The 228493-nt window shown below is 42.2% G+C and overlaps 24 protein-coding genes, 3 long non-coding RNA genes, 5 other non-coding genes and 5 pseudogenes across 61 annotated transcripts; 17 read left to right on the top strand and 20 right to left on the bottom strand.

The window, feature by feature from the left end:
* The first annotated feature begins 12961 nt into the window (after nt 1-12961).
* Nucleotides 12962-16524, top strand: LOC115663763 (probable serine/threonine-protein kinase WNK9). Of its 2 annotated transcripts, XM_030585741.2 has the most exons (7): nt 12962-13422; nt 13518-13555; nt 13779-14006; nt 14114-14334; nt 14509-14666; nt 14773-15205; nt 15302-16524. In XM_030585741.2, exons 1-7 carry the CDS (start codon nt 13348-13350, stop codon nt 16381-16383), a joined length of 2235 nt encoding a protein of 744 aa, XP_030441601.1. In that variant the 5' UTR covers nt 12962-13347; the 3' UTR covers nt 16384-16524. The 2 variants fall into 2 exon arrangements, with proteins under 2 accessions (XP_030441601.1, XP_030441602.1); XM_030585742.2 differs by lacking the exons at nt 12962-13422; nt 13518-13555; nt 13779-14006 and having other exon boundaries at nt 14189-14330.
* Nucleotides 16525-19973: 3449 nt separating this feature from the next.
* LOC115663764 (uncharacterized) lies at nt 19974-24720 on the bottom strand. The gene is made up of 6 exons (XM_030585743.2): nt 23916-24720; nt 22795-22897; nt 22256-22311; nt 21456-21620; nt 20403-20516; nt 19974-20320 (listed from the first exon to the last, which is right to left on the bottom strand). The coding sequence occupies exons 1-6, from the start codon at nt 24624-24626 to the stop codon at nt 20228-20230; spliced, it is 1242 nt and encodes a 413-aa protein (XP_030441603.2). The 5' UTR covers nt 24627-24720; the 3' UTR covers nt 19974-20227.
* Nucleotides 24721-25833: 1113 nt separating this feature from the next.
* Nucleotides 25834-28027, top strand: LOC115686019 (40S ribosomal protein S24-1). The gene is made up of 5 exons (XM_030611196.2): nt 25834-25994; nt 26592-26633; nt 26745-26915; nt 27477-27563; nt 27647-28027. Exons 1-5 carry the CDS (start codon nt 25923-25925, stop codon nt 27686-27688), a joined length of 414 nt encoding a protein of 137 aa, XP_030467056.1. The 5' UTR covers nt 25834-25922; the 3' UTR covers nt 27689-28027.
* Nucleotides 28028-29192: 1165 nt separating this feature from the next.
* LOC115685950 (probable transcription factor At3g04930) lies at nt 29193-33083 on the bottom strand. 3 transcript variants are annotated; one of them, XM_056312530.1, is made up of 2 exons: nt 31533-33083; nt 29193-29866 (listed from the first exon to the last, which is right to left on the bottom strand). In XM_056312530.1, the coding sequence occupies exon 1, from the start codon at nt 32970-32972 to the stop codon at nt 31539-31541; it is 1434 nt and encodes a 477-aa protein (XP_056168505.1). In that variant the 5' UTR covers nt 32973-33083; the 3' UTR covers nt 29193-29866; nt 31533-31538. The 3 variants fall into 3 exon arrangements, with proteins under 3 accessions (XP_056168505.1, XP_056168504.1, XP_056168506.1); XM_056312529.1 differs by having other exon boundaries at nt 29193-29765; XM_056312531.1 differs by lacking the exon at nt 29193-29866 and adding an exon at nt 30771-31054.
* A 5389-nt stretch (nt 33084-38472) lies between these two features.
* On the top strand, nt 38473-39327 carry LOC115686018 (uncharacterized). Its single transcript, XM_030611195.2, has one exon. The coding sequence runs from the start codon at nt 38595-38597 to the stop codon at nt 39231-39233; it is 639 nt and encodes a 212-aa protein (XP_030467055.1). The 5' UTR covers nt 38473-38594; the 3' UTR covers nt 39234-39327.
* Nucleotides 39328-40015: 688 nt separating this feature from the next.
* On the bottom strand, nt 40016-50051 carry LOC115686016 (5'-3' exoribonuclease 4). 2 transcript variants are annotated; one of them, XM_030611192.2, is made up of 22 exons: nt 49563-50045; nt 48695-48797; nt 48551-48627; nt 48280-48471; nt 48000-48119; nt 47818-47880; nt 47596-47727; nt 47355-47519; nt 47090-47167; nt 46531-46617; nt 46163-46243; nt 45276-45371; nt 43989-44059; nt 43509-43637; nt 43327-43403; nt 43188-43228; nt 43032-43106; nt 42321-42472; nt 42110-42214; nt 41961-42036; nt 41591-41673; nt 40016-41295 (listed from the first exon to the last, which is right to left on the bottom strand). In XM_030611192.2, exons 1-22 carry the CDS (start codon nt 49767-49769, stop codon nt 40605-40607), a joined length of 2901 nt encoding a protein of 966 aa, XP_030467052.1. In that variant the 5' UTR covers nt 49770-50045; the 3' UTR covers nt 40016-40604. The 2 variants fall into 2 exon arrangements, 1 of the variants encoding a protein (XP_030467052.1); XR_008816767.1 differs by lacking the exons at nt 40016-41295; nt 41591-41673; nt 42321-42472 and having other exon boundaries at nt 49563-50051.
* A 5145-nt stretch (nt 50052-55196) lies between these two features.
* On the top strand, nt 55197-61407 carry LOC115685969 (cysteine synthase-like). 2 transcript variants are annotated; one of them, XM_030611127.2, is made up of 11 exons: nt 55197-55349; nt 56454-56512; nt 56598-56707; nt 56922-56979; nt 57386-57649; nt 57945-58082; nt 58171-58222; nt 59516-59595; nt 60332-60391; nt 60543-60623; nt 60905-61407. In XM_030611127.2, the coding sequence occupies exons 2-11, from the start codon at nt 56471-56473 to the stop codon at nt 60995-60997; spliced, it is 978 nt and encodes a 325-aa protein (XP_030466987.1). In that variant the 5' UTR covers nt 55197-55349; nt 56454-56470; the 3' UTR covers nt 60998-61407. The 2 variants fall into 2 exon arrangements, with proteins under 2 accessions (XP_030466987.1, XP_056168787.1); XM_056312812.1 differs by having other exon boundaries at nt 55207-55349; nt 56442-56512.
* An 8065-nt stretch (nt 61408-69472) lies between these two features.
* LOC115686034 (U1 spliceosomal RNA) lies at nt 69473-69634 on the bottom strand. Its single transcript, XR_004006301.1, has one exon. It is a non-coding gene; the product is annotated as a U1 spliceosomal RNA (small nuclear RNA).
* A 1780-nt stretch (nt 69635-71414) lies between these two features.
* Nucleotides 71415-71576, bottom strand: LOC115686036 (U1 spliceosomal RNA). Its single transcript, XR_004006303.1, has one exon. It is a non-coding gene; the product is annotated as a U1 spliceosomal RNA (small nuclear RNA).
* Nucleotides 71577-74184: 2608 nt separating this feature from the next.
* LOC130138541 (uncharacterized) lies at nt 74185-75215 on the top strand. The gene is made up of 3 exons (XR_008816893.1): nt 74185-74308; nt 74407-74734; nt 75010-75215. It is a non-coding gene; the product is annotated as an uncharacterized LOC130138541 (long non-coding RNA).
* Nucleotides 75034-76653, bottom strand: LOC115685971 (uncharacterized; annotated as a pseudogene).
* On the bottom strand, nt 76526-76687 carry LOC115686035 (U1 spliceosomal RNA). Its single transcript, XR_004006302.1, has one exon. It is a non-coding gene; the product is annotated as a U1 spliceosomal RNA (small nuclear RNA).
* Nucleotides 76688-77690: 1003 nt separating this feature from the next.
* Nucleotides 77691-79912, top strand: LOC115685972 (uncharacterized). Its single transcript, XR_004006290.2, has 4 exons — nt 77691-78213; nt 78951-79010; nt 79130-79210; nt 79488-79912. It is a non-coding gene; the product is annotated as an uncharacterized LOC115685972 (long non-coding RNA).
* A 3732-nt stretch (nt 79913-83644) lies between these two features.
* LOC115685952 (uncharacterized) lies at nt 83645-84366 on the bottom strand (annotated as a pseudogene).
* Nucleotides 84367-84590: 224 nt separating this feature from the next.
* On the bottom strand, nt 84591-84752 carry LOC115686037 (U1 spliceosomal RNA). Its single transcript, XR_004006304.1, has one exon. It is a non-coding gene; the product is annotated as a U1 spliceosomal RNA (small nuclear RNA).
* Nucleotides 84753-85458: 706 nt separating this feature from the next.
* LOC115685968 (cysteine synthase-like) lies at nt 85459-89002 on the top strand. The gene is made up of 11 exons (XM_030611126.2): nt 85459-85525; nt 86465-86522; nt 86632-86741; nt 86826-86883; nt 87008-87271; nt 87379-87516; nt 87610-87661; nt 87987-88066; nt 88175-88234; nt 88382-88462; nt 88655-89002. Exons 1-11 carry the CDS (start codon nt 85497-85499, stop codon nt 88742-88744), a joined length of 1020 nt encoding a protein of 339 aa, XP_030466986.1. The 5' UTR covers nt 85459-85496; the 3' UTR covers nt 88745-89002.
* Nucleotides 85519-98480, top strand: LOC115664897 (cysteine synthase-like). 4 transcript variants are annotated; one of them, XM_056312813.1, is made up of 12 exons: nt 94856-95036; nt 95151-95211; nt 95925-95982; nt 96090-96199; nt 96284-96341; nt 96466-96729; nt 96846-96983; nt 97078-97129; nt 97456-97535; nt 97643-97702; nt 97852-97932; nt 98125-98480. In XM_056312813.1, exons 3-12 carry the CDS (start codon nt 95944-95946, stop codon nt 98212-98214), a joined length of 972 nt encoding a protein of 323 aa, XP_056168788.1. In that variant the 5' UTR covers nt 94856-95036; nt 95151-95211; nt 95925-95943; the 3' UTR covers nt 98215-98480. The 4 variants fall into 4 exon arrangements, with proteins under 4 accessions (XP_056168789.1, XP_056168788.1, XP_030442635.1 ...); XM_056312814.1 differs by lacking the exons at nt 94856-95036; nt 95151-95211 and adding an exon at nt 85519-85749; XM_030586775.2 differs by lacking the exon at nt 94856-95036 and having other exon boundaries at nt 95087-95211.
* On the bottom strand, nt 94025-94186 carry LOC115664899 (U1 spliceosomal RNA). The gene has a single exon (XR_004003651.1). It is a non-coding gene; the product is annotated as a U1 spliceosomal RNA (small nuclear RNA).
* Nucleotides 95083-105346, top strand: LOC115685970 (cysteine synthase-like). Its single transcript, XM_056312816.1, has 11 exons — nt 95083-95211; nt 102721-102778; nt 102888-102997; nt 103082-103139; nt 103265-103528; nt 103644-103781; nt 103875-103926; nt 104254-104333; nt 104442-104501; nt 104649-104729; nt 104922-105346. Exons 2-11 carry the CDS (start codon nt 102740-102742, stop codon nt 105009-105011), a joined length of 972 nt encoding a protein of 323 aa, XP_056168791.1. The 5' UTR covers nt 95083-95211; nt 102721-102739; the 3' UTR covers nt 105012-105346.
* Nucleotides 105347-106851: 1505 nt separating this feature from the next.
* On the top strand, nt 106852-109155 carry LOC115685926 (uncharacterized). The gene is given in 5 exon segments (XM_030611081.2): nt 106852-106902; nt 106904-107180; nt 107317-107405; nt 107552-107665; nt 108853-109155. Coding segments are annotated over 5 exon segments (741 nt in total). The 3' UTR covers nt 109063-109155.
* Nucleotides 109156-109397: 242 nt separating this feature from the next.
* On the bottom strand, nt 109398-111098 carry LOC115685925 (late embryogenesis abundant protein D-34-like; annotated as a pseudogene).
* A 142-nt stretch (nt 111099-111240) lies between these two features.
* On the bottom strand, nt 111241-115762 carry LOC115685913 (probable RNA helicase SDE3). Of its 6 annotated transcripts, none has more exons than XM_056312203.1 (6): nt 115400-115762; nt 115132-115313; nt 113954-114711; nt 113695-113865; nt 111815-113269; nt 111241-111679 (listed from the first exon to the last, which is right to left on the bottom strand). In XM_056312203.1, the coding sequence occupies exons 2-6, from the start codon at nt 115307-115309 to the stop codon at nt 111545-111547; spliced, it is 2697 nt and encodes an 898-aa protein (XP_056168178.1). In that variant the 5' UTR covers nt 115310-115313; nt 115400-115762; the 3' UTR covers nt 111241-111544. The 6 variants fall into 6 exon arrangements, with proteins under 6 accessions (XP_056168178.1, XP_056168179.1, XP_056168180.1 ...); XM_056312204.1 differs by having other exon boundaries at nt 113954-114699; XM_056312205.1 differs by having other exon boundaries at nt 115132-115253.
* A 1619-nt stretch (nt 115763-117381) lies between these two features.
* LOC115685930 (putative defensin-like protein 184) lies at nt 117382-118375 on the bottom strand. Its single transcript, XM_030611086.2, has 2 exons — nt 118100-118375; nt 117382-117600 (listed from the first exon to the last, which is right to left on the bottom strand). The coding sequence occupies exons 1-2, from the start codon at nt 118248-118250 to the stop codon at nt 117428-117430; spliced, it is 324 nt and encodes a 107-aa protein (XP_030466946.2). The 5' UTR covers nt 118251-118375; the 3' UTR covers nt 117382-117427.
* Nucleotides 118376-119676: 1301 nt separating this feature from the next.
* LOC115685954 (uncharacterized) lies at nt 119677-121991 on the bottom strand. Its single transcript, XM_056312219.1, has 2 exons — nt 121579-121991; nt 119677-120846 (listed from the first exon to the last, which is right to left on the bottom strand). The coding sequence occupies exons 1-2, from the start codon at nt 121917-121919 to the stop codon at nt 120192-120194; spliced, it is 996 nt and encodes a 331-aa protein (XP_056168194.1). The 5' UTR covers nt 121920-121991; the 3' UTR covers nt 119677-120191.
* A 1346-nt stretch (nt 121992-123337) lies between these two features.
* LOC115685912 (DEAD-box ATP-dependent RNA helicase 42) lies at nt 123338-129419 on the top strand. Of its 5 annotated transcripts, none has more exons than XR_004006283.2 (3): nt 123338-123484; nt 124977-128792; nt 128927-129419. XR_004006283.2 is itself a non-coding variant. In XM_030611060.2 (3 exons), the coding sequence occupies exon 2, from the start codon at nt 124986-124988 to the stop codon at nt 128472-128474; it is 3489 nt and encodes a 1162-aa protein (XP_030466920.1). In that variant the 5' UTR covers nt 123338-123484; nt 124977-124985; the 3' UTR covers nt 128475-128476; nt 128927-129419. The 5 variants fall into 5 exon arrangements, 2 of the variants coding, with proteins under 2 accessions (XP_030466920.1, XP_030466923.1); XR_004006284.2 differs by having other exon boundaries at nt 128913-129419; XR_008816768.1 differs by having other exon boundaries at nt 124977-128840.
* A 4401-nt stretch (nt 129420-133820) lies between these two features.
* Nucleotides 133821-145769, top strand: LOC115685914 (uncharacterized). Of its 3 annotated transcripts, XM_030611069.2 has the most exons (19): nt 133821-133970; nt 135332-135441; nt 136007-136162; nt 137115-137180; nt 137299-137388; nt 137550-137855; nt 138182-138279; nt 138758-138793; nt 140042-140162; nt 140278-140514; nt 141266-141361; nt 141473-141538; nt 141728-141766; nt 141851-141985; nt 142243-142604; nt 143336-143429; nt 143898-144080; nt 144604-144724; nt 145181-145769. In XM_030611069.2, exons 2-18 carry the CDS (start codon nt 135343-135345, stop codon nt 144700-144702), a joined length of 2283 nt encoding a protein of 760 aa, XP_030466929.1. In that variant the 5' UTR covers nt 133821-133970; nt 135332-135342; the 3' UTR covers nt 144703-144724; nt 145181-145769. The 3 variants fall into 3 exon arrangements, with proteins under 3 accessions (XP_030466929.1, XP_056168182.1, XP_030466932.1); XM_056312207.1 differs by lacking the exon at nt 133821-133970 and having other exon boundaries at nt 143342-143429; XM_030611072.2 differs by lacking the exon at nt 133821-133970 and having other exon boundaries at nt 145175-145769.
* A 2620-nt stretch (nt 145770-148389) lies between these two features.
* Nucleotides 148390-220040, top strand: LOC115685919 (phytyl ester synthase 1, chloroplastic-like; annotated as a pseudogene).
* LOC130138374 (uncharacterized) lies at nt 158897-159691 on the top strand. Its single transcript, XR_008816776.1, has 2 exons — nt 158897-159125; nt 159219-159691. It is a non-coding gene; the product is annotated as an uncharacterized LOC130138374 (long non-coding RNA).
* LOC115685920 (ruBisCO large subunit-binding protein subunit beta, chloroplastic) lies at nt 160856-165380 on the bottom strand. The gene is made up of 13 exons (XM_030611077.2): nt 165288-165380; nt 164499-164754; nt 164287-164412; nt 163595-164071; nt 163255-163489; nt 162969-163138; nt 162780-162857; nt 162628-162699; nt 162398-162502; nt 161987-162079; nt 161809-161901; nt 161202-161325; nt 160856-161097 (listed from the first exon to the last, which is right to left on the bottom strand). The coding sequence occupies exons 2-13, from the start codon at nt 164739-164741 to the stop codon at nt 161084-161086; spliced, it is 1830 nt and encodes a 609-aa protein (XP_030466937.1). The 5' UTR covers nt 164742-164754; nt 165288-165380; the 3' UTR covers nt 160856-161083.
* Nucleotides 166215-168038, bottom strand: LOC115685927 (phytyl ester synthase 1, chloroplastic-like). Of its 2 annotated transcripts, none has more exons than XM_056312225.1 (3): nt 167869-168038; nt 166734-166785; nt 166215-166596 (listed from the first exon to the last, which is right to left on the bottom strand). In XM_056312225.1, exons 1-3 carry the CDS (start codon nt 167983-167985, stop codon nt 166283-166285), a joined length of 483 nt encoding a protein of 160 aa, XP_056168200.1. In that variant the 5' UTR covers nt 167986-168038; the 3' UTR covers nt 166215-166282. The 2 variants fall into 2 exon arrangements, with proteins under 2 accessions (XP_056168200.1, XP_030466942.1); XM_030611082.2 differs by lacking the exon at nt 167869-168038 and adding an exon at nt 167003-167759 and having other exon boundaries at nt 166231-166596.
* Nucleotides 169557-170796, bottom strand: LOC130138370 (uncharacterized; annotated as a pseudogene).
* On the bottom strand, nt 171494-178591 carry LOC115685918 (phytyl ester synthase 1, chloroplastic-like). 3 transcript variants are annotated; one of them, XM_056312216.1, is made up of 14 exons: nt 178484-178591; nt 177734-178382; nt 177442-177493; nt 177245-177300; nt 176685-176843; nt 176475-176579; nt 176270-176376; nt 175960-176081; nt 175184-175292; nt 174284-174417; nt 173326-173695; nt 172532-172645; nt 172021-172106; nt 171494-171890 (listed from the first exon to the last, which is right to left on the bottom strand). In XM_056312216.1, exons 2-14 carry the CDS (start codon nt 178158-178160, stop codon nt 171611-171613), a joined length of 2121 nt encoding a protein of 706 aa, XP_056168191.1. In that variant the 5' UTR covers nt 178161-178382; nt 178484-178591; the 3' UTR covers nt 171494-171610. The 3 variants fall into 3 exon arrangements, with proteins under 3 accessions (XP_056168191.1, XP_030466936.1, XP_056168192.1); XM_030611076.2 differs by having other exon boundaries at nt 177734-178582; XM_056312217.1 differs by lacking the exon at nt 172021-172106 and having other exon boundaries at nt 171771-171864; nt 177734-178587.
* On the bottom strand, nt 184316-197015 carry LOC115663787 (phytyl ester synthase 1, chloroplastic-like). 6 transcript variants are annotated; one of them, XR_008816771.1, is made up of 5 exons: nt 196658-197015; nt 195700-196068; nt 192788-192905; nt 184790-184875; nt 184316-184658 (listed from the first exon to the last, which is right to left on the bottom strand). XR_008816771.1 is itself a non-coding variant. In XM_056312226.1 (2 exons), the coding sequence occupies exons 1-2, from the start codon at nt 184849-184851 to the stop codon at nt 184379-184381; spliced, it is 342 nt and encodes a 113-aa protein (XP_056168201.1). In that variant the 5' UTR covers nt 184852-185068; the 3' UTR covers nt 184316-184378. The 6 variants fall into 6 exon arrangements, 1 of the variants encoding a protein (XP_056168201.1); XR_008816773.1 differs by having other exon boundaries at nt 184316-184632; XR_008816772.1 differs by having other exon boundaries at nt 184790-184819; nt 196658-197014.
* LOC130138373 (L10-interacting MYB domain-containing protein-like) lies at nt 208044-210883 on the bottom strand. 2 transcript variants are annotated; one of them, XM_056312224.1, is made up of 3 exons: nt 210613-210883; nt 208909-209266; nt 208044-208810 (listed from the first exon to the last, which is right to left on the bottom strand). In XM_056312224.1, the coding sequence occupies exons 2-3, from the start codon at nt 209230-209232 to the stop codon at nt 208223-208225; spliced, it is 912 nt and encodes a 303-aa protein (XP_056168199.1). In that variant the 5' UTR covers nt 209233-209266; nt 210613-210883; the 3' UTR covers nt 208044-208222. The 2 variants fall into 2 exon arrangements, with proteins under 2 accessions (XP_056168199.1, XP_056168198.1); XM_056312223.1 differs by lacking the exon at nt 210613-210883 and having other exon boundaries at nt 208909-209388.
* LOC130138372 (L10-interacting MYB domain-containing protein-like) lies at nt 211164-214015 on the top strand. Of its 2 annotated transcripts, XM_056312222.1 has the most exons (3): nt 211164-211444; nt 212793-213150; nt 213249-214015. In XM_056312222.1, exons 2-3 carry the CDS (start codon nt 212827-212829, stop codon nt 213834-213836), a joined length of 912 nt encoding a protein of 303 aa, XP_056168197.1. In that variant the 5' UTR covers nt 211164-211444; nt 212793-212826; the 3' UTR covers nt 213837-214015. The 2 variants fall into 2 exon arrangements, with proteins under 2 accessions (XP_056168197.1, XP_056168196.1); XM_056312221.1 differs by lacking the exon at nt 211164-211444 and having other exon boundaries at nt 212667-213150.
* Nucleotides 212354-215706, top strand: LOC130138371 (uncharacterized). Its single transcript, XM_056312218.1, has 5 exons — nt 212354-212433; nt 214096-214640; nt 214725-214797; nt 214892-214960; nt 215048-215706. Exons 2-5 carry the CDS (start codon nt 214101-214103, stop codon nt 215506-215508), a joined length of 1143 nt encoding a protein of 380 aa, XP_056168193.1. The 5' UTR covers nt 212354-212433; nt 214096-214100; the 3' UTR covers nt 215509-215706.
* A 1193-nt stretch (nt 220041-221233) lies between the features above and the next one.
* On the top strand, nt 221234-222706 carry LOC115685921 (uncharacterized; the record flags this gene model as incomplete). The annotated part of the gene is made up of 1 exon (XM_030611078.2): nt 221234-222706. A coding segment is annotated over one exon (1374 nt), but the record flags the coding sequence as incomplete, so codon positions are not given.
* Between the last annotated feature and the right edge of the window lie 5787 nt (nt 222707-228493).

The raw sequence follows: 228493 nt of genomic DNA, 5'->3' as shown, positions 1-228493 counted from the left end.
CCCGATCGCCGGGTGCAACATTACATTAATTTCAAGGAAGAATCATAAGCTACACCACATATATCAGCGGCATTGTACTCTGTCTTTTTTTTTTTTTGATCGAAAGCAGCATTGTACTCTGTCAAACACACATTTTTCTGTACTCAAACGTGATTTTCCTACATCGCCCTGATATTCTCAATATCTGATGGATTGGAATTGGATGCAGCATGAGAAAACGTGATCCCCACGTGATCTCGCCTTGTACAAGCCGTCGTCACCGTGCCTTCAGAAAATCTCAGGAAAAGTCATCGGGTGATGATGGGGATGACGGGGACTGATGAGGGGCTTCTCGTTCAAACCTCGATCTTGGACTTCAAAGGCCCTAGAGATTTGCAAGATTAAAGCATGTTCAATGCTTCTTTCTTTATAAAGATTTAATCAGTCGTACAAGTTCAATTTAATCTATAATCATGCGCTGCACAATGTGGAATGGCTCTCGGTTTTGTCAAATTATGCCAATTGTTAATTGAGGGGATATTATTCAAATCGATATCATTGATTTCTTCCGATTGTTTACAGAACGTTTGGTATAGATGGTATCTTACTACATCTTTTTGTATTGGGTATTCAAGAAAATGGTGATATCAAAAGACCTTAGTACATAATAGGGCAACAACCGGGCCGGAATCCTAAGTCAATACATAGCGATTTTCGCGACTTTCGTAAGCGATGTCATGGATGACTTGTACCGGAACGATTTTAGGAAACGGGGTTTGTGTTTTCAAAACCCTTAAAAGGCCGCCCCACGTGCACCGTCTCGCCTCATACGCTGGATTGTTTGCCACTTCTTAATAAGCTCCTCATTACACGCACCGCCAAACCGGCGTTTCGACGACTCTGATCGGCCTGAGCCTGTCCCGACCCGCCCGACACTCGGAACTCGCCGGGATCGTCCGCTCCTCCCCTCGGGTCCCCCTTTCTCTCTCTAGGGACAGACCCACCAGAAAGCCCCACACATGCACCAAACACACGATGAACAACACATGTGGGGTTGTAAAGAGAGAGAGGGGATGATGCCATCCCCACATGCAATTAAAACGACGTGTCGTCGGCGCATGTAGACGAGAAAGTTGCGGGTTCAACGAGAGGACCCCCGACCCACGAGCAGCTCCATTTAATAAGCCTCAGCTATTCTCCAGAAGCCAACTTGTACGGACGGCAAAAGCTATTAAAAACTTCAAATTATGCTCCTCTTGACACGTATATCCTAAACTCGTCTTAAATTTATACTTGTGTAACACATGCATCTTCCGTTAAAATTCTATCAATGAAGACCGTTAAACATCTGCCTACGTTGATCATTGTTGACATGACGCTCGCGAGGTTTAAGTAAAATAAAAATGACATTGTTTTGGCTAAAGTAAATGTGTCGCATAGGTACAAGTTTGGGATTTTTAATATCACGAGAAAATGTTTAGGGTGACTATGTCACAACAGGCATAGTTTGAGGTTTTTGATATCACCAAAATAAAATATCAGGGTAAAGTGGCCTAGTGAGCAAAGTTTGGAGCATGGGTGATCGGTTCCCGGTTCGTTCTAGTTCCAAGGTGGAACCGAGAACCAGACCAGTTCCCAAAATTGTAAAATCGGGGACTGGCGGTCCCGGTCCGGTCTAATGGAACGGGTCACTAAGGGTTTAGTTTACATTTTACTAATTTTTGTCAATGAAGTTCAATCTTAATCTATGTCAATGAAGTTCACTTAGGGTTTAGTTCACATTTTACTAATTTTTTAAAGAAATAAAAATATACATGTAGTCGGTCGACCAGTTCCACTTTTAGGAATCGGGAACTAGACCGAGACTCTCGGGAACCGGACCCAACCGGCCGGTTCGGTCTGGTCTGGGCGATTCCCGATTTGGCGATCCGTTTTGCACACCCCTAATTTGGAGTTTTTATGTGGTTTTTTCCCTCCCTACTTTTAACTCGTGAAACATGAAGTGGTTGTCCAATTGCGTTTTTTTCTTTAAACGACATTTCTATAATCCGTGATTTAAATGTGGAAATCGAACCACATGATGGAACGAGAATTTTCATTTTCTCGGGCCGACACGTGAGGTGAAAAGAACAAAAAACCCTATTATTCTCTATGATTAGTCATACAATCCCATTAGTTAAAATATGAATACTGATCTCATATTTTTAGGGATACCTTAATCTTCTTTTTCTTCTGAAAAAGCATGCTTAATCACTTGGTCCTACATATAAAAGAAACGTGACTAGTCGACTATTATGTCGAACGTGTGTGAACAAGGCTACTTTGGAATGAAACTCATGCCACGTTTGGGAGGTCGAGGGAAAGAAAAATGTGGGCACAGAACACGCATTTTTTGAAGAATATTTCCTCTATTCTTTCTCACAATAGGAAGACTATGGACATATTACCAAACGAGCTAATTAAATAGCTAAATCCGTGTTGACCGACCTTTGAAATAAAGGGACAAGTGTACCGAAAGTCCTAAACTTCTCACGAAAGTACAGTTGATTCATAAAACTTCCAAAAAGTGCAACCAAGTCATTCCATTAACTCCGCCCAACTCTTTTTTTTAGGATTTGATTGTACTAACTTGATAAGTTTTAAAGTTTTATGACTCAATTGAACTTTTATGATAAGTTTTAAGACTTTGATTGTATTTTTTAAAAATTTTAGGATTCAATTGCATTTTCGCGATAAATTTTAAGATTTCGAATGCATTTATCCCTAAAATAATGATGACTTCGACGCAAGGCTGGATATGACTCCACCACCTCTACCATACGGGAAGAGTTCACAGTTTGACGACCTCACCCGGTCGACATCGTGCCATTTTATGTCCTCGGCACACAAAAACGTGAGCCATGCGGCGGACATTGGCCTGCCTTTCTGGCCGCTACAACCTCGAGCCACTGTTCGATCGAAACAACACATGCCCCCATCCCGCAACTATCCACACCACGAGAGCTCAAGGCCGGGGGGGGAGTCCATTGAACCGAGACGATTTCTCTGGTAGAGTGGAGTTTCTTTTCTGTAGAAACAGCACGGTATTCAGCAGCTCTCGCAAGACAGAGCTTGTCTTTCAAGTAATGAAATTTTGGCTTTATGATCAAAGACAGTTGCCATTGTGTCGGCAGCCGAAGTAACCAGAGAGCGAAGGGTAAAATGACCTTCCACATAAGCTTTAGGCAAGCAGACAGAGACAGTTCATTTTCAGCCATTCAGCGAGTGATAGTCAGAATGAGTTTCTGATGTGATGTGGAAAGGCATAGCCCAAGTCAGTCCGAAACTTTTTCTGTAAACCAGCAAGTTCTAAACTGATGATCCAACTTTTAAACATCATGAGCACACGTAAGGCAAGAAGCATTGATGTTCAACCCTCTATCAGCCAAAAAGGGTTATGGTAGCAATCGCAGCATGGTTAAACAAATGACATCAACGTCTGGCTGCAGAAGAACAAAGGATAAAAAGCATTCAAATTCCAAAACACCATTGCTATCCACATGATCTGAGGCTTTCAACATGCTTTCCTCGTCGGTTTAAGGGCCATTTATAAGATGACAGAGAGGTGGGTGTGTCTGTCAGATTGTCAGTTCAGGATAAAACTATCCTGACCCTGGACCACCTTCCTAATTCCAGTTAGTCTTTATCAAGTTCATTGCAGGTGGGAGTAGGAAGGGTTTCAACTCTCAGCCAGAGACCCTCTTCCAGATTCGTCAAGAAGCTCTCTATACCTTCACGAAAATGGAAGCATTCAATTCATGACAGACGTCGTGCATGGCCTACACGAACCTAACCAAACATGCCAACTTCTCTCCTCTTACACCAACTGCCCCATAAGATGACTTCGTGCATCAGAAAGTAAAAATCATTGCACAACTGATGGTCAAAGTTGGACCGATGCACGTGTTGTTGATCAGCTTTCACACTACTACACAGGTCAAAATTTATCAACTGATCTAATTAATCAAACCTTTCACAATCACGGAACAATCGTGTCTTCCTTCCATTGGCTCCGGGAACAAGACAATCCCTACCAGAAACCCATGATCTTTTTCCTTCTTTTTTAATCATGCTTTGGTGTAATTTCGACATCACGCGCAGATCAAGCCAACGTAAACGCATGTTTCCATCCTTTTTTATTACATGTTAAAGCTGCCGAAACGAGAGGATTCCAAGCACTCGTCTCCAGTTTTAGGGCTTTCGTACAGTCCTGCCGAATTTGTACGGCGTTTTACGGAACCAGCGGACGACGGATCAAAACCAAAAACCTCCGCAAGTGTCGGCTTTAACGTCGTTTTACGAGATGATCTGTTTCCAATTAATAAAAGTTTGCATGCACCAGAGATCGTGATCAAAGTGGGCAAAGTTGCGAGACAACGACAGGGGCTTTGGTCTCCAATGGAGAGATGTCTCGATATCATTAAAGAAGAGAGCTGTCGTTAAATTCCAAAAAAAACCCCAAACTTTACACTTTGTCCCAATTATACTCTGAACTTTTTTTTGTCTCAAGAAAAACCTCAAACTTTGCGAGTCCCAAATCTACCTCTAGTTATAACTCCGTCCAATTAACGTCGGAAAAAAAAAAAAAAAAAAAAAAAAGCAGAAATGACGCGTGGCCAGCCTCGCGGTGGCCGCCGCACTGCCCAGCCGGGAAGGAGCGGCGGCCTCGCTGGGCCTTCCGAAGGCCGGCGACCCTCGCCGCCCGGCGAGTCGCCGCGAGGGCCTCCGACCCCGTCTGGGCGAGGGCACGCGGCGACCCAGGCGAGGCCTCGCCTCGGCCTCCCGAAGGCCGGCGACCCTCGCCGGCGGGGGGCGGCCCCGATCTCGGGGCGAGGGTCGCGCCCTCCCCCGTGACGGGGCCTCGCAGCCCTCGCCGGCGACTCGCCCGGGCCGGCGAGGGTCGCCGCCTTCGGGAAGGCCCAGCGAGGGCCGCCGACCCCAGGCGAGGCCTCGCCCGGGCCTCCCGAAGGCCGGCGACCCTCGCCGCCCCGGGCGAGTCGCCGGCGAGGGCTCGCAAGCCCCGATCCGGGGGAGGGCGCGACCTCGCCCCCAGACGGGGCCGCAGCCCTCGCCGGCGAGGGTCGCCGGCCTTCGGGAGGCCGAGGCGAGGCCTCGCCTGGGGTCGCCGGCGTGCCCTCGCCCCAGACGGGCCGGAGGCCCTCGCCGACTCGCCCGGGCCGGCGAGGGTCGCCGGCCTTCGGAAGGCCCAGCGAGGGCCGCCGCTCCTTCCCGGCGGGCTGTGGCGGCGGCCACCGGCGAAGGCTTGGCCACGCCGCACCGTCTGTTTTTTTTTTTTTTTTTTTTTTTTTTTTTTTCCGACGTTAATTGGACAGAGTTATAACTAGAGGTAGATTTGGGACTCGAAGAAAGCTTAGGCTTTTTCGAGACAAAAAAGTTCAGAGATAATCGACAAAGTGTAAAGTTTGGGGTTTTTTAATTTAACGACAGCTCTCTTCTTTAATGATATCGAGACATCTCTCCATTGGAGACCAAAGCCCCTGTCGTTGTCTCGCAACTTTGCCCACTTTGATCACGATCTCTGGTGCATGCAAACTTTTATTAATTGGAAACAGATCATCTCGTAAAACGACGTTAAAGCCGACACTTGCGGAGGTTTTTGGTTTTGATCCGTCGTCCGCTGGTTCCGTAAAACGCCGTACAAATTCGGCAGGACTGTACGAAAGCCCTAAAACTGGAGACGAGTGCTTGGAATCCTCTCGTTTCGGCAGCTTTAACATGTAATAAAAAAGGATGGAAACATGCGTTTACGTTGGCTTGATCTGCGCGTGATGTCGAAATTACACCAAAGCATGATTAAAAAAGAAGGAAAAAGATCATGGGTTTCTGGTAGGGATTGTCTTGTTCCCGGAGCCAATGGAAGGAAGACACGATTGTTCCGTGATTGTGAAAGGTTTGATTAATTAGATCAGTTGATAAATTTTGACCTGTGTAGTAGTGTGAAAGCTGATCAACAACACGTGCATCGGTCCAACTTTGACCATCAGTTGTGCAATGATTTTTACTTTCTGATGCACGAAGTCATCTTATGGGGCAGTTGGTGTAAGAGGAGAGAAGTTGGCATGTTTGGTTAGGTTCGTGTAGGCCATGCACGACGTCTGTCATGAATTGAATGCTTCCATTTTCGTGAAGGTATAGAGAGCTTCTTGACGAATCTGGAAGAGGGTCTCTGGCTGAGAGTTGAAACCCTTCCTACTCCCACCTGCAATGAACTTGATAAAGACTAACTGGAATTAGGAAGGTGGTCCAGGGTCAGGATAGTTTTATCCTGAACTGACAATCTGACAGACACACCCACCTCTCTGTCATCTTATAAATGGCCCTTAAACCGACGAGGAAAGCATGTTGAAAGCCTCAGATCATGTGGATAGCAATGGTGTTTTGGAATTTGAATGCTTTTTATCCTTTGTTCTTCTGCAGCCAGACGTTGATGTCATTTGTTTAACCATGCTGCGATTGCTACCATAACCCTTTTTGGCTGATAGAGGGTTGAACATCAATGCTTCTTGCCTTACGTGTGCTCATGATGTTTAAAAGTTGGATCATCAGTTTAGAACTTGCTGGTTTACAGAAAAAGTTTCGGACTGACTTGGGCTATGCCTTTCCACATCACATCAGAAACTCATTCTGACTATCACTCGCTGAATGGCTGAAAATGAACTGTCTCTGTCTGCTTGCCTAAAGCTTATGTGGAAGGTCATTTTACCCTTCGCTCTCTGGTTACTTCGGCTGCCGACACAATGGCAACTGTCTTTGATCATAAAGCCAAAATTTCATTACTTGAAAGACAAGCTCTGTCTTGCGAGAGCTGCCGAATACCGTGCTGTTTCTACAGAAAAGAAACTCCACTCTACCAGAGAAATCGTCTCGGTTCAATGGACTCCCCCCCGGCCTCGAGCTCTCGTGGTGTGGATAGTTGCGGGATGGGGGCATGTGTTGTTTCGATCGAACAGTGGCTCGAGGTTGTAGTGGCCAGAAAGGCAGGCCAATGTCCGCCGCATGGCTCACGTTTTTGTGTGCCGAGGACATAAAATGGCACGATGTCGACCGGGTGAGGTCGTCAAACTGTGAACTCTTCCCGTATGGTAGAGGTGGTGGAGTCATATCCAGCCGTGCGTCGAAGTCATCATTATTTTAGGGATAAGTGCATTCGAAATCTTAAAATTTATTGCGAAAATGCAATTGAATCCTAAAATTTTCAAAAAATACAATCAAAGTCTTAAAACTTATCATAAAAGTTCAATTGAGTCCTAAAACTTTAAAACTTATCAAGTTAGTACAATCAAATCCTAAAAAAGAGTTGGGCGAGTTAATTAATGACTTGGTTGCACTTTTGGAAGTTTTATGAATCAACCGTATTTCATGGTAGTTTAGACTTTCGGACACTTGTCCCTTTATTTCAAAGGTCGGTCAACACGGATTTAGCTATTTAATTAGCTCGTTTGGTAATATGTCCATAGTCTTCCTATTGTGAGAAAGAATAGAGGAAATATTCTTCAAAAAATGCGTGTTCTGTGCCCACATTTTTCTTTCCCTCGACCTCCCAAACGTGGCATGAGTTTCATTCCAAAGTAGCCTTGTTCACACACGTTCGACATAATAGTCGACTAGTCACGTTTCTTTTATATGTAGGACCAAGTGATTAAGCATGCTTTTTCAGAAGAAAAAGAAGATTAAGGTATCCCTAAAAATATGAGATCAGTATTCATATTTTAACTAATGGGATTGTATGACTAATCATAGAGAATAATAGGGTTTTTTGTTCTTTTCACCTCACGTGTCGGCCCGAGAAAATGAAAATTCTCGTTCCATCATGTGGTTCGATTTCCACATTTAAATCACGGATTATAGAAATGTCGTTTAAAGAAAAAAACGCAATTGGACAACCACTTCATGTTTCACGAGTTAAAAGTAGGGAGGGAAAAAACCACATAAAAACTCCAAATTAGGGGTGTGCAAAACGGATCGCCAAATCGGGAATCGCCCGAACCAGACCGAACCGGCCGGTTGGGTCCAGTTCCCGAGAGTCTCGATCTAGTTCCCGGTTCCTAAAAGTGGAACTGGTCGACCGACTACATGTATATTTTTATTTCTTTAAAAAAATTAGTAAAATGTGAACTAAACCCTAAGTGAACTTCATTGACATAGATTAAGATTGAACTTCATTGACAAAAATTAGTAAAATGTGAACTAAACCCTTAGTGACCCATTCCATTAGACCGGACCGGGACCACCAGTCCCCGATTTTACAATTTTGGGAACTGGTCTGGTTCTCGGTTCCACCTTGGAACTAGAACGAACCGGGAACCGATCACCCATGCTCCAAACTTTGCTCACTAGGCCACTTTACCCTGATATTTTATTTTGGTGATATCAAAAACCTCAAACTATGCCCGTTGTGACATAGTCACCCTAAACTTTGCTCACTAGGCCAAATCGGGAATCGCCGGCGACTCGCCCGGGGCAGGCGAGGGTCGCCGGCCTTCGGGAAGGCCCAGGCGAGGGCCGCCGCTCCTTCCCGGCGGCTGTGGCGGCGGCCACCGGCGAAGGCTTGGCCACGCCGCAGCTGCTGTTCTTTTTTTTTTTTTTTTTTTTTTCTGACGTTAATTGGACGGAGTTATAACGGTAGGGTAGATTTGGGACTCGGAGAAAAGTTTGAGGTTTTTCTTGAGACAAAAAAAAGTTCAGGGTATAATTGGGACAAAGTGTAAAGTTTGGGGTTTTTTTTGGAATTAGGCCGTAATTTTTGCAAGATAATGATGATCACTTTACAGCTTGGGTGAACATATTTATATATATAGCTTCGTTTGGAGTGTTGCTTGGGAAAGTGGGTGGTGAGAAAGTGCATGCATGAGTCAAAAAGGGGAAAAGTATAAAAAAAAGTCTTAAACCTTTTATATTACTGTCAATTTAGTCCTAAATTTTATTTTTTTGCCAATTCAATCTTAAACTTTTTGCATTGATATCAATTAAGTCCTAAACATTTTTTTGGTGTCAATTCAGTCCTAAACCTTTTATATTGGTGTCAATTCAATCCTAAACCTTTTTGTTTTTGTGCCAATTCAGTTCTTCCGGTCAATTTTGGTCGGATTTTGTTGACGTGGACGCCAGCCGGTCACCGGCGCTAACGTGGACAACTTTTAATAATATTTTAATATTTTTTAAATTTTTATTTATTTTTTCTTTACTTTCTTTTTTTTTCATCCCTCCTTCCTCCAGCCAGTCACCAGACCGGCGATCGGCCACTAGCGCGACCTCGCCGGCCACTGGCAAGGCTCGCCCTCGCTAGCGACGGCGAATACAAGCCTCGCCCAACCGCCAGCGGCTAGGTCCTAGCCATGGCGAGGCTCGCCTTCGCCGTCGCTGGCGAGGGCAAGCCTCGCCAGTGGCCGGTGGTCCTCGCCGGTCCGGCGATTGGCTGGAGGAAGAGGGAGGGAGAAAAAAAAGAAAAAAAGAAAAAATAAATAAAAATTCAAAAAATAAAATATTATTAAAAGTTGTCCACATCAGCGCCGGTGATCGACCGCCGGCTGGCCGGTGTCCACGTTAGCAAAATCCAGCCAAAATTGACCGGAATGACTGAATTGGCATAAAGACAAAAAAGTTTATGACTGAATTGGCATCAATAAAAAAGGGTTTAGGACTGAATTAGCATAAAAAAAGGTTTATGACTAAATTGGCCCCAATGCAAACGGTTTAGGATTGAATTGGCACCAAAAAAAGGTTTAAGTTTAAATTGGCACAAATACAAAAGATTTAAAACTTTTTTGACACTTTTCCCGTCAAAAGACAAAATATCACGTAAGTGCTTGTACAAGTAATTTGATGTGAAAGCTTGCTTTTGGAATGAGATTCAAGGAGGACATTCAGTGAAATGTATGTAAGGCGTTTAGTGTGACGTGTAACTCTAGAAGTCTTTGTTCCCTTTTGTTGAGTTATTTCGATATTTGGAGCCGAATCGAATTGAATCGAAACCGTCTCTCTCTCTTCACAAGTATGAGTGCATGCTTTCACTTTGGAAATCACTTGGGATATAGCACGTTAGTTACGTAGCCCTTGCGTGTATGCCCGTCCTCGCTCCTAGAGCGTAGGCACGAGAAAATTGAGACGAAACTCGTATTTAGCATGTGCACTCAAAACGTTGAAAATTAGGACACCTACACATCGTGATACAGGACATACCTACAAATCCACCAACTAAGTTCACGGGATCGGGGGCACGATTGATTATATATCATGATGTTATGACAATGCGGGAGTCAACAGGACCTTTAGCGTGATATTTCACTAATTCCTTAAAAAAAAAGTACAAAGAAAGAAACCCTTTTGCACGCGAGAGAGAGAGGCATTTCTCTATCATCACAAGAATTATCAAAATATCATGATAAAAGAATCTTCGTTGTCATCAAGGAGCATTTTCCAAGTCAACTCAAGAAAATTAAAAACGGAATAAGGATAAATACGTATCCGTAAATATCGAGGTGTAGAATCTCGATGCCCCCCAATTAAAGAGAGATTTTTTAGGATTCTCCAATCACGACATTTCACGTCCGCTCAAACCCACCACCGCATGCATCTCGTAACACTTTACATGCAATAATTGAGTTAAGAATACCCAAACATGTCTATCTGGAAGAGCACCCAAATCCTTGTGTCGTCAAATCTAGAGATCTTCATGTCCCTTAAAGAGGTCAACAGGTCCAGATGCCAAGTTGATAAAGCCACATGTTGAGTTTAGGGCGCGAGGGTACATAGATCAGTACAATTGATCGCAATGTGTACGTCCATGCATGCGTACCCCAACTACACATGTCGTGAGCCCTCTCCGTCTTGTCCATTTTCAGCTCTACATCACCCCAACACACAGCCGTTTTGGAGGGGTCGCGCTTGTGGGATCGCTCTAAAAGTACTAAAAATCTTTCCACGTTCAAACCACTTTTGAACGAGCATATTCTGATCAAAGAGAGGGATATTATAGAGATGCGTAAGCTTTCTATTACATGTAAGTTACATTGATTGATATATATAATCCAAATCATGATGGGTCTAGTCATTGCCCATCTTCCTACGCAGTACCCTACCACGTCGGCGATTTTCGGCAAAAATTGAACGGAAGAACAATATTGGACTTTTACGTAAGGGTTTCGGACTAAATCGGAAAAATTAAAAAAATTAGGTCTGAATTGAAATTCATACAATAGATTTAAAACTGATTGAACAAATTTGCTGCCGTCTTTTGGATGAGAAACCCCAACCCTCTATTTAAGGGACAATACGGATAATTAGAGCAAACCTGAATGAAAAGCATCATCATTAAAACCAAATTTGAGAAATATATAAAAGTACCAAGCCAAAGTGATGTTGATGTGCTGGTTGCGCCTAAAATGCACGAACACACATTACTTTGCATTAGTATACACACATCACACCATCATTCTCTTAAAAATAGAAATCCAAGCATATAGAATTTACTTCCTCATGTACAAATTTCAAGGGGTGCACTCTCTGGTGCAAAGTTTGAATCCATCCGCACGTTTATTTTCAGGGAAATTAAGATATGTGGGATCTCAGTTTTTTTCAATGCAAATCTTTATAAATGTCAAAAACAATTTGGTGATTAGTCAAATGCCAGCATTAACGTGGGCTACCCAAGTCATGAATCTCTTGGCACCCGAGGGCAAAAGTCCTGATTGGGTTTGAAGTTGAAGTGCGCACTACCATGCCCTCTCCACCACCCCCTTCTGCTAACTCAGTTTAATTACTATTATTAAGAGCAAAATTAGATCGAACATAATGAACTGGTTTAAGGTTCTTGTCCCCAATAATAGTGGCTGTTGACCCACCAGCTCAGGGAAAGCTTGCAAGAAACCCTGAATTAGCACAAAGTTTAATTAGTTGAAGCCATGGTAATGGCCGCCCCATAATAAAAAGACAAAAGAACAGCCAGATTTGAAAATGCTACCACTGATCAAACATCTTAAAAATTTATATTGTTTGGCCTGCTTTGGACGGTTACAAGGGAAACTCAGCATGGAATCTTCGTTGCACCTTTGTAATTTATGATGAATCGTGATACAAAGAAAGTGTTACCTTTATGGATTGTATAAGTAGGCAGAAATTAGAAATTCTATTTTTTTTCTTCTTTTTGATGTAACTGGTGTTGGTTAGAAAATAATGTTCTTGGATGGATTCATTTTGCAACTACCACCATAATTCAAATTTGATCACCTGACATTTGTCTTTAGTTTTCCCAAATTCAATGCATCTCTTTTACTTATACCTAATTTGGAACTATAGGACATAGAAAAATTAGATTTGAGTGCAGTATATCTTTGCCGTAATCTCTCTTAATAATCTATTACAAAATCCGTGAAGCTGGTTTCATATTGAATCACGAGCATGCAAGTGCGGATCGGGTGCGCCGTAAAAGTTCCAGCTTCGGCTCGAGTCATAAATTTTATGAGATGCGTAAAATTAAATAGGCGCATCATTAATTGAAATTTACTTATTTATTCAAAAAAACAACATAGATCATAAAACGACCCTTGTATGCTACAAAAAGCTCGACCCCGGGAGAATCATACCATACATCAGTCTCTGTCGATCTATCTCTCCTTTTATTCATTGGTGATATTATTCTACTTCCTGGGCAAAGAGGAAAGTTTCCAGACTCTTGTCTTTTCAATTTACCCTCTAAAGAGGAAAAATACACAAGGTTTTTTTTTTTGTCATTGCTGTGAAATCTGCTGTTATTAGTCTACAATGAAAATTGGAAGGGTCAGCTACGAAAGAGAGTTCTTTTTCTTTGTTTTTTGGTCAGAAGCTACGAAAGAGAGTTCAAAAGAGGCGTAAATGGGTCGAACAAACAGAAAGAAGCAAAGAGAAAATGACCTTTCAAGAAGTCAGTCAATAAGAGCCAAATCTGTTTGTCATGTTCCTTTCCTGTTCATGTGGTTTTTTCTTCTTTATTTTTTTTTTTGGGTCGAACCTCTGTTCATGGGGTTGGGTTGCCGTTTGGCTTCTCTATGTTTTGCTTCATGAATTTGACATTATTGAACTTGCAAGAAATAAAAATACTTCCTGCCCTTTAGCTCTCACCTCAACTCTCTCTCTCTCTCTCTGAGACAGCCAGTTGATCATTCGCATCTCTCTCTCTCTCTCTCTAGCCAAAAGTTCCTAGAAAGCAATAACTTTTGCATGATAAACAGCCTTTTGTTTTGCATATCCTTGGCGTGTCAGGAAAATTAGAAGGAAAAGCTTCAAGGACAGGAGCTGCAAGAAAGGAGAGACCTCGGACTTGGAGATTGGAGAATGAATGGTCTCGCGCACGTCGAACCAGACCCCTCTGAGTTTGTAGAAGTTGATCCCACCGGAAGATATGGCAGAGTACTCCAAATTCCCCTCTCTCGCGTCTGTTGAATCCGAATCTGTGTCTGATCTTCTAGATTGAGAGATTGATTTGAGTTTTTTCTTTTTTGCAGTACAATGAGATCCTCGGGAAAGGAGCTTCAAAGACAGTGTATGTATTCGAAGTCGTCTCCTATTCTCAAACTTTCCGAATGACCCATTTCGTTTTTCCTTCAAAGTTTCAACCTTTTTGTTCAGAAACCATCCATTTCCATTTTAGATTCTGCAAATTTTTGCTTTTTAAGGTTTTTCTCTGAGCTCCCACAAATGGTTCATTGTTAGGTTGAGGATTGGTTTGGGAAATTAGTGATTTTTTTCACCCTTTTCTGATGCAGATATAGAGCATTTGACGAGTATGATGGCATAGAGGTTGCTTGGAATCAGGTCAAGCTCTATGACTTCTTGCAGAGTCCTGAAGATCTCGAGAGGCTCTACTGTGAAATCCATCTCCTGAAGACGCTGAAGCACAAAAACATAATGAAGTTCTACACTTCTTGGGTTGACACTGCCAATAGGAACATCAACTTTGTCACTGAAATGTTCACTTCTGGGACTCTTAGGCAGTGAGTATCTCGTGGGATTCTGGTGATTTTTCCGAAAAGGCTGCTCAAGATCCCCAATTGAAATTTTCTTCTTATTTTTGGTTTATTTTTTCCCAAATATATTACAGGTATAGGTTAAAGCATAGGAGAGTTAACATTAGGGCAGTGAAGCATTGGTGCAGACAGATCTTGAAGGGACTTCTCTATCTTCACAACCGCGACCCGCCTGTGATCCACAGGGATCTCAAATGTGACAACATTTTTGTCAATGGAAACCAAGGAGAAGTGAAGATTGGAGATCTTGGTTTAGCGGCGATTCTACGGAAATCTCACGCCGATCATTGTGTAGGTACATCCTAATATTCCATCTGTCGTATAGATATGGTCGATAGCTGCCATGGGAGTCAAATTATCAATAAGAAAGGTGGAATTTTTATTGTTCTGGAGTATTCTTGTTCAATGAATGTCTAGGGTAGTGGGTTAGGACAATTGTCGGTTCTTATGTTTGAGGTGAATATCTCAGGGACGCCAGAGTTTATGGCTCCAGAAGTTTATGAAGAGGCTTACAATGAATTAGTAGACATATACTCATTCGGGATGTGCGTATTGGAAATGGTCACGTTTGAGTACCCATATAGTGAATGTACACACCCTGCTCAGATCTACAAGAAAGTTATCTCCGTAAGAAATCAGTCTCTCTCACGTTATTTCGTCATCATGCCTTTTACTTTAGAGTGTTTTTGAGGAAAAGTAGATTCAATTATGAATGCTGATGTCTTTACTTTAGGGAAAAAAGCCAGATGCTTTGTATAAAGTGGAGGATCCAGAAGTGCGACAGTTCGTTGAGAAATGCTTAGCTACGGTATCTCTTAGACTTTCTGCTAGGGAGCTTTTGGATGACCCTTTTCTTCGAGTTGATGAACCTGAATCAGATTTGAGATCACGGGACTATGGGAGAGAAGTTGATGAGATGGGACCTATGTTTAGGGAACCATACGTGCCTTGCAGCGATGGATCGTATAGTAATGGGTATCGTAATGGTTATGGTTATACACCTGCAAGTCAATGGGGTTATCACCCAGCTGAGCTTGAATCCAGCGGAATGGAACTCTTTGAGTGCCATGACGATGATCATCCCGCAAATGTTGACATTAGCATAAAAGGCAAGAAAAGAGAAGATGGGAGCATATTCTTAAGACTCAGAATTGCTGATAAAGATGGTTAGAAGCGTCAAACTGTCTTTTTATTTTCAGCCATACTTATTTTCCATTTTCTCTGCTGACCAATTCAACTTTATCTTGCTTTATTCTGGACAGGTCCTATCCGGAACATATATTTCCCTTTTGACATCGAAATAGATACAGCATTAAGTGTAGCTACAGAAATGGTTGCTGAATTGGATCTAAACGACCAAGATGCGACTAAGATCGCTGATATGATTGATGGGGAGATGTCTTCTTTGGTTCCAGAGTGGAGGCCAGGGCCCGGAATAGAGGAAACACCACGGTTTGCAAACCAAAAGTTTTGTGAGAACTGTGCATCCAACCGCACCTCCACTGGCTCCTTCGTGGATTTTTTATCACATCACCCTGAGTTCACAAACTTGCAGATGCAGTGTTGCAAGAACGGATGCGCTTCAATGCATGGTAGGTTTGAGGAGATAACCTACCAAGCTGGCGGTCCGGAGCATCTCACGAGAGAGGGTGCACCAAATGTGTGGAGCACATCAGAGGGCTCAGATTATCATGACATCTGGGATCGGCGGGAAAGTCGTGATCTCAGTTCGGCAGGACCCTCTGAACCGAGTCACACTGATGAAGAGAGTGAAAGGTTGGATGTATCAGTTTCAAAGGAAACTGGGACGGTGATGAAATCAGAAGATAAAGTCCCATTTAGTGCTGGAGAATCAATTCTGCAAGCAACTGGTTCATGCTCGTCGTCAGCATGTCCGTCTTTTTGCCGTGATCTTTTAGATGATTATGAGAATGTGGTCCAGCATGAAGTAAGATGGCTGAAAGCGAAGTATCAGATGCAGTTGAGAGGAGTCAAAGACCTACAACTTGGACAGACTTCGAAAGTTTCAGCTCACTCTAACCGGGAAGTGAAAACAATTAACGTGGTTTCACCGACTGTGGTTCAACCTTTAAGTACACAGTTGCAGGATGGAGCTTCACGGAACTTCCCTGCTTGTAACGAGCATTCAACTTCAGATGGCCCTCAGTCCATGTATGACGTTAGCCCCAATTTGGAAACCCGAAGGGCCCGAAATTGTGAGGCGGATAATGACTCCTCAAGAGAAGTAGCAACGGCCACCGCTGAGAGTTTCTACGCCATGTCACTGCTTCCACACACGCTCCATAGGACGACATCCCTTCCTGTTGACGCTGTTCATATATAGGTTCCTAAGGCACTTCTCATTCTTGTACAAGTCTAATACATCCCCAGAGAGACTGCAATTGTCGGATCCGCCATTTTTCAACCGTGTAATGATGTTAGAAATGCAATGCCAATATCTATCGAGATGCGATCCTTTAAATTAGCCGTTTGCCAAGTTCATTGCCATGTCTGGTCTGGTTATATCCAAGATCTCATTCATTTCTTTCGCCCGCCTTAAGAGTCAGATTTATTATATATTTGCCAGGGTAATGCTGCTTTTAACCTTGGGCAAGAAAAGTAAGCAGCATGGTCAGTCTTGTTCTAAAATGTTTTTTGGTCGTTCCTTCAATGAGCAAGGTAAGGGGGACTACTACAAAACGTGTGCTGAACTATCAATGCACGAGGAAAATTTCCTTTCATGGGTACTTTTGGAACCAATCATGCAAAGAGCCTCGCATCATGGCACATGCACAACTATGGTCATGTAATCATAACTGTGCCAATATCATGTGTTCTGTCAAATTCATGGACCCATCTGGTATACCCTAAGCATTGCTGTGCTTTAAGATTATCTCGTCCCTTATTTATCCCCAAAGCTGATCACATACAGAGAGGCTCTGTCCATGCCTGTCATGAGTTGGAGAGTTGAAACACTGAGGAGCATTGGATCTGGATGTGATGATGAGACTGAATTATTTGCTTTCTTCCCCATCTTTATAAGGGACCACACCACAAGCCCTCGTGCCAATAATTTAGAGACGGGGCTTTTCTCCTTTTTGAAGACACAGAGAGAGAGAGAGAGAGAGAGAGAGAGAGAGAGCATAATAGACTGGGCCACCAATTAAAAGCATCATGTAACTATGCATACCCAAAAAAATTAAAATCAAATAAAAGGTGTCAACATTCTGGCTTCACCCACAAGAAAAAGTTGATTTGAGCGTGGGGGCTGGTCGACCGCCTTGCAAGAAGACTTCCTCTTCATCTTGAGGGCTTGGACTTTGGAGGCGCACGCGTGTTGAAATCACACGTTTGCAAGTCATTGTCAGGACCAAGTTGTGGAGCGCTGTCATCAATACGAGACTTGGACTCCTTTTTTGGGTCAAGAACTTTGAAAAACTGAAGCTTTTTGCGTTCATCTTGGGGGATAAGAAAGAGGTTTGGTGGTGGGGGAGATTGCGCGTGGTCTCCTGAGAGGAATGAAGTTGGAGGCCAAGTTGCATGGGGGGCGAAGAATCAGCACCCAAATTAGAAAGTTAAAAGGCATATACGAATTCAATTTTGGGTGACATGGTCTAACATGGTGGATTCAGCTGTGATCATTAGCTGACCATCTTCACTTTTGGGGGATATTGATAAAGTTTGCGAGGCAAAACAAGGAAAGAAGAAGAAAGATTAACAGAAACATGCGATGGCATGCGCATTTTGAACTCTTGTGGAAGATTCAAGGGTCATGTTGAGTTGGGTTTACCTAGAAAGAGGGGATTGGATAGTTAATGACAGATGAAGATGGGCATAATCCACGAAGCATTATCATCAACAACAAAGTGGCAGGCAGGGTCAACTTGACAAGGCAGGGCCCAACTGATTGAAATGCGAGAAGATTGAAAGAGAGATGAGACGTTGTTACCTTTTCTGAGTGCTGCTATGGGGTTGTTGACAGTGACATGAAGTTGATCTTAACTACATAAAGAAAGAGTCAAAAGAGAAACAAGCGTCGAGACGCGTCGAGCCGGGATTCGGAAATTAGCACAGTAACCGTGCGACCGGAATTCAATCGGGTGTTAAACATGACTTACATGTATAAAGATCAAGCTACGGTCTATTTACATCACAAATATATTGATTTATGAATCGGTTCTTTTAAATGCATCTAAAATTACTTTCAAATGGTATTCTTACCACATGATAACAATCCGGATGGATGTGATGAGAGAATCCCTTGAGGGTCAAAAGTGAAAAAATTATCCAAAAAGTCATAAGCTTATTGTACTTTTATCAATTCAGTCATAAACTTTGAATTTTATCAATTGAATCCATTTGGCCAGAAATTACTAACATGGATGCCGGCCGTCCTACGAGGCATAATCGGCGCTAACATGGACAGTTAATATTTTAATATTTTATCGATTTTTTAATTATTTTTTCTAATATTTTTCTTTCTTTTTCTTTTTGCCGGTGACCGGCCATAGGCGATGGTCGGTCATCGGCCATGCCAAACGGGCTGGCCTTACCTGGGCGATGGTTGCCATCACCCGCCAAAGGCAAGGCCCATCCAAGCAAGCCTCGACGAGGCCGGCCTCGCCTGGTCGGGCCTCGCTTGTGGCAGGAGACGATGACCCTCGCCCAAGCGAGGCCAGCCTACCTAGCCATGGCTGGCCACTGGTAAAATAAAAAGGATAAAGGAAAAATAAATAAATATATTTGTAAAAATCGTCTACATCAGTGCCGATCATGCCATATAGGAGGGCTAACATCCACATCAGCGAATTCCAATCAAAATTGACCATACGAAACTCAATTGGCAAAATTAAAAAGTTTAGAAATGAATTAACAAAAATACAGTTGATTTAGGACTTTTTCAAATGATTTTCCCCGTCAACAGTTGGTATGTTGATTATGATTACTTCTTTCAGGAATTTGATGGTTTTGGTCGGCACCCCGCGTTTAATTCACGCAGGATAAGGAAGTGATTCGATAGTCGGGATTGTGAAAACCATGGGAAATACAAAGCCCTATATGTCGAAAGCATTCAAAGTCAATGATTCGTGATTCATAGTGGATCCTAGAGATCTGTAAATTTCAAACCATCTGAACCAAGCAATGGTCTTAAAACTTCAAAAAGAAGGGGAGGGGGAAATATTAGGCTGGTTACACACAGTTTTTGTTTAGTACTACATTTGGAGGATCCTGGTACCATCACAAAACAGAGAAGAACAAGGAAAAGCAGACAATTTCTTGCAGGCCTTGGAGTTGAATTTTGTTCTGGCATCGAACTTGTTTGAGGTCTGAGTTAGAAATAGACCAAACAAAGAGCTTCGTGTACTCCCTAAAGGTCGAAGTGGAAGCTTTTTTGGCTCTACCTGATTTGGACTAAGGGCACTCAAATCGCTGGGAAAAAAGATGCAGATCAACCCGCCCAACTTCTGTTGACTCAGAACACCACACTCAGTGTGAGTGATAGGAAACGATGGGACTTTGGACCCATCAGTTTCTGGCTTAGTGAGGTCCACTTTAACATTCCCAAAATGCAAGTGAGGTGTTGGAAAAGCCAGATGTGCAATCCACCAACACTGCTCACAACCATCACAAGTGCCAAACCTTCAATAAAGCTTAAAGCATTGAGACATTTCTTGGGGAAGTTCATGACATGCACAAGAACGGTGGTGAAAGTGAGGCATGGGTCTAGTCCTTGCAAATGACAAATAATTGATGTTCGCTGCCACGTAATTTCCCTATTCTTGATGATATTGGAGTGTTCCAATTAAAAAGAGCAGGACCAAGAGTAATTTCTAGGGTCCTTTTCTTTCAAAGGCCTAATCTGATGCAGACATGCCAACATAGTTGTCATTAGCTACTTCAGGAAATCCCATAAATCTGGCAAGAAAATCAAGATACGAAAACTTCCTTCTGTATCTCATAAGCTCAAACCTCTGAAGATACAACTCACAAGCATTGAAGTCATGGAGCTGGTTGGGAGATATTAAAAGCCTGTGCCTTTGCAGCTCGATTACAAAAAATTAACAGTATTTTTTACCTACTCATTCTGTATACTATACAGGACCTATTCTATACAAATAACTCCAAGCATGCAACTTTGACTCGGATTCATACCTCTAACAAAAGCAATTGAAACCTCATCATATATGTTATAAAGGCCTCAGTAATGCGTAATCTTCGAGAAGCTCCCTCTCTGATAGTGTGTCATTTTCATTTTGAGGGGTCCACAACACCTCAACTGCCTGCATGACCAACAAAGAGATGTCAGAAGGCGAATGAAGAGATCCTCGGGGTAGATATTCATAGAAATTTCTATGTTCTTACTAGTATTTTGCTAGAGGGGATGGACCCAAGTTTCTGCAAGGCTTCTTTCAGATCTCCACCACCATTAATGGAAGGCAATTTATGGACTCCTTCAGCAGCCACTAAGATGGTTATCTGAAAAGAAAGAAAATTGTAAGCAACAAAAGACGATTGAAAGAAAATGGGAACATAAGAGCCAAGTAAAAACTCTTTAATTAATCCACACATCGAGCTCTTAAATCTAATTTTGAAAATTCTCAAACTCATGTAAAAAGCTGTACAGAACAAAATGCAGGTAACAGCAGTAATTAATATACTGGAAGGCAATAAAACTAAAAACTACAAGCCTCGTGATGCATGATCATGATGCTTGCAGTCATAGTTCTAAACGAAAAAGGTAGATTCACTGGAGCTTATACAGATTTAACATCTTTCAAAGTTCTTGACTAAAAGGTTGATTCACTGAAGAATATACAGATTTAACATCTTAGGCTCCGTTGAGGTGATGAGGATGTGTAAGTGGGTTACGCAACCAATCTCATCAAAGTGACTACTACAAGCTTTTGCGATGTACTTCAACCAGACAAAGAACCATCACTGGTTTTGGATGGCTTTAAGCTTCCAAAACAAGAAAAATAAGCCATGCTCATAATGTGGTTTTCAGAGCCAAGGTAAAGCCAAGTCCGATAACATAATAACACTCGATGAGCAGCAGGGATGTCAACTCTGTAAATGGCAGCAAAATCCATACATTATTTTTCGAAGAGCACCAACATCACTACAAGTCTCGAAAATTCCCTAAGATCTCAATGATCAATCTTATAAATCTTACAGACTTGTGATAAAATCTGTCACATAAGGACTGTAAGAGCATATAAACCAAAAAATCTGATAGCTGAATTATATAGTTCTAAGGCTTAATGATTTCTTGATTACGTCAACTCAGCTAATTAAGAACGTGAAGTTATAGATCAAATAATACAAGGAAATGAAAACTGCTAGGAACAATGACACACATAAAAGATCAGTTGGATAATGGAAGATCTTTATCAAAACACCAGTGCAGGAACTTACCACTATGTACTCATTGCTAAATCCACTAGATCTCTGGCTGGTGGTACTTTGCTTTCTTATGTTGTTCACATTAACAAGTGTCTCTTCGTCAAACTTCCCTCGCTCTTCAATTGACAGCTGATTGAAACGTTTCTCCCCATCTTCCATGCTCCGCTTCACATCCACCTAAATAAAGATCCAATTGCAGGAAAAATTTAGTGTAAAGACATCAATTCAATGCGTTGAAAGAAAATCGATAAAAAAAAACTCAGACAGGAAATTGGGAATCAGAGTTGCTACAAGCTAGATACCCAAGCAGCACTGTAGACTCAATAGAAGAAGCCTATCAAGCAAAGATTTTCTAATTTCTCATGTGGCAAATTAGGATAAGCAAGAGTTCTTCTGTCCTGTGTACCAAGCTAGAATTATCATGTAGATGTTTTTGCTTTGTGTTAGAGGGTTTATAGTAACCTTATGATCCCTAGTTCTTTCTTTTGAAGAGGAAATTCAACTAAGTCAGCACTAATGGTTCTGGTGCATTGAGCATCACAACTGCACAATCCTATCGTAAAGAACAGGCCTTCTTCCAGCAAGACAGTGCATACCAACTAAAAGCTCAAGCTTATCCTGGCTGGGGAAACACAAGTGTCATAGCGGCTGGATTGATTACTGACTTGATATAGATATTTTTCGTGTTTAATAATGCCTCCAAATATGATTATAATCACAATCACTATGTTCCACGTGTTACAAGATTCCCTATTCTCAATTTGCTAAAACTTCTACATCAGTGAAAGTTCCAGATGATGGATTTAACTTACGGATGAATAACCAGAGATGCAGTAATCAGGATGCCGGAGCAAGGCAAGTGTCGTCTCTGCACGAAGATTTTCCAATAAGTACAATTCAATAATATTTAATAACTCAATCCCCTTGCAACTCGGAATCATTGCTCAAAGAGAGGGGAAAAAACTAAAAAGATAGCGCTTCGTATAAGACACTTAATCCCATCATAGCCCAGATGCGGACACCCTTATGTGAGTGTCTGAATGGAAAATACAAGTTCCGTCAATTTCCCAATGCTGACTGCATGATATTAAAGATCCTCCACATCATTTCAAAATAAGCATGAAAGACTGTTGAGAGACACATTAATCCCTACATTTCAGTCCCTTCATCCATTTGATTGTTTGGTCAGACACTAGGAAACAAACAATTTAACTACCAAACAACTTTAATGGAGATGTTAGGAAAAAGAACTTCAAAAATTAAACCATTTTAGAGTTCATTCGAAACTAGCAGATGTTAGGAAAAGGCATCAATTGTGAAAAAGGCAGAGAGGAAGAATTAGGAAATTTACCAGTCAGGACATAGCTAAGACCCTCAGATGAGGATGTATCTGCAATATCCGCTATCTTATTAAGATCTCTTTGAAGTGACCTTCCCATGCCCAACAATCCAACCTGCACAAAATGACCTGGGGAAACTCAAAAGCTAAACGGGACTAGATAACTCCATACTTACAAATATTCATAGTGCCTAAAGAAGCTAGTAGATGGTGGACTACCAATATTAGACTACCAAAATACATCACCTCAACCCTTTTGGCTACTCCACTCACATGAAAGAAAAATGAAATACCTCTTCCACACGAGTTGTACAGATCATTCCAATTTAGCTTCAACAAGAAAGCATTTGTTTCAAATTCGAAACCACCCAGCTCATTGCAGATAATCCAAAGTTAGTTCCAATTCCAGCATCCATAGCATTTACTTGCACTTCGATCGAGGAATCTAGGGGCAATCCCAACTATTCCTCCTCTTACTCGCACCTTGACTAATCAAAATTGTCAACTCATCTTTCTGAATTCCTTAGTAAACACATCCTAACAACACATGGTAATTCTAAGCTTAATCACATTTTCCCCCCAAGAACAGTAGGACCTCGATCACAACCACACAACCATTAAGTCCACAGAAACATGATCAGAGCGCAGTTCTCGAAGAAAAGTTTTTTATGCATGTGTACTATATCAGAGATAGAATCTAGATCCCCTTCACCTTGACACATTTGCAGAGTGGCCTTTTGCACTTTTATTTCAGCAATTGCAATGCATATACTATCCATATTCGCTTCAATGTCTATTCCATCCATCTTTTACTAATCCTAGCATGTCAACAATTAGGTTGCCAAGTATGATGGTGCCATCAAACCCAAACGAAGATGGACAGGAGGGATTAATGCAAATATGAACAACACAGACAGTAACTTTGAAGTCCAATTGCAAAGGCCACTATACAAATACCCCACAAGGCGTTCCACCATTTCACTCCTACATCAACAATGATGATTGATGAGTAAATTCGCCCCTCATCTAAAGCTGATAAACTCCACCTAGTTACCCAGTCCAAATGAAACTCAGAACCACAAACCATTGCAAACCGCGAAGCATTTCAACAAACACTAAACAATCACTCGTACCTGAAGCTTGAGCACAGTCGTTTTCTCCGTCACGGTGAGCACACCACCCTCAGACCGATCCGAGAGAAACCCCGAGACCAGAAGAAACGCAGCGAAGCCCATAAGTATCAAGAAGAAGCTCGACCCCGCGCCCACTCCAACCCCAACCGCCGGTCCCACGTAGGCTCCGCCAAACGGCGAAGGGGCGTAATACGGAGCCGAGTACGAATAGCCAGGGCTGGGCGTCCTCGTTGTATAGCTCCTCGAAGACGAGGAGGAGGACGAGGACGAGGACGAGCGCGAGGAAAACGAGCTCCCGCCCATCCTCCCGCCGGAAGCGGCCAATGCGGAGTTAGGATCGTAGGCGAGCAACAACCCAAGCAGGATCGCGGCCACCGCGGGCCCCTTGAGCGACTCCAGGGCCCTGGCGATGGAGCTCAGGACGGCCTCGAGCGGATTCCACCGGTCCCCCGCGCCCGGAGGAGAGCTCCCGGGGCCGTCCCCGCGCGCGGAGCACCGGGCGGCGGCGGCGAGGTCGCCGCGGCGGACGGGCTCGGCGCCGGAGCCCCGCGCCGCCGCCGGCGGGGCTCGGCGGTTCTCGAGGCGAACAACGCGGCGGCGGGCGGCTCCGGGGAGTCGGCGAGGAGGAAGGGGCGGCGGCGGCGGCCGCAGCTTGCGACCCCACCCGGGAAGGCGCGGCTGGAAGAGGAAGAGGGTCGCCGCCGTGGCCATGGCTTCGGCTTGGGGTCGATGGCGGGTGCGGAAGGAGCCAATGCCCTCGAAGAAGAAGAAAGAAGAAGGAGAAGGAAGAAGAAGAGGAGGAGGAGAGAAAAAGGAGCGAACTTTGATCAGAGATAATTTCTTTTTTTTTTTTGGTGAGAATGGGAATGGAGTGGAGGGGAGACGCGGGGGGTTGGCTTTGTGGTGGTGCGTGGCCGGAGGGAACATGAATGAACCCCATCTCTCCGTGGCAATGAGATTTTCCAATTCATCGTCTCCCCATCTCCAAAATGACCAGATAAAATCCATAAATACATAAAAATAATAATAAAAGAAGAAGAAAATGACATGGAAACGGTTCCGGACTTTGGTTTAGCGCCGCAACGTGGCCCATGAAACTTTTACTTCGTTGAAGATGATCTCTGAACTTTGGTCCCCAATGTCGCGCCCCAAGCTTTTTGATTTGTGCGAGTTCCCTGGGCTTATAGTACTAATACGGTTCTGCCCCTGCCCCTGCATCATGTGAAAATGTTTAATATCGTCTCTAAGCTTGAATCTAGGGAAGAATAATATTGGATATGAATATAGGGACCGGATTGAACGTTCCGTGTATAAATTAAAAGTTTGGGAACGATATTGTACGTTGGGCTAAAGTTTGGAGACTGCATTGAATAAATTAAAAGCCTACGAGCAACATTGAAACATTTGTCCCCAATGCGGTCTCTGGACCTTTAATTCGTTACTTTACTCTAACGCTTAATGCCATTCTTGAACTTTTTCAACGTGGTCCTTGAAGTTTCGGTACATGCTCGATTTGGTCGCCGGACTATATAAAAATGTTCGGCGTTATGCCCAAACATGAGTTAATTCGGGGACTAAATCAAGCATATATCAAAAGTTCATGGACTATATAGAGATCGCATGCTTGTACCATTTTTTCATTAACAATGAATATGTAAATAAAGCAAGGCCAAGATTTGCATTTTTCCAGGTCAATGGCGAAGACGGAGATGGACCCAGTTGTGCCCGCTGAGGTTGGGCCTCCGGTAGGTAGCCCAGCAAGAAGATCCATGGAGGAGCTCCTTCGCTGACGCAGTGAGAAAGCCCGGAAAGTTTGCGACTTTGCAGGATCTTTTGCGCTGTGGGGAAAAACCCTAATGCTATAAATTCGAAGGGGATCCGCCGTGAACCCGCATCGTCGTCTTCGGAGCTGCCCTGCACCTGCACCTGTACCTGCACCTGCACCTGCACCTGCTGAGGTTTCCGCTTCGGCGCCGACCGAAAACACCAGGGAGGAAGAGGCAAGTCATGGCGGACAAGGCGGTGACCATTAGGACCCGCAAGTTCATGACCAACAGGCTTCTCTCCAGGAAGCAGTTCGTGAGTCTCCCTCCCTCTCCCTCCCTCCCTCTCTCTCTCTGTGGAACGAGCTTGTTTTGTGGTGTTTGCGCATCAGAGCGCAAGATTGGATTCGTGAATGCGGTATTTAGGATTTGGGTAGATGGGATCGGTGGGACACTCTGGAAGGGCCATTGGGTCTGCGCTAGTTTGGTTCCCTGAAAAGGGTTTTGGGTTGGGCTGAAATGGTTTCAAGGGTCTTGAAGATAAGCCACGGAGGTTTGTATGTACGTGGAAAGTTTACTGATTTGTAGGTGAAGGGAACATCATTAGCTTTGAAGCGCCATGGATGATCGCAGGGATTAAAAATTAACCAGGAGAAATGAATGGTAGAGTGATACGATTTGCAGCATTTGTTTTCGTTGGTCGAAACAAGAGGTGGGTTAGTTTAGGATGATTTAGAGTTTTTCAAAAGCAAAAGATGCTGTGTGTTTTTCCATAGTAATGGAGTAGGGAATGGGAGCAAAACAAGCTCCTTCATTTTGCAGAAATATGGAGTCGCAGAAGGTCGGAGTGTTAAATTGCATTGATCAAACCTTTTTCCTGACTGCTGATGTTTTGATTCCCATTGCTCTGTAGGTCATTGATGTACTTCATCCCGGAAGACCCAATGTCTCCAAGGTAATTAAATGTTGGTTCGACAGTCATATTCTGCTTGGTCTGGCGCATGTGCCACAAACGTTGGAGATATTCAGCCAAAGAGTTGTTTGCTAAATGGAGGTCTTTTTATAGGCGGAGCTGAAGGAGAAGCTTGGAAGGATGTACGATGTGAAGGACCCAAACTCAATCTTTGTGTTCAAGTTCCGGACTCATTTTGGAGGCGGGAAATCTACTGGCTTTGGTTTGATCTATGACTCAGTTGAGACTGCCAAGAAGTATGAACCCAAGTACAGACTCATCAGGGTAATTTTCCTCATGTCATCCAATCTTTCGCGGTCACTCTTTCTCCTCATGTCATCTAATCTTTTGTGGTTCCTCTTTCTCCTCATCTGTTGAATTGAAATTGTACTCCGGCCAACTGAATTGCTAGTTTTTCCTTGCTGAAGTGATTATCTATATATATTGGAGTTTAGAATACCTTGGCCCTATGCAGTAGACATGTTTCTGGGACAACCCAACTTGCTGGGCTCCCAACCCTTTATAAACCGTAACAATGTAGCTGATTAAGCTTATCTTCTTTAGGCAGGATTTCTGAGTAGAAGGTTCTGCAGTGAAAGCCCTGCAAGCTACTTGATAACTGAAACATAACCATTATATGTTTGGGAAAATTATCTTTAGTATTCGGGACTCTGCAATTTACCTGTTGAATACGGGACATAAATTCTTTGCATATGGTGGTTTGGAATGAAATAGTGCACTTGATTATCTTAGGGATGTAGTCCTTTTATTTTACATGTAGACGGCCTCCGTAGCCAGACTTTAGTCATGACTGAGCTGAGTAAAGAAGGTAATTTTGCATGGCAGAACGGACTTGATACCAAGGTAGAGAAGTCGAGAAAGCAAATGAAGGAAAGGAAGAACAGAGCCAAGAAGATCCGTGGAATAAAGAAGGTAGTTTCGGATCTATGTTTCTTTCTGGTTTCTTGGTTCCCGGATGGTCTTGTTGATTCTTAATCTTCCCTACTCCTGTGCAGACTAAAGCTGGTGATGCTGCCAAGGCAGGGAAGAAGAAGTGAGGCGTCTAGAGTCTCGTTGATTCTGAAAAGCCTAGGAGATGGGAGTCAATTTCAATTGCGATTATGTTCTCTTGTTAGGGAGGTAGCTATGGAGTGAATTGTTTTGTTTCTTGCTGTTTAGCCCGGTGTTTAGTCGGTTTACGAATTTTGACTGTTCTGTGGAGGACAAAAGTTTTAGAAACAGAGATCAAGAAGCTTTGAGAGAATGTTCTTCGCGTTTGTTAAAGTTGTTTTTTGAAATCAAAGCTCGTGTAATATTTGGTCTTCGGGAAAGGACTCCCCTCGTTTCTTTGCCCTTTTTTACTATGAATAATATCCCTCGGACCGGTTGAGATGTTTTTATGCTCGATGCATGTTTTGAGACAAGTAGCATGTCTTAGCCGACCACCCTAGGAAGTTGATGATAACCAAAGCTTGTTTGTAAAATTGGATCCCAATACGACAGTCTATTTAACAGCGGCGCATTTCGTCTTCTTCTCCGGCATTGGGTATGTTCTTTGGAATAATCGTGTACATCGAATAACAAAGTATATGAAAATAAAACAGGATGGGGGTTGGCCTGTCACCGCTCCTGCCCGTGCGGCATGACACCACGGGGCGCGGATTCCATGTGCCCCGTGTCCTTTCCTAGGCCACGATCGGTGTGGGGACACCGGCCACCCGCTCGTTCCGGGATCCATAGATCGTCAGAAAGAATGTATGGTAACAAGAAATGGATAGTGTTGAGTTGCACCAATCTCCTTTTGTGAAGTTGAGTTTGGTCGACGCGCTCAGCAAACCTTCATCAGAAGGGGGTGATTATCAAGCAAGAGCGAGAGCATGGCAAAAAATGGACATTCAGGCAGGCGTTCCAGGATAAAGGGAAATCAGCCCTCCGATTTGTTGTGGGATGTTGTCCATTTGTTGTCACGGGGTCCGAATTGATGCAGGTGGGCCATGTCTGATTCTCAACGTGGTTTCTTTTGGCCTTATGTAGCTCAATCTGTTGCTGTGGAGATGGTTAGCAAGAATCAGAAGCAATACCATTCATGCTAACGAGACATTGCACCATACACGCAAGTGTCACGGACCGAAGTGATGTAGGGATTCTCCCGTGCTCACGTATCATTGGGAGTGAAGCTTAGGGGCGGTGGAGTAAAGAGTGAATAATGTAGAAGGGATGATATAACTGATTTGTAGGAGTGACATCATGGCATTTGTGTTATGAGTTTTAACGATTGGACGATTCTAACTTTAGCTTTGAAGGCGAAATTAGCCTCCTATGCATAAACTAATCGGGAGCTGATGATAAGGTCATGGCAAACCGAAATCAGTTATTATGCCTAGAGTGTTCTGCGTGTCTTGCTCGAGCGACTGAATGTCCAAACTAAAATGGACGTGATACGATCCGATACGAGCATGCTATTTACCATACCGTTCTCTTGAACAATTATAGAATGAAGGCTGGCATTATAAAATGAAGGCCGGCCTTGTGTTCTCGGTTCACCAGGCGCTACACAAGCTATTTCGCAGCCAAAGATTTGTCGGCCGCTTGACAAAAGCATCCAAAGATACTTCGGTCTAAGAAGCTTTGCTTCGGCAGTATCTATCTCAGCCAATACTTGGCTCTAGTAGGATCATGCCTGTCTTTTTAACCAACGAAGGCCAACCCCTAAGGGTCACGCTCAATTCAGAATCAACTTCACTCCTCTCTCTCCCTTTAACTTTTCTTTTGGTCGGCGACTAGGATACGGTCTCCGACTCTAATATCGTAGGTGCCGGAAGGGAGCGGAAGAGATACCGCCCGTAGTACAGCTATATATGAATGCGATGAACAAGCAACAGTTTTTTTATTATATGTTTCTTTTCTTTTACCAACAGACTTTGAAATCTTTGCAAAGTATGTCTTGCTTGGGCACAGCCCTGTTCTGAGGCACTGAGGACAAACGAGAAGGCTCCACTTCGTGAGGCAAAGCTAAACGGGCAAACGAGCGAGGAACTACTATTGATCCAGACTGTTCAGCAGTTTGTTCCTTCTCAACGCATTTGTAAGAAATCAAGAACACTATCCCCCCCAATTGTATTGTTGCTCCTCAATCTGCCCAAAAGAACCTTCCCCAAATCAGGAACAAGCCGAACTGAAATCGCATGTACTGCTAGTGTACGAGGGCTTGGACTCGAGGAATGAAACTCGAATATCTAACTAGCATTCGGAGCAAATTCAGTAGCAGCATTGAGTGAACTACTAAGCTTTTCTCATCTCCCTCAAAGAGAATAACCAATCAATAAACGGAGAATAGATGGTCGCATCACGATTCCTCAGAAAGAGATATCTAGCAGCATCATGTAAAATGAGCAGGGCAAGTTCATACGGTGCCCTCACCCATCGTCCAATAGAGTCTATAATTAGGTACTGTCAAAACGTTGAACTATCACTCCATCCAGACTCCCTCCATGGAATAGCAAACAAAAACAAGAACAGCATACAACTATCGGCAGATAAAAGCAATCAGAAAAAAAGCCATCTAACCAAATCACGGGAAACTAAAGGCCGTAGCCACAAGAATGCAGAGGCAAGATAGAAGTAATAATATAACACTCATATCATATATGAACTCATTAATTATAAGCATTAGCCAAGAAGTTATAGCATCAGATTTTGGTAAGACAAAAATGACAAGATCGAAATTATAAATGCCATAACAACCAAAACTGTCACCAGGACCATGTAAGAACAAATTTAAACAAACTATAGGACTGAAGTAGTAACATGCCCCTCTTTCCACGCACCAAATTTCCTAGCCGTGATTAAATTAGACTATTTATGTAGCCCAGCTATTCATTGTAGAATTCGCAATTGCAGGCATAAAACAATTGCCACACAGTGTAACGAGCAATTTACAATTTCACCAAGTTGTCCAACAATTCCACAACTTCTATAATGCGGAGCTAACAATAATTAGACCTATAAGTTGTCATTGTAAACAATGCAAACTGAATTTGAGGGCTAATATTACACGTGAAGTGCTAAACGTCAAAATGACTTGAATGCATGATGTCAATGCATCAAACGGAAGAATGAATTCCACCAACAAGTCACAGGGCAGAAGGCGCGATGCAGAGAAGCAGCGAAAACTATAAATACTTTCATCTGTACTAGTCACATGCTGTAAGACGCATCCATCCTCTACATAAACAGTGTGACATGCTTATGAAATTTCATCTCCCACATACTATAAGCGTAACAAGGAAGTATATGCTCATTTGTAGAATACACGTTTAAGCATGGAAGGCACCAGGACAACTCAAAGATCTTCCAGAATATGACAAACCAAGGATAACAATGCAACTCCAGCTCTATTTCCAGCCAAATCCTTCTTGTATTCACTGTAAAGTTAGGCTAGAACATAATTGCAGATCGTACAGGTTTTCAACAAAGATGATGCAAACTAAAGGAAATCGGAATCCCAAAACCCACGAATCTAATCAACCGCCACAAAACATAAGAACTCGCATGAACGGCAGACAGCTCAGAAATCCGACAGGACAGATCCTACCAGGAAAGTTAGAGCAATTCCATTATTTCATCTACCAGTGTTGATTCATAGTAGCCATTATCTACATAACCCAGGAAAACATGGCCAATCTATCGGAGGCTAAATAATTAGAAATAATTATTCACCAACTGCCCTATCATCTTTCGAAGAAAGGTGAAACCGAAATCTCAACTGGCCACTACACTATCAAGAGTCAACTATTTATCAATGCCCAATCAATTTCGCGAAACTTGAGTGGGTAAAACAAGAAAACTCAAACTCACTTACAACTGACATCTCATGAAATTGAAAACCCCAGTGGCTAATACCTTAAATCACCCTCCTCCGCTGGAGCGCAGCTCCTCTATAGTGGCCTTGATATGATCCTGCACCAACTCCAACCGCTTCGAGTACACCTCCAACTCCATTATCTGCTGCTTCCTCCATCTCTCGTCCGCAATTTCGCCCGCGCTGCCCACTCCGAATCCCAATCCACAACTGAACGGCAGCGGATTCAAGGCCGCCGCAACGTACCCAAACCCTCCTCTTGATCCCCCACCGCCAAATCCCCCGCCCATCGCGGCCCCGCTCAACAACTCCTTAAACAAGGGCGATAAGCAGCTCCTCACAGTATCCTCGATCACTCCGGCGACATTGGGATTCGCATTCGCATTCGCACTTGCATTCGCATTCAGATTCAAATTCTGATTTGCATGATTCGATACGGTGGGACCATCAACCCCTAAATTCCTCTCCTCCACCTTCACCTGCTGTAGGTGCACCTGCACCTGCTGTGCATGAGGCTGTGGGTGCGGAGGACGCTGCCTTTTGCGCGACTTTGTGGGCGTGGTCGTCGGATCGAAAAAAGGGTTAGGGTTAGGAGTGCTGAAAAGGTGATTATTGAAATTAGGGTTCCGAACGGTGTCGTCCTCGTCGTCGATGGGATCGTTGTTAGAGCCGGGAGCGGCGGCGGCGACGTTGGTCCAGATCCTGCGGGAGATCTCGAAGGTGGCCTGGTCGTGGGGGCTCTTGAAGGCGAAGTCCTTGCCGGAGCTCATCCTGCCGATCACGTTCCGGTACTTCTTCTTAAGCCGGCGGAGCTTCTCGACGAGCTGGTTCTTGTTGAAATCGAGCTGGAGCTTGGACTTGATCTGGTCGTAGAACGCGGCCGTGTCGTGGTGGCCGCCGGAGGGAGCCCCGCCGCGCTGCGTGGTGTACTCGAGGAAGCCGCGGAGGAGCTCGATCTCGTCCTCGTCGGTCCAGAGGCGCTGGAACAGGGGCTTGGCGACGGTCGTCACGGCGGGGGACGGCCGCTTCAGCTCGGAGGGGGAGATGGTGCCGACGATCGGGGGGACGGGGGAGGCGGCGGGGGCGGCGATGGAGACGGCGGAGGAGGAGGAGGGGGGCTGGGGGGCAGCGGGAGGGGGGACGACGGCGGGGAGGGGATCGGGGCGGAGTGGGGCGGGGACGGCGACGGTGACGGCGGAGGAGGAGGAGGCGGCGGGGAGGGGGAGGGGGAGGGGGAGGGGGATGGGGAGGAGGGCGTCGAGCGGGGTGGCGGTGGGGAGGGAGGAGGAGGTGGAGGCGGAGTTGGAGTCGTCGTCGAAGACGTCGTCGTCGTCGTCGGGGAGGACGGCGCGGTTGGGGAGGAGCTCCTCCTCCTCCTCCTCGTCGGCGTCCTCCTCGTCGTCGTCCTGGCTGTCGTCGTCGTCGTCGTCGAGGTCCTCCTCGTCGGGGAAGACCGCGGCGCCGTCCTGCTCGGAGGCCATGGCGATGGATGGCGGTTGAGGGTCGAGGGTTGGGTGGGGGGAGGTTCGATGTGGACGATGACGGATGATGGATCGGTAGGAGGAGAGGAGCGTCGTCTAGAGAGAGAGCGAGCGAGTTGACGGGGCGCGGGGGGAATGGTTGGGTGGGGGGTGGGGTGGGTTTCCGTGTAGGACCGGGTGGGTGCGGTCCCGTGCGTGCCATTAGCGCCCCCCGCCCCCCGCCCCCCCCCCCCCCCCGCCCACAACTTTTACCCCCTTTTTCCCTCCCGCCCCCACTTTTTTTTATTCATCCATCTCTCCATCTATTATTATTATTATTATTATTATTAAGAAAATTTTAAATAAAAATATGACATGCGCTCGTTTTCTCAAATAAATATATGAAGTAACCATGTTTAGTCTTAAATAAGGGCTTGAAATATCATGACAGTGCAGGAGGACCTTGCTTGGGTGAGGCGACCTTTACCCTCGTCCAGATCTGGCGAGGGAGACACTTGCCCAGCCCTCTTTGGGCATCGACGGTGGCTGCCGATCATTGACAAAGAAAAAAGAGAAAATAGAAAAGAAAGGAAAAGAGAAAAATATTCAAAAAATGGGTAAATGACGAAAATGCCCTTGACCATTCGGTAAGCTAAGCCGCTTTTGAAAGTCACTTTAAGCCATTATTTGCACAAAAAAAAATTCACTTCGGATCTTTATTCGAGAAAATGAGCGTACTTCGTATTCTTATTCTTATTTGATATGAATAACTGTAGGACAATTCATGTGATGGGTGCTTTGGTAGTTGGTGCACGAACAGCAAGACCAAGTCCGTGATCGAAACTATAGGGCAGTAATTAGGCTCAGGGAATCGTGCTGGAGATGGCCCCAGCCAAGCCCGTATCACCTTCATTTGCTTGTCTATTTTTACTGCTACATGGAGCTGAACACAATGGGCTGTGCAGAGGATGAGTGAAATCTGACCATGAACGCAGGGGACGACAGCCCATGTCCATATCTTGGATACGTGTGATCTTGATGAGGAATGCGTGATTTTTCATTTCAAATCCGCCATCTTTCTCAATGTGAAAAAATGGAGGGAATTAGGGGTGAGCGGTTCCCGGTCCGGTCCGGTTCCAAGGTGGAACCGGGAACCGGACCGAGAGAACCGGTTCCCAATTTTGGGAACCGCGGACCGGACCGGTTGGTTCTAGGACCGGAAACCGGACCGGACCGTCGGTCCCGTCCGGTTCCGGTCCGGTCCAATGGAACCGGTTACTTAGGTGCTGCATGAAAACCATTCTGGTTCTGTCCAGAACTGGTTTTTTGTTCCCAGAATCAGTTTTGGACCAGAAACCCGTTTGGTAACGCAATTTCATTTTTCTATTTTCGGGACAAGTTTGCTTCCAAAACTGATTCTGAAACCAGAAATGAGAACCAAAAAATAGTTGGTTTTTCATTTCTGGAACAAAAGTGAGAACCATTTCTGAGGAATTCATTTTCTTCAACACACATATTCATATGGAAGTCATGATCTTTGAGTTGAGAAAAAAAAGTAAAAAATCAAAAATTACAAAACTTAACAGAATGGTTTAGAATCTGTGGCTACCCACTTTCAGTGAAATTTAAATTTTTTTAGGTACCGAAAAAAATAAAAAATAAAAAATAAAAATAAAAAATAAAAAATTTCACAAAATGGCTTAGAAAACCTATGGCCACCCACTTTGAGCAAAATTTAATTTTTTTAGTTGCCAAAAAAAAATAAAAAATTCTAAAATTTAAAAACTTCACAAAATATCTTAGAATACCTGTGGCCACCCAATTTGAGTGAAATTTTATTTTTTTAGGTGCTAAAAAAAATAAAAAAAACAAAAAATCAAAAATTTCATAACTTCACGAATGCAGAATACTTGTGCCATCCACTTTGAAATGAAATTTAAATTTTTTAGGTGCCGAAAAAATAAAAAAATAAAAATTTCAAAACTTCACGAGAATAGCTTAAAATACCTGTGGCCATCCACTTTGAGTGAAATTTTAATTTTTTTATATGCCAAAAAAAATAAAAATAAGCAAAAAAGTAAAAATTTCAAAACTTTACAGAATGGCTTAAAATACCTGTGGCCACCCACTTTGAGCGAAATTTTATTTTTTTAGGTGCCGAAAAAAATAAAAAAAAGAAAAAAAGAAAAAATTTCAAAATTTCACAAAATGTCTTAGATACACGCGATCCACTTTAAGCGAAATTTAAATTTTTTAGGTACGAAAAAAAAAAAAAATAAAAAACTTCACATAATTGCTTAGAATACACATGTAGCCACCCACTTTGAGTGAAATTTAATTTTTTAGGTGTCGAAAAAAAAATAAAAATAAGCAAAAAAGAAAAATTTTCAAAACTTCACAGAGTGGCTTAGAATACATGTGGCCATCCACTTTGAGTGAAATTTAATTTTCTTTAGGAACCAAAAAAATAGAAAAAAAAAATCAAAAATACCATTTAGGCATCTAAAAAAAATTAAATTTTACTCAAAGTGGGGTGGCTAGAGGTATTGTAAGTCATTCTGTGAAGTTTTGAAATATTTGATTTTTTATGTTTTTTTCACCTAAAAAAATTTAAATTTCACTCAAAGTGGATGGCCACATGTATTCTAAGTCATTCTGTGAAGTTTTGAAAATTTTGATTTTTTGCTTTTTTTTCACCTCCAAAAATTAAAATTTCACTCAAAGTGAGTGGCCAGGTATTCTAAGCCATTCAGTAAAGTTTTGAAATTTTTGAGTTTTGAATTTTTTGGACCTTAAAAATTTAAATTTCACTTAAAGTGGTGGCATGTATTCTAAACTATTCGTGAAGTTTTGAAATTTTGATTTTTGATTTTTTGAAGACCTAAAAAATTTAAATTTCACTAAAAGTGGTGGCCAGGTATTCTAAGAATTCGTAAGTTTTGAAATTTTGATTTCTTGATTTTTTTTGAAAAAATTCAACAAATTTCCTATTTCCTGAAATCTAATTTTTTTTTATTTTCTCGACATTTTGATGATTTTTTCTAGAATTTTTCAATTTTTTGGGATTTTCTGAATTTTTTTAAAGATTTTTATGAATTTTTCGGATTTTTACGAAAACCGAACCGAACCGAACCGTTTGAACGTGTGCTTGCTCCGAACCAAAAGTCCACACGAACCAGATATGATCCGAACCAAAAACGCGATTCAGTTCGGTTCTTTTCGGTTCGGATCGGATCGATTTTCGGTTTTCCTTCTTGTTTTTTCTGCGCTTCTTCCCTTCGCACCCTCCACTTCCCGACCCAGCCCGGTGACATGGCCACGTTGTCCTCGAGCTCGCCGTCGCCCTCCGCCGCAGCCGCGAGCTTCCCCAAGTACAAGAGGCGGTGGTAGCCGAGAAGTCCGATGCGGCTTGCCGAGGCTGCTGCCGCCGCCACTCCTCTTCTTCTTCTTCATCGCAGCTCTGGCTCTCTGCAAGAAGCACCTGCAATTCCTCTTGCCGTACTCGCTCAACCACTCGTTGAAGCTCCCGACCAACCCGACCACCCTTCTTCTTCAAGTTAAAGGGTTTGAGGAGAGAGATTGCAGAGACGTGAGGGGCAGAAACAGGAGGGATCATGTGAAGTGATGGGGGCGAAACATCTCTTTAAAAGATCAAAGCCAACAAGCTTGCTGCAGCTGAAGAAGAGAGCGAAACAGTGCCTTTTGCTCTTTCTCTCTCCTTGGGATGCTGAATTATTGCAGAGGGAGAGAGAGATGTTCTGTGGCGTCGCTATCAGAAGGAGACGCAGAGAGAGAAAAGTGAGTGGGAAGAGAGAGAAAAGGTAGAGAAAGTTGCGGTTCAGAATCATGAACACATTGAACAGTGAGTGAGGAGAGAGGGTGTACGTGAAGGGAAGAAAATAAAAAAGAAACCGAAATTCGATCTGATCCGATCCGAACTGATCCGAACCAAACCGAATAATCAACTAACCGAATTTTCTTACTTATTATCCGAACTGACATCCGAACCGAACCGAAAATACATGAATTTTCGGATCGGTTCGGTTCGGTTTCGGTTCGGTTTTCGGTTCGGTTTCTGACACCCCTAGCTACAGGTATTCTAAGCAATTCTGTGAAGTTTTGAAATTTTTGATTTTTTGATTTTTTTTGAAAAAATTCAACAAATTTCCTATTTCCCGAAATCTAATTTTTTTTTATTTTCTCGACATTTTGATGATTTTTTCTAGAATTTTTCAATTTTTTGGGATTTTCTGAATTTTTTTAAAGATTTTTATGAATTTTTCGGATTTTTTTTTATTTTTATTCCATTTCTAAAAAAATGGATTTTTGTTCCTGGAAATAGAATTTTCTGTTATTTATCAAACGGGTTTTTATTTCAGGAAATATAAATTTTGTGCTGTTATCAAACGGGTTTCTGTTCTAGAAATAGAAATTTTTTGTCATTATCAAACGGGTTTTTTTTCTCAGAAACTCATCCAGAATCAGAAATAGAAAAATCTATTTCTGGTTCAGGAACTCATTCCGGAACAGAATGGTTATCATTCGCTACCTTAGAGTTTAGGATTTTTTTTTATCAAACACTTAAGGTTTTGTTCACATTTTCCTAATTTTTGTCAATAAATTTATGTCAATGAAGTTCACTTAGGGTTTAATTCACATTTTACTATTTTTTATCAATGAATTTATGATAATGAAGTTCACTTAGAGTTTAGTTCACATTTTATTAATTTTTTTAAAGAAAAAAATAACAAAAATATATATTAAATAGTCGGTCCGGTCCGGTCCGGTTCCCCTTGGGCAGGGAACCGGACCGCCAGAACCCGGTTCCGCTTTTAGGAACCGGAACCGACTGATAGTCCCGAGAATCGGACCAAACTCGTCAGTCCGGTCCGGTCCGGTCTGGTCCTGGTTTGGGCGGTCCAAGTTGCTCACCCCTAGAGGGAATGAACTATCCCTGTTCTTCTTGGTTTTCTCCATTATTTCTTGGCAAATTGAAAAAAAAAATGGAAAAGTCAAAAAAAAAAATCTCCAAATTATGTCTACCATGATACATTTATTTTTTTAACTTTTTTGTGCGACATTAGAAACTCCAAACCATACCCGTCGCGACACATTTACTCTGAACTTTTCCGATGACGTGGGAAAAAAATCTCAAATTTATACCTACGTGGAATATTTATTTTCCGTCGTTTTTATTTCAATTAAACCAAGTGGGTATTATGTCAATACTATTTACTTACTAGCGTTTAACTAAATAGATTTTTACCGATTCTCGTTGATAGAATTTTGACGGAGGAAGATATATCGTACAGTAACGAGATTTTTCTGTCACAGAAAAAAAAACATTAGAACAAACGTGCCATGACAGGAAATAGTCCAAAGTTTTTAGTAGAATTGCAGAAATGCGGAGAGCGAAGGGACTGAATGGCTTGCAAATGTCACACGCTCCTCCCACCTTATCCAACCACACAAAACTCTCCTCCTCTACACAGCATCTGCTCTTCTTCCTTCCTTATTCTTCTTCCTCTCTCCCGTGGATTCTCTCTCTCTCTCCTCCACCTCCTCTGCAAACCCAACATCAAGAACTCCTCAGTGAACTCCCCACCCACACCAGCACCAACAAGAACTAGACTCAGCCCATCAATGGCTTCTGCAACCACTAGACCCACCTTCTCCTTCCACCTCCCCTCCACCAACCCCAAAGTCACCCACCACCCCCACCACCACTCCCTCACCGCCACCCCCACCAGGACCCCCAAGAAGCTCCACCTCACGGCTAGGCCAAACCCGAACCCGAACCCGCCATTCCCGCTCCGCTCCATCGACGTCTCCAAAGAAGACAAGCCCACCTCCAGCCAGGAGCTGCCCGCCCCGGCCGCCGCCCCGCCCCCGCCGCCCGCTCCCCAGGTTCTGGAAAGCTCGCCCCCCGATGACCAGACGTTCGACAAGCGGCGCCTGGAGGAGAAGTTCGCGGTGCTGAACACGGGGATCTACGAGTGCAGGTCGTGCGGGTACAAGTACGACGAGTCGGTGGGGGACCCGTCGTACCCGATCCCGCCGGGCCTGCCGTTCGCGCAGATGCCGGAGGACTGGAGGTGCCCCACGTGCGGGGCGGCCAAGAGCTTCTTCGTGAGCAAGAGCGTCGAGATCGCGGGGTTCGCGGAGAACCAGCAGTACGGGCTCGGCGGCAACTCCCTCACCTCCGGCCAGAAGGCGGTGCTGATCTACGGCAGCTTGTTCCTCTTCTTCGTCCTCTTCTTGTCCGGCTACTTCTTGCAATGAGTCCGAAAAGTGAATTCGGGGGTTTGCTGGTTTTTGTAGTGACTTCGCTCTTCTTCTTCTCCTCGTTTTGGGGGTTAAGAGAGACCATTGTATGTTTGTGCAAAAAAATATAGAATTGGAAGAGTTTACTAAGAGTTGGGCAATCGTGCTGCTCGCACTGTTATATATAGCCGTTCTAAGTTGGTAAGTTGAGCTCAAACTTGTTGATGTTGGAACCGTAACTGAGAATTTCATCTCGTACAGCTCAAACAAACACCCAAAATATTGCTTTGATTTCAAAGCATATGAATTCGACAGAGAGAGGACTTACTTGATCCATGATTTGTGTTTTGATCTAACAATCACAAATTCGAAAGCTAATGATAAAAAAATGAGTGGCCAAAACGGGGTAATTTAGCTCAAAACTCAAATTATATTATTAGATTCATTCGATTTCGAACCCATAGCTGATGATAGAACTAGGTTCTTTTAGGGTTATAGTTGATGGTTCTTTCTCGGTTTTCAAATACCCATGGATCCGGTCTTTACTAACTGGCTTCATATAATTCAGACACTCGTTTCGAGCAGCGGAATGCAGAGACTACCCGACTAGGCTGATGTTCCGGCTAGTTGGCTCTTAACAGCTAAGGTGACTCGCGATCTCATTGTATCATCTTACAAGTGCCCAGTAAAGATCAAATGCATCTATCACACAAGGCTAATCTTCCAAAGACTAGAGGACTTTCGACTGTAACGGGACACAGCCGCAAGTCGAGAAGTGTCTCTGCTTGCAATTCTAGGGGTTTAAAGAGAATTGCAAAGTGTTTTCACTTCCCTGTGGCGTTTAGGCAAAAGCCAAGTCAAAGAGACATAAACCATCCACTGTCAACTACTTGCCCATCGATCCCGATTTCCCAACAACACCGCAGATGATCTGCAATTTTGCTGATTATAATAACCCTAGAACCACCATCCCTGAAAATGAATAATAGACAACAGTATTTTACAACCCTGGAGAACTAACTAAATCCTATAGATGACCATCACCTGCACGTATGATGCAGTAGTGCCGTCCAACAGCCAAGAAATCTCCGGTCCTGTCGTGAGCAGGAGTGCCTCCTCCGCAGCAGTTACGGAGTGCTGATTATAAATATAGATCTCTGGCAGAATAAGTAGAGGTTGGTCGAGTTTCTGTATCCACAATTGCCTCAAGGAATCAATCAGCGGGTGATTTTCTCAGAATTACCCGGCCAGGAAGTGGTGCGAGAACTGGAGTTTGCGAGGCTTGATATCCCATTAAGCTGAAGGATTCCACAGTTCTCGCTGGTTTAGACATGTTTCGTGAAACACTGTCGCTTCGTTGAAGACAGACCATTGAGATGCCAAGGAACTTTATGGAGGAGGAAGATCATATACGTTTTGACTAGATGGCTGGTTTTCCATACCTGACATCTCATTTGACACCCGTGTCTTCACCTGATAGACCAATTTTACCTGCTTCTCTGATGCTCCTCCAGCAACAGCTCCTTGTCGTTCCCTATGTACTCCATTTCCAGCACTCGCTTTCTTGATCCATTTGGTGGGTGGAGGTGGCGGTGGGCCCGCATTTTGCATAGCCTGCTCGGGTGTGAGTGAAGAATGCCCAGGATTGGGGGTCCTTAGTAACATAGGGACATTTTGTATAATTTTGACACTTTCTTCGATTGCCAAAGCAGACATTCCATTCCTCAAATTCCTATACTGCTCTTGATTTTGAGACCTATCCATTGTCCTCGCATTCTGTTTGCTTCCTTGCCAACCATTTGATGAAGGTGGATATCTCGAATTACCAACCGTGCCTTGATTGGAGTTGTGATTCCCATAGTACTGGTGAGGATCTTCACTGAAGCCCCTTTCGTACCCAGAGGGACCAGCCGGTCTCGGTCTATTAACTGCATAATATCCCGGAAAGTTTCGATTGCGTGGTGGTTCCAAGATGCCAGAGGATTGATTGTTGTTGAACTTGATATTTAGTGTACTCTTGACAAGACGATGAGCTGCTTCTCCCAGCATTGGACCGACCATTGCTCCAGGTACTGATGGCCTGCAAGAATACAAGCACTGCATTTAGATGGGGAGAGAAAAAAAAGAAGCGTCTCTAAACAGAAACAACAGGGGAAAAGGTTCTCCAAAGATTCCACAAACACACTCAATAGCCTGCAGGAGTAACCAATTTTTTTTTCCAATATGTCCCTGGTTTCAAGTTCATTCTCAACTGCAAAATCTATCGCACCACAAGTCTCTAAATTGATACAAACCATCAATCCAGCAGCAGAAACACAAAACAAACGGACAGATATATCAACCGAGATAGCAAGACAATCAGAATTCATTCTCACCTTTCTCTTCCATTGTGGCGCCTACCACTGTTATCTTCATGCCATAACACAGGGAATGGCTTGATATCCAAAGGTCCTAAAACCTATAAAAGCGAACAAGTGAGCCATTTATTTTCTTGTCACGACATCCAATATAAAGAGACCTAAACATTAATTTGGAAAAGGTTCTCCTATATGAAATAACCCGCGCTTTTCAACCGTATTGATATTTCATAGAAATGTCGAAAGGGCAAAAGCCTCATGTAACATCAAACACAAAGCCCTACATAATGCACATAACGTTTTTCCAATTATATTGTATACATTGAGAACAAAATACAAATATTTGCTTTTAGATTAACATATATGAACCAGTAAGAGCATCATGTACCTTCGGAGGAATGACAACGCCATCAGGCGGTCTAGGGATGTGCTTGTGGTTTGGAGGATTGAGATAAGTAACATTACTGTAAAGCAACAGGGATTGTGAATAATTCGAGTTTGTCGCACAAGAATTACAAAAGCAAATAAGAAACTTACTATATTTGATTGTTCACAATATCCTCCAATCCATGGACAGGCGAAGGAATTACATTGGTCAGTGCATTCCTCTCACTTAGCCAGAGGTATCCGTTCATTCCACCGCTGTAAAAGATTCGCAAAAAATGAATGCAGCAGAATATAAAGTTACCCAATGGCAGCCTCGAAAAATTTACACATGAAATTCTATGCAAGAAACAGGTTTACTGACCTAACATTTGTGTCAATCGGAACAGGATATCTTTCATATGGCCCTAAATGGTAGCTTAATTGGTAGCACAAATAAACTTGTACTGACAAAGGATGAACCCCATGAACATAGAGCAAATCCAACATCACACTATTTCGAAGTTGCTCCTCCTTCTATACCAACCAAGTCAAACAGTAAGCATTCTCGAGCATCATGAGACAGAAAATTGAATTTACAGAGGAGTTGCAGATAACAATGCCACCTAAGAAAATCATGAGCTGATGTTTGAAAAAAAGAAAGTCAAAAGGCAGAAACAGCATCGATGACTCTTGGAGTTCAACAAGGTCAGCCTACAAAATTCCACCTCCATAGAACATGACACTCCTTGCCACAACCCTAAGCTAAGCTCAGTATTGATCAAGTAATGGTCTCCAAATAAGTAGGAAAATATCCTTACCACAATATTAACAAACAGTGAAGCATGGAAGCGCTATTAAAAGGCTTTATCAAAACATTTTCATTCGACCACACATGTTTAGTATCCCTGGACCAAAAACTCAGAATGCGCACTCATTAAAGAAACTCATTTATCCAATATGAGTCTTGCAAAAGAGCATCTTGAATAAATGTTAATACACAATAGAAAATGTCAAAGTTCAAGAAAGATAGAAAGAAGCTATGACAGTCCAGTCAGGTGAAGAAAAATAAAATTCAAGATAAGAATTTTCTCACTGTTAAAGAGACTTCTAGTTTCCTCGTTTCAGTGAGCAATTTCTTCTCGTCGATGAACGGCAATTTGGCAACACCCTGATTCAAGAAAGATATACTTTACATTATTCACACACGATAGCCACAGCAAGAACAATGTCGGGACAAGTTAGACCATACCTGCCATGCGAATTTCTTTCCATTCATGTCAATCTCGAAATCTGTCAACATAATAACAAGGAAAAGTTGTGAGAGAGAGACAGAGAGAGAGAGACAGAGAATTCCATCGATAAGCATCGCCTGCTCCTGCTTAGTATACCTGAAGGATAAAAGTCAAGGATTGGTGAGGAAGGATCCGTCATCAATTTCCTGTACTGTTCTGGCAGAGCACTTGCGCTGCAACACCAGATATGAGCTGTCTAAGCAGAAAATATTAAGTACAAAAAGGACTCGTATAACGGTCCTCAACATTATGAAAAGCAGAATAAAACAAAAAGAAACCTTGCAGATGGTAAGGTTCCCATGAGCTGATCAAATGGTTTAAAAGGCTCTCCCAAGAAGAATGTGATCTCCAGAACAGCTAAATCCTTGAGATCAGAAGCAAAGGGAGCATAATGGAATGGATAGTACCTGAACGAGCATGTATGCAACTTACAATAATTCAGATATAAAAAAAAAAACTAATAAACAACTAGCGTAGCATGACAAACCAAATTGCAACTGATGTTAACAGTAGCATTGACAGTAACGAAATCGTAGTGTGGTAGGTCGATACATTTTGAGTAAAGCTACCCAGAAAATGGAGCATGCAGGATTCATCTGACTAAACAAAATAACATCCCAGCAGTAGGTCTTCAGAGTATTGTCCACTATGCACAGTTTACAAGCGCGTTCTAAGGCAATGGAATCAGATAATTGCTTTTAAAGGCATGTAAAGATGGATCAGTATTGTTTCATGCAGACCTTACTGGTAAAACTCACCATTGCCAGGATCGAACGCCTTGGAAATAATACCAACAGACCCAACATAAACCTTCCACATATTTCAAAACCTACAAAGCAGAATTGCCATCAGCCATTAACCTCGATACAAAGCTGCAGTTGTAATAGTTAGAGAGGCAGGAAAATACTAGCAATCTAGAACTTCACGAACAAGAGAAATCAACAGTTATCCAGGGGCAAATGTACTGAGGAGGCCACGCAATCTAGAAGAGGAACTGCGGTGAAACTGAAGCATCTAACAACAAGGAAGTCATCCAATTAATAAGTCCGTGACATATATTTACAATGCTTAAGAGGTAGGAAAATACTAGCAATCTAGAACTTCATGAACGAGAGAAATTATCAGTTATCCAAGGGCAACTGAAGCTTCTGACAATGAGAAGTCCATGACACATATTTACAATAGATAGCTACCGTCAACATGAAAAATCCCAGTGATTATTATACCCACAAAAATATCAAGCCACAAGGAAGCTCCCACTCTTTTCTATTACCATCAAATTTGGCACCTAGTGGCATATGGATTTGAACCATGCACAGACCAACTCAACTACATAAGGAACTACCTGAAATACTTCAAAACATCTATTTACTATATTAGGATCCAGATAGTACCAGCTTAGTTCACCAAAAACACTTTTGAACAAATGATGGAGCCAGAATGTTCAAGCTTAGTTCCTCAAATCCTTGGAGTCAGAACATTCTAGCTTAGTTGACCAATACCCTTTCGCGCGACAATAGAAAGAAAAGCCAATGCCCTAATATCAACATTTCTTCCATTTATCTAACTGTCATATTTAAAATTGTCTCAGATAAGCAGAAAAATAAATTAGCCTCGTTCAAAGTCCAAATGCAGTTGACTAAATGCTATTCAGATCCTTTTCCCATAGAAATCACCAAGCAAAACGTTGGCTGTGAAAACTATCGGGTACACTACTAGATAAATCAATCCCCACAAGAAGGAACACTTCATACAGAACTTCCACATCCACACAGATTTGCAATTCAAGTAAACATCTAAATGTAAAGGTACTGCTATTAAGACATTCAGAGTCTGAAGACTGCTCTAGTCTGAAGACTGCTCTACTCTCCAAACAAACTAAATCCATGTTACAGAAATTAAAATCAAGCATAGTAAGCACAGAACACTTCAAAACATATAAATTCTAAGTTACCAAGACAATATAAAACCAAAATAATTACGAGAAATAATACTGATATTAAATAAAGTAAACTGAAAGCTTCAAGATACAAAAAAACAAGTACCGTTTCCTTCTTAACTCTCTCTATCTCATCCGGAGTTGACACATGAAATTTCTCTGCATAATACCTTTCCTTGTATCCAGGCTCCCCTAATCTAACCTGGCTTCAAATAATAGTGTATCAAATTTAAGAATTGATTATTCAGCATGTAAAGCTTCTCATGTTTTACTTTGAGATATTAATAATGTGACTGACAATGGATATAACTCATCCACAAGAATAACATATCAAAAGTCAAATTTCTCAATTTGTGTGGCCACTCAGAAATGTAAAAGATAGATCATTCTCTTCAAAACATTTAAAAATTAGCATCTTTACTCGCAACATTTCCACTTGAGAACATACAATAAAAGGAATCACAGTTCAATTGTACAACATGTGAAACTTAGCTTCTCCCATCTGCTTTTCCAAAAAAAAAAAAAAGACACAAGAAAAGATGAACGTAGGAAAAACGCTATCCCCCCCCCCCCCCAAAAAAAAAAAGTAGCATCAATACCATTCAAGCTCATGTATGGTACACACTGGACTCCATAAAATTTTCACTCATCACAGAAGATTATCGTTTCGGTTAGACAGCGCAAGAATTAAATAATGCTATGAACAGAGAGTGGGAGTAACCAAAGCCATGAAGATACAAAAGGAGCCACTTAAAGATTAATTCATTCAACTAGTTAAGTGCTCATCTTTTGACCGCACCTAATCTCTTCATTAAATCCAAACGTCCAATCAGAGAACTAAATTAAACTCCCGCCCAAACAAAACTGCATCATCATTATTCATTACAGAAATCATGACTTGCCACATTTCAATTGCCTTTGATCAACAGAAAGTGCAAAACAGAAGATATTCACGTACCACACACGTTAAGGTGAAATCAACTCTTTGCATACCTTGTCAATAGCTGGACTTTGTAATTCTTCCGATGACTCTCTTCTTGATCTAGATCTCATTTCTTCATTATTCTCTAGTGCCTAGAGAAATGTCGAGCTCAAAGTTAATTAGGACTGAATGATGGCGTTTGTACTCACTAGTCCATACTAAAAGTGTCACATGCTTCAATTGTTCACGAGTCCTGAACAGCTATTTTCAATGGAATTAGAAAAAAAAAAAAAAACTATTTCCACTCCACTTGTTCCACGAATAACACCAAAAGAAGCTGAAAGCATTTGGATCATTCTTCAAATTCTCCATCACATGCTGCATTACAAAGAGATTGAATTTATAGCATTCACCAATGACCAAAAATATCAAAAGGTACCTGCTGTATGCGAGCCCGCTTTTGAAAAATTTGATCTTCATGAACAGCAACAGATTGGATAAAATGTTCTACTCTGTCTAACAAGACCTGAACATTAGAAAGAAATTAAACTCCTCATCAAAGACTGTCAATACGTTAAATTTTACAAGAAATGAATAGACTCATGGATTCACACAACCATCACAAACTACGTAGTGTTGGATTTTCTACCAAAACCAAAAAAGAAATCATGAAAGGACAGACTCTGCATGCACTAACTGATTCAAGATTTTTAGTAAATAATATCAAATTTGCCAGAGTTAAAACAAAAATATAAGCAAAAGCCCATAAAAGTAAATGTCTCTCCAAAATCATACTGACAGCAGATAGTATTAGCAGCTAAATATTACAAGAAAAGCCTTGTGGAAAGCACATTTTAAAGAAGAAATAAGCTCTTCAACAAACAATAACTTATCACCCAAAAAACTAGAATTAGAGCAACCAACTCACGAAATCATCATCCCACCACAATATTACCCAACCGGAAACTGCATATCAAAGGATGCCTAATGAAATCTACCTCGCCTGCTTCAGTAAGGTAACCTCCCATGGCAGCGAACTCCCTCCTATAAACCAACATTAGTAAACTGATAGCACCCTGAAGAAACAGAAAGATCCACAATGAACATTCTAAGTCCACATAAATAGTGAGCACACAGAATAAACCAAGCAAAACCACCAGGTTAGTATGAAATCGTGTCTGTGTTAGGCAAAAAGCTGTAAACATCTAAGGTCGTGATTGTTGGTACTCAGAATAGCGATCAAACGAACTAGATGTGACATACCTCCCTAATCTCCAATGTAGGCATATGTGGAAGGAAGTCATTGCCAACGAAGAAACATAGGAATACAAAATCATCCACTATCCTTTCAAAATCAATCTCAAACGGAGGGTCCGGAATGTCCAGATCATGCTGCAAGTACTCCCGCAGTACCCAAATGTTGAGGAACTGCCACATTACAAACAGTCACGCAAAAGAAAGGCAGGGAGAAGGAGCATGAACATGAAATCAGAGTTCAACAAACCTGATATTTCTTCTTGTGGATGGGAATATCATTTACCATTTCATTACCAGCCTTGCCACGACATTCAGCAGCCAGATGACCCACTTGGCCGCACTGAAAACACTTTTCCTGTTGTCCTGGGAAAGTGACCACCTGCAGATTTATTGAAAAAAGAAAAAAGCCAGAAAATGAGATCCTGCTGAATCCCACAACCCATAATGGAAAATTGGATAATCTATATACCTCTCTGAGAATTGAAAAGTGAATCTCATGTGTTGCTAATGAAAGCATAATCAGGTCAGCATCCTGATTACAGTGAACCATATTAGATAATCGACGCATAGTAACTCAGAGGAATCTAAAGTAACCAGCTGAGAAGAGGGAAAGCTACTACTACAGAGGCAGAGTGCAAAACAAATATTTACCAGGCCATAAAGACAATGCCGAGTGTTCGGATCAAAACCAGGACGGTTCCTTTGCAATCGTATATATGACATAATCTTGTGCTCTCCTTCCCCAGGAACATTTGCATCAGAAAGCATAACCTTCAAGAATCATCCAATGCAGCCGCATAAATAAATTTAGACAGAAAGAATCCTGAAAACAGAGTTTTACCCCAGTAGAGATGAATTACTCCATGGGCCAGGAATTCTCCAATGTCAAAGGTACTAAGAAAGCAAGTGCAAAATAAGATGTCGCCCAAACCTTTGTCTGCTGCCAGCCAGGATAATGATTTAATCTCACTTGTATATAATATTGAAGTGCGACAGAAAGAACTGCCATGAATTGTGTGCCAGGAGTAATGACATTAGAGTCGCATGTTTCTGGCTTTTCCTTGGGAGCAAGAATTTGTCCCTCAGCCTCAAATTCTTTCCTCAACCGTTCCTCTTCAGCTTCCTGCTTGATCGAAGTAGAGATCAAAATCTTCCAAACAATGTGATCATCATAATTATAACGGCAACTTGAGAAATCTTACCGCATCAGCTGCATCTTTTGCAGCCCTAAAACGCCGAGAACGCTGTTGGTTCATTTTAGCTCTTGGCGCGACTCCATCTGCATATTTTTCAGTTAGATTAATCTGCGTGGTTGATATGGAGGCTAATACAATACCGAAGCTTACCCACTGCCAGGTAAAGAAGCTTTCTAGGACGAACCATTGAGTAGACATGATCAATATAATCAAATATTGCCTTAAAGACGTCATCGTAGCTAGAAGGAGGAGGCTGCACAATCACATAAATTTAACATCAGAGGAATTCTACAAGGAAGTAAAACGCAGATGATACATCGAGACAAAAATATATTGCAAAGTCTTAACTCAGGGGGCAAGATAAAGAAATTTTACACGTGAAGCTTCATATATGGTAGTATAATATTTACTATAACGTACGCCGTGTGCCCAGGGGCATTAGCTCTCACTAATTCCCACCTTAGGTCGGTCATTGCTACAACCTGCTTTACTTAGCACAGAAGAATCCCGACAACGCTAAATTACATTTCCTAGCGAACGTGGCTACTGCAAACCCTTCGCATCCCCGAAGCATCAAAGTTTGCAGCCCTCAGTTCCAACTACTCTCTCTCTCCCTCATTTCGTCACTCAAAATACAAATAAAAGCGAAAATCGCCAGAACCGCGCAGAAGCATCCATCCGCCAGCACAAACCTAACATCCGCCGACATCTCACCTCAATCATAAGCATCCCCAAGCACTATATCCACGCGAAGCCAATCTCTCTCTCCCGGCACATTCCACAAAATAAACTCGCACGCACACCTAACGCACGGCATGACAAGACTCAATTTTGAACATTCACCCTCCTACCCTCTTAGAAAAACGATCAACCGCACTATTCATCTCAACATCTAGTCGACCCCCGCCAAAAGGAAAAACCTTTCGACAATTCCAGCTCAAGACCGCCCGAAATTCACGCGAAACCCGAGAACACAAGCCGCGGCGCGGCGGCCGAAGGGGGAGAAACGCGAACGTACCCTGCCCTCGGGGTGGAAGCAAGGATGGATGATCCCGTTCATGTCGAGGTACAGGTTGTCGAACTCCATCCCGTTAGGGTTGGGCCTCGAGGGGTCGATCGGCCGGGCGACGCCGCCGGAGTCGACGAGCGGCTCCTCCTCGACGACGTCGGCGATCGAGCTCGGGTACCGATCGGCGAGCCACCGGTAGAAGGCGGGGACGCCCATGGCGGTGCGGCGCCGGTCTTCTTCGGGCCGGATGGGGAGCCCCGCTTCGCTCTAGCGAGTCAACACGGCGAGAGAGAAGAGAGGAGAGAAGAGAACGAAGGAAGGAATTGAGACGGTTCGAGATCTGGATATGGGCGGTGATGGCGGCGCGAGGGTGGGTCAAAGGTGGTGCGGGGAGGGGCGAGGACTGTCGACGTGGCACCCGTGGGGGTCGGTGATTTGGGGTCTGTTTGGCTGCTCGGACCTGGATGTTCTTGGATTGCGAGACATATACATTGAGGTGGTCCCGAGCAAAACCATAAAAAGGCTCGAGGAGAGATAGAGAAAGGAACTCCTCGCCCCGGTATGGCGGAGGGCTCTTTGTGTAAGTTCTCTCCTTATTCCTTTTCTCCGGGGAAGAAATACAACGGGAGTGACTTAAGGGCTTGTGGATGGGGGAGGTAAAATTCACGTCAGTTTCGGCCGGGTACCGTCGGGTAGGCAAATATAGTAGCCTAGCCTCCCGCATCTACAATGACACCGAGGACCTCTACTCTCGCTTGGTTGGCCTGTGCTTCGCACAATGACTTGTAACTGCCTTGCCAAGCAAGTACCACTGGTTACAAGTCACTATGTTGGACTTTGATTCCCACGAATTAACTCGGCTCGAAATATCGTCCGTCACAGCGCGTCTCATACTGAATCTCGTGATTTCATCATTTGGCCTGCATGCAGCCGGTCGTAATTACTTCTGTTAGGCAAGATACATGTCATGTAGCAATCCTCGGACCATTTCACAAACGATCAACTAACGAGATGTTTTTAAGAGAACGTTTATTATGTAATTTCAAATAACCATAATGTAGTAAATGCCCGATTTGGCTTTATGCATCGAATATATTCTAAAATACTTGACTTAACTAAGCTTATTCGGTATGAAATGACCGACATTCCTTTGAAAAGCTGCTCAAAATAAGGGAAAGCTTGTTATCCACCGTGTAAAGTGACATCTTGTACACCGAAACTTAAACGGCTCATTTAAACACTCGTAACGATTGTTTCAAGTGGGCCCGAAGTCATTTTGGAGACATCCAAAATTACATGAGACCGTACCATTCATTTTCAATCTCCTATAGGGACACAGTACGACAAGGGTGGGAGTATCAACTGGGACAAGAGGGCTTGGAGAAGGAACGTCTCTCGATAGGCTCCAGGATATTGAAGGGGAGAATAAAACAATGGCATGCCTATAAGTAGGATACCGTTCTTGAATTATATATATATATATATATATATATATATATATATATATAAACTCGTAAGAGGCATCTTTTGATGTAATGACAATATTTATCATCGGAAATTTAATGTTTAGCATGTCCAAGCAAGAGCACTAATAAGATAGGTGATCTTTTCGAGAGAGTGCCTACTTGTACGCCCAATGATAAAATGGCAAGGCCCAAATATAAGATTGGTCAAAATAAACAATACCCAAAATAAGTAAATCCATAGATTTCACAAATGGTAACAGAGTGGGACCCCTCAATATGGGTTAATGAAGAATGGGACTTACGTTACCGGTCTTTTACATTTAAGAAGCGATATTCTCACATAATTCCTGAAATGAGGCCACCGAATAATAATTTGAGTTTGACATCTCCGATGAAATCTTCAATATAATCCTAGATAATGCCAATGCAAGCACCTCCCTAATCTGTCATCTAGTCTAACAGCCAAATCTCGCTTGCAATAGGATTTTCTTCCATTTGCGATATGTGTGCCATTGTATTAACTTGTGTGTGCTAGATGGCCTCTAACAGTGATAATTCTGTGGCTAACATACATGGGAGGGTTCAATGCATTAGATTCGCCTTATTGGGGCATCAAGAGTTGGAGGTTCTGTACATGACACAAGTAAGACTTGCTAAAAAAATTTCCTTTGGACATAAGAAAGAGGTGCACTTCAACGTACAAGATTGACATTTGAGGAGATGGGTATGCTGAAGCTTTACTCTACCACTCATAGCAGAAGTGCCGGTCTCCAGCCACAGCCCAACAAGATTGGAGGGTTGCTAAAGTTTTTAGCAATTTCTTTCAGGTTTTTTCAGTGATACGATCGATGTTTTGAGTACCAACGATTATCCATCAAGCAATCGTGCCTTTCTGTTTTTATACCTCATGCCAGTTGAATTGACGAACAAGGAGGATGATTCCTTCTTTGATAAAGTATAAGAGCCCATTAATGTGAAATTCCTCAAATATTACAAGGACATTCCGCTTTGTTCTTTTGCAGTCATAGTCATTGCTTCAAGGTTCAAGTTGGAGGGGCTCGAAACTCTCATTGTTCCATAATATACAAAGTTGTCACTAGCTGACGAGGTCCACGGGCAACACATAATTACAATGGCAATGAGTTGGCCCCGAAATATATACGCTACATAAGTCGGTCGATTCGATGTGACGAGCATTAAACCATGGACGGAGAACTTGCCCTCATAGATGTAGTCTGTGCTGGGCAAGAAAAACACCCCAAAGCCTTCCACTAGGTCTTCGGCTTCATCTGCTAATAAGTTGGAGACCTACTGGGGAATAGAACAACCCAATCCACTGATAGAGAGTTTGTGAAAATGACGTCGACATTTGGAAACAATGGTTTGAGATAGTGGAAGAGGCGAGCCACCACTTTTGAAATTCTCTCCACCATGGCTCGCGACTTACTCACTCCACCAGTATCTGCAGTACCACTGGAGTTTCATGTTCCACACTAGCCAACAATTCTTGGAAGATAATAGTTCCAAGCCTGTCCAATTGAAAAAAATTAGCAATGATTGTTGAATGGCGTGAATGGTTTTTGCAAGAATTGACTCCATGAGAACGTGCCTAACGTGAATAAGAGGACAACGACGACATTGTCTCGTGCGAATTATGCCGAGGAATCGGTTTAAGCGCACTTCAAATTATTTGAAAATCTACTTGTGATTGCAATACGGTTTTAATGAATGACAGTTCCCCATTAATTTTTCTCAATTGATTTCTTTGTTATTTCTAATATTTTTTAAAAAATGATTCTTTCAATCTTTTTCGGAATGAATAATTAGCACATTAATTTTTTTTTAAATTATCATGCTCGGGCCTGGCAGGTGGACCGCAGGGCCCGTTGCCCAGTGCTAGGCCCGAGAACCAGCCTGACCTGCTTCGGGCCGCGTAATTTTGCACCGGTCCAGGTTTTGGGGCTACCGGTTTTTTCCTTGCATCCCTAACTTTCACCATCCAACTTGTAGTCGCATCGTGATTAGGTGGTGATATCCAATTCAAATTAACTGCGCTTAATTTATAGAAAATCAAGATTTGAGAAAATTTTCCGAAAAATAATTAGTTATGTCGCTTTGAAATATTAGTCAATTGAAACTATTTTCATTGTCAACGTCAATTTATATCTAACTATTTCGGTGGATGATAAATATATTTTCATTCGTTCATTATTTTTCAAATCTTAAATTTTCCATGAAAAAAATGCACCGAAAAGTTTAAGACCATCTTTCTTTAAAACGACTAGCTTGGAAATTGTCCATTGGGCCGAGCTACTGGCTATCGGCCTGCACGCTTCTTTTCGGCCCAACATTTGTGTTTACCATGCCTGGCAACTTGCAAAAAACCGGCTGGTGATTTTGAAATTATTATTTCGAAAAAAAATAATTTGGTCTTTTTATTATTTCAGAAAAATTAAATTCTTATAATTTTGAAATTAGTAATTTCTTTGCAATGATAAAAATGCCTGAAAATATTCGAAATTTTTACCGATCATTGTGATTTAGTCCTTTTGTTATTTTAGAAAAATTAAGTTCTTCTAATGTTAAAATGATTAATTTTTACAAAATAATAGAAATGTTCACAACTATTTGAATTTCTACCGATCATTGCCGATAAGTGATGATGATAGTCCTTCGTTGCACAAACGATCTGTGAACTCTGGATCTCTCGAGTCTGTACCGGGCGGGTTTTGAGAGATGTGATTTTAGGACGCGTTTGTTTCGGGGAAAATGAATGATTTGAAAAATATTTTCCTTCAAATGATCGCTCGTATTGCTCTAATGTTTAGACATAAATCTTTATTGATAGTGTAAATATTTTCCATTGACGTAAGTAATATAATCAATAAGCAATATAATCAATCAATCATGTGGGACCAATTATGGAGTGATATAACCTAATTTGGACCAGCGGCATTAGCAAACACAATCTTATCAGTTGGCTAGTTTGCATAGATAGACTACCTACAATAGGGATTGTCACACAGTGGATGCCTTCAGTTGATATCTAGTGTAATTTCTAAAAGGTCGATATTAAAGAAAGAACACATTTGTTCTTCTAATGCGAGTGGACAAGCAGCACATGACGTTGTATCCTAGCAAAACATGGGATTAGGTGCCCTTGTAAGAGGATAGAATGAGGAACTTCAATGGATGATTAGGGCAACAAAGGGTAAAGACTTGGCGGCAAGACTCCTCAAGTTGTCCTTCCTAGCCATGATATATTACATTTGGATGAGCACAACAGAAAACGGTTTCAAAACAAGACAATTGGCTTCCATATTTCTTTGGTTAAGGTATATAAAAATGTTAGAGGTAGAGCTTTGCTCTACCAAAAAATAAGACCTTCCTAGATAAATGTTGTATTAGCTACTATATATTCCCAAACAATATATTCCTAAGATGTTGTACTTCATCTGATTTTTTCTTTTGGTCTGAAAAATGCTTTTATTTTATCTGATTTATAATACTTACATTCACACCAAAAAAAGTAACATAATCAATTATTTTTAGGAAGAATATTTTTTAGATTATTCATTTTTCTGTAAAACAAATGGCGCCTTAACCTATACGGTTATTTTTAAGCCTCGATTTGCAATTATTTATTTAACCAATCTTTACTCCCAAAAATAAGTACAAGAGGACCACCTCCTAGGATGGCAAGATGAATGTAGACGTCTAACCGGCCACGTTCACCTTAGTCTCTTTCTCCGGTACGCAAATGATGTAATGCTCGAGTTTGCCAGTCAAACTTTTTTTTTTCTTTTTTTTTTTGGTCGTGGCTATTAATAAAAAAAAACAAAAATAGAGAGAATAGAGCGGACTTCTCCTGTATTTTCATGAATATATTAATACGTCGAAATTTTCTTGACTAAATACAATATTCTATAAAATTGCAATAATTCCGGACAATCAATTTGTTCCAATCAAACTGCCGGGACGATAATCTGTGATACAGGGGAGTGAATTTTCCGTAACTTCTTTCGTTCCACCACGGCCTTTGTGATTTCGACATTATACTTGTAACCATCATCGATGTTGAAAGGTCGGTTCAATAATTATTATGGTCGACCGAGGGGCTTGGTTGAAAAAAATTATATAATTCGAAGTCTCCATTGCGCAAAACCACAAAGTTAATAGCAATACGTTGACCAACAGTCGAGATTATTCAGGTCGTCACCTTCGCCGTATTACTTTACCCAGGAGTCGACATTATCGCAGTTCGCAAGGAAGATCATCTGGAGCTCGCGTTCAGAGCTTCTCTCTTCATTGCTTCTTCTTCTCTGAGAAGGTAAAAATCTCCTCCTGACGAATCTGACCCCTCTCTCGGCCGCCAGGAACGCAGGTCGCAAGCTCGCTGTCTCATTGCTCTATGTTTCTTTTTCTTTCTTTGGGTCGAAGATTTGTTGTTCGTCGGAAAAACTTGCACCGCTTGATGTAACAGTGTGTTCAGATACAGGACCGTCTAGATTAATGTAGAAATTTTGTAAAGCTCTGATACCATATTAAATTTTTGAGAATTTTGCGGAAGTATGGTGTGATATCGATGATAGTTTGTAGTTTTTGTGATGTGTGCAAATGTCTGTGTAGTATATTTGGTAGGGGATGGAATGATACAAGCCTATTTATAGGCCATCTCAACCGACTCTAGAGACTTATGCCGACTCATATTCTTATCCTCTAAGTATACTTCTTTCCTAAGCACGTGTAGACTAGTTTGTTCTAGGATTTTCCAAGTTCTTGACTTTGTCCACCGACTTCTGCTGCTTGCTTTTTCTTGCTGCTCACGTCCATCTAGAGTAGTCTAGATTAGACTAGAGATTTCTTTATAAAAAATGGATCGCAATTTCCAACAATTAAACTATCTGTTTCGCTTTGGAGAGATGGAACCCTTCGCCGATTCGCAGCAAACCATGCGGCTCGATTGCACTAGCGTTCGCGTGTTTGTTTGTTTGTTTGTTTTTGTGTATTTGGAACTGAAGTGCATGCGGTGTGTCCCGTCTCGTCTTCGAGCTTGTTCCTGTTCTCTTTTGCTGCTGAAGAAAAGCTTCGCATGCAAGTTTTCTCTCTGTGCTCGCTCTTTCTTGCTTTGACACTGTGCGCGCACTGAGTTTTGTGAGGGGCCCAGTACTGCGTTCTGTGTGCGTGCTCTTTACACGCGCGCGTTCTACGCAAGCTCGCGTCGAAGTTCTCATCAGTGTCAAATCGCTTCGTACTATGATGCTCGCTCACATGCTGATTTGGTTGGAGGCACGATTTTGTGGCGATTCACGCAAAAATGGCTAGCAACTACTTTGCTTCCTTCTAAAAATAAAGATCTACCTACTTTATTTATAAGAATCAAATCGTGTTTCTCTCTCTTATGCTTTGGTGCTGAGAGAAGTGGCTGTTTCAGATTGTGCAGTGACGAACATGGCTGAAGGGAGCTCCCTTATCGCGAAAGATGTCACGGAGGTAAGCAGTGTTGTATCCCCTTTAGCACCATTCGTGTGAATAGCTGCTAGTGCTGTATCCTGATCGAATGCTGTTTCTTCTGCAGATAATTGGCAAGACGCCCCTAGTGTACCTCAACCATGTGGTGGAGGGTTGTGTTGCCCGAATTGCTGCGAAGCTCGAAATGATGGAGCCCTGCTCAAGTGTCAAAGACAGGTTTGTGATTGGAATTTGAATGCTGTATTGTTCGTCTCCAGTCAAATTACAGATGCCTCGTGATGCTAGGGGGTTGGCACTTGTCGAAAGAAGCATGAATTCAATCGCCATCCCTGGTCTATATATTATTGTATGGATGAAAACAATTTCTTCAGGGATGTGATTTGCTCTGATGAATTGCAATCACAGCCAATGCCTTTGTCCTTGCTTGTAGGATTGGATATAGCATGATTGCAGATGCTGAGGAAAAGGGTCTCATTAAACCGGGAGAGGTTAGCTTTAGCTGTTCAAGTTTCTTCATGTAGACCATCCATCTGTAAAAGCTATTCAGCTGGATAAGAGCTCATGTTTGTCTCTTGGATTCTCAATGAAATGGCATGGCAAGTCTGTTACAATCATGTTGGAAAGCATCTCATTCTCTATATACACCTTGCCCTCTTGGGAGACAAACTATTCGTGCGATCCAAGTTTGTTAATTAAAGATCGATGGATTTGACAATCAAAGAAGGCGCTAGTGTGTTTTGAATCCTCATTCGTTTAGTACATCAACTGCTCTACAAAATTGCAAATGTTCAAGTCTCTGTCTGATACACTTAGCAAAACAAGAAAATGTCTCTCTTTATTTGCCAAGTGAAACTAAGGAACTGACCAAACTTCCACTGTTGTGATGTCTTCAAGAGTGTTCTGATTGAGCCTACCAGTGGCAACACCGGAATAGGGCTGGCATTTATGGCTGCTGCTAAGGGTTATAAGCTTATAATTACAATGCCTGCTTCAATGAGCCTTGAAAGAAGAACCATTCTCCGCGCTTTTGGAGCTGAGCTGATCCTCACAGATCCAGCCAGGGGCATGAAAGGTGCTGTTAAAAAGGCTGAAGAGATCGTGGAAAGAACACCCAATGCATACATGCTTCAGCAATTTGAAAACCCTGCTAATCCCAAGGTATATAGTTCACACACTCAAGGGATAATGACACATATGGTCCTTGATCTTTCACTCAATATGCGACGTGGTCTCTGAACTTTAACTCAATTGCAATGTGGTCCTTGGACTTTTTGGTACATATTTAATTAAGTCCCTAGACTGTCTAAAAGTGTTCGATGTTGCCCTCGAACTTGAATTAATGGAAGGTCAACATTGAACATTTTCAAACTAAATTGAGCATATACTAAATAGACACCACGGTAAACAAATTAAAAGTTGGTTGGAAAAGGTTAAGTTCTTCCTGCTTTTGTAGATCCATTATGAAACAACCGGACCAGAGATCTGGAAAGGCTCGGGAGGCAAAGTTGATGCCCTCGTTTCTGGGATAGGAACTGGAGGCACAATAACCGGAGCAGGAAAATACCTGAAGGAGCAGAACCCAGAGATCAAGGTGCACATTTCTGTCTCCTAGTTAATATTTCTTGGCAACTTTACCGTTTCTCATGTTTCTCCTTCATTTCTTTCCGGGTTGCATTTAGCTCTATGGCGTGGAACCTGCGGAAAGTGCAGTATTATCGGGTGGCAATCCTGGTAAGTCATGATCTTCGATATGCTCTTGGATCCCTTTGTAACTGGTAGAGTGATATTACATCGATTTTAACTTTTCCCCGCGTACTTTTTCTTTTCCTTCTCCACTAATTGAAGGCCTTCGATGGGGAATCATACCTTGTGTTTGGGTTTTGATTGTGCTTCTCTTGTTAGTCTGCCTCTGCGATGCATGATTAATATAAAGCGAGAAGAACTTAGGAATGGCTATCCCGATTTTCTAGGGATACAGGAAGAGTAGTTATTTAAGTAAGTTGGAATAAGTGCACTGGAAGTCTTAAAACTTATCACGAAGATACAATTCAGTCCTAAAACTTACAAAAAGTGTAATCAAGTTCTAAAACTTATTAAATGGGTGCAATCGAATCATTCCGTTAATTCCGTCCAACTTGGCTAACAAAAAATGCTAATGTGGCTTTTTTTAAATATTTTTTCTCTCCTACGTGGCTGAAACATGAAACATTAGGTTAAAACGATGTCATTTTGGTCCAAATTTGATTTTTAATATAAATTTTATTTGAATTAAATTAAAAAATAAGCTAAATAAAAAAAGGATGGTTACGTGAGAAACTAGGTAGTGAGAGTGGGGGGATGGCCGGCGAGAATCACCAGGCCCCGGCTAGTGGCTGGCGACCCCTTACCAACGATGGTGGGGTGGCAGCTTCTTTGCCGCCTGGTTTCTCACGTCTTTTTTTTTTTGTTGGTAATTTACCCTTTTTTAATTTAATTTAAATAAAATTTGTATTAAAATAAGATTTTGATCAAAACGGCGTCGTTTTAGCCACGTCATTGTCACATATGATAGAGAAAATAATAAAAAAAGTTACGTCATAATTTCCATCAGTCAAGTTGGATAGAGTTAACGGAAGGACTCAATTACACAAATTTGACAAGTTTTAAAATTCGATTACACTTTTTGCAATTTTTAGGACTTAATTACATTTTCGTGATAAATTTTAAGATTTTCAGTGCACTTATCCCAATTATGTTTAAAGAAAGCAAAAACTTGCCCCTAAATTAACTTCATTGAAAGATTGATATGATCAACGAACCGTAGATTTTGATTATCCGTTTCCTTTTCCTCGCATGACGGCGTAGCTACCACAGACCTGGGTTCTGCCTGGACAGCGTTTTATTTTGTCACTAGAACATGTGAATTTGCTTCATTTGTCTGGGGAATAAATTAATGCTTAGACTTTCTACCCTTTCATATGTTGTTGTGATGTTCAGCATCGTTGTATTTTAATTTCACGCATTATACAAAATAAATTGCCGAAGGTCCGCATAAAATACAAGGCATCGGTGCTGGCTTCATCCCTGGAGTGCTTGATGTGAAATTACTTGATGAAGTTGTTCAAGTAAGTCTTTATCCATACAAGAAGACAAGTTTGTGCTATCTTCTTTCTGTTTTCTGGTCCTGCCATCATGTTCAGTTATCCTCGTTCCTAAATTTCATAACATCCAAGCTGTAGGACAAGGGCAAAAGCACTAAACATGCGAACAGAAAGTCTGCTCTCTAGCTGATGTCCATCTTACTACCTGATAGAGTCATCATTTCTATTCATCAAAATGACGACGACTCTTCAATTGCACATTCTTTTTTCGATTTGCATACCGTTAGCCAACGATCTTTGTGATGTAAATGTGGTTCCTTTCAAGTGGTACATGACAGTGAGGGACTGCATAACTCTGTTCCTTCGGTTCCTGCTATCTCAATCAATGCATTGACTGCCACTCGAAGGGCCAAGTAAAATGCACTTCCACCAACTTGTAGATCTCGTTCACAAGCAAACTAGCTTGTTTTGGAAATTCTTCATTCACAATTTCATCAGTATTGAGGGAACTTCTGCTCTAAATGCTAAAACAGCTACTATTGGTTTTTCCCTCCAATTTTTTCCATCACCTTGTTCTTGGTCCAGATACCAGAAGTTTACCTAGGATGAAAAAGCTCTCGGAAATTCAATTTCACGAAAAGACAGAGACCAATTCTCATCTCAGTCCGTATATCTTTATATATCAAGCTTCCGAACATAATGTGACCTCCATTGAGCAATTCACAGCGGCTATTACAGGATTATCTTTCTGACTTTGCAGGTATCAAGTGAAGAAGCTATTGAAACTGCCAAGCTTCTTGCAGTGAAGGAGGGTTTGCTGGTAAAGTGACTTGTCTATCATTGGACATTGAGACTTCAGAACCCCAAGCTAGGAAACATTTCTTGAGATATGACATGATCGTGGCACTTCAAGTTTTCTGCTGCTTGCTTTTCAAGCGGCTTCTTAGTAATTTTATCATTTTCACTTGCAGGTCGGGATATCGTCGGGTGCAGCTGCTGCAGCTGCAATTAATATTGCAAAGAGGCCAGAAAATTCAGGAAAGCTCATTGTGGTGAGTTTATTTGCTTTTGTTGGACATCATGAGCAGAATATCAAGTATTTTACAAGTGACTTCGCAATAGCATAGCTGTGGAAGCATGCATATCTTCTTGTTCTGCGAGCCTGGCTTACTTAAGTTTTCTTCAGCTTGATGTCGACTTTCTTTCTGTTGAATGAAACTACTCATATTTTCCTTCTCTAAATGATAAAAAAACCGTTTTAAGCTGTTCATGCTCTTCTTCAGCAGCAAGCAACCATTCGATCATACTTATACTAAACACGAACCCTGCTCAGGTGGTCTTCCCGAGCTTTGGAGAGCGTTATTTGTCTACTGTGCTGTTTCAATCCGAGAAGCAGGAGGCAGAGAATATGCTCTATGAACCTTGACTAATTTCCTCAATGTGTTGACATACTTTGATTTGGTTTAATTGACACATCAAGAAGAAATTCCAGCCGGCACATTCTGATGAAGATTTGTCCTCTGTGACAAGTACACAATAACTCGCTGCGGGGACATGTATGTTTCTTTTTGTTTCCCCCCTTCAGTTTTTTTCTTCGCTTGTGCAAATAAAACTGATCAGGCTGGCCGCGGAGAGTTATGTTCGTACTGTACTCTTCCGACTTTCTAAACTTTCGTGTGAGTTTTCATAATCCTCTTGTGAGTATAACCTTCTGCGTTCGGTGAAGGGGAAAGGTGACGATTCATAGGTAGGATCTACTCTTTGACTTCCTCCACTGGCCATGCTTTCTGTAATCGAATTAGCCATATGCATAAAGCTGATAGCAGTTCCATCTCATACTACATGAAGAAGTAACGTTCAGATCTTGATGAACATGACTATATCAGAGCTAATTTCATACATATATGTAGATAACCCAGTGACTTGTAAATGTAGATCAGTCTATTAGCTTTTGGTACGAGTTTAGAACAGAGAAAAAGATGCCAAGAGAAAAGTCTGGACTTTTAGGCTCTTTATGAAACCGGTTCCAAAATCAGTTCGATTCCCGGGTGATTCTTCACTTAAAGCCGGGAACCAAACTAGTTCCTATTGGTTCCAAACAGGCCGGTTCCAACGGGAACCTGGAATTGGATCGATTTTCAGGGTAGTCTAGTTCGATTCCCAAGTAGAACCGGTCCGGTTGCACAACCTTAGCATGCACGACCCATGAACTATGGATCGCTCGAGTTTGTTCGGGGCAAGTTTTAAGAGATGTGAGTTTTGGGTGCGTTAATTTTGCAAAAAATGAATGATCTAAAAACATTTTTGTAAAAGTAATTGCTTTTATTGCTTATAAAAATGAATAGACGAAAAATATTTTCATCATTTATTAAAATGGTTAGACATAAATCATTGTCAATAATGGAAATATTTTTCATTAACGTAAATAATATAAGCAATTGCTATTAAAAAAATATTTTTTAAATTATTCATTTTCGCAAAATAAATGGAGCCTTAATCTTTACGTTTAATTTTGAGTCTCGATTTGCAATTATTTATTTTTCCAATCTTTATTCCGAAAATTTAAAATACAAGACCATCTCCTATGATACCAAGATGAATGTAGACGTCAAACCAGCCACCTTCGCCGGAGTCTCTTTCCCCAGCGCGCAAATGATGCAATGCTCTGTCTATATATTTATTTACTGAGTTTGTCAGTCAACTTTTTTATTTTTCTTTCTTCTTTTTTATCTTGGCTAATAATAATAATAATAATAACAACGGCATCACTTCTAAGCTCATATAGGTGAAGTATCTACCATGTGTTTCTGTTACTATTAACACATTACAAGTTTGTACTATACTTCATTAAGAATTCAATTCATCCTCTAAAACGTAACAGACGATACTAACTTCTCATATCAGGGCTAACGTTAGTATCAAATAATCACATTCAGTAACTTGTTCTTACCCATTAAACCTTGTAACTAGTGATGTTCTAGAAAAAGGTTGGGTTACCATTACTAATGATTTTAATTAAAGGGTTTCAGCCCCATTTCTTTCGAGGTCATAGTTACCATCTGTCTTGATAAATCCTTTGTAAAAGGATCAGCTAAATTATTACTTGACCTCACGTAGACAATTGTTATGGTACCATCTTTAATCAATTGTCTCACATACTCATGCCTTAGGCTAATATGTCTAGACTTACCATTATAAGTGCTACTATAAGCTCTTGCTAAATTAGCCTGACTATCACAATGAATAGAGATAGGAGGCATAGGACTAGACCATAATTTGATATCCAACAACAAATTCCTAATCCATTCAGCCTCTTTCCCAGTTGCCGTCAACGCAACGAATTCGGATTCCATCGTTAAGTGAGTTATACATGTTTGTTTCTTGCTCGCCCAAGAAACAGCACCTCCGCCGAGTGTGAAAATCCATTCAGAAGTGGAATGTTTATCACCCACACTTGTAATCCAACTAGCATCGGTGTATCCTTCTAATACAGCCGGATAATTATTATAGAACAGACCTAAATTTTTAGTTCTCTTAAGATAACCAAAAATTCTGGTAATAGCCCTCCAATGTTCTATACTTGGATTACTAGTATACCTACTCAACTTGCACACAGAATGAGCAATATCAGGTCTAGTACAATGCATCGCATACATTAAAGACCCTATAGCACTCGCATATTCAAGTTGTACTACCGCTCTACCAGTATTATAATTTAACTTAATACTGGAATCAAATGGAGTACTTATTTCCTTGAAACCAAGATGCTGAAATTTATTTAGCATTTTTTCAACATAATCACATTGGCTCAAAGAATAACCCCCACCATGCTTTTTAACTTTAATACCTAAGATAGTATCTACTTCACCTAAATCCTTCATTTTAAACACGGAGGTTAGATACTTCTTAGTCTCAACTATTCCAGTCATATTTGTTCCAAAGATAAGCATATCATCAACATACAAGCATACTAAGACACCATAGTCTTTAGTGAATTTAGAGTATATACACTTATCAGCACTATTGTGGATGAAACCATTAGACAATATGACCGAATCAAATTTTTCATGCCACTGCTTAGGAGCTTGCTTAAGCCCATAAAGAGACTTCGCCAATTTACATACTTTCCTTTCATTTCCAGGAAGAATGAAACCCTCTGGTTGTTCTATGTAAATTTCCTCATTTAAGTCTCCATTCAAGAAAACAGTCTTGACATCCATTTGATGAACACAAAAATCATAAATGGAAGCTATAGCAAAAAGAATTCGAATAGAAGTTATACGTGCAACAGGAGCATACGTATCAAAATAATCTATTCCTTCCTTTTGTCTATACCCCTTTGCCACTAGTCTAGCCTTAAAAGCTTGGATAGAACCATCAGAATGATATTTTCTTCTAAAAACCCATTTGCAACCAATAGGCTTGGATCCTTTAGGTAAGTCTACTAATACCCAAGTATTATTGGACATAATTGAGTCCATTTCATCATTTACAGCTTCTTTCCAAAAAGAAGTATCTCTAGAAGACATAGCATCAACAAAGCTTTTAGGATCGTCTTCTAAATTTAATACTAAAGGGTATTTATTTACCACGTTATTATCTCTGTCTCCTTCAACAAGGAAAACGTGAGTAATATAATCTGGACCTAAATCCTTAGGTTTTCTTGCTCTAGAGCTTCTCCTCAATTCAGTCATGTCTCTAGAATCATTTGTTCCTTTCTCTTGAGAATCTACATGAGTTTCTATAGGTCTTGAATTATTTTCAATAATTTCAGAACCTGTAGAACATTTGTTCTCAAAAAATTCAACATCTTTCGATTCTACAATGACATTGGATTCTAAGTCAAGAAGCCTATAAGCTTTACTGTTTTCAGCATATCCAATAAAGACACTTTTGATAGCTCTAGGACCAAGTTTAGTTCTTTTAGGGTCCGGTACTCGGTAGTATGCCAAACACCCCCACACTTTAAGATATGACATGTTTGATTTTCTACCTTTCCATAATTCATAAGGGCTCACGTTATTTCTCTTAGATGGTATTCTATTATGAATATAACATGCAGTAAGCAATGCTTCTCCCCAAAGATTAATTGGTAGCTTTGAATTCGAAAGCATACAATTAACCATTTCTCCGAGAGATCAATTTTTCCTTTCAGCCATACCATTTTGTTGTGGAGTGTATGGTGCGGAAACTTGATGAATAATACCATGTTCTTCACAAAATGAAGAAAATTCATTTAAGAAATATTCTCCACCTCTGTCTGAACGTAGAACTTTGATTTTCCTTTCCAATTGATTTTCTACTTCAGCTTTATATTTCTTGAACATGGTGAATGCTTCATCCTTCGACCTCATGAGATAAACATATAAATACTTACTGCAATCATCCACAAAGGTAATGAAATACCTTCTACCGCCACGAGTTATCATTCCATTGAATTCACATATATCAGTATGTACTAAATCCAATAAACTCGAATTTCTTTTCACACTTGGAAATGGTTTCTTAATTAATTTAGACTTAGCACATATTTCACATATATCAAATTCGCCATTGAAATTTATCAAGCCTAACCTTTTCATATTCTTTAAATAACGAATATTGATATGTGCCAACCTACTATGCCATAAAGATAGAGACTCAACAATATAAATAGAAGTAGCGATATTATTATTGATACTCAATTGATACATGCCATCATTGGCATAGCCATTTCCAACAAATAGCCCATTCTTCGACAGGATAACCTTGTCGGATTCAAACAAAATCCGAAACCCCCTTTTACAAAGTAAATCAATAGAAACTAGGTTTTTCCTAATTTCAGGTACAAACAACACATTAAGAAGAGTTATCTTCTTTCCAGAAGTGAAATCTATCTCCACCGTGCCTTTGCCAGCAACCTTTGAAAGAGCATTATTCGCCATCAGGACCTCTTGAGCATTTGTGTCGACAGTCTCTTCAAATTGCTTGAACAAATATTTGTTCTTGCACACATGAACTGTCGCTCCAGAATCTAACCACCAACCGGATTGGACAGTGGCAGAATTGATTTCAGAAATCATAGCCATCGAACCATTGATTTCAGCAATGTTCATATTTGAAAACTTGGTTGAAATCATGGCCACATAGTTCTCTTCAACCAAATTTGCATCTGTCTTCATCATTGGAATGTTCTTGTCCTTTGATATGCTCTTGCGGTGAATGCAGTCCTTGGCATAATGTCCCTGTTTGCCACAAACAAAACAACAACCCTTCTTCTTCTTGTGTGTCTTCTTAAATGTATGCCCGTTCTTTACCTTAAAGTTCTGGCCGAATTTTCTTTTTCTCTCCACAGCATTTACCTTGGAATTATACAAAATAGAATTATCACGTGTACGTGACTCTTCCTCAATACGAAGATGTTTCTGTATTTGCTCCAAGGTGAAGTCCTCCGACTTATGCATCAGCCTTTTTCCGTAGTCTTTCCAAGTTGAAGGCAATTTTGCAATAATTGCTCCAACTTGAAAGGTTTCTGGAATTTCAATTTTGAGGGCACGAATTTTGTTGACGAGCACTTGTAATTCGTGGACTTGTTCCAACAGGGGCTTAGTATCAATAAACTTGAAATCGAAATACTTTGCGATTAAATACTTATTGGTACCTTGCTCCTCCGCTTTGTACTTGAATTCCAGTGCGTTCCAAATTTCTCTGGCCGACTTCATCTCAGTGAATAAGTCATACAATCTATCAGACAGTGTATTCAGAATGTGTCCACGACACAGCAATTCGTCCTCCTCACGTTTCCTCTTTTCCTTGTTAACCCTTTCAACGGCTTCCGCACTTGGTTGTTCTCCCTCAACAGTAGGCTTCGGATCTTCAATAGGCGCCAATTTTGGATCCATAATGTAGGATATCTTTAGGGCAGTGAGAAGAACATCATCTTGTCCCTCCAGCGAGCATAGTTGTTCCCATCGAACCGGTCCAGTTTGACCATGTCTTGGTTCATGATTTTGATTGTCTCCGACTCCATTGTTGAACGAAATAAATCCTTAAGATTGTTGAAAAATAAAATGGCTTCGAATCAAAAGAGCAATCAAGTCGGACTTTAAGGCGTGATATCACTTTCCTTAAGGATTTATTTGCCCCACAATTATTGCTAATGGTCACCGGCAAAAATCCTCCACGATACAACAAAGTCTCAAAATGAGAATACTAGATAGCAATTCTAGTATTTCTCCAGGGTCTCTCTAGGAAACAAAAGAAATGATGGCTGTAGTTTTCAAAAGAAGACTTGAAGAAATTGATCTCTATTTTCTTTCTTTTCAAAAACTGACATATATAGAAATCGGTCTTAAAGAACATTGGCAACTCTTCACGAAAGGTTGCAAAGCTGACAAAGATATTCCTTCGGAAGAAGTTGCAAACTGAATAGATGCAACCCTTCGGAAAAGATTGAAAACTGAACAAGTATAATCTCCAAAAGTTGTCTTGAAAAGACACATGTAAAATTCGGAATAAAATAAATAAATAAATATATATATAATTCCGAATTTTCTTAATTTCGAAATTTACTTAATAAACAAAAACAACCTTTCAACTAATAAAAATTAACAAGATAACCTTACGAAATAAAATAAAAATATAAAGGGATTAGTGCTAAGTGTGCCTAATAATCGCGCAATTTTTCGCGCACCCGCACGCGGGTATTGTGTGGACTAGCACACACCCCATTGTCTTCACTCTAAAGAGCAAGAAGATATTCACAATTATAAAGCGGCCCACTTTCTCAAAAACTTTCCTATGTGGGACAAAGGAAAAGCATTATTTTGTTTGTTTTACAAACAAACATCCAACAAGTTAACTTGCAAAGAGGCCAGAATATTATGCATTTTACAAGTGAGTTCGCAGTAACTTAGCTATGTAAGCAGGGTTCCCTTGGATCCTCAGTGTTCAGTTAAGAGGTAACCTTACCATAGGAAGGGAGCCGAAGCTCCTACGAGGGCCTCTGCGGCCTATCTCCATCCTGTGGGTCGAGCTCCACGAATGCATTTTTTATTTTAACGTATTAGTACCCGCACGCTTCGCACCCACAATTTCCCATATATTTTTGTCTTTTCCAGAAAAGGGGAATACCCTTTTATAGTTTTACATTTATGGGAATCCCGAGATCCGGACGAGACCCAAGATGAAGCCTTTTAATGACTTGGCTTCCTTGAGTATATTCATGTTTTGTGAGCGTGGCTTCCTTGAGTATTGTTCAGCTTGATGTTGACCTTTTGTTGAATAAAACTATTCTGTTTTCCTTTATTCAAGAGACTAAAAACCATTTCTACCTGTTCATACTCTTCTTCAGTAGCAAGCAGCCATTCGATCATCCTTATACTAAATGTCAACCCTGCTCAGGTTTTCTTCGCAAACTTTGGAGAGCGTTATTTGTCTACTGCGCTTTTTCAATCCGTGAAGCAGGAGGCAGAGGATATGCTCTATGATCCTTGACCAATTTCCTCAACTTGACGACACTTTCATCTGGTTTAACTGACAGTCTGACAAATCAAGAACAAATTCGAGCCGGACCTTTCTAATGAAGAGTTGTCTTCGTGACAAGTATTTGACAACGTGGGGACATGTACGTTTTTTTTTGGCTCCCCCTTCAATTTTTTTGTAACTTGTGCAAATCAAACTGCGCAGGCAGGCCTTAGAGCCTGATATTCGCGCTGTACTCTTCCGACCACGTAAATTTTCGCGTGAGGTTTCATAACTGTCTTGTAAGTGTAACCTCCTACGTTTGGTGGAGAAGGGGGAAGGTGGCAATTAATGGGTCGGATTTACTCTTTGACTTCCTCCCCTTGCCATGCTTTGTGTCGATCGAATTCACCATAACATTTTCGGAAGTTCTTCCATATGCCCAAAAAAGAAGAAAAAAAAAATAAAAAGTTCTTTCATATCACCTTGGTTGGCGGCTCTCATTCCGTGATAGCCCGGATATTGGCCGGGTCCATTTGCACTCATCCACTCGCCGATGGTGGAGATCGCATCTCCCCATCTACCGACTAGCCGTATTTATTACACAAGTGTATTATTACAGTATTGTCCGCCCTCATAAGTATTCTAGAATTTATAAGAATCAGTTACGATCCTTCGTTTGGAAACCCTCGAAATCAATCTATATTTCAAGGCCAGCCTAGTAGCTTTGGGCAACAAGACGGAAATTTTCAGACTTCAATATGCCTTCAAGACTCGACCTGAAAGGCCATCAGATCGGTACTTATCAGTCTGCAGGGACGATGCCCGTGGACAAGAAACTATACAAGTACAAATCCTGCAAAGTCCCTTCAAACAGGCATACTTTCTCAGCAACCCATCTCTTGTGAACCCGGCCTTCTCCAACACTCTCTGAGAAGCCTTATTGTCCACCCCGACAAAGGCTTGAATCCTCAAGACATCAGGGAAATCCCCGAACACCTGGGACAATGTCGTTCTCATTGCTCGGGTTGCCACGCCCTTTCCCCCAGCATTCCCAACTTCCGCCCGGCACCTGTCATCCCCCAACCCGGGCTAGACGGAGATGAAAGCAGAGTCCCCGACACACGCCAAACAGCACCCAGGGTGCGGTATGCAGACGTTCCTGGTGGTAGCCAGGGCCTCCTCTCTCGAGGCCAGAGTCTTCCATCACAAGAACCTCGTGACCTGGTTGTCAGATCTCCTGAAGGGATGAGACTTACGGCTGATGCTGAACTCTGAAGCTATTATGGTCTTTCTCTACAATTGGCAACTATCTGGTACCGAAAGAAGAGAATCCACTTCTTTCTTTTATCATTCCTAAAATCAGCCAAATGCAGCCGCCAGGAAAGTTGGATCAGCGATAACAACGCAGAACCCAATAAACCGCACCAACCAGCGAAAGTTTGGACTACAGAATTGGGTAGGGGCCGCGCGAACGCAGGCCCCCGCTGCCACAAATTATGACGTAGGCTCGGCCACTTGGGCCGACCTTGGGCTAGCACCCCTCCAGAGTGCAATGGAGGTCACTAGGCCCAGGCCATGGGCCTTCTCGATCGCCCATTGACCCCGTCCAGGTAAGTGATTTGCTCTGCGTCCGGGCCTTGGCTTTGTATCGGTCAAACTCTCCCGCTGGTTCACCTGCTGCTCTGTGTGGGACAGAGAGAGGGAGAGATGGAGATGGAGGAATAGCTCAAATTTTGGGGTCTTTTAGGGTATGACAATGGTTTTTCAGGGGACTCGTTTGGGTGGTCGAAGGCGAGAAGAATCAAAAGTGTGTTTCTTGCAAACAGGGGACTTACCAAGAGTCGTGATCTTGATTGATTGTAATTGATATTGTGATATCCAATTACTTTGTATAACATTCAGTATAACTTATAAATAGATTCGTGTATTCTTCATTATGGATACATCGAAATATACAGAAATTTCACATTTATCTTTTCTGTATTATTCTTATCTATATATTAGAGCCAAACAAGCCCATCAAGTTGTAGCAAACCGGACGAGTTCAAACTATTTTCATTGCTTGTCTCGAAGAACGAACACCACCATTAGAGCCACTCTCAAGCAAAATAGATCTTGCAATTTCGTTATCAATGGACCTCGGCAGCCGCCAATAAAATATGAGCCTAAATTATAAAGGCCCTCTAACGTTGCAGGGTAGCGCACCGAGGCGGCCCTTGGATCCTCGCTCCCTCACGAGGGAGGGGAAACCCATGCCTTCCTGTCCCAACAGTATGGACTTTTAGCTCCGTCAAAATGTCTTTTTTATTTGAGATGCACAAAGTGACCCATCATGAGAAATTTCAGACCATATTGCTATGATGGCCCTCACTTATACTGACAGCACTTTGCGTTCTCGCCTTTGGCAATCTACCACTTTGTCTTTGAGTAGGTTGTGATCTCTTTAGGGGCTGCAGCTGCGGCTGCGACTGCGATAAAGCTGAGAAAGCGACCAGAATATTTAGGTAAATTGATCATTGCAAGTGTTAATTTCTTTGCATTTTGTTCCTCTGCAACGCCTCAAGTTAAAAAGGGATACTTTTATTTCTTCCTCGATGATTGGGCGTTGTCTTTGATCCGACACTTTGCTCTCCTGCTAATTCCCACCTTCAATCTCCGCATGCACCATGTTGCCTCTCAAGTCGTTATTCTGGTCCCGACTTTCTCCATCTCTGTAGGTTGTTTTTCTAGTTTCGCATAGCGTTATCTTTCGACCGCCCTTTTCAATTTGATCAGGAGCGAGGCTTAGAACATGACTTTCGATTAGAGTTACAATAGCCACAAATCGGTTCGGTGTTAGTTTGAAATAAACAGGTCACCTATTCATGGAGATCTCAACTTGTGTACTGAAATGTCTGGCTACGTGGTTCGACGTGCTGATGCCATTCCAAGCACATTATGACGACTCTGATCTCACTCCCAGTAATGACTTGCTTTGTATTCGGGATTCAGCCTGTTAAGATGTTGGCTAGAATTTATTTGTCAATGCAACACTTCATATAATCTTTTCCCCTTTCCTTCAATCCGAGGGACTCAGCGTGCAATCTTAACATGAAATCTTTGGTGGCCAGGGCCTCCTCTCTTCCATCTCAGGAACCTAGTGACCTGGTCATCACCAGCGAATGAAAGGAATTTGTTAGCGTCAGCAATCTTGAAGGGACGGCTTAACTCTAAAGCTCGTATGGTCTTTCTCTGCAATTGGCAATCTTTTTTTATCTGGTAGCGAAAGAAGAGAACCCACTTCTTTCATGATTCCAAAATTCAACAAAATGAAGCTGCCAGAACGCGTTGGATTAGTGATGTAAACAGAGACCAACGGGAGTCGTGCGAGCCAGTGAAAGATTGGACTGCAGAATTGGGTAGGGGCCGCGCGAACGCAGGCCCCCGCTGCCACAAATTATGACGTAGGCTCGGCCGCTTGGGCCGACCTTGGGCTGGCACCCCTCCCAAGTGCAATGGAGGTCACTAGACCCAGGCCATGAGCTTTCTTGATCGCCCATTGACCCCGTCCAGGTAAGTGATTTGCTCATTGTCCGGGCCTTGCTTTCGTACTGGTCAAACTCTCACTGATTCACCTGCTACTCCGTGTGGGACAAAGAGAGAGATGGAGATGAAGCAGCCGGTCAAAATTTGGGGTCTTTTAGGGAATAGCAATGGTTTTTCAGGTTACCCGTTGGGTGGTCGAAGACGAGAAGAATCAAAAGGGTGTTTCTTGCGAACAGGGGACTTCCTAAGAGTCGTGATTGTGCTGTTGTAGTTCGCAGTGGTTGCTTTTTGGCTGTTTAACCATGAGGAAGAGAGAAAAGGGTGAAGAAAAAGAATGCGAAAGAGCGTGTAAATGAAGGATGTCTGGTCCAAACTTCTCTGGGTATTTCATCAGCTTGTTTGAGCAGTTCAATATAGTTCTTACATAGATGTCTGCGAGCAGCCAACTTCCTCGCTATGACAATCCTTAGGTTAATTATCTCACACCATAAAAGATGTCGAATTCCAAGTAGTAAAAGTACCGAACCCTGCCTATTTTGCTCTTGGGGTCTTCTTGTGTTTTTCTTTGGGGGGGATAAACTTGCTCTTTTCTTCTTCTTGGGAGCAGAGACTCCGGCTCTTTGTCAGAGAGCCGTTCTGACGATTCTGAGCGACGTCCTACTGCTGACAATGGTAGAACCAATGGCTACTTAAGGATTTTAATGGAGAACCGTCATATGAGGATGGATGGCTATATATTGAATCCAAGAGAAATAGGTTGGTAGAGTGGAAACGAATAAAACGAATGATGTGCTTTGGGTGTTCTTCTTTGCTTTGTTTTGTTGTTAGTTACTATGTATTTCTGATGTCAATGTTTGTATAGTGCTAATGTTAGTAATCAGTGATAAGAGCAAGTATAATAGCAGAATGTGAGTCTTAATAGTGTGATCAATTGGAAAGGTAGTACTTGATGACTACTTCTCTTGAAGATTACTAGTAAATTCCAACTTTGTTGTGGCGGTTAGTGTTGCTAGTAGACGTAAGCTTGAGAATAAAGCCGAACAACTATATATACATGTTTGCAATATCTTTTATGTCTTCACTATTAGCATTACTTGCTCATTATCAGCACTATCTGTTCATCAGCAGCACGTGCACCTGATATCTATATTCTACTTCTGCTACTATTTAAAGGTTTTTTTTTTTGGTTGGACTAATGTTTAAAGTTTAATCTGTTATATTTTGTAAATTTTTTCATAGTTCTCAAACAACCTATTTACCCCCTCTGGATTGTATTGTTAGCACCCACAATATGGACATTCATTTATTAAATGAACATTTTCATTGCAGTTGGAACAGTCGAATAACTTTCCACCAACAGATCCAATGAAGTTTCTAGCACAATTATTTCCATCTAATCCTTTCCTTGGTGCTTGGGAATGAATTTCTTTCTACTTCATTTTCCTTATATCCCAAACCTAATTTGTTGTAACGAGGAATTAGAATGCAAAGATTGTGCTTAAGTGTCTTTAAACCCACAGAGAATCTTGTGCTGACTTTTGACAAGTTCTCCTCAAGAGAAGCACATTCATTTTGAAAAGTTCATATTCACCTTTGACAGTGTCAAGTTCCTCTTACACAATTATGAGTTCCTCTTTTTCCCAACATTTTTGTGTGACTAGGCTTTTTGCATTCGTAGCAAATAATGTCATTCTATTTGTTTTCATTTTTGCTTTGGAGAATCTCCTCCGAGAATCTCATTTGTCTTTTTCTTTGAAGCTTTTTCCTTTTCTCATCAGGTTTTTGAACCTTCTTGTTAGGAGTATCATGTCTTCATCATCTTCATCTTCAGACGATGTCAGTTCAACAGCATCATTTTAATCAGCTTTGAAAGCAATGACTTTCTTACCTTTGATGCTAATTCCTTCGCTCAAATTCTCTGCTTCATAGGACAGTGGGGGTCCTATCTGTTCATCCAGGGATATGGGTTGGATTCTCATTATTTCATAGACTGATGTCTTCATGTGACTTTACTCCTGTGGAAGTGCCCTCATGAGTTTGTTTACTTTTCAATATCAGTGAAGATTTTTCCCTAATTGGCAAGACCATTCACAACTTTTGTGAATCTCTTGAACATTTGTATGTTGGTCTCATTAGACTTCATCTTGAACATCTTGTAGTTTCCAAAAAGTATGTTCATCTTTGTTTCCCATACTTGAACCGTTCCTTCAACTGTAATTAAGTGTCTCTCCCAGATTTCTTTAGCTGTGACATATGAAGAAATTCTATTAAACTTGGATGGAGAAAGAGCACAATACAATAAATGCTTTGTTTTAGCAATTTGGGCTCGTCTTCTTTGTGACTTCTGTAAAGTAGTTCCTATCAAGTGGTGCAGCGATCGCATAACTCTTAGGAAAAATTCATGCGCTTTCCATGTCTTAACGATTGGCACTAGGACACCTTCTGCTCTGTTCCTTCGATTCCTGCCATCTGACAAGGTTAGATCATGTGTCATTGTCTATTCATTTACTGCCACTTGAAGGGCCAAGTTAAATGACTTTTATGTACTACTAAAGCTACTTCACAAGCTAGCTTATTTTGGAAAATCTTCATTCACAATTTAAGCAGCATTGATGGACTTTGTGCTCTAATTGCTAAAACAGCTACTATTGGTATTTCCCTCCAATTTTTTACATCACCTCGTTCTAGGCCCAGCCCCAGAAGTTTACCTTGGATGAAAGCCCCCGGAGATTCAATTTTCATTGAAGACAAAGCCAAATTCTCATATGTTTGTATATCATAGTATATCAACCTTCTGAACTTAATGTGACCTCTACTGAGTAATTTCACAGCTGCTATTACAGAATTGTCTTTCTGACTTTGCAGATATCAAGCGAAGAAGCTATTGAAACTGCCAAGCTTCTTGCAGTGAAGGAGGGTTTGCTGGTAAAGTGACTTATCTATCATGAGACATTGAGACTTCAGACCCCCAACCTAGGAAACAATGCGCACACCGACTAATATCCATATTCAACTGATTTCCTGGGATGTATGGAGATCGTGGCAATTCAGAGTTTTTTGCCGCGTGCTTATTAGTTGGCTTCTTTGTGATTCTTTCTGTTGCACATTGCAGGTCGGAGTATCATCAGGTGCAGCTGCTGCAGCTGCAATCAATCTTGCAAAGAGGCCAGAAAATTCTGGAAAGCTCATTGTGGTGAGTTAATTTGCATTTATTGGTCATCATAAGCAGAATATCATGCATTTTACAAGTGAGTTCGCAGCAACTTAGCTATGTAGGCAGCATAAATTCTTGTTTAGCGAGTGTGGCTTACTTGAATATTGTTCAGCTGGATGTTGACCATATGTTGAATAAAACTATTCTGGTTTCCTTTTTTCAAAAGACTAAAAACCATTTCTACCTGTTCATACTCTTCTTCAGCAGCAAGCAGCCATTCGATCATACTTATACTAGATATTAACCCTGCTCAGGTGGTCTTCGCAAGCATTGGAGAGTGTTATTTGTCTACTGCGATTTTTCAATCTGTGAAGCAGGAGGCAGAGAATATGCTTTATGAACCTTGACTAATTTCCTCAACGTGTCCACATACTTTCATCTGATTTAACTGACACATCAAGAACAAATTCCAGCCGGCCCTTTCTAATGAAGAATTGTCCCCGTGACAAGTATTTAACAACGTGCTACGGGGACATATATGTTCTTCGCTTCCCGCTTCAGTTTCTTTTTTACTTGTGCAAATCAAACTGCTCGGGCAGGCCTTAGAGCCAGATATTCGTGCTTACTCTTCTGACCACGTAAACTTTCGTGTGAGCTTTCATAACTGTCTTGTAAGTATAACCTTCTGCGTTTGGTGGAGAAGGGGGAGGGTGGCAATTAATAGTTCGTATTTACTCTTTTACTTCCTCCGCTTGCCATGCTTTCTGTCAATCGAATTCACCACACCATTAAGTTCTTCCATGTGCCCAAAAAAAGAAAAAAGAAAGAAAGAGTTCTTTCATATGCATAAAGCTGATAGCAGTTTCATTTCACACTCCACGAAGAAGTAACATTGAGATCACGATGAACATGACTATTCAGGAGCTACTTCTGGTACATAAATGTAGTTAACTTAGTGACTTGAAAATATGGATCAGCCTATTACCTTTTGGCAGCAAGGCGAAAATTTTCGGCCTTCAATATGCCTTTTGAGACTCGACCCGAAAGGCCATCGGATCGGTTCTTATCAGTCTGAAGGGACGACGTCGGTGGACAAGAAACTGTACAGGTACAAATCCTGCAAAGTCCCCTTCAAATAGGCATACTTTCTCAGCAACCCATCTCTTGTGAACCCGGCCTTTTCCAACACTCTCTGGGATGCCCTATTGTCCGCCCCGACAAAGGCTTGAATCCTCAAGACACCAGGGAAATCCCCGAACAACTGGGACAGCGCCATTCTCACCGCTCGGGTCGCCACGCCCTTCCCCTACCACTCCCTGGCCATGCCGTACCCGATGTCCGCCCGGCACCTGTCGTCCCCTGACCCGGGCCAGACGGAGATGAACCCGACACAGCGGTCCCCGACGCACACCGCACGGCGCCAAGGGTGCGGTATGCAGACGTCCCTGATGGTGGCCAGGGCCTCCTCTCTCGAGGACAACGTCTTCCATCTCAGGAACCTCGTGACCTGGTCGTCACCTGCGAACGAAAGCAAGTCGTCAGCGTCGGAAATCCTGAAGGGACGGAGACTCACGGCCGATGGGTCAACTGTCTCCATCGCAAGACATAAAAACTACGATTTCTCTGATGCCGAACTCTAAAGCTCATATGTTCTTTTTTATATCTGGTAGCGAAAGAAGAGAACCCACTTCCTTATTTATTCCGAAAATCAGCAAAAGATGAAGCTGCCAGGAAAGTAGAATTTGGAACATAAACTAAGACCGCGAGAAGAAAATGACCGGGCGAACCGGCTGGGGGTTATCTAAGTGAAAAGTTAAACTGCAGAATTGGGTAGGGGCCGCGCGAACGCAGGCCCCTGCTGCCACAAATTATGACGTAGGCTCGGCCACTTGGGCCGACCTTGGGCTAGCACCCCTCCAGAGTGCAGTGGAGGTCACTAGGCCTAGGCCATGAGCCTTCTTGATCGCCCATTGACCCCGCCCAGGTAAGTAAGTTGCTCTTTGCCCTGGCCTTGCTTTTGTACCGGTCAAAACTCTCTCGCTGATTAAGTTGTCTCTCTGTGTGGGACAAAGAGAGAGAGATATGGAGGAGTCAGTCAAAATTTGGGGTCTTTTAGGGAATAGCAATGGTTTTGCAGGGGGGGCTCATTGGGAGGTTGAAAGCGAGAAAAATCATTGGTTGTTTCTTTGGCTGATTCACCATGAGGAAGAGAGAAAAGGGTGAAGATAAAAAGTGGTATTTGATCAGCTGAATTTGATCAGTTTCCTTGGACAGTTCAAATAGTTCTAGATGCATGTCAACTTCCTCTCTTTGACAATTCTTAGGTTGAATAACTCACACCATAAAAGAGGGCAAATTCCAAGTAGTGAGAGGATCAAACACTGCTTATGTTGCTCTTGGGGTCAATAAACTTGCTCCTGGGGTCTTCTTGTTTCTTCTTGGGAGACGGGGGCTCTTGTTCTTAGCCGGTTGTTATTGAGTGCGCAGCCCAGATGCCAAGACTGACGAGCGAGTGAAAATCACGAATTGAACTTTTCTCACGTACATAAAACATTGACAGTGACTTTATATTAACAGATGCTAAGTCAATGCTGCTCTGCATAGACAGAGACAGAGAGAAACCCGAGTTATTGAGTCAATGCCTTTTGATATATTGAATACATTATAGGCGGCCGGCTCGGCCCCCAGAGAAGAAGTGGAAGATGGTGGTGACGAAGCAATGGTCAAAGCACACAAGCTTCGAAATCTGCAAATGAATCGTCAAGTTCCTCTTATTTAATTGCAGAAGCAACTTTTGGTTTGTCTTCTTAAACTCTCTGACCTTAACGTGCCTGGTTTCTCACGTCTTTTGTTTTTTTTTTTTGTAATTTACCCTTTCTTAATTTAATTTAAATAAAATTCGTATTAAAATAAGATTTTGATCAAAACTGCGTCATTTGAGCCACGTCATTGCTACATATGATAGATAAAATAATAAAAAAAGTTACGTCATAATTTCCGTCAGCCAAGTTGGATAGAGTTAACGGAATGACTCAATAACACAAATTTGACAAGTTTTAAAACTCGATTGCACTTTTTGCAACTTTTAGGACTTAATTACATTTTCGTGATAAATTTTAAGATTTTTAGTGCACTTATCCCAATTATGTTTAAAGAAAGCAACTACTTGCCCCTAAATTAACTTCATTGAAAGATTGATATGATCAACGAACCGTAGATTTTGATTATCCGTTTCCTTTTCCTCTCATGACGGTGCAGCTACCACATGCCTGGGTTCTGCCTGGACAGCCTTTTATTTTGTCACTAGAACATGTGAATTTGCTTCATTTGTGTTGGGAATAAATTAATGCTTAGACTTTCTACCCTTTCATATGTTGTTGTGATGTTCAGCATCGTTCTATTTTAATTTCATGCATTATACAAAATAAATTGCCGAAGGTCCGCATAAAATACAAGGCATCGGTGCTGGCTTCATCCCTGGAGTGCTTGATGTGAAATTACTTGATGAAGTTGTTCAAGTAAGTCTTTATCCATACAAGAAGACAAGTTTGTGCTATCTTCTTTCTGTTTTCTGGTCCTGCCATCATGTTCAGTTATCCTCGTTCCTACATTTCATAACATCCAAGCTGTAGGACAAGGGCAAAAGCACAAAACATGCGAACAGAAAGTCTGCTCTCTAGCTGATGTCCATCTTACTACCTGATAGAGTCATCATTTCTATTCAACAAAATGACGACGACTCTTCAATTGCACATTCTTTTTTTGATTTGCATACCGTTAGCCAACGATCTTTGTGATGTAAATGTGGTTCCTATCAAGTGGTACATGACAGTGAGGGACTGCATAACTCTGTTCCTTCGGTTCCTGCTATCTCAATCAATGCATTGACTGCCCACTCGAACGGCCAAGTAAAATGCACTTCCACCAACTTGTACATCTAGTTCACAAGCAAACTAGCTTGTTTTGGAAATTCTTCATTCACAATTTCAGCAGTATTGAGGGAACTTTTGCTCTAAATGCTAAAACAGCTACTATTGGTTTTTCCCTCCAATTTTTTCCATCACCTTGTTCTTGGTCCAGATACCAGAAGTTTACCTAGGATGAAAAAGCTCTCGGAAATTCAGTTTCACGAAAAGACAAAGACCAATTCTCATCTCAGTTTGTATATCTTTATATATCAAGCTTCCGAACATAATGTGACCTCCATTGAGCAATTCACAGCGGCTATTACAGGATTGTCTTTCTGACTCTGCAGGTATCAAGTGAAGAAGCTATTGAAACTGCCAAGCTTCTTGCAGTGAAGGAGGGTTTGCTGGTAAAGTGACTTGTCTATCATTGGACATTGAGACTTCAGAACCCCAACCTAGGAAACATTTCTTTCTGCTGCATGCTTTTTGGGTGGCTTCTTTGTGATTTTATCTTTTTCACTTGCAGGTTGGAATATCGTCGGGTGCAGCTGCTGCAGCTGCAATTAATATTGCGAAGAGGCCAGAAAATTCTGGAAAGCTCATTGTGGTGAGTTAATTTGCTTTTATTGGACATCATTAGCAGAATATTAAGTATTTTACAAGTGACTTCCCAATAACATAGCTGTGTAAGCATGCATATCTTCTTGTTCTGCTAGCGTGGCTTACTTAAATTTTCTTCAGCTTGATGTCGACTTTCTGTTGAATGAAACTACTCCTATATTCCTTCTCTAAATGATAAAAATACCCTTTTTAGCTGTTCATGCTCTTCTTCAGCAGCAAGCAGCCATTCCATCATACTTATGCTAAACACGAACCCTGCTCAGGTGGTCTTCCCGAGCTTTGGAGAGCGTTATTTGTCCACTGTGCTGTTTCAATCCGAGAAGCAGGAGGCAGAGAATATGTTCTATGAACCTTGACTAATTTCCTCAATGTGTTGACATACTTTGATTTGGTTTAATGGACACATCAAGAAGAAATTCCAGCCGGCACATTCTGATGAAGAATTGTCCTCTGTGACAAGTACACAATAACAAGCTACGGGGACATGTATGTTTCTTTTTGTTTCCCCGCTTCAGTTTTTTTTCTTTCCTTGTGCAAATAAAACTGATCAGGCTGGCCGCGGTGTGTAATGTTTGTACTGTTCTCTTCCGACCATGTAAACTTTCGTGTGAACTTTCATAATCATCTTGTAAGTATGATCTTCTGCGTTCGGTGAAGGGGAAAGGTGACGATTCAGAGTTCGGATTTACTCTTTTACTTCCTCTACTTGCCATGCTTTCTGTAATCGAATTAGCCGTATGCATAAAGCTGATAGCAGTTCCATCTCATATTACATGAAGAAGTAACGTTCAGTTCTTGATGAACACGGCTATACCAGAGTTAATTCTCATACATAAATGTAGATAACCCAGTGACTTGTAAATGTAGATCAGTCTACTAGCTTTTGGTAGGAGTCGAGGAGAGAATGGAGAAAAAGATGCCTAGAGAAAAGTTAAAGACTTTTAGGTTTTATGAAATTGATTCCAAAACCAGTTCGTTCAGTCCGAATCCCGAGTGATTCTTCACTTGAAACCGGGACCGGTTCCAAACGGGCCGGTTCCAACGAAACCTAGAACCGGACCGATTTTCAGGGTGGTCCGATTCAATTCCCAAGTAGAACTGGTCCGGTTGCACAGCCTTAGCATGCACGACCCATGAACTCTGGATCGCTCGAGTTTGTTCGGGGTTGGTTTTAAGAGATGTGATTTTAGAGTGCGTTTATTTTGCGAAAAATGAATGATCTGAAAATATTTTCATAAAATTGATCAATTGTATTGCTTATAAAGATAAATGGATGAAAAATATTTTCATCGTTTACTAAAATGTTCAGAAAATAAATCGTTGTCAATAATTGAAATATTTCTCATTAACTTAAATAATATAATTATTAAAAAAATATTTTTCAAATTATTCATTTTCATGAAATAAACGGAGCCTTAATCTTTACGTTTAATTTTGAGTCTCGATTTGCAATTATTTATTTTTGCAATCTTTATTCCGAAAATTTAAAATACAAGACCATCTCCTATGGTACCAAGATGAATGTAGACGTCAAACCTGACACCTTCGCCGGAGTCTCTTTCCCCAGTACGCATATGATGCAATGCTCTGTCTATATATTTATTTACTGAGTTTGTCAGTCAACTTTTTGATTTTTCTTTCTTTTTTTATCTTGGCTAATAATAATAATAATAAAAGAGAGAATACAACGGACTTCCCCCGTATTTCCATGAATATATTAGTACGTCGAAATTTTCTTGACCAATTATAAAAATTCCGAAAAATTACAACGATTCTGAATAATCAATTTTTTCCAATCAAGCTGTCGAGATAGATAATTTGCGATTAAAGTCGAGCAAATTCGCCGTAACTTTCTTGGTTCCAAGATGGCTTATGTGATTTCAACATCAGGCTTGTGACCATCGTCTGTCTGTCGATGTCGATATGTCGGTTCACTAAGTATTACCATCGGCCAAGGGACTTGATTGAAAAATCTATATAATTTGAGGACTCGATTGCACAAACTACAAAGTTAATAGCAAATGTGTTGACTTTTAGTCTGCTCTCTTGCTAATATCCATCTTACTACCTCATACAGTCGCAATTCCTTGTCATCTAAATGACGACAAGTTTTCAATTGCACATGTTTTCCATGACCTGCATGCCAATTAGCCAACGATCTTCGCGGTGCAAATGTGGTTCCTATCAAGTGGTACAGGGATCGCATAACTCTTAGGACAAACTCATGCGCTTTCCATCTCTTAAAAGAACGATTGGCACTAGTACACCTTCTGCTCTGTTCCTTCGATTCCTGCAATCTGACATGGTTGGATCATGTGTCTATCGTCGATTCATAAACTGCCACTAGAAGGGCCAAGTTAAATGACTTCTATGTACTAGTAAAGCTACTTCGCAAGCAAACTAGCTTATTTTGGATAATCTTCATCCACAATTTCAGCAGCATTGATGGAATTTTTGCTCTAAACGCTAAAACAGCTACTATTGGTGTTTCCCTCCAATTTTTTCCATCACCTCGATCTAGGCCCAGCACCAGAAGTTCACCTTGGATGAAGTGGCCCTTGGAGATTAAATTTTCATTGCAGACAAAGCCGAATTCTCATCTGTCTGTATATCGTTGTATATCAAGCTTATAAACTTAATTTGACCTCTACTGAGTAATTTCATAGCAGCTATTACAGGATTGTCTTTCTGACTTTACAGATATCAAGTGAAGAAGCTATTGAAACTGCCAGGCTTCTTGCAGTGAAGGAGGGTTTGCTGGTAAAGTGACTTGTCTAGCACGAGGCATTGAGACTTCAGACCCCCAACCTAGGACACAATGCGCAAGCTGACTAATATTTATACTCAACTGATTTCTTGGGATATACCATGATCGTGGCAATTCAGAGTTTTCTGCTGCGTGCTTTTCAGGTGGCTTCTTTGTGATTTTATCTGTTGCGCTTTGCAGGTCGGAATATCGTCAGGTGCAGCCACTGCAGTTGCAATCAAACTTGCAAAGAGGCCAGACAATTCTGGAAAGCTCGTTGTGGTGAGTTAATTTGCATTTATGGGACATTATAAGTAGAAATTCATGCATTTTACAAGTGAGTTCGCAGTAACTTAGCTATGTAAGTAGGGTTCCCCTAGATCCTTGGTGTTCAGTTAAGAGGTAACCTCACCAAAGGAAGGGAGCCAAATCTCCTACGAGAGCCTCCATGGCCTATCCCCATCTTGTGGGTTGGGCTCTATGGATGTGTTCTTTATTTTAACATGCCGGTGCCCGAATACCTCGCACTCCCAATTCCCCATGTATATTTATCTTCTCCAGAAAAAAAGGAATACTCTCATAAAGTTTTACATTTCTAGGGATCTCGAGATCCGGATGAGACCCAAGATAAAGCCTTTTAAGGACTTGCTTAGGTCCGATATATTCATGTTTTGTTAGTGTGGCTTACTTGAGTATTGTTCAGCTTGATGTTGACATTCTGTTGAATAAAACTATTCTGCTTTCCTTTATTCAAGAGACTAAAAACCATTTCTTCCTGTTCATACTCTTCTTCAGCAGCAAGCAGCCATTCGATCATCCTTATACTAAATGTTAAACCTGCTCAGGTTGTCTTCGCAAGCTTTGGAGAGCGTTACATGTCTACTGCGCTTTTTCAATCCGTGAAGCAGGAGGCAGAGAATATGCTCTATGATCTTTGACTAATTTCCTCAACGTGTCGACGTACTTTCATCTGGTTTAACTGACAGTATTGACACATCAAGAACAAATTCCAGCCGGTCCGTTCTAATAGTTAAAAGTAAAGCAGAAGAAGGATTTTTGTATATTCGATAATATATAAAAGAATACATGGAGAGCCTATTTATAGACTTATTAGATAACTGATTAAGGAAACAAGATAAACATAATATCAAATCTAAATCAATCAAGGATATGCAATATCAAAAGAAATATATGCATATTCCCTAGAGATATGCAGAATCAAATAGATATCCTGATATCGCTAACACTAATGAAGAGTTGTCCTCGTGACAAGTATTTGACAACGTGCTACGGGGACATGTACGTTTTTTCGTTTCCCCTTTCAATTTTTTTACGTGTGCAAATCAAACTGCTCAAGCAGGCCTTAGAGCCCGATATTCGCGCTGGACTCTTCCAACCACCTAAATTTTAGTGTGAGATTTCATAACTGTCTTGTAGGTATAACCTCCTGTGCGTTTGGTGATTTACTCTTTTACGTCCTCCGCTTGCCATGCTTTCTGTCGATCGAATTCACCATACCATTTTCAGAAGTTCTTCCATATGCCCAAAAAAGAAAAAAAGAAAAATAAAAGAAAGAGTACTTTCATATGCATAAAGGAAGGAACTAGTTCTATCACCCTGGTTGGCGGTTCCCATTCCATGATAGCCCGGATCTTGGCTGGGTCCATTTGCACTTGTCAATTTGCCCGTCCCCAGAAGTATTCTAGAATATATAAGAATCAGTCACGATCAATCGTTTAGAAACGATTCATTTCTCTGGGCCGTGACACTTGAAATATAGATCAGCCTAGTAGCTTTTGGCAGCAAGGCCAAAATTTTCGGACTTCAATATGCCTTCAACCTGAAAGGCCATCAGATCGGTACTTATCGGTCTGCAGGGACGACGCCAGTGGACAAGAAACTGTACAAGCACAAACCCTGCAAAGTCCCCTTCAGACAGGCATACTTTCTCAGCAATCCATCTCTTGCGAACCCGGCTTTCTCCAACACTCTCTGCGAAGCCTTATTGTCCACCCCGACAAAGGCTTGAATCCTCAAGACATCAGGGAAATCCCCGAACAGCTGGGACAGCGCCACTCTCACCGCTCGGGTCGCCACGTCCTTCCCCCACCACTCCCGAGCTAGGCCGTACCCGATGTCTGCCCGGCACCGGTCGTCCCCCGACCCGGGCCAGACGGAGATGAACCCGACGCAGCGGTCCCCGACACACTGCGCGGCGCCAAGGGTGCGGTATGCAGACGTCCCTGATGGTGGCCAGGGCCTCCTCTCTCGAGGTCAACGTCTTCCATCTCAGGAACTTCGTGGACCTGGTCGTCACCTGCGAACGAAAGGAAGTCGTCAGCGTCGGAAATCCTGAAGGGACGGAGACTCACGGCCTATGGGTCTACTGTCTCCATCGCAGGACAAAAAAAACTACGATTTCTCTGATGCTGAACTCTAAAGCCATCTTTTTATATCTGGTAAAGAAGACCCACCTCCTCTATTATTCCTGAAATCAGCGAAGACGAAAATGCCTGGAAAGTAGAATTAGGTACATGAATGAAAAACGAAGAATATGACTTGGAGAATCCTGCGGACCGCGCGAACCGTAAGCCGATGAAGGATTGAACTGCGGAATTGGGTAGGGGCCGCGCGAACGCAGGCCCCCGCTGCCACAAATTATGACGTAGGCTCGGCCACTTGGGCCGACCTTGAGCTAGCACCCCTACCGGGTGCAATGGAGGTCACTAGGCCCAGGCCATAAGCTTTCGTGATCGCCCATTGACCCCGTCCAGGTAAGTGATTTGCTCTGTGCCCGGGCCTTGATTTTGTACCGGTCAAACTCTCTTGCTGATTAAGCAGTCGCTCTGTGTGGGACAAAGAGAGAGAGATATGGAGGAGTCGGTCAAAATTTGGGGTCTTTTAGGGAATGGCAATGGTTTTGCAGGGGGGGCTCATTGGGAGGTCGAAGGCGAGAAAAATCATTGGTTGTTTCTTTGGCTGATTCACCATGAGGAAGAGAGAAAAGGGTGAGAAGATAAAAGAGTGGTATTTGATCAGCTGAATTTGATCAGTTTCCTTGGACAAATCAAAATAGTTCTAGATGCATGTCTGCGGGCAGTCAACTTCCTCTCTTTGACAATCCTTAGGTTGACCAACTCACCCCATAAAAGAAGTCAAATTCCAAGTAGTGAGAGGATCAAACACTGCTTATGTTGCTCGTGGGGTCAATAAACTTCCTCCGGGGGCCTTCTTGTTTCTTCATGGGAGCAGGGGCTCTTTGTTCTTTAGCTGGTTGTTATTGAGTGCGCAGCCCAGATGCCAAGACTGACGAGTGAGTGAAAATCACGAATTGAACTTTTCTCACGTACATAAAACATTGACAGGGACTTTATCTTAATAAATGCTAGGTCGATGCTGCTCTGCATATCGTTGTGAGAGAGACAGAGACAGAGACAGAGAAACCCGAGTTCCAAAGCCTTTGAATACATTATAGGCGGCCGGCTCGACCCACAAAGAAGAAGTGGAAGATGGTGGTGACGAAGCAATGGTCAAAGCACGCAAGCTTCGAAATCTGTAAATGAATCTTCAACTTCCTCTTATTTAATTGCAGAAGCAACTTTTGGTTTGTCTTCTTAAACTCTCTGACCTTAACGTGCCCCAGGTTCCTCCTCCCCGTCACTCTCTGCCTTATCTTCCTTACTGGGTCCAATCCAATATCCTCTATTTAAACTTGCATAGCTCGAATAGCTTTCCCCTGCAGAGCGATTGGCGAGGCATACTGCGTTTTCTGATCACTGGTGAGTTCGTGAATAAAACAGCGAATTGCCATGTTTTGATTGCTGCCGCTTTTGCTGCTTCTGCTCTTGTTTATTGGTGCCCTTTGAAGTTTGTGAGAGTTTCCCGGAGCTTTTAATCAGATTTGATCTTTTGAAAACAAAAAAAAAAGGTTCTGGGTTAACATATGGGTGTTGATCAAAATCCTGCCGAGCTTATTTTGAAACCTGATTTCTCAAAATGTTGGTGCTTTGTTGCTAGACGCTAAGTATGAGAAGATTATACTTTCAGAAAAAGAAGTAAGGCATACTGTGGAGTCAGTTGCTTCTCAAAGTCTTTTAATTTCTTAAATGCTCAGTTTATATAGGTGTAGATATTCTCCTAGAGGACGTGAAAGTCAGGGAATTGTGTGTTTTCACTGCTCTTTCATCAAAGTCGACAGTCGATGAATTTCGTCCGTGTCTTTTTTCCCCCTTTTACGTGTATGATTGAGCTGATTTAAGTGTTCCGATTGTTGCTGCAAGTTGGCTTCGTCCGATATCGTTTGCTTGCCCTTTGTGCTGGAGTGATGTGGTTTAGTAGAAGCATGGCCTTGGCTGCTGTTTCGTGGAATAAGCAATATATAACGCAAAATGCAATGATAAAATGACAAACGAGATCAGTCCCTTGGTTGTCGCTTCTCAAATGACTTTCGATAGAAAGACTTATCTTGCAATATATTTTCTTGTTGGCTTCTAGATTGTTGCAAAAACACGACATGGAGGGACAATGTGCTATCAAGAGAGATCTCACCGAGGTAATCTCTCTCTATGAATGCCATTTTCTCAATGTCATTATGATTCTCTCACAAAGTTCCCGTTGGTCATGTTCTATCCAATTAACGTGTTTCTCATTGTATCGTGCAGTTAATAGGCAACACTCCAATGGTTTATCTCAATAATGTTGTGGAAGGCTGTGTAGCTCGCATCGCTGTGAAGCTTGAGACTATGGAGCCTTGTTCTAGCGTTAAAGATAGGCAAGCAACAATAATCCCTCTGTTACTGCTGGCTTGCATCAATTAGCACACTCTGATAGATATTCGTCGATACAATTTACACAGGATCGCACTTAGCATGATCCAAGATGCCGAGGAAAAAGGACTGATAACTCCAGGAAAGGTGTATAGAATATTCCGTGGGGCTAAAAGTTTCATTCTGAACATTTACAGAGCCACTGTTGTTGCCTATGTTTAACTTACTGATTTTTGGAACATGGTTTTTTATGGATGTATGGCGATTGAAGACCGTCCTTATCGAAGTCACCAGCGGTAACACCGGCATTGGTTTGGCTTTTATTGCTGCCATTAAGGGCTACAAACTTATCCTTGTCATGCCGGCTTCATATAGTATAGAGAGAAGAATTCTGATGCGAGCTTTTGGAGCTGAGGTATATATCACGGATCCGGCCAAGGGATTAGATGGGGTCCTTCAAAAGGCTGAGGAGATCCAGGACAGGATACCGAATAGTCACGTGTTCCGGCAGTTTGAGAATCCTGCGAATCCGAAGGTTCTTTATTTTAATTGTTGATTTTCTTCTGCCTGATTATTCTTAATTAATCTGTATATGCATTTATGTCCGCAATTCGAAGAATTGGTTTGCAATTGTGTCTGTAGGTTCATTATGAAACTACTGGCCCAGAAATTTGGAAGGACTCGGGAGGAAAGGTGGATGCCTTCGTTTCAGGAATAGGGACAGGAGGAACCGTAACTGGCACGGGCAAATATCTCAAGGAAAAAAACCCAGAGATCAAGGTCAGCTCGAATTCCAATCACGTGTTCAGTTAGTTTCAGAGAGATAAATGACCGCTAACTATATGTCTTTGTTTACTCTCTCGTTTTATCCAGGTGTATGGTGTTGAGCCAGTTGAAAGTGCAGTCCTGAATGGCGGAAATCCAGGTGAGTGCATGGATTTATCTTCTCTCCTCTCTGACTCGCCTTTGCTGTAGTTGGAAGTCTGTGCAGTACAACTTTGGATATCACTGAGTTAGGAGCTAGTTCTTTCCTTTTCCTTCTTTCTTCTTTTTTGCGGGGCGGGGCGGGTGACTGTTATATCCTCAGTAGCGATGGTAGCACAGGCAAAAAGCATTAAGAAATGGCATTGTGCTATGTGGGAGACAAATTTCACCTTTTTTTTCATCCTCCTGTCCAGATCTTTGCTACCTACTTTTTGATATGTATCAACAGTTTTTGGTCCATAGTTGATGTCTGAAACATATCACAGGCAAGCACTTGATACAAGGAATTGGTGCTGGTTTCATCCCGCCAGTTTTGGACGTCGGCTTGCTTGATGAAGTCCTCCAAGTAAGTTTCGAATATTCGGCTGGAAATTTGGTTAGACTATCCGCCTTGCTGTCAAGTTGAGGACACTTTCCTTAAGTGATTAAATTACATGACATTTTGTGGCTCCAGATATCAAGTGAGGAAGCTATTGAGACTACTAAGCTTCTTGCCCTGAAAGAGGGTCTATTGGTACTGACTTTTAACTGTCATGACCCGTCTTCTTTTTCCGGATGCACAAAGTTACCTGTCACGAGAAAATTTTGGACCATATTGCTGTGATGGCAACTGCCTTTTGCGTTCTCACCTTCGGCAATCTTACAATTTGTTTTTGAGTAGGTAGGGATCTCTTCAGGGGCTGCGGCTGCGGCTGCAATAAAGTTGGGAAAGCGGCCGGAATATGCAGAAAAACTGATCGTTGTAAGTCTGAACTTCTTTGCATTTTGTTCCTCTGCAACGCCTCAAGCTAAAAAGACACTATTATTTCTTCCTCGATGATTTGGTGTTCGTCTTTGATCCGACCCTTTGCTCTCCTCCTAATTCCCACCTTCAATTTCCGCATGCACAGAGTTGCCTCTCATGCCGTTATTCCGACTTTCTCCCCCTCTGCAGGTTGTTTTCCCTAGTTTCGGAGAACGTTATCTTTCGACCGCCCTTTTCGATTCGATCAGGAACGAGGCTCAAAACATGACTTTCGATTAGAGCGAACAAATCGGTCCAATGTTAGTGTGAAATAAACAGGTCGCCTGTTCATGGAGATCTCCAGTTGTCTACTGAAATGTCAGCTACGGGTTTCCACATGCCGATGCCATTCCGAGCACAATACGACAACTCTAATCTCACTCCCAAGAATGACTTGCTTTTGTTCAAAATTCAGCATGTTGAGATGTTTGATGGAACTTATTTGTCAATGAGACGCTTTATATGAACTTATTTGAATAACATGTTTGTAATTTCCTATGAACTCTATTCGATTCCATGCTTCGGTCCGGTTCTATTTTCAAACTTTCAATGCCGTAATACCAAAAAAACTCGTACAGATGAAACCCGAGCTTCTGATTTGTCGCCTGTACTTCATAATCATGTTTTGGGTACCCAATGACTTTATATTAATCTACAAGCAACTAAACAGATATTCTGTGGAGGAAGCTTAGCTTTAACAGCAGAAGACTGATAAAGCACATTGGCACAGGCAGTTGGAGTAGAGAACTCATGTAGTTCTATGAACTTGTTCTGCATATAATCCGGTGGATGAACTTAGCCTTTCCAAGTTGTTTAGACTGATGAAAATCAAGATGGTGAAGGAGGTGAATATTGATCCTTTCTATAGTTTCATAGGATATGATATTATCACGGAGAGTCAACAGTTCGTGTTCACATGTCCAATGTAGATATGAGAAGTCGTGCTATCGCAACACATTATTTTTTTTTGTTAAACGTACCAAAAAAAAAACACACTTGGGCATGTTGATTTCGTGTCAATTAATGTTATTTCCGGAATATAAAAAAAAATTATCCAAAAAGTTCTATATTTATTGTACTTTTGCCAATTGAGTTCTACACCTTTTCACGTTTTGCCAATTGAATCTATCTGATCAATTTTGATCGAAAATCGCTGACATGAATGCTAGGTAGGGGTGTAAACGGTTTGGTTGGGTTCGGTTTTCTTGAAAAACCGAACCGAACCGTTAAGGGTGTCCCCTTGAACCGAATCGAAAAACCGATTTGGTTCAGTTTGATTCAGTTTGGTTCGGATCAGTTTTCGGTTTCTTCTTCTTTTTTCTTTTTTTTTTTTAGCTTTTTATTCATGGCTCATTTTTTTTTTTTTTTCAGACTTCCTTTTTCCTTCGCAAATCTATTCTGAAAGAGACTCTCTCTCTCCTCTCCTCTCCGTCGGAGCTGCTCTCGCCTCCAGTAATGGCGGCGACTGACACCTAGTTCGATCTCAAAGTAAACCCACCCCCGTCTCCTCCATTTCCACTTCCCCCCCCCCCCCCCCTTCCTTCCTCTCTCTCTACATTTCTCTTGCCGGCCGTCGCCCCACTTCGCCTTCTCCGCCAGGTACCTCCCTCCCTCCCCTCCGCCACCCTTGCTGCGTGTTTTCGCCTCCACGCGTCGCGAGCGTTGATGGGTTTTTTTTTTTTCACCTCCTTTTGTTCTTTTTGGGGGCTCTCGGTGCAGGGAGTACGCGTTCGCCGATGCCGGAAACTTGGAGCACTGCGCTCGGTAGGAGTGTCAGAACCGAACCGAAAAATCGAATCGGAAATTTTGTGCATTTTGGTTCGGTTCGGTTTTTGGTTCGGATACACAAAAGAAATCATTATTTTTCTTTCAATTCGGTTTATTTCGGTTTGGTTCGGATCAAACCGAAACCGAACCGAAAATGACCTACGGTTTTTACCCTAAAGCTAAAAGGGCTAAAACCACAAAGGGCTAAATCCTCTCTCTCGCTCCCTCGGCGCTGCTCAGCTCAGCCCCTCTCCCCGCCGTGCCGGCACCTGGACGTTGTGGCCGTGCGGCATTCTGCAATGGCGGCCTCGCGGCGAAGAGCCGGCGAAGATCTAGCAAAAGTGGCGCTCGAACAAGCGAGATTCTGGAGTTCCCGTGATCGACAAGGAGAACTCGGACAAAATGGCTCGGATTCAAGGTGGATGCGATGTGGGTTCACGAGCGCAGGTGGGAAAAGTTGCCGTTCTGGTCGATCCGTGCTCGTATCTTACCTCGTTTGCATCGGAGTATGTGTGCATCGGTTTTGGTTTCGGTTTCGGTTTCGGTTTCGGCGACGACCATCACAGCGAATCTCGGACACCCATATGGAAAAACAGAGCACCCAAAAAACAGAAATACCCAATAAGATTTAACCCACAACTAGCATGAGAAAGCAAAGGAAGGCAAAGGGCGGTGGAGGGATCAAGTGATAGAGAGACCCATCTTGAGAAGGATCAAGATTTGCCAAGCGCGAGAGCGTGCGAGCATGGGGAGACAGATGATGAAGAGGAGGAAACAGAGGAAGTGGTAGTGGTGCCTCTTGGGCTTCCCTTTTCTTGCTTTGCTTTCTCGCTTGCGTCACTGAGGGTACCAAAGAAAGAAGAAAAAAGAAAAAAGAAAAAAGGGGAGGGGGCTGTGGGAGAGAGAAGTGGGCGAAAGCAACTGGGTCTGAATGCCCTCCTCCGCCTCTCCACACTTTCAGAAAAAATAATAGAAAATCGAAAATTGAGCTGAACCAAACCGAACCGAACCGAATTAACTGATTTTTCGGTTTGATTCATATTTGGTTCGAGCGAAATTCGGTTCGCTTCAAGGTTGTATCATTAACGGTTCGGTTCGGTTCGGTTTTTCAAAAAAATCAAACCGAACCGAACCGTTTACACCCTAGTGCTCGGTACTTGAACCAAACGCTCGTCACTTTCGGCTTCCCTAGACCTCTCCGCCGGCGATCCGGTGCGTTCTTTGCCGCCCCCCCCCCCCCCCACCTTCTCTCTTTTTTTTTTATTTTTTTTGGTTGTGGGGTAGGGGGTTGTTGTTTGAAAGGTTGAACTCCCCCGCTGTTGGTCCTGATCTGCTTTGCTTTCTCCGGCAAGTATCGATCGCCAGGAGTCGTAATTGCCTTTACTATTTGCTTCAATAGAGGCAGCGCAATGTTGAATTCAGAGACTTTGCTAACGAGCAGAGGCAGATGCAGCGAGGGCGAGATAACCCTAAAGCTAAAAGCAAAATGTTCGAGATAGCCCTAAAGCTAAAAGCGAGGGTGAGATAGGGTAAAAACTGAAGCGTTTATCTTAGTTCGGTTTGATCCGAACCGAACCTAATAAATCGAATTGAAAAAAAAATTTGGTTAATTTTGATTATTCGAACCGAAACCGAAACCAAACTGAAATGCACAAAATTTTCGGTTCAGTTCTGACACCCCTAGTGCCAGACATCTCATGTGGCGCGGACGGCACTAGTGTGAATAATTTTTAGGGAAAAAACCACCAAAAACCCCAAACTTTGCCATCTGTGACACATTTACCCCGAACTTTTTTTTGTGACACCAAAAACCCCGAACTTTGCTTTTTGTGACACATTTACCCCAATGTATTTAGTCCATGGGCATTTTCGTCTTTTCTCGCTTTTTCTTTTTTTTTCTTTTTTTGCCTTTCCGTGAGGGGGCCTCGCCGCGTCGGCCTCGCCGAATCCGGCGAGGGGGCCCTCGCCGGATCCGGCGAGGGCGGCCCTTGCCGGCGTCGGGCGAGGTTCGCCTCACTGGGCGAGCGAGGGCGGCCCTCGCCCGACGCCGGCGAGGGTCGACCTCGCTGAGTCGGGCGAGGCGGCCCTCGCTCGCCCAGCGACCCTCGCCGCGCGTCGGGCGAGGTTCGCCCTCGCTGGGCGAGCGAGGGCCGCCTCGCCCGACTCGGGCGAGGTCGACCCTCGCCGGCGTCGGGCGAGGTCGACCTCGCCCGAGTCGGGCGAGGCCTCCGCGCCGGATGGCGAGGGCCGCCCTTGCTCGGCGCGGCGGGGTCGACCTCGCCAGATCGGGCGAGGGCCGCCTCGCTCGCCCGGCGAGGCGGACCTCGCCGGCGCCGGCGAGGGTCGCCCTCGCTGGGCGAGCGAGGCGGCCCTCGCCCGACTCAGCGAGGTCGACCCTCGCTCGACGCCGGTGAGGGTCGACCTCGCTGAGTCGGGCGAGGGCCGCCCGCTCGCCCGGCGAGGGCGAACCTCGCCGACGCCGGCGAGGGCCGCCCTCGCTCGGCGCCGGCGAGGGCCCCTCGCTCGGATCCGGCGAGCCACGCGGCGAGGCCCCCTCACCGGAAAGGAAAAAAAAGAAAAAAAAAAGAAAAAGCGAAAAGACGAAAATGCCCATGGACTAAATACATTGGGGTAAATGTGTCACAAAAAGCAAAGTTCGGGGTTTTTGGTGTCACAAAAAAAAGTTCGGGGTAAATGTATCACAGATGGCAAAGTTTGGGGTTTTTGGTGGTTTTTTCCCTAATTTTTAATAATATTTCTATTTTTTTGGAATTATCTATTTCTTTTTTCTTTTCTTTCATTTTTTCTTCCCTTCTTCCTCCTTTAGCCGGTCACCGACATATGGCGATCGGCCAGAGGCGAAGGCCAGCGAGGCACCTTGCCCACCTTGCCAACCTCTGGCGAAGCTCACCCCACCGGCCACTAGGCTGGACCTCGCCTAGTGACGGTGAGGTCAAGCATCACTAGGGCCCGGCAAGGGCTAGCGATGGCGAGGTCGTCTTCGATAGCCATCGATGAGGCCTGGCAACCGGTTAGAGGAGGAAGAAGGAAAGAAAATAAATAAATAAATAATTCGAAAAGAAATTAAAATATTAAAAAAAATTATCTACGTCAGTCCCGATTGCGTTACGTGAGAAGGTTGGTGTGCACATCAGTTATTTTCCGGCTTAAATTGGCCGGATTGACTCAATTGATAATACGTAAAAAAGGTGTAAGACTCAATTAGCAAAATTGATAAGTTTAGTACTGAATTGACAAAAGTGTTATAAGTTTAACACCTGGGACAGTGCCATTCTCACTGCTTGGGTTGCCAGACCCTTCCCCCACCACTCCCTGGCCACGCCGTACCTGATGTCCGCCCGGCACCTGTTGTCCCCTGACCCGGGGCAGACGGAGATGAACCCGAACAGCGGTCCCCGACGCATACTGCGGGGCGCCAAGGCTGCGGGTATGCAGACGTCCCTAATGGTGGCCAGGGCCTCCTCTCTGGAAGTCAACGTCTTCCATCTCAGGAACCTCGTGACCTGGTCGTCACATGCGGACTGAGACTCACGGCCGATGGGTCTACTATCTCCATCGCAAGACAAAAACTACGATTTCTCTGTTGCTGAACTCTGGTAGCGAAAGAAGACCTACTTCCTTTATCATTCCTAAAACCAGCAGAGACGACGCTGCCGATGAAGCAGAATCAGGGGACATAAACAGAGACCAAGGGCACCTCAAGCAAGTAAAATATTGGGACTACAGAATTGGGTAGAGGCCGCGCTAACGCAGGCCCCCGCTGCCACAAATTACGACGTAGGCTCGGCCACTTGGGCCGACCTTGTGCTAGCACCCCTCCAGAGTGCAATGGAAGTCACTAGGCCCAGCCCATGAGCCTTCGTGATCGCCCATTGACCCCGTCCAGGTAAGTGATTTGCTCTCCTCCTGGGCCTTGATTTTACACTGGTCAAACTCTCTCGCTGATTCAGTAGTCGCTCTGTGTGGGACAAAGAGGGAGAGAGAGACGTGGAGGAGTCGGTCCAAATTTGGGGTCTTTTAGGGAATATCAATGGTTTTCAGGGGGCTCACGGGTGGTCGAACGCGAGAAGAATCAAAAGGGTGTTTCTTGCGAACAGGGGACACTTGCTAAGTGTCGTGCTTGTACTATTGTACTTCGCGCAGTGGTTGCTTTTTGGCTGATTCACCATGAGGAAGAGAGAGAAGGGTGAAGATAAAAAGTGGTATTTGATCAGTTTGTTTGAACACTTCAAATAGATCTAGATGGATTTCTGCAAGCAGTCAACTTCCTCTCTATGACAATCCTCGCGTTGATTAACTTACACCATAGATGAAGTCAAATTCCAAGTAGTGAGAGGATCAAGCACTGCTTATGTTGCTCTTGGGGTCAATAAACTTGCTCTCGGGGTCCTTCTTGTTTCTTCTTGGGTGCAGGGCCTCTTGTTCTTAGCTGGTTGTTGTTCAGTGCGCAGCCCAGATGTCAAGGCTGAGTAGTGAGTGAAAATCATGAATTGAACTTTTCTCACGTACATAAAACATTGACAGTGACTTCATCTTAACAAATGCTAAGTCGATGCTGCTCTGCATATCGTTGTGAGAGAGAGAGAGAGAGAGAGAGAGAGAGAGAGACCAGAGTTCCAAAGCCTTCGAATATTTTAGGTTTCCGGCTCCGCCCACAAACGAAGCAATGGTGAAAGCCCGAAAGCTTCGAAATCTGTGAATGAATCCTCAACTTGCTCTCGTTTAATTGCAGAAGCAACTTTTGGTTTGTCTTCTTATACTGTCTGACCTTTGCGTGCCCCAGTTTCCTCCTCCCCGTCACTCTCTGCCTTATCTTCCTTACTGGGTCCAATCCAATTTCCTCTATTTAAACTTGCAGAGCTCGTATAGCTTTCCCCTGCAGAGCGATTGGCGGGGCACACTGCGTTTTCTGGTCACCGGTGAGTTCGTGAATAAAACAGCGGATTGCCATGTTTGGATTGCTGCCGCTTTTGCTGCTTCTGCTCTTGTTTATGGGTGCCCTATGAAGTTTGTGAGAGTTTCCGGAGCTTTTTACCAGATTTGTTCTTTTGAGGAAAAAAAAAATCAAGGGGAAACATATGGGTGTTGATCACAATCGTGCTGAGCTTATGTTGAAACCTGATATCTCAAAAAGTTGGTGCTTTGTTACTAGACATTAAGTATGAGAAGATTATACTTTCAGGAAAAGAAGTAAGGCATAGTGTGTAGTCAGTTGCTTCTCAAAATCTTTTACTTTCTTAAATGCTTAGTCGAAATATGTGTAGATATTCTCCTGGTGGATGTGAAAGTCAGGGAATTGTGTGTTTTCACTGCTCTTTCATCAAAGTTGTCAGTCGGTGAATTTCGTCCATGTCCTTTTTTCCCCCTTTTACGCCTACGATTGAGCTGATTTAAGTGTTCCGATTGTTGCTGCAAGTTGGCTTCGTCCGATATCGTTTGCTTGCCCTTTGTGCTGGAGTGATGTAGTTTAGTAGAAGCATGGCCATGGCTATTGTTTCGTGGAATAAGCAATATATAGAACGCAAAATGCATTGATGGAATGACAAACAAGATCAGTCCCTTGGTTGTTGCTTCTCAATTGACTTTCGATCGAAAGACTTATCTTGCAATGTATTTTCTTGTTGGCTTCTAGATTGCTGCGAAAATACAACATGGAGGGAAAGTGTGCTATCAAGAGAGATGTCACCGAGGTAAACTCTCTATGAATGCCATCATCTCAATGTCGTTGTGATTCTCTCACAAAGTTCATGTTGGTCGTGTGCTATCCAATTAACATGTTTCTCATTGTATCGTGCAGTTAATAGGCAACACTCCAATGGTTTATCTCAATAATGTTGTGGAAGGCTGTGTAGCTCGCATCGCTGCGAAGCTTGAGACTATGGAGCCTTGTTCTAGCGTTAAAGATAGGCAAGCAACAATTATCCCTCTGTTACTACTGGCTTGCATCAATTAGCACACTCTGATAGATATTCGTGGATACAATTTACGCAGGATCGCACTTAGCATGATCGAAGATGCTGAGGAAAAAGGACTGATAACTCCAGGAAAGGTGAATAGAATATTCCGTGGGGCTAAAAGTTTCATTCTGAACATTTACACGGTCACTGTTGTTGCCTATGTTTAACTTCCTGATTTTGGAAAAATGGTTTTTGATGGATGTATGGCAATTGAAGACCGTCCTTATCGAAATCACCAGCGGTAACACCGGCATCGGTTTGGCTTTTATTGCTGCCATTAAGGGCTACAAACTTATCCTTGTCATGCCGGCTTCATATAGTATTGAGAGAAGAATTCTGATGCGAGCTTTTGGAGCTGAGGTATATATCACAGATCCGGCCAAGGGATTAGATGGGGTCCTTCAAAAGGCTGAGGAGATCCAGGACAGGACGCCGAATAGTCACGTGCTCCAGCAGTTTGAGAATCCTGCGAATCCAAAGGTTCTTTATTTTAATTGTCGATTTTCTTCTGCCTGATTATTCTTAATTAATCTGTATATCCATTTATGTCCGCAATTCGAAGGATCGAAGAGTTGGTTCGCGATTTTTGTCTGTAGGTTCATTATGAAACTACTGGCCCGGAAATTTGGAAGGACTCAGGAGGAAAGGTGGATGCCTTTGTTTCAGGAATAGGGACAGGAGGAACCGTAACTGGCGCGGGCAAATATCTCAAGGAAAAAAACCCAGAGATCAAGGTCAGCTCGAATTCCAATCGCGTGTTCAGTTCGTTTCGGAGAGATAAATGACCGCTAATTATATGTCTTTGTTTACTCTCTCGTTTACATCCAGGTGTATGGTGTCGAGCCAGTTGAAAGTGCAGTCCTGAATGGCGGAAGTCCAGGTGAGTGCATGGATTTATCTTCTCTCCTCTCTGACTCGCCTTTGCTGTTGTTGGAACTCTGTGCAGTACAACTTTGTATATCATTGAGTTAGGAGCTAGTTCTTTCCTTTTCCTTCTTTCTTCTTTTTTGTGGGGTGGGACAGGTGACTGTTATATCGTCAGTAGCGATGGTAGCACGGGCAAAAAGCATGAAGAAATGGCATTGTGCTATGTGGGAGACAAATTTCACCTTTTTTTTCATCCTCCTGTCCAGATCTATGCTACCGACTTTTTGATATGTATCAACTGTTTTTGGTCCATTGGTTGATGTCTGAAACATATCATAGGCAAGCACTTGATACAAGGAATTGGTGCTGGTTTCATCCCGCCAGTTTTGGACGTCGGCTTGCTCAACGAAGTCCTCCAAGTAAGTTTCGAACATTAGGCTGGAAATTTGGTTAGACTATCCACCTTGCTGTCAAGTTGAGGATACTTTCCTTAATGATTAAATTACATGACATTTTGTGGCTCCAGATATCAAGTGAGGAAGCCATTGAGACTACTAAGCTTCTTGCCCTAAAAGAGGGTCTATTGGTACCGACTTTTAACTCTGTCATAACCCGTCTTCTTTTTCCGGATGCACAAAGTTACCTGTCACAAGAAACTTTCAGACCATTTTGCTGTGATGGCAACTGCCTTTTGCGTTCTCACCTTTGACAATCTTCCACTTTGTCTTTGAGTAGGTAGGGATCTCTTCAGGGGCTGCAGCTGCAGCTGCAATAAAGTTGGGAAAGCGGCCTGAATATGCCGGAAAACTGATCGTTGTAAGTCTGAGCTTCTTTGCATTTTGTTCCTCTGCAATGGCTCGAGCTAAAAAGAGACTATTAGTTCTTCCTTGATGTTTTGGTGTTCGTCTTTGATCCGATTCCGTGCTCTCCTCCTAATTCCCACCTTCAATTTCCGCATACACAGAGTTGCCTCTCGTGCCGTTATTCCAACTTTCTCCCTCTCTGCAGGTTGTTTTCCCTAGTTTCGGAGAGCGTTATCTTTCGACCGCCCTTTTCGATTCGATCAGGAACGAGGCTCAAAACATGACTTTCGATTAGAGTGACAACAGCCACAAATCGGTCCAATGTTAGTGTGAAATAGACATGTCACCTGTTCATGGAGATCTCAACTTGTCTACTGAAATTTCGGTTACGGGTTTCCACATGCCGATGCCGTTCCAAGCACAATATGACAACTCTGGTCTCACTCCCAGGAATTACTTGCTTTTGTTCAAGATTCAGCATGTTAAGATGTTTGATGGAACTTATTTGTCAATGAGACGCTTTATATGAACTCATTTGAATAAGATGTCTGTAATTTCCTATGAACTCTATTCGATTCCATGCTTCGGTCCGGTTCTATTTTCAAACTTTCAACGCCATAATACCAAAATAACTCATACAGAAGAAAACCCGAGCTTCTGATTCGTCGCCTGTACTTCATAATCATGTTTTGGGTACCAAATGACTTTATATTAATCTACAAGCAACTTAGCAGATATTCTGGGAAGGAAGCTTAGCTTTATCAGCAGAAGACTGATAAAGCACATTGGCACAGGCAGTTGGAGTGGAGAACTCATGTAGTTTTATGAACTTGTTCTGCATAAAATCCGGTGGATGAACTTAGCCTTTCCAAGTTGTTTAGACTTATGAAAATCAAGATGGTGAAGGAGGTGAATATTGATCCTTTTTATATATATGAAACTCAAGGATATGATAATTATCACGAAGAGTCAACAGTTCGTGTTCACATGTCCAATATTGATATGAGAAGTCGTGCTATCGCAACACATTATTTTTTTGTTAAACGTACAAAAAAAAAAACACACTTGACATTTGATTTCGTGTCAATTCATGTTATTTTTGGAATTTCAAAAAAAATTATCCAAAAAGTCCTATATTTATTGTACTTTTGTCAATTCAGTCATAAACCTTTCAATTTTACCAATTGAATTCTACACATTTTTCACGTTTTGCCAATTGAGTTCATCCGACTAATTTTGGTCGGAAATCGCTGACATGGGTGCCAAGAATCTCACGTGACGCGGACAGCGCTAGCGTCAATAATTTTTCATAATATTTCTATTTTTTTGGAATTATTTTTTTATTTTTTATTTTTCTTTTCTTTCAATTTTTTTTCCCTTCTTCCTCCTCTAGCCGGTTGCCGATGCATGGCGATTGTCCAAAGGCGAAGGCTGGCGAGGTACCTCGCCCACCTTGCCAGCATGGCGAAGCTCATCTCGCCGGCCACTAGCAAGGCTCGACCTCGCCTAGTGACAGTGAGGTCAAGCCTCACTAGGGCCCGGCGAGGCTTGCTAGTGGCCGGCAAGGGCTAGTGATGGTGAGGTTGAGCCTCGCCAAGGGCAGGCGAGGTCGTCCTCGATGGCCATCGCCGAGGCCCAGCAACCGGCTAGAGGAGGAAGAAGGAAAGAAAAAAAAACAAATAAATAATTCGAAAAAAAATTAATAAATTAATAAAAATTATCTACGTCAGACTCGATTGCATTACGTAAGACGGTTGGTATGCATATCAGTTATTTTCCGGCTTAAATTGATCGGGATTGACTCAATTGACAAAATGTAAAAAAAAAAAGTTCAAGACTCAATTGTCAAAATTAATAAGTTTAGTACTGAATTGACAAAAGTGTTATAAGTTTAACACCTGGGACAACGCCATTTTCACCGCTCGGGTTGCCAAACCCGCCAAACCCTCCCCCCCCCAACTCCTTGGCCACGCCGTACCCGATGTCCGCCCGGTACCTGTCGTCCCCCTGACGCACACTGCGCGGCGCCAAGGGGTGCGGTATGCAGACGTCCCTTATGGTGGCCAGGGCCTCCTCTCTCTCGAGGTCAACGTCTTCCATCTCAGGAACCTCGTGACCTGGTCGTCACCTGCGAACGAAAGGAAGTCGTCGGCATCGGAAATCCTGAAGGGACGGAGACTCACGGCCGATGGGTCTACTCTCTCCATCACAAGACGTAAGAACTTCGATACTGAACTCTGGTAGCGAAAGAAGACCCACTTCTTTTATTATTCCTAAAATCAGCAAGGACGAAGCTGCCGGGATATTAGAATTAGTGGACATAAACTTAGACCACGAGAACCGCAAGCAAGCAAAATTTTGGACTGCAGAATTGGGCAGGGGCCGCGCGAACGCAGGCCCCCACTGCCACAAATTATGACGTAGGCTCTCTATTTTTCTCTCCCTCCTCTGGCTGGCTGAAAGGACTGACACACGCAAGCAATCAATGCGAGGAATATTGTGGCGGAGGAGTATGGACAATGCAGGCCCCGCCTGGGTCGCGTGACCCCCGCCGAGGGTCGACTGGCCTCGGGCAGCCTCCGGCGGCGGCAAATCTGGCTCGCCGGGGGTCGCCCGACCTCGGGCGACGGCCGCCGGTGCCAGATCTATCTCGCCGGTGGCCGGTTCCGACGATGGGTATGTTAGTTTTTTTTTTTAATAAATAAGATAATTCTCAAACTCCATTTGCAAAAAAAATTTCACCAAACACTATATTTTGGCGAAAATATTTTTACCAAACACCATTTGCATTTTCCCAATGGGCTTTCACCCAAAGGTATTTGCATTCCCCCAAATAGCATTTTCAAAGTTGAACCAAACATGCCCATATAACGTGGCTGGAAACTTCTTGTTTGTCAGCTTCATCATCCGCCGGTTCTGTGTTTGCAGGTGGTAATGATGCAAAACAGTTCTAGACCTTTGTCTATTTTTTTTTTTTCTTGGCTCACGGTGGTATGGCTAACGCGGTGTAGGTGATTGTGGGGAAGCGCTCAAAAAAAGGAGGAGAATTCCGTGGACTATTTTTCATAAATGATGGGACTCGCAAATTAAAGGAAGGCGTCAGTTTTTACTTTGGTTGATAAGGAAGGCGTCAATGGAGATATGACAAATATTTTTCTCGAGAATATGGGCTAAATTTGTGGGCACGGGATTACCCTCCGCCAAGGATTTGGGTATATAAATTTGGTCAAAACAGGGGAGCATATTGCGACGAATTATCTTCAAACGATCCAGCATACGTGGAAAGTATTCATTATTGAACAAGGCAAAAGAAAACTAACAAGGTAAGTGTATGTATAGTGCGCAACCTTACTTTGATGACACTTATAGGAGATGCGAAAGCGTTGTGATAATAACACAAGAGAATTGTAATAGACAACTTAAGACACACTTATTATACTAAATTGCGGTACAAGTATAACAATCAGAAATCATCTCGCACGACTATTACAATATATTTTCTCTAACCACATCCAAAATACTCAAAGCAATACTTGCTTATACAAATACGCACTCTCAACTAATCTGATTATCTCTCACTCATAGAGAGCAGCTCTCTCTATCTGGCTGCATTGCCTTTCTCTCGCTCTCGAAGTTCACCTTTTTGTATCTGGTGACCTCTCTCGTTGGCTCTCTGAGGCGCACACACATCACGGCACAAGGAGCACTTGCTCCTATTTATAGGTGTTGGGAAAATTTCCTACGTAATTTTGAAGATAATAAAAACAGTCAAAGGCTATTAATGTGTTTATTGGTTGAGTAGAACCGGGTTAAATATGCACAAGCCGCGAATGATACATTGATCATGTGATATTCCGACGAGGAATGGTGGTTAGTGTCGAGGGTATCCGAAGCATATAGTGGAAAGACACAAGCTGAAAGGACCTTGCTTGGTATATGGCGAACAAATCGGGAAGAACGAGGACGTTCGTGAGGACTTGGACATACCGTAATAAGGTGAACATTCAAGTGAACACTTAATCCAACACGTTGAGACACGTTGTATATTAAATATATATTTTTATATATACATGATAAATTGTTATTTTTAAATTTGATTTAAATAAGTAAATAAATAATAAAAAAAAAGCCTAGAATGAATTTACCCTAAAAACATTATACACACGCGAGCTTAGTAAGCATAAATTTTCAAAAAATAATTATGTATAAATAAATAGATTAGTTAAGAAACCAAAAGCAGATAATCAAATTTGAAAAAAAAGAAAAATACAAGGAAAAAAAAAAGCAGCCCATTATTAAAAGCTTCCTCCTCGCGCGCAGGCTGCTCCCACCTCTTTCTTCTCCTCCGTCGCAGAGCTTCCTCCTCCGTGCGACCGCAGCCTCCTTCCACCTCTTCCTTCTCCTCCGTTGCCGGCCGGCGAAGCTCGAGGCAAAGGAGATGACCGGCGTGGAGAGCGTCGTCGTCGGCGCCGGAGAGAGTGGGAGGGCGAAGGAGATGATGGCATGTGGAGGGCGTCGTCCTCGGCGCCAGAGATCTGACCCTTCTTCCTCATCTCTCTCGGCTGCACCTTCTTCCCCATCTCTCTCAGTGACGAAGGGACACGCGTGTCGCCGGCATGTCCGGCACCTGTTGACCGCATGTCGGACGCGTGTCGGTGGTGTCGGACGCGCGTCACGCCGGCTCCCAGAGCAAAATGCATTTGATAAAATGACAAACAAGATCAGTCCCTTGGTCGTCGCTTCTCAATTGACTTTCGATCGAAACACTTATCTCGCAATGTATTTTCTTGTTGGCTTCTAGATTGCTGCGAAAACACGACATGGAGGGACAGTGTGCTATCAAGCGAGATCTCACCGAGGTAATCTCTCTCTATGAATGCCATTTTCCCAATGTCATTGTGGTTCTCTCACAAAGTTCATGTTGGTCGTGTGCTATCCAGTTAACGTGTTTCTCATTGTATCGTGCAGTTAATAGGCAACACTCCAATGGTTTATCTCAATAATGTTGTGGAAGGCTGTGTAGCTCGCATCGCTGCGAAGCTTGAGACTATGGAGCCTTGTTCTAGCGTTAAAGATAGGCAAGCAGCAATTATCGCTCTGTTACTGCTGGCTTGCATCAATTAGCACACTCTGATAGATGTTTGTCAATACAATTTATGCAGGATTGCACTTAGCATGATCCAAGATGCCGAGGAAAAAGGACTGATAACTCCAGGAAAGGTGAATAGAATATTCCGTGGGGCTAAAAGTTTCGTTCTGAACATTTACACCGCCACTGTTGTTGCCTATGTTTAACTTACTGATTTTGGAAAATGGTTTTTTTGATGGATGTATGGCGATTGAAGACCATCCTTATCGAGATCACCGGCGGCAACACCGGCATTGGTTTGGCTTTTATTGCTGCCATTAAGGGCTACAAACTTATGCTTGTCATGCCGGCTTCATATAGTATTGAGAGAAGAATTCTTATGCTAGCTTTTGGAGCTGAGGTATATATCACGGATCCGGCCAAGGGAATAGATGATGTCCTTCAAAAGGCTGAGGAGATCCAGGACAGGACGCCGAATAGTCACATGCTCCGGCAGTTTGAGAATCCTGCGAATCCAAAGGTTCCTTATTTTAATTGTCGATTTTCTTCTGCCTGATTATTCTTAATTAATCTGTATATGCATTTATGTGCACAATTCGAAGGATCGAAGAGTTGGTTTGCAATTGTGTCTGTAGGTTCATTATGAAACTACTGGCCCAGAAATTTGGAAGGACTCAGGAGGAAAGGTGGATGCCTTCGTTTCAGGAATAGGGACAGGAGGAACCGTAACTGGCACGGGCAAATTTCTCAAGGAAAAGAACCCAGAGATCAAGGTCAGCTCGAATTCCAATCAGGTGTTCAGTTAGTTTCGGAGAGATAACTGACCGCTAACTATATGTCTTTGTTTACTCTCCCGTTTTATCCAGGTGTATGGTGTCGAGCCAGTTGAAAGTGCAGTCCTGAATGGCGGAAGTCCAGGTGAGTGCATGGATTTATCTTCTCTCCTCTCTGACTCGTCTTTGCTGTTGTTGGAACTCTGTGCAGTACAACTTTGGATATCACTGAGTTAGGAGCTAGTTCTTTCCTTTTCCATCTTTCTTCTTTTTTGCGGGGCGGGGCAGGTGACTGTTATATCCTCAGTAGCGATGGTAGCACGGGCAAAAAGCATGAAGAAATGGCACTGTGCTATGTGGGAGACAAATTTCACCTTTTTTTTTCATCCTCCTGTCCAGATCTACGCTACCTACTTTTTGATATGTATCAACAGTTTTTGGTCCATCAGTTGATGTCTGAAACATATCATAGGCAAGCACTTGATACAAGGAATTGGTGCTGGTTTCATTCCGCCAGTTTTGGACGTCAGCTTGCTCGAGGAAGTCCTCCAAGTAAGTTTCGAATATTAGGCTGAAAATTTGGTTAGACTATCCGCCTTGCTGTCAAGTCTCGGATACTTTCCTTAAGTGATTAAATTACATGACATTTTGTGGCTCCAGATATCAAGTGAGGAAGCTATTGAGACGACTAAGCTTCTTGCCCTGAAAGAGGGTCTATTGGTACCGACTTTTAATTGTCATAACCCTTCTTCTTTTTCCGGATGCACAAAGTTACCTGTCACGAGAAAATTTCGGACCATGTTGCTGTGATGGCAACTGCCTTTTACGTTCTCACCTTTGGCAATCTTCCACTTTGTCTTTGAGTAGGTAGGGATCTCTTCAGGGGCTGCAGCTGCAGCTGCCATAAAGTTGGGAAAGCGGCCTGAATATGCCGGAAAACTGATCGTTGTAAGTCTGAACTTCTTTGCATTTTGTTCCTCTGCAACGCCTCAAGCTAAAAAGACACTATTATTTCTTCCTTGATGATTTGGTGTTCATCTTTGATCCGACTCTTTGCTCTCCTCCTAATTCCCACCTTCAATTTCCGCGTACACAGAGTTGCCTCTCATGCTGTTATTCCGACTTTCTCCCTCTCTGCAGGTTGTGTTCCCTAGTTTCGGAGAGCGTTATCTTTCGACCGCCCTTTTCGATTCGATCAGGAACGAGGCTCAAAACATGACTTTCGATTAGAGTGACAACAGCCACAAATCGGTCCAATGTTAGTGTGGAATAAACAGGTCGCCTGTTCATGGAGATCTCCAGTTCTCTACTGAAATGTTGGCTACGGGTTTCCACATGCCGATGCCGTTCCGAGCACAATAGGACAACTCTGGTCTCACTCCCAGGAATGACTTGCTTTTGTTCGAGATTCAGCATGTTAAGATGTTTGATGGAACTTAATTGTCAATGAGACACTTTACATGATCTTTTCCCCCCCCTCGCAATCTTGGGGACTTCAGCATCTGAATAAGATGTCTGTAATTTCCTATGAACTCTATTCGATTCCATGCTTCGGTCCGGTTCCATTTTCGAACTTTCAATGCTGTAATACCAAAAAAACTCGTACAGATGAAACCCGAGCTTCTGATTTGTCGCCTGCACTTCATATTCATGTTTTGGGTACCAAATGACTTTATATTAATCTTGGAAGCAACTCAGCAGATATTCTATGAGGGAATCTTGTCTTTATCAGCGGAAGACTGATAAAGCACATTGGCACAGGCAGTCATGAACTCGTTCTGCATATAATCCGGTACGTGAACTTAGCCATTCCAAGTTGCTTAGACTGATGAAAATCAAGATGGTGACGGGGTGAATATAGATCCTTTCTATATACATGAAACTCATCTTTGCCGGCGTCTACATCAGCTATTTTTCGGTTCAAATTGGCCGAATTGACTCAATTGGCAAAACATCAAAAGGTTTATGAATCAATTGGCAAAATTGATAAATTTACTACTGAATTGACAAAAGCGTAATAAGTTTAGGATTTTTATTTTTTACAAATTTTCCCGGAATTTCTGATATCTACTTTAATAATCATGCCGTGTTAAATTCTAATCGCCATTTCTCTCAAACCCGCTCAAACCTAAAGTAGGTATGCACAGCCTTGAGCAATGAAGCAGATCTATCGACCATCTAATTTCCCAAAGAGGGAAACCTCAAATTTGAGGACAAGGACGATTCTACTGTTCAGTATATATTAGGAAAAAAAAAGACATAAATAGGTTTTTCATGTCAGAAAAATCCATACGTGCAGATAGAAAATTTGTTTTTTTACATGATAATTTATCCAAAAATTTGCTCGATGACGTGGAAAAGAATTAGCTTTCTTGAAAATTTATCTTTTCGACGAAACGAACTTTTATGAAAGTAAGACAATTAAAAAAATACTAATGCCTTTAATATACATGGGAAATCTGCAATAAACAAAAATTATACATGGAGAATTTTTAACTAAGAAAAACTAAAAAAAGAAGAAAAGGAAATAAATTTGGAATCACCATTTTAAATTGCAATTTAATAATTGAGAATAATTTTGTCTTTTTATGAAAGGTTAATACCATGAAAAATCCTAAACTGGTACGGCCGTAACAAATTTACAACCAACTAATTTTTTGACAATAAAAAATCTAAAATTGGTACATATATAACAGATTTACTCTAAACTATTTTTTTGACCACCAAAAACCTTCAAACTGGTACATTTGTGACAAATTTTCTCTCATTTAAATTGAATTAATATCACCAAAAACCACAAAATTGTACACTTGCATCCTAAACTGGTACATTCTTCAACTGTCACGTGTCTTCCAACTCAAAAATTTGACAGTAAAATTTAACGGAAACTAATGAAGGGTAAAATTATTACAGATGTATCAGTTTGTGATTTTTCGTGATCAAAAAATTAATTTACAATAAATTTATCATAAATATATCAGTTTTAGATTTTTTGTGATATTAACATTTTTACGAAAATCGAGTGGATTTAGCCATAAAGGTGTGAAAATAGCGCCATCCTTAAAAACTGATGGCGCCCACCGATCGGCTAGGCTCGGCTCGGCTCTCCGAAACTCCGTCTTCTTCCTCGCGCCGCGCTCGCCGCTCTCAATCTAAAACCCTCGGGCCCTTCTCCCCAGCGGCCGCGAGAGAGAAAGAGAGAGAGAGGGAGAGAGATGGAGCCGCCGAGGCAGCTGCCGGAGCAGGCGGCGCCGGTCTTCAGGGAAGGCGTGACGCTGACGCTCGCCCGGTGGTCGGCCCTCCAGATGGCGGTGGACAACGAGTGGGGCGGCCGCGGCTCCCGGCAGAGGGCCGACGAGCTCGCCCACGACATCTTCGCCTGGTACACCCAGTCCAAAGGTACACACGTGGGGCTTCCCGTTTTCGGTGAGCGCTGAGCTCGAGTGCTTGCTTGCTGGGATCGTTGTTCTTCGTGGTGAATCGGGGGGGGATAGCTTTTAATCTTTGCTTCTGTTCCCTTTTTGAATCCGATCAGAGCCGCTTTACATCGACGATTTGGAGGATCTCCTGTACGAGGCCATGATTTCTCTGAACACCGTGGCCGAAGACGGCAGCGTCGAGGAGGTACGCGCCTTTCCTCCTTCTCCCCCCGCCCGATCGGCTGCGGGGTGCGTCGGCCGGTCGGTCGGCCGGTGCGGTTTGGTCGCGCGGCGGGGCGGACCTCGCGTCCGATGTTGGTTTGGCTGATGGAACACGGTTGTGCGCTGCAGGTGGCTGAGAAATTGATGATCTTGCACGAGGAATGCCTGGAAGGGAACTTTGCAGCTGTTGAGAAACTGAGGGAGGCTTCTTTGAAGAGAGTCGCGCCTGCGCATGTCAAGCAGGTAATTCTTTTGTGAAGCTTTGCCTGGGTACCCTAGGCTCTTTGTTGGTTTTCTCGTTTTGAGGTGATCGGCGATTGCTTGATGATGGGGGGTATTGCATTGGTTGGAAAATGGTTGAAGAAACTGGGTTATCGATGTCGATAGTACCTCCGAAGAGGAAGTGATTAGACTGTGTTATTCTCAATTGTAAAGTGCCTCGGCGGCGGAGCGAAGTAATGTAGCTCATGCCTTAAATTCAGCGAGGCACGTATATATTCACAAACTCTTTGGGACAAAGAATTAAGAAAACAGCTTCATGTGGTCGGACCGGGAAGAGGATGAACTAAATAAGATGAATATTTTGTGATATTGTTTGCTCTCTCTTATGCATCTTTTGCAAGGAGATTGCGTATAGCTTCGTACTTCATGCTTGTTCTGAGCCGAACTTTTTCCATTCACTTCATGCTTGCTCTCTCTATAGCTGTGGTCGACATTGAATGTTTGCCGAGTGTGCTAACATGCACTTGTTGAGCCATGTACAATCCTGTCTTGGTCGAGACTTGAGACGTCCTAGATGGAACTTGATTTGGTTTCTGCTTGCTTGTCTTTAATTTTCTAGTTGGGAGCATATTAAAGGAGAGAGTGAGGAGGAGCTGCAGTAGGGCCGTTTATGTATTATTGTGATGCTAAGATTCTATGGGGTGGCGTCCCCTACATTTCGGTTTTTCCCCCCTTCTCTATTGTTGATGCTAGGATTCCGTTTTCTTTGTTTTGAGATCTTGACTAGGGAAATGTCTTCTTGTATCACCATTCCATACACTTTGGTCTTTTTAGCATGATATGTAATTTGGGGTATCTTCAAGTTGAAGTGCTCGTTGAAGGTTTGGCATTTGAAGACTATGTAACCGATATTCTCATTCATAATGAGGGTTGCCGATGCTTCTCTCAGGGCTATACACGAAACTTGTCGTATCATGTGCAGGTTATTCCCTAGGAATGCACTCAACCAGGGGATGTCTTATTACATTCTAGGAAACATTATCTGCATGATCACACTGTGAATTGTATATGATTCTCTGTGAAGTGCATCTTCATATTGACGGAGACATTTATCTCGCATTGGAGACCACTGTATATGTCGAACCTGCCAGAGTTGTATATGATTCTCTGTCACAAATCCTCCTTGACGCGACTTCATGTCTACATAGGTTGTTGAAGGAGAAGAAGAAGAGGAAGATGACAGCGATACCGAAGACATGGCCATGGACGATTCGCCATACATGATGGTGGACGCACCAAAATCTCAGTCGAGCCCAACTCCAGTCAACAAAGCCGGAGACGAGGGGCGGCCACCCCAGACGGTTGATGCAGATGGATGGACGGTGGTTGGTTCAAGAAAAAGTAGGGCTAAAAAGTAGCAAGGCCAAAACTTGTCTAAGGTTCTGCGAGTATGTATGGTGTAATTGTTGCTACTTCTCTTCTTACCAAGTTCAAAAATGATCCTTGAGAGTTGATATTTTCTTACCATCGTCGGAGATTCTACTGGCACAAACCGAAATTTCGTCAGAGATTCTATCGGCACAAACCGGAAATTTTGTATCTTGTTTTGATTACATAACATACGAACGAGAAGCTCTCTCCCTCTCATTCATTTTCACTGATTCGCTCTCAAAGTCTTCTCCCCCTTCTCAGTGGCAGTTCAGGGATGAAGCTAACATTTGTTGATGATACTTGATATAAGCGGTCGAGGAACAGAAGGAGAAGATGAACATTTTCCATCGATGTAATGTAACATTACAGATTCATCAATGATCCATTGATGGAACGGTGCACCACATGTTTTCGTAAAGTTAGACGACCTGTATGAAAAGCATGAGCCAGTTCTAATGCAAAAGGAAACACTCGGTACATAGTTTGCCAGTTCAGGCAGTTTCAGGGAAAAAACTAAACTGTTGTCTTCTACATTTTGGACATCCATGCCGGTAGATCTTAACTGTATATCGGATAGGAGATTCGTGAACTTATATGCCGGGGACTTTATCTTTCCCATTCCGGTTTTTGTCGGAAATGTTGAGTCGGGCCGCCGCCGCCACTGTTGCGGCAACCCCTGTGGGATGTGTGGTCAGGAATCGGTCATTCCTCATCTCAGCAGCCGTGACCCCTTCCACATCTGCACGCATCGCCGGCTTATCCAAAGGCAATTTCGATGGAGCACCCTGCATAGAACGGTCGGCATTTCGTTACCATAAGTCACTACGTTACTAGGAAAATTTGCCTCTGCCAGAATGCCAATTTCTAACCAAATGCTGAAAACTACGAGAGTAACGTCGAATCGATTACCTATAAAACATCAGCCAATTTCGTCTTCTCCTCAGCCCGGGTCGTCCTTGCATTGAGAGTCACGGCCGACTGAGCGGCAGCTGCGACCCCCCGGGAGCAATGGTTGTGCGGCCCGTCGCTCTCACTTCTGCAGCTTGTATAGTGGCTGCATCACTCCGCTCCACAGGCTTGTCTTCGACTGTCAGAACGGCGGCTTCCAGGGCTTCTCCAATCGTGATTGGACCACCGCTGGTGCCGACACCGTCGCCAGTCGGTTTGTTTTTGTTTTCAGGCACAAGGGGCCCAGAAACCAGGGGAGCCCGCTGCGAGTATTGACCTAGGACCTGCGTTAGGCAGCCGCAACAAACGAATGAACGACGGGTCATAAAACCGTAAGGCACTTCGATTATTCAGCAAAGCTTCCTAGATGATCTCAATCGCGTCAATGACAATCCTGACATCTCACAGTTTATTTCGTGTGTTGAACTTCTATTACGAACTTGTCATACACTACAGAATCAAAACGTTTCAACGACTATGTTAGAATAAAACTACTCGGACTGTTCACTTGAAAGTTTGAAACCATACCTGTCCCCCAATGGACTCGCTGATGACGCGCCGACCCGGAAGATCCGATGCGGCGACGTTCACTCCCTGCTCCGCCACCATCTCGTTCATGCTGTTATGCCCGACCACGCCAGCATCCTCGTTCCGCGTGGCCACCGACCGCATCGCCCATGCGGCCGTGCCCTTATGGACCTGGCCGAGCGTGAGGTTCTCCACCGCCTGCATCAGGGCGGCGTCCTTCGGTGCCACCGGCTTGTCTGCAAGCTCGCCCTCGACGGAGGCGAACACGTCGCTGTATTTGACCGGCTCTTGTTGCCGTTGAGCGCAGCCGTTGAGCCCTCCTGCGCGGCTGTTCTTGGCTCATTTCGGAGGTGGGTAGTCGCTGATCAGAGGACTCGAGGGGGACTAGGATAATTTATCAGGAGTTTGATTCGTTTTTCTATTATCTTTTGGGGACTCGGCGAGGCTTTGAGGTGGACTTAAAGGACGGCATGCAAACATGCAACAGGAGGCGTTCGGAAGAGAAACGGTGACATGCAACAATCACGTATGCAAGAGCTGACGATTACCAAAAAGAACACAATCTTTTCATCGTGTCATGACATTTCCCATGAAAGTTTGCTAACCTTAACTGTGTCGAATAATGCAATCACATGTGCAGAAATTCTAGGAGTCGGATCAGAAATAACAACAGCATCAGAGGACAGGCATGACCTTCAACCGCTAAGTGCGGAAACTAGATCGAATTGAAATTACTGGAAGTCGACATTGTTGAACTTATCAACCTCATATGGAAGCATGGTCTGGGGCCAAATTGGTAGTAACAACGCAAAAGATGAACTTGTTTAACCAATCAGAAGTATATGGAAAGATATATTTAACAGGGTACAAGCAAAATGCAGAACAATCAGCTCCAGACATCTCAAAAGTTCAGCTTCATCAGTTGATATGAGTAGCCTCCAGGAATTACCCAAGAGATCTCTACTGGTCCTGAAATATGAGAGTTATTCAACATTAGTCTTTAGGTTTCTCTCCAATGAAAGACTCATCGTCGTCGTCATCGTCGTCATCCGCTCCTTCGGGGAGAGGACAGCCTTGGTAGGAATTATTGTCAACGCAATACTGCAAAAGCTTTTCCCAATGAGGGTCCTGGATAAAGCAAAGAATCATGGTCAGTCACGAACATTGCACGATGTCCACCCTTGTTGCGGTAATTAGTTGTCAGTACAAGCAATACACAATGCATAACCTTCAAACATCTCGAAATGGGTCGGGTGCAGTTACCTTGCTAACAATGTGAGGGTTCCCGATGATGACAAGCAGAGACCGAGCGCGGGTTACTGCAACATTGAATCTCCTTGGGTTGCTCAAGAATCCGAGACAATGAGCTCTGTCAAACTCAGTATGCTTCAATGTCGATCGGACGGTGGAAACTATGATGACCTCTCTCTCTTGACCCTGAAACTGTTCAACACTCCCCACCTTGACACCCGACATATCATATGTTTCGAGCACCTTTTTTATTTTCACCACTTGCTGCTGATATGGTGTTATTACCCCAATGTCGGCTTCGCTCATACTCGAACTGTCTGTCAACTTTTGGATGAAGTCGACGACTTTACTTGCTTCGATTCGATTGAACCATGATGGGTTATTACCCTCTCTCTCATCACAGCCTTGTATGCCAACAAACAGAACGGGGAACTCCTTGTTTGGAAGCAGATCGGAAGACGGGATCACAGAAGAGGAGTTGTCCTTACATGCTAATAATTGCCCTTCATAGAAGAGCTTTGATGGAAGATCTAAAATGGCAGGGTGGCTCCGGTAGTTTCTCACCAGTTTTGTCACAAATCCTATGTCCTCATTCAGGTAGAATTCGTGTTCAAAGAGCCTCTCTACGAAAGATTTTCCCAGTCCTCGAGCCTCGGCATCTTTGGAATGTATAACGGGGCCTAGTTGCTTCGGGTCTCCAGCAAGTACAACCACCGTTTCCTTCCGACAAAGGTTGGCAACGGGAACCATGCATTCAGGCTCTGAAGCTTGCCCGGCCTCATCCAGAAAAATATGGGAAAAGTGATAAGATTCTACGCCTTCTGTGTGAAGAAGGGATGAGCTCGTATAAGTAGATATGATGATCCTATAGCGCATTAAAGCCTCGAGAGGAGGACATCTGAAGACAGACTCCACAAAATAGCAATAGCGGATATGATCTGCCTGAAGATCGTGATAAGGACGACTGGTAGCATTCAGCCTGAAGATCTCACTCTCTTTGACTTGGGCAACCTCATTTGTGATTAGTTTTTCCAGTATGTGATCTGCAGCGCTGTTGGAAGCAGCACAAATAAGAACCCTTGAACTTCTCCGCGTTTTGTATACCTGCAAAATCGCTTCGACCAAGGTCATTGTTTTACCGGTTCCTGGAGGCCCGAAAATCACATAGGGAGGAGCACCTTTGCAACCAAGAATCATCTGAATGCAACGCATTTGCTCCTCGTTCAAATTAGAAGTAAAAGGCACAAAGGGTGCCTCTTCGATCGACCTTCTGCCAGTTGAAACTGTTGGAAACAGAATTTCATTGCCTAAACGCTCCGCAGCTTCGATGGCTTGATACAACCGCCTCATGTTTACCCGATTACAAGCGAATTGAACACTGTAAGAGTTTTTGTTAAGATGACGATCATGAAATTCATCCGCAAATCTTAAAAGCACTTCATCAGCTTGGACGCGTTGAATGTGGCCCTGAACAGTGCTCCATCAATCAGTAATTTTCAATGAACAAGCAAGTCACTGGACACCGAGGTATCCGTCAAGGAGAGTAATATCAACTAAAAACATAGCAATAAAAGGACAAGAGCATCGACTATCTCGGGAACTTGTAAAATTAACAGCTAATTAGGTTTTATACTTTGACAGCTTTTAAAGAAAAACCTTCAAGGAGATAAAAGAAGATAAGAGTATCTATTTTCTCTTTCCTGAGCAGGGGAAAAATTCAGAGCTCCCACACAGGGTAATTATTTGTGATCACACCTCTACTTTCTCTTATCCCTTGTGAGGTGAACTTTCATCCTCCGGCAAAAGTACACAGTATGCATTATAAATGAAAAATGCAAAAAATTTTAATGCATAGATGGTTTGAAAGATACTATACAAGATGATCAACGAACCTTATAGGGAATAGTATTAGGCGCGACTTCATAAGCAAGCTTCACCAAGACAACATCACCTTGTAAAAGTGAAGGCCTCTTCTCAGCAAGCCCAGGAACCACCAAAGATAGAAGACGAGCGCCCTTCCTTGTCATTTGGACACACTCCATGTTATGGCGCCTCATTTCTTTCTGAGATGAAAAAAATAGGAGTGCTATCATGATTTAGATCGCGAGAATAAAGAATACTTGTTCAACGCTTCTTAAGTATCATTGTTACCTCTGAGTATAGCTCTTCAATGATAACCAATGCATTGAAGTAAGCTGAGTAGTTCTCAGTTGTCAAACCTTCATCAAGAACATCGGGGACCTGGTTATTCATATATAACTCCCTGAACTTCTTCGGGATGGGGTACTCCGGAAGCACACGAGACCTAGATCTTTGGGTTTTTTCCCTGGCAGGACGCGATGGAACCGCAAACTCACAGTTTTCCATGTTGAACTGTTTCCTTCTCGGAACTCTTGAGTATGACCTGTTTGGAGCCAGAGACTGAGAGATCTTATCCTCAGCCAATAGAAAGACTACGCGTTCAATCCTAGCATCCTCCACGTCAAAATGGACGATGGCTTGCTGCAAGCCCATATCTTTCGGCTTGCAGGATAACCAAATTGTTAGAGTCTGATGTGGCTGCAAAACTCTATCCTCCAATTCAGAACTTTGACGAAACGCTCGAACATATGTGTCGTCTGAATTGAGAGACGGCGGTTCCACGAGAGACAACGTAAACGAGTCTGTAGGATTCGACGAGAAAATCCTGATCCCCCAGAGTTCCACCTCGTCACTACTGGTATTCTCCATGGTAATCGGACACTTGGAAGTTTCTCCTACGAGAACATGTTGAGGCTTCTCATCAATTAAAGGAAATGGAACTGATATAAGTACCGGTCCCTCTTCATCTGGCTCATAATCACTTGCACACTGGTAATTCTCTCTGATAGTTCCCATCGACGACCAAACTTTTGACCCTGCAGGAGATCCTGATCACATGCCAAGAATGGTAAGCGAGCATTTTACGAAGCAAGGCAGTTCCAGCTACCCGGTTTTGTCCATTCAAAATTAAATTTTATATATAACCCCGGACAGATATAATGATTAAACAGGTATGCCCACGATTTCGAGCTTCAGAAACTACTATTATGACAGATAGAAACATATCCAATGTGATCAGTTCATAAATGCAGATGCTAATGAATACAGAAACACAACTAATTGACGATAACTAAGCGTTTACTTAATGAGCAAGATCAACTAAATGAATCTTTTATGCCAGCACGCATGCGCCTTATCTAGTGCCATGTTCACGCTGCACAGTACCAAACCATAATTTGAACACCAAAATGAAAACCATTTGGATTAGACCTTCAGAGCATTCGAATGGGGGTTATGTATTTACTAACCAAGTGCTCTTTTGACCCAAAGAAAGCCCAGAATCACTGTAAGTCCACGCTCCAACAAGGACCCTTTAAACCCATCAAAGTTATAATCTGTTCCCCACGAGGCACAGATTTGCCTCCAGCTACTATGTTGTTCAGTATGATCAAAAGGCAAAGTACAAACAATCAACCAGAACTGCATGTTACTACGTTGAAAGGCAAATTAAACCTACGAAATCCGTATCAAAAACCAAACTTTGATGGACATAACAAGAAAATAACGAAAACCCACCTTTGATCAGACAAAGAGAAGGCGTCAGGATGGGACTTTTTCAGAGTAATTGTCGAGACGAAGACAATGAAGCCGGATTGAACGCTAAAAATCAGATCTTTTTAACGAAAATACACAGGCACGAACTTCTTGGAGAAGGCAGAAACAGTGAAAGCAAGTCAAATGACGGTCAATGGTCGTCGATAATTCTCTCTCTTCTCTCTTTACTCTCTCGCTGTATGATGATGATGATGATGAAGCGCTCAAAATGGTTCATTGACTTTGGTCATCAACTGGACGAAGCCTACCGAGTGCAGGAGGAGGGAATTTGTAAGGGCCAGGTGAATGAATCGTTTCATGCTTCTTTCATTTGACAGAACCAGAAAAAAAGGTTGTTTCCGCTAAGGAAAACCAAGACTCCTCTGATGGGCTGAGTTCGGACAGTGTCCAGCTCTTGCCACGTCAGCTCCGGGGGGGCCCATCGCAACGCGTGGCAGGACATGATTTGATTTGATGGTCGAATGCAAAGACATATTATATACTTTAATATATCTCTGAACCGTCTAATCTAATCTATCTTTTAGGATGAATCTAAAGAAAGCATTTTATTTTGCACATTCATGACCAATTACAGTAATTTGTAATTGGGTAAGTCTTGCTTAGATAGTATCATAATAAAGACTTTATGAATAAGGAAATGAAATCCTGATTCCTCCACCTTCCTAAGTTGCCCTCCTCCTCAAGGAAAACTATCTACACACTGCTTTACTCTACCCCTTTTGACAGTTTAGTTCTCACTTTATATTCGTTTGTTCTTTCCTCCCTCCATTTTCCCTCCAAAATCTTAATTATATTCTCTATGAAAAGAATTATCACGTTAATTTGCTCATTTTAATGCATAACGATTGGTAAATAACCCATATATTTATTAGATTATTAGGATAAGTACACTAAAAGTCTTAAAACTTGTCACGAAAGTGCAATTGCGTCCTAAAACTTTCAAAAAGTGCAATTAAGTTCTAAAACTTATTAAATTGGTACAATCAAGTCCTTTTATTAACTTCGTTCAACTTGGCTAATTAAAAATGCTGACATGATTTTTTTTATCTTTTTTTCTCTCTTACGTGACAATTACGTGGCTAAAACATGAAATGTAAGATTAAAACTATGTTGTTTTGATCAAACTAACTTTTCAATAAAATTATATTAAAAAATAATCAGAATTTATAAAAAAAAAAATACAAAAAAGGAGGAAGAAACCGGTGACCCCTGCCAACCATTCCCCCACCGGCACGATGGTGGGGCGGTGGCGGCAGCAGTGATGGCTACGCCTGCTTCTTCCTCTCTCTTTTTTTTTTTAATTTTTTTCTTACTTTTAATATAATTTGAAGAAAATTTGTATTAAAAAATCAAATTTTGACCAAAATGACGTCGTTTTGGCCACGTAGGAGAAAGAAAAAAACAAAAAAAAATGTCACGTCAGCATTTTCCGTTAGCCAAATTAGACAAAGTTAATGGAATGACTTGATTACACTAATTTGACAAGTTATAGGGCTTAATTGAACTTTTTGTAAGTTTTAGAATTCAATTGTACTTTCATGACAAATTTTAGGACTTCCAGTGCACTTATTCTTAAATTATTCATATTTTGTCAAATTTGTTTTCCTTATGATTACATCCGTTTTTTTTTTTTGGGTCGGAATGATTACATCCGTTTTGAGTGCCTGTCATCGACTATGTATGGATAGTGTCATTAAATAGAGAATTCAACATGCTATAGCAATTAGATTATTTCATTTCCTTATAATTGTACAGGGCTAGTGCCAATACTAGTCTCCCACTTAGTCCTTCACGAGTCATTACTTGCTTCTGACACAACTACTTGAAACTTGGAAGATATTCATCATTCCTACATTTATCCCCAAGTGGGTGAAGAAGACACAAAAACAAGATGGGTAATGAAGCATTTCAGGTCTTGAGAAGTAGAAACACACCAACCCTCTTACTTATACACAAGTGACAGTTCTGCTGTCTAATACAAATCCGAATTCAGCACTTGTAAGCACAGAAACATTGCTTCGGAACAGGAGGCGCGGTATAAAGATCGCACATGCCTCGTCCATTGAACCGGTTCCTGCAATCCTCCCAGCATCTGTCGCCGCCTTTGCAGGTCCAAACTTTGTAGCAATCTTTTGCTTCTGCTAAGAAGACCCTTTCCTCATCTGTGGGCATTAAAAAGTTCCGACCATGAGACGAATCCCATTTTATGTACGCTAGTTACACGTTACAAGAAGTGGTGCTTGTGATTTTGAGAACTTTGTCTCCGAAACAGTTGAGATCTTTCCATTGATGCTGGTGTTAATTCGAGAGCAGACTTCCTATCACTCTGCTTATGAACAGGATGGCTAGAACTCGAAAGAAAATTAGCTCTCTAATATTGGAAAAAGTCTTGATCTCATCTTCTGTTTGCTGCTAGAAGACAGTACCCTTCAATTCGACACATATGTACATGATTTTCCTGTAAAATTATACTTATGTTTTTCCCTACATTTGCAGATCTCATGCATAAAGTTACTAAGACAGCAACAATCTAAAAGCTAAAGCTGTCATCTTTCTTGCACTGGGTAATGCAGTAAGTAGACAAATGCTCAAATGTCAAGTACAAGAGGAAGCATCAAACAATCTGGCCCAAAGCTCTGGCGGAAGTAAAAAATGAGGTACCACACGAGAGGACGAGCAAGAGGAGGAAGCACAAAGTGAAGTATTTAGCCATTTCTGCTAATGCTGAGAGATGCCGAACTTTGTAGGACTTTTGAGGAGCACACCTTCTGTTGTACTTCTCAGAGGAGATTGTGCCATTATATACTGTCATTCTTGCAGTGGTAAATGCTTAAAGAGAAAGCTTTCGCTTAGTGGAGTATGACACTATGAATGGATATGGATAATCTGTGTATGTGCATTATTAGTTCTTTAACCTACAAAGTAGAATACTACACTAAAGAGGGTGATAGTGGATGATGCGATAATGGGTATTAATTAACCAGAAAAGTCTTCTAGATTTGGAGATGTTTAATGTCTCAATGAAAATGGACACAGGGCAAACCGCATCGATGCACGCATCCTCTTTAAAAATTTCACTATCGTAAGAGAATTTATCAGCCTAGTTCTATGACGAAATCATCATGACATAATTGGGATTCATAACTAACAACTTTTGCTGTGTCCAATGGATGGTTTTCGTAAACAAATTTTGAGACAGTAGCCAATTATTTCAAAAGTTTAAACTATTAGATGAAGGCGAGCTTTGCCTAAAGCGTGGAAATATATAATTTGGGAAACAAAATGGGGCCTAGAAAGATTTGAACTCAGCACCTCCTTCTATGATAATTATGTAACAGTATATGGGATCACTGTCAACTGTTCTAAAAGTTTAAGTTATTAAATAAAAACATGATTTAATATTTAAATATTCTAAGTATTTCTTTCAAATGAAATCAAGTTTTATCCTATTGAGCAATATGAATGCGTGGAAAAAAGAACCATTACTTAATGCCTGCTGATGGATCATAGCTATTAAAAGTAAGATGGCATTATTGATCCTGTTGATTATTGATGTGCAATTGGCTTTGTTCATCATAATTACTCTAACCAATATCTTCTTGGAAACAAGTTAAGTAGTAACTAGAGATGGAGACAACAGGGATCAGCTCTCATGGATCTACTCCAGAGACAACAGGGACCAGCCTTTGGTGGCTAGATTGCTAGCTCTCTTGCGAACTGCAGAGATAAGCGAGCTTTGAGAGAGAGAGAGAGAGAGAGAGAGATTTCTGATCTTTAGAATGGTCTTGAATTCATACAAGAAGAAATTCAGATGCACAGCCTGATATGCAGACTGCAAAAAGGAAGTGACGTTCCTGGTTCCATAGAGGGATTGAATCAGGGTATCTGGAGATGTACCTGACTGGAGGCTGCAAAGTGCTCGTGCAATATTTTAATTAAGATAACAAAAATTTCGGAGGGTGGTTCACATCGGCAGAAGTTGGGAAATGTCTCGTAGGCTACAAGCTACAAGCCTAAATAATACGATCCAGAGTAGATGTTCTCAATTTTTGCAACCCAAAACTGTAAAAGAAAAAGACAAACAACATGGTTCAGCATTCTGATTCAACCAAATGGCACATACTAGGGACGCCTCGACGGCTCACCGATTATAAGAGTCTTAGAACCCATTGACCTGTATAAACCACACTGAATTGGGATTCAAAGGTCTCATTGGCAGATAGGAGAAATATGCCGCATATATAAATGGCAAAATCTGCATCTCATTCATCTTCATAAACTCTATCAACTTCCACTGTGATATCAAGAGTCGGAATAAGAAGACAGAATTGAAACTACAAAGCAGAATTCAGTAACTCATTTCGCATGAGACAGAAACTACAGCACATGGGGATTCTAAAGAGTTCATAGCTGGACAGCATACATGTGTGGCAGATCAATGAAATGATAAACCAGCATCTGATACATATTATGACCCGACAAATTCCATTGACTTTCTTCAAGTGTAACATCAACGATCAGAGAGAAAGACCCAAAAAATTGAAACTACAAATCACGATCAAATTTATGGTACAAACCCCTCAACTGTCAAGCTGCAAAAGCTGTTTACTTCCGATCTAGCATTTGTACATCGTCCGCCGGATGGTGAAGCCTCTCCCAGGATCTGTCAAAGAGCAATACAGCAATACCCTGCAAAAATGGGTGGATGCTGCAGGCTTCATTCTTGCTTCGAATGTTCTACAGTCCCAATATTCTAAGCCTTAAACCTTTTGAATTCAAACCAAATCTCATAGTGGTTAAAGAGCAAGCTGTCATGCGTGTGCTTGCCAACATACTCAAGCCCTAAGCTTGTGAGCCTCTTTGTACACTCCTCACCTCCCAATCGTGAGCAGAATTTTACGTTGTGTGAAACAAATATGCGTCCTTCGTGAGGTTTCAACTTGCCCACCAATCTCTCCAGTCCAACCCATACAAGCTTATCAGGCACGTGCAGGAACACAGCACTAGCATATATCAGATCATATGTACTTCCAGAACCAAACTTGGTGAAGTCCATATCCTCGCCCCGCACAATCAAAGGGCGTTTATGCAACAGACCACGTGACGGAAGCTCGTATCTGAATGCGGCCATTAAAGAAAGCTCATCCCTCTCTAGGCAGTGAAAGTGATCAGGATCTAAGTAACTAATGAAATGCAAGCCAACTCGGAGCGTCCCACATCCAATCTCAAGAACACGTGAGCCAGGTTTAAGGTGCACAGCCTCCGCGAGAAATTCAAACACATCGCGACCCCCAGCCCAAGGCTCACCATAGTAGCTATGATGCTCTTCGACGAGAAGCTCCCCAGGACAAGGAAGGGCAGTATGGTTGCTTGCATCTGGCTCTTCGTAATGGGATATGCCCTTGAATCTGGATATTTGAAGACAATAATCATATCTTTGAAAGCACGATGATACAAATAAAAGAAGATGTATGGTAACACATATCCACCAGGTGCAAGAGATTACTTAGTGAAAAATGCATATTTACACTATAATGGGTAATAGTACGTGTGACATACCCCGTGGAGATGACAATCTACTTCAAAGTCTCAGATAAAAACTCGTCTAATCTTCCATCAAGTTTATTTCACATCAACAAGAATGGAACAATCTATAATACATCAATCTCTGTTCAAGATCCAACATCAAGGAAGAACATACAGTCAAAAGCATATTCTGGAGCCGAAGCATAAAGAAAAAGCAACCAAATGCAACTGTATATAGGCTCCCAACTTAATTCTACAAATCTCAGCGAAAGCCGGTACACAGATTCATTCATACAAAACAAAGGCTGCAAATTCAAGACACGAAATGATGGCACGACCCAAGACTACATCTGCAGCTGCAAAATAACCGCCGGGAGATACGTCAAATCCGACAAGACACTGTGCACCATTGTTTGAACTCAGCATGACATACCCGAGCAACAGAAATATCAAATTTTGATCACATTGGTCAAGACTCAAGTTACTGTAGCAACGAGATGGCAGCACGGGACACGCGAATTGCCACCCGCATTGACACGAACGATCACTCTTAGCACACCGCAACAGCATAAAGCATTTCACTTGCGCACAGCAGAGAACAACAAGCAAATTACTGGTTAAGATCTTCGAGCTGCTGAGCCCTGGTGCGAGGGTTGATCCCCTTGCGGAGCACGTTGTCCTGCATATGCAACCCGTTGGCCCGGATCTGATCCCGCACCCACTCTATATCCGCCTCCGTCGTCTTGATCCCGCCCCTAGCACCGCCGCCGCCCTCGCCGTGCCCGGGCACGGCGCCGGCGGCGGCGGAGGAGGCGGCGCCGGCGGGGGTCGAGGCGGCGGGGCAGGAGCAGGAGGAGAGGGAGAAGAAGAGGAAGAAGAGGAAGACGGCGGCGCCGAGGACGGAGAGCACGAGGACGGGGACCGTGATGACGACGCCGCCTCGCTGGGAAGCCATGGCTGCGAGCTGGATGTGGTGCTGGCTCGGGAGATTTTTCTAGGGATTTTTGTCGCTCCGTTCGTTGTTTTTTTGGGGACAATTTGGTTTCCTTATTTTCGGCGGAAAATTAGTTTCTGTCTTTTTTTTTTTCCATTTTGGCCACCGAATTATGTGTTTCTTTTCAATTTGATCCTTTTCGCTAGAAAGGCTTGATGGGAATGCGACGATCGTGCTAACGTCCCGCGCGACCGATGAGAACTTTACAGATGAGGTGAATTACTTTTTTCTTGGAAATGGTCCATTTGACGACGAAAATAGAGAAAAGAAAAAATTTCGTCGGGCGATGGTCGGATCGTCACTAGGCTCGAGCAACAAGACTAGATTTACTTGCGTCGTACCCACGAATGGAAAGAGAAGGAGGGCCGGAGGGTCGCTTGATCTTCGCGGTAGTTTTTGGGTGAGAACCCTGTGGAACTGAGCAAATACGGTGCTCGCCGCAATGGTCAGTGCCAACGAAACTCTCATTATCATATCCAAAGGTTGATTCTGAGCTAAGTAGGACGGTTTTGCCACGTAAGCTATATGATACTTCATTCAGCGCTCGCCACGTGTTTAGGTGGGCCCCACTGATCAATCCCTTTTTCTTCTTCACAGTTTCTTTCTTCTTTTTTTCCTTACTTTTTTCTTTTCCCTTTTTTTCCCTTTGGCCTATGGCCGGAGGCAAGGATTGCTCTCGCTCGATCTAGCGAGGGCTTGACCCTCGCAGCTTGGGTGAGGGCGAGTGCATGGGCATGGGCAAGGACGAAAATTTTATGAGTGGACTGATGACGGAGGAGAGACTGTTAGTAAAAAAGCGATTGGACAACCAGGTGGTGTTGAAGGCGTCGATGGAGTTAGTGTCGAAGCTGTAATTGATGTGGAAATAGATGATACCTGCCTGGAGAAGAAGAAGAAGCGAAAAGGAGGGAGAGGAGGCGAGAGGGAGGGAGAAGGAGAAGGAGGAGAGTAAAGAAGAGACTAAATCTGAAACGTGAGCCGCACTTAGATTCGTGGCGATTAATGAATGGAGTGTCATTTCGTTTACGTGACAACATTGGCCCACCTAATATTTTCAGTCGAAACTTGTTCTTGGTCTCTCCTCTTTCTCTCTCTCTTTCAAATTTTCGTTCATATATATATTTATTTTTTTCATCTCAGCAGTTAGTCCCGATCGCCATTGATATAATGCTCTCGCGTTCCGTTCAAATATTCGATGGTAGGATAAAATTAACCAAAAAACAAGAAGGAAAAGAGAAGGACTCAATTGAAAAGAAAAAATTTTAGACCGGACTTTAAATAATTTTGCGAAAGTTCATCGCCGAAAACAGAAAAAGGGAAAAAATTTGTAAGGTACTGCAATAGGCGGTCGGTCTCACCTTAATAGGGATTTACTCTCTTCAATCTCGTTCGACCGTCTTCAGTTTCGTGCCCTCTATCCCTCCTCGCGACTGCACCGGAACCGCCACCGCACGCGGCGGCGATCGATTTTGGCCCTCCCCCTCTCCCCCCTCTCTCCGCCGCTTCGGTTTTTCCATGCGTAGCTCGTGAGTCTTCGATTCCTCCCAACTGTTTCATCTCATCTCTCGTCGTTAGCTTTTTCCTTCGGTGAAATCCACGGTGCGCGACGCGGCCGCCCGCTTAGGGCACGCGGCCCGCGCGAATCTCGCTCGATCGAGCTGGAATCGAGGGAACGAGACGCCGCCGCGCGCGTCTGGCGAGAACTTGATTAGCATGCTGCGGATTGAGGTTAAGGCTGCGGTTGAGCCGCGGGGTTTGGATTTCGAAGGGGCTATGATGCGTGGGTTGTGTGGCTGAATCGCTTTGTTTCGTCATTCGTGTCTAGCTCTGCGGCTCGCGGCGAATTGCCGCGAATAGTTGGCGCCCGCCAGTTTATCTGGGTTATCATTTCTGGGCGGCATCATGGGCACTGGCTTAGTTTTAGCACAGGCACTAGGTGATGGGTTTACCCCAGGAAGGTTAAATTTTATGGATAGGGAGGACGGCCTACAAGTGAAAGATAGCTTGTCGACCCGAGAGAGTGAGGGGAAACCGTGGCATTTCATTCAATTTAATTCCTCTTTCGAAGGCTATCCTGGACTCATACTATAATCTTCCTGTTTTTCTATGCTATGCTATTCGTTAGCTCTTTGGTAGAGTTTCTCTATCTGCTCCGTGGCATTTAATTCAGGGCTTGAAGATGGTTATGAATCTTGTAAATCGAATAAAGAGTGTGTGAAATCATGAGCTTTAAGTGTGACTGGAGCTTCAGTTTTCGGCATCAAAAGACTTATGTGTGCTCAATCCGAGGCATGCATTGCTTTGACTGTTTGATGTGTCTGATTTTAGGGTTTACTTGAATTGCCTGTATCAATTAATTATTGCCTCCCGTCTTATGGTTTATTTGAACCATTTCAAATTCCAATAATCTCGAGAATGAAGTTGGCCCATTTCTCCTTTTTATTTGCATTTTTTCTTTGAATATGAGTATTTTAATCTTCCCAATTTTCCTCTCTTCATTAGCTCTCAGGTGCAATATCTATATTTTTCTCAACGATATTCAGTTTAAGGCTTGAATTTTGTAGCTGCTTGCAATAATCTTGTGAAGAAGGTGTTCACTTGAAAAAATTTTGAAGGCTTGGGGATTATCCCCTCTAGAATTCTAGTACATAGGACATTACGTTGTTCCTGTCAAACATCATTACTCTCTGGACGATGGTGTAGTTCAGCTTGGGACTTGGTTCAAATTTTAGCATAATTTTTTTTAACCTGAGTTCAGCTCCTTATTTTGCATGTTTCCACCGGTAGACAAGCCCCTTACATAATTTGATATATGGACTATGCACCTTTTATGTTCTCTTTGATTGAATAGTGATTATCAAGTTTGGCTGGTGGTGTACTTCCTTTCTCAATAGCTTGAAACTAGTGACATTAGTTTGTTCAAGCTTGAACTTCTAATTGTTGTCTATGACTCTTTTGGTGTTTTCAAACAACTAAATCTGGTCACGCTTAGTATGTCTGCTGGTTCATGTTTTGCAGGGACAAATAATGGAGGATTTAAAACATAAATCTAGGAAGGAGGCAGAATCAAAGAAAGCTCATCGAGATCATGATCATGATCGGGAAAGAGAAAGGGAGAGGAATGGGGAGAGACATCGAGATAAGGAGAAGGAAAAGAAAGAGCGCGATAGTCGACGTTTTGAAAGGGAGAAGAGTAGTGATTCTGATGAGAGGTATGAGAGAGAAAGAGAAAGGGAGCGAGAGAAGGATAAGTATAGAGAAAAGGAAAAGGATAGAGTAAAGAGTCGTGACCGTGAGAAGGAGAAATCTAGAGAAAAGAAGAGGGATAGGGAAAGGGATAGAGAAAGAGAGGATAGAGAGAAGGAGAGGGAGAAGGAGAAGAGAGAGAGGGCAAGGGAGAAGGAGAGGGAGAGAGAGAGGGAGAGGGAGAGAGAAAAGGAGAAGAGGGAACGCGAGAGGGAAGATAGGGAGAGAAGTAGAGAAAGAGAGAAGAGGGAACGTGAGAAGGAGAAGGAGAAGGAGAAGGAGAAGGAGAGAGAGAAGGAGAGGGAGAGGGAGAGAAGGATACGAGTAAGGGAAAAGCGTCGGGAAGTTGATAGTGATTATAGTGAAGATGATTCCCAGGAGCACGACAAGAAACGTCGAAGGAGAGATGATGATGAAAATTATGAAGAAAGAGATCGTGAAAAGGGTAGGAGCGGGGGAAGCAAGCGCCGTGAGAACAACGAAGATAGCCCGAGGAGGACTGATGAGGAGGATTCAGAGAATAAAGACGATAAGCCCACTCGAGAGGAGGAATTAGAGGATGAGCAAAAGAAATTGGATGAGGAGATGGAAAAGAGGAGGAGAAGAGTTCAAGAGTGGCAGGAGCTGAGGAGAAAGAAGGAAGAGATGGAGAGGGAAAAGCGGGGTGAAGTGAATGTGGAAGAAGAAGAAAAATCTGGAAAGGCATGGACTCTTGAAGGAGAATCTGACGATGAGGAGGGTGCTCCCACGATGAAACCAGATATGGATGTGGACGAAGATGAACTTACTGATGATACAACTGGGGATGCTATGGTGGTGGATTCTGAGAATGGAGACACTGCTCCAGATTTAGAAGAAAGGGAAAATGGTGCTGGTGGAGATGAGGAAATTGATCCATTGGATGCCTTCATGAATGATTTGGTGTTACCTGAAGTGGAGAAGCTGAATAATGCCGTTCCTACTTCAACTGCTGCTGACGATAATTCAGACATGAAGAGAAAAGATAAGAAAAATAATATTAGTAATGGAAAACTGGCGAGGAATGGTCCAAGTAAGTCTATGGGAAGAATTATCCAGGGGGAGGATTCCGAATCTGACCATGGAGATCTTGAGAATGAAGGAGATCCTTTAGAAGATGAAGATGATGATGAGTTCATGAAAAGGGTCAAGAAGACAAAAGCTGAAAAACTGTCCATAGTTGACCATTCTAAGATTGATTATAAACCATTTCGCAAGAACTTTTATATTGAAGTAAAGGAGATCTCGAGGATGAGTGCTGAAGAGGTAGCTGTGTACAGAAAACAGCTGGAATTGAAGCTTCATGGAAAAGATGTGCCAAGACCGATTAAAACATGGCACCAGACAGGACTCACGAGTAAAATTCTGGAGACTATAAAAAAGCTTAATTATGAGAAGCCAATGCAAATTCAAGCTCAGGCTCTCCCGGTAATCATGAGCGGTCGGGACTGCATAGGTATTGCAAAAACTGGTTCAGGCAAAACCCTTGCATTTGTGCTGCCAATGTTGAGGCACATCAAGGACCAGCCACCTGTTGTAGCTGGAGATGGGCCAATCGGTCTGGTGATGGCACCTACGAGAGAGCTTGTCCAGCAGATACACAGTGATATAAAGAAGTTTGCCAAAGGAATTGGTGTCAGATGTGTGCCTGTTTATGGAGGTTCTGGTGTTGCCCAGCAAATTAGCGAGTTAAAGCGGGGTACTGAGATTGTTGTCTGTACCCCAGGTAGGATGATTGACATTCTTTGCACTAGCGGGGGGAAGATAACGAATCTGCGTAGGGTCACATACTTGGTCATGGATGAAGCAGATAGAATGTTTGACATGGGTTTTGAACCTCAGATCACTAGAATTGTCCAAAATATCCGTCCAGACCGTCAAACTGTTCTATTTTCTGCCACTTTTCCTCGTCAGGTTGAGATTCTGGCCCGTAGAGTCTTGAACAAACCTGTGGAAATTCAGGTTGGTGGCAGGAGTGTTGTGAACAAGGACATAACCCAGTTAGTCGAGGTGAGACCGGAAAGTGAAAGGTTCCTGAGACTGTTAGAATTGCTTGGTGAATGGTATGAGAAGGGAAAGATCTTAATATTTGTTCATACCCAGGCGAAATGTGATGATTTGTTTAGAGATATGCTAAGACATGGGTATCCGTGTCTTTCACTTCATGGGGCCAAAGATCAAACAGACAGGGAGTCCACAATAAATGATTTCAAGAGCAACGTATGCAATTTACTGATTGCTACTAGCATTGCTGCCAGGGGACTCGATGTGAAGGAGCTTGAACTGGTGATTAATTTTGATGTTCCTAATCATTATGAAGATTATGTCCACCGAGTTGGTCGGACAGGTCGAGCTGGTCGTAAAGGCTGTGCTATAACATTCATATCAGAGGATGAGGCTAGATATGCGCCAGATCTTGTCAAGGCCTTGGAACTTTCTGAACAAGTAGTTCCTGATGATCTAAAAGCCCTTGCTGATGCTTTCATGGCTAAAGTGAATCAGGGGCTTGAGCAAGCTCACGGGACTGGTTATGGCGGAAGTGGTTTTAAGTTCAATGAAGAGGAGGATGAAGTTAGGCGAGCGGCCAAAAAGGCACAGGCCAAAGAATATGGCTTTGATGAAGACAAGTCTGATTCGGATGATGATGATGATGGGGTCCGGAAGGCAGGTGGTGACATCTCACAGCAGGCTGCCCTTCAATTAGCTGCCCTTGCTGCGGCTTCCAGAGCCAGCACAGCTTCAAATGTGACTCCTAGCACAGTTGGTCAGATACCAAATGTACTTCCTGCTGCCCTTCCCAGTATTCTTGGTTCCACAACTTCTGCAGTTCTACCAGGGACTCTGCCCGTTTTGCCCACTGACGGGGCTGCCCGTGCTGCAGCCATAGCAGCTGCCATCAATCTACAGCATAATCTTGCAAAGATTCAAGCTGATGCCATGCCCGAGCACTATGAGGCTGAGTTGGAGATAAATGATTTTCCTCAGAATGCTCGGTGGAAAGTCACCCACAAGGAAACTTTGGGCCCTATTTCAGAATGGACTGGTGCAGCCATTACCACCAGGGGTCAGTTTTTCCCTCCTGGCAAACCACCAGCTCATGGAGAGCGGAAGCTCTACTTGTTCATTGAAGGTCCTACCGAACAATCTGTCAAGAGAGCTAAAGCAGAATTGAAACGTGTTTTGGAGGACGTCACCAATGCAGCACTATCACTTCCGGGCGGAGCCCAACCAGGCAGATATTCAGTTATTTAAGTGTAAGGACACAATAGACAGCTATGTCTTACTCAATGTGTTTTTGCCTATATTAATTTACAATGATTATAAAGCTCTTTTGCTAGAAGAGACAGGATGACCTGGTTTTCTCGAACATTATATCTCCCATTCCTATTAGTTGAATTTCTTCTTTAGGTTATGAGTTGTACTTAGGGGACTCTTGTGATTCTTTTCCCCTTTTGATTCCCTTTTTTGTTTGTTTATCTTGCGGAGCATGGGATGTAAGTCTGTGATGGCGTGTGCCAGTCCCTGCCAAGCGCAATTCCTGTTGTGACTGAGAGACTGATTAGTTCCATGGTGCGACTTCTTTTTCGACACTTATTTGATTGAAAGCATCTAGTGCTTGTAATGCAATCTAACTGTTGTCTCTGTTATACTTTTTATTGTTCCCCAATACTCTGATTTATCATTACTCAGTCATGCTTTTGCAGATTTGAGGACGCTGGTTGCCTGCTCAGAGGGGTTGTGCATCTTAAATTATGAAGATATGAATGTGCATGCCAGCCACTCTACCAGTACTATCGAGGAGAATGCATGTTAATAGTTTGAGGGTTGTGATTCGTGAATGAGTAGGGATGGTGTTTCTCCGTAACCGTCGGTTCATACTTTTTTTTAAGGAGAAGATATGTCGGTTCTGTGCCGGGAGTGTCCCTCTCCTTTTTATGGTGCAGGTATGCTGGAGGTGACTCTGAAGAATTCTTCTGCTGGCGTCACTACTTCTCATTGTGTACCGGCATTATGATTTTTACACAGCCTTCTTTGCTCTTTTGAGCTGGAGGAGACTATGACTGTACAGAGGTTGCCCAATGTATCTTCTCCTTTCTGACATCCACATGTGAATCGCTAGAACAGTAGCATATACTTAAGCTGAGATTGAACAACAGCAAGATATGTCATGAATTACAGTTACATCCTTGTCATTAAGTTCTTTTACCGATTTGTTTTATCGAGCTTCGACGCGAGAGGTCTGACCATAGAAGATGAAAATAGTACCACGTGCAATGATTTAATAATCCGCACAAGATATCATCACAGCCTTTAGTTAGTGTAGTTGCCAAATTTCCAGGAAAGGGGATGAAAAGATGTCATTCAATTCGGGTTGTGCTGCAGATGGCTCGTGGCCCAGCCCGGTTGGCCCTGTAATTATTAGTGGCTGGACCCTCAGATGTTGCTTTTCGTGTGCTGGAAATGACAGGGCATCATTTCAAGTCGTCGGACCTTTGCTTTTGTACAGTGTTTCTGTAAGGACCGAGCATTAAGAAACTTTCGAGCTTGGATGAATCACCGTCAGTGACTACTCCGGCTTCGGACCGTTCCCTAGTCAATTCTTTTCTCGGCTATAGTATAGTATGCCAGCATCATTGTTCGATTTTTCTTTCCTGCCCGTCGTCATTCTAGTATTGCTCCGGTCCTTTGCCCGCTATTCGTGATAAGGTATTTGCTGGTGATACATGATTCGAGCCGTGCGGACCCTTTATTTATCGACATAATTGGAACTTGGTCCTCGGAGCGATGATGCTCTGGGAATTATATATTGATGATTAGTAACGATTATCGCAATCGGCAAGAGGGTCATTGCTTTGTTTATCGGGTGTGTTAGTCAATATCAGGCTCATTATAAAAGAGATAGCTTTTCAAGGGTGTGGGTGGGTCTTGCACGTTCAGCTTGGTCACCTTTTACTCTTTCCTCGACACGTTCGGTTTAGCTTATTTTGTGGTCATTCGTTGACACTGATTTTTCTATTTCCATATGAAGAAATTGATCTCGGCCTTGGATTTTTTTCCCCCCTCACTCGTGCTGAGATTACTCATCTCACCTTCTCTCTTTGGATGAAGTTCGACTCTGAAGAAAAGAAAATGAAACTAAGATGCCATAAAATCAGACATTCTTTCCTTGGAAAAGCCTTCACGAACTCTTGATCAAAGGAGCAATTCGAGAGACGAGCTTCGTGTTCTCCTGATCGAGAAAGCAAGGCTTTCCAGCTTCATTCAGCCATGCCAACGAACAGTCCAAGTCAATTCTCAAGACGGACAATTTCTTAATTGCAGAACCTCCATAGTCCTTTTGTCTAAATAGTCAATCGGTGTTGCTGTTCTATAGTACTATGTGTAAAGTCTGACAGACCGGCCTCGGCCTACCCTAGCCTTGAGGGCCTTCAAGGCCGGCGGGGGTACCGTCTAGCGGTCTCTGGTTTTGGTTACATAGGATGAGTAACGTAGCGACTCCGACTCAGCAAGGTTCTAGTAACCAAAAAACATAAGAAATAATAAGGAAAAGAGATGATGGTGTTGGGCGGAAATAAGTGTACGATGCCAAATCTATCTAGAAGATATTTCATTTCACGCTGAAAGTATTAATGTGCACGATGTTCTTGGACAACGAAGTCAGACATGTCATGGAGATAGGGACGGAGACAAGTCAGTGCCGGTATGCCCCCGGTCTCAGAGAGTAGCCTTATCCTCTCCTTTTTCCCTATATGAAGATATGATAATAGAGCGAAAGTCAAGGGTTTTTTTATGTGTCACTCGAATTTCAAAGACGAGTTTTGTTTGGAATGTAAATACACTTTTCGTCTGGAAAATCCAATTTGAATATCTAAGGGCGCGTTTAATTCGGCTTCGAGGGAAAGCCTTTAGGAGAACGCAAAGGACTTCAGGCGATAGAAGTTTTTCAAAATGCAAATAGTGTTTGGTAAAATGTAATTTAAAAGTAGATTGAGAAGAAATTTTGACTTCAATACCATTCGAAAAAAAACCACGCTCTGTGAAGGACTTTTGCTAATTTTGCTCTTTTAAAAAGAGTTGACAAACCTTTCTTGCGAGACTTAGCTGTCGGCCAGCCTTGCCTAAGGTTGCACGACTGGTTGGGGCCGCGTGACCCGAGCGACCACCGCCTGAGGTCAAGTGGTTGCTCGACCTCGGTGTCGCCTGGGTTGCGGTGACTCCAAGCGACACCGCCTGGGGTCGCGCGACCTCAGGTGAGGTTGGCCAACACCAGATTGGCTTGTCGGCAGCCAGATTTGGCCATGCCGGTGAGGTTGCGTGAGGTAGAGACTTTTTCGGAATTATAAAAGTTGAGCGAGGGTAAAATTGAAAGGAAAAAAAAATGTATTTGCATTATGAATGCTTAAAAGCTCAAAGCACTTTCGAACCTAGCCTCAGCCAAAGGGCTTTAGAGGCCTTTAAAAATTCAGTTGCATCTTTCCAAAAGTTTTGTCAGAGGATATTTGCATTTGGCCAAGGGTTTTGGGAAAGCGTTCCCAACCATAAGTCCTGATTCTATCAAATGTTGTAAATATCTCGTATCAAAGAAGGCGCCATTAAAGTCCAGATAAGTGGGTTAGATATATTTTTCTTAAAATGATATCCAACTTTCCTTCTATTGCAATTGAGTGATGTGTATTAGGCTCCAATTGTTTCACGAAATATAAATAATTTATAAAATATTTTCATAAAAATAATCATTTATATTGTTTAAAATAATTAGTTAATAAAAATATTTTCATTATCAATAATAATTTAGTTTTAAATATTTTTATAGAAAATGAAAATATTTTGCATTCAGTTATTTTTTGTAAACGATACAAATAATTACTTTTTAGAAAATACTTTCCAAATTATTTATTTTTTGTGAGAACAAACACACTCTCAGTATCATTTTTTTGGCCTAATTCCCTAAAAAAAAATCCCAACATTAGATCTACTCCCAATTCTGCTTCGAATTTTTTTTTTTGTTTCCGAAAAAACCCTAATCTTTAGGTCCAGTCCCAAATTTGCCTCGAATTTTATTTTCTAATCACAAACTTTCAATTTATTATCAAATCTACCCCCGTGGTCTAGTCCAACTTGACGTGGCATTTCCACGTCGATAACAAATCCACATTACCATGGTGACATGGAAAATCATCTCCAAAATGAAACTATTATAGGAGATGAAAATTATGGACGACTAATGACGATTTTTGATAGAGGGGAACTAGAGTAAAAATTTGTGATTTTTCCTTTAGACGAAAAAGGTTCGGAGCAAATTTAGGACTTGACTTAAATTGGGTTTTTTTATAGACAAAGAAAAGTTTGGGGAAAATTTGGACCGGAGGGTTTTTTCTAGACAGAAAAAGTTCGAGACGGAATCAAGACTAGACTTAAAGTTTCGGGGGGCTTTTCAGGGAATTACACATTTTTTTTTGTCTGAAAGTTGGTATAGTGTAATAATGTTTGGTTTAAAGTTAGAAAAAGGAATAGCCGGCGGCAATAAAAGCCTATTTTGCTTCGTAGGAGAGAAAGAATATCCCATAGAAGCAAAGGGACATTCGCCTTGTCCAAATTCCTAAGTAAAGGAGTTTGAAAAGGAAAATCCATTTAACTGCCTATTCATCCGGCTATGTCTAAAACAAATTGAAATAAAGAAAAGTTTTTGTTATTTTTAAAAAGAGCATCCTATAATTTAATTTCTAATTCTTGCTATTTAACAAGACGACCATGATTTTCTGAAAATAGAGAAAATCATTTGAAAAGTTCTAAACTTATTATAGGAGCGGTTATATTCAAACCCTAACTTTTTAGTTTGGCCAATTTAGTTATAAACCTTTTGACGATCTGTCAACATAGTCCTTCCGCTAACATGGCAGTCCCACTCAGAGCAAACTGTCTAATGTTGCACGGCCGGAGCTGACGTGGACGTATGTGGCACGGCATAAAAATTTCCTTTTCTTTTTTCCCGGCTTCCCTTCACCGGCCGCGGCCGAGGGCGTCCTAAAGTAAAAATCCTTATCAGGCGAGGCGTGCTCGGTAAAAAAAAATCTCTCCAAGCATCAAACGAGAGAAAAGAGATCACCCAGAAGCAAGTGCGCGGTAACGACTCCACAGACGCGCACCTTATTTTAGCATGCCGGGCCCTGCGCGTCTCGCATGCCCCCGCTCCTTGGTATCTTCATCTTCCTTAAAGGGAGGGGGGAATATCCTCTAATTACTTTACATCCCGATCCGAGCATGAGCGAGGCTGCCGCCCCGCCCCCCCCCCCCCCTCCCCCCCGCACAGTTTATAACGTCTTGCGCTCAGGACAATCGAACGGGGAGAAAAAACGAGAGATCACCCAACCACCCAAAGCGGGGCGCAAGATACCGTACCCTACGCCCGCGGGCACCGAATCGCGGACGATCGAGTACCGGGGGGGAGGGTGAAAAGACGAGACGGGGCCCCGGCCTTTAAATCTCCGCGAAAAACCGGGTCAAAGGGGGACACGCCCGCGATAAATCCGATACGCCTTCACGCCTCTCTCCCTCTCTCTCTTCTCCTCCTCCTGTGTCAAGCTCAGCTGCACTTTCTCTCTCTACGCTTTCTCTCTCTCTCTCTTCTCGCTCGCTCGCGCACCAATATCGGAGGACAACTAGCAGCTGCAGCTCCTCCTCCTCCTCCAGCGGCGCGCCGGCAAAAACGGTCGCCCCGCGGTCTCCTACTTCGTCGCCCGCCTGAAGGTTAGTTAGGGTTTTTCCCCGCTCCCCCCGCATCTGGCCGCGCCGCGCCGTACCTTCTCCCCCCGCGTCTCCGCCGTCCGCCGGTCCTCGGCGAGAGCCGGCCGGTTCTTCTTCTTCTTGTTTTTGATCCGATGATTGGGTTTGGCTCGGCCCGGACGAGCGGCGGCGCTTCGATCGTAGGATCGGTTTTGGCCTGATTCGCTGCGCGCAGATCAGTTGGTTTCTCGATTGGTTCTGGTGGGGGGAAATGTGGATTTGGCGCGAGCGGGGAGAGTGAAGGCCGGGGATAAGAGTGTGCCGTGCTGTGACGTTTTCTCTTTCTTCCTTTTTCTTTTTTCTTTTGTGCCGGTGGCTCAGAGGAGGGGGAGGGGGGGTGGGGAAATGGCTGCGGTAGGAAAGTTTGGGATGGAGAGGTTTTGTATGAGCGGCGAAAGATATTGAGCGGAGGGTTAGGGTGATTGGGATTTTGGGTTTTGGAGAGTTTGGGGTCTGTGAGGTAGACTTCGGTGTTTTTATCTCTTCTCTGGGTCTTTTTATGGCTTCGGTCGCCGAGGACGACGAAATTGTCGCCTGTCACGGTAAATTCATCGGAGTGGAGCTCTAGTTCGCGTGTTTTTGCGCGCATAATCTGGAGCGAGTGTGGTCTTTTTAACCCATCGAGAAGACTTAGCATAATCTGAGAAGTTCCTAATGCATGGCTTTATTGTGGAAATTGATGCTGCTGGTCTCCCCGTGTGTGTGTGTCTTGAAAATTTCAAATTGTTGACGCTCTTTGATTACATAATCATGTGATTTCAAACAAGTACGGGAAAAATTCTCTCCCTTTTTTTTTTGTGATAAGTAGGAAAACTTGTCTTTTGTTCACCTGTGCATGTTGCTTTTCCAGAAGTTGCTCCCTTTCCTTATGTTGCTACGTTTGTAGAAACTGTGAAGCCGAGCTGCATGGAGATGAAAATAGGCTTTACTTTTATGCTCCCTTTCCTCTCTTCTCTACGGCATAACGATTGTTGCAATCTTCATTGGATAGACTGGATTTCAGTGGTAGAATAGGTAGCCTGGATGACTCTTTTTTTTTTGAAGGTCCAGGTTGTTGTGCTCTTCTCAAATGTCTATATAAACAATGAGTATTCAAGTATGTCAAAGATAATACCAAGGCACCAGTCTAGAGGATGTCTGGAGAGTTCAACTACTGGACATTTCTTAACCAAATTTCTCATGCATAACTCAGATTCGATTGAGAAAATTCCAAGATTCATCCTTGAATTTTACTATAGTTGATATTGGAGGATGGAAGAAAAGCTTACCATAGAAGATACTGTAAAGAAGATTTCCATTTAATAATTTGTGTTTTTGAATTGCAGAGGATCCTGCGATGCACCGTGTGGGTAGTGCAGGAAACACGGCCAGTTCTACCCGCCCACGCAAAGAGAAGAGGTTTACATATGTGTTGAATTATGCAGATGACTCAAAGGTTAGTAGCATCAATCCTTTCTTTTAATTGATATGCATTTTAGGGTTTTATTTTCTCAAATTTGACAATTTTTGTGCTTTGCTTAGGTTGGACCCATATTTGTCTAGTTGATGGAATTTTTAGTTTATGAGTGTAGAAAATTTGAGTTAAAAGTATCAGTTGGCATAATGTAGACATCTTCAGACGAAGTTTTTTGGGAACTCAAAGAGCTTTGTTTATTAGATATGAGTTACTAGTAGTAATGTTCACTTGTTATATTGATTTTCAACTATAGCAAGAAATGTCATGTTGAGCGCATGCCTAGTTTCAATCTTTGTCTTTTAATGTTTCTTTAGAGAACCTTTTTGTGTGCCCCTTACTATTACCATCACAAATGTTGAGTTTGCAGACAACTGTATCTTCTTGCATTTGATTTGGGCAGTTCTTCCCCCTTAGTAACAAAGAGATGCAATTATAATGTATGCTAAAATAAAACTTCTGTTGGTGATGCCAAATAAATTTTGTTTACTCAGTTATAGCAAACAACTTTAAAACCTCATCTTTGTTGTTGTTTCTCTGAATGCAGCATTGTGCAGGTATAAATTGTTTAGCCTTATGGAAGTCAACATCAGATGGGGGTGATTACCTTTTTACTGGGAGCCGTGACGGTATTTTGAAGAGATGGGCATTGGACGAAAGCGCGGCTACTTGCTCGGCTACATTTGAGTCACATGTCGATTGGGTGAGGTCTTTTTTTTCCCTTTCTTATTAGTTGCGACAATTTCCTTTGGTTTAACTAGAAAAATGTGTTGCTAGTTCCTGGGTTGTTTATTTTGGATGGGTTGTTCATCAACAGATTCTGCATTAATGATGGAGAACAATGGCGACAACCTTTGAAGACTTACAGAAGTCGTGCCAAATAAAGATTTGCTGTTTGTTTTCTAAATAATCAAGAATCTTCTTAAGCGATTGGGTCTATTAGGATTTTAATAAGTTTCCCTTTCTTAGTTGGAATTGGATTAATGTTTCCTTTTCTATTTAATAGTTGGTATGTTTTTCCAAGTTTTATTAGGATATATTAGGTTTCTTATTTTTACTCGGAGCAATACTTTAGAGAGTCTTTATATATGGTTGTAATTCTTCTTTTGAATAGAGATGATGATTGTTTGAATTTGGCAATTTCATTTCTTTGGAATTGTGTGATACATTTCGTCTCTTTGGTGTGATGCTTAAGAAACCCTAGGTGTGATGCTTAGGAAGCTTTTCGTGTGAAGTTTAAAGATTTATTCTTTGTTGTGGGACTTGTCGTCCTATATTCCTAGCTGGGAAATAATAAACCTTATATATCCTAATAAAACTAGTAAAACACATATCCACTACCAACTAGGAAAAGGGAACTTATTAAAATCCTAATTGACTCCAATCACTTGAGAAATTCCTGATTAAACAAAGAAAATAAACAGCAAATCCTCATTTGGCGCACGTTTTGCATGTGTTCAATAGTTGTTGCCATTGTTCTCCATCGTTTAACTTGGGTTTGTTCTTTAGAATTTTTTTATGCAATTGAATTTTTACATAGTACTTGGACATCCTTGTGCCCCCAAAGATGATTAGGAGACATGAGAATGTATCAGTAAATATGATGCCATGGTTTTACAAAACCAATATAACATCTGTAAGTATTGGTTTTGCAGGTTAATGATGCCGTCCTTGCGGGTGATAACACCCTTGTCTCTTGTTCTTCAGACACAACTCTAAAGGTAATATCGAGTTGATTATCGTTATCCCTGTAATGTGCATGTGATATTGAGTGATTTTTTTAGTTCTGTGATTAGTCTTTTCTTTATACATTTTCCTTTGTGACTTTGAAAACAACAGACCTGGAATTGCTTGTCTGAGGGAGCTTGTACGGGGACTCTTCGTCACCACTCTGACTACGTCACTTGTCTTGCTACAGCAGTAAACAATGTAATTTCCTTGACAATATCTCTGTGATATAATGCTGAAGGGTCCCCTGACCTGCAGCCGTATAAGTCTTGACCGAACAAGTTCAAATTGAGCATTGGTCCTTACCGCTTATGTATTAGGGAAGCCAGTTTCTGATTGTTCTGTAGTGTCATGCATTTTAGAGCAATGTTGTTGCCTCTGGTGGCCTTGGTGGGGAGGTCTTCATCTGGGATCTTGAAGCTGCACTTGCCCCGGCCTCAAAGTCTGGTGATCAGATGGATGATGATTGTTCCAACGGCATCAGTACTAGTGGGAATTCTCTACCTGTTAGTGGTTTACGTAGCATCAGTTCAAGCAACAGCATTTCTACTCACCCCAGTCAGTCTCCCGGCTATGTTCCAACTGCGGCTAAAGGTCATAAGGAGTCGGTTTATGCACTTGCTATGAATGGAAGTGGAGCGCTTCTTGTTTCTGGTGGAACTGAAAAGGTATATTTTTGTCTGTGATGGTTATTGAGAATTCGTCATGATCCTTCACTGGAGGTTTTCAGTTTAGAGTTGATAGTAGTTGGATGTTATAGGAGAGCCTATTCCAATGGGACTCAAAGTTGAGTATCTGCCTTTGAAATTCAGTTTTTTAATCACTAAGACTGCTTCTAATATATTATCAATTGCTGCATTTTATTTCCATATACATGATTTTTTTGCTCGTTCCCATTTTAAGTGCTTGTACTGAATTTCAGCAGAAAGAAAAGTGCTCATTGTGTATAGAGACGAAATTTTGCAATAACGGATATCATATGATTTTCCTTCAGGTTGTGCGTGTTTGGGATCCAAGAAGTGGTTCTAAGACTATGAAGCTTAAAGGGCACACAGATAATATTAGAGCTCTACTTCTTGATTCTTCTGGCCGGTTAGTTTTACGTAGTATTGACTTCTATATGGAGATGTTCCTTGAGATATTTTGCATCTTATTTTGCACATTAGGATTTGTGTTAGTTTATCAAATTAAAGGAGAGAAGGTTGTGTTGGAATGGAGAATTAGGAATGATGTAGATGTTTTGCTTCACATTTTTAGCAATCCTCATCCTTAAGGGATAATAGGAGGCTCGGGATACTTATAATTCTTTGTTTCTCCTCTCTCTTGCTTGCTCGCTCGCTCACTCTCTCTCTGTGGAGGACTGGCGGTTGGAGCAGGGTATGTCTATGGTAGTTGTGCAAATAGTGTGTTTTATCTTTGCTGAGGCATGCTGTATATGAGACGGTCTATAATTTCATCAGTCCTGGATACTTGCAAGTTTGGCTTGTCTTGTTGGATGCAGATGCCTTCTCAATGTTTTATTCTCATTACAATTGTGTTAAGTTTGAGTCTTGGTATTTCAAATTTGCAGGTTTTGCTTATCAGGATCGTCTGATTCGATGATCAGGTGGGCATATGATTTCCTTTATTTCTCTTTCATGTCATAGCTGTGATATGTTGATTCATGTGGACGTAGGGTGTTGGTGTTATGACAACTTCATGTTTTGGAACTCTAGGATATGCTTCGGAATGTTGCTTTCCCGTAGGGATAGGTAGTAGTGGCATGGCTAGATAGTTGATGGGGACTTTATTATGTATCCTAACTGGCTATTATGTGGGCGAGAGTGAACTGTATTTTATTTTGTCCTTATAGTATCATTTGTTTTATTGTGTCTGTGTCATCTCCCCCCTTTTTGATGACAAGAAAGATATACTTCATGCTTGTAACGCCTGTGTCCAATGCCTACTATTACAAACAATTCTTCTTATGTGCTTTGAAAACATCAACTGGTAGGTGACTTTATCATGTCGCTGGGATCATGTCCTGCCAATCAAAGTCTATCTGAGAAATTTTATTCAAGTCGGATCTCCTGAACCTTGTTAGCACGAGTCTACTGGGAAGTCACTTCTTATTGGAGTATGCTCAGTGTATTGTCTCACATTCTCAAACCGTCTTAAACAAGTTTTTTGCATTTTATCCTTGATCGAACATGAAATGTCTTTAAGACATGCTTCTTTTGAGTTTGATTAGTCTTGAAGTTGAAGATACATTTCTATAAATTATGATTCTCTTGTAATCCAAGAATTACTAGTTGATAGTTTTTCAATCTTCTGGCAGCTTGGCATGTGCAAAGTCATGCGGTTTTTCTCTGTCAAAACTCGAGAATTTGGGAGATGATATATCATGGTTTAATTAAAAGTGTATGGAATCTAATCAAAGGGAGGTATAAGGGCTCTAGCTCCCTTCTCTAGTAGTATATTTGTTTTGTTGGTATTATGCGGTTTTTTGGGTTAGGTGTAAGATACTATAGGCTTTTGACCAAATCTTTTCTCTCCCCTTTACCTCCGAATGAGCTTGCTCACTTGGGTTGAAACCGATTTGCACAAAAGTGAGCTCATCAAAATGAAACAGAGAGGCACAAGAGCAAGCTCATTGATATAGTTTGCAGTTGGCACATCCGATGGTGTGTTGCAGAGCCCAGTTGACTTCTGGTGGTGTGTTGCAGATCTTGTACCTGTGATTGTACTGTGTCCCAATAGTATTTTGGTGTAAACTATATGATACTTTTGTCATAGAGAAAAATTTAAATTGCAAACTTATGCTGGTTTTTTTAGGTAAATGGTATGTTGATCTGATCGTTCATTTTTCTCCTAGACTGTGGGATCTTGGTCAGCAGCGATGTATTCATTCCTATGCTGTGCATACTGATTCAGTTTGGGCCCTTGCCAGCACTCCGACATTTAGTCATGTCTATAGTGGTGGCCGAGACATGTCGGTGCGTATAGTTTCTTTGAGCATCTTTGACCACAAATATGAAATTTTCTTTTCTTTTGCATGCCCTGCTGGCATTTCTAATAGTGATAGTGATGACTAGATGTCTTTATCCGCAGTTGTACTTGACCGACTTGGCAACAAGAGAGAGTCTTTTACTTTGCACGGAGGAACACCCTGTCTTGCAATTGGCATTGCATGATGACAGTATATGGATTGCGACAACAGATTCTTCCGTACATAGATGGCCTATTGAAGGACGTAACCCACAAAAAGTTTTTCAAAGAGGCGGTTCATTCTTGGCTGGGAATTTGTCCTTCTCAAGAGCAAGAGTGTCTCTAGAAGGATCTACCCCTGTAAATGATTCTCCTCCTTTCTACCTTAGCTAATTATTCAAAGATTCTGTTCGAGGCTGAGATTGTGAAACCTAGCAATTGCAGCCTTGTGATCTTATGGTTCTTATGCATTCTTTGCCATTTGGCAAATATCATACTCTTAGTTAAGCTATGGTTTTGTTGTAGTCATTTTGCATTTGATGCTTATGAATGTCGACCTTTGAGTGGAGATGTGTTCAGTTCCTCCTTATGAATTTAGGTTATTTGCACGACTTCTTCATATAGGTGGGTTTAGTTGCAGTGTGATCTTATTAGACTTAAATAATCTGCAACCAGTCCTGATCGATTCTTAATTCATAAGAAGATATTTTTTTGTGCTCTGTACTCGATTTGTGGCCATTTTACTGGTCATTTAAAACTCATATTGATATTGAAGAAAATTATGCAAGCTCAGATATGAAAAACGCGGAAAGAAAATTTCTTCCTTACTTTATCCTGTGATATATGCGGTTTCGTTGGTTTTGTTTCCTTCAACAACATTTGTATTTGTTTACATGGGTATTCCTTTTGTATTAAATTATCAGGTTTACATTTAAAGTAAGACTAGAAGTTGTAAAGTTAAGAAAGGACAATTACATTTTTCCTTCGAGAAGTTTGCATAAATTTATCTCCTCCTGTTGTTTGCATTCTCATTTCGCTCATTGCTGGCAATTGTTCTGCGTCCGATTATCTAATTTATGAATTACTGACAAACGAATGGTTAATGGTACAGGCTCCTGCATATAAAGAACCGAAGCTTACCATCCGGGGTAATCCTGGAATAGTGCAACATGAAATTTTGAATAACAGAAGGCATGTGTTGACCAAGGTGAATATATTATGTAATACCCTGTTTTTTTCTATTTAATAGTCGCTGCGGTTGTTTGTTATGCATTTGTTTGAATGGTTGGTCCTAATGGGCTTTTTATTTTCCCGATAGGATTCAGTGGGTTCAGTGAAACTATGGGAGATTACAAGAGGCATTGTGGTGGAGGATTATGGAAAGGTCGGATTAGTGACTTCTTTCTCCATAGTTTGATTTAGCTTAATTTCTTAAAATTTAGCGTGTTATTCTTGCGATTGGCTTTTTAAAATTTCACTTGTATTTTTTTTATTATTGATTTCACACTTTCTGTGCGGTACCTTCAGTATAATTCATGGTTTTGATGCTTTTGATATAATATTCTGATGTTAGGTATCTTTTGAGGAGAAAAAAGAAGAATTATTTGAGATGGTAAGAACCGTATCGCTACCCCTATGATTTGTAGTTCTGCCATACTATAGGATGGTGGTTAGTTACTAGTGTGTGCTTTGTCAGGTAAGCATTCCTCCGTGGTTCACTATTGATACCAGGCTGGGTAGCTTGTCTGTCCATTTGGATACTCCACAATGTTTTTCTGCGGAGATGTATTCAGTAGATCTCAACATATCTGGGAAGCCAGAAGATGATAAGGTGAAATATGTGCTGGTTTCCTTATCTCTATTCTGTATGTTAGACATTATGCTTGTATATTGTCCAGTGATAGTGGTTTCTCTATTATTATCTTTCTTCTTCGGGCTGAATAGTGTTGATGTACACATTTAATGTGAGCCCTGTTTGGTTTAGTGCTGCTGATTCTGTTCCGAGAGGAAAGAGGTAGTGAAAGTGGGGTGCACTGTCTGAAAATTGTGGCCCCTGCTCTTTCTTTTTAAAACATTTTAATTGTGCAGGTAAATTTAGGTAGAGAAACTCTTAAAGGTCTCTTGGCTCATTGGTTGACCAAAAGACGGCAAAAAAGTGGGCCCCAGGCTTCAGCAAATGGCGATATATTACCTGGGAGGGATGTTGCTGCCAGGACTCTTAGCCATTCAAGGATAGAAGTAGATGGCAATGCCGAAAATGATTCCTCAGTGTACCCTCCCTTCGAATTTCCAACTGTCTCGCCTCCATCCATCATCACTGAAGGTTCTCATGGAGGTCCGTGGAGAAAAAGAATTACTGATCTAGATGGAACTGAAGATGAAAAAGACTTTCCTTGGTGGTGTCTGGACTGTGTCTTGAATAATCGCCTGCCTCCTAGAGAAAATACCAAGTAACTTTCTGTCATCAATCATTATGTGCCCGGCAGTCCACTAGTGTATCAATTTTACCTGCTTGACAAGATACCATTGATGTACAGCAATTGTGCGTTTTCGTGTACCTGCCAGTTCTAGCCATTAGTAAAATTTTTACCAATCTATGCACTAGTAGTCATGCATTTGTTAATATAGATTATGTGCAGGCCTTTTTTATGTAATTCTGCCGATGTGAAATCTGTTGAATTGTTTGCTGTTTGTTTGCTGTTGGATGTTTTGTTGATTCTTTCTCCTTATGTTGGATTTAATGGGAAAAGAAAACTTTGAATGGATGCTTACAACCTCCAAACCAAGGGGGATTTTATCGATGTAAATGTTTTTGGTGCCACTTGTGCATTTCAAACTTGGTTGGGTGATTTTGGCTCTGCAAGCTGTCCTACACAACCTTCCAGAACTAAGAATCTTCTAGAGTTGTGATACCTATTCAGAGGTTCTGCATCTACTCCTTGGGCAGTCTAGGTTATTTTTGCTCTCTAGTTCATTTCTCTATTTATTACCAATTTTCGAAACCTCTCTTTCATTTTTTTTTTTTCGGTTCATTAGCTTGAAGGTAGATGAAGAATTTTCTTAGCAAAAATTAGTTAAATTGGAAGAGCTGCACTATGCTTAATGGATATGCTAAAATGTTCTTTTTTCCCCTTTTGATATTGAGATGATGTCAAATGCTTGTCTGATGCTATTTATACAGGTGTAGCTTTTACCTGCATCCGTGTGAAGGTGCAACTGTTCAGATCCTTACACAAGGGAAACTGAGCGCTCCTAGGATATTGAGGATACATAAAGTAAGTTTATCGAATGGAGCATGATGAACTTAGTTATGTGTTGCATTAACACTTGTTGGGTCTGATAAATGAGTAATGCTGCGAAGATTTTGTGCCCTTTTGTTACTTAAAAATACAAAACCTGAGGGGAACTTCTGAGCCAGGTGAATCAGTATTCACTGTGGATAACTTGGTATCTTTCTTATGTGGCTGTCTGCTGCTGGTGTTGCATGTTAGTATGCTTCATCCTGTTAAATATGCTTTACTCATATGTGCTGCTCTTATGGACGAATTGGCTGTTGGAGGCGGGGTGAGACCTAGCATGGCAGCGCTGACCTATGATCTACTTTCATAAACTTGGGTCCAGCCAGGCACAACTTGATTTTGAACTGATGCAATGATACTTTCTGGACTAGTTATGCCATGTTTGCCTATCTTCTTTGATGTCTTGTGCAGAAATGAGATACGATCTACTTATTGTTTATGAAGGTTGTCAATTATGTAATCGAGAAGATGGTTCTCGAGAAACCACTGGACAATGTGAACACTGAAGGAACGTTTCCTCCTGGAGGACATTTGCCACATTCATCAGCCGGAGACATATCTTTCCGGTCTGGATTGAAGCCATGGCAGAAGCTTAGGCCTTCTATAGAGATTTTGTGCAATAACCAGGCAAGTGGATATATACAGTTGGCAGTGAAACCATCCTTTGATCATTTCCTTTTGGCTTTTAAAGCTCGTTGATTTTGTTAGGAACACTATTCTAACTTAGGTGGAATTTGTACATTACGCTATCTGATTCTTCATGGACCTTTTATCTTTTGAGGATCCATTTGTTGTTGGTCAATGCCTAGATGTGAGGCATGTTTAAACGGCAGACTCATTTCTTGCCCTATCAAGGGTACCTGAATTTGGGCAACTTCTTGATGACAGAAGAAAGTCCTCTGCTTTGAGCTTTGAATGCGTTATGTGGATTTAGAGTATCATTATTACAATTTATGTTGTGGTGTTGCTCTGTGACACTAGTTGCGAACATCTATTCTAGTTTTTGTGCTTTTGTTGATGTATAATGATAGAATCTTGTCAACTTGCCGACATCTTGACTTCGCACCAACTTTTGATCCGATTATTGCATTAGTTGCTATTGACATTGCGATTGGGTATAAACTTTTGCCTCAATCTTGGCTCTCTCCAGGTGTTGTCCCCAGACATGAGCCTAGCCACTGTCAGAGCATATATTTGGAAGAAACCCGAAGACTTGGTTCTTAACTACAGGGTGGTTCAAGGCAAATGATCTGGTTTGATCCTACAAGAGGGTGAGTTCTGGCCTCATGCTTCGCATAATAATGGATCTTCTGATCCTATTTGCTCAAAACATGGATCTCGCTTGTGGTCGTGGTGCCAGTGTTTGAATCCTACGGTCTACAAATATGATAAAATGATTGGCTCTTGTCTGTGTTCAGTTATCCTTCTTTTTCCATGACTAATGCTTGATAGTTGAAGTGAAGTATTGCTGTGGTATTAATAAACAGCTTAACCTCTATTTCTGCTCAAAACACAGAACACGGACTTTTGGATACTGTACTTTGAATAATCATATATACAGCATTTAAGGCTAGTTCACCCGAGAAAGGAGGCGAGAAATACTTGAATGTGTTGTATTCTATAGTCTGTTCATCATTTTGAAGTCCAGTTTTTGTTTTGAAGAGAATAGTAACTACTACATGGGGTGGATGAAGTTATCTTATTCTGTTACTTTTTACTAGTTGCAGGGTGGCTATGCATACGCAGTGGAATATGTTCCAGGGTAAATTTTGGTGGAAGGAGTTTGATATTTGTTGCAAACTTGACATGGCCGGGAGTGTGCTGGGTCTTTGTACATTTGTGGACCGCTTGATTGCTGACTTTGGCATAGTCCTCTCGACGCGCGAGAACGCTATGGTCACCATTTACCCATACTACAATTATGAACTTCATCTGAGCTGCTCACGAGCATGTGCCATCGTAACTATATATTATGGGATGCATCTTCACGCCTTTGCTCAAGGAGTTGTGAACTCTGGACAGGGAGAGAAAATTTCCTTAGAAGAGCCGACTTAGGGATTGCAAAATCTTTGCAGATTTGTAGCTAGGTGCAACCCTAGCCATAGAAATTTTCTTGTGATTTTGTTAGTTTGTTCCTGAAATAAAACAACTTACATTTATAGAGAAATGGACATTTCATATAACATATCGCTACTATTCTTTTTTACCTTTCATGATGTATCTGTGCTACTTTGTGCTGTAAGCATGAATGACAAGATCGAGTGTGAGAGGGTTCCGATGTAATCTATGGAAGGGGGAAATTTTGCCTTGTTTTCATGGTGAAGCTCGAGTGACATTGTTGCTGTCGTCCCAAGTTTATTTTGATCGTGTGGCCTTCTTGTTGTCATTGATCTTGTGGCTAAGCAGATCGGCTTCTTGTTACGGTTCTGCCTCTCCTTCGTCTTCTGTTTTGTTCTGTTTTTCCTTGGGACGGTGCAGAATACTATTTGGGACATACTAAATACGTAGGATGGAGTGTGAATTAACGCAAGTATACATGAGCGGGTGTTTTGTAAACTGGTGGATGAGGCAGTACCGATGCCAGTCGCATCTGGGCCGCACTTACTGTTGTAGGGTTCTCATGGCAAATCTGAAGAAGAGTACATTTCCTTCACGCGAGTGAAAAGCGTCAGACGAGAGGAGGTACATATTTTTGGACTCTGAATGTATTTCTTTGAATTGCAACTTGACTGCGCATGGTATTATCTTTCATTGCATTTTCAGTTTTGGTATGAAACAGCAACTCCTCTCTCTCTCTCAATGTTCCTTCGAGGTACTGGTGTCTCTATTCTGTTTGGGTTGGGACATGATTCTACTTCCATCACCTGGCTCTTCGATGTTTGCTCAAACTGGTGTCGAGTACAAGTCATATGAGAAGAAAGTAACCCAACTCTCTTTTCTTTAAAAATACATCCACGTACATTTTAGAGAAAAGAAAAGAGAGTTGGGTTGTGGGTCCATACCAAAACTGAAAATACAATGGAAGATAATATTTTCAAGTCATGCTTGTTTTGTAAGCGATACAAGCGATTATTTTAAGAAGAAAATGCTTTTTAAATAATTTATTTTTCGCGAAACAAATGGAGCTATAGCTTTAATACGTTGTTTTCTCAATGGGTTTTGGACTCGACAGTGACAATCATCTTATTAAAAATGTAAACGAAGTTAGGCTCATCTTGGGATTCAGATGGCGGCATCTTCAAGCCTAGGAAAAACTGGAAAAAAGAGAAGAAAAGAAAATATTGGACTTCATGGAGCTGCTCTTTTACTATATAGCTCTTTCGGCTTTGACAAGGTTCATGCCTTCGCCTAACGTACATTTGTGGTTTTCCCCATAAGGTACGGGGCCAAATCAATGTGCGAGAACCTTGGTGACAAGGGAAAGGCATGACATGAATTTTGGCCTTCAATCGAAAAACAGAACCAGCTTGTGTTCGGCAATTCTTGTTTGATTGATAGGCCAACCTAGTGGTCTTAAATCTTGTTCATGTCTCTCATTTGCTGTTATTTTGTTTAGGCCCTCTTTAGCATCAATAATTTTTGTTTCAAGATGGAAAGCCAACTTTGGGTTAGTCGAGATTCAGATGACAGATCCAAACATGAGATCCTTTGCATGTGAGGAGAATTAACTATGCAGGTTATATCTAGACCATATAAATATGCTCCGTATCCTTTAAGTCAATATCGAAAGATTTAAAGCGAACTCTCTTTTTGTTGCTCCGGCTTTTTTAAAGAATCATAGTCTAATGCAACTGAAAAAGAGGCCAGTTGCCATTTGTTTGAGATTTTTTTTTTTGGCTCCTATCTTAAATGTTATTCGTAATGTAAAATCTTTTGGTTACAAGTATTTTTTCATATTAGGAGAATGTTAACTAATGACCAGGGAACTTAAATATTGTGAACATGGACTGAATTGTGCCAATGGAAGCCCAATATTGGTCTTTGGGTAAAAACTTGAAACTGGAAGTGACATTGTCCAAACTTTTCATTTTGCCATGGTGGGCTCTACTCTTTTTCTCATCATCTCTTGATGCTTTGAATTATGTCTTCAGGAAAAGAACACCTGAAAATGGCATTTACGTGAATACACCCGCAATGACAATATCTCCAGAACAAGCAAGCCTTGCGCTTCTCATTCAGTAATCAGTTTTGAACTGTATAACCGAAGAGGACATTGACAGAATCTAGGGTCACGGTCCGATTTTTCCCACTTGAAAGTGAACTGAAACGTGGAGCTTTGCGGTAGTAAAGTGTGAGAGATACACAAGGGTCGATACAACTAGTTATTGAGGGTGAGATAAGCCTCCTTGTGCTGGAAACATGTGATGATTATAATCTTAGAGGAATTTTAAAGGCGAGGGTGGTCTTCTGTGCACAATCTGATCGGGAGTTAATGTCGCTCCATTTATGAAGGCCATAGCAGGCTGAAACTTATGCCGAAGTGATATGCCTTTCTCGCTTGACGTACAAGATGTATGAGCTAAATTGAGTGTGGTACAATTAATTACAGGATGGTGATTCGCCATACTCTCATTGGAAATGATCTAGTGAACGAAGTTTGGTTTGGTAATCCGGCTCATTAGGCACCGCATGGCTTGTCCTCAATCAGGAAACTTTTGGCCTGCGACACTTTTCTGTCAGGCTAGAGCTTTACCAGAAAAAATGGAAATGCTTGCACCCTCACTCTAGTGCTTTACCAGGAAATATGGAAACCTCTCTCTGTCTCTCTCTCCACACAACCATCCGATTAGTTGCAAGTGCCAACAAAGAACCACATCAGCTAACTTCCAAACAATAGTTTCCCTCTCAAAGTTCTGTTCTCTCTCTCTTTCTCATCAACCCTTTCAGTACTCTTGTTGCTGCAATCTATTCCACATTAATTTCCACTTTATTTGCTCCATTTCTTGTCCACCCGATAAACATAGCATTTCTACAAGTTGTATCTTCTAGATAGTGTTATGATACCATTTTACTTTGAGGGTGCACCTCAAGTTTCAATTGTTTTTGCATTTTAGATGCTTTCTCAGTTTTTCTGTTGTTTCTTTTGGGCCAAGAATGGAATGCGTAATTCTTCTGATTTAGAGTGTTCCAAGGAACCTTCTGGCTGAACTCCCCAAGGCCCCTTAGTGACTTCCTAGGACTTTTGAGCTCTCTGACAAGTGTAGTTCTTGGTGGATTTCAAACTTTCTAGGTTGCTGAGTTTGGAAAAGTGAAAAAAAGGGTGCAATAGTTGTATCACTGCTATGACATCATTGGTTACTTTCCGGGTGTCGCCTTATTTAGTGTTGAATTGGGAATGCAGGCCACTGTGTAGAGTGCAAGCGAGAAGTTCAGTTGGTGGTGACTCAACAGTGTCATCATCTCCTGAACTGGTTATATTGAATGGAGCTCCCCCCGTTGAGGAGAGAGAGAAAATTGGTCCCTTGACTGGAGGAAATGACTATGAAGTTTCTAAGATTGAGGTGGTGAAGAAGAAGAAGAAGGTGGAGAAAGAAGCAGAAACTACCTCTGTTTTGAAAGGTTGGAGGTGTTGTGGGATGATGCTTATGGAACATATAGTGTGAACTGTGAAGGATTATCTTGATGCTCGAGGGATATGATTAGGCCTGACGGAGGTCTGCCTCGTTGGTTTTTCCCTGTTGAGTGTGGACAGCCTTTGAATAATTCTCCAGCTCTTTTGTTTTTGCCCTGTAATGCCTAGCTTCTCGCTTGAAATGGGTGCAAAACTGGAAATTTTACTGCAGCGCTATAAGCAGATGACTGGAATTCTAGTTTCAACAGTATTCTTGTAGCTTTTACGAAGTGATTAATGTACTTGTGCATCCATTGATACCCCTGTACTCTATTATATTGGAGCCTAATTTTGAGAATCTTAGGCAAAACAATACTAGTATAGCAGAATTTTTCATACATAAGTACTGTTTCCTGCAGGACTTGATGGCACTGGATTGGGCCTCATTTTGCACCATAAAGCACTGTGTAGGTGAGTTTGTATATGCCATCTTTTTGGGGTTGTGAATTGTGTTACCACGGAAAGTAATGATGCACAAAAAGCGGTGTTTGTTTCTGTGATTCTATTTGTACTTATGACCAAGAATTGTAATGCAGAAGCCTTAAAACTGCAGGGCTTTTGAAGTTCGATGCTTGCATATCCCTGTCCATGATCGGACTCCATTTGAAGGTATCTCCCTTTCAAATACTTTTAATTGCTGTGCAAGATGACATCAACTTACGGTGGAGTGGAATGTTTTTGAGCTGTGTCGTAAAAATGCAAAGGGCAGCGGTGCATTCATATCATCTTACAATTCTCACTTTTCACTCCGCTTAGACCCACATGCATGGATATTATACTTACTCCTTGCTTCAAGCTATAATCAATACTCGATCCCTGTGGTTCTTTCTCAAACTTATGATGTTGGTAATGATGCACACTTCTAAATGTGGGTTTACAAGCCTTCTAAATGGTGAGGACTTTCTTCTAAATACTCAACTAATGCTATAAGAAATGAAATAGCATGCAAGACTAACTGAGAACTTGATGTTGTATCTACACATGTTAGATCTGGGGAAATTTGTCGAGGAAACTGTTAAAGCTGAGTATGCCTCATCTCCACATAAGCCCATTTATCTTGTTGGGGATTCCTTTGGAGGTTGCCTGGCACTTGCTGTGGCTGCTCATAATCCTACCATCGACCTGGTAGTCTTATTAGTGAATCCAGGTGAATTTTCAGATTAGCAAGCAAGTCTTGAATTGGGCATATTCTCCCGGCTATGAGTCTTCTTTGAGACACTGAGGAAGTCTGTTCTTTTCTCCATCATGTAGCTACGTCATTTGGCCATTCACAGCTGCAGCCACTGTTACCTTTATTGGAAGCAATGCCCGATGGACTCCATGTCATGGTCCCCTATCTTCTAAGCTCTGTTTTGTGTATGTTATGCTACTTACAAGTCTTTGTGGAAAATGATGATATGTCACATGCTCTCAGAATTGTCCATAATATGATATGATTTTTCTTTCTGAATCAGGTGACCCAATGAAGATGGCAACTGTCAATATTGATAATATGCTTCCCCCAAGAGTGGCACTTGAACAATTGTCTGTCAACCTCACTTCTTTGCTGTCTAGTCTCTCAGTAAGTAGCATTTTTCTGCTGAAAAATTGCTTGTTTTCTTTTCTCGTTTGTCTTTTACTGCAAGAAACTTTACAAGAGAATGTATAGCAGGCTTTCTACTAAGCTTATATTCTAAACTTTTTCTTTGTTTTTGTACTTTGCTGGGCGCTTTCCTGATTCTCAGGAGACCCAATAATCAATTCCCTGTTTCAGGTTTTTACTGATATACCCAAGGAAAGTTTTCTTTGGAAACTGAAGTTGGTTAAATCAGCTGCCGCTTATACTAATTCTCGTCTTCATGCTGTCAAGGCTGAAGTGCTTCTCCTAGCCAGGTTTTTCCTCCTCCACACTTTGTCAAGATGATGACATGATTGTCAGATTGTGTAGCAAATTATTTTGATTAGGTTTCCGCTTTATTTGGTAGCTTCTGTATATGTTGAGCCATTAGCAATATCTACTTTTCACTACTCTTGATGAGTCCTTTCAAATGAGTTTTGATGATATTGTCATTCTGAATCTTGCTCAACAACTGGACAAAATTAATTAGCTGCCTAATTCTGAACTTATTAATATAAATATACACTGTCATGTAAAGTACCTTCAGTTTAGATAAGCAGGAATATGTCCTTTGGCAATATGTAGTGGCACAGGCATTTGTTTGGCAATATTGTTATTTTTCCTGTTTCTACTGGTAAATAGTTTTAAAGTTTCTACCAAAACATTAGCATATGCCACCATGCATGAGCATCGCAACATGCATGTATTTACACTAGGCATGCACATAACTATAGATGAATGCATCATGCATGCATGCAATGTGATTATGAATCGGGAGTTGTTTTTCCACTGGAGGGACTATAGTGTTTCAGATTTAAGCATAGTTACAAATTGTTGCATTATCTCAAAAGTTTTTATTGATTCAGTGGCAAGGATAACATCCTTCCTAGTCGAGATGAAGCGCAAAGGCTTACGAATTCATTGAAGAACTGCAGAGTTCGTTTCTTCAAAGACAATGGACATCCACTTCTATGGGTAGGTGAAATATGTGTTATTTCGATGTTGCAAAGCTCGAGGAGTTACTTGTTTTAAGAGACTTTTAGCTAAAGGAGCTTTTTATGAAGATAGCTCATTTCAAAATATCGTTAGGCACTTATAATGAGATATCATTATGATAGGCTTCAACAGTGCTTGGATAGTAAAATTTAACACTACAACTTGTTTGCTAAGATGGAAATCGCATGTTTAGTCAAGTTACGTATGTATTTGCATCAGCCGCTCTTACTAAATCAACTAATTCTGAGTTTGCCGCATCACTGAATAAACTGAAAATAAAATTACTTACTATTTCTAGTAATTTAATCAACTAATTTCAAGTTTGAAACTTTCAGTCATCACAATGAACCAATTTGACTGCGGCACTTTTAAGTCCAGAGGCATGCGACATTGTTATCTTTCATTGATCTACTTAGCAAACAGAATTGGCAAGCAGCACATCATTTTGTAATTCTAGTGACTGATGACAGATCTTGAGCTTAGCTCCTTTAGAGATTTGGAATGAAGAAAAATTAAGTTTCCTGTTGATTTTATGCAAATTATGAATGCGATCTTGCAATTTCATGAAATCTACAATCTTTCTCACAATGTTATTTATTTATTTTGGTGAGGTACTGCGCTTTTCTAATACATATCATGATGAAACTGCATCACTCTTCAAAGTGTCACTCTCCCTGCTCATTAACTTAGCACTGATTTCAGGAGAACTTACCTATAGAAGACTGCTTTATTTCTCTATATTCTGCTGCCTGTTTGTTGACCAGTAATTAGACTGAGATTGCAGGAAGATGGTATTAATTTGCTGACCATCATCAAAGGTACTTCCACATATCGGCGAACGGGTAGGCATGATTACGTCTTGGATTTCCTGCCTCCTAGTATGTCAGAATACAGACTAGCATTCAATCAAATAATCGGGTAAATCTGCAAACAAATTTTTCTGCATGTCTTTTATTGGTCTTTCCTGATTGGAATAAAACGAGTTGTTTCTAGATTTGATCTGAACCAGATTTTTGTTAAGCTAGGCTTGACTAAATAATTTTTCTGTACTTTCTGAATTGTAACTAATATATTCCTATATCTTCTAAGTCTGTTGATGAATTCCTACATTATTCGGCAAATTTTTCAAACTAGACAGTTGGGTTGTCATGTTTATTGTAACTGATTATTTGCTACTTCACTTGCCATTTGTTTTGCTACATCCATTTCAATATTGATCTGCAGCATTAGTGCATTATTTTATTACCAGCTGATGCGTGAAATCCTAGGGCGAAGTCATTCTTGTCCTGTGGTTTGTAAAAGGAACACCAGTCACTGACTACGAGATGAACAAGAAATGACCCACTTGAGCCTAGATGTCAGTAGTGTAGGACATGGACTCGGTACCATCACCAATGTTGTTCACACAAACGGTCAGTGGACTCCTAACCGTGTGGAACCCGTCGGACCACACGATCTCGCCGAAATCGTACCTGCCCTCAGATTTCTTCCGCGGGTTCAATGTCACGTAATACGTGTTCTCATCCTTATGGTGCGAGAAAACCAGCAATCGGGGCCAAATTGCTACGTCCACTCCACTAGGACTGATGACGCGAGGAGTATAGACCGCATTCCTGTTCCAGCCGACGTTTCACACGGTCCGCCTGATTGTCATCGTGGTCTGGAGATTCGAGACCGTGATCGAAGGGTAGTTGAGATTCGAGTTGCTGGTGTGTACGCGTGGGCAGGTGCGGTTGGTCCCCGGACGGACCAGCTTTGCTATCTGTTCCTAGGTATAACCGATGTTGCAGAGGAAGATGACGTAGTCGCCGGCTTTCATGTCATAAACTAGCCCTGGATCGATGGCTTTCGTCGGGTTTATGTGGTCAGAGCCAATGTCAAATGGATCGGAGGGTTTGGTCGATCCGCCTGACAGGAAATATTCGGACTTGGTGTCCTTGGTGTAAGCTGTATGAGTGGGCAAAAACCAGCAAATGAGCAGAGAAATACATTAACTCTATCCTGGCATTATGAAGTCCTAAGATAAGAAAAATTGTACGAGAAAGACAATTTCACTGTATCGTCCTGCATGTTAATTCATATGACAAAATGCCTAGGCTAATCCTGCACTTGAGCCGACAGCATCTTTGCCGTGAATTGACTGCTGCATCGGAACTACACGAATCATATTGGATGAGGACTGCTCGGTCAAAAGTACCCCTAGTTAATTACCGGTTGTCATCAGCGCCGATCTGATGGCTGCCGGAGACCAATCCGGGTGGGCCGATTTGACAAGTGCAGCTGTGCCGGTCACGTGAGGGCACGACATGGACGTCCCCGACTGAAAATTCCAATTCACCGAGCGTTTGTCCGAAGGAGACAGAGTCGGCGGCGTTTTCGGAGGCCATGCCGCCAGAATGTTGACTCCTGGAGCGCTTAAATCTGGCTGTTTGTCATATCATACATAAGATAATCAACACAACTCCAATGTATCTTTGTCCTAGGTATAGGAATCGCGAGCTTGATGAAGAAAGCACCGCCACTCTCTCTCCCTTCTCTATAAATCTCTTAATATTACAAGAACATATACTCGACAGAGCTCTCTTTATTGATTTGACCCGCAAATCGACATACCTTGAGAATATCGGGCGATAGAGCGCTTGGTCCTCTGCAGGAAAAGTATGCCACTTCTGGTGCCGGCACCTTCCCGACTAGTGATTTGGTCGGCGTTATTTTCACCGTTGGGAGCCTTGAACGTCCACAATGTTCAGCAAATTAACAACAACGATACAAGCATTCGTTAGAATTAGTCTTTAACTTGAGCAAATGCAGACTCCAGGCCAATCTCTCGGACCAACAATACTGCAATATTAGATTATCGTTCATCTTGGCTTTTCCTCTGAAAATGTTGGAAAAAATCAATGCACGTATACCTAACAATTTGAAGTGTCACTCAAGGGCTCGTCAGTTAAATCTCAGTAATGACTAATGGAATAGAAGAGGAGGTGTTCTATAAGGTGCACGACCATACCATTCGGACGAACCGAGGTAGTGCAGGAGCTTCGTGCCTTGGTAAATGTCGATGTAAACCGTCGGGACCACAACGACATAAGGGACTTGCCTGCCTAGAGGCTCGACGAAGATCAACCCCGATCCACCGGCCTTCTTGACCGCAGCCGCTGCCTCGGCCCTCGTTATAAATCCCATTGTTGAAAAGCACAGGATGACTTTGCCGGCAGCCGGTCTTTTGTTCCATCCTTCCCGTAAACAAGCCCTGAAATTCAAAAAGAGAAAGAGAAGAAGAAAAGAATAAAATCGGTTATGAATTTGTGCAAGCTTGATTCGAAGGCTTTCGGTGAACAAAATCCATTATGAAACAAGAACGTAATGCTTCACCCGTTGGAAAAAAACAAGCCGGCATCTATCAAGAGTGCATATACTTCGGTGGTGGTCATGCTTTTTTTTTTTTTTTTTTTTTTTGGGTAAGGTAAGAAATTTATATACTTTTCCAATGAAGGCTTACAGCGAAAAAAGTCGTACACAAAAACCTCGCACTTGAGGCGACACAACAAGTGTCCCGACAGGTACAACGGTGTAACGACTCATGCAAAGGCTACAAGCAACAGCAAAGCCACAAAGAAGTCCAACCGGAAAAGAGACCCATAGACTGCAAACAAAGTAATCAAAGGATTACTCAAAAATGGAAGGGGATAAGCCCCAATTTTGCTGAATTCTTCTGTTGCGGTCATTATCAAGCACTGGCTTCATGGATAAGGCTTTGTCCCTTACCAACTTGATGAGATGATTGCGGATGGCTGGCATGAAAATAGGTCGATTCCTGAATAGAATGTTGTTTCGCTCCAACCAAATAATATGGCACATTGCGCCAAGTGCAAATCGAGCGATTTGCTGATGAAAATTCTGGGCCCCTATAGTTTGGATAGCCCACTGGAGGTTTTCTTGCCATGATCTATTACGCCAAATAAGATTACATTTGTTTGCCCAAAATAAGGCAAGGGACCCAGTAACATTACAACCAAAAAAAATTGGTCAATAGAGTCGGGTCTGCTTCTACAGAAGGCGCAAACACCATCGGATATTCTGTGGTGTCTTAGCAAAATGACTTGCGTAGGGAGTCTGTTCAAAGAAATGAGCCAAAGCAAGAAGCTGTACTTTGGCGCAATCGCTCGATCCCATACGAAGGAGCTCCATGGAACATAAGTGCCTTTGATTCGAATTATTTCCCATGCCGAAGAAGTGGAAAACAGACTAGAGGAGGGTCCTTTCCAGGTAAAGCGATCAGGCCTCACCGCATCAAGAGCCGGGATGCTATCTGTCCAAGAGTTGAAAATGTCCAAAAAGTTTGAGTTTTGCCAGACTGAAGAGAAAAAATCCCGAAGCGATGCATTTCTCGGGATGCCAGATCTGTATATGTCTCTATCGTAAAAAAGGTCGTAAAGAGGACCCCTTGCATGCCAATTATCAAACCAAAATGATATGGATGTCCCATCACCCATCTTCCAAAGAAAGTTCAGCTGGAAATCCGATCGAAGTTCAAGGATTTTTTTCCAGCTCCAAGAACAGAAGGTCGGTTTGGTTGCTACCCAGAAATTTCTTTTCCGAAGAAAGTTGGAGTGTATCCATTTGCACCATATGGACTCCTTATCGGTGAATAGGAGCCATATGTGCTTGAGCATTGTAGCTCTGTTGTAGTCCACAAGCCTCCGGATACCGAGTCCTCCTTCCCTTTTTGGTAAATAGACTTCATTCCAGGGGACTTTTGCACCTCCCGCTCCCAAGTCGGGTCCTTTCCATAGGAATTGCCTCAGTATTTTTTCAATACTCAAAAGTACTGATTTAGGGAGAGTGAAGACACTTGCCCAGTATACCTGAGTTGCGTGGAGCACTGAAGTGATGAGTTGTAATCTTCCGGCAAACGAGAGAAAACGTTGGGACCAGGATCGAACTTTGGCCGTGATTTTGTTGATCAGATGGCAGCAGTCTGCTTTGGACAGTCTAGAGGCTATTACAGGAACCCCGAGATATTTAAAAGGAAGAGTTCCTTCATTAAAGCCAAGAAGTTGTAAAATCTGAGTTCGTAAAGCCGTTGAACCACCTGACATGAAAGTCTCGCTCTTATTAGCATTTGGCTTGAGGCCAGACCAACTAGAGAACAGCCTAATTCCTTCATGCATAAGAGTAATAGACTCCGAGTTTGCCTCAGAAAAAAGGAGCACATCATCAGCAAAGAAGAGATGGCTGAGTCTGGTGATCTTGCAACGCCAGGAAAATTTGTAACCGGATGTGGTGATCATGCTTTGTCCCTGTAATAAACAAGATTTCATGTAATTATTTCGATAGAGGTGCTTAATATATAGATTGGTAAATATCATACTACCATGACAGTCAAGTTGTTGTCGAAGACCATCTGCGTCGGGAACGAGCGGTCGATCGTCGAAGCCGCGACAGAGATCGACCATGGGGCCACGTTCTTGACCCTTGATGGGTCCGGCGAGTACTCGTAGTTCCCTGCCGAGAACACCACCGTCACGCCCTTCTGCATGGCGTGGAAGCTCCCGATGTCCGCGCTCCAGTTGAAGAACGGGAGCAGCTGTCCGATCGTCGTGGAAATCGACGCGGATATTATGTGGACGCCGTCCCTCAGGGCGCCCTCGAAGGCCGCCAAAATGTTGGCCTTGCTGCACTCGCCGGCGCCGTCCCCGGTCTTGTTCCAGCAGACCTTGTACACCGCAAGCCGGGCCCTCAGGGCCCCGCCCCGGGCCGTGCCCAAACCAAGCCCGAAGAAGTTGACGTTGTGGACTATCGAGCCGACAGCAGTGGAGGCTGTGTGAGTGCCGTGGCCAAGCCGGTCCCGGGGCGAGCGGTACTCAGTGCCAGAGGAGGTGTCGAGAGGGTCGAGCTCCTGCTCCAGACCGGCTACGTAGTACCGGGCTCCGATGAGCTTGCGGTTGCACGTGGTCGACGGGAAGTCCTGGCCCGACATGCACTCTCCCTTCCAGGACCGCGGGATCGGGCCCATCCAGGGCTCTTCCCGGAAGCTCGCGGATTCAGGCCATATCCCTTCGTGTGAATCACATCATCCATGAGTTATTAACCAACGTTAGCCCAAAGATGGCATTGCTGCAACAATCCATATCGTAGTTTTGGTGCTTTATATGGCTGCGCTCATTATGTTTTAGTATGACTAAAGAGGGTCAATTCGGGTTCAAACTTCCTCAGCGAAATGTTCTTTAAGATTTTAAAGTAATCTTATCTTTTTTCTTAAATGGAAAAATAAGTGAGTTCTTTTATATATGTTTTTGTAGTCAAACTTTTATGGAAAATGGCACGAATAATTTCTGAATTTTAACTCAATGTATAATGTGATTTTTGAATTTTTAATTTGTTGAACGTGGTCCATGAAATTTAATTCAATATGCAATGCGGTCCATAAATTTTTAATTTGTTCAATGTTGTCCCTGAACTCTTGATACATGTTCAATTTAGCCCATGAACTATATGAAAATGTTCAATATAATCGCTTCATTAATTCAAGTTCAAAGACTACATTGAACATTTTATCGTATGGTTCGAGGACTACATTAAAGACGAATTCATACCAGGTTGGCTTATTAAATGACGATCAAGGAAAACTCTTCGCCGGCAAAAAGGATTCTGTGGCTATCGTACACTAAAGACAAGTAAGTTCATACCAGGTTGATTTATTAAATGACGCCCGAACTCATATTGAATATAAAATATGGTCAATCTGTTTAAATGATGCTTCTAACAGTTTAACGAATCAATTCTGCTAAAAGCATCCGAGCTATCATAAGTCAAATAAAATTTAGTACAACCAGCCGAACACGAAAGACATTTAGTTTTTTAACCCTAACTTTTGCTTTCAAAAGTTGGTCAGCCACTTCACAGTTGGTTATCTTTTTCAAAGGAAAACAGATCATCTTGCTCGCGCAACACCATGCTAGAGCTGGTATGAAATTTTACGAGAGAGAGAGAGAGAGAGAGAGAGAGAGAGAGAGAGAGAGAGAGAGAGAGAGAGAGAGAGAGAGAGAGAGAGAGAGAGAGAGAGAGAGAGACCTGAGTCAATGACCCCCACGATGACGTCATCGCCAAAGGTTGATGAAACTGCACCATGAGGGGCTTCGTCATTATCAGGTGTCTCCTGTAATGGAAGGCCCATGAAGTCCCAGCTCCTTGTCGTGTCCAGCTAATATATGTATTTAATTAAATGACAGGGGTGCGTAGGTGCTATTGATGGCACCCATATTCATGCTACCGTACCTGAACATATGCAATCACGATTTAGAGGTAGAAAAGGCAGAACTACTCAGAACGTGTTGTGTGTGTGTTCCTTTGATATGCGATTTACTTTTGTGTATGCTAGTTGGGAAGGATCAGCCAACGATTGTCGGGTGTTGTCGGCTGCACTTGGCACACCTCACCTACAATTTCCTCGACCGCCCCGCAGGTGCTATTTTGATATATAATGAGTATTTTGTGTTTATGATTTTGCTAGGATTGCATTACATGATCAATCCATGAATACTTTGTTGTAGGCAAGTACTACGTCGTCGATTCTGGTTATGCTTCAAGTCCAGGATTTTTAACACAATTTAAAGGCGAACGGTATCATATACCAGAATTTCGACGAAGTGGGGGACCAACAACAGCAAAGGAATTGTTCAACCACAGGCATTCTTCATTAAGGAATATCATTGAGAGATCCTTTGCGGCTTTAAAGAATCGTTTTTTTGTTTTGAGACAGATGCCTCCATTTAAATTTGAAAAACAAATACAGATTGTAATTGCATGCTGTGCGATCCATAACTACATCATTGAGCAAGATAGGATGGATAAGTGTTTGTCCATATATGGAGATCCGGATTATGTGTGTGAACCTACTGAACAGGGTACAGACGATGTAGCAACGATCGAAGAGGGAACCGAGACGAACATTATTAGGAAACGTATTGCCAATAAAATGGCTAGGGATAATCATATGCCGGAGATTCCATGAAGTTCGGTTTTCCACTATTGTATTGTACTGTACTTCCATTATTATTATTCAAGGATTATTTGCTTTTTTTGTCTTTTGTAATATAATGTTGTATTGTAGGATTTGTATTATGTGTAATTGAGGATTTGGTACCAGGTCTTCTTGTAATGACATGTTATTTTGGAATTTCCGTTCTTTTTATTTGAGGATTTAAAAAAATGTACTAGATTTTACTTTGAATATCATGCATTGTAGGTTAAGATAAATAATATTTTGCAATTGAGTTCGAACTATATTTGTTGCGGAAATAGAACTGACGCGCCGTTATCAAATATATTTCTCATCCAGAAGTAGAAATTTCCTCTTATTTTATCAAACAGATTTCTCTTCCAGAAATCAATTTCTGGAGCAGAATTAGTCATGTTTTACCAAACAGATTTCTCCTCCAGAAATCAATTTCTGGCAAGAATTTGATTTCTGGAGCATAATGGTTATCATTCGCACCCTTTGTAGCTTCTCTTTTTTGGTGGAAAAGTCATTCTGGAATCAAAATTTGATTCTGGAAGCAAAAAAAGAATGTGTTTTTACCAAACACATTTTTTTTCCAAAATGCAAAAATTACTCCAGAATGCATTCCGGAAATTTTTTAACAAACGCATTTCTGTTCCGGAATGCATTCTGGAGTAGAAATTTTGCTCCAGAATGGATTTCATGCGCGCCCTAAAGTTCCGATGCCCCGAGTCAAGGCCCAAGTCGCGCAACGACTAAAAATAAACCCCACTTCGTCTCTTTCTTTCCGTGGACCAATCGAATTTGACCCTTTTCCTTTCGGCAACCTCCCTCGGAGGGTTTCGGAGAGATTTCTGTTTCGTGTCATTTTCATTCTGAAAATTACTCAGAAGTTGTGTCCATTTGGTGAACCATTTACCGCAAGACAGTGACGTTCTGATTTTTGGTTCTTCGGGGTGTCCCTTTCTCTTTCTATTTTTTCGCCTCCTGACATTGCAGGACACCGCCCCGATCTTGCCAACGATTTAAAAATCCTACAGTGCGCGCCTACAGTTAGTATATACACCGTTCGTCCGCGCAAGGGAAACAGATGAACACGGTACAGAACACAAGGAACGCATGTAACTCATGCATGCGACGGGGACGAGGAATCAATCCATTACACGCGATGAGATTGTCGTTGAACGAGAGAGTAACTCAAGAAAAGAAGATTTCCCTAGTCCAAAAATTGTTGCAAGCATACATTTATATTACAAAATTGCGCACTACCCGCAACACTAGCTTTAGCCTAGTCACATCATCAATCGACTTAATTTACAAAAATAAGGCGAAGAAGAGACAGCCGAGATGCCATTGCCATCTAATGTACTTCTTCCGAGAGAAGGTTGAAGATTTATTTGCTCTCTCTATCCTCAAATCCCTCAATATCCATAGCCTGGGACAGCGGTGAAAGAAAAAACAATCGTCAGCTTAGCATGCATATCAAGTAACGAAAGCATGAACTACCATCTCATTTGAAGGTTCAGAAGGGAAATTTACCTGAGTTGTCCATGGGATTGCCTGCCGGAATTGGTTCAGCCTCCTTGATCTCTACGACTACGCAATCTGACATCAAGAACGTTTTTGCCACAGAAGCTGCATGCTCCAAGCAACACCGAACCACCTGATCAGAGGAAAAAAAACTTTTTCAGGCTAAGCCAACCTTATTCGAGCAGAGAGAACTAGATTCTCTTCCAGTAGTAGAATAAGCACGTTGAAAGACGAGAAGACATATACAAAGGCTTATTAGTTCTCCTATGCAGCCATCGAAAAGCAGATCATATCAGGTTTCACGTTCTTCGAAAAGTCATACCTCACAAATTCAAAGTTTCGATATCACTGGCTTCAAAGCTACACATATTACATTGGTTATTGCAAAATTACAAACATGCACAACCTATTCTCATAGCTAAAAGTTCATTTCGGAACTAGCTTTAGGCACACTACCAGATTAATGACCAGCTGCCACTTTACCTCAAAAGAGGGAATAATCAGGGAAGTAGCACCGATGAAAAAAGGACATCCTGACAGCAGCTCATTATTCCCACCTTTTCAATCCAAATGTTCAACCAAAAAAATCCAAATGACACTGAACACTAGAGCTCACCTTAGTGGGATCAATGATTCCAGCAGCCATTAAATCTTCATATTTGCCGGTTGCAGCATTATATCCGTACTTAGGATTGTCACTCGAGAGAATCTGGGGTAAGATTAAAAATGAGTCATCAAAATCAACCAAAAATGAGGCTAAACAATTGTATCTATGAACCAACAGCAGAACTTACCTTCTCACTCACCACACTTCCATTAACACCTGCGTTTTTGGCGATCAACTTCAGAGGGTAACTCAAAGCTCGCTTAACAATGTCTGCCCCAACCTATGATCAATAAAGATAATTTGGATCAAAACCTATACTGCTGTGAGCTTATCTACAAGATGACTAGGCAGCAAACATACTCAGAGGAGGCTGGGGGCTTTAAGTTTATATTTTGTTTTGTACTCTGTGCCAAAGGCATTATCGAGAAAGTTTTCATTAGGAAAAGGAAATGAAAACGGAAAATTTGAAAACTTTTCAGAAACCAAACTGGCCCTAGATGGCTTCCATCTTTTTCCTCCCAGGAACAGAAACTGCATATGGACCACGTAGAGACTTTAGTCATTACTACTCACTCCAGTTGTGAACCTAAAAGTTTACCTTTTCTTCATCATTGTCAAGCGTGTCCTTGATGGCATCAACCTTTGATGCAAGTCTCAGCAAAGTGCAGCCACCACCAACAACAATTCCCTCCTCAACAGCAGCCTGATAACCAGACGCGGTGAAGTCAGCATTTTTTTTTTAAGTCCATTGATAACCCGTAACATACAAGTTGACTTGGCTAGTAACATAAATTTCATGAGAGAACTTCTGCAGAAAATGCAAATTACCTTAGTAGCATTGAGAGCATCTTCAACTCTCAATTTCTTTTCTTTTAGCTCTGTCTCGGTTTGTGCTCCGACCTTCAAAAGTCGACACCAAATCATTACGCAGAGTAAAAGACCACGTGTAAAGCTGAATGCTAAAGTAAACTAATGTTTACCTGTATGACAGCAACACCACCAGAGAGTTTTGCAATCCTTTCATTGAGCTTTTCTTTCTCATACTCTTGCTCCGCAGCCTACAAAAAGTAAGATGCATGTATGCATCAGTGCCTGCCTGCCTTAGCGTGTATGTGACTGTATGTGTATGCCCCAAACAGACACAGAGAGAGAGAGAGAGAGAGAGAGACCTCAATAAGATTCCTAATCTGAGCGACCCTTTTAGTCACTGCTTCCTGGGTGCTTCCATCACCAACAATTGTACTTGTGTCCTTTGTAAGCACCACCTTTGAAGCATGCCCTAGCACCTCCTTGTCAGCTTTATCCAGGGTAAGGCCCACCTCCTCTCTAATGACAGTCCCTGCAGGTATGTCCAAGCGCATCAGCCATAATAAAGGAAAAGAATTGGCAGAGCAGCTCCTATGCACCACACAGAAGGCCAACTATATCGGAATAAGGGCCAAGAAGGATGCATACCTCCTGTCAATATAGCAATGTCATCAAGGTATTGACTTTTGCGCTCTCCAAATCCAGGAGCTTTAATGGCAGCAATCTTCAAAGCTCCTCTCAGTTTGTTCACGACAAGAGTTGCCAAGGCTTCCTGTTCAATGTCTTCTGCAACGATCAATATGGGGTAACCACCTCTAATGGCATCTTCCAAGACATTAATCAGATCCCTTGCATTTGTTATCTTCTTATCAACAAGAAGCAACTGCACAAACATAAACAATTTGAGTGAAAAGCAGAGGTAATAACATTCGTTATTCCACTGTCTGAAAGGTGAAATAGAACAAGGATTCACACCCAAGCAACATACCTTGCAATTCTCATACTCAACAGCCATTTTCTCGCTATCAGTCACAAAATAAGGCGAGATGTAACCGCGGTCAAATTGCATTCCTTCAACAACGTAAAGGCTGTTATCAGCGCTTTTTCCCTCTTCAAGAGTCACAACACCCTTCCGACCCACTTTACTCAATGCTTCAGCTATCATATTTCCAACTTCATCGTTGTTTCCTGCACTAACGGCAGCAACATCTGCCAATTCACTATCCTCGACCTCCTTTGAGATTGATTTCAACTCACCCACAAGAGCCTTGGTTGTTTTCTCAATGCCACGAGTAATGAGGACAGGGTTTGCCCCTGCAGCAACCACCTTGACACCTTCAGCAATAAGACCCTGTGCAAGAACAACTGATGTTGTTGTACCATCACCAGCCAAGTCATTGGTCTTTGCAGCTGCCTGCCTCACTAGTTTGGCACCGATGTTTTCAACGGGATCCTCTAGCTCAACCTGAGGAGAGAATCCAAAAGTTAGGAAGTTTCAGTGTTGCAACATGAAAGTGCTTAAATATATTCAGATAGGATAACATGCAGACCATTAACAAAATTAGTTGCGATCCAGTTCAGATGCTTATGATAGATCAACAATAACCCAGATATTTGTGAAAGCCTTTCACATAACATCACTTCAAATTAGGCCCATAAAAAATTTATTAGTTTAGATACCTCTTTCGCCACCGTGACACCGTCATTAACAATTTTTGGGGAACCATACTTGCTCTCCAGGACAACATTTCTTCCCTTCGGACCAAGAGTAACCCCAACTAAATCTGCAAGCTTGTTTACTCCGGTCTGAGAAGAAAGACAAACAAGAGGATTGACATATCTGAAGCAAGCCTATCACAATTCAGAAAACTTACAAATACTCAAAGACTCACTTGCAACTTTTTGATAGTTGATCCATCCTTATTAAAGTACAAATCCTTTGCCATGGCACAGATTTTGGGCTCCCGTGATTTCCTTAGGCTGACGCTCCGCCTTCTACCAAATGAAGAGGAAGAAGAAATGGAAGAAACAGAAGACAACTTGTCCAGTGAAGTTGCTAGTTTCTTATCCATCACACGATTGCCAGGAGCAGCCAAAGTGCCAGCTGAAGACATGGCCGCGAAAGTTGACGCCATTTACTCCTCAAGACTGAAAATACAGGACACCAAGTTTAACCTCGGCCGAAGCAAGCCAAAAACGAATAGCCCAAGAAGCACAAGAAAACAATTAAAACACTCGAGTGTGACAATGGACGAAAACTAATCATGAGCAGAGATGATTCCAGAGTCTACGGGCAAAGTGACTTCGTGCTGAATGCACTCTATATGGGCGGCTCAAAGCCAACAGAAATCGCATGCCCTGGAGTTCAAGACGGCTACTAGTCGAAGTGTTCACGACACCTTTAGTCAGTGTCTCATCTACTCCATTCCATCAAGAGGGCGCTAACGAGAGGCCAATCTCTTCAACTGCGAGTCCAAGCACAACATCACACCAGAAGAAGCTAACGTTGGGCGGACCCAATAACAACCACAAAAAGAGCAACGAAATGCCCGAGAACGCAACGGAATGCTTCATTCCGTCCATCGCAGAAAGGCAGAATTCCAAGCCCCTCGAATCCTAGAAATGGCGGAACACAGCGCATACGAGAAGGGAGCGATCGAGAGGATGAGATCAGGCTTTACCTCCGGCGGCGAAGGGAGACGGGGAGGGAAGGAGAGGGAGCGCGCTTAGGGTTTACCGAGGCTTTGGATAAGCGTGAAGGGGCACGGTAGTTGTTGATGAGGTTTTATATTGGGGAAGGGGGCGATGGAGAGGAGACCGTCCAATTCTACGTGCTCCTGAAGGTTCGGCTCGATCGGGATCGTTGGATTGGCAGTGTCGTCGGCTTCTGTCCTTTTATCTCGGAAGAGTCTAGAACCTTTCGATAGATATGCTTGTTCCCTTGTACCTCGCCACATGTGTAGAGGTCCTCTCCTTTTCTTCTTGGCGAGCTTGGTTTCAATTTTTGTTTTTGGACGTATATTTCTTGTTTCTTTCTTACTTTTTTTTCTGTTTTTTTTTTTGCTAGAATTTGGAAGTGCGATCTTTTTTTAGCCAAATTCGGATCTCCTAAGTTTATCTTACTGCAGAAAAATACTGATAATTACCGTTAAAGTCTGATTATTTGACAATTACGACAAGTTAATTGGAAGATCCGCGTCAATGGGCGAGACGGATCGAGTTAAGGAAGACGAGATTAATTTATATGGTTATGTGATACTTTCTAATAGTGTGTTGAATCCACACCAAAAGATGATTGGGTTGAGTCATGAGAGAAGAGAGGTTCAAATAACCGAAGACGCCTTTATGAATCTTGACGTAACTTGGTTCGCTAAATGTAATGAGAAATAACTTATTCATGTTCTTTCTAGCATGCTTGGTTCTTGCGAGAAATAATCATTTTGTGGCATCTTTCCAAATTATTCCTCCAATTGATGTAGGTTAAGTACGGCTTTAGTCCTCTAAGTTTCATCATTTGTTCAATTGGTCCTCTATTTTTATTTTGAGTCTCTAATTTTTTTGATTTGTGCAATTTGGTCCTCTAAGTTTTATCTTATGCGAAGGCTTTTGTCAAGTACTCAGTATCGTGCGCTATTTTGTTTCTTGTAACATTTGTTGAGTATTTAGAAGAAAGTTTTCACCATTTAAAGGGCTTGTAAACCCACTTTGAGAACTGTGGATCATCAATAACATAACAAGTTTGACAAGGAACGGCATGGATCGAGTATTGAATACAGCTTGAAGCCACAGATAAGGAAAATATGTGAAGAACTGAAGAATGATGTGAATGCACCACTGCCTTTTGCATTTTTACGACACAGCTCAAAAGCATTCCACTCCACCATAAGTTGTTGTCATCATGCACAGCAATTAAAAGGATTTGAAAGGGAGATACCTTCAAATGGAGTCCGATCATAAACAGGGATATGCAAGCATCGAACTTCAAAAGCCCTGCAGTTTTATGGTTTCAGCATTAAAATGCTTGGTCATGATAGAATCACAGAAACAAAAACATGGCTTCTCGTGCATCATTACTTTCCCTTGTAATGAAATTTACAACCCCAAAATGATGGGACATACAAACTCACCTCCCCAGTGCTCTATGGTGCAAGATGAGGCCCAATCCAGTGCCATCAAGTCCTGCAGGAAACAGCACTTATGTATTAAACTTCGGCAATACAAGTATTATTTTTCTTAAGAATCACAAATTTAGGCTCCTATATAATATAGCACATGGGTATAAGTTGATGCACGAGTAATGTATAATAACTTCTTAAAAGCTACAAGAATATCATTGAAACCAGAATTCCAGTCATTTCTAGTTTTGCACCAATTCAAGCGAGAAGCTAGGCATTACCAGGCAAAAACAAAAGAACTGGAGAATTATTCAAAGGCTGTCCACAGTCAACAGGGCAAAACCAACGGGGCGGACCTCCGTCAGGCCTAATCATATCCCTCGAGCAGTCAAGATAATCCTTCACACTCTTTGATCCATACGCATCATCCCACAACACCTCCAAGCCTTCCAAAGCAGCGGAACATTTTGCTTCTTTCTCCACCATTTTCTTCTCCTCCACTACCTCAATCTTCGAAACTGCATATCCATTTCCTCCAGTCAAAGGACCAATTTTCTCTCTCTCCTCCACAGAAGAAGCTCCATTCGACACAACCAATTCAGGAGATGATGACAATGTTGAGTCACCACCACCTGAACTCCTCGCTCGCATTCTACACCGAGGCCTAAATTGCGAATTCAACACCAAATAAGGCGACACCCGGAAAGTAACCGATGATGTCATAGCAGTCATACAAAGATTGCACCCTTTTTTTCCCTTTTCCAAACTCAGCAACTTAGAAAATTTTGAACTCCACCAAGAACTCCACTTATAAAAGAGCTCCAACTAAGTCACTGAAGGGCCTTGGGGAGTTCAGTCAGAAGGTTCCTCGGAACACTCTAAACCAAAGAACACATTCCGTTCTTGGCTCAAAATAGACACAAAAGAGAAACTGAGAAAGCATCCGAAAGGGAAAAAGAAAACTGACACTTGAGGTGCACCCTCGAAGCAAAATGGCATCTTAATACTATCTAGAGGATGCAATTCTGTAAATCTTGTGGTTATACGGTAGATAAGAGATGGAGCAAATAAATAGCGAGTGGAAATTAACGTGGAATAGAATGCGTCACCGAATTACTACTGAAAAAAGACAGACAGAGAAAAGTACTTTCAGAGGGAGCCCGCTGTTTGGAAGTCGGCAGGGCCTGTTTCTTTGCTGGCACTTGCAAGTAAAATGTGTGGTCGTGGAGGAGAGGCAAAAACGAGAGGGGCGACCGTTTCTCATTTTTGCCGATAAAGCTCTGGCCACACACAGTCCGGGGTGCCGACAGACAAGGGTCTGCCTGGTCCTCCACGGTTGTACACTATAAAAGTTCAAAACTGATCCACTTTTCCTTAGATTAATGTGACGAAAAACTCCGGTGATAATTTTATTTAAAATTAATTTTTTAATAAAAAAATCCTAAATTAATATACTTGTAACAAATTTATCATAAATTTATTTTTGTTAAATTCTACCGTCAAATTGCTTTGTTAAATGACATACGGTAATTGTTTGATGTGCTTGTTTTATGATTTACCCTTCATTTGTCCAATTTGTGATTTTTTGTTGTATAAATCCAATTTAACAGAAACTAACGGAGTATAAATTTATCACAAATGTATCAGTTTAAGATTTTTAGTGATCAAAATATTATTTTGGGATAAAATTGTCACATGTATACCAGTTTGGGATTTTTTTAGTAAAAAAATTAGTTTGAGGTAAAATTGTTAGAGTTGTACCGGTTTGAAGTTTTTCGTGATATTAACCCCTTACTTTACGTGAAGTACAAGGGTCGCTTTTCTGGAGAGATTTTTTTTCTGATTTTATTCACGTGATGCCATTTTCAGGTGTTATTTTCCTAAAGATATAATTCAAAATATCAAGAGATAATGATAAGAGAACGAAAATAGAATTCGATAATGAAAAGAAGTTCCAACCAAAAGATTCCAGTGGCACTATTCAGCCATGTTCACGTTCGCTGTACCCCTAATACGAAAAATATACTTCTAACCCGAAGATTTCATATTACGAATAGCATTTACGGCACAAAGATAGGAGCCAAAAAGAATTTCTCAAACGAATGGCGAGTATCAGTGACATTACATTTTGTGAAGGAAAATTATTAGTTTTGAATTGGGATTTCTGCTATTATATTTCTGGTGCATTACTGCTATAAGTTTGTCACTTTGCTGGTGGAAATGGAAGGCATTTACGATGAGTAACGGACCTTGGACTTGTTTAAGCATAGTCATTCCTTGTGTGAAGAGAACAAGCTCAGACATGAGCCGGAAATATCTCGGTGATTTTACAATTTCCTCAAAGGAGTCGGTTTCAACAATGCTCAGGTTTGTTCTCTCTCTCTTCTACAGTGGCATGAATTCGAAGATGAGACTCGCCGTTTAACGTCTCCAAACTTGCAACAGTTTGATCCCTAATAGAACCAATCTATCATAATGTTGATCACTTCTTTCATAATATTGAGAACGCTATTGCATACTTTCTCGAAGATTGATAAACAGTTCAAAATTCATCTGGTCAGTTGTATTATTAGTTAGAAGTTAATTGTTGCGCAAGTAAACTAGAGGTTCCTTGTAACACAACGAAATGGCAAGGAGGCAACACTAAAACAGCCTCGGTTATCACGTTTCGACATATTCTGCTAACAAGCTAGAGTTATGCAAACCACTTGTCTGAGCTTTGCTTCCCACAATGCTTATCGCAACACAAATTATATAGAGCAAGCACACTATCAAGTGCACGCATATGCTACTTTACTTGCCAAAGGTGATAGCTGATCAATCCAAATCACGCTTTCAAACAAACTTTCCCTAGTACCTCCTCGCAGCGTCCCGACTGTCGATAGTGGTGGTGAAACCAGTCGCATACAGCTCTGGTGAGGGGTTGCCATCCTCATATTGCCTTCTGGCTTCCTCGCTGTTGATTGTTTCGGGAATCGAGTCTCTTTAGGGAACTGTACTGACTGAGGTAGGCTTCACGGCTTCCTTTGAGCACTCCCTTGTCTTGCCTGTTTCATTCATTGATTCGAGCCCCATATCATGACCACGCCTCTCCCAACCTCCTGTCATGGTCATAGATGGCCGTTGAATGGTCCTCTCTTCTCTCTCGAATGAGATAATAATTCGGCAGCATAGACCCCGTTAAATGGCCAGGCCCAGCTACAGACCACCTGCTGTGGCCACGGGTGGTTTCAAAGATTTTATCACCTTTAAGGTAACCACGATCGGGAAGTTCGTCCTTAATGGTATTGATAGAGGATGGATCGACAGCTTTCTTCAAATACCCCATGGCTGTGCCTATGTCGTTCATCGGTGGGCTGAGCCCCATATTAGGACCATACCTCTCCCAACATCTAGTCATGATCACCGATGGCGGTTGGATGGTTCGCCCTCTCTTAGATCAGGTATGGTGACTTGGTAGCACCAACCCTGTTGGATGAACAGGCCTAGCACCATTACCAGCTTCTGTTGTTGCCGGTGGTTTCAGAATTTTATTGCTGTAAGGTCACCACGAGCAGGTTCTTCGTCCCCTTAATGGTATTGGTCATAGGCTCGTGCCTTTCCTTCTCATGATCACTATCGCCGTGGTTGCCGGTAATGCCATAATAACTTGTGGAGATAGGTATCCTGAGCTGGTATGGGGTCTGTGGAGCACCGAACCCATAAGGTTGGCTCGCTTCATTTTGGATCTTGTTGAAGAAGCCCCGACCACAGGCACCTGGTCATTGCTCTTGATAAAAGGCCCATGCAGCTTGTCCTTGACTCCTCCATAACTTGGGTGCTCATACCTCGGCAGCGAGCATTGCTTGTGATATTCAGAGAATGTTGATGGATGGAAGCATTCAACGGTTGTTTCTATTTTCATGACATAGGTCCCTAGGTTTTGACAAGGGTCACCAGCAATAAATCTTCCTTCCTCAGCATCATTGAAGGCTGGACAGCACAGCTGCTCGGAGTTGTGGCTCCTATCAGTTTTCGGTGGATTGAATCCATCATAGGGGTTATAAATTCTATAGTAGCAATCATAACCCGCCATAAGTTAGACTAGAGCCTCAGAAGGCTTCCTACCTGAGCTAAAACCACTAGAACTCTCTCCCTTGAAGGAATGTTATCCTCTCCTCTTCTAGAAGTTCTTCTAGTATTGAGCAGATGCAATAAGATTCAAGTATGTTGATTAAAATAGTTTCGTATCATATGCTAATTTTTGGAATCTTTCTTCCATTCTTGGAATTTTTTTAACCGAACGATAAGATTGAGGAATCTTGTTTTAGCACTCGATAAACGGAGAAGTCCATCAGCTTATTACGGTCCCCAAGCACTTCCTGTTAACGAAAACAGGAGTCCTTGACAGGATAGTCGTGCCTAATCCACTAATGAAGAATATCTAATAAGGTAAGATAACTCCCCTTTGAACAATTAAGCAGTCCGAACTTTCGACAAGGAGAGACAGAAGACTTCTTATTAATCCTAATGCTACTTTCACCTGAATGCTGATATTTATCAAATCAGAAAGAATGGAAGAAGAGATGTGACAGCAGTTGGAAACTGAGCTTTAATGCTTGTGCCTCTAAGAGTGGATTACTCTAAATCTATCATAGATTCGTATGTATCTCTCAAGCTTGGAACTAAGGTCCACAGGTTAGGAGCAATTAAATTTCTGCCCAATGAACTTAAATTTCTTTGGTGGAATTTAATAAGATCAGTAGATCATAGTCTGCAACTTGGCCCAGGCGTTACTCTCAAATAAGAACAGAACTGGAAATTAGATATACACGAATGTTTACAAATGTTTATGTCACTCTAAATGAAAAACAAAAGACCAAAACTATTTGGACAACCACCACCCATTATCAGGGATCAAATGCAGGAATTTCGTGTAAAGGAGAATGTAATGCTCTATGTACGGTTCTATCAAATATATTTCGATAAGGGTCCTCCTCTCGCTTCTTGAGCAAATACGCGATGCAGCTTTCCACTCCGGATTTTACCTGTGAGTACAACTCATTTGCGTTTTCTCTGTCCTTCAGTGATTCATATCTCCCCCTTGTCTCTATGGGCTTCCCAAACAGATAGTAAAAGCGGCCAGGTATCCTTGGCAAAATCACTGGAATACTTAGTGCTTCATCCTCCCTAAAAAACAGTACATAATTCATGTCAATGTAAAAAGAATTTCAATGTGGTAAGCGATTTTATAATTTCAAAGGCCATCCATACAAAATCTATACACATCATCTTTTGAAGGTCATGGGTAGAGAGCTACCTCACTCGTATAGCGTTGCGACTAGATTCTCTGATGTAGTCATTGACCAATGGAATCTTCATCAGATCATTGTTATCAAGTACCAACTGCCCGTTCAAAGTAACAATCACATCATCATCAGAATACAATGCTGAAGCACGTCATATAAATGGGGAGGCTCATTTTCATTTTTAGACTTGCTGTAGGACTCATTTAATTTAAAATAATGACAGCAATAGTAAATCCAAAAGTTTGCAAGAAAGATGCATCAAAACTGTATATGATTCAGCCAAATTTATACAAGCATGCACGTAATTAACTAAATTAGCCGAAAATAGTTGCAAGATTAAACTTGAACTCCGAAGAAGGTGTAAAGCAGAAGGAACAGAAGGGTTGACAGGTATGTAAAATAGTGACAAACCCCCAGAAGTAGAAAAAAATGCTCTTTAAGTTTTAAATTCCCAACCTTTGCAGAGAGTGGAGAGCTAAATACCAAATTTTAATCCAGACATAGACACTAGAGAGAGCTTACTTCTGTGATGTCATCCTCTCCCACAGTTCCAAATGGTACTATTGTGGCGCCAAACCGTGCAGCCATTCTCACAAATTCTGGTTGGTCTGGCCAGAACAACTTGTATTCTTCACCCTTCAAACGGAACATGATAGATCTGAGGTGAACTTTACAAGGCATAATTTTATTGTAAAGATGCACAAGCAAAAGCTTAGTGGTGATTTCAAGTACCCCTTTAATTAAATACATAAGAAACGTTAGAACGAACACTCTAAGAGGCAATGCAAGACCAAATTACTCGTGCTTTTTAACACTTTATATAAATACAACTGAAAATGTCTCTGAAGAAAAACTGTCAATATTTATATATTATTCTCATCTGGTGTTTAACCCCCTTAACAGGAAATGCGTTCTTATTCATGCAAAATGATTTTCACTTATAACTCGCTTAGCTTCTTATCCACCCCCAATTACCACCATCGGCTAGACCGCTGCCACCAACAGCAATTGCCACCACTACCGCCAGCATATGAGCTAATTGGCTACAGTATCTGACATGACTACCCCAGGTCCCCAACCACTGCCCGGCAGCCATTATGAATTCTCCTTCTCCACATGGTTTTACATCTTCACTCGTAAAACTTATGCTGCAGAAGATCCTTCTTACCTTATAGCATGGAAATTCTATTTGGAAAATTATTTTTCAAATGATTTGTCTGATTACATTGTAAATAAGACCAACTGGGTTAAAACAAGACCTGATCTGGTAGCTACACTGCACAAGAGAACTAACTGAATGTAAGGTACTTACACACCTTATAATGACCAGCCTCACGTGAACCGCCAGGATAAAGTAGAACATGAGATTTGGTTGAGAACAATTTAAAGAGGTTGCTTCCGGTTACAGGAACTGCTCCAAATACTTTTATCCAATCCATTAGACCAAATTCAGAAGATAAATTTTCGATTTTTCCAGAGAACAACATCGGATGAGCTATCCCGCGCACAATAACGTTCTTCTCTCTCAAGAATTCTTCAACAAGTGAAAACAGCTCAAGGCCCAGCAACATGTGATAACCGACTAACAACACCGGTCCTTCAGAAGGAACCCCGGAAAGACCTCTCACTATCTTCCCATCTTCCAAAGTTGAGAATAATGCTGAACTAGATGCATTGCGAAATGGTCTGCATTTATCTGGCCACAGCATCAGACTAAGATTGACTGGTTGCAATTAATGAATCAGAGTTTGTGGAAGGGTATGACCCATCCATTTTGTGCTGGGCTCGATCAGGCCACTGATAGCATTAGAATTGATAATAATAGATTGTGTTTTACGATCAACAAATGACGTTCAAAATTAAGAACTTTAGGTATCAACCACTGGTCCTTCTTGGGCAAATCACAGGACGAGAATGGCCTCACCCTGAGATCTTCAGGCATCAGTTGGTAATAAAATCATGCACTAATACTGCAGATCAATTTTCAATGAGATGTTGCAAAAGATATAGAAAGTGAGGTAGCAAATAATCAGACACAAAAAACATGACAACCCAATTATCTAGTTTGAAAATTTGCTGAATAACTTAGATCTTCATAAAAAGACTTGAGAGATACAGGAAAACATTAGTCTCAATTTAGAAAGCACAGAAACATTAAGCCGTCATGGCTAGCTTAAAGAAATCTGGTTGAAGTCATTTCTAGAAACAACTCATTCTACTCCAATCAGGAAAGAGCAATAAGAGACATGCAGAAGCATTGGTTTGCAGAATTACCCAATAACTTGATTGAATGCTAGTTTGTATTCTGACATACTAGGAGGCAGGAAATCCAAGACGTAATCATGCCTCCTCCTTCGACGGTATGTGTGGGTACCTTTGATGACGGTCAGCAAATTAATACCATCTTCCTGCAATCTCAGTCTAATTACTGGTCAACAAACAGGCAGCACAATATAGAGAAATAAAGCATTCTTTTATAGATGAAATCTCCTGAAACTCAATGCTAAGTTTATGATTAGGGAGAGTGACAGTTTGAAGAGCCATACACTTCCATCGTGGTAAGTATTCAAAAAGAGCACTACCTCACCCAAATAAAAAAGCTAACACCATGAGGGAGATTATAGATTTCATGAAATTGCTAGATCGCATTATATTTCCTCCTTTCCAAATCTCCAAAGGAGCTAAGCTTAAGATCTGACATCGGCGACTAGAATTACACAATGATGTTCTGCTTGCCAATTCTATTTGCTAAGTAGACCAATGAAAGATGATGACATTGCCTGCTTTGGACTTATAAGTGCCGCAGTCAAATTGGTTCATTGTGATGACTCAAGGTCTCAAAAATTTTGAGCAGTACTATAAATAGTAAGTAAATTTATTATAATCATTTTATTCAGTGAAATGACAAACTTGTAATAGATGAAATAAAAGGGGCTGATGCACAATACACACTTAACTTGATTAAACATGAGATTTTCATCTCAGCAAACAAGTTTGTAGTTTAATTTTTACTATGCAAGCATTGTCAAAGCCTATCATAAGGATATCTCAGTTGAAGTGCCTAACGATATTTTAAATGAGTTATCTTCATGAAAAGCTCTCTTAGCTTAAAGTCTCTTAGAGCAAGTAACTCCTAAAGCTTGACAACATTGAAATAACATAAATTTTACCTACCAATAAAAGTGTATGTCCATTGTCTTTGAAGTAACGAACTCTGCAGTTCTTCAATGAGTTTGTAAGCCTTTGGGCTTCATCGTGACTAGGAAGCATGTTATCCTTGCCACTAAATCAATAGAAACTTTGAGAAAATACAACAATTTGTAACTATGCTTAAATCTGATTCACTATTGTCTCTTCAGTGGAAAAACAACTCTTGATTCATATCCGGAGGATGCCTTATATGTTAATATTCTATCAAATCAAAAGGATGGACAATCAAACCCATTTCTCAAATTACATATCCATGTGCGTGCATTCATCCATTTATCTACAGTTATGTGCATACTTGCGTAAATACATGCATGTTGCGATGCTCATGAATGGTATCATATACTAACGTGCTAATGAAATCTTCAAAACTATTCGCAGACAGAAACAGGAAAGTGGCTATTACCCATACAATGAAGAGATACCAAGCCAAATGAATGTCTGTGCCACTACTTATTGCCAAAGAACATATAACTGCTTATCTAAACTAGAAGTACTTACATGACAGCGATTCTCATACTATAAGATTAGAATGAGGCAGCTTATTTTGTCCAGCTGTTGAGCAAGAGTCAGAATGACAATAGCATCAAAACTCATACTATAGTAAGAGAAGAGAAGAAGATATTGGCAATGCTTGCACATATAAAGGAGCAACCAAATAAAGTGGAAAGCGAATAAAAATCATTTGTTACACAATCTGAGAATCATGTCATCATCTTGACAAATTGTGGAGGAGCAAAAACCTGGCAAGGAGTAGCACTTCGGCTTTGACAGCATGAAGACGAGAATTAGTATAAGAGGCAGCTGATTTAAGCAACCTCAGTTTCCAAAGAAGTGTTTCCCTGGGTATTATATCAGCCAAACCCTGAAACAGGGAATTGATTATCGGGTTTCAAGATAATCAAGAAAGAGCCCAGCAAAGAACATAGACCAAGAAAAAAGATTAGAATATAAGCATAGTAGAAGCCTGCTACACATCTATTGCAAATTTTCGAGCAGTGAAGATAAATGAGAAAGAATAATCAAATCTCCAGCAGAGAATATGCTACTTACTGACAGATGAGGCAGCAAAGAAGTGAGGTTGACAGACAATTGTTCAAGTGCCACTCTTGGGGGAAGCATATTATCAATATTGACCGTTGCCATCTTCACTGGATCACCTGATTCAGAAAGAAAATAAAATCTTATTATCGACAACTCTGAGAGAAGTATGACATATCATCATTTTCCACATAGACTTGAAAGTAGCATGTCCTACCCACAACAAAGCTCAGAAGATAGGGGACCGTGAAATGGAGTCCATCAGGCATAGCTTCCAGTAAAGGTAACAGTGGCTGCAGCTGTGAACGGCCAAATGATGTAGCTAGCATGACGGAGAAAACAACAGACTTCCTCAGAGTCTCCAAGTAGGCTTGTAAACCAGAAAAATAGACCCAATTCATGACTTTTTTCCGATCTGAAAACTCACCTGGATTCACTAATATGACTGCCAAGTCGATGGTAGGATTACGAGCAGCCACGGCAAGTGCCAGGCATCCTCCAAACGAATCTCCAACAAGATAAATGGGCTTATGTGGAGATGAGGCACACTCAGCTTTAACAGTTTTCTCAACGAATGTCACCTGATCTAACATGTATAGATACAACAGATCACAAAATCTCTTCAATCAAGTTCTCAGTTAGTATTGCATGTTATTTCATTTCTTATAAGTTATAATGTTACTTGAGTATTAGAAGAAAGACTTTACAATTTAAAAGGCATGTAAACCCACATTTAGAAGTGTGCTTCATCAATAACATCATAAGTTTGAGATGGAATGGCAAGGATGGACTATTGTGTATAGCTTGATGTGACATAGAAGGTAATATCGGTGCATATGGGACTAAATGAAGTGAAAAGCGAGAATTGTAAATGAGATGAATGCACCGCAGACCTTTGCATGTTTTCAATACAGCTCAAAAACAATCCACTCAACCCAAAGTTATTGTCTCCTGCACAGCAATTAAAAAGCTTTGAAAGGGTGATACCTTGAAACGGAGTCCGATCATAAACAGGGATATGTAAGCATCGAACTTCAAAAGCCCTGCAGTTTTAAGTTTTCTGCATTAAAATGCTTGGTCATAAATACAAATAGCATATAGAAACAAACATTGCTTCTTGCGCATTGTTACTTTCCCTTGTAACGCAATTCACGACCCCAAAATGATGGAACATACAAACTCACCTCCCCAGTGCTTTATGGTGCAAGACGAGGCCCAATCCAGTGCCATCAAGTCCTGCAGGAAATAGTACTTATGCATCAATAATTCCGCAATACTAGTCTTAGTTTACTTGAGATTCACAAATGAGGCTCCTATATCATATAGCACATGGTTATCAATTGATGCACGATTACTTTATAATCGCTTCTTAAAAGATAAAAGCGTATTGTTGAAGCTAGAATTCCGGTCATCTCCTTATTATCTGGAGTAAAATTTCCAGTTTTGCACCCATTCAAGCGAGAAAAAAGGAATTACCGGGCAAAAACAAAAGAACTGGAGAATCATTTAAAGGATGTCCACACTCAACGGGGCAAAACCAACGGGGCGGACCTCCGTCAGGCCTAATCATATACCTTGCGCGCTCAAGATAATCCTTCACACTCTTAGTTCCATACGCATCATCCCACAACCCCTCCAAGCTTTCCTTTGCTTCTTTCTTCACCTTCTTCTTCTTCTCTACCACCTCAATCTTGGAAACTGCATATCCATTTCCTCCAGTCAAAGGACCAAGTTTCTCTCTCTCCTCAATAGGAGGAGCTCCATTCAACACAACCAATTCAGGAGATGATGACACTGTTGAGTCACCACCAACCGAACTGCTCGCTTGCACTCTACACCGAGGCCTGAATTGCGAATTCAACGGCAAATAAGGCGACACCCGGAAAGTAACTGATGATGTCATAGCAGTGATACAAAGATTGCACCCTTTTCTTCCCTCTTTCCAATTTCAGCGACTTAGAAAATTTGATCTCCACCAAGAACTACACTTGTTAAAGGGCTCCTAATAAGTCACCGAGGGACCTTGAGGAGTTTAGTCAGAAGGTTCCTCGGAACACTCTAAACCAGAACAATCACGAATTCCATTCTTGGCCCAAAATAAACAACAGAGACGCTGAGAAAGCATCTAAAAGGAAAAAGACAAAAACAATAAGAAGCTTGAGGTGCACCCTCGAAGCAAAATGGTGTCTTAATACTATCTTGATAACAGAAATCTTGTGGTTATACCATGGACAAGAAATGGAGCAAATAAATTGCGAGTGAAAATTAATGTGGAAAAGAATGCAGCAACAAGAAAACTGAAAGAGAGAGTCCTTGGAGACGGACACCACTGTTTGGAAGTTAGCTGGGTCTGGTTCTTTGTTGGCACTTGCAACTAATCGGATGGTCGTGGAGGGGGCAGAGAGAGTGTGTGTGTTGATCAAAAGCTTCCTTGTCATTAATTGACATTTACTCCTAATTTGGAAAATACACTTATAACGAAAGATTTTGTATTATGAGCAAAATTTACTGCATAAGGATAGGTGCCAGAAAGAATTTCCCAAACAAATGGCTAGTGGCCTCTTTTTTAATTGTATTTGAAGTTTATTTAATTTCTATCTAAAAAAGACAGCTCTAACAAGATAAGGGAAAAACTCTCTTTAATTCTCTCAAATATTAGCTTAACAGATAAGAAGCAGATGTCTACGGTTTAGACGAACCATGCCGTTTTATTTCTCCACATATGCAAGGGATCTCATGCTTGTTTCGCAAAAAATAAATGATTTGGATAGCATTTTCTTAAAAATGATCGCTCGTATCGTTATAAAACTGAATTGACAAAAACTTTTTGATCATCAACGAAAATATTTAGACATAAATTATCGTTGATAATAAAAATATTTTTCATTAACTAATTATTTTGATCGATACAATCGATAATTTTTAGGAAAATATTTTCCAAACCATTTCATTTTCCCGAAACAAACGCACCCTGAGTAAATGTTTGGATTTTCGTTTCAAGAAAAGCTCTTATGAACAAAAATCCACTTTTGTGGGAATGTGAAATTATTTCCTTGTTTTTCTTGTGAAAATTTTCCAGTAAAGAAAATGAGACGAGATTTAGAATGATACGTGAGAGCATATCTCTAGAATTGCCGACAAGCAATCGAATTTGGACTAATCTAGAGTTGCCTTTTCCATCTTAAGAAAAGATCTTATCATCGATGCTAAAGACGGCCTAAACAAAATAGCAGCAAGTTAGAGAGACGTACAAGATTTAAGGCCACTGGTTTGCACCATCAATAAAACAAGAATTGCCGAACACAAAATGGTTCTGTCTTGATTGAATAGCAAATCTTGTCATGTCTTTCCCTATCAGCAAAATACATGGAGCCAAAAGTCCAATGAAAGTTTCTTTTCTTTTCTCAGTTTTTTTCTAGGCTTGAAGATGTCGCCATCTGACTCTTGAAATAACCGCAACTTCTCCTAGATTTTGTCGAAAGATTGCCATTGTCCCGTCCAAAACCCATAAACAAAACGACATAATTAAACTTATGAGAGACACATCAGTTGGGTTGAAATTTTGTCACCTGTTACAAATTAACAATCTTGTCCTGTAATAGTTAACACTTAGCACAGTCCATAATGCAGCTGAACGTAGTATGCACATGAAAGTCATTACCGTAAGGGAATATGAATATTTCAAGTGAAGGCCTAAAGTGGGGTCGCTTTTTCGAAAGAAAGTCCGGGGAAAACTTTGTATCAAGTAAGGCCCTAAAGCGGCAAATTTAGCCTTAAATAAGGGCCAAGCTAATCGGCCAGCCAAATCTTTGCCAACAAAAGCCACCTCGAATCTGATCCCAGAAAAAACAGGAGAAGCTAGAAGTTGTAATATCCCAGCTGTGGTTTGGAGAAACAGTGTCCCATAATGTAAGTCCAGTTTGTAATCTTTTCTCCATGGAAATAAAAATTACAGAACAATCGGCTCCTTTTCGTGCACACTGATATCCATGTTCTTCTCAGTATCCAATTCTGAATTAGTAACGGTAGTCTTTGCCCAATTATTATGTTGCACAATCTACTAAACAACTCTGCACAGTTCGACTATGTCCATGTTTTTGGAAATGGATGAAACTCACCCCGGACGATGGAGGCGCCCAAAAACGATCAAAATCTTGTGAAATGTTTTGCTGCTATTGGATTTGGCGTGATCTAAGTAGAATCATGTCCAAACCCAAACAGAAAAAGAGAAACACTCGATCTCTGTATAGTGAAGTTGCAATTCAAAGAAATACATTCACAATCCAAAAATAAGTACCTTCTCTTTGGTCTTATGCTTTTCACTCGGTGAAGCAAATGTGCTCTTCTTCAGATTTGCCATGAGAACTCGGACAAAAGTAAGTATCGGCATCAGAAAACAATTATTCAACAGAGCACAACCTTCCTCGATCGCGCCGTGCGGTTGACCAGTCATGCCCTTCACTTGTGAGGGTCCCATGCCGATAAATGGCCCAGATGCGGCTAGCTCAACACTGCCTTATGTACCATTTTATCAGAACGCCGCTCAAGTATTCTTACGTTAATTCACATTTCATACTGCATGTTTAGTATGTCCCAAATAGCATTCTGCAACATCGAAAGGAAAACAGAATAGAATAGAAGATGAAGAAGAAGCTAAACCGAAACAAGCAGCAAATCTGCTTAGCTTGCACATGTTCCGGAGAGCTTGAGGGCAACAAGAGTGCAAAGGAGGAGTGCTACTAAAATCATATGTGATGTTGTAATTGTTTTCATTTCTTTTTTTGTGGTTGTCTTTGTATGAAGCCAGCCGCCATCGATGGCCATAGGGGTTAAAGATTCCATAGGAGTAACCATAACCCGCCATAAGTTAGACTAGTCTTATGGAGAAAATATTGTGTACCCTTGTAATTCCACGCTGGATTAATCCGAGACTCTTTGTCACGTCCCGAACCCCAACGGGCTTGCGACACCTCTTCAATAGTCGTATTTAACGCGACGTCCCAGGACGCGTCGCCGACCCACATGAACTACGCAAGCGGAAGCAAAATAAAACAACCCAGACAACTAACAAGATGACAAAAGGATAGCACGAAACAATAATTGCATAACATCATAAATCAGTCACTATACAAAACGATAACTCAGGCTACCTATTTAAAACCACTATTTTCAAAAGGGGACAGTGGTTGACAAGCTTATCTCATCTACAAAAGGTACTCAAAAGACAGGGTAAATGATCTATCCTTCAATCCCTGTGGTGCTCTGGCGGCATCTCCGAATCGATCACGGTCGCGGATCTGAAATGGTTATATAATAACCGTGAGAACGAGTCTCAATAAGCAACCCCCTATACCCCTCGTAGGCTAATGCGTACCCAGACAAGTCGTACATGCAATCTACCCCATAACATATAAAATTCGCATCATTGTACTTACCTCGTCATCAAGCCCATGCCAACTCTACACGTTAGTCACAACGTGATAATACAATAATAGTAATTAAATAACACATCACAATCGCTCAAACACCAACCACATTTGCACTCAATCAATCCAACTAATTCAACCAGCCAATTCAATCACACGCTCAACCAGCCAATTCAATCACACGCTCAATCAGCCAATTCAATCACACTCAATTCGCATGCGTGGCCGAACATCTTTCTCACGACCCGCGCCACTGCGCCTCAGGTCCATTCTCACTGCCCGCGCCACTGCACCTCAGGCCCATTTGGCACACCGGCCATTCATGCTTTCACATGGACCGCCGTCAACACGTCCCAAGTCCGTAGCCCTCCGATCAATCCGGGCTCAATTTTAATGACCGACGTAAACACGTCCCGGTCCAACACACCTTTAACGGGCCACCGTCAACACGTCTCAAGCCCGCATCCATTTGGCACACCGGCCATTCATGCCTTCACACGGACCGCCGTCAACACGTCCCAAGTCCGTAGCCCTCCGATCAATCCGGGCTTGTAATCGACAGGCATACACACGCCATTCAATTCAATCAATTTCACGCCAATTACACCAAGCGATCCATATTCACAATTCAATCCAATTCATGACACGCCACACCAACCCACAAACTCGACATTCAATCGGCCACATACGAACATCCAAATCATGCATATAATTTCATCTAATCCCACTAACACAATTATATAATAATATAATTAAATTAAATCGTGCCCTAACTGTTCCGAACCCTAAACAAGTCTATAAAGTACCCAAAGTACTAGGTAGGGTTTAGGAAGTCACTTACTTAGTTTTGGCCCGGAGAAAATCAGCTCGGGCCTAAAATGGCCCGGGTGAACAGTGCTGGGCTAGGCACGGGCACGGGCCAAACGGGCGCGCTGGCCGGCCAACACGGGCACGGTGGCCGAACGGTGCGCCTGGTACGCGGGCGCGGTGGCTGAACGGCGTGCCCAGGGATGCACGGGCGGCTGGACGGGCGACGTGCCTGGGCGACGGGCCGGCTGGATGGGCGACGCGCCGGGTGCACGGGCGAGCGGCCGAACGGGACGGGCCAAGGGCCAAGTAGCGGGCGAGTGGCCTGGTCCAGCGGGTGATAGGCCCGGCCACGACCTGGGCTGGCTTGGCTGGCCTGGGCTAGCCGGCGGGGCTGGCTGGCCGGCGAGCTGCGGCGGCGTCGGCGACGCGGCGGCGACGGCACGGAGGGGAGGGGAAAGTCAGCCGGGGTGGTGAGGGCGAGAGGGAGAGGGAGATGGGAGATGGGAGCTGAGGGGGCGCGGACCGGCGGCGACGACGGAGCTCAGGCGTCGGGGCGGTGCTGGGGAGCTGGCCGGACGACTGGGCGGCGGCTGGGACTCGCCGGACACGGCGGCAAGCGGCGGCTGGACGGTCGGAGCCGAAACAGGGGAGAGACCGGGGAGGAGAGAAACAGGGGGTGGGACTGGTCGCGCGGCGGCCGGAAGCGACCCGGCGGCGTCGAGGGTGGCCGGGCGACGGAGGACGGGCCGACGTGGGTGGCCGGGCAACGGAGGACGGGCCGACGAGCGGCTGGGAACGCCGGACCGCGGCGGTCGCAGCGACGAGATGTTGCACGCGCGCCTCGCGGGCAGGTCGGCGACGGGCGTCGCGGCGACGGACGGCGGCACGGCTCGGTCGGGGCGGCGGCGGCGGCGACGGGGCTGGAGGCGAGCTCGGTCGGCGTCGGCTGGGGCGAGCAGACGCACGAGCAAAACCAGAAACGATGGTGCGGCGAAGGAGAAGGGAGAAGAAGAAAGAAGGAAGAAGAAGGGAAAGGAGAAGAGAGAGAAGGAGGAAATGGACGTGCATGGGGGGAAGGGGGAAGGGACGCGCGGGCAGGGGGGAGGGGACGTTCGCGGCAGAGGAGAGAGGAGAGAGAGAGAGAGCCACAAAGTCAAAGGTCATCATCGCAATCCAACGGCCCACGATTCGAACCCACAAACGATCCAACGGTTCAAAATTAATCCTAAAATATAATAAGGGACAAAGGCCAAATTAATTAAATCACACTACCCGAGGGAGGTCTACTAGTCCAAATCCGCACCCGGTCAAAAATTCACTTTTGACATATTCCTGGCAATAGCGACGCTGGCCACAATAATATCGACACCGTCCAATTAAATTCGTCCCGAAACTCCAAGAAATTCGACACCAAAGTTTGGGCTCTAAATAACGGCCAAATTCGATCGAGTGCGATTCTAGTGAAATCTCAATTTTAAAATAATAACCGGGAGTGATCAGTTCCCGGGCGAGATTTTTACTATAAGCACACTGACGAATTACACATTTTATAAATCCCAACTATGAGCCGAAATTCGGGAGGTCACACTCTTAGGTCGCGACACATGTCGCGAGAGAGCCCTACCGTGTCAGGGAAGAGCTGAGATTTTTTGAACAAAAGCAAGGGCCTCTCTCTAAATCTTTCATGGATTCATATGTATCTCTCAAGCTTGGAATTAAGATCCACAGGTTAGAAGCAACTAAAAAGATGACTAGATTATAATCAGCTATTCGGCTCAGGAGTTGCTCAAATAAAATCACAACTGGAGATTACATATACAAATGTTTATGTCACTCTAAATGAAATACAAAAGACCAAAACTATGTGGACAACCACCACCCATTATCAGAGCTCAAATGTCGGAATTTCGTGTAAAGGAGAATGTAGCGCTCTATGTACGGTTCTGTCAAATATTCTTCGATAGGGGTCCTCCTCTTGCTTCTTGAGCAAATACGCAATGCAGCTTTCCACTCCAGATTTTACCTGTGAGTACAACTTGTTTGCGTTTTCTCTGTCCTTCAGTGATTCATATCTCCCTCTTGTCTCTATGGGTTTCCCAAACAGATAGTAAAAGCAGCCAGGTATCTTTGGCAAAATCCCTGGAGTATTAAGTGATTCATCCTCCCTAAGAAACAGGACATAATTCATGTCGATGTCAAAAGAATTTCACAGTATGCTAAGCGATTTTATAATTTCAAGGGCCATCCATACAAAATCTATACACAGTCTTTTGAAGGTCGTGGGTAGGGGACCTACCTCACTCGTATAGCGTTGCGACTAGATTCTCTGATGTAGTCATTGAAAAATGAAATCTTCATCAGATCATTGTTATCAAGTACCAACTACCCGTTCAAAGTAAAAATCACATATTGTCAGAATGGAATGCAGAAGTACATCATATAAATGGGGAGGCTCATTGTTAGTTTTAGACTTGCTTTATGACAATTTTAATTTAAAATAATAGATGGCAATGATCAATGCAAAAGTTCGCCAAGACAGATGCATCATAACTGTATATGATTCAGCCAAATCTATACAATTACGCTTTAGCTGAAAATAGTTGAAGATTAAACTCGAACTCCAAGGAAGGTGTAAAGCGGAAGGAATAGGGGCTCACCAATAGTGACAAACCCCCAGAGGTAGAAATAAATATTGTCATGCCCCGAACCCCCGTCGAGCCCGCGACATCCCGCTTCAGGTCGAACGATTGCGACGTCCCAGGAATAACGTCGCCGACCCAACGATCCATCAGAGTTAAATCGCGGCGGAAGCAATCAAAAATCCCGGGCATTAAAATTGGAGAACACCAGAAAGGAACAAATCGACAAACCACCAAGCATATATTACACTTCCAAATATTTACATCATCCGCCAATACAAACCACAAAATAATTTATAAGCACACCGAACTATGAACTCCAAACCACTAAAATATCAAGATCAGCTCTCTAGGTCAGGATTATCCAAAAATGGGGCGCATCCTCTTCCCAGAACTATCCCCTACGCCCTCTCGAAGGCGTCCACTCTGACTCACTGTCCTCGGCATCACCACCTGAATCCTCCGCAGCTGTCTACTCACCCGACGACTCCGAGTCGACCTCAATCTCGACATTCAGGCGGGGGCTCTGAAATGGTTTGGTTGAAACAACCATGAGATCACATTTCAATAAGTCACAACCTAAGCCCCACCTAGGCTATCACGTAATTCCGGACACATCCAAACGCGCAACCAAACAACCACACAACCAGCAATCAAACATTCACACATACCTGGACTCTCTGCATACGCACCATGCACGTTAGCCCACAATCCCAACATACAATTCTTGCACACATGCCATCACACACTTTCCACATATCAATACACACGCCAATCATACCACAAGAAGATCACAAAGCGCGCGTCTCGATTATAAAGCAAAACCTACTTGGGCACGTCCCATACCATGCCTAGCAGATTTTACCCCATAATCGCGTACTGCATCACGCGATACAAACACACTCGCACACTAACTCACACCATGCATCACTTTCACAATCCTCACATGTCAATCCAAATCCCGCTCGTTCTCAACCTTTCCACCACTACCGCGCCCGCGTAAAACGCATCAGGCCAGCGGTCTTCTGATCTCGTCAGGCATCGACACCCCGTCGGGCCGGGCATCGTCACCTCGTCAGGGACGGCATCGTCCCGCGTAAACGAACGCGGCTCAGGACGGAATCCTACACACACTTTCCTTCTACCGCGCCCGCGTAAAACGCATCAGGCCAACGGTCTTCTGACCATGTCAGGTATCGTCACCCCGTCGGGCCGGGCATCGTCACCTCATCAGGGACGGCATCGTCTCGCGTAAACGTACACGCCTCAGGACGGACCTCACCTCGCGTAAACGTACACGCCTCAGGGTCTCACTTTTCAAACCAATCCTACATTCCAGTACCTTCGTTCCACTCAAACCACATTTGTCACACGGCCACACCTACACACTGCCAAACACGCACACCTCACACACATTTCACAATTTCACATTCTCGTCACACGAACACGCCACCCAATCACACATTCTTAGCACGCGAATACAATACGCGAATGCACTATCACACCACCACATCTCACGGCCAAACACACACGGCATATCATCAATCCACATTCAAACACACATTCAGGCTCAATTCCCGCCACAAGGGCAGCAACCATTCAACCTCGACACCCCCACCATTCCGCTCATAAAAACGAACATCCAAAGAATCGTGGTAAAATTGGGCAGTTTATACAGTGACCGAAATACCATCAAAATAAATAGTAAACGAACTCCAAAAATTCTCAATTTTGGATATGTCACAAAACACATCCCGATAAACATTTCTTATGAAGAACACGAAATCCGGTTCAAACTGTAACCATGCCTTTTTGTCCCTCGAAATCAGACCAAAATCAGTTTGCTCCAACAGAATATTTTGTCCTCAAAATACATTTATTTCAACACACAAATCACCTTGAAAAGCTTTGAAATTTTTATATGTTATAGCCACGAATGTCCCCAACAACTTTTGTGAAGGAAGAATTTTGAAAATAGGCCTGAAAAAATTTATAAAAATTCGAACAGACCCGAAGGTCGGGTGAACAGTAAATCGGGCAGTTTTATTTCGGTCCAAAGATGGACTTCCGAATGACCTCAAATGATTTCCAAAAATTCCTAAATTAAAATATGTTATACCTCAAGATGTTGGGAACAACTTTCATGAAGAAACCTTCCTCAAATTCGGCACACAAAATTCTCTACAAAAATAGAAAACCGGGTGGGTACAGTAATCGCGAATCCGCGATTCACCCCGAACCTCACGGATTCAAGCCCGAACCGATTTCTACCGAATTCCAACCGCCAAAACTCATTTCCCGACGTCTAATCCAACCCACAACAACCACTAACAGCCATACTCGGCCACCAATAGCCATGATTAACCACCAATAACCATGATCAACACCTTAATCAACCTCTAATCACCCCAAACCGCACCCAAACGAGTCCGAAAAATACCCGACGTCCTAGGCAAGGTTTAGGGAGCGACTTACCGGACTCTAGACTAACTCGGCTAGAGCGGGAAGGTGGAACGGCTGGCCGGCGGTCACGGCGGCACACGGCGGCGGCAACGGCGAGCGGCGGCGCTCCGGCTTAGCTTGACTTCTCATGGCCAAATGAAAAAAAGAAAATGAAGAAGAAGAAGAAGAAGAAGAAGTGTTGGCGTGGGAGGAAGGGGGCTGCCAGCTGGAATGAAAAATGGGGGAGAGAGAATGGGAGGAGAGAGAGAAAAGGCAATAATAACTTTGACCAACTTTTCCCTTAATTCCAATTTTGCCCCTCTAATACTTGGTCCACATTGCTCCAAACCAAAATATCTAAGGGCATTTTGGTCCAATATTTTGGGGCCGATATTTATCCACAATTAATCTCCAAATTCAATTTCCAAAATCCCCAAAATTCGGAATACCCAAAAATAGGCCTAAGGGCAAAATCGTAATTTTTCGGTCCCGGGTTGAAATTCCATTTTTCGACCGTACCAACTCCAAATGTATGTGGCCAACATAATATGGCTTCGGATTCGCGAAATTCATCGCGCAAGCCCTCAAAAATTGACTGCAAAGTTCCGAGAATAAAATAATATTATTTTTCCAATTTTTGTCGAAATTCTAATTTTTGGCCGTAACCACTCCAAATATGCGTGGCCACTCTAAAATGACATTGGCCTCGAAAAATAACCTCAAACGACCTCAAAATCTAACATCGGTGTCCACAGGGGCAAAACCATAATTTTTCCGGCCCCGGACCGAAATCTATTTTTTTGCAGAAATGGGTGGCCCCAAGGTTGGCCAAGCCGAAAACGTCATTGGCCGCTCAAAATCGTCACTTTCAAAATTCTCGATTCCCGGGCCCGAATTCCAAGAAATGACTAAAATTGACCGATCGCGACTTTAGCTTATCTCTTGCTAACGGGTGGCTCATTAGGATTACGCGCTCTCGACCCGTGACCGACACTATGTCACGCCCCGTACTCTACTGGAACGCAACATCCCGTCGACGGTCGATTATGGTGCAACGCTCCCAGGAAGCATTGCCGACCCAACGCCCAATCAGAGATCAAACACATACGGAAGCAACGTATATAAATAAATATATACACCCATACAATAAATCGCATGAGACTAAGGATAGCCAAGCAATAAACAACGATCAACGCAGAAAATATGTACATACTTATATCACTATTTTAAAACTCTTTTTACAGTGCTCCCAACAACTCAAATAAAACACAAACTCCTAGGAATAACCAAACAGCCACTTCTCCGATCTGCTCCGTCTCCACAGGGGTGCACGCTCAACGACCGATGGATGAAATGCAAGATCCCAAAAAGTGGTGGTGTCCTCGGCATCCTACCGCCGAGGGTCCGAAAATGTTTCGGTTTACACAACCGTGAGACGAATCTCGCCGAGTATGACCCCCTAAACCTAGGCTAGGCTAACATGCAATCTCCTGACCGACAGCACAAAACAACATAACCAAACAATTTATAAATAAACTCCGACCTAGGCCCTGTGTCCCAGATCTCTTACCTGGCTGACCCTGCAGGTTAGACAGTTCAATATGTAATAATCACGGGACATACGTGGCACACATTATCACACGTACGCCAATCCCATGGTCACACACCGAGTCTCAGACACTCGCATGTCAATCAATGCATGTTTATGCATGCAAATGCCATTGACATGTCATGCACATTTCTTTGGCCCACTGGCCCACACTGGCACACTTGCCCAAATTAATTATTATTACGACTCGAGTCATCAATTTTTTCACGGCCCGGTGCGTCTAGCCTGCTTCAAAGTGCATGAGGCGCAGCAACCGATCTGGCCCAGTGTCTCTAGCCTGCTTCAAAGTGCATGAGGCGCAACACTGATCTCCTTGCGAACCAGAGCTTGCTTCAAAGTGCATGAGGATGGTCGCCTTCCGGACGTACCGGGCATCGTCCTGCTTCAAAGTGCATGAGGACGGTATCGACCCGAAGGTCCGTAGGTGATCACACAACTCATTATTATTCGAACCCGCCGTATAACGCCTGTGGGTATTTTAGGTGATCACATGCTCATGGCAGCACGCATTCTCGCACCATTCATCACACGCCTCGTTCCCGGCATTCACTATGCGTGCCATGAAATGCAAAACAATGCAACATGAGCATCAGCACAATTCAAGCATTCAGTTAATTTCATGCCGCAACAATCGTTCACTGGCCAATTAATACCATGCGGCTCAATTCCACAATGTGCAATTCAATAATCCAATCAAGCCATCATATGGCCAATCACACTCCGCACAAGTCGGCCACGCAATCACGCGACATGGCATTACTCAATTTCCCAATAATTGGGTACGTAAATCAACTACCAATCAACCCGGCATACCCAAAGCACTCAATCACATAATCCCCGATTAATTTGTGCTAGTCCAATAATTATTTATAATAATCCCACTAAATTCCTTAGACTTAATTTCCAACGATCGATTCTCAATCCAGTCCGAATTACACACTGGTACTACCTAATCCAAATGACTACACCGATAATACTTAAGCCAACATGCCGAACACAATCATTCACCAAATCAACGAATTCAACGCATCCTTGGCACATTCAATATATTTCCACTTTGGTTCAACGAATCCCACATTCATTTGCACGTTCATTCCAAGGTAATTCAATGCGTTAAAGGCCCGCCCTGGGCAAATCCATCTCAATAGTTGTTCTCACCACTTCGGGGTCATTCAATAGGATTTATACACGTCCTAATCATCCCCTAAAAATGCCTAAATTCTTGTCATTAGTCCATTATTCTTAGAATATTCAACTTGGGCACAAATTAGGCATTTTCGGTATTGAATGAACAGTACCAGGAAAATTAACATTTAGGCACTAAACCACCTTTAAACCATCTCATTAAGGCCTAATCACCTACTCCAAACATCCAACCACCAAATACATATAATAAAGCCTCAAATGAGCTTAATTAACACTTGAATTGTCTAATTTCAAGCCTTGAATCATTGAATTCAATTAGACAAATATGCACAATTTCGGTACTTTGTGAACAGTACCAGAACAGGGGCTGTTTTGAACACTAATCCACACTTAAATAACCTCATTAAGCCCTAATGACCCATCATAATCATCCTACACCCAAATAAACATCATTAGGTCCTAAATGAGCTTAATTAACCCCTAATTACCCCCTAAGGACACAATTAGACTAATTAAGGGTTTGGGGTTTATACTCGCCTATTAGCGACTCGGGACGACGGGAACGGGCGGTCGATCACCGATGCGCGGTAAGGATCGACGGCGGCGTTCCGATGCAAGCCGCGGCTCGCGCGACGACGGAAACGGCGATTTGTCGCTGTTTGCTTCGTCTCAGCTGCTGGAAATGGGCCGAGGGTGGTCGATCTTGGGCGAAAGGGTCACGGTGGTGCCGGTTTCGATGGGGACAGCTCCACTGGCACTGTTTCGGCGTGAACAGCACTGGGCTGGAGCGTAACGTGAACCGTGCAATAGAAAATGGGAAAGAAGAAGGAAATTCCTCGGGGATTTGGCCGAATGGTCTGCTGGAGAGAGAGTGATCTGGTCAAATAAGGGTCAACAATTGATTTAGTGGGTTCCAAGTGTCAAGATCTAGGCCAATTGGACAATTTTGCCCTTGATCCAAGGGCTATCCTTCCTTTTCATCCAATAATTTAGGGGTAAAATGGTCATTGATCCTTAACCCAAGCTGACCAGACCTGGTTTAGCCCTAACTCATCTTGGTTAGTCCCCTAATTAAATCCAAAATTCAGAATTACCAAAAATGGGTCCAAGGGCATTTTGGTAATTTTTCGGTCCCGGGTCAAAATTCCAATTTTCGCACACACGCGTTTCATATGTGCGTGGCCAACATAATATGGCGTCGGAATCGCAAAATTCACTTTTTAAGTCCTCGAAAACTGACTGCAAAGTTTCGGGAATAAAATAATATTATTTTTCCAATTTTTGTTGATATTCCACTTTTTGGCCAAAACCACTCTAAATGTGCATGGCCACCCCAAAATGATATTGGCCGCGAAAAATAACCTCAAACGGCCTCCGAATCCGGCCTCGGTGCCCACAGGGGCAAAACCGTAATTTCTCACCCCCGGACCGAAATTCCAATTTTCACTCGTACTAACCCCAAACGTGTGTGGCCAGCGTAATATGACGTCAAATTCTCAAAAATAGTCTCTTAAGCCTTCGAAAATCGACCTTGAAATCCGGGCTCAATTCCGTGAACAAAACTCGCTAAACTTTCAATTTCAGGGTCTCTCACTAACGGGCGGCTGTTTAGGAGTTACGCGTATCGACCTAGGGCTATCCATATCGTAATGGTCTCGATCATTGAGAGAATGAGAAATTATCATTAGTTCCAGAGGTCACGATCGCTCGGTTCAAGTTCAAGACCGGTTGGCCACGTGTACTTTCGGCCTTGCGTAATCACCCGCGATCCGATGGTACATCGTTGGCCTTGGCCAAACCGCATCCGTTACCTTTCCTAAGATCGGTCCATTCTGGTTCATAATATTCTCTCGTCATTTCTTGAGATCGGTGCCCAATTCACGATCGGGTCCCTGGTCCACGTACCATTTTCCTAGTTAGCCATACCCCATTGGTTAGTATCCCGAGAGTGATCAGCTCTGGGCGAGACTTACTAAAATGAAATGCGAAATATGGTCAATTTATTGATCCCGGAATTACATCGAAATTCAAGCTGTTACACACTAAGTCAAATCACGTTTAAGTTTGCTCGAACCAAGGCGACCTCGATCGTCATATAATTGCGAGAGTCTGTCACTAGTGCCCTTCGGACACGATCAATCAAATAGACCGATCTCGGTTGGCTCAAAACATTCCCTCGTCAATCCATATAGTCGAAGATCGAACCCAGGTCGAGTTCTTTGGTCGTGCGAACTCAATCCCGTAATAGGCCTACCCCTAAGGTTAGCATCCCGAGAATGCGCGGTTCCCGGGTGAGATCTCACTATAGCGCATTGGTCAAATTCATTTCCTAAATCCCGGGAAAAAGGATCGAAAATTCAGACTGTTACAAATATTATGCAAGTTTTTTAATTCCGAACCTTGGCAGAGAGTCAAGAGCTGAATACCGAACTTTAATGCAGAAATAGAGCTAGCTTACATCTGTGATGTCATCCTCTCCCACGGTTCCAAATTAATGGTACTATTGTGGCGCCAAACCGTGCAGCCATTCTCACAAATTCTGGTTGGTCTGGCCAGAATAACTTGTATTCTTCACCCTACAAATGGAAGATGATAGAGCTGAGGTAAACTTTACAAAGCATAATTTTATTGTAAAGATGCACAAGCAAAAGCTTAATGGTGATTACGAGTAACTCTTAATCATGCATATGAAACCTCTGGAAACAAACACTCCAAGAGGCAATGGCAAGGCCAAAATTACTCGTGCTCCTTAATACTCTATATAAGTACAACTGAAAATTTGTCTCTGAAGAGAAACCGTCAATATTTATGTATTATACTCATATGGTGTTTAACCCACTTAACAGAAAATGAGTTCTCATTTACACAAACTGATTATCGCTCACTTAGCTAGCGAATGATAACCATTCTGTTCCGGAATGAGTTCCTGAACCAGAAATAGATTTTTCTATTTCTGGTTCCTAGATGAGTTTCTGAGAAAAAAAACCCGTTTGATAATGACAAAAAATTTCTATTTCTAGAACAGAAACCCGTTTGATAACAGCACAAAATTTCTATTTCCTAAAATAAAAACCCGTTTGATAAACAACAGAAAATTCTATTTCCAGGAACAAAAATCCATTTTTTTAGAAATGGAATAAAAATAATAAAAAATCCAAAAAATTCATAAAAATCTTTAAAAAAATTCAGAAAATCCCAAAAAAATTGAAAAATTCCAGAAAAAATCATCAAAATGTCGAGAAAATAAAAAAAATTTAGATTTCGGGAAAATAGGAAATTTGTTGAATTTTTTCAAAAAAAATCAAGAAATCAAAAATTTCAAAATTTCACAGAATTGCTTAGAATATCTGTGGCCACCCACTTTTAGCGAAATTTAAATTTTTTAGGTGCCCAAAAAAAATCAAAAAATCAAAAAATTCAAAACTTCACAGAATAGTTTAGAATACATGTGGCCACCCACTTTGAGTGAAATTTTAATTTTTTAAGGTGCCCAAAAAAATTCAAAAACTCAAAAATTTCAAAACTTTACAGAATGGCTTAGAGCCACCCACGCCACCCACTTTGAGTGAAATTTTAATTTTTGGAGGTGAAAAAAAAGCAAAAAATAAAAAATTTCAAAACTTCACAGAATGACTTAGAATACATGTGGCCATCCACTTTGAGTGAAATTTAAATTTTTTTAGGTAAAAAAACATAAAAAATCAAAAATTTAAAAATTTCACATAATGACTTACAATACCTCTAGCCACCCACTGTGAGTAAAATTTAATTTTTTTTAGATGCCCAAATGGTATTTTTGATTTTTTTTATTTTATTTTGTTCATAAAGAAAATTAAATTTCACTCAAAGTGGATGGCCACATGTATTCTAAGCCACTCTGTGAAGTTTTGAAAATTTTTCTTTTTTGCTTATTTTTATTTTTTTTTCGATACCTAAAAAAAATTAAATTTCACTCAAAGTGGGTGGCCACAGGTATTCTAAGCAATTATGTGAAGTTTTTTATTTTTTATTTTTTTATTTTTTTCGGCACCTAAAAAAATTTAAATTTCGCTTAAAGTGGATAGCCACAGGTATTCTAAGCCATTTTGTGAAGTTTTGAAATTTTTTATTGTTTTATTTTTTTTATTTTTATCAGCGCCTAAAAAAATAAAATTTCGCTCAAAGTGGGTGGCCACAGGTATTTTAAGCCATTTTGTAAAGTTTTGAAATTTTTACTTTTTTGCTTATTTTTATTTTAAAAAAATTTAAATTTCACTCAAAGTGGGTGGCCACAGGTATTTTAAGCTATTCTGTGAAGTTTTGAAATTTTTTATTTTTTTATTTTTTTCGGCACCTAAAAAAATTTAAATTTCACTCAAAGTGGATGGCCACAAGTATTCTAAGCCATTCTGTGAAGTTTTGAAATTTTTGATTTTTTGATTTTTTTTATATTTTTCGGCACCTAAAAAAATAAAATTTCGCTCAAATTGGGTGGTCACAGGTATTCTAAAATATTCTATGAAGTTTTTAAATTTTAGAATTTTTTATTTTTTTTTTGCAACTAAAAAAATTAAATTTTGCTCAAAGTGGGTGGCCATAGGTTTTCTAAGCCATTTTGTGAAATTTTGAAATTTGTTATTTTTATTTATTTTTTTCGGTACCTAAAAAAATTTAAATTTCACTGAAAGTGGGTAGCCACAGATTCTAAACCATTCTGTTAAGTTTTGAAATTTTTGATTTTTTGCTTGTTTTTCTCACCTCAAAGATCGTGACTTCCATATGAATATGTGTGTTGAAGAAAAAGAATTCCTCAGAAATGGTTCTCACTTTTGTTCTAGAAATGAAAAACCAACTTTTTTTTGGTTCTCATTTCTGGTTTCAGAATCAGTTTTGGAAGTAAACTTGTCCCGGAAATAGAAAAATGAAATTGCGTTACCAAACGAGTTTCTGGTCCAAAACTGATTCTGGGAACAAAAAATCAGTTCTGGACAGAACCAGAATGGTTTTCATGCAGCACCTTAGCTTCTTATCCACCCCCCATCACCACCATCGAATAGACCGCTGCCACCAACTGCAATTGCGACCACTACCCCCACCATATGAGCTAATTGGCTACAGTATCTGACATCGCTACCACAACCACTGCCAGGCCGTCATTATGAATTGTCCTTCTCCAGATGGCTTTACATCTTCACTAGTAAAACTTATGCTGTGGAAGATCCTTCTTACCTTATAGCCTGGACCCGAGGAAATTCTATTTGAGAAATTATGTTTAAACGATTTGTCTGATTACATTATTAATAAGACCAATTGGGTTAAATCAAGATCGAATCCAGTTGTTAACATTGCACAAGAGAACTAATTGAACTGAATGTAAGGTACTTACACAACTTGTAATGGAGAGCCTCGTGTGCACCGCCAGGATAAAGCAGAACATGAGATTTGGCTGAAAACAATTTAAAGAGGTTGCTTCCGGTTACAGGAACTGCTCCAAATACTTTTACCCAATCAATTAGATTAAATTCAGAAGATGAATTTTCCATTTTTCGAGAGAACAACATCGGATGAGCTATCCCGCGCACAATAACGTTCTTCTCTCTCAAGAATTCTTCAACAATTGAACACAGCTCTAGTCCCATCAACATGTGATAACCGACTAACAACACCGGTCCTTCAGAAAAAACCCCTGAAAGACCTTTTACTATCTTCCCATCTTCCAAAGTTGAGAATAATACCGAACTAGATGCATTGCGAAGAAGTCTGCATTTATCCGACCACAGCATCAGACTAAGATTGACGGGTTGCAATTAATGAATCAGCGTTTGTGGAAGGGTATGACCCATCCATAATGTGCTGGGCTCAATCAGGCCCCTGATAGCATTAAAATTGGTAATAATAGATCGTGTGTTACCATCAACAAATGACATTAAAAAGTAAACACTTTGGGTAGCAATGACTGGTGCTTCTTTGGCAAATCACAGGACGAGAATGACCTTGCCCTGAGATTTCAGGCATCAGCTGGTGATAAAATCATGCATTAATACTGCAGATCAATTTTCAATGAGTTGTTGCAAAAGAAATAGAAAGTGAAGTAGCAAATAATCAGATACGAAAAACATGACAACCCAATTATCTAGTTTGAAACATTTGCTGAATAACTTAGATCTTCATAAACAGACTTAAAAGATATAGGAAAACATTAGTTTCAATTCAGATAGCACAGAAACATTAAGCCGTCACAGCTAGCTTAAAAAAAATCTGGTTGAGGTCATATCTAGAAACAACTGGGTCTACTCCAATCAGGAAAGAGCAAAAAAAGACACGCAGAACCATTTGTTTGCAGAATTACCCGACAACTTGATTGAATGCAACTTTGTATTCTGACATACTAGGAGGCAGGAAATCCAAGACGTAATCATGCCTCCTCCTTCGACGGTATGTGTGGGTACCTTTGATGACGGTCAGCAAATTTATACCATCTTCCTGCAATCTCAATCTCAGTCTGATTACTGGTCAACAAACAGGCAGCACAATATAGAGAAATAAAGCAGTCTTTTAGAGATAATATCTCCTGAAACTCAATGCTAAGTTTACGATCAAGGAGAGTGACGTTTTGAAGAGCCATGCACTTTCATCATGATAAGTATTTAAAAGGGCAAAAGCCACAAAAAACCCTAAATTATGTCAATCGTGACACATTTACCTTAAACTTTTTTCTATGACACCAAAAATCCCAAACTTATACCTGTGTGACACATTTAACCTCCGTCAAAATTCTGTCAATAGGAAACATCACAAATCTGCTTACATGTACACTGGAAAGCAAACGGTGTTGACATGAAGCCCACATGGCTTAAGTGCAATAAAAATGACATTTTTTTGGTTGAAAATTCATCTAGCAAAATCTTGACGGAGGGTAAATGTGTCATATAGGTACAAGTTGGGATTTTCTATGTTACACGAAAAAGTTTAGGATAAATGTGTCGTAGTGGGCATAGTTTGGAATTTTTGATGTCACAAAAATAAGTTCAAGGTAAATATATTACAGTGGGCATTTGGAGCATTTTGTGGCTTTTTCCCTATTTAAAAGGAGCACTACCTCACTCAAATAAAAAAGCTAACACCATAAGAGAGATTATAAATTTCTTGAAATTGCAAGATTGAATTTGTATCTTCCTCCTTTCCAAATCACTAAAGGAGCTAAGCTTGAGATCTGTTATCAGCCACTAGAATTACACAATGATGTTCTGCTTGCCAATTCTATTTGCTATGTAGACCAATGAAAGATGATGACATTGCATGCCGCTGGACTTATAAAAGCTGCAGTCAAATTGGTTCATTGTGATGACTCAAAGGCTCCGTTCGTTTGGCGGAAAATATTCTCCTTTTGGAAAATATTTTCCCGAAAGTCATTTTCCTGGAAAATGTTTTCCCGGAACATAATTTTCCGGTGTTCGGCGATCAATATGAAAAAGTTTCGGAAAATATTTTTCGCCGACGACCGACGGCGGCGTCCGGCGGCCAGCGACCGGCGGCGGCAACCGGCCGACCGGGCGGCGGTAGCGGCGGCCGGCGACCGACGGCTAAAGTCCGGCGGCAGCCGACGGCCGCCGCCGGCGGCCGACGGCGGCCAACGTATGGCGGCGGCCGGCGACCATCGCCGGCGGGCGGCGGCCGGCGACCGGCGGGCGGCAGCGGCGGCCGGCGACCTTAGTGAAGAAGAAGAAGAAGCTCCGGAAAATGATTTTCGCTTTTGAAGAAGCGGAAGTCATTTTCCGTAGACTTAGGCTATTTTGTGAGGGGGGGAAGGAAAATATTTTCCCACGGAAAACGTTTTCCGCCTCCCGAACACCGGAAAACACGGAAAATATTTTCCGCCAAACGAACGGAGCCTAAAATCAACGCTTAATCAGCCAATACTCAGCCCACACATTGCACCCATTTTAATCCACATAATTGCCCAAACCTAGTCCACACTGATCGGCCAACAACCAGTCCATTCTAGGCCTCCAAGTCACATTTAGATCATCACACTAAACTCCCAAATTCACCACATAATCATCCTTAATCAGCCGCCAAAGTTTAACCCCTAAAACACCCTAAATTAACCTAAACTTATCTAGAAATGTACATTAGCCTAATTAGGGTTTAGGGTTGTACTCACAAAACTTTCTAAGCTCCTAGGGGTGTTGGTCAAGGGGGAAAATAGGCCGGATGGGCGCCGGCACGTGACGGAACAAGCGGCGGCGGACGGCGGCTCTCACGGCGGCGATTGGTGGTGGCTTGGGCGGTGGCTCTCACGGCCAAGGGGGAAAGAAAATGGGAAGAGGGAGTTGGCGAGAGAGAGAGAGAGAGACAGTCGGAATGGTGGGGTGAGGGTAACGGAGCGGACGGCGGCACACGGTGTGCGGCACCGGCGGGCGACGGCGCTGCGGCGTGGCGTGGCTTCTCACGGCCGGAGAAGGAGAGAACGGGAGAGAGAGAGGAGGAGTGGCCGGTGGGGTGAGAGTGAGAGAATGAGAGGAGAGAGAGATTGCAAGTGTTTTTGAAGAAATGGTGTGAGTGGGGGTGGTTGACCAATCCACCAAAAAATGACCATCACTCCCTCACTTCAAGGGCTAGGATCAAGCCTTGCCAAAATATCTTGGGGCAAATTGGTCCACTAATTTTCAGCATTATTGGGGCTGATTAGTCCAATTTAAAACCCCAAAATTCGGAATTATCACTTAAAGGTCCAGGGTCAAAACAGTAATTTTCCGGTTCCGAGCCGAAATTTCAAGCATATCCAAAAGGTTCTAGACTCTTCCGACGTAAAAGGACAGAAGCCGACGACGCTTCCAATCCAACGGCCCCGATCGAGCCGAACCTTCAGGAGCGGTATAGAATTGGACGTTCTCCTCTCCATCCCCCTTCCCCAATATAAACCTCATCAATTACTGCCGGGTCCCTCGACGCTGTCGAAAGTAGCTAAACCCTAAGCGCGCTCCCTCTCCCCTCTCCGTCTCCCTTCGCCGCCGGAGGTAACTTTGGATAAGCCTGATCTCATCCTCTCGATCGTTCCCTTCTCGTTTGCGCTGTGTTCCGCCATTTCTAGGATTCGAGGAGCTTGGAATTCCGCCTCTCTGCGATGGACGGAATGGAGCATTTCGTTGCTCTTTTTGTAGTTGTTATTGGGTCCGTCCAACGTTAGCTTCTTCTGGTTTGGTGTTGTGCTGGGACTCGTAGTTGAAGAGATTGGGGAAGCATTACCTTGGGGGTAATTAGGTCGTATCTCCGTTTGTCAAGCTAAATGCGTGAAAGAGGAGGAGGAGGAGGAGGAGCTTTGTCGTCTTTGTGCGGGAAATGGAGGGGGTTTGGTTTAAGCATCGAGTCGTTAGGGACTTGTGAGTTCTTGGCTGAGCTTGGATTCGTTGGATTGTTTGGGGATGTTCATTTTGGTGAGCAATATTCGCGTATGATATTAGGGATACTTAATCATTGGGTTACGGTCACAAGAGCCGGGTTTTCCGGGCCTAGCCATTGGAAACCTAAGCATGGGTACCGTGGATATGGGCCTGCTTTTATGAACTCCAGCCCGAGTGCTGATGACTTGAGTGCGGGAGCCCAGCATAGCCGCCAGGAATCTAGGCAGGGCACTGAGGCCTTGGTTGCCTTTGTGGACCCAAACTCGGTCACTGAAGAATTAGACCTGAGGGCCAGTGACTTAGGCCGAGAGCCAAGTACCTGAGCATAGCCGCCTACGACCCAAACATTGGCACCAAGGTGCTAAGCATAGTCATCGGGGAGCATGACATAAACATTGGGGTCCCAAGCCTTAGCTTTATGGATCGAGCCTCGGCTAATGGTGACTTAGGCACGAGAACTAGGTACACGAGCATAGCCATTAAAAACCCTAGCAAGAGTAGTGAGGTCTTGGGCCAGGCCTCAAGGGACTTGGGCTTGGCAATTGAGGAACCAACCTCGGGCTCTATAAACTTGGACTTGACATTGGATTAGGGTGTTGGGTTTCACTGTCGTGGACCTGGCCCCAAGCTCTAGTGACTTGGGCATGAGAGTTGGGTACTCGAGCATGGCCACCACCCATTCACAAGCATTGAGGTCTCGAGCATGACCTTTGTGGTCCCGAACCTCGCCTTGACGAACCCAGGCACAGGTGCTGATGAAATGAGTGTAGGAGCCAAATACTCAAGCATGGCAATCAAAGACCCAGACACGGGCACTAGGGTCCTGAGCTTGGCCTCTATAGACATGGGCCTGGGTGTAGAAATGGGGTCTTGGGGCTAGCCTCTACGGAGTCGGGCTCGGGCACTAGTGACTTGGGCTTGTGAGTCGGGTATCCAAGTATGGCCATAGGGGATCGAGCTAATAGCATGGGGGTCTCGAGCGAACGGCCTCTGTGGCACCAGGCCTGGCCTCGATGAGCTCGGGTTCAAACGCTAGTGACTTGAGCATAGGAGCCGAGTACTCGGGTATGGGAATTGGGATCTTAGCTAGGCCTCGAAGGAACTGAGCCCAGCCTTTGTGGACCTAGCCCGATTGTCATGTAACCGGTCCCAAGCTCGGTAGACTTGAGATCAAGAGCCGATTACTCCAGCATGGCTTCTAGGGACCCGAGCACGGGCACCAAATCTCAAGAATGATCGCTAAGGACCCAAACATAGGCACTGGGGTCTCAAGCTCGACCTGTGTGGACTGGGCTCAACTTGTGAGTACCAGGCTCAACCTATGTGCATCAAGCTCGGCCATTGAGGACTTGGGCATCGGCGTTGGCTACTGTGCCCAAGCTTTAAGGTCTCCGATCTAAGCGCCATTATTTAGTTATATAGGGAAATCATTTTCACGAATTTTACCCTATGTTTTTTGTTGACTATTAATAAACTTTTTGTTGACTGATTTTGTCACGTCCCAAATCCTACGGCACGCGACAACCCTATTGCGGTCGATTCAGTACGACGTCCCAGGATTCGTCACTAACCCAAAACCCAAATCAGAGAACAACACACATGCGGAAGCAATCAAATATCCCGTACAATATAAAACAGCATGACCCAGGGATAGCAATAAATACAATAAATACAACTTGCATTAATAACAGGGATTTACAATATTCATATACAGTATATACACATAAACCAAAATGGATCAACAACCACTAACATAAAAAAGGGTATGTGGCTCGGGCGATCAGGATACTAAGCCTAGGAAGGGCACCTATCCAAAAAGTGTCGGACCTACCTAACTAAGGTCAGGAGTGAACTCTAGGGCAACCAGTTCGGGTTGGATCCTGAGGACTCAAACGAATCGTCTGACGACTCGGACTCGGAATCCATTGAATCCGGCTCGAACTCAGCGTCCACTGACTCCACCTCGGAATTATCCTCCGGCTCTGGCTCCTGCTCCATGGACTTCGACTGCATCTCCTAATCGGACTCTCAGTCCATCGGCTCCTCTCCCTTGGACTCGGTAGCGGGGCTCACGATCTCTCCATCAACAGGATGCGGGGCTCACTGACCTAACCCATCGAACGGAATATCGAAGGTCCTAAGGGTCCATAGGATCCACTCTCATCCCGGTAGCACCAACCGAGATAGGGATGGGCCTTGAGCTGTGGCCCGCCCTCATCGACCCAAACTATGGTGTAATATCTAATATATACTTCCCCGTTCCAACCGTGGTACTCGGTCACCGAACGGTCTATCCGGTCCGAGATCCCAAAACGAATCGGTACTCCTGCCATCTCAAGGTCGGGGGTCTGAAAAGTGAGATTTAAACAACAGTGAGAATAAATCTCAGTGAGTAAGCCCCCTAAATCTAAACTAGGCTAACATGCACCTCCTGACAAGTACTAACCAAACAAACAGCCAAATAATCACATGACTTAGGCCCTCGGCTCAAATCCAAGCATTTTACTGATCCAAATTGCCGTGAGCTTCCCCCTCCTCCACCGTGGGCTTTCCTTGGCCATTCTTCCTCCACCGCCGGCACCGCCGCTCGTCGCCGCACGCCGGACCGCCCTCAAGCCGTCGTCCACGCCGCCATCAAGCCACCACTATCCTCAAATCTCACCATCTCTTTCTCTCCCTCTCTCTCTCACGTGAGGCAAGACCCACGGCCAAGTAAGCCGCGCCGTCGCCACCCAAGCTGATCGCCGCCACCTGGGAGCCGTATGTCGTCGCCGCCGTTCCCGATTAGCCCCAAATGTGCGTGGCCACACCAAAACGACGTTGGTCTTGAAAAATAATCGTAAACGTCCACAAAATTTCGACGTCGAAGTTCGGGTCCAATCTCGCGATTAAATTTGCTCATTTTAAAATTCTAGAGCCTCTCACTAACGGGTGGCTGTTTAGGTGTTACGGGTATCGACCTAGGGTTGTCCGAATCGTAATGGCCTCGATTTTCGAGAGAGCGCGAGGAATTATCACTAGTACCGGAGGTCTCGGTCATTTAGGTTAGTTCGGGAATCGTTCGCCATGTGTACTCTCAGTCATGCGGAATCACCCGCGATCCGATCGTACATCATTGGCAGAATCGAATCCGTCACCTTCCTAAGATCGGCCCACGTTGGTCCAAAATATTCCCTCGGCGTTCTTCGAAGTCCGTGCCCAACTCGCGATCGGGTCCCCGGTCCACGTACCTATTCCTATTTAGCCTTTCCCATAAGGTTAGTATCCCGTGATTGATCAGGTCCGGGCGAGACTTTCTAAAATTAAATGAGAAATAATTTACACTTTATTGATCCCGAAAATGGGTCGAAATTCAGAATGTTACATGCTCCCATATATTATTTTTCTAAATTTGGTATGATTGTCTTTACTCGACAATTTTCTTGAGAAAAAAGAAGAAAATGATTTCACAATACCACGAGAAGTGGATTTTCGTGTTCATAAGAGCATTTTTTTAAGACGAGAATGCTGAACCTATACGACTCGAATGATTGACCAAACATGAGATAGCTTGCATGCGTGGAGAATTAAATCTGCAAGGTTTGTCTAGACCATATATGCCTGCTCCTGAAACTACATTTTCCGAATTAGGGGTACATGTCAATCAATGCAGGCGAACTTATAATATTGGTCATTGGGTAAACCTCAAACTGAAAATCACGAAAAGATATTGCATGGTCCGGACCTCCACGTCTGTCACGCACCTCTCCCCATTCATTGGTGAGCTCCAATTTTCACATTTACTCTCTCCCCTCCGTTGCTCTCTCTTCTCCGTTACACTCTCTGTATCCATCTTCTCCTCTGCTGCAGTCTCTCTCCCTACCGAGAATCCAAGAAGACGAAGCGAGGATCCAGAATGTTTGAAGATCCACGAGAGGGACCCGAGAGAGAGAGAGTGACGATGCAGCAAATCCAGGAGAGTTTCTGGAGATAAAAATGAGTCCCTCTGAGTAGAATCTGAACCGAGAAAGAAGGACGAAGGAGAGCTGCTTGGGTTCGGGTAAATCTGGAAAATGGCCTCATCAGCGGGATCAAGACAGAGAAGCGATAGAGAGAGGGAGAGGGCTCGGCTTGGTGGTCAGTAAATCTGGAAAAAAAAAACTTTAGCTGGTGGAGAGGGAGTGATGGTGGCCGGAAACGAAGAAGAAAATGCGGGTGCGAAAGAACTCGACAAATGGAGCAAGAGAGGGAGAGGGTGATGCTGCTTGGGCCCAGTCAGCAAATGCTGGAGAAGCTCAAGCTTCCGGCGAAATCCGAAGAGGGGGGACAGAGCATGAGCTTCGGTCACAGCAAACAGAGAAGAGGGAAAGAGAGAGACAGGAGCAGAGGAGAAGGTAACGGAGAAGAGAGAGTGACGGAGACGGAGACGAGAGGAGAGAGCCCCCACTTTGGACACGTGGCGAAGCTGACGTGCATGTCCAGGACAATGCGATATATTTTCTCGAAAAGGACATTGTCCAACCGTTTCATTTTGCCATTGTGGGGTGGCCTGGATGTTCTCTCTTTCTTTCATTATCTCCCTAACAAGCGCGGCTTGCACTTCTTATTCAGTGATCAGTTTTGAACGTTTTAAGTGGACAACCGAAGAGGACAAGACGGGCCCGTGTCTGTCGGCGCTATGGAGTGTGTGGCTAGAGCTTTACCAGGAAAAAAATGGAAACTCTCTCCACGACCATCCGATTAGTTGCAAGTGCCAACAAAGAACCAGACCCAGCTAACTTCCAAACAATGGTTCCCCTCTCCAAGTACTTTCCTTTCTCTCCCTTTCTCGTCACCACCTTTCAGTTTCCTTGTTGCTGCATTCTTATCTACATTAATTTTCGCTCATTATTTATTTGCTCCATCTGTTATCCATCGTGTAACCACAAGATTTCTGGAATCCAGAAAGTATTAAGATACCATTTTGCTTTGAGGGTGCACCTCCAGTGTCAATTTTTATTTCCTTTTTGAAGCTTTCTCAGTGTCTCTGTTGATTATTCTGGGCCAAGAATGGAACGTGTGATTCTTTTGGTTTAGAATGTTCCGAGGAACCTTCTGAACAAACCCCCCAAGGTCTCGTGAGCTCTTTCACAAGTGTAGTTCTTGGTGGCGTTCAAATTTTCTAAGTTGCTGAGTTTGGAAAAGGGAAAAAAAGGGTGCAATCTTTGTATCACTGCTATGACATCATCAGTTACTTTCCGGGCATCACCATATTTGGTGTTGAATTCGAAATTTAGGCCTCAGTATAGAGTGCAAGCGAGCAGTTCAGTCGGTGGTGACTCAACAGTGTCATCATCTCCTGAATTGGTTGTGTTGAATGGAGCTCCTCCTGTTGAGGAGAGAGAGAAACTTGGTCCTTTGACTGGAGGAAATGAATATGCAGTTTCGAAGATTGGGGTGGTGAAGAAAAGGAAGAAGGTGGACAAAGAACTAAAAAGTACCGCTGTTTTGGAAAGCTTGGAGGTGTTGTGGGATGATGCGTATGGAACTAATTAAGAGTGTGAAGGATGCTCTTGAGTGAGCGAGAGTTATAATTAGGCCTGACGGAGGTCCGCCCCGTTGGTTTTGCCCTGTTGAGTGTGGACAGCCTTTAAATGATTCTCCAGTTCTTTTGTTTTTGTTAAGCGTCAGAGGCGCGGCAACAATATTGATTTGATGGAAGAAATTTTTGAAAGTGAAATAATCGCAATTCGCGCCTTTCTATTGCATGTCTCAATTACAAGAGAAATAGACTATATATAGGTCATAATTTGATTCGAAATAGAAAACCTCTTTCTAGGAAACCTATTCTAATTAGGAAACTTTCCTAAAATATAACTAGAAAAAATATCTCACAATATCTTATCTTATCTCTTAATATCTCACCATATATATGAAAAATCAAAATATAGAAATATGAACATACTCAAAAAGGAAACAAGTACTAACAAATTTGGTTTAATTTCTAACACTCCCCCTTAAACCAAATTATCTTCCATCGATCATTCCAAGCAGGCTCTTGAACTTTCGAAAAGTATCGATCTTGAGAGGTTTAGTAAAAATATCTGCTACTTGATCTCCGGTCTTCACATGCAATACTTCAACTTTATTCTCTTTAACCTGTTCTCGGATGAAGTGATATCGAACATCGATATGTTTACTTCGTTCATGAAAAACTGGATTTTTCGCCAAAGCAATAGCAGAAACATTATCAACAAAAATCTCCGTTGCTTTCTTCTGCTCCATAAGAATATCTTTGAGTAGTCTTCTCAACCATATTGCATGACAAACGCATGAAGATGTAGCTACATATTCAGCTTCACATGTCGACAGAGTAACACTTGATTGCTTCTTTGATGACCACGTGAAAGCAATGTCGCACAAGAAAAATACAAATCCCGTGGTGCTTTTTCGATCGTCGATATCTCCACCATAATCACTATCCGAATAAGCTCTAAGTTTGAAAGATTTAGAGCAATAATAGTGTAAACCATGAGAAATAGTACATTTGATATACCGAAGTATTCTCTTTACAGCTTTAAGATGAGATGATTTCGGCTTCTTCATGTATCGACTCACAATTCCAACACTATACATAATATCTGGTCTCGTGCATGTCAAGTATCTCAAACTTCCAATCAAGCTTCTATAATATGTCGAATCAACATCAACACCATCATCAAACTTCGAAAGCTTGGTTCCACACTCCATTGGTGTATTGACCGACATACAGTTCTTCATGTTGAATTTTTCAAGGATATTTTCTGCATATCCTTTTTGAGAAATAAAAATCCCATCGGCACTTTGCTTCACTTCGATACCAAGAAAATAATTCATGAGACCATTATCGGTCATCTCAAATTCTTTCACCATCGATGCCTTAAAAGCATCAATCATCGCCGAATTATTTCCTGTAAAAACAAGATCATCAACATATAAACATGCGAGTAGAATATCACCTTTTTCTTGCTTCAAATAGAGTGCATGTTCGTATGGACATTGAGAAAATCCATTCGCCTTGAAATATGCATCAATTCTGGAATTCCATGCTCTCGGTGCTTGTTTAAGCCCATATAGAGCTTTCTTCAACCTTAGCACTTTGTCTTCATAACCTTTCACAACAAACCCCTCGAGTTGTTCAACATAAATTTCTTCTTCAAGGATGCCATTCAAGAATGCTGATTTGACATCCATTTGATAAATCCGCCAATTATTTTGAGCAGCAATGGAAATAATCAATCTAATCGTTTCCATGCGGATGACAGGGGCAAAAACTTCATCATAGTCGATTCCGACTTTTTGCTTGTACCCCTTCGCTACTAATCTAGCTTTGTACCTTGTTACTTCACCTTTCTCATTCTTCTTGGCCTTGTACATCCATTTAACACCAATTGATTTCTTGTCCTTCGGAAGATTAGCAAGCTCCCATGTTTGATTTTTCTCGATGGCTTCAATTTCTTCGTTCATGGCTTTCCTCCACTTTTCTTCTTTGGCTGCATCATCATAAGCAAGTGGTTCATAATCTGCAAGAAGACATATAAGATGAAGCTCTTCGGTAGCTTCGTAAATTTTAGACAATCTTTTTGATCTTGGCACTAGCGGTTCATCGACACTATTTGAAGAGGATGGTGTTGATGAACTTGAATAAGATGTTGAAGATTGTGAGCAAAACTAATCAAATGGTGCATGGAAATGTACGAAAAACATACCTTGAAGTAACGATTAAACTTTGGCTCAATCTGAATTTCTTCTGGGACAACATCAAATGAAGGAGGTACGATAATCTCCTTCGCCAATTCCAAAACAGCTTTCAACACCGCTGCAAAGTACTTGCTAACAGTCTCTCCTGAACATTGGAATCTCTCACATAAAGCTCTGTTGGAGTTCTTGTGACAAATCATTAATAAAAACATGGCAACCTGTTCATCTACCCTAACATATCGACTGCCTGCCAACCAACCTCTTGACTTGAGCAAACCACAAAGGTTAAGAAAAACATGTCTTTCCATTCTAAATGCTTCGTATACTCTATCTGAATGTTCATGAAGAAGCTCGCTAACCCATTGGGGTCCTGTCAATACGCTGTCCCTAATACGTTCTGTCCTGTGCATGGACCTATGCAACCAAGCAATACACAACCATGCCAACAATATTTTCAACTCGTCCTCATCAAAGTCTTGTTCACCTGATACAATTGTTTCACTTGATGCTACTTGATCATTAGACCAGCTACTTTGACCCCCTTCCATATTACCTAGGCCATCATCCGAGAGAAGAAGACAAACTCAACATGTCAGTAGGGAAGCCAATACATTTGAACTGATATGTTGGGAATTTAATATCACTCAATAGATAATTATGGAATTCAATCACATTAAAGCAAAGTTTCAACATCATCACAAACGCATAGTCATAAAGACAAGTCAATGTCTGAAATACATAAGTGAAAAGCCGAAATGAACTCAAACATAAAACGGCATACTATAGCCCAACAACTACTCAACAGCCCCTAACTACTCATCCATAGCCTCAATAAAGGCAACTCTCATTTCGGGAAGACATGTTAGGAAGCCCTCTCTCCAAGAGGCATTAATGACAGCATGTTTCATAGCTTTGATGTAAAGAGCCTTGTCCAAGTCATGCATGGCATTTAGGACAGCACCCACGGTTGCTATAGAGTAAGGGTCCATAGGTGTTGAGGACTGTGAGGTGACGGAGGCACTTGATGTTTGAACCGTCTTAGCTTTGATCATCTCTTGAATGGCTTTGCAAGTCGCGTCAAATGAATGCGAACTGCTCTTTCTCCTCCTCTTGGCATTTGGAGTCCTATCCAACATGTGACTTTTTGGAGGTGGGCTCGTCGGCACGTTAAATTGTTCCGCATCAACTTGAGTTTCGAAAAACAGTTCAGGTTCGCTTAGGTTGACATGAACATCATTGTCACCACCACCACCGCTGTCACCTGTACCCTCCGACGGTGCCACGCTTTGCGCATTTCCTATTGCAAACTCCCCAGTGGCGTATGTATCCCCAAACACAACACAAAGCTGTGAATACAAAGGAAATCCGTCCTTCCTGAACTTGGCCCATTCAGTATTATCCTACACCATTTTCAAAATAATGTCAGGCAGTACTCAACATTTTATAAATCTGAAATTTGAGGTTACAATAATAAGATGACCTAAGTAAGTAACATCACCTTAATGTGATTTGCCCAAATAGTTTCATCGTCCACAACAACCCTCTTGCTGTCATCGTCCCATCCAAATCCCGTTGTTGAAAGCAGTTTCTTAAAACTACCATATTGTCTCTTCAGTTTATGTGCCTTGTTCTTGAACTGTGTTAGACTAAAGTGAAGTCCTGTTTGTTCATTGAATTCTTTTTCAATGTTAATCCACCCAACTCTGTTGTAGGTACATGACGTGCGATTTCCCTTTTTTACTTCATCTACCATCAGACTTACAAACAATTCGGTCAACGGCTCAGTCCACTTTGCCATGTACGTGCATTTGGAGGATTCCATTTATGTAAAATCGATGAAATTTCAGGGGCAAATGCTGGTAATGACGATTCAACAAACAAACAAGAATTAAATAGAGGAGCACATCTACAAAAGAGAACATAAATTGTACCTGAGCAGAGAATTTCACACCCTAATGTCATTAGTTTCAAGCTATTGAGAAACGAAGTACACCACCAGCCAAACTTGATAGTCACTATTCAATCAAAGAGAACATAAAAGATGCATAGTCCATATATCAAATTATGTAAGGGGCTTGCCTACTAGTGGAAACATGCAAAAAAAAGTCGAAATGAACTCACGTTAAAAAAAATTATGCTAAAATTTGAAACAAGTCCCAAGTCAAGCTGCATCGTCAACCAAAGAGTGATTTGTAAAATCGGAGAATGAACTCACTATCTCGAATGCGGGATCAAGTCCGATGTTCTCCAGAATCTGGTTTGTGCGAGAAAAATGCCTGTTTGATTTGTAAAATCGGGTTATTATCTCAAGTAACATTTGACTGCTTGAAAATTGTATCTAAAGGAAGGAAAGGACATGAAGAAACACTGCCCCTGGAGCCACTTCAACAGCTTTTAAGTTATTCAATTCAAAAGAGACTGCACTTGAACTGTTATCATTTGGTGTACAGGACTAGTCTTCGTGTGCACACAGGTAGACATCATTTACCTAAGTACTAAACATTACTCTAAGAACATGAAGATTTATGAGATTTGCACAACTCCGTGGCATCTAGATTCATGAAACCAGCCCCAGCAAGCTTTACTCATAATATGCACGGTTCCCTTGACATTTTTTTATCGGAAGTTCCCTTGACATTTAACGGCACAAATTTAGTTCAAGTGCAAACCAGATTCTGAATTGCACCGTCAACCAGAGAATGAACTAACTATCTCAGGTCGATAAGCTATCTTTCACTTGTAAGCCGTCCTCCCAATCCATAAAATTTAAACATCCCGAGGTAAACCCATCATCTAGTGCCTGTGCTAAAACTAAAGCCAGTGTTCGAGATGCCGCCTACAAATGATAACCCACATAAAAACGAGACAAAAGCTTTTACTACTTGCGGCAATTCGCCGTGAACCGCAGAGCCAGACACGAATGACGAAACAAACCGATTTAGGGTGCACAACCCACACATCATAGCCCTTTCGAAACCGAAATCCCACGGCTCAACTTCAATCTCAACCTCAATCCGCAACATGCTAATCAAGTTCTCGCCATACCACTCCGCGGCGTCTCGTTCCCTCGTTCTGACTCGATCGAGCGAGATTCGCGTGGGCCGCGTGCCCTAAACGGGCGGCCACGTCGCACACAGCGGATTGTACCGAAGGAAAAAGCTAACGAGAGGAGGTGAAACAGTTGGAGGAATCAAAGACTCACCAGGGAGAGCCAAATCGATCTCCGCCGTGTGAGGTGGTGGCTCTGGTACAGTCGCGAGGAGGGATGGGGGGCACGAAACTGAAGAGGCAGAGATATAGGGAGGGCAAAATCGATCGCCGCCGCGTGCAGTGGCCGTTCCGGTGTAGTCGCGGGGAGGGAAGGGGAGGGCACGAAATTGAAGAGTTGAACGAGATGGAAGACAAAGAAAGAAATTAGGGCTAGAATGATCTCCAAAAGAGAGAACGAAGGAAGAGAAAGAAAAGGAAATGAGGGCAGAATGAGTTCCGGGAAGAGAGAAGCTACTTTTAAAGGGCGCGCATGGAATCCATTCTGGAGCAAAATTTCTGCTCCAGAATGCATTCCGGAACAGAAATGCGTTTGTTAAAAAATTTCCGGAATGCATTCTGGAGTAATTTTTGCATTCTGGAAAAAAAAATGTGTTTGGTAAAAACACATTCTTTTTTTTGCTTCCAGAATCAAATTTTGATTCCAGAATGACTTTTCCACCAAAAAAGAGAAGCTACAAAAAGTAGCTTCTCTCTTCCCGGAACTCATTCTGCCCTCATTTCCTTTTCTTTCTCTTCCTTCGTTCTCTCTTTTGGAGATCATTCTAGCCCTAATTTCTTTCTTTGTCTTCCATCTCGTTCAACTCTTCAATTTCGTGCCCTCCCCTTCCCTCCCCGCGACTACACCGGAACGGCCACTGCACGCGGCGGCGATCGATTTTGCCCTCCCTATATCTCTGCCTCTTCAGTTTCGTGCCCCCCATCCCTCCTCGCGACTGTACCAGAGCCACCACCTCACACGGCGGAGATCGATTTGGCTCTCCCTGGTGAGTCTTTGATTCCTCCAACTGTTTCACCTCCTCTCGTTAGCTTTTTCCTTCGGTACAATCCGCTGTGTGCGACGTGGCCGCCCGTTTAGGGCACGCGGCCCACGCGGATCTCGCTCGATCGAGTCAGAACGAGGGAACGAGACGCCGCGGAGTGGTATGGCGAGAACTTGATTAGCATGTTGCGGATTGAGGTTGAGATTGAAGTTGAGCCGTGGGATTTCGGTTTCGAAAGGGCTATGATGTGTGGGTTGTGCACCCTAAATCGGTTTGTTTCGTCATTCGTGTCTCGGTTTCATGGTTCGCGGCGAATTGCCGCAAGTAGTAAAAGCTTTTGTCTCGTTTTTATGTGGGTTATCATTTGTAGGCGGCATCTCGAACACTGGCTTTAGTTTTAGCACAGGCACTAGATGATGGGTTTACCTCGGGATGTTTAAATTTTATGGATTGGGAGGACGGCTTACAAGTGAAAGATAGCTTATCGACCTGAGATAGTTAGTTCATTCTCTGGTTGACGGTGCAATTCAGAATCTGGTTTGCACTTGAACTAAATTTGTGCCGTTAAATGTCAAGGGAACTTCCGATAAAAAAATGTCAAGGGAACCGTGCATATTATGAGTAAAGCTTGCTGGGGCTGGTTTCATGAATCTAGATGCCACGGAGTTGTGCAAATCTCATAAATCTTCATGTTCTTAGAGTAATGTTTAGTACTTAGGTAAATGATGTCTACCTGTGTGCACACGAAGACTAGTCCTGTACACCAAATGATAACAGTTCAAGTGCAGTCTCTTTTGAATTGAATAACTTAAAAGCTGTTGAAGTGGCTCCAGGGGCAGTGTTTCTTCATGTCCTTTCCTTCCTTTAGATACAATTTTCAAGCAGTCAAATGTTACTTGAGATAATAACCCGATTTTACAAATCAAACAGGCATTTTTCTCGCACAAACCAGATTCTGGAGAACATCGGACTTGATCCCAGATTCTGAGATAGTGAGTTCATTCTCTGATTTTACAAATCACTCTTTGGTTGACGGTGCAGTTCAGCTTGGGACTTGTTTCAAATTTTAGCATAATTTTTTTTAACGTGAGTTCATTTCGACTTTTTTTTGCATGTTTCCACTAGTAGGCAAGCCCCTTACATAATTTGATATATGGACTATGCATCTTTTATGTTCTCTTTGATTGAATAGTGACTATCAAGTTTGGCTGGTGGTGTACTTCGTTTCTCAATAGCTTGAAACTAATGACATTAGGGTGTGAAATTCTCTGCTCAGGTACAATTTATGTTCTCTTTTGTAGATGTGCTCCTCTATTTAATTCTTGTTTGTTTGTTGAATCGTCATTACCAGCATTTGCCCCTGAAATTTCATCGATTTTACATAAATGGAATCCTCCAAATGCACGTACATGGCAAAGTGGACTGAGCCGTTGACCGAATTGTTTGTAAGTCTGATGGTAGATGAAGTAAAAAAGGGAAATCGCACGTCATGTACCTACAACAGAGTTGGGTGGATTAACATTGAAAAAGAATTCAATGAACAAACAGGACTTCACTTTAGTCTAACACAGTTCAAGAACAAGGCACATAAACTGAAGAGACAATATGGTAGTTTTAAGAAACTGCTTTCAACAACGGGATTTGGATGGGACGATGACAGCAAGAGGGTTGTTGTGGACGATGAAACTATTTGGGCAAATCACATTAAGGTGATGTTACTTACTTAGGTCATCTTATTATTGTAACCTCAAATTTCAGATTTATAAAATGTTGAGTACTGCCTGACATTATTTTGAAAATGGTGTAGGATAATACTGAATGGGCCAAGTTCAGGAAGGACGGATTTCCTTTGTATTCACAGCTTTGTGTTGTGTTTGGGGATACATACGCCACTGGGGAGTTTGCAATAGGAAATGCGCAAAGCGTGGCACCGTCGGAGGGTACAGGTGACAGCGGTGGTGGTGGTGACAATGATGTTCATGTCAACCTAAGCGAACCTGAACTGTTTTTCGAAACTCAAGTTGATGCGGAACAATTTAACGTGCCGACGAGCCCACCTCCAAAAAGTCACATGTTGGATAGGACTCCAAATGCCAAGAGGAGGAGAAAGAGCAGTTCGCATTCATTTGACGCGACTTGCAAAGCCATTCAAGAGATGATCAAAGCTAAGACGGTTCAAACATCAAGTGCCTCCGTCACCTCACAGTCCTCAACACCTATGGACCCTTACTCTATAGCAACCGTGGGTGCTGTCCTAAATGCCATGCATGACTTGGACAAGGCTCTTTACATCAAAGCTATGAAACATGCTGTCATTAATGCCTCTTGGAGAGAGGGCTTCCTAACATGTCTTCCCGAAATGAGAGTTGCCTTTATTGAGGCTATGGATGAGTAGTTAGGGGCTGTTGAGTAGTTGTTGGGCTATAGTATGCCGTTTTATGTTTGAGTTCATTTCGGCTTTTCACTTATGTATTTCAGACATTGACTTGTCTTTATGACTATGCGTTTGTGATGATGTTGAAACTTTGCTTTAATGTGATTGAATTCCATAATTATCTATTGAGTGATATTAAATTCCCAACATATCAGTTCAAATGTATTGGCTTCCCTACTGACATGTTGAGTTTGTCTTCTTCTCTCGGATGATGGCCTAGGTAATATGGAAGGGGGTCAAAGTAGCTGGTCTAATGATCAAGTAGCATCAAGTGAAACAATTGTATCAGGTGAACAAGACTTTGATGAGGACGAGTTGAAAATATTGTTGGCATGGTTGTGTATTGCTTGGTTGCATAGGTCCATGCACAGGACAGAACGTATTAGGGACAGCGTATTGACAGGACCCCAATGGGTTAGCGAGCTTCTTCATGAACATTCAGATAGAGTATACGAAGCATTTAGAATGGAAAGACATGTTTTTCTTAACCTTTGTGGTTTGCTCAAGTCAAGAGGTTGGTTGGCAGGCAGTCGATATGTTAGGGTAGATGAACAGGTTGCCATGTTTTTATTAATGATTTGTCACAAGAACTCCAACAGAGCTTTATGTGAGAGATTCCAATGTTCAGGAGAGACTGTTAGCAAGTACTTTGCAGCGGTGTTGAAAGCTGTTTTGGAATTGGCGAAGGAGATTATCGTACCTCCTTCATTTGATGTTGTCCCAGAAGAAATTCAGATTGAGCCAAAGTTTAATCGTTACTTCAAGGTATGTTTTTCGTACATTTCCATGCACCATTTGATTAGTTTTGCTCACAATCTTATCTAATATATGTATTTAATTAAATGACAGGGGTGCGTAGGTGCTATTGATGGCACCCATATTCATGCTACCGTACCTGAACATATGCAACCACGATTTAGAGGTAGAAAAGGCACAACTACTCAGAACGTGTTGTGTGTGTGTGTGTTCCTTTGATATGCGATTTACTTTTGTGTATGCTGGTTGAGAAGGATCAGCCAACGATTGTCGGGTGTTGTCGGCTGCACTTGGCACACCTCACCTACAATTTCCTCGACCGCCCGCAGGTGCTTTTTTGATATATAATGAGTATTTGTGTTTATGATTTTGCTAGGATTGCATTACATGATCAATCCATGAATACTTTGTTGTAGGCAAGTACTACGTCGTCGATTCTGGTTATGCTTCAAGTCCAGGATTTTTAACACCATTTAAAGGCGAACGGTATCATATACCAAAATTTCGACGAAGTGGGGGACCAACAACAGCAAAGGAATTGTTCAACCACAGGCATTCTTCATTAAGGAATATCATTGAGAGATCCTTTGCGGCTTTAAAGAATCGTTTTTTTGTTTTGAGACAGATGCCTCCATTTAAATTTGAAAAACAAACACAGATTGTAATTGCATGCTATGCGATCCATAACTACATCATTGAGCAAGATAGGATGGATAAGTGTTTGTCCATATATGGAGATCCGGATTATGTGTGTGAACCTACTGAACAGGGTACAGACGATGTAGCAACGATCGAAGAGGGAACCGAGACGAACAATATTAGGAAACGTATTGCCAATAAAATGGCTAGGGATAATCATATGCCGGAGATTCCATGAAGTTCGGTTTTCCACTATTGTATTGTACTTCCATTATTATTATTCAAGGATTATTTGCTTTTTTTGCCTTTTGTAATATAATGTTGTATTGTAGGATTTGTATTATGTGTAATTGAGGATTTGGTACCAGGTCTTCTTGTAATGACATGTTATTTTGGAATTTCTGTTCTTTTTATTTGAGGATTTAAAAAAATGTACTAGATTTTACCTTGAATATCATGCATTGTAGGTTAAGATAAATAATATTTTGCAATTGAGTTCGAACTATATTTGTTGCGGAAATAGAACTGACGCGCCGTTATCAAATATATTTCTCATCCAAAAGTAGAAATTTCCTCTTATTTTATCAAACGGATTTCTCTTCCATAAATCAATTTCTGGAGCAGAATTAGTCATGTTTTACCAAACAGATTTCTCCTCCAGAAATCAATTTCTGGCAAGAATTTGATTTCTGGAGCAGAATGGTTACCATTCGCACCCTTAGTCAATCAGCGAAGAGCCGTCCACGTGGCCATGGGCCCATTGCCAATTGGAGCAAACTTTTCATGCCGTGTCGATACAAAAACACGATAGAACTAAAGATGAGTTTGTTTGGGCGAAGGCATTTCCTGCGAATTAATTTTCCAGATTTCCACGCATTTGGTTTGGTTTTGCTGAAAAAATCAGTCAGTGGATAATCGCATATGATAAAACTAAAAATGCATGCTTAAAATTGGGAAAATGGATACTACTTCACTCTTCATGTCATTTTTTTTTCTCACAGCTAGAGAAAGCTCATCTTAGAACGCCATGGAACATTGCATTAGCCTCGTAGATTAGGTAAGACACAAACATAAGTCCGACCCTCGGGTGGTCTACTTGCGGAAGTTATTTGCAGCTAGCAATGCGAACAGCTAGTGATGCGAACAATCCGATTTTTCACAGGTTCAGTTCATGCGCTTAGATCAATCTCCTGACCGCTCAGTCAATCTGAAAAATCGTTTCTTTCTTGATACGTATGCTTAGATAAACGTGGTCCAATTCGGAGCCGTGGGTGACTTTTTGGATGGCGATCCATTTACACGAGTCTTTTGGGACGGTGGAGGAAGAACCCAAAAGCAAGTCAATGGTCGAGTCAGTCAAGAGCAAAAGGATCGAATTTTTTTTGGCTTTTGGGTCAAAGATATTTATGATTAGGTCCGAGTCAAAAGTTGATTCTCCTTCGGGTTCACAATACATGTCGCTTAGGGTTAAAAAAACGCAGGGTCGGGATCATATCTCTCTCGTTTCCGTGGGGATTCTCCAGTCGAAACCAAAAAGATAGCCCCCGAATAACAAACATATTGTGAAACCAAAAGGTGACCAACAAATTGGAATTTTCTCCTTTTCTTTTTCTTTATATTTCAACAAATATAAGTAAAATGGTCCTTAATTGTTTTTTAAAATTCATTGATTTGGAAAAAGAAGAGCAAGAAAATTCATTAATTTGGTTAAGAAGAGATTGAGAGGAGATTTCCCCCAAATCAAACTTCAATCGCAAGTCAAGTTCTTAATTTGAATGTCATTTGTGATTGAAAATATGTCTAGTATTGCCAATTCTAATGCTATCAGTGGCATCGCTGAGCCCAGCACAAACATGGATGGGTCATACCTTTCCACAAATGCTCATTTTACATGCTGATTCATTAATTGCAACCGATCAATCTTAGTCTGATGCTGTGGTCGGATAAATGCAGACTATTTCGCAATGCATCTAGTTCAGCATTATTCTCAACTTCAGAAAATGGGAAGATAGTGAGAGGCCTTTCAGGGGTTCCTTCCGAAGGACCGGTGTTGTTAGTCGGTTATCACATGTTGATGGGACTTGAGCTTTATTCACTTGTTGAAGAATTCTTGAGAGAGAAGAACATTGTTGTGCGTGGGGTAGCTCATCCGGAGTTGTTCTCTGGAAAGATGGAAAATCCATCTTCTGAATTTAGTCTGTCTGATTGGATGAAAGTCTTCGGAGCAGTTCCTGTAACGGGAAGCAACCTCTTCAAATTGTTTTCGACCAAATCTCATGTTCTACTTTATCCAGGTGGAATACGTGAGGCTCTCCATTATAAGGTGAGTAAGTACCTTACTTCCAGTTTAATTAGTTCTCTTGCGCAGTGTAGCTACTGTATCTGATCCTGTTTTAACCCAACTGATCTTTTTTTTTTTTTTTGATAATCGAGGTGTCCGCACGGCCGGCGAGCTAGGGCTCAAATCAGCGGTGATGCCCAGCTAGTCCTCGAGGGGGGCTAGCGCAGCATCTCACCGCCACGACCCCCCACTTAAATCACCGATGGGTGAGTTTGAACCCAGGACCTCTTGTGAAAGGAACTGAGCGCAAACCAACGCGGCCACCGATGAGTGGGTCCCAACTGATCTTATTAATAATCTAATCATCAAAGAAATCTTGTGAAAAATAATTTTGCAAATAGAACATGGGTCGAGGCTATAAGGTAAGAAGGACCTTCCACAACATAAGTTTTATGAGTGAAGATGTAAAGCCATGTGCAGAAGAAGATTCGAAATGGCAGCCGGCAAGTGGTTGCGGTTGCGATGTCAGATACTAAAGCCATTTAGCTCAGATGGTGGCGGCAACTGCTGTGGTGGCAGTGGTCTAGCCGGTTGTGGTGACATGGGGTGGTTAAGAAGTTAAGTGAGTCTTAAGTGATAATTATTTTATGTAGGTAAGTACACATTTTCTCTTTAAGGGCATTAAATACAAGATGTGAAGATTATATACCGACAGTATCATTTTAGTGACACAAATTTTTAGTTGTTTGTCATATAAAGTATTTAGGAGCACGAGTAATTTGGTCTTGCCATTGCCTCTTAGAGTGTATGTTTCTGGAGGATTCATATGTAATGATTATAGAGTTACTCGTAATTACCATATTTTCAATAAAATTATGCTTGTTAAGTTCAGCTCAGCACTATTATGTTTCATTTGTAGGGTGAAGAATACAAGTTATTTTGACCAGACCAGCCAGAATTTGTGAGAATGGCTGCACGGTTTGGCGCCACAATAGTACCATTTGCAATTGTGGGAGAGGATGACTTCACGGAAGTAAGCTCTTCCATTTCTGCATTAAAGTTTGGTATTTGGCTCTTGTCTCTGCAATCAATACTCGAATAGCATTTTATTTCTACTTGAGAAAATGACACAAGTAATACATGAACTTTGGCCCAATATGCATTTTGGTCCCTGAACTTTTAATTTTTTCAATGTAGTCCCTAAACTTTAATCTGATGTGCAATATGGTCAATGAACTTTTAATTTATTCAATGTCATCCCTGAACTTTTGGTGCATGTTCAATTCAATTCCTAAACTATATGAAAATGTTCAATGTAGTCCGTTTCATTAATTTAAGTTCAGGGATTACATTGAACATTTTCATATAGTTCATGGACCGAATTGAACATGTATCAAAAGTTCAGAGATGACATTGAACAAATTAAAAGTTCAAAGACCACATTGAATATTAGCCTAAAGTTCAGGGACCACATTGAACAAATTAAAAGTTTACGAGCCAAATTGCACATTGGCCAAAGTTTAGGGACTGTTTGTGTCGTTATCCCTTTCTACTTCTTGGGGTTTGTCACTATTGCATATACAGCTCACCTCTTCTATTCCTTCTGCTTTACACCTTCGGAGTTCGAGTTTAATCTTTCAACTATTTTCAGCTAGTTTAGTTAAAATACGTGCATGGTTGATAAATTTGGCTGAATTAAGTATGGTTTTGATGCATTTTCCTCGTGAACTTTTGATCTGACCACCGTTGTCTAATGTTTTCAAATTAAAAGAGTCATAAGGCAAGTCTAGAAATAAACCCGTGTTTATGGCGTACTTCAGCATTGCATTCTGATGATGATGTGATTGTTACTTTGAGCGGGCAGTTGGTACTTGATTACAATGATCTGATGAAGATTCCATTTGTCAGCAACTGCATCAGAGAATCTACTCGCAACGCTTTACGAGCGAGGTAGCTTCCTAACCATGACCTTCAATAGATTATGTGTATAGATTTTGTTTGGATGGCCTTTGAAATTATAAAATCACTTAGCATACTGCGAAATTCTTCTGAAACTCATACGAATTATGTCCTGTTTCTTAGGGAGGATGAAGCACTTTCTATTCCAGCGGTTTTGCCAAGGATACCCGGCCGCTTGTACTATCCGTTTGGGAAGCCCATGGAGACAAGGGGGAGATATGAATCACTGAAGGACAGAGAAAACGCAAACGAGTTGTACCTGCAGGTAAAATCCGGAGTCGAAAGCTGCATAGCGTATCTGCTCAAGAAGCGAGAGGAGGACCCTTATCAGAATATATTTGATAGAACTATACATAGAGCCTTACATTCTCCTTTACATGAAGTTCCGGCATTTGAGCCCTGATAATCCGTGATGGCTTTCGAAATAGTTTGGGCCTCATGCATTTCATTTAGAGTGACCGGCCTACGTCTCGGCTGAACATGAACATTTGTAAACACCATTCCTGTATATCTAATTTCCTATTGAAAAATACAGTCTTCTTTTGTCGATATCTAGATGGTTAGCGCTCTTTGGGTAATCTGAAGAAGACTATCAGTATATTTCTAAAGCAACAAGCCCGAAATATCTGAAAGCATTTCAATTGATGGATATCGTAATCCTTGAAATCATGGAATTAGATTCTTCAAAGCTTTATTCGGATCTGGAAAAAGGAATCTTTATCAGGCAAAGAAATGTGGGTTGGGTATACTAGCACCTCTGAAACCAAGTATCTGCCTAAGCAATTTTATTCTAGCGGATTTCTTTCTCAGTCAATTAACTTTGTGCTACTTACCTCATTACCTCATTGGAAAATTCTTATTTAGGTATTGTACATCGATCACAGTTAAGATCGATCCGATACTCCTACATAGGCAAAAAATCAACTACAAGCCAAAGCAGCAAGTCTTGTAGTAAATAAACAAGAGCGTTACATAAGCTCGTACCTGACGAAATTCTGAAAGTCCGATCTTATTTGAGAGTAGTTCCTACGCTTGCTTGCTGATTATAATCTCCTCAACTTTATAAATTCCACCAAAGAAGTTTCAGTTTATTTGGCAGAAATTTCATTGTCCTAACATGTGGACCTCGATTCCAAGCTTGAGATTAACATATGAATCCGCGATAGATTCAGAGTTATCCACTCTGGAAGGCAAAGGCATTGAAGATGAGGTTCCATCTGCTTTAGCATCTATTCTTCCCATCTTTCGTATTGGATAAATATCAGCAATCGCAGGTGAGGGTAGTATTAGGATTGATCAGACGTCTTCTGTCTCACCTTTGTTGAAAGTGCGGACTGCTGAATCGTTCAAAGGTGAGTTATCCTGTCTATTTACAAATATTTATCTGGTAGATTTGGCAAGACTATCCAGTCATGGACTCGTGTTTCCCTTAACATGCGTTTGTTGACCGTTAAAAGTTGGACTTCACCCTTTATTGAGTGCTCGAACAAGATTCCTCGATCATTTTTTTCTTTCGGTGAAAATAATTCCAAGAATAGATGAGACAGAAGATTCGAAAAACCAGCATATGATACGATACTTACTCAATCAACATACTAGAATCTAATGCTCCTGATGAATGCCAGATGAACATCTATAAAAGGAGAGAATAACATCCCTTATAAGTGAGAGAGCTTTAGTAGTTTTAGCCCAAGTTAGGAAGTCTTCTAAGACTCCGGTCTAACTTCTGGCAGGGTATCGTTACTCCTACAGAAGCCATAACCCCCACGATGAATTCGATCCATGGGAAACTGAAGGGAGCCACAATTCCGAGCAGCTGTGCCGTCCAGCCCTTGATGAATTCGAGGGAAGAAGAATGATTGCTGGTGACCCTTATCAAAACCCAGGGACCTATGTCATGAAAATCGAAACAACCGTTGAACGCGTCCATCCATCCATGTTCTCTGAATCCTACAGACAACGCTCTCCCCCAAGGTATGAGCACCGCCGGAGTTATGGAGTAGTCAACAACCAGCGGCACGGGCCTTCGATCCCTAGCAATGACCGGCCGCCTGTGGTAGAGGAATTCTTCAACAAGATCCAGAATGAAGTGAGCCAACCATCTGGGTTCAGTGCTCCACGGGTCCCGCACCAGCTCAGGATCCCCGTCTCCGCAGGTTATTATGGCACTACCGGCAACCAGCCGCCTGTGGTGGAGGAATTCTCCAACAAGATCCAGAATGAAGTGAGCAAACCATCTGGGTACGGTGCTCCAAGGGCTCCATACCAGGTCAAGATCCCTGTCTCTGCAGGTTATTATGGCACTACCGGCAACACTCAGGATAGTGACCATGAGAAGGAACGGCACAAGCCTGTCACCAATACCATGAAGGGCGAGGAAACTGACTGTGGTGACCTTAAAGCTGGCAAAATTCTGAAACCACCGGTGACAACAGAAGGGGTTTATGGGGCTAGGCCTGGTCATCCAACAGGGCCCGTGCTACCGAGTCACCATTTATCATCTGAGAGAGAGCGAACCAGCCAACCACCATCTACGATCATGGCTGGACATTGGGAGAGGCGTGTTCCCAATATGGAGCTCAGCAAACCGATGAACGACATAGACACAGCAATGGAGTACCTCAAGAAAGTTCTGGATCCATCCTCTGTCAATACCATCACGGATGAAGTCCCTGATCCTGGTCACTATAAAGGTGATAAAATTCCGAAACTGCCTGTAGCCACAGAAGGTGGTACTGCCGTTAGGCCTGGCCATCCAACAGAGTCCATTTTGCCAAATAATTATACCTCGTCTGAGAGAGGAGAGAGGACCATTCAACCACTTTCTATGACCACGACAGGAGGTAGGGAGAGGCGTGGTCATGTTATGGGGCTTGAACCGATGAATGAAACAGGCAAGATAATGGAGTTCTCAAAGGAAGCTGTGAAGCCCTCGTTAGGCAGTAAAGTTCCCCAAAAAGATTCGATCCTTGAAACAATCGACAGCAAGGAAGCCAGAAGGCGATATGGGAATGCCAAATCCTCACCAGAGCAGAATTACACCACTACTATTGACAGTCGGGAGGCTGCGAGGAGGTACAAGGGAGAGTTTGTGTGAAATCAAGATTTGGATTGATCACCTATCCCCTTTAGCAAGTAACTTGCATATGCGTGCACTTGATAAGGTGCTTACTCTAAATAAACTGTGTTGCAATAAGCATTGTGTTGAAGCTCAGCTCAGACAGGTGGTTTGCATAACTCTAGTTTGTGAGCAGAAGATCTAAACCGTGATGGCCGAGGCTATTTTAGTGTCCCTCCTAGCCATTTCGTTGAGCATTAGGAACCGCTCGTTTACCTGGGCCTTTGAGTTCTTGCAAAAACTAATCAAATTGGAACAATTAACTACTAACTAGTAATACAACTGACCAGATGAATTTGAAACTATTTAGCATTCTTCAAGAAAGTATGCATAACAATCTTAATATTGTGAAAGAAGCGATCAACATTGTGATAGATTGGTTTCATTTGGAAACAAACTGCTGCAAGTTTCAACACGTTAAAACTTGAGTCTCGTCTTTGAATTCATGCAACTGTAGAAGAAAAACAGAACAAATCTAAGCACAATTGAAACCGAACCCTTGGAGGAAAACATAAAATCAGTCAAACAACATCCTACATACGAATCGCTCTGACAAACACGCACACTCTTTTCCCTCTTATCTATTTCTCTCAATCTCTCGACACGAAGCTCTCTCAGTGTGTTTCCTCATTTTCTTTCGAACTCAATCTGGTATTACAAAACCAACGCGACGGTTTGCACAGTAAATAAAAATTTTCATATGCTAGTGAACATCCTCTATGTGTTCCTCACACACACACATATATATGAACGATAATTGTGCCTGTGATCTGAGGTGCCTCGGAATGGGAAGTATTGGGACTTATAGCAAGGGGCAGTTTGCATTGGACAGCTTTATCTTTCAGGACAGCATAGATTCGTTAGAGGATTCCCCATAACTGTACCCATTTTGCGGCTTAGCAAATGACACCATATGCGGGAAATTGGGCTTGGGCTTGGGGAGGAGAGCTATCGTTCGAAAATACACGTGAGACTAAAGAAAGAGTATCGCATTGCTTGCCTTCATAGAATACCCATTTTACTTAACTTTGGGGACGATGCGCAAGTAGCTAGCCGTTCAACTGTTCAGATGACACTTACGATATCTAATGTAAGCAAGTACATAGTTAACGTCATGGGCATGAGCATCAATGGGAAACGCCTAAATAGATCTTGTAGCTTTCTGAATGAGATCGGACCGCACCTATTGGGTTTGTCTTCGACTCGGGAAGTCATCATAGTATTCTTGTTCAAAATGCCTGTAATGCCGTGAAAGAAGAAATGACTTGATATTTCTTGAGGAATTACTCTTGGCAACCTAATCCTCCTCAATCGGGCAAATTGGACCTGTCCTGTGAAGTGCCTTGTGGGAATTACACATATCCAACGATGAAGTATCACTCTTTCCTTGCCACGCACAACGTGTTCCAAACCTGTAATTGTGGTTTTTACTTGATGCTCGTGTCCATGTACGACGGAGGAGTCATATCTACTTGGAGCATTTCAACAGGCAAATTATCGATTCTTATGTGACTTCCGAGCATTGAGGGCTTCTTTTGTGTAGGAAGTATGCGAATCCAATTGACAAGTAAAGAAGTAACTATAAAAAAGGAAAATGAAACCTAAATGTCCTCTATGCAGTTATTTTTTTTCCTTTTTTTAATAAGCGATTTAATAAAATAGAAACTTTTGGCAAGTTTGTTCCTTACCAAAAAAAAAAAAAAACTTTTGGCAAGTTTGTTTATTGAGCTCCTTGGATATGAAAATGGGCTATGTTTGAGCTTCGGGAACAAAGCATTCAGGCAATTCTTCACAATTTAGCAGCAAGTGACCAGCTTCTGGCAATAGCTTAGCCGACCAATTTCAATTGAGTATTTTTGAATTTGAATAAATTATAGGGATAAATTGTTGATATGTTGGAATAGGCGGGTGTAAACTTGACTCTTGCTTGCTATTATATTGGCACTCTTCCTTGGAAACTGTGACGACTTGTGATCATCCAAGTGAATCTACTATACAATTTATGTGGTTGTACAAAACTGCACTTTCTGCTGTTTGCTTAAGTCATAGCATTTGCGGAACCTACATATATTTAGTTTTTCAGCCACATAAATGTTGATGCTTAAAGTAAGAGAGAAAATAATAATAAAATATTTACGGTGGCTCAATTCAATTAGGATTGTATGATGTGTTTTTATAATAGCGATCCATTATAGTCTTGGTACAATTAGAAACATAATCATAGAAAGACTATATAAAACATATAAACTACACATTTATAATAACCACACAATAGATTCTTTTCACTCGAACCTTTAGGCTTTTTTCGCCACTGTATCCCAAATGCATGTGCCACAATTAAGATTTTTGAACAAATACATCCAACCTCATGACGGCAAAACATGTCATTGTCTTCCCTTGGAGCTCATATTGGCTACTATGCTTGATTTCTCTTATTATCATTAGGAAAGCTCGTATGACCTCATAAACTTCATTCTCTAAAGTATACCAACACAAGGCTAAATCCACAACACTTAAGAAAATCATATTCTTTTTCAATTCTAGAATATGTCACATTCTAGTAATGTTCTTACGATATCATCATGTATTTTGATTTTGACATCGCCAAAATCAACAACATCGTACTTAGCATTGTTCTTCAATTGCAACTTGCCACTATTCATGCATTGATATGTAGTAAGCTAGTTTCTGTTTAGTGTAGAGAGATACAGCAACTAAAATCCATAATTCATCTATCAAACGATGAATCCTCAATTACATACAATACATAATCATCACTAGCCGAGTCGTGTTGATCTTGTAGCTAAGCGGATTTGTTGCTTGTTGCGGTTTAGCTTCTCCTTCTTCCTTTTTTTAATCTGTTTTTCCTTTCGATGGCGTAGAATGCTATTTAGACCATACTAAATATGTAAGACGAAATGTTATTTAGCTAAGAATACTTGAGCAGGGTCTTGAATAAAATGGTAAATAAGGTTGTGTCCACGCTAGTCGCATCTGGGCAATCTTTTAAATAACTATTTCTAATGCGGATACATACCGTTTTCCAGTTCTCCTTACCAATATAAAAACAGAAAAAATTACGGCAGCCCTTTGTTTGCTTTTTGGCACCTCTCAGAAAGTTTGCATATTCAAAATTCGTTGACTTTAATTGTTGCGAAACACAAGCGATCAAACTATAAAATATACAGAATAAGAAAATAAATTAGATAAAAAATTTACATAGTTTGGTTGGTACAATCTAAGGGAAGAGTGATATAATATTCCACTATAGATAAAACGATACAATAAAAATTACAATTATATTCGAGTTACTTAAACACTCTAAGTATTTCCAAAATCCAATTACATTTAATAACTCACACGGTGTTTAGTGTCACGCCCCGAACCCCCGTCGAGCCCGCGACATCCCGCCTCCGGTCGAACAGAGTGCGACGTCCCAGGAATGACGTCGCCGACCCAACGATCCATCAGAGTTAACTCGCGGCGGAAGCAATCAAAAATCCCGGACATTAAAATTGGAGAACACCAGGAAGGAACAAATCGTCAAACCACCAAGCATATATTACACTTCCAAATATTTACATCATCCGCCAATACAAACCACAAAATAATTTATAAGCACACCGAACTATAAACTCCAAACCACCAAAATATCAAGATCAACTCTCTAGGTCAACACTATCCAAAAATGGGGCGCATCCTCCTCCCAGAACTATCCCCTACGCCCTCTCGAAGGCGTCCACTCGACTCACGTCCTCGGCATCACCACCCGAATCCTCCGCACTGTTGTCGCTCACCGACGACTACGAGTCGACCTCAATCTCGACATTCGGGCGGGGGCTCAAAATGGTTTGGTTGAAACAACCATGAGATCACATCTCAATAAGTCACAACCTAAGCCCCACCTAGGCTATCACGTAATTCCAGACACATCCAAACGCGCAACCAAACAACCACACAACCAGCAATCAAACATTCACACATACCTGGACTCTCTGCATACGCACCATGCACATTAGCCCACAATCCCAACATACAATTCTTGCACACATGCCATCACACACTTTCCACATATCAATACACGCGTCAATCATACCACAGCAATACATCATAGCTGCGCGCGTGCCTCGATTATAAAGCAAAACCTACTTGGACACGTCCCATACCATGCCTAGCAGATTTTACCCCATAATCGCGCACTGCATCACGCGATACAAACACACTCACACACTAACTCACACCATGCATCACTTTCACAATCCTCACATGTCAAGCCAAATCCCGCTCGTTCTCAACTCTTTCCACCACTACATCGCCCGCGTAAAACGCATCAGGCCAACGGTCTTCTGACCTCGTCAGGCATCGACACCCCGTCGGGCCGGGCATCGTCACCTCGTCAGGGACGGCATCGTCCCGCGTAAACGAACACGCCTCAGGACGGAATCCTACACACACTTTCCTTCCACCTCGCCCGCGTAAAACGCATCAGGCCAACGGTCTTCTGACCACGTCAGGCATCGTCACCCCGTCGGGCCGGGCATCGTCACCTCGTCAGGGACGGCATCGTCCCGCGTAAACGTACACGCCTCAGGACGGATCCTTTCCAACCAATTCCACATTTCCGTATCCTCGTTCCACTCAAACCGCACTTACACATGGTCAACAGTCGCACGACCAAACATACACACCTCACACGCATTCATAACCACGCACCAATTCACATCTCATGTACACTTCACAAACACACATTCTCGTCATACAAATACACCACACGACCATACACATTTAACACGCGAATTCAATGCGCATTCACACTACCACACCGCCACACCTCACAGCCACATACACACGGCACACAGCCACGCCATATTCAGCCCAACACCTAATCCCGATCGATCCACAATATCACTGCCCTATCCAAATCTACTAAACCTCAATTTTTCATTGCCAAATCAGTCCGTGACCAACAAATATCCAGCCTCTAATTCAGTCTCCAAACAGTCACAATAATTCCAATCAATTATACAAATTAACTGCGATCGCTCCACACATAACAGCCATCATCGAGCCTACAAATCCTCACCAATTTCTTCGCCAAATCAGTCCCCAAATCAGCCCATGACAACCAAATACCAGCCTTCATCTCAGCCCCCAAAACAGCCACATAAACCCCTAAACCGAACCCTAAACAGTGACCGAAATCCCATCAAAATAAATAGTAAACGAACTCCAAAAATTCTAAAATTTGGACACTTTGCGTAAAACATCTTACTGAACATTTTCCGTGGAGAACTCAAAACTTAGTTCCAACTAGAAACAACTCTTTTGGTCACTTGAAGTCAGACGAAAATCAACTCGCTCAAACAGACCGTTTTGTCTTCAAAATATATTTATTTCAACACCCAAATCATCTTGAAAAGCTTTGAAATTTTTATATGTTATAACCACGAATGTCTCCAACAACTTTTGTGAAGGAAGTATGTTGAAAATAGGCCTGGAAAAATTTATAAAAATTCGAACAGACCCGAAGGTCGGGTGAACAGTAAATCGGGCAGTTTTATTTCGGTCCAAAGATGGACTTACGAATGGCATCAAATGATTTCCAAAAATTCACAAATTAAAATATGTTATACTTCAAGATGTTGGGAACAACTTTCATGAAGAAATCTTCTTCAAATTCGGCCCAAAAAATTCTCTACAAAAATAGCAAACCGGGCGGGTACAGTAACCGTGAATCCGCGATTCACCCCGAACCTCACGGATTCAAACCCGAACCGATTTCTACCGAATTCCAACCGCCAAAACTCATTTCCCGACGTCTAATCCAACCCGCAACAACCACTACCAGCCATACTCAGCCACCAA

The sequence above is a fragment of the Syzygium oleosum genome, unplaced genomic scaffold (assembly GCF_021117445.2).
Source record: "Syzygium oleosum isolate NSW1041296 unplaced genomic scaffold, Sole_v2.1 Sole_v2.06, whole genome shotgun sequence".
Taxonomy (NCBI): Eukaryota; Viridiplantae; Streptophyta; class Magnoliopsida; order Myrtales; family Myrtaceae; genus Syzygium; species Syzygium oleosum.
The sequence above is the reverse complement of the archived record's forward strand: the minus strand, read 5'-3'. Positions and strand labels throughout refer to the sequence as shown.

What these genes read in the sequence shown, in the direction of transcription:
- LOC115685918 (XM_056312216.1), bottom strand. Translation starts at nt 178,160, where the DNA reads ATGACATCATCAGTTACTTTCCGGGTGTCGCCTTATTTGCCGTTGAAT. An exon ending in AGTCATATTAGTGAATCCAG is followed by an intron (nt 176,580 to 176,684) that starts GTGAGTTTTCAG and finishes CCGTCATGCTAG; the next exon opens with CTACATCATTTGGCCGTTCA. An exon ending in CTTTGCTGCCTCATCTGTCA is followed by an intron (nt 176,082 to 176,269) that starts GTAAGTAGCATA and finishes TCCCTGTTTCAG; the next exon opens with GGTTTGGCTGATATAATACC.
- LOC115685912 (XM_030611060.2), top strand. Translation starts at nt 124,986, where the DNA reads ATGGAGGATTTAAAACATAAATCTAGGAAGGAGGCAGAATCAAAGAAA.
- LOC115685927 (XM_030611082.2), bottom strand. Translation starts at nt 167,453, where the DNA reads ATGACTGCTATGACATCATCGGTTACTTTCCGGGTGTCGCCTTATTTG. An exon ending in AGTTCTTTTGTTTTTGCCTG is followed by an intron (nt 166,786 to 167,002) that starts GTAATGCCTAGC and finishes TGTTTCCTGCAG; the next exon opens with GACTTGATGGCACTGGATTG. An exon ending in CACCATAGAGCACTGGGGAG is followed by an intron (nt 166,597 to 166,733) that starts GTGAGTTTGTAT and finishes ATAAAACTGCAG; the next exon opens with GGCTTTTGAAGTTCGATGCT.
- LOC115685970 (XM_056312816.1), top strand. Translation starts at nt 102,740, where the DNA reads ATGGAGGGACAGTGTGCTATCAAGCGAGATCTCACCGAG. An exon ending in TGCTCGAGGAAGTCCTCCAA is followed by an intron (nt 104,334 to 104,441) that starts GTAAGTTTCGAA and finishes TTGTGGCTCCAG; the next exon opens with ATATCAAGTGAGGAAGCTAT. An exon ending in ATGCCGGAAAACTGATCGTT is followed by an intron (nt 104,730 to 104,921) that starts GTAAGTCTGAAC and finishes CCCTCTCTGCAG; the next exon opens with GTTGTGTTCCCTAGTTTCGG.
- LOC115685914 (XM_030611069.2), top strand. Translation starts at nt 135,343, where the DNA reads ATGCACCGTGTGGGTAGTGCAGGAAACACGGCCAGTTCTACCCGCCCA. An exon ending in TTTCTGGTGGAACTGAAAAG is followed by an intron (nt 137,856 to 138,181) that starts GTATATTTTTGT and finishes ATTTTCCTTCAG; the next exon opens with GTTGTGCGTGTTTGGGATCC. An exon ending in CTCTAGAAGGATCTACCCCT is followed by an intron (nt 140,515 to 141,265) that starts GTAAATGATTCT and finishes TTAATGGTACAG; the next exon opens with GCTCCTGCATATAAAGAACC.
- LOC130138373 (XM_056312224.1), bottom strand. Translation starts at nt 209,232, where the DNA reads ATGGAATCCTCCAAATGCACGTACATGGCAAAGTGGACTGAGCCGTTG. An exon ending in TTTGGGCAAATCACATTAAG is followed by an intron (nt 208,811 to 208,908) that starts GTGATGTTACTT and finishes AAAATGGTGTAG; the next exon opens with GATAATACTGAATGGGCCAA.
- LOC115685968 (XM_030611126.2), top strand. Translation starts at nt 85,497, where the DNA reads ATGGTCAAAGCACGCAAGCTTCGAAATCT. An exon ending in TGTTCTAGCGTTAAAGATAG is followed by an intron (nt 86,742 to 86,825) that starts GCAAGCAACAAT and finishes CAATTTACACAG; the next exon opens with GATCGCACTTAGCATGATCC. An exon ending in CCCTGAAAGAGGGTCTATTG is followed by an intron (nt 88,235 to 88,381) that starts GTACTGACTTTT and finishes GTTTTTGAGTAG; the next exon opens with GTAGGGATCTCTTCAGGGGC.
- LOC130138371 (XM_056312218.1), top strand. Translation starts at nt 214,101, where the DNA reads ATGGAAGGGGGTCAAAGTAGCTGGTCTAATGATCAAGTAGCATCAAGT. An exon ending in TATGCAACCACGATTTAGAG is followed by an intron (nt 214,798 to 214,891) that starts GTAGAAAAGGCA and finishes GAGAAGGATCAG; the next exon opens with CCAACGATTGTCGGGTGTTG. An exon ending in ATTTCCTCGACCGCCCGCAG is followed by an intron (nt 214,961 to 215,047) that starts GTGCTTTTTTGA and finishes ACTTTGTTGTAG; the next exon opens with GCAAGTACTACGTCGTCGAT.
- LOC115685930 (XM_030611086.2), bottom strand. Translation starts at nt 118,250, where the DNA reads ATGACAGTATATAATGGCACAATCTCCTCTGAGAAGTACAACAGAAGG. An exon ending in CTTGCTCGTCCTCTCGTGTG is followed by an intron (nt 117,601 to 118,099) that starts GTACCTCATTTT and finishes TAATGCCCACAG; the next exon opens with ATGAGGAAAGGGTCTTCTTA.
- LOC130138372 (XM_056312222.1), top strand. Translation starts at nt 212,827, where the DNA reads ATGGAATCCTCCAAATGCACGTACATGGCAAAGTGGACTGAGCCGTTG. An exon ending in TTTGGGCAAATCACATTAAG is followed by an intron (nt 213,151 to 213,248) that starts GTGATGTTACTT and finishes AAAATGGTGTAG; the next exon opens with GATAATACTGAATGGGCCAA.
- LOC115663763 (XM_030585741.2), top strand. Translation starts at nt 13,348, where the DNA reads ATGAATGGTCTCGCGCACGTCGAACCAGACCCCTCTGAGTTTGTAGAA. An exon ending in CCACCGGAAGATATGGCAGA is followed by an intron (nt 13,423 to 13,517) that starts GTACTCCAAATT and finishes TCTTTTTTGCAG; the next exon opens with TACAATGAGATCCTCGGGAA. An exon ending in CAGAATTGCTGATAAAGATG is followed by an intron (nt 15,206 to 15,301) that starts GTTAGAAGCGTC and finishes TATTCTGGACAG; the next exon opens with GTCCTATCCGGAACATATAT.
- LOC115685950 (XM_056312530.1), bottom strand. Translation starts at nt 32,972, where the DNA reads ATGGCCTCCGAGCAGGACGGCGCCGCGGTCTTCCCCGACGAGGAGGAC.
- LOC115685913 (XM_056312203.1), bottom strand. Translation starts at nt 115,309, where the DNA reads ATGCAGTTCTGGTTGATTGTTTGTACTTTGCCTTTTGATCATACTGAA. An exon ending in TTGGGTCAAAAGAGCACTTG is followed by an intron (nt 114,712 to 115,131) that starts GTTAGTAAATAC and finishes GCATGTGATCAG; the next exon opens with GATCTCCTGCAGGGTCAAAA. An exon ending in CTAATACTATTCCCTATAAG is followed by an intron (nt 113,270 to 113,694) that starts GTTCGTTGATCA and finishes AGCACTGTTCAG; the next exon opens with GGCCACATTCAACGCGTCCA.
- LOC115663764 (XM_030585743.2), bottom strand. Translation starts at nt 24,626, where the DNA reads ATGGCCACGGCGGCGACCCTCTTCCTCTTCCAGCCGCGCCTTCCCGGG. An exon ending in GCATCTCTGGTTATTCATCC is followed by an intron (nt 21,621 to 22,255) that starts GTAAGTTAAATC and finishes ATCTTTATTTAG; the next exon opens with GTGGATGTGAAGCGGAGCAT. An exon ending in TCCCCTCTAGCAAAATACTA is followed by an intron (nt 20,321 to 20,402) that starts GTAAGAACATAG and finishes TTGGTCATGCAG; the next exon opens with GCAGTTGAGGTGTTGTGGAC.
- LOC115686016 (XM_030611192.2), bottom strand. Translation starts at nt 49,769, where the DNA reads ATGGGCGTCCCCGCCTTCTACCGGTGGCTCGCCGATCGGTACCCGAGC. An exon ending in CCTTGACTTTTATCCTTCAG is followed by an intron (nt 43,229 to 43,326) that starts GTATACTAAGCA and finishes TTATGTTGACAG; the next exon opens with ATTTCGAGATTGACATGAAT. An exon ending in GAAAGAAATTCGCATGGCAG is followed by an intron (nt 43,107 to 43,187) that starts GTATGGTCTAAC and finishes TTCTTGAATCAG; the next exon opens with GGTGTTGCCAAATTGCCGTT.
- LOC115685969 (XM_030611127.2), top strand. Translation starts at nt 56,471, where the DNA reads ATGGCTGAAGGGAGCTCCCTTATCGCGAAAGATGTCACGGAG. An exon ending in TGCTCAAGTGTCAAAGACAG is followed by an intron (nt 56,708 to 56,921) that starts GTTTGTGATTGG and finishes CCTTGCTTGTAG; the next exon opens with GATTGGATATAGCATGATTG. An exon ending in ATTCAGGAAAGCTCATTGTG is followed by an intron (nt 60,624 to 60,904) that starts GTGAGTTTATTT and finishes AACCCTGCTCAG; the next exon opens with GTGGTCTTCCCGAGCTTTGG.
- LOC115685920 (XM_030611077.2), bottom strand. Translation starts at nt 164,741, where the DNA reads ATGGCGTCAACTTTCGCGGCCATGTCTTCAGCTGGCACTTTGGCTGCT. An exon ending in CATTGCTATATTGACAGGAG is followed by an intron (nt 163,139 to 163,254) that starts GTATGCATCCTT and finishes ACATACCTGCAG; the next exon opens with GGACTGTCATTAGAGAGGAG. An exon ending in GAAGTGTGGTGAGTGAGAAG is followed by an intron (nt 161,902 to 161,986) that starts GTAAGTTCTGCT and finishes ATCTTACCCCAG; the next exon opens with ATTCTCTCGAGTGACAATCC.
- LOC115685954 (XM_056312219.1), bottom strand. Translation starts at nt 121,919, where the DNA reads ATGGCTTCCCAGCGAGGCGGCGTCGTCATCACGGTCCCCGTCCTCGTG. An exon ending in CAGCTCGAAGATCTTAACCA is followed by an intron (nt 120,847 to 121,578) that starts GTAATTTGCTTG and finishes TCAAATATCCAG; the next exon opens with ATTCAAGGGCATATCCCATT.
- LOC115663787 (XM_056312226.1), bottom strand. Translation starts at nt 184,851, where the DNA reads ATGAAGATTTCATTTTTCAATGACTACATCAGAGAATCTAGTCGCAAC. An exon ending in CGCAACGCTATACGAGTGAG is followed by an intron (nt 184,659 to 184,789) that starts GTAGGTCCCCTA and finishes CCTGTTTCTTAG; the next exon opens with GGAGGATGAATCACTTAATA.
- LOC115664897 (XM_056312814.1), top strand. Translation starts at nt 95,944, where the DNA reads ATGGAGGGAAAGTGTGCTATCAAGAGAGATGTCACCGAG. An exon ending in GACTGATAACTCCAGGAAAG is followed by an intron (nt 96,342 to 96,465) that starts GTGAATAGAATA and finishes TGGCAATTGAAG; the next exon opens with ACCGTCCTTATCGAAATCAC. An exon ending in CCTGAATGGCGGAAGTCCAG is followed by an intron (nt 97,130 to 97,455) that starts GTGAGTGCATGG and finishes AACATATCATAG; the next exon opens with GCAAGCACTTGATACAAGGA.
- LOC115686018 (XM_030611195.2), top strand. Translation starts at nt 38,595, where the DNA reads ATGGCTTCTGCAACCACTAGACCCACCTTCTCCTTCCACCTCCCCTCC.
- LOC115686019 (XM_030611196.2), top strand. Translation starts at nt 25,923, where the DNA reads ATGGCGGACAAGGCGGTGACCATTAGGACCCGCAAGTTCATGACCAAC. An exon ending in GAAGACCCAATGTCTCCAAG is followed by an intron (nt 26,634 to 26,744) that starts GTAATTAAATGT and finishes GTCTTTTTATAG; the next exon opens with GCGGAGCTGAAGGAGAAGCT. An exon ending in AGATCCGTGGAATAAAGAAG is followed by an intron (nt 27,564 to 27,646) that starts GTAGTTTCGGAT and finishes ACTCCTGTGCAG; the next exon opens with ACTAAAGCTGGTGATGCTGC.